The sequence below is a fragment of the Molossus molossus genome, unplaced genomic scaffold (genome assembly GCF_014108415.1).
Source record: "Molossus molossus isolate mMolMol1 unplaced genomic scaffold, mMolMol1.p scaffold_m16_p_10, whole genome shotgun sequence".
NCBI lineage: Eukaryota > Metazoa > Chordata > Mammalia > Chiroptera > Molossidae > Molossus > Molossus molossus.
Window position 1 is genome coordinate 41803330 of NW_023425345.1, and position 235698 is coordinate 42039027.

The 235698-nt window shown below is 35.7% G+C and overlaps 1 protein-coding gene across 2 annotated transcripts; it reads right to left on the reverse strand.

Moving 5' to 3' along the window:
• Nucleotides 1-20811: 20811 nt before the first annotated feature.
• On the reverse strand, nucleotides 20812-212527 carry CPNE8 (copine 8). Of its 2 annotated transcripts, XM_036251304.1 has the most exons (20): nucleotides 212148-212527; nucleotides 186579-186619; nucleotides 182804-182850; nucleotides 168682-168785; nucleotides 164357-164396; nucleotides 152243-152319; nucleotides 136083-136146; nucleotides 129747-129850; nucleotides 124271-124375; nucleotides 123072-123113; nucleotides 86853-86928; nucleotides 81803-81856; nucleotides 80714-80775; nucleotides 62123-62169; nucleotides 55363-55544; nucleotides 49926-50053; nucleotides 37695-37797; nucleotides 36054-36111; nucleotides 31941-32014; nucleotides 20812-22701 (listed from the first exon to the last, which is right to left on the reverse strand). In XM_036251304.1, exons 1-20 carry the CDS (start codon nucleotides 212282-212284, stop codon nucleotides 22513-22515), a joined length of 1734 nt encoding a protein of 577 aa, XP_036107197.1. In that variant the 5' UTR covers nucleotides 212285-212527; the 3' UTR covers nucleotides 20812-22512. The 2 variants fall into 2 exon arrangements, with proteins under 2 accessions (XP_036107197.1, XP_036107198.1); XM_036251305.1 differs by lacking the exons at nucleotides 80714-80775; nucleotides 81803-81856; nucleotides 136083-136146; ... (4 more) ...; nucleotides 186579-186619; nucleotides 212148-212527 and having other exon boundaries at nucleotides 20989-22701; nucleotides 129747-129834.
• Nucleotides 212528-235698: the final 23171 nt, after the last annotated feature.

Sequence of the window (235698 nt, forward strand, 5' to 3'; positions counted from 1 at the left end):
CTAAGAACCTGATATGAAGGTAACCACAGAGTAAGACGATTAATTCTTGGCAGGAACACAGGCATTTACCCTGAGTGTTCAGTACAGGCTGTGTGCCAAGCACATGGCCACTGCCAAGGTTCTGCAAGGGATAATAGCCTTATTCAAAGATTCTGCCCCCTTCGCCAAACCAGTAGCTGCTTTGTAGCACCCTCCTGGCTGACATTGAGAACTACAACATTTTAGACCTGGAAGAAACTTTGAAAATAATTTAGTCTAATTTTTTCTTTTGTATATTGGGAGTCCAAGACTTAGTGATAGTCGGCCTGGTCACTCAGCGAGGTGAGGAGAGAGAGGAAATTAAAGTTTCCTAACTCCTAGTCAAGTGCTGGTGACACTAGATACATGGTGATAGAAATGTAGTAATTATAAAAAATGTAGACAGATTACCGTTTTTCCTCTTTCTTCTCCTGGTCATTATTGACACTCTAAATGGTTGTGATGAATTTTAATGTTTGCATGATGACTCATAAAAACTGCAAAGCACCATGCCATCAGAAAGACTCACCGATCTCCATTCTTTCTGGCCAGGATTCCTTTGAGGCATAATGGTCAAGGGCAAGGACTCTGGAATCACAGAGTCTAACTTAGAATCCTAGCACCATAACTTACTAGCTGTGTAGGTTTGGGTGTGTTACTTAATCTCTTCATACCTCAGTGTTCTTATACATGAAATGGGAAAAATGATAATGTCTATTTCATAGGGTGGTTATGAGAATCCAGTAAAATAATACATGTAAAGTTTAGAAAAACACCTGGTATATGAGAAGTACTCGGTAACTACTAGCCCTTTCTACCACGAACACTGTTATTATTACTAGTTCCTAGATTTTTTTCCTCTTCTCCTATTGAGAGTATCTGATCCAAACTTCCATCTGGATTATTAAGATGTCTTTCCAGCTTTCTCTCCTGACCACAATCTTCCCTTATTTTTTCTCATCATTCCCAATGTTATTAGCATAAACTTTATATAATGTTAAATATGATAATGTTATTGCCCTTGTAAAACCATGCTATAGTTTCTTATCACCTGGTTAAAATCTAAACTCCCTGGCGTGGTGCACAAGGTCGTCTGTGTTTTGAGAGAGCTATTAGGTCATTGTAAACGGGATCCTTGCCATTCCATGCATGTTAAGACTATAAGGAAAGAAGTATGGTAACTTTTTTTTTTAATCCTCACCCGAGGACATTTTCCCATTTTTTGTTCAGATAGAGTGGGAGGGAGAGAGAGGAAGAGAGAGAGAGAAACATCAAAGTGAAAGGGACACATGGAGTGGCTGCCACCCTCATGACCAACCAGGGCCAGGGACAAACTGCAACCAAGGTACGTGTCCTTAGTGGGAACCAAACCCGGGTCTCTCTGGACCACAGGCCGACTCTCTAACCGCTGAGCCAAACCAGCCAGGGCGGAAAGAAGTGTGGCAACTTTTTGTACTTGTTTGTCTTGACTCAGCACAGCCTCTTTATTAATGTGGTCTAATGGCATTAAAGAATGGTGCTGTGTAAAAGTTTTAAAGATATTCACATTTAGGTTCATACGTTATTTAAATTTGCTTTTTTTTTTTTTTTAATTTAACTTAATTCATTGTATTGAGATTCAGATCCCAAGATACTACACAATAATGCTAAGATGATACCACATTTGTTTGGTTAAACTGTACATTTTAAAACCTTTTTCAAAAGAGTAGGAGGTTAATGGTAGCACTGAAATCCCTTAAATATTGGTATAGTCATCTCTAGTCCAGAACTGTCTTCTCAGATGCTTGATATGAATGGCCTGCTGGACATCTTCACAGAGAGATACCTCGGGTTTTTTTTGGGGGGGGGGGGGGTATGCTTCCCTAGCAGGAACCAAACCTGGGACTCTCTGGTCCTCAGGCCAATGCTCCAACTGCTGAGCCAAACTGGCCAGGGCGATACCTCAGGTATTTTAAACTTGACAATGAAATACTGTTCCACCTCCTTTATCCTCTGTCCCTATACCAAGCATCAGCATGTACCTACCCAGTTCCCCCTGTCAAAACCTGGGATGGGTTTGATGTTCTCCCTCCCTCACCTCAAGTCAATCATTCACAAATTCCTTCCTGATTGCTTTCAAAACTGTTCTATTCTTTCCCTTCTAACAATCATTACTCTTATCATGCCTCAGGTGCTCATCATTTCTGGTCTAGATGATTGCAATGACCTCGGAAATCCTCGCCTCTCAGCTCATCCCACTCGAGTCCATGCTCTCCACAGTTACCAGACACAAATATCTAAAATATAAATCTGAACCTTTTACTCCACCTTTTTCAGTCCCCCATAGAGCTTTATGACAAAATAAAATCTCTTCAATATAAGATGAGTTATTTCATAAATTTTCTCCAATCTACCTCATTTAACTTACTTCTGTTTCTTTTAATACATTTTTTTTATTTCATAATTTTTAAAATTAATTTGTTTTTGTTACAGATGTTTCTCCTCCCCTCCCCCCCCCCCATTGACACCCTCCTCCCCATCCACAGCTTTGTTGTCCATGTCCATTGGTCATGCAAACATGTATATAAGTTCTGTGGTTTATCTCCCCCTCCCCCCAACCTCCTCCTCTGAGGCTTGTCAGTCTGTACCCCACCTCTATGTCTCTGGGTCAATTTTGTTCATCAGTTTGTTTAATTCATTATATTCCACAAATAAGTGAGATCATATGATAGATTCTTATTCCTTCCATACCTAAGCAATTGTATTTCTCTGAATGCTGTGCTGTTTCATGCTCTACGCCATTTTACTCTTTATCTTTTTATCTGGAATGCCTGTATCCTTTTCTTCCCGCTACATTTCTCATTTGCTTAACTCCTTTCTACTCATTTTTAAAAAGCAGCATCATTGTCCCTCCATTTCTAGGAAGCCTTATTGACTCACCTGAATTAAAGGAATTCTGGGCTCCATTTATTCTCCTGTGAATACTCACTATGACACACACCACACTTTCCTAAAATCATCCTGTGGCTCCTTGAGGACATGGGCTACACATGCTCTGTCCCTGTTCTCCAGAGCATTCACCGTGCCTGGCATTTGGTCAGCGAGGAAACCCTCAGGTCAGCGCAGCAGCGACAGCGAGAGTTAGGGAGCACGTCCAAGAGAAAAGAGAGGCCTGAGCACCCTGCACTTTGAGGAGGGTCTGGGCTTCGTCACTTGAAGGAAGCTAGAAAGTTTCTTTATACTGACATTTATTCACTTACGTGGACACTCAAGCAATACATGTGGAATGAATGTAGGCATGAATGAGTGAATAAGAACTGAGTTCTGGGAAAGCGTCATACCTCTTGCCATGTATCAGCCCTTTCCCAGGTTACATATTTTCAGATTCTACAAGAAGGACATCCCAGAGGATAGGCGTAATTCTAACTGTTATAATATAGACTACGCACAGCATGTGGAATCAGAGGATACTAAATATCCACCTGGGGACCTCAGGGGGCTGCCGAATTTTCAATAATTCTCACAGTCAGTTGTGAGTGAAAGACAGATTCCATCTCCTATGGCAATGCTGAAGGACAGCAGCATTTGTTTAGCCACAAAATGCTGTTTTGTTGAGTCTTTTTGTTCTTTGTCAATACCCAACCTCTCCCGTACATAAAAATATCAAAACCTAGAAGTTTAAATGTTTGCTTATTCGGCTTGTTAAATGTGTCCTATTTTTTTTTTTTTTTATCCTCACCAGAGGACATTTTTCCATTTTTTGTTCAGATAGAGTGGGAAGGAGGGAGAGGAAGAGAGAGAGAGAAAAACATCTCCATGTGAAAGGGACACATCGAGTGGCTGCCACCCACACGACCAGCCAGGGCCGGGGACAAACTCCAACCGAGGTACATGCCCTTAGCGGGAACCAAACCCAGGTCTCTCCGGACTGCAGGCAGATGCTCTAACAGCTGAGCCAAACTGGCCAGGGCTAATGTGTCCTATTTTTATCCACAAAGAGGCTTAGTGAGATAAGGGCACTTTTGTAGCAATTACCTAAGGATTGCTTTGGCACAGGTGGGGGCCTCTGTGAAGGAGAAAAACATCTCACAACCGGATATCCCATCATAGACTTCATGAGCTATTGGGACTGGTTTGAAAAGGACTGTTTCGCTTTGTGTACACAAATCTCCCCACACTGGGGGAAACGTATGAGCTATAAACACTGGGATGGATTGCATTCACTTAAAGGAAAAATAGTCTCTGTAGAATTCTTGTGAAAATGCTAATACAGATATAATGTTCTGTTTAACACTGACCGAAAAAGAGTAAACCCCTTCAATGTTAAAAGTCTATAGCTCCTCAATAAAAGATGTGAAGGCATATTTGGTTAAATTTGATTCAATTACTTAAATTTGGTTAGTTAAATTTACTCTCCTCCCACCCTAATTATCCAGTTTATTTCTTAATTGTTTTTACAATATAATTATCGAAACAATAATCCAAATAATAATTATTGTTCTCTGTCGTTCCCTCTAAAAAGTAAATTCCATGAGAGCAGAAACATGTTTTTATTTTTTCTGTTCACTACTAGATCACATTTACATTGTGCACCTTCGTGAAAACTGTGGGTTCTCCTTAAATATTTGTTAAGCAAATAAATGGCATCCTTTGAAATAAAAGATATATATAAATTAGGAGGGCAAGAAAAAACACACCCAGTACAGTTAAACAGGTAATGCTCTATTAACCTATTTTGTTCTCCCACCAGGGTAGACAGGTAATAGAGCAAACAGAACATGCATAAAGCTGTTCACATTAATATCTGCACTGTTGTGATTTTAGGTTACCTGTGTTTTTAGATAGATTATACAGTCCCAAACAGGCAACCCTAAAAGAGTAAAATTTAGTTAAGATATTTTTAGGAGCATTAAGCAGCATTGTCTGAGAAAATATGTTTAATATGTAAATATGTTTAATTAGAAGCAAGAAATGTTTTATAAAAACAATTTCTTAGAAAAAAAGGAATTCCCTTTTGAATGTACTAGCACCCTTAATTCAGTATGTCTTTGCTGACTAAAACCATGCATGAGGCAGAGTCCCGAGTGGTACAGGGGAGAACATTAAAATTATCCTCTACCAGTCCCTTCAAAGGGGCTTTTGGTTGTCTTTGTTGGATCATCTTTATTTCTTTAAATTGAAAATGTCTATTAGAAAATTTAGCTCTGGCATGCTGAGCTGAACCAGAACTGTGCAGTCACCCCAGAATTTCATGCTTTGTTGACCTCTGTGATCAGGACATTACTTATATAGATCATCATAGTTAAACCCTTCTAAAGCACAGCCTGCATAATATATGTGGAAAATCTCATAGGAAATTGAATTTTATACTACAAATGTTTAAGGCAGAATTCTTTTGTTTGGGTGATGAATGTCCAATGTTAATAGAAGCTCTTGTTGATCACTGTCTTCATAATAAGTTAGGATTAAGTCCTCTGGATATGCAGATGAAAATATCAGTGCCATGTGACTCCAGAGGAGATCAATTTAATCGCTCCATTAAATTCAGGGCAATATATAAAGCATGCCTCATTATCACAAGTCATCCATCCTATATGGATTCTGAACCTTGAATAGGGTCATTTGTTTTTTAATTCCATAGTGACTTATTGAGTACCTAGCTAGTAAGTATCAGGCCCTGAGTGGGCTATGTAACTCAGTGGTGAAAGAGAAAAAAAAAGAAAGGAAGGGAGGGAGGGAGGGAGGGAGGGAGGGAGGGAGGGAGGGTGGAAGGAAAGAAATTGCAAAGTACTTAACAGTGTATGTGGGGCCAGGGAATTTGTCTAAGAGAAAATAATAACTAGAAAAGAGTAGCCAAGCAAAAGGAGAGGAAACAAAAACATGTCACATTTAAGGAATTGAAAGTTTGAATGGTGTGAGTGTGCATTTGAAAAGGAATTAGCGAAAGGGAGGGGTAAGACTTGAAGCTAGACATGTAAATTGGAACCCAAAGGCCATGATAACAGATTTAGACTTTTTTCTAAGAGCAGGAGAGAACCCTTGATAGATTTACTGAGAAGAACAGGTCACTGGATTGATAACGATCCCAGGCTATAGTGCACAGAGAGGCTGGCAGCAATTGACAGAGAAGGAAGGGAAGTAAGTTAGATGGCTTTTATCATCCTTCAAGTCAGAGATAATGGTAGAAAAATATACAGGGGTGGCATGGAAAATGAGAGAGTTGGTGGGTTTAAGAGGTATTAAAAATGTAGAATAGATAGGAGAGGCTGAGTGAGAAGACATGGGAGAAAAGTAAAAAATAAAGGTTTAGCTCTGGCCAGTTTGGTTCAGCAGTTGGAGCATCGGCCCACGGACCAGAAAGTCCTGAGTTCGGTTCCCGCTAAGGGCACGTACCTCGGTGTAGTTTGTCCCCGGCCCTGGTTGGGCTCCTGTGGGTGGCAACCAGTCCATGTGTCTCTCTCACACTAATGTTTCTCTCTTCCTCCCTCTCTCCTTCCTGCTCTATCTGATGATAAATGCAAAAATGTCCTCGGGTAAGGATAAAAAAAAAAGTAAAGGTTTAAAAGCGATATCTGGATTTCCCGATTGAATGTGTGTGTTAGTGTTTACAGGGCTACAGTTATTTCCTTGTTTTGACAAAAGCAACAATCCACATTGCTCTAACTCCAAAATCTCAACAGGGCCTTATCTATAGACCTTATCTATAAATAATCTGGACTTTCAAACAAATCAATCTGAGGTATGAGGAATATAAAAAAGTGGTGGCATCTAAGGCAATGAAAAATACAAGAAGAACAAGGCAAAATTTGGTGAAAGTGTTTCTAAGTATAGTTTCCTATTTAATGATGTATTTCAAACTAAAGATATTTCTGGGGAATACCTTAAGAATTTACATCAATCAGCCTGGCTGACATGGCTCTGGATTGAGCGTAGTCCCATGGGCTGAGAGATCCTGGTTGATTCTTGTCAGGGCACATGCCTGGGTTGCAGGTTTGATCTCCAGCAGGGGGCATGCAGGAGGCAGCTGATTGATATTTCTCTCTCATATAAATGTTTCTATCTCTCTCTCCCTTCCTCTCTCTCTAAAAAAATCAATACAAACATTTTAAAAAGAAAGAATTTGTATCAATCAGACATGAAACCACAGCTAAAATTGAATTGGCTTTGTATATTCTGATGCTTCAGAATACTCTGTCTTAGTATTTCAATACATAATAAAATGAAGCATTACTTTAACACAAGATTACTTAACAACTTCTAGTTCATTTAAAAATTCTAAAACTTAAATGTTAGGTTTAAAACAAAGTCAGAAGTTTTCTGTAGCGTGATAAGAAAAGGGAAGAGGTGAGAGGAAGGAGTTTTTTATTTTTATTTTTTAATTTAATTTTTTAATTACAGTTTATATTTAATATTAACTTGTATTAGTTTCAGGTGTACAGTATAGTGGTTTTGTGGCAAGATAGTAAGAAGCTAGAAAAATTCTTGGGCAAGTGGAATGGGAAAACTGAGAGAAGAAAATTAAGGCCAGACCATTTGGGCAGCTTGCAGCCAGCTTGTGAATCACAAGACCTTATCTCCCTCAACCAAGGACACTTAAGATCAAAGGAATTAGACCTCCTTCCCTGGCCTGGGAAAATGGAGAATAAAGACCCAAATAATGCCATTTGTGCCAGCTAAACCCAAAGACAGTTGAAGTCTAGGGGATAAATAACAAAAACCCCCAAAACACTTGGATGATATCACTTGACGGGGGTTGTTAGGCAAAAAAGATAGCTGCTAGGGCAGGAGGAGGGGAAGAGTGTGGGGAAGGGAGTTTATTTTACCCACTGATAAAGAAGTCAGCAATCTTGGGACTTGCCAAGATAAAATCATCAGATGTCCTCATAAATTCTGGGAAAAGCCACAACAATGTAAAAGGGGGGCCTTGAAATCTAGTCTATCCAGCAAGGGAAGCTTGAAACCTATACAGGGTGAAGGGGTGGGGGGGAGTATAAAACCCTTGAATCCCGACCAGGCTGGGCACTCAGGTTAGTTGAGTTGCCCACTTGTGCTTTATGCCAAGTGTATTCTTAATAAATTCACGTACTTTGCTTCAACACTGCCTTCTGTCACTCTTAGAATTCTTTCTCTTGAGTGTGACAAAAGCTGAGAAGGGGCGATCCCCTCAGATTTAAGCAGCTCTCTGGTAACAGTTAGACGATCATATACTTTACAAAGTATTCACCTGGCACCCCCCTTTTTTAAATTAGGGAGAGTATGGCTATAGCTATGAGGCATATGCAAAATTTAAATTTAGTTGATGCCATTAGAATTATTTTCTAAGGCTTTGGAATAACTGTCAGGATTTTCATCCCATAAAATGGATGATAAACTGTATTAATTTGATTAATTGTGCAAAGCACAACAAATATCCCTTATTCTTTTATTTGACAAACATCCATTGAATACTCAATATGAACAAACACTGTTAGAATCTGTGGTTTAAAGACAAAAAGCAGATGTGTTTTTAGAAGAGAACAGCCACTAACTCCACGATAACAGTATTATGTCGTGAATACTGTGATCAACAATGTGCAAAATAATCCCCACTGATGTGGCTCAGTTGGTTGAGCATGGACTCATGCTCAACCAACTGAGCCATGCCAGGAGGTTGCTTGTTTGATTCTTGTCAGGGCACATGCTTGGATTGCAGGCTTGATCCCCAGTGGGGAGTGTGCAGGAAGCAGCCGATCAATGTTTCTCTCTCTCTCTCTCCCTTCTTCTCTTTGAAATTGATAAAATATATATTTTTTAAAAAGTACAGAATAGCAGGAGGGGAAAGGCCATGTTTTAGCAACAAAACTTAATTAGATAAAGTGGGGAGTCAGAAGAATAAAATTTTCAAAGTGAGAAATCTACAGACTCAAAAGCATGATGTTCAAGGGTATTGTAGAAAGTTCCAAGTAATGAAATCAAAGGTTATGTGAGGACAATAGTGGAAAATGAGCCTGAAGTAGCAGGAAGGAGTCAGACATGTTATTAAGAGCCTGTATGCCAAGCAAAAGGGTCTGATTTAAGCCCGAAAGCTATGGGGAATTACTGAAGGATTTTAAGCAGAGAAGTGACATAATCCAATTTACAGTGTATTATGAAAGTTGGCAATCAGACGCGAACTGATAGCAGCCAGTTTGGTGGAGATGGAGAATTGTGCTTGCAAAGATCTACCAAACATAACATGTGCTGTTTACATTCGCTGAATTACAAAACTTAACTCTAATGAAGAATACACAAAGCATCAGTAGGAATTATTCTGACAGTGAAGCAGATCTGTGCTAAAGAAGGAGGAGGAGGAGGAGATGGAGGAAGAATAGGAGGAGGAGGAGAAGGAGGAGGAGAAAAGGAGGAGGAGAATCATCTAAGGAATGGAAAGGCAAAGTGTAAAAAATTGAAAAAAAAAAAAATATGAAACATAACCTAGAAAACTGCATCCTAAAATGTAATAAGAAACTGAAGTAAATGGTTTAAAGCTGTTTGGGCCAGAAAATGCTATTTGATTTTAATCCCCAGTAAATGCCCTGTGGTTTTATTGTTAATCTCAGACTCTGAGAAAAAAGTAACTAAAGGTGTATTAGGGTTTCAGTGGGTCATTCAGATGTAATTGCCAGTGTGAACACAATTATTTTCTACTATAGCTATCTTGCAACACAAACACCTAATGCAGTATGGTCTTAATTTCATGTAATATTTAGCTGAGAGATAATGAAAATTTTAAATAATCAATGGAGAAACTTATACATCAAAATCATGCTAACTGCCTTCCTTATAGGTCATATACTGATGCAGACAATGCTCTCTAATAATTCTATGCACTTACTCAAGCAAGTTATAAAATTTAAAATTTTATACTTTATGAAACTATTTTTAAACAAGTATAGCAAAAAAAAAAAATAGGCTGAAAGTGAAATAGAACAAATACGAAAATACATGAAAACAATGCAAATCCTCTATCTTTTATTATTATTTCATTGCTTTTTATTTAAAATATAGGGCTATATCTATGTCGTTTAGGAAACCAATGACAAGTAATAAAAAACTACGAAGAACTCTGGAATTCCATGGAGTAACTAATATACCAATATAGGAAAAACAGTCTTCAGGGATGTTCACTGTGGATCAATCAACAATCCAGCCAAATGTATTTTGATACACTTGCTACTGACTATCTTTTTGAACTTAATAAATGTTTTTCAATCTCCTTATGAATTCACTTTGTTCCTTAGTTCCTTCTGCCTCTGAACATAGGTCAGCACGTGGCTCCCTTTGCCAGGGGCCTGCCTGAAAACCCATGCCGAGGCTTCTTTGCAGACTTCTAATGAGTTCATGCCTCAGTGTCCCATTATAAGAGATAGATCAAAGGACGTTCATATGCACAACCAATCCACAGGTACCTTCAGCTGAGGAAGGCGGGGGGAGGAGGCGGAAAAGAGGGGATCAATGGGGAATAAATGGGCACATCTGTAATACTTGCAAACAATTTACAACAGAGTGGTGGGTTAAAGAGGGAGTCAAATTTTATTAATCGAAAGTCCATTCTTGAGAGCACTGTGGACGTGGTCAGGAGCACATGTAGCAAACTAGATGAAGCATGATTTGTGGAGCACGTCATGTTTTATATTCCTTAAAACAATGGAGACTTCAGATAAAAAATGAGGAAATTCTTTTACTCTCTCTTAAAATGTTGGGCCTATGGCTCATAGCAGACAATATTATTTTTTCTGGATTTTTACAAAACAGTTTTGTTCAAGTATAGTTTATATACCATAAAATTCACCATTTATAAATCATGTAAAAGTCACTGATTTTTAGGAAACTTAGAGTTTTGCAGCTATCACCACAATCCACTTTTAGAATATTGTCATGTTTTATTGTGTATTACTTGGCAAAATCAACATGTTTGAGGGCTTTATTAAATAGAATAAGGTAAGAGGTAATAGTATCAGATTAAACCTAGGCAAGGTCTACTACTGGGCTCAAACAATCTGAGGTTATCTGGTGAATGGGTTGAGTGAACCACTAAAGTACATCTCCTTGAGGAAATTCATTCTGAAGAAAGAAACAGCCATAAATAACCAGACTTATCAGTAACAATGCTGTGTCAGTCAGCAGAGGGACCCATGATCCTGACTCCGGTCTGGTGCACATTGCTAGAGATTTGTTGTTTCTTCCACTCCCATATTTGATTCACGCCCAGTGGCTTTTTGCCTGTATATATTTTGTAGGGCAAAAGTAGGTTTATGGTTGTTCCTCTGGAAAATAATACAATAATTAATAAATTATAATATAAAAGGATGCACTCTGTGTTTTGCATACCTGCAACTATAAACCTATTTTTGCCCCACCCTGTATTAGACACTCAATATATATTTGTTGACTGAAATTTTTTTCCAGTAAGATAATTTGACTTATGTAGAAGGACCCACCAAAGAGCAGGTTTTGAGACAACAGGGGATGTAGCACAGTTTAATAGAATACACCACAGTAAGGGAAAGGAGCATTTTATCCACTCTGCAGCAGCACACAGAGCAGCTCGGACAGTTCCATTAATTGGCTGCTGTAAGATACTACATTACCTGCAGAGAGATAGCAGTGCCTGTGAATAAAGGTGAACTTAGGAGACATGGCTTGGTGAAGGATCAAAGAGCAGTTACGATGAGTGTGTCATCAAATTATCCCAAACATATCAGTGTGTTTGATAAATCTCAGAGACCCGTGGGGAGTAAGTGACCTGCCCTCCTTCCCCACCTCATTATGTACCATCCCTGCCCTTGCTCCTTGGGCTGTCCATAGTGGCTCGTCTTTCTGATTTTCTTCCATGATAATATGTTTCCTCCTCAGAGCCTTTTTGCTAGCTGTTTTCTCTTCATGAAATGTTCTTTTCTCCTGTATCTTGGAGGTGAGCCTTTGTTTTCAGATTTCAGTCTAAAATAAGCACTCAAACACTTTTGATCATATCACTTAGTTTATTTTCTTCATTGTACTTAGTATACATTATATATATACACATATATATACTAAGTATATATATACTTAATATACATATATACACACACACAATGAAATAGTTTATTCTTATATTATTATTTATTAATTGTATTATTTTCCTACGACAGCTGTAAATCTATTTTTGCCTAACCCTGTTATGCTTATAAATACATATAAGATATATATTTATATATATGTATATTTTAAAATACATGTGCATATATAAATGCCTATTATATATGTATATAAAGCATTTCTTAGAAGAAGCATGACTTGAGGGAAATAATAACAAAACAACTTTACTTGGATTAAAGCTTTAAGGTTATCTTATAAAAATGTATCACTAAAAACTTTCTATGGCACCTGTAGGAGGCCACTCAGCTCCACTGTTAAATAGATCCAGTAAGAGAAGGTTTGTATCTCCCAGGTCAAGCCACTTTGTAGTTGAAGGATTCTAATTTTTTTAAAATTTCTCATATTGATACAAAATATGTTCCCTTGTAACTTTACAACTAATCCTGCTTTCTCCCTTTGAAATTACATAAAATACATCTCCATTCCGTATTTACACATTAGTTTTTTTCCCAGTATTTGTTGGAAACAAGGTTATTGCAAATTCAATCTTTAAATGGAAATGAGAACATTCTAATATTATGGAACAATAATTTCTTGAGAGTGTATTAAAATATCTAGAAAACAGTAACCAAAGCAATGACGTTGAGCAATAAATGTCAAGACAGAGAGCAACAAAAATGACTGAAGTCACTAAAATGGTTGGTTGGTCTTTGATGTTGCTGCCATGGAAATGGGGGTGGGTGGGTGGGGTTTAGGCGTAAGGCAAAGCAGGTGCAAGTTCAAGAAAGTGGGTTTGACTGGTGTCTGGTAGGCTGATGATTTCATTTTGTAGTTTATTTTAACCAGAGGGTAAAGAAACATCAACCACTGAGAAGAGTCCAAAGCTTTCAGAGCTTTATTTTAAACCTATATTAAATTTTGCACCAAAAATAGTATCTTTCTACTGGCTCGATGCTTTACATTGAGATTAGGGGAATGATTTCCATCATATGAGAGGAAAAAGAAACAGTCTGTGAAGCTATTTACAAAACCAATTCCATCCAAAAGGGATCAGAATAGTGTGAAAACTCTGTTGAGCTTCATGTTTTTCCTAAAAATGTTAGTAGAATAAGTGAAATTTAAAATGTTCCTTCAAGTTAAATTGTATGCACAAGGTTCTCGACTATTTCTGTAATATCAACTCACTGGACATTCAGTTTGGTTTAATGTGTATTCATTGAAAGCTGAGTGTGTGTATCGGGCCGTGTGCTGGCTATGAAAAGTCCACACAGAGATGCAGTGCCTGCCACCAGGAGGCTCACCAGCGTGAGGAAACAAAGCCTCAAGGAAATGATGTCTGAAGAAAGAGTTTCTCAGACAAGAAAAAGCTAAAGGAATTCATCACCGCCAAACCATAGTATATGAAGTGTTGACGGGTCTTCTTGAGGGAGACGAAGAAAAAAATATGAACAATAAAATGGCAATTAATACATATCTATCAACAATTGAATCTATAACAAAATGAGCAAGCAGAGCAGAAACAGACTCATAGATGCAGAGTACTTTTAGTTGCTTGCCAGATGGGCGGGGGTTGGGGGGATGGGTGAAAAAGATGAAGGAATTAAGAAGTACAAATTGGTTGTTAGACTGATGACCCTCAAAGGGAAGAGGGGAGGGAGGGTGGAAAGAGATAAACCAAAGAACTTCTATGCATATATGCACAACCAATGGACACAGACCATAGTGTGGGGAAGGCAGGAGGGGGGTGGCATTGGGGGGAGGGGATCAACAGGGGCAAAAATGGGGGACATCTGTAACACATTCAACAATAAAGATAAGTTCAGAAAGAGAGGCATTAACTAGGAAGAGAGTGGAGGCTGTAAATGAGCCTACAAATAAAAGATACCATGACTCCTTGAGACATAGCAAGTCACTCTTTGTGGTTGAAGCACTTGTATCGAAGCTGGGAGAGATGCAAGAATAGGGCTACACAGATAAACAGAGAGCAGATGTTGAAACGTTTGGTTATAAACCAAGGATTAAGAAAATGTAAATAAATTCTCATTCATATTCTCTGATGTCAGGCGATATTTCACCCCTGTAAGGCCTCAGTTTTTCCAGTGTTATATCTCACCATTGCAGTAGTATAAAACTCAATAAATATTTGAATGAATGAATAAATGAATAAACTTTGAACCTTGACCTTACTATTCCTCTAAAATCAGATAGATACCAATTAGTCAATTCCTTTTCTTAACACTTCAGTCTTATTTCCTCTCCTCATAAAAAAGCATATTATTTGTTTCTAGGGAACTTTCATTATAGAAGGGGATACAGACATGTTAATAATTCTAGGAGCTTCCATTTCTAACTAGGGTTGAGGAGCTTGTGACAGACCAATACTTACACACACACACACATACACACACACGCACACACACGCACACACACACACACACACACATCTAGAAAAGCCAAAGGGGAGCAGAAGTGCGGGAAGAAGGAGGCGGGGAGGAAGAGAAGAAGAAACTTGTTGGAAACCAAGTATACAACTTTGATAGGGATCCTCATACACTGCACAGTCAGATACCACATTGGAGGATTAGGGAAAGGGTCCAGGAAGAAATTATGTCAAAGCTGAGGACTAAAGGAAGTCCAAGTTCTTGGAGAGAAGGGATGCTCATTTAGTCAACCTCAGCATTCTGCATTGACTTTTTTTGGGGGGGGGAGGTGGGCATTTGCTGAGTCTTAGCTTTGGGTAGGTTTGGGCAGGGGAAGGTTAAGATAAAATGCTGAGATCAGCTGCTAAGAAAGTGAGAATCCAGCCAAAATTTTAAGCAATCTCATTGCACTATGAAACTGAACATAGAGTTCAGTGCCACCACAAAGGAAAGCACCTGGCACATGCCCTCAAGTCTTACTTGGAACTCTAGCAAAGCTGCACTCCAGGACAAGGGTGCAGCAGGGGAGGATAAGCCTAACAGAGTGTGCAGTATGGCAGTGCAAGTCCTGTTCAGTTCCGGTGATCCAGCAATGTGCACCATCCACCTACCTGTAAGAGAGTAGGGAGAATACTCTGTGGAGAAGCAAATCAATTTTCTAGAAATTCTATAATTTTTACAGACATGTCTCAGGTTAAATAAAAGTTACCAAGCAAACCAAGAAGCAGGACAAGATTATATATATTATATATATAATCAGCATTGCAGATATTGAAGTTATCAGACATAAATTTTAAAATAACTGTGGTTGCCCTGGCTGGTGTGGCTCAGTTGGCTGGCATGTGGTCCTGTACAGTGAAGGGTTGTGGGTTCGATTTCCAGTCAGGGCACATACCTAGGTTGTGGGTTTGATCCCAGGTCAGGGAGGGTACGGAAGGCAACCTATACTGATCAATGTTTCTCTTTCATATCAATTTCTGTCTTCTTCTCTCCCTCTCTCCCTCTCTCACTCTCCCTCTCTCCCTCTCTTCCTCTCTCACTAAAAATCAATAAAAATATACCTTGGGTGAGGATTAAAAAAAATAATAAATTAACTGTGGTTAATATATTAAAATAATAAACAAAATATATCTAAAAGAGAATGAAAAATAAAGACCTTTCTAGTAAGACAAGTTTGAAAGAATTTATCACCAGTAGTCTCTTAAAAGAAAAAAATAGAGTTCTTAAGGCAAAAGGAAAATCATCTCAAATGGAAATACTGAAATGTAGGCAGCAATGAAGGAAAGTGGAAAAGATATGTGGGTAAGTATAAATTACTATGAACTGTATAGAATAAATCATAGTATCTCATAGAGTTTAATATATATGTAGAATTAAAATAAATTGCAACAAAATCACAAAAGTTCAGTTAAGTTTACAATCCCGGTGTTATCTGGGAGATGATGAAAGTACTTATTTCTCTAGAATCTAATAAAACAGGATGCATATTATAATCTCTACTGACACTAAAAGAACAGTGTAAGAATATGTAAACCAGAGACTAATAGCTTGGTAATTTTATTATGAAATAACAATAAGTGCTTGACTAGTCAAAAACAAGTCACGTAAAGAGAAAATAGCAAACAATATGAATGGAGCCAATTTTTTTTATCCTCACCCGAGGACATTTTTCCATTTTTTGTTCAGACAGAGTGGGAGGAAGAGAGAAAGAGAGAGAGAGAGAGAGAAACATCGACGTGAAAGGGACACATCGAGTGGTTGCCACCCCAACCCAACCAGGGCCGGGGACAAACTGCAACCAAGGTACTTGCCCTTTGCAGCAACCAAACCCGGGTCTCTCTGGATCGCAGGCCAACACTCTGACTGCTGAGCCAAACTGGCCAGGGCTGAGAGGAGCCAATTTTTAAAAACAGTGAGATAATAGATATTAATTAAAATATATCAGTAATTACATCAACTCCAACTCTGGGAGATTACTGCCCTTATAAACTACTTGCACCTCAGTCTTGGTCTAGTAGAGAATACAAACTAAGAATTCTATCCTTCCGGGTAGAGAAAACCCCAGTCAGGAGTGGCTGTGCAGAGTCATGCTCAAGACTAACACTGCAGGCAGGGGATTCACTGGGAGACTGTTGGGGTCTTTGAGAGGCTGGATAAATCACCCCCTTCTGTTTTGAAGCAATCAAAAATAGGACAAAGGAGTAAAGTAGATGGGAGATAAAGTAGTACTTTTATCTCTGACAAAGGTCGTATTGGAGAATATGACTCACATGTTTAGGCAGATGGGCTTCCTGTTAATGAAACTCAGACTTAGATGAACCCCCCAGTTTTATGACTGTAAGACCTCCTCACTGCAAACATGGTCTGCCCCTAGGGAGGCAGAGCTGAATACCTGTATTTAGGCTACAGAAAAACACACATGGATTCTTAATAATTCAGGGAAGTCAGGGAAGCTTTGCTGAAAAGTAGCATTGGAGCTGAGGTTAGGTGGATAAGCAGAATTTGACAAGCTAGACAGAGGTTTCATGTGAGACAGTGCTTTGTAAATGATTAAATCCTAAACCAAAGCCATTACTGTGGTTTTGAAAATAATTATAGGAAATAGATGATCTAATGGAGGATAAATTTTGAATATTTATGCTTTCCTTCTTAGAAAGTTAAATAAAATTTAATCTTACAAACTGCTGGGTAGAATTCTGAGCTAAAACACAAATATATAATAACTACCATTTTCCACATTTCTTCTCCACAAATTCATATTCATCAAATCCTTCTCCCCTGTTGTTGAGCACAAGATGCAAGAATACATTAAAAATTATAAGTATTAGCAGAGTAGAATTTGCAAGTCAACCGATCCTATTGCGAATGCAGTTGCCAAGTTCTAACATTCTGTGTTCTTGTCCACATTCTGTGCAGGCTGAGATACTTCCCCCAGGATGGATAATCAGCACCAGGGAAGGCAGTAAATATTGTAAGCATTGTCATGTCCTCTGTCCTTGTTTACTGTCCCCACGTTTACTGGTACTCGCATGACTGAAGGCATATAATCACTTCCAACACACACACATGCACAGTCCACTTAGAAATCCACAAAGCACAGTTACAATTCAAAGGTAGGAATACAGTATACTCTTCCAGTACCAATATATATTCTTGTTGCTATCATTTTTAAAGTAGAATGTAGTTCAACATCCTTTTTCAAAGGAGTGTTTTATTTTGTTTAGTTTTGTTTTATTTAGTGTATTTGGTCAAAGAAAATTTCAGAGAAGAAATAATATAAGATCTTGGCATTTGGCATTTGTAAATACTTTCTTTTCAGACTATCCTGAGTGAGGACCTGTGGCTATCAGATGCCTCAAAGCTTCATTAATCTCTTCTCTCCTGCTGCCTGCCTGCCTTTTGACCATTTCACTGCTAATTAGCCGGAGAGCAGGTGGAGAGAGAGAGAGATGCTGCCAATCTCTATTCATTCTCTTCACAGTTCTGGTTTAGAGGAGAGATACCTAAATATGGGGAAAACATGGTATACTGCTGTTTTAAGATTTTTACTGATCTCTCTCAGTCTGCATACACTGAAATCCAGGCTTATCTTAAAACACTAAGTTACTAATATAACATTCTTAGTGATCAAGCTTTTGATTAATTCACTTTCAATAACTGAATTAATGATCTGCTAATACAGACAACAAACAAGTAATAAATGACAGGAGGGTAAGATCAGGGATACACATGGGCATGAGGGTACATGCAGAGAAACTCTAAGACATTCACAGGACAATGGAACTCTGGGTTCTCCCATTTTCCCCATATCCTCCTGGTTCTCGGGCCAAGAAAATGATAAGAATACGTGACTAATTTGGATAATGACTAAGCTAATGACCTGTCTCTTAATAAAAAGCTAAGATTTTTCACTTGCTGACCAATCTCTCAGAAGACCCTTTAATAGCTCAGTACATTAAGTTCATTAAATAACCTCCTCCCATCAGGCTCGTAAAGGGTCAATCAAGCATCAGAGTGTGCTCCAATTAAAATAAATTTTATTGAGAGAACCACAGAAAGATAATGCTATAAGGACCTTAGGAATTATCACCCAATATATGGATGATAAAAATTAGGTTTAGGTATTTAACTGATATTTTATCTAAATCGGATAGCCAAGGAAGCTCAGGCCTTTTGACTCCAATATATGGCATGTTAAATGAGTTATGTTCCTTCTGGTGAAGCTTCTGGAAACTTTATAACCAGCCTATATAAAATGCCAAGCACATATATAATCTTTTGAATTTATATTTCAAATCATTAATTTAAAACTACTATATCCTCAGAAAATAAATTAAAATGTTAAAGTGCCTATAATTCTTCATCTCTCCAGAGTGTCCTGTGATTATCTAACCCATCAATATGGTTGGTAGGCCCATATAATGTTTAGGGACTTGAAATTTTTTTCTCAGTGAATTCAAATGGGTCTTTAGTGATTGTTGCTTTGTTTTATCAGGGCTCCCCACTTTTAAAAATGTCTTCTGGTGCAGAATTATTATCTAAAGTGCATGTTGAATTTGCCCATCTCTAAATTATGGAATATGCCTTTTGCTATTGTTGAAAATGATGGACTAGTCTAACAATTTTTAAAAATTTAAGTACATTCAGATTTTAATGTTTTTAAAGTTTTAATAACAAATTTGATAACTAAGTAAAAGGTATTTTATTTAGTGTTCCTTGTCAGAATAATCTTTTGAAAATGTTGAGTTATCAAACCGATTGTTCTCTGTCAAAATAACCAAATCAAATGTTACAATTTCCATTAACTTATTTTGTAAGGCAAAAATCTCTGAAATAGCAGCTATTTTTAAGACCACCCTGAGTGGATTCCTTCCTTCCTCCTTCTTCCTAATTTGTAAGGTCAGTGATATCGACCTCTTTGACTAATAGCAAATCCTATCTCTATGAAATCAGCTTATCTAAATACATTAGGAATGCCTAACAGGCCTGTTTCATGAAAATTAGATTAGTGAATAACTTTGTGATGAGAAAATCGTGAGGTCATGGCCACTAATGCTTTGAAACTAAATGAGCAAATCTTTAGAATAGTTTGTTTTTGCTCTTTCCATGATATGACCTCAAGGGTCATTTCTCTCTTAGATTTTGGTCCAGAGCATCTCCAAGACCCAGGTAGGAAGGGCAATGGCAGATGATGGGGTTGGGGTGGTTTGATCAAGTATGAAATAAGCAACAACCCTTCCTTAGGAGATTTGAAGATGTTTCCCTTAAAACTGTGTCAGAATTCTGTGATATGAATCAGAACTATTATGTCTTTAGATGATATTCTTAGTGTAAACACTGTTTGGAGACTTCTGTTTATTATGTTAGTATATTTTGTTAAATTATATATAAATATTTTCATACAGTAAAATAGTTGTTGGGAGTCACATCAGTTAAAAAAATAATTTTGATATGGGTATTTACCCTACTCTCCATTGGAAAAAACCTTCTATTTGGTGGATCCTTACTCTGGTTGTGAAACTGAAATCTGAGTTATGAACATTGTCAGCATGCCCATCTATGAAAAGTGATAAACATGGCTCAGGCTTCTATTGTTGGTTCTCCCAATCCCTCTCCCATCTTCATAGGAAGCCCTTTCCAGCAGTGCTACACTCATGATATACCCAGTCTTCCACATCCAAGGGAAAGCACAGCTTAAGAAAAGATCTAATGAAGAAAAGCCTTTTAGAAAAAAAAATGCTTGGTGCACTTACATCAGTATGTTTATAAAATGTCTTTTCCAGGTTTTTCATCTCAGCACCTTCCTATATTGTGTGGAATGAAAGGATTTGCTTGTTGTAAAATAAGTTTCAGGTATTAGCATAGCAAATGAAGGTGTATTTGGTGGAAAGGTAGAGTGAGGGGCACAGCAATTGTGAATAATCTTTTCCGAAATTTTATACTGCACAGCCCTCAAAGGCAACTCACAACATTTAAGTAGTCGTAACAAATATTTTCAAAATGGTAACGAACTCTGCTCTAGTTATATAGTCTTGGATAAATCATTCAACCCCGTCAGTATTGGTTTTGTCTTTTAGGCAATGGCAAGACGAGACTAGGTATTTTCCAATCTTACACTTATAACTAACATCACACACGTCTCTGATAATTATTCACAGCCACACAAAGGACAGATTTGTAACTGAGATGGTTCCATTCTCAGCCATTTACTCCCGAAAGGTTTGGGCGCACTATTATTTAGATAAGAAAGGACACATCTTTCATTTTCAATGATTAATTCAAAGAAAAATCACTGATGTTTGACAAGAGAGAAAGAATATTGATCTCATTTATTTTTGTTACTTTGGACTGATGAAGATAATTAAAAAATCTGTAGGTTAGTAAACTATATTGGCATAAATATTTAAGCTCAGTAAATGAAATCATCAGACTCCATGTCATTATAAATAAAATTTACAGAGCAAATAGTTATCCTTTTAAAGATTTTAATACATACTTAAAAATGGACAATTTAGTATTACATAATTATATAATATTGATACTGTTAGATATGTGGATGTATATATCTTTCTTTTCAGCAAAATAGTTTCATGCTTATAAAAGTCACCCTAAGTCAACTTGGGACAAAGAGAACAACTACAGTAAAAATAAACCAAGTAGTAAATGTATAATTAAGGAAAAATATTATAAAGCAGTTACATTGTTGACACAAAAGAGAAAATAAATACACTTTTCTATTATTTGAAGGCAATTCACAATCATTTCCAGGAATTCTGTGAGAATTTAAGGCCATTTGTTCTAAAGAAATGCTTTAATTTGGACACAACATCACAAAACTGTAATTCTTGTAAAAACTGTACATGCAAAAACTCTTTACAATTAATTGTGGACAGGCAGATTAGTATGTAGGAGTAGGTTACTTCACAAATGTGTTATGCACTGTCACACGGTTGTGTATATTTAACTGGGAATTTCACAAAAAAACTTCCAGCTTGTGCACCCTGTGTGGCAATGTGGAAAGGTGACAGGAATCCGAGAGAGTAAGTATCCCTTTGAATTAAAATATCTAGACAAGGTATAATGGAATAAAAAGTTTAAAACTTCTGCTACATGATTCACAGTTAAATATTCTGGGTTTTAGTCTTTCTAAATAGCATTATAATATAAAGATGCAACTTTTTACACAAAGTATTTTCTGTGCATTTACAGTTCACAATGGTTTGACTTTTTAAAAATTTCTACTTAGCAGTACAAAACATAAACTGACTGCAGTCTAAATTTAGAACCTAAACTCCATGAAAAATGCATGTTCTTACAGGACACACATCTGCTAAGCTGAAACTTCCATACTTGGCCAACACAGAGGAACTGATTACTAAGCAGATGCAGCTTCATAAGACAATTCACTCACTGAAGAAATAGGAAAGTATCTTTCCTTTCCCTTGTTTGCAATTGTGTTTGTCCAGACAGTCATTCAAAGAGATATTGCTCTTGTAATTAAGTATAGCTATTGCAATTTAGAAGACAAAGGATTCAATATCCAAAACTCTTATTCTTAAGAACAGTTATAAAAGTATTGAAATTTAAAAAGTAGTAACATGTAAACATTGATACAGTGAGACTGCTTTCCTATACACACAGCAGTCGAGGACAATATTTGATTTAAAAACATAGTTTGTGCTTTTTCCCAACAACACATTGGAAATTAGCTGTTTCTGTCAAAAAAAAAAAAAAAAAAAAAAGTAAAGATTCAGATAAGACATCCATATTTTGCTTCAAGCATTCAAACAATTTTTTCTGTTGCTCATGCAACAACCATATTTACAGTTTTGGTTTAGGAAGAGAATAGTTTTGGATCCCAGAAAGCATATTATCCAGCACTGCTGAAACCAAATGGAGAAAAGGTTCTCATTCCCTGGTTCATGACAGAGCACCAGGACCAAGCTTGACTCAGCAATTCTAACTGACACGTAGTTCATGTTTACGTTTCGGAGCACAGTCAGATTTGAGTCTGTAATACGTGGGTAGGTGGCGTGTACGGGGGAGGCGCCGGCGATGGCTTGATTCCTCGGGCCCTCATGTAGGAGAGAAACTGCTCAGGAATCTCAGCTAGGACATCTTTAGCCAGTCTAGCCATGCTCAGTATGTGGTTTCCACTTCTGTCAATATAATCCCTGAAAGGCACGAACTATAAAGCAAAGGTGAAAGAAAGTTAGTTGGCAGACTTGAGCATGCTAGTCAGTAGACACAAAAATCAGCCCATGTAAATGTTTGGTTGTACGAGTATTGGAGAAGACCAGAGTGATGGTGAGGTAGACAATACTTACCATGCATGTTAAAGATATTTGATTCATTACAAACAACTATAACAGTGACCATACTTTCTAATATAAACTTGACCTAAAAAGGGATGTAACTGTGTTCTGTGTGCGCCCCCAATAACTCACGTCTCCTGGTCCTGATTATGTTCATCATATTACTACAAGTGTTTTGCAGGCTGGAGTTCTCTACTTAGCCTGACTCCCAATAGGACAGAGCACTGAACCTCTTCGGTTCACTTTCCTGTCAAATGGAGTTAATCCATGACTAATTCAGTTTCCAAAGCAGAACTATTATCTGATGCAGGGTAAAAAAAAATTGTGTATATTGTTAAAGACTCCTAAACCTATGTAAAAGCATTTTTAATTATAACTAGAACATCAACTCATAGGACATGAATATGAAATCACACAGTTCATATTAGTGGGAACTTGAAATACAGGACCGGGCAAAAGTAGATTTGTATAACAGTTGTTTGTATAAAAAATAATACAGTAACTAATAAATAATAATAAAGAATAAACTGTTTCCCATGCTCACAACTGTAAACTTCTTTTTCATCCCACCCAGTACCTATATTCAGCACATTGAATCTTCCCAGTGTTGACTTTTTAAATATCTGTTATTTGGAAAGGCAAAACAAACAAACAAAAAACCAGCAAGAGATTTTGGTATACTTCTTATGAAAACTATCATCATTCTGATTTTTACATCATATAAAAATGACTGCACTATCTCTATATAAGAAATTATCTGAGAGCCCCTATCAGCTCAACCCCAAATACTCTGGCATTAGATTGCCCGACTCTGTTCTCATCTGCAATGATTACTTAAATTAATAAACACCGTGCTATATGAGGGCATCTGTTCCGTTTCTCCTTAAAAGACATGATGATTTTTGAAGTAACTTGGAAATGACTGGAACTGTTAATGCTGTGATAGTTCAGGAACACTAATTTTAGGTCTTAGAAAAGGCAGAGTAAAGACATTTTAGAATGCTGAACAATCTCTAAGTATAATGTTTTAAATGAAACCATTTTCTCCCAAAGAAAGAAAAAGTGAACAGCTCCAATTTCATACTATAACATAATTGTTTTAAATTTATTTTAAAAATCTTACCGATGATGTGATTTCAGAAAACAACTGTTATTAGGAAGCAGGCTTTAAAATGTCAGGTTGTCACAGGTAAATCAAGTAAAAATTTTAAGAAATAAAATAGCAGGCATAATACCTTGTATACAGTTAAAGTAGTCTCTTTTAAAAAGAGTAGAAAAATCACTCCTTTAAAAAAAATAAGACACACTGTAGGCAGAAGCATACCTATATGACTATAATTTTACATCATCTGTCTTAGGAAGAAAACTCAACTATTCAGAAAAGTGTGCTAGAAAAGCTGCAGACCCTCTCTTACCCCCAGAAGTAGCTAAGTAAGGGCAAGGAAAGACTAACAGAGCAAATATAACCTTTAGCTGAGAAAGAATCGGGGGATGTGAACTTTTGTAATGTCATATTAACTAACTATGAACAAGACTTGACATTTTTAATTAAAAAATCAGAAGTGCAAAAAAAAGTTGAGGTTTATTTTCTCTGCAACTATAATTAGAAAAGTAGGAAAAGAGGAATCAACATAGTTAAGGATTAATGAGAAAAAGATGTCTAATTGTAGCTATAATTTATATCATCCTTATTTTAAAAGATATAGTGTTTTAAAAACTAACATTTAGTAATGCTGGTATTATTAGTATATATATACTAATTAGTGTGTGTGTGTGTGTGTGTATATATATATTTATATACATATATATATGAAATTATCTTTAGAACTGGTTTTTTTTTTTTAAAGGACTAATTTTTTTCCCCCAAAATATGTCGCTAATACCTAAACTTCAGGGAAATGAGGACACCTCTGGTGCTTCTGTAGAAAGAAGGAAATCTCACCTGCCTTGTCTTTCCTTAACAAGTTTGCTCTTTCACTTTTATTTGATTCTTCATGTTTCTTCTACACCAGGAGTCTTAAGTTTATTTACCTTTTACCACTATTCTCACAAACTCTGGAATTAGATTTCCTAGGTTCAGAGGCTGGTTCTGCTTCTTATTAGCTGCATGAACTTAGACACATTACTTTCCACTCTTTGCCTCAGTTTCGTCTACTATAAAATGAAGATAACAATACCTACTTCAGTAGGTTGTTATATTAAATAAGTTAACATGTAAAGTGATTATAACCATATTCCACTCATAATATGCACTATATATAATAGTTATTGTTATCATCATCATTATTATTCATCAATTTATATCTTCACTATAAATACAAAACTATCTTCTTAACAGTTTTCTGTTTACATTTTTTTTTTTTTTATCCTCACCAGAGGACATTTTTGCACTTATCTTCAGATAGAGCAGAAGGGAGAGAGGGAGGAAGAGAGAAAGAGAAACACTGAGGTAATAGAGATACATCGAGTGGCTGCCACAACCCCAACTGGGGCTGGGGACAAACTGCAACCAAGGTACGTGCCCTTAGCGGGAACCAAACCCAAGACTCTCTGGTCCGCAGGCCGACGCTCTAACCATTGAGCCAAATTGGCCAGGGCAATATATTTATATTCTTATGAAACAAATACCAGGGATATTCTTATCAATTTGCTCTCTTTCAGATTTAAGTACAATATCAGTGTTGTAATCTAAAATATTAATTCCTGGCCTTTTAATAATTTTAAAAAATCTGTTGTTAAAAAACCCTCAAGATGAAAGACCCAGCACACACTCCCTGCTCCCTCTCTAGAGCACACTTGCCTCCTCCCCACGCATTACCTTGGCCTTTCCCTCTCCTAAGCTCCAAGGGCCCTACTTCTGCTTCTGTAACTTGTTTCCTGAGCCTGCTCGGCCTCCTGGCTCACCTCTACTACCTCTGAGACTTTCTAAATAAACTTTTCTTATAATTGAAAAACAAAAACAAACCAACCATCCGTTGTTTCACCTTTCCAGCAAATGCTGTAAGAGGCGTTAAATCTTTTAATGAAGTTAAAATTTATTTTTAAGAATGTTATGATATTCTGGAATGTCAAAACTGAGAATCACAATCATTGTTCTCACAATAGGTACAGTTATACTTATCTAAAAATACTTTTGTAAATAATGAATAAGAAAAAATATATAGATCACATAGAACACGTTTGTTAGGTCGGGGTACAGACATGACCTTGAGCATTAAGGACCTTGCCCCAGATTGAAAATCACTGTCATAGCAAGTTACTGTTAGCAGCAGGAGAGTACCTCATCCCACATGTGTGTTGGGTGTAAAAAAAAAAAAAATGCTTAGAACTTTCTACTCATAAACCTAGATTACGTAAACCTTTTCAAAGGGACATTCATTAGTTCAGTCACGTCAGGAAGTACTCTCCTGAGAAATGAAAATGGCAATTCACTCTTCATTTCCTTTACCTGTTACTAATGTCAAATCTTACAGTTTTCATGAAAATCATATGCCCTCTTTTTTTTTTTAATCCTCACCCAAGTACATTTTTGCATTTATTTTCAAATAGAGCAGGAGGGAGAGAAAGGGAGGAAGAGAGAGAGAGAAACATCGATGTGAGAGAGACACACCGACTGGTTGCCACCCTGCCCTGTTTTTAAATGATTGCTCATATCCTTCTATGGTAATAGCTTTCCTCCCAACCTCTCACCACTCTGTTTATTATTTCTTTTAATCACTCATTTCTGATCACTGTACTTAGAGACCTCCTGCTCAGAATAATGCCCACACATTTGTGAATGAATGATCATCGACTATTACCATAAATTAACTTGGGCCCTTAAAATGCTTGGGTTAGAGGAATAAATCAATGTTCACTTTGCATTAATTTATCACGTTCATATGAATAACACCAATGAATTCTGCATTCTGTTCTATAGAAATATACTATATCCTTGACATTCTACATCTTTCCCTTAGCATCCACCCACTCTAAGGAAAATGTGCCTCATGGCTGCTCTAATAGCCGGCTTTGCCTATTTGTGAAAACAAGTTTAAATTAGTTTGGGCAAATGGGCTCTTAGTTGCTGTTCTGCTCAATTTTACTTGATTGTTCCGACTGTGCAGAGATCCATTAGTGATTTTCAAGTCTAAGTCTTCAAGGTTACAATTCTCCTTTTAATGGAAAGTATGATTTAAATATAATTTTTAAGGAAATGATAGGCTGGCCAACATCTGTATGCAACCAAGAGAAATCACATTGCTTTCTACACAAAGGCCAATCCATAGCACACGCAAGCAAACAAATAAATATATGTGATTGATCTGAGAATATAACTCATTTAAGTTTTAGAAAAACAACCACAGGATCTCATCCTGCTTACTGCTTATATGGTAGTCATGTAAGATTGAATTCCAAGGCAATGAATATAATCACAAATAAGGCTGACCACAGTGTCATATGTCAATGACACTATGAAATAGTGACATAAAATGCCTTCCCACTGGATTATGTCAACTTAGTAACTAATAATAATAACTGATACTGACATTAATGCATTTATTGAGCAACTGGTAAGTGGGAGGCCTTATTCTAAGAGATTTAGTATAATATTTTACATTATTTAATTTTTATAAGCATGTTATCCATATTTTGAACTTACAGAATAAGAAACAAAAATTTGAAAAGTTTAATTAACTTACCCAATATTAGTTATAAATATCTGTCTTTATTTGAACCCAAATTAATCTTATTTTATTACATTAACATGACAGTAGAATGAAAAAGAAACAGACACTATTGGTAATATTCATTAGAATTTTGCCTTTTAGGAGTGTAGGGTGTTTATCACACAAAGAACACAGGTGTTGGGATCAGAATTCTGTTGTTAATTTGGATCTACCAATTTGTGATCTAAATAACTTTGTTCAAGTTATTTAACAACCCATCTTGGCCCTCAGTTTCTTTATTTATAAATTATAAGGCAAACACTGAGCAGTAGTTTTAGGAAGTAGTTCACTATAAAGTGATATGTAAATAAAGTAGGGGAAAAAAAGGAAATTGGTTCAGGTGTGCAGAGATATGCCATTGCAGGAGGCAGTATACTGGGAAATTTCAAAATGTAGGACTTCAATCAGTCCAATGAGGAGGACGACTATTCCAGTAAAATGACAAGAAAAATAAAAGCAAGAACAATGGAAATGTGTGATGCAAAGGTAGTTAACAGTCCTATTTGTCTAGACAAAGTGTATGCGTGTGTTTAGCTGAAGAGAAAGGTGGGGGTCAGGGCATTCAGACTCTTAAATGCTATGTTGAGAATTTAGAATCAAAGTTATACAGATTATTTGTTAACATTTTTAGAATCAACCATTTCAAGATTAAATCATGACTCCGCTTCTTACTAGCTTTGTGACTACAAACAAGAGAAAATAAACTTCATTTCTTCTTTTTAAAAAAATGGTAATCAAAATACCTGTTGACCAAGTCAACGAAGGACTGAGTGAAGTAATGCGATAGCTCTTAGCCTAGCTAGCACATGAAAGACTTAGTAAATGATTAAATGGTGTTATTATATGAAGAAGTTGAATGCCACTTAAGATTTGACAGCATAATGAAAACCCCATCTACTACCCCTAATTATCTACTGAAACTCAGCTAGCTACTATTATTTGCAGCCTCAGGTTTTTGTCCATTTAAGAAATTTGGGGTTTTGCTTGCTGTGCATTAACTTGATTAGCCTCAACATGTAAAAAATTGAAAGTAGTGAAAAGGTAAGAGAGCCTAAATAGACCCTATTTTCTGATAATATTTTAGCCTGCAGTGTTTACAGCATTGATTACGATGGCCTAAATATTTTCTGATGATGGAAATATTGGTAATGCTATTCGTGGTGTGTCCTTGCAACTCCAATATCCTAAATATTACAAGGAAATTTCTATTCTTGAAAATAAGTCATTAAAAAAAAAATGTTTTAGTGGATGGTTGAGGCTGGAAAACTGTGACGGGAATGTTTTAAAAATCTTAATCAAGGTGAAAGAGAGGATGCTAATTCTTCTTCACTACAATAAAATATATAAATGATTACATTGCTTACTGTTTTTAAAAGGTCAATCACCATTTAGGAACTTCTCCATGAAATCAGAAAACGGTGCATCAAATCTCCTAACTAAATACAGGCATGTAAGTCAGGATGTCACCGTCATTCAGGAGGCTACTAATTCTCTGGAAACATTTTCATTTTGTGTTCAGAATTTGTAATATCTCATAGATCTTCCAGTTCAACCTTATGGGGTAGAATCCCTTGAGTGTTTAGCTATGTCCCCAGGTGCCTTCAAAACCTTTGGGGATTCCAGTATCATTTTATGGCAGTGGACTGGTCTTAAGGATTCTGAGTGTCAAGGAGAGGAAACATATAGTTATATATATGTTAGATATAATTATATATATATAGCTTAGACTGATAAATAACAAAGTATTTCATGGCTTTTACTTCTTCTGAGACTCACGAAATCATGGGAGGAGCAAAGCTGAGAGAATTTAGAATTTAGAGGTAATAAAACAAAAGCTCAAAGAGATTTATTGACTTGTTCAAGATCAGAGTGCTAACAATATAATTTCATAGATCTGGGTCCTACTGCCATATTCTGTCCAATATAGAATATCGCTGAGAAACTAAATACTTTCAAGGGAAGCGTTACTTTATATATATATATAAGAACTGCTGGTTGTCACCATCATAACATATTAGCTTATTTAAAGAAAACCTTAGTGACAGGAGTGATCTTAAGAAAGTAATACCACGCTTCCTGGAAGCATCAATTAGATAATAGTATGACATATGTGGTTGCCTCTGCTAACTTTGTAAAAATGTATCACAAGAGCAACATAACACATTCTAAAGGACTTCAAATTCATACTTCCCTTTAGTAATTTAATTTTTGGAAACTGTGAGCCAGACATTATGAAAAGCTTTCAGATAAGGTGTAATTACTTGAACTATAATTATGCTAATGAGGTTCAGGTGAATAATCATGTATCTGATTATGAAAACAAATCACCATAGGATTCTTAAATAGATGACCACATTACCATGTTCCCTTTCTTAGCTGCTTTTAATCTAATCATGTGTGTGTGTGTGTGTGTGTGTGTGTGTGCACGTGCTTGTGCGCACGTGCTCTTTACTAAGAACATTGGGTTAATTATCTTAAAAAAACTGTTAAAAAAACTGAGAAACAGATGTTTCTCATTTAAAATTTAATTTTACTGACTGATTAAGAATAATGCTTTTTAATCTTTGTCAACATTACTCTTTATATTGTCATATTTACAAATTACTTTGTTATATTTCCTCTCAAATAATTTTAATCATTTTTTGGTTATATTTTACTGAGTTCTATTTCAGGAATGTATTTCATACACATTATCTCATTTAATCTTTACAACAATGTCAGTACTCTGAAATTTAGAAAGCTCGTCCAGGTTATCACAGTTGGACAATCCAGGATTTCAACCCAATTCTGTTGGATTCCAAAGTAGATTCTCTTAATGACTGTATTATGAGTGAATATATGGTTCATTATTTTATTTATTTATTTTTTAATCCTCCCCCGAGGACAGTTTTCCATTTTTTGTTCAGACAGAGTGGGAGGGAGAGAGAGGGAAACTTCGACGTGAAAGGGACACATCGAGTGGCTGCCACCCGCACAACCAACCAGGGCCGGGGACAAACAGCAACCAAGGTACGTGCCTTTAGTGGGAACCCAACCCAGGTCTCTCTGGACCGCAGGCCGATGCTCTAACCACTGAGCAACTGGCCAGGGCTATAGTTCATTATTTGAGTGAAAATACTGAAGTCCATTGTTTGCTCCTCCAAAACTTTCTTTTTTTTATTAATTTATTTTTGTTACAGATGTCTCTCCTTTTCCCCCATTGACACCCTCCTCCCCATACCCCCTCACCCCGTCCCAGATTTGTTGTCCATGTCCATCGGTTATGCATACATGCATATAAGTTCTGTGGTTTATCTTTTACCCGCTCCCCCCCCCCCAATGTGCTTCAATAGTGCTTCCCTTCTTCCCTTTCCTACTGAGAAGGTGTACGTTACACAGCCTTCTTCCCTTCGGACACTGTAAAAGATATGGAGACTCTAAAGTATGCAGAACTAGCTGGCCTGTGTGGCTCAGTGGTTAGAAAGCCCCACGGACTGAGAGGTCCCGGAGCGGTTCCCAGTCAGGAGACATGCCTGGGTTGCGGGTTCGATCCCCAGTAGGGTGTGTGCAGGAGGCAGCTGATCAATGTTTCTCTCTCACATCCATGTTTCCATCTCTCTCTCCCTTCCTCTCTCTCTAAAAAAAATCAATAAAAACTTTTTTAAAAAAAAGTATGCAGAACTTTAATTGAATTCACTCATTTTCAATGATAAATTTTAATTATATTGGTTACTAATTTTTTTCTTTCTACAATATTAGGTTCTAGTTAAGCATTCTTTTTCAATTCTAACTGAATTTTGAATTTTATATATATGTATATATATACACACACACACATACATACATACACACATACATATATATTATGTTATATACTATATCAGGTTATTTATTTATAGTTATATATAGTTTACATATAATTTATATATTTATACTAATTTTAAGATTTATTTCCTTACTTTTCTACCCATAATCTACATAAGAAATATGAAAACATCTATATTTTGGTGTGTTTATACTAAATTAACCTACTATGAATATATATCAGCTGCCTTAAAATATATTTAGTCTTTATTGTGGACTAAAAAATGAATGATAAGCATCATTAAAAAGCTCATTATGTTTCTAGATTCTAATTTTACTAAAAAATCTCCAATTTTTTTTGGTAATAACAAACTAGGTAATAATAAAATAGTAATAAAAATAACATTAACAATTCTATTTCATGTATGGTGAAGTCCAGGGGGAAGTATTGGTGTTTATTCTAGGCCCTGTTACTTAAGAGGCATCTCGTAGAAAATCCACCAAGTAAATTAAACAGAACCTGAGACTCTTCATTTCCATTAAGTTGTTTATTTACAAATTAGAACTGACAAGGGCTGTTCACAATGACCAAAATGAATAATTTTCATTCAACTTCTTACCTGCACAATGTCCCTTTCAGCATATTTTCCTCTGGAGGAAACTCTTACATCATCTCCATCCAACTCAATCATTGCTTGAAAATAAAATAGAATTATTTATCCAGTGTATTTTAGCCATACACTAAAACAATATAGGCAATAAGGAAATTAAGATGTAGGAAGTAGCAGTACTTCCTATGTCAAGTCAGAAAGCTGTTGATCCTTCAGCTTCCCAGTCATTTGTCCCACAGCACTTGACTGAAGGGAAATTGTGAACTGTACCCAGCTCCTCCCTCAGGTGACCCTCTGAGAGGCGAGAAGAGCCAATGAGGTAGAGAGTCTTCAGGAGAATCTCCCATCCCAGGGCTCTCAAATCGGGGTATTAGGTTACAGAACTGTCCAAACAAGTGACACTAATCCATTCAATTTTAGGTTTTCTTTCTAATTTAAGAAATTTGATACTAATCATCATAGAATTACAATAACAGTGTGAACTTTATTCTTATCGAAAGTATAACAAAGCTATATATCCATACTGCTCAGTTTTCACTTTAAACATAGATTTAAAAACAGACATTTGCTCTGCCCTTATACTGATTGGATAAAGTATGATTTTTCTGAGGTATGGATTTTTTGTTGGTTAACAGAGAATTTCAACATCACCCAGATCAGTGGGTATTTGGGAAGGCTGCGATATAACGGTTCGTCTGGTGGTATGGTAATGTTATGCTGCAACTGAGAGCATTTTCCAGAGTTTACTAGGTTTTCAGTGAGAATTCTCTAAATAATTAATTACATGAGGAATGCTAAGTTGTGCTTAAAGAATAATTCTGTTACATTTTGTATACACATGATATTCACCAGACTCCGGAGAGCCACTTGCAATTATAATGTTTGCCTCTTAACCCTCCAAAAAATATTGCTCAGTCAGAATACAATCCTCACCTTTTTGTTATTTTCTCTTCAATGCATGAATAATGCACTTGGGTTTAAAACATTGTTTTAAATTTTACGGTACTTTTCTATACATGTTCATGAATAAGTGTTTGGGCTGAAGCATTGCTGATACACATAACTGATAGAGAGCCACAAACCAGTTCACGCAAATGCACAATGTATGTCATAATTTAGTAACATGTGTATATGACTGATAATAAAGTAATTAACTTATTCAAAATGCAGAAGACTTTGTTTTCCTCTCCTACTTATTACGAATGTTAATAAGAGAATTCATTATGCTCAAATATTTTCAAGAGTTAATTCCTCTTTTTGGTCTAGGTTTGTTTTCAAAATTGTCATATTACGTTGAGATATAAATGTACATTGATGATGACATACCAGTAAAACCTCTTTACTATCTAATTTTCTAATTAAAGAAAATGATATCATTCAGGCAATAACATATTAGAATGGAATCCTATAAAGACCTCCCACTTTCCAGCATGTCCTTTGGGTTAAAAGGCTGTCTGTCTGTAGTAAGACTACACTTTTGAGAGCACGAAGAACAGAAATGGCACGCAGATGGCGAGAGGGTAATGTTCCCCTTCAGGTTTTCAGATCATCTGGTCCTCAAGGAGCTCGATATTGTAAGCCCCAGTTCCCCACCAGTACCCGTCGGTGGAAAAGGGTATGCGAGACAGACCTGTGCTACTTTCTAGTTACAGGAGACAGGATGGAGTTGGAGCACCTCCTTGTTCTCTCCTCCTCCTAGTGATCAAAGCAGGCAGACAGATGCTGCTTTGACTTTTTGTCCTTTAGCGATAAAGAAATCCCACCTTGAGAAATCTTTCTTCTTAATGAAAGTTGCTTTATAAAGAGTGAAAAGTCACTGGGAGGATATTGGACAGAAAGCTATAAACTGTTCTTATTAAAATACAAAAATAAGAAATTTGAATACTCACTAATCTAATAGTGTATTCCTATTTTCTCAACTGTCAAAGAATGGACGGCAAAATATTACCTTTCTTGCCCATGCAAACAATGCCCTTCTGGTTAAAAATGTGTAGATGTTGAATTTAGGTGATAAAATCTGCAAGTTTTATTTCACCTTTTCCCTGTATCGGTGTACATGTGTGGCGTACACACTTACTCTAGGGTAGTCTTGGAAGCGCCCAGAGAAAGGCTCTTCTGATAAGACAGCAGCAATTTGAATGTAAGTTGGAGATTTTCTATTTTAAACACGAGTATTCTGTCCTTTTCTTCTTAGCCATGGATGTGTTTTGAGAGGAAAGAAAACAAACCCTTTAGAGAAGCATCTACCATCTCCTAGTAGAGTGGCCTACTTTTCTAGTACGAGGTCTGGAAAACTGTCCATCTATTTAAACTTCCACTGTGGTGAAAGCAGAGGGCATGCTTAACAGGTAGACTGCCCCTGCGTGGACGAGGCCTGGAGGTAAAGGTGAGGTCGTTTAGTCTTGGGGGAAAGAAGTGGTGAGAAGTCGGCCTCTGTGCACAGATTAACCCAAATTCTCTAATTCTGCATCGCTGGTAATACAGCTTACATTCTGGTCCCTGTCTGAGCATTTCCTGCCTATCTTGTTTTTCAGTTACTTTAGGAAGTCAGAGAGGGAAATGATGAATTATCACACCTCACAACCCTAATAAATAGTTCATGGGGAACTAAGGAAAAGAACAAAATAAATAGCTGTGTGTTCTGCACTAAATATGACTAGAAATATACAACAGGAAGGGTCAGCGGCTCTGTATTGAAACACCGCGTGTGGGGTGGGGGCTCTTGATTGAACAGGTGACGAGGGTTTACCATCTCTGAGTTCATACACCTAGTGGGACCTCCATGGGAGCCCTGGAGACCGGAGATGGACCCTGTCAGAGGTGTATCCTTGAGAGGAAAAGCAAATTAATAGCTGAAGAAGAAAGTATGAGTTGTTTTAACTTAGCAATGGGTAAAGTTTGTGAATCTCAGTCTATTACTAATTAATGCAGATGATCAAGTGCAGAAAGCATTAAGAAGAAAGATGTGTTTTAGCTTTCCTGAGTCCAGAGAAGTGTGTCATATTCATGCCTGAACTACAATGCAAACAGATGCAAATATCCAGAGAATACCCGCAGAAGCAACAGCCATCAGGCTAAATTACTTTTTGCTTTAGAAAATGGAAAATTATAATGATGAAAAAGATAACAAGCCAAGCATGGAATCAAAGGAAGGAATTTCAGGGTCACCAATATAACTTTGCCTGTAGTTCTTTAACTGAGACAGACAGATCTATATAACCCTTATGGAGGAGGATGGGTGGTTAACTGAGAATCAACTCAGTGATAATCATACTAAAACTAGCTACCTACATGCCTAAATTAACTTGTAACATACCAAAGTCTGTTCCAAATATTCGAAAGTTATTTTCATTTCCAAAATCCCAAGCTAAAGAAACTGTTATCATTAATATAAAACACCTGAACCAGGTGAATGTTATGAAGTGCTGGTGATGTCCAGTACAGAGTTACAGTGATTCACCAGATAACTAGTAACAGACTATCCTTAAGGAACTTGGCCCAGATTACGAGTTACACAAACACCTGCCACTTAATTAGCATCTGAACAAGGCCAAAGCCCAAACAAAACTACCCAGCAAGTCATTGTAGCATAATTACATAAAGTCTCTTTAAATTTTAGATGGTCAGTTCCATTTTCATTTTGCTCTTTCCTATGATAGAACGTATATATTTATAAAGCTAATGTCTATCGACTAGCCAGGGTCTGAGTATTATGCTGTGTTAACATTTCTATTCACAATCTGATGATGTGTTAATTTAGTGTTCATCCTTAAAGGTTTTTACTAACCCAGAGAGCATTTTGCCTTGGGAACAAAAACTCAATTTATCACTCTGGAAGTCTTGTAAAAATATTATTTTGAGGTATAAGCCATTTCTACTGAAATGAAAAAATACATGTTGCATTAATCTACACTAATGTTCTACTCAGAAGACAATCTTTTAATTTGCTCACCTTAACAGACTTCATCATGAGACATCGATGTTTATATCTAGTATACGTAGACACTGCGCAAAGCTACATGCACACCGCATTCATACATTTTAAAAAGAATGACTGAAATTTAAGAGCATAATGATTCAGATTAAACTCGTAAGAAATACTACTGAAATTTTATTACTCACCATCAAATTCTGCTGGCCCAACACCAACTATAATTATCGACATTGGAAGTTTTGAAGCCTTCGAAGAGAATACACAATTAGTTCACAATGAAGAAATTGTGTTCTTAAGAAAAGAATTAAGATTTAAGAAAAAAAATAATATCCTGTTTTAGTTTATATTTTTTAGAGATTTTCATCATAGTAGTTTTGAACATACTTAATAATTACACAGAATAATACACTTAATTCCACTCATATGCTGTCCCAGCTCTGCACGTGTGCTGACTCTGTGGGACACTCTTCAGGAATGACCAGCCTTGGGAAACATAAACACTGAAAAGTATTGAGCTTCAGCTTTCACTTGCTACTATCAGCCCAAATCTACCTACAATGGCTTTGGGGATCCTTGGTCTCTCTTTTATCATGTTCTCTCTCCTCTAAAAAATCTTTCAGTTGTGAAACAGTAGTACTCTATTCTACCTCATTTATACCCAGGTTTAGGAAAAGCAATTTGCATAGTAAATAAGGGAATACAAATGATAATTACAGAAAGATATTATTAGTATGATTTGTTTATGTATTAAATATCCATGAGATTGTGAGGGATACTGAATGTGTTATGGCATGTTTTCTCATTATATATATCACTTAAATGACACCATCACTTTAAAAAATTTAATGGCAAAAATGTGAGATCTAGCAACAGATAAATGCAATACTATAGCAACCACATCATCTAGGAAGGTCATTGAATTATAAATCATTGCGCCTCAGTGCATCATGTCCTGTTAGTTTAAATCTAAATTATAAGTCCATATTATAAAGTGCACACTAATGCTATAGGCCAGAACATTAAGAAAATAAAGATAAATTGAACCCACGTGTTTCTAGTTTAAAACTAAACAAATAAATGTGTGAGCCTTTACTCCTCATCCTTCTCGTTTAGTTTTTAAAAGTGAATGTCTATAAAGCATTTGATTTTCTACCCTATATAAAAAACATTTTAACATCAAATAGCTAATTATATTTTCTCTATGCTATTAATAATCATGAAGTATGATAAACATTCATGCAACCCATTTTTACTAAATGTCTACTAGGTGCCAAACATTGCTACACCTGGATATAGAAAGAGGTGTAAAAACTGAAACAATGTTACTGATTATAATATAGCAATTGTAGATTTTATAGGTTATAGCCTAATAAAGAAGACAATCAAATAATCATTAGTATAACATAATTAGGATTATAATGAGAAAAATGGTTTTGAATCAAGTCCAGTTCCTATCCAATTTTATAGAAATAGAAATTAGCAAAGCTCTCCCACAACTGAAATGTGACTATTAAGAAATATTTTTGAACAAATTCTAAAACAGTGGATAAGTACCTGTCCACTTATGCACATGGAGGTAGTGCTATTACCGCATATATTTTTATTTTTTATTTTTGGAAATAATTTTGTTACAGCCCAGTTATCCACAGCCTTAGTTTAGTCCTTATGGACCAATGGTACAAATGTGTCTGGGTAGGTTAGGAATGCAACTGGCTCCAAAGGCATGGGCATCATTTTGTTTCACTGTGAAGTCAGCTAGACTCTGGTCTCAACTTGAGCAGCACCATGCTGTCACTTAGCCAGCCCAGGACTGAGTAGCCCCTACTTACATTAACTATAGACTCCTTCGTTTGAGCCATATCTGAGATAACACCATCTGTCACAATCAGGAGCACAAAATACTGGGAGCCATCCTTTACAGATGAAGCATATCTGAAAGGTAACAAGAAGGTAAAGAATGTCGCAGAAAATAAAACAGTTCCTCTCTATTCAATGGTTGCTACATATAACTCAAAAGAGTCAACAAACCTTTTCATCTCAAGAAAGTATTTAAATATATGTTAGGAGCCTGTACCATGCAAACTTCTAGGCATACATTTTCCTGAAACAGCACACTCGAATAACAGCAACATCACTGCATGCTGGCACACACAAATGCCAGGCTGCCTTAGAAATGTATTCACTAATAAAAGGTGAGCTGGATGAGGGTATGTGTAGCACAGTGAACTGGATATAACTTTTGCATTAGACATTGTGGCTAAGCAACATATTATGTGTATGATTTTCAGTAAATTACTTAAGCTATTTGAATATTATTTTCTTAAATCTTAAAATTAAGATAACACACCTCTGTTGTTAATTATGAAACTGCATGCTTGGTATTCAATATATAATACAGTTCTATAAGTTAGCAATGATCATACATGCTTTTTGTTTTGGAACTAGACAGAGCTGATGGTTGCACAACATTGTGAATATGTACAGTGTCATTACACTGTACACTTTAAAATGGTTACTTTTTATCCCTGGCTGGTGAGTCTCAGTGGTGGGAGCACAGGCTTGCACACGGAATGGTCATGAGTTTGATTCCCAGTCAAGGGCACATACTTGGGTTGCAGGTTCGATCCCTGGCCCTGGTCCGGGTATATGCAGGAGGCAACCAATCAACGTGTTTCTCACACATCTATGTTTCTTTCTCTTTCTCTCTCTCCCCCTCCCTCCCTCTTTCCCTTCACTCTTTCTAAAAATCAATGGAAAAAATATAGCCTCAGGTGAGAGTTAACAACAAAAAATAAAATGATTATTTTACATTATATGAATTTCACCTGAATAAACAAAATGCAACAGAAGAAAAGCTTTTTGAAACATTCATAGTTAAAGTTCTTGACACGTGTTAAATTAATGAAAGCTGGGACAAAAGGACAAAAATTAGGCATGTAAGGCCATAAAAGAGAAGGAACTCTTACTTTTTGCTACAGCATGGATGGACCTGGAGAGTATTACGCTAAGTGAAATAAGCCAGTCAGAGAAATCCAAGTACCGTATGATTTCACTTGTATGTGGAATCTAATAACAAAATAAACTAACAAACAAAATACAAAGACACTCATAGACACAGAGAACAGACTGACAGTTGTCAAGGGGAGAGATGGGTTGGGGAACTGGGTGAAAAAGGTAAAGAGATTAAGCAAATATATAAAAAATTCATAAACACAGACAATAGAATGATGATTACCAGAGGGAAAGGTGGATGGTAAGAGGTAGAAAATAAATGGTGATGGAAAGAGACATGACTTGGGGTGATGAACACAATATAATATAAAGATGATGTAATACAGAATTGTACACTTGAAACCTATATAGTTGTATTAACTAATGTCACCCCAACAAAATCAATTTTAAAAATGAAGTCAGTTATTCCCCTGCCCCCCAAAAAGAAAAAAATAATTAAGCATGAAATAAGAACATAGTACTTAAGAAGTTTATCAAAAGTCTCACCACATAATACTCAGTAATTTATAGGAAAATTTTATGAATATGTTATATTTTATATCTTTTTTTCCATTGTGCTGTATATTTGGTGTATCTAAATTATATTTTCAACATGTAAACTTTTATGATCTTTAGTATATAACTAGTATGCAAATCATATCTAGTAATGAGCAAGCCTGATGGTAATCTTAGGAGATAGTAAACGAAAGACTTTGGTCTATTTCTATAAAAATCATTGATTGAATCATAGTAAAATTGGGTTAAAAAAAAAACTTCCATTGATTACCAATGAAATTCCTTCACAGCCTAAAGGATCCTAAGGAAGCAAGTTTGAACAGGTTGGGGACAGATCAATAGCATATTAACTACTATATAAACAAGAAAAATATTTACCACTTGCCATAGACTAGAGAAACTAATAATTGCTCATGCTATTGATAAAATAATTTTACAGATTAATGAAGAAACCACAGTCAGTGTCCTGTTTGTCCCCAGTAAAAATAGTGTTGAACTGGTTCCATAGCATATAGTCAAAAATACTACCACAATATTGAACAATTGATCTTGGACATTAAAAATTTGTATTAATTTGATAGTAACAACCAATGGAAAATAATCCAAAGCAGATATGAGCTTCTTCTATTTTACCCTTAACGTTTTTTCTTAAGAAAAAAGTTGGTAATCTTCGTTAGGAATTAATTTTTTAAGTTGTTAAATATGTACCCATTTTTTAAAAAAGCATTTCTTACTGACTATACTTCAGCAACACAGAGTTTTATATTTCATGCGATTCATGGAAGGCTATACATTGTAGTGAGAAAAGCTTCTACGAGTACGACATCAAGGCTTTTACACTTTTCTTTCCCCATGATGCTCTTAAAATGACAAGCTTGTACCAGGTTCAAAAACAATACAAAAAGTTGAGTATTGACTGTCTTACAAATACCACTTCAAATGGCTTAATGGTCTGATTTTGGGGTGTGGGGTGGTAATTACTTTTTATTTCTCTTTCTGGGTAACCATGGAGAAAGTCTCAGTTGTTAGTATGTCTTTTTTTTTTCTTCCCCCAGCTTGAGGTATATAATTGGTAAATAGCAAACTGCACATAATTAATGTATGTAATTTGATGAGTTTGAACATATGTATACACTTGTGTTATCACCAAAACAATCAAGGTAATAAATATATCTCTCAGCTCCAAAAGTTTCTGTGTCCCTTTGTGTGTGTATAGTAAGACCATTTGAAATAAAATCTAGCCTCTTAACAAAATTTTAAGTGCACAATGTCTTATTGTTAACTATTGGCACCATGTTGTATGGCAGAGCTGCAGAATGTACTCATCTCGTATATATGCAGCTTTGCACATATTGAACAACTACTGCACATAACCCTTGCCCCAAACCCTGGTAAACGCCATTTTATTGTCTACTTGTATACATTTGATTATTTTAGATGCCTTATCTAATAGGAATCATGCAGTATTTGTTCTCCTATGAGTTTTATTTCACATACCATAATGTCTTCCAGGTCTATCCATGTTGTCACCAGTGGTAGGATTTCTTTCTTTTTAAAGGCAGAATAATAATATCCCATTATAGGTATGTACCACAATTGATTTACCTATTTATTTGTTGATGGGTTGTTTCCATATTTTGGCTGTTATAAATAGTGATGGAGATATCTCTGAGATCCTGATTTCAATTATTTTGGATATATACTTAGAAGAAAGATTGCTGGTAGCACTGTTTTTAGTTTTTGAGGAATCTATTATTCTTCATAGCAGCTGTACCAATTTACATTCCCACCAACAGTGCACAAGGGTTCCAATTTCTCCACATTCTCACTAACATTTATCTTATAACCTTTAGATTATAACAATCCTAACACATGTGAGGTGATAGCGGCTCAATGATTTGCATTTCCCCAATGGTTAGAAATGTTGAGCATCTTTGCATATACCTTTTGGCCATTTCTGTGTCTTCTTTGGAAAAATATCTGTGCAAGTCTTTTGCCCATTTTTATAATTGGGTTACTTTCCTTTTTCTCTTTGTCTGCCTTTGGTATCAGGGTAATGTTGGCCTCATAAAATGAGTTTGGAAATGTTTCCTTTTTTATTTTTTTGGAAGAGTTTAAGAAGAATTGGTATTAACACTCATAAAGAGTAAAATTCACATAGGTAGCCATGTGGTCCTGGGCTTTTGTTTATTAGCAGGTTTTTGATTACTGATTCAATCTCCTTGTTGTTTATCTGTGTAGGTTTTCTATTTCTTCTTAATGCATTCTTGTAGGTTGTGTATTTCTAGGAATTTATCCATTTCCTCTAAATTGTCCAATTTGTTGGAATAAAATTGTTAATAATAGTCCCTTGTGATATTTTTTATTTCTGTTGACCTCAGTTTAATGTCTCCTCTTTCATTTCTGATTTTGAGTTTTTTTCTTCTTATTATTATAGCTAAAGGTTTGTCAATTTTGTTTATCTTTCCAAAAAGACAACTCTTAGTTTTGTCATTTTCCCATTGTTTTTCTATTCTTTATTTCTACTCTAACCGTTATATTTCTTTCCCTCTGCTAACTTGTGCTTAGTTTGTTCTTCCTTTTCTAGTTCCTTGAGGTGAATGTTAGGTTGCTTGAGATTTTTCTTTTTTAAAAATGTGGTGTTTATCACTTTACACTTCCCTCTTAGTACTGCCTTTACTGAATCCTATAAGTTTGGGTATGTTGTATTTTCATTTTTATTTGTCTCAAAATATTTTCTAATTTCTTTTTCCTTTTTCTTTCTTCTTTGACCCAATGGTCTTTTAAGGGTGTGCTAAGTTTTTGGTGAGTATTCCTGATCTCCTTTTGTTATTGATTTGTAGTTTGTTTTTCCATAGTGATCAAAAAACAATACTTTGGAATGATTTCAATCTTCTTAAATATGTTAAGATTTTTCTGACTTAGCATGTGATCTATCCCAGAGAATATTCCATGTGTGCTGGATGGATGGCATGTCCTAATATCTCCATTTTGGTCTAGAGTGTTGCTCAAGCTCGCTGTTTCCTCACCCATCTCTGTCTGGGTGATCTATCCATCATTGAAAGTGAGGTAGTGAAGTCTAATATTACTGTGTTGCTGTCTATTTCTCATTTCAGATATGTCCATTTTTGTTTATATTTAGGTGTTTTGATGTTAGGTGCATACATATTTGCAATTTTATATCTCTCTCTGAATTAACTCTTTTGAAATTGTTTATTCTTTTAAATAAAAGTTGTACTTGGCTAAGGTGTACAACATGATGATTTGATATACCTAGTAAAATGATTATTAAAGTCAAGCTAATTAACATGTCATCTCCTCACATGTATCCCATTATTTTGTATGTATGTGTGTGATCAGTGCACCTGAAATGTACTCTCTTAGCAAATTCCCAGGATTCAATACAAATTCTCAGGATTCAATACAGTATTAGCTATAGTAATCATGCAATACATAGGATCTCTAGACATATTTATTCTACATAAAGTGACGTTGTACCCTTTGACCAATATCTGCCTATTTTCCCTACCTCCCCACCTTTGCTAACCATTATTCTACTCTGCTTCTATGTATTCAACTTTTTAAAATTCCACATACAATTGAGATCATGCAGGTTTGGGGTTTTTTTGTGGGTTTTTTTTGGTATCTGGCTCATTTTACCTAGCATAACATCCTCCAGTTCCATATTATTGCAAATGGCAGGCATTCCTTTTTTAAGGTGGAAATATATATATATATATATATATATATATATATATATATATATATATAATATAAATTGGCCTTTTTATTCTAAAATAACCTTCTTTGTCTCCTGTGTGAATTTTAAACTTAAAGTCTATTTTGTCTGATATAAATATAGACTCTCCTGCCTGCTCTCTTTTGGTTATAATTTGCATGGAATATCTTTATCCATCCCTTCATTTTCAGCTTATGTAGGTTCTTACATTTGAGGTTAGTTTTTTTTTATAGGCAGTATATAGTTGGGTCTTATTTTTTTTAACCCTTCATTGATGCTGTCTTTTGATTGGTGAGTTAATCCATTTATACTTTGATTTCCTTCTAAATTCTTAGACAGTATACCAGTAAGAAGATGAGAATATGCTCGTACTATCAAGAAAGTGGGAGCTCATACTACCTGAAGCACATGTAGCTAACTAGAAATTTTTCTAAAGTTTGTTGTTTTACCTTAAGATTCATAGGGATTTTGCGTTTTACTTTATATGTCTTGTATTAATATTTCTTAACTTTGAGAAAAATTAATGCTCTAATTTCTGCTTAACCACACTGCTTTGAAAATAAATTATATTCTACATAAGAACTACTCAAAGCATTTTCATCTTTATTACCATCAGCACCATAAATTAGTTATTTTAAACTATTTACTGTTTTTATGACATTTGCTCTACACATTCTCATATTGTTACACTTAATCTAAATTTAAGTTAATTTAATTTCCAAAAAAATCATATTTTGTACTCAAAGTCATCTATGTTCATGAAAAAAATAATTTAAATGCTAAATAAATGTATAATGTAGAAAGCAGAGGCTGATCACATCCCAATCTTCAAAAAAGTAATACTGATCTACTGATTTGTGATTCAAATTATACTTTAAACTATTATAGAAGTTTGGTTCTTAAAGGAACTTACTGATTAATCCTTTTGTAAATTGCATTACTAAAACTCTTTTTACTGAAAGCCTGCTATCTTTTTTCAAATATAGGAAATCTATCATTTATATTTTAATATTATTATGACAAATCTGAGGGAGAGGTTAACTTCGCCAGAATTTTGGAATTCAAACACATCACTTTAGAGTCAAGTAATTTTCTGGGATTGTTTTTATAAACAGTTGGCTCAGATTTGTGGAATATTCTTTCAGCGCATACTAGTTCACAGGAATAGAGAGGGCAAAAAAAAAAAAAAAAAAAAACAGGATACGAAACTGACTCAGAAATGTTTTATTTAAGTAGTTTAATTTTGACATACATGATGAATTAGATCTTAATATTAAATGAAGGAATACATTTAAACAATTCAATAGAAAGCCACAGCATAATTTTTATGTTACTACGTTGTTGCCGAAACTATTTTTGACAGTGTAAATGAAGTGACCAACACTATCCACATGATAGCGTACTTTCTTTTGTGTGTCTTTTCCTCTGCAGCAGAAATAAAAAGGTCTAAGTGTGCAAAGCATCATAACACAGTGGTTGGGAATCAGATTATTCTGTTTGAAAATTTAGCTCTACCACAAAAGGCCACTCTACATATCCAATTTGTCATCAGAAAAATAGGAATAACAAACTATTGTCACCTTTTAGAGTTGTTTAGATTAAAAGAAATATAGCACTAAGCATATTGCCTGAGACAGATTTGGGGCTCAATAATGATTGTAATTTTGATTTTATTATTATTGACCTACCAATAAAAGAGATAAAACTTTACACATTCTTTAGATTAATTTTAAAATTGGTTATGAAAATTCCCAAATACACAGATGTTATCTCCTGAAAAATAAAAATGAGTTTTAGCTGATTATTGGGATCCTTTATTTTTCTCAATATCAGAAAAAATAAAAATAAAATAAATCTAACCAATGGTAAAAAATTGATAGATCCCTTTTAAAAACTGGAATGTAATAGCCTCAAGAAAATAACTGGTATAACTGGTTATACGTTCATTGGAAACAAATGAAAGTTAGGAAACAATGAATATTATTTGAGTTAAATGAAAAAAATAGTGATATTTTCATGATAGACTGAAAAGAGAATTGATATTTTCATTGGTGTATTCGTTAATTTTTGAAGTAAAAAACTGGTGAACTATTCCAATAAAATGTGTTCCTAATAATTTGAAATTACTGAAGTAGAATTCTGGATACAAATAAACCTTTGAAAAAAATGACCTGAATGTAAAAATGGTAATTGCTATATCCAAGAGGAGACTGAGATTGATCAAGGGATGAGTAAACCTCTATTTTCCTCAAACCACATATCTATAAACACAATTTCCTTAACATTTTCTTCCTACTATTAATGAATAAGTTTTAAATATAGTGTTATAAACATTAGGTATATTATTAAGTTCATATATGAAAGAACTTAAAAGTATTTCTCTGATTTTAAATTTGGTTTCAATTTACAATATAATGGTAATATATTTCTTTTGGTAGATGCTATGGTTAGTCTGATGTGTCAAGTTGGCTAGACTACGATATCCAGTTTTTTAGTCAAACCTTAATCAAGGTATTGCTGTGAAGTTATTTTATAGATGTAGCTAAGATTTACAATTAGATGACTTTAAGTAAATAAAATTCCCCTTGAAAGTGTGGTGGGCCTCACTACATCAGTTGAAGGCCATAACAAAAACTACTTTCAGACTAAAAGGAATTCTGACTCAAGACTGCAACAATATCTAATCCTGTCTGAGTTTCCAAACTGCCAGCTTTCCCCGAAAATTTCTGACTTGCCAGCACTTATCACTGCATAACCCAATTCTTTAAAATAAATCTCATTACCTATATATCCTATTAGTTCCATTTCTCCTGAAAAGCCTGACCAATATTGTAGGTGCCAATCACAATCACATTTCCTACAGCTCATTAAGACTGACTAAGCATTATCATTAATAGCTTCTTTAGTTTCCTATTATAAGCTTATTAAAATGTACTCAAAATATATGGTATACGAAACATTCAGTTAAATAAACAGATGTGGATTTCTGGTGTAGGCAAAGTGTTGTGAGACTAGATCACAATTCCTCTCTTCAGTTCTAAAAAGATCTCTATGTGACAATGGTGTAGAATCCAATCAGTGAGGGCTGTGATAGAGGTATACCTGGAATGACATCATAAACCAGACGTAGCAATTCTCTAACTGAAGTGCAGCGTGTAGGGGAGAACGTGGAAGGAAATGAGGTTGCATGGGTGGATGGCAATTAGATATAAAAGTTCTTGAATACCAAACTAATGCTTTTGAACCTAAATTTGTGACAGGCATCGATGGATATAGAGTAGGGTTTTTTTGTTTTTTAATATTATTTGAAATGCTGTTCTGGACAACTCTATAAAATGAGAAGTAGAAAGGCGGGAAATTAGAGGTAGGGGCCTCAGAATAGCACATAAAACCTTCAAGTTTCAAACCTGTTGCCCCGGTTCGTGACAATTTCACAATATTATCTCATGAATATTATCTCCAGAGTCAACAGTCTTATGAGATAGATTTTTAGTTCTAAAAATAAGCAAGGGCTTAAATTATTATTTAAAAAAAAATAAGTAAGCATTCATCGAAATGCTTATGGAAAACTATTAAAAATAAGCTTTACCAATAAAGAGAACATACTTTTTTTAAAAAGGAAAAAACTCAAGCAAATAAGAAAATAAGGCTATATATTTGCTTTTGACTGTACAAACATAATTTTCAATGACAAATATCTTCACATACACAGAATGTATTTGACATCTGTTGAATACTTACTTCCATGTGAAGGGCATGGTGAAGTACTGTTGAAATGTGTTAAGAGGGAAAGAATGCACAAGGAATTTTACATAAAGGTCATACACACTCTAACTATGGCACTTCTCTTGATTTAGAAACAGTCACTTGCCTTTTAGTTGCTAAACTTTTTTGAATGATAATTTTGGACCAGACAGAAATTATCTGTCTTGCCCTGGCCGGTTTGGCTCAGCGGTTAGAGCATCGGCCTGCGGTCCGGAGGGACCCGGGTTCAGTTCCCGCTAAGGGCACAAACCTCAGCTGCAGTTTGTCCCCAGCCCTGGTTGGTTGTGTGGGTGGCGACCACTTGATGTGTCCCTTTCACGTCGATGTTTCTCTCTCTCTCTTCCTCTCTCTCCCTCCCGCTCTATCTGAACAAAAAATGGAAAAATGTCCTCGGGTGAGGATGAAAAAAAAACAACAACAAAAAAAAGAAATTATCTGTCTTAAAAAAAAGATTAAAAGTAAAATTAAACACAACTATCAAAGATAAAAGAAAAGAGACATTTCTTATGCAGAGTCATTACACGAAATAGATACATGGAACTTCTAATTGTGTCAGAAGGGAAGCGATGATGCCCTAAAAACTCTTATCTTTGTGTTTCTTATTTTCTCCCATTAAAAGATAATAAATAATTATTAGATGATGGATTATTTTCTTTCTTTTTAAAAAATATTTTTTACTGATTTTTAGAGAGAGAGATTGACCAGCTGCCTCCTGCATGCCCCCCAACCAGGGACTGAGCCCTCAACCTGAGCATGTGCCCTGACTGGGAATCAAACCGGCAGCCCTTCAGTGCATGGGATGACCAACAAAGCCATACCTACCAGAGCAACCACAGATTATTTTCAAAGAGGTTGAAACTGTTAGCTGGTAACTACGCCAGTATTCGAGAATTTATAAAGTGCTGGACCAAACATAAAAAATGGTAATATGGCAGTGTGGAGCCTGTAGTTTTATTTACATTTATTTATTTAGTTAGTTAGTTAGTTATTTTTCTTTTTTTTTTTTTTTATCCTCACCCAAGGACATTTTTCCATTTTTTGTTCAGGTAGAGTGGGAGGGAGAGAAAGAGAGAGAGAGAGAGAAACATCAACGTGAAAGAGACACATCGAGTGGCTGCCACCCGCACAACTGACCAGGGCCGGGGACAAACTGCAACTGAGGTACGCGCCCTTAGCGGGAACCGAACCCGGGTCTCTCAGGACCGCAGGCCGACGCTCTAACCGCTGAGCCAAACCGGCCAGGGTGTTAGTTATTTTTCTTTATTTATTTTAGAGAGAGAAGAAGAGAGAGAGAGAGAGAAGCATAAATGAGAGAGAACATCGATTGGCTGCATCCTACGATGTCCAGTGGGGATTTGGCCCACAACCTGGGCATGTGCCCTGACTGGGAACTGAACTGGTGACCTTTTGGTACATGGTTTGACACTCAACCACTAAACCATACTGGCTGGGCAGCCTGCAGTTATAAATGGCATATAAAAATGCACTTAGAAATTTTACATCTAAATGTTTAATTTTTACAGTAGAGATATACTAGGACAAAGAAAAAAACAACAAAATTAATTGGTAAGCACTGATGAGAACATCTGTAATAACTAATGTGAGTTCACACAAAATACGTCCTATCATTTTTCTCTTATCTTTGTATATAAAACAGTGATCTGTATGGTAGTGTGTGACAAAAAGAGTGAGAGCCAACTATAATATATCTTGCATCAATATTATTTTGATTTTGCTTTACTTGACAGCCATAAAAAACACTAGAAAAATAGAGTACAGATAATACTGCTTATACAGCCTAGTACAAAAAGCTAAGATGTGTTTTTCAAATTACAAATAATGACCCATCAGTGGACTTTGAAATCAGTTTCATGGGTCAAGACCTGCATCGTAAGAAAGTAATAAAAGAAAATAAGACACCATGGAAATAAAAAGAAAATATGAGATAACAATATATATTATTTCATAATCACTTTTTTATGTTTTATGTTGAGATGTTAAATGTATAAAAGTACAGATTGTGGATAAAAATGTTCAAAAAACCTGAGTAAAAGGGTCACACTCCAAGAATGGTCATCCATGTACCATTGTCAAACAGGTGGAGTTTCACAGTAGAGGGCCACTGGCGTCAGACTTAGGTGCGGGGTTATTTTAACATATTTTCTCTGCCCCAGATTATGACAAGTAGAACACATTTATGGCATCCTATGGCATCCAATAGGACCATGGTAAAGTACCAGAACCTTGCAACAGGGAACTGAGGTTCCATATCACCTTTGTGCACTGACAAACTGATCTGAATACAGTCATTTTTTAAGCACTGGCTACATAATAAATATAATTGATAGCCTAAAAATTGGGCAAGGTTTCATAGAATTTGCAACTGGGTCAAGCCAAACTTATGAGTATTTAAAAAGTGATGTCTAATTTATTTATACACTAATGAAAAAATGATAAACAAATTATATAGATTTTTACTTTTTTTTTTTCCAGAACATGTACTTGGAATCAGAAGTGATTATATTCTTAACTCAATACTATGTATTATATACAGATAGAGTTCTGGGAATTTAGAACATTAACTATTATATCAATTTCAGAGAGGTGACAACAATGTGCCCTATATATCACTGAAAGGAACAGTCGTCTTCATGGAATTCAGCTTTTTATTACTTCTATGCTACTATGGAATGTGATATTAGATATGAATAATTTACACAGTTCAGAGCATGATTAATCTTGTTACTGTTCTCATAAATGCCTTTTCAAAGAAAATAAATTGTCTTTGGTTGAACAAATGCAGGTCCTAATATAACCCAGTGTATGTGTCTTCACTTGAGATTTTGATGTAAAGTTTTCAGCAAAGTATCATGATAGCTCAGTAGCTCTTTGGAGACTTCCCACTGTATGTCAAAATACACTCACTTTCTTGGAGGTAAATTAGAAGGAAAAACAATTTCATCTGTAAGGTCATGCTAACAGTAGTGTTATAATTTCACTGGGGTCTGTCTGGTACACTAGAATAAATATCTTGTGTACTTCCACTTACCTTGCTACGTGATTAATTACAGGAGCAAAGTTGGTTGGGCCATACAGCTGTACAGATTTCAGACTCCTATAATAAGCCTCCATGACGCCCTCGATGCCATCACAGTAGGGGTTTTGAGGGTTCCCATTCTGTAGAACGTCACAGGCAAAAAAAACAGTAAAAAAATTTAATGGTGTCTATAAAGATAAATTGAAAAAAGAATAATAAACATTGATACTCATAAAGAATTTTTGAATACTCATTTATATATTTATAATTGCAAAAATTAAGTGGTCAATAATAGATTACCATGTATTATGTAGATTGTGATAGGATAATATAATGTGCAGTATAATTAAAAATAAATACTTTTCAAAACAATGGCCGGAGAAGATTCTAAGTGATCTTGAGAAGCTGAATATCACATTCTATAATAAATAACGTCTTAATTTTACACAGGTTTGTATACATGTGGAGATGAATATATAAAAATCCTGAAAAGAAGTAAATAAAATATTGGGTAGCTAACTCTGAGTGGCTATATAATTGGAGACTTTTATTTCACTCTTTAAATCTATATTTTCCAAGTTTCATGAAGTTATGTATTAAAATCCAAAAAAAAAAAAAAAAATGCTATCTGTTCAGTTTTCCCTTCTAGAAAGAAAAATGTAAGGTATCTACCACTTGCACAACTTCAGGGCGAAAGGGTCAGAGGGAATGTAATTTGGTGTCAGAAATATCAAGACCAGGTAAAAGGAAAAGAATCAAAGAAACATATCCATGCTGTTCAAGGGAAATGGAGCTTTTGCCATCCGAGAGTTTTCTGAAAGCACCCAGAAAGGTCACTTTAAACCTGGAGACCTGGTCTAGTTTTTCCACCTTGAATGCTGTTATTCTTAGGTTGAATTCTCCTAATCCAGATTCCACAGATAACACAAATACAGCAGTGTATTAGTTATCTATTTCTATGTAGCAAATTATGCCCAATGTTATTGGCTTAAAACAATGAGCATTTATTATCTCACACATTTTTGGGGTGTCAGGAATGCAGAAGCAGCTTAGCCAGGTGGTTCTCACTAAGAATCTCTCACGAGTTCGCAATCAAGATGCAGACCTGGCATCTGAAAGGTTGACCTGAGCTGGAGGATCTGCTTCCAAGAAGGCTCACGCTAAGGCTGCCAGGGGCAGGCCAACCAGAACTCTCCATTGGGCTGCTTCACTGTTCCCACAACATGGCAGCTAACTTCCCAGAAGGAACAATCCAAGACAAAGAGCAAGGAGGACGTCCCAGTGCCTTTATAAGCTAGTCTCATACATTGTACACTACCACTTCTACTTTAATCTATTTCCTAGAAATGAGTCACTAAGTTAGTTCATATTCAAAGGACAGGGAATTGGGCTCCACCTCTGCAAAAGGGGAGATACAAATAAAATTTGTGGATATATGTTAAAACACTAAGAGCAGTAACAATATTTTTAAATAGCAATAATTTTAGCCTGTATGTTTTTATCTGATCACAAGGAACTGCTAATTTATAACTAAAATGTGTTGACTTCTGCATACAAGCTTTATATGAAAATATTTACATAAATTATACAGTTTTTTGTAACAACACTAAAAAGTAGATTAAATAGTGTCATTGTTTTCCTCTTTACAGATGAAGAAACTAAGCCACTGAGAACTTTAATACTGTGCCCAGAAGTCGTCACACAACACGAGTGACAGAGCCAACATTTGAACCCACGCAGCCTAGCTCCAGAACCCAGCCTCCTCACCACTGTGCCACCATGCTGTGAAGTCCTAAGCATACTGAAAGACTGGGGATCTTCAGGTGTTAGCAGCCACTTCAAATTGCGAGAGAAGAATTTATACCAGATATTCCTTTTAATTTTGCTTTATTTCTTCAAAAATTTTTTGGTTTTGTTTTGTTAATCCTCACCTGAGGATGTTTTATTCCACTGATTTTTAGAGAGTGCAAGGGAGGGGGCAGGGGTGAGGAGAGAGAGAGAAAAACATCAACATGAGAGCGACCCATCCATTGGTTGCCTCCCGCACCCACCACGACCAGGGCCCAGATCAAATCTGTAACCCAGGTACATGCCCTGGACTAGTAACTGAACCCGAGACCCTTCGGTGAGAAGACCAAGGTTCTAACAACCACTGAGCGACGCTGGCCAGGGTTTCTTCAAATTTTTAAACTAAGGCTCACGTAAATTTTTAAAAACATAAAACTAATAAAAGACTTCTATTTAAAATTGGTTACAGCAGTTGATTGAAATTAAAATGTAAAAGTTTAATATTTAGCACAAAGCAGTTAATGGTGATTTTTAAATCTGAGCTGACCTATTTAACCTTCCTTTAAGTAAAATTTTACAGTGTTCTTTTCCCTTGATAAGGTATGAAGCTAATTAAAATTAAAACTCATTATTCATTTTGGGCATTAAAATGTATTATATATCTTCCTTGAGGGAACAATTATAAACAAGGATCACTCTGATCTTTACAAACCAGGAAAAGTGGGGGTGAGAGTTTATATTACTAATAAAACCATATATTTCTTCTATCCCTCTGGAACTGAAATTACAAGGCCACTATTTCATTTCTCTTAGTGGAAAGATAATCCTTGGATGTTCTCGTCATCATTATGGACTATCTGCAGCACTGATTTCTGTATTAGCTCTAATTCCATAATAAATTGCTCTAAGATTTCCGCATATGCCTTGGATGATAAGAATACTTTATTATATACAATTATACATTCTTTTAAATATATGTTTTGTATTACATCAGGATTATTTTAAATAATTTATGACTATTAAAATGTCATTTTCCTCTTAATGACAACATTGTGATGAGTTATAAAAACAATTAAGTCCTTTTAAAATCTCATTTCTTAAAATAATTCTGTTGGGAATTAGTTCTTGCTAGTTAAAACAAATCAAGACAAATGCTACCTCACTGAAGACTTATTTAACCCTTGTCTGGTTTACTTTTCTAAGAAAACAAAAGTGCTTTGAAAAAAGTTAAAATGACATAACAGTTAAGTAATATTAAAATTGAAGCATTATTATCATCATCATCGTTTTCACCATCCATTTGGGAGACTATTTTTCATATGTTTAAAGGGGTATGACTTTATCCTATAAGTGAACTGAGTTGAAAGAACAGTTCAATATGCAAATAAGAAAAAAAGCCTTCCTTAGCAGTAGTTGTTTGCATAGGTGTGATTACAAAGAATAAATGTCCAGGTTAAAAAAAAAAGGCAGAAAAGGAAGGAAGAAAATTATACACAAGGGTGAGAAGACACTCGTGGAAGGAAAATTAATAAACCTCATTTAGTTTAACATAATTATTCCTTTTCTTAGGCTTAAAATAGCTCGTGACCTTTTTCCTGAGGCCCTTAATACTTAGGATCACATGAGTGATTTTCATGGTCTTATACGTTTCTCAGAAGTTTTAATTCTCCCAGAAACAAAATCCCAAAAGACACTCATTTTTACATGGCATTGGGACTGTGGCATGTGGGCTCTTTCACAGAAGAAAGACTTAGACCCCGCGGCAACCTTTTCTGAAATCGTGTGGGTGATGAAATAAAAAAGCAAGGATAGGTACAGCAATAAAAATATTAAAATACTGTTCTTAAAATATATATTTAGGAAAAATAAAACATCACTAAAAGCTTCAGAAATACACATACATATATAACATATATAGCGATGTTAATAAAGCACATTTCTGAGCAGAAGTATTACAGATATTTTATAGAATGTGGTTTAGGAGTGGTTAAGAGAATGGATTCTAAAATAAGACTGATTTGGGTCCAAGTCCTGTCTGGTAAAACCCTGGTTAAACCTCTGAGCTGAGTTATGTAAGTCTTGGGTGCACACTTCTTACCATATTCCATCTGAGTGGCACTTGCCAGAGTGGCGCAATGTGACAGCTATGATTTACCTACCACACAGAAGTTTTCCGAAGATTAAGTTAGAAAAGGGGTATAAAGTACTTAGATCGATACTCAGTAATTACTTAATAAAGGTAGTATTATTGCTTATTTTTGTCTACTTTGCTTGCAGAACTTAAAAATATTCCAATGATGACCATGCATTTATAATAAGAATAAAAATAACAAAGACCTACAAAAATATGAGTGACAGGAAAGTTTACCTACTACAACACATAGGGCAGGCTAGGGAGGTCCCTCTATTAGGAAAACTAAATTTGTCCAAAATCATAGCTCAGCATCCTATATTGATCCCCCCATTATTCATCAGAAAGTGCACGGGAGAGTAAGGCTGACAGCATTGTCCCTGGGGAGTCTATTTTGAAGGTAGACTGCAGCACATTGTTTATCTGCAGTCACACAAATGAAAGCAGATTTATGTAAATTAAACACCAACTAGAGAAATATTTTAATCCAATCATAGCTGCTCCAGTATATTTAACTCTTAATTAATTATAGCCATAAGTACTGCTTCCCATTTGAAAAAATTAATTCCAGTAATGACTAGTCCTTTAAATTTGAAAAGCCATTTTAGAAGAGGCTATTTAGAAGATGTATAAATCAGATGCATTTTGGGTTGATTGAAAATAGCCATGCACTCTCTCTGATCTGCCTCCCACTGAGAGGTAAAAGTTACTTTTCCTATCTGGAAACTGGGCTGGCCTTAGTGACTTGCTTCACCAAGAGAATGTGGCAGAAGGAACATTCTGAGACTTCCAAGGCTGTAGTATAAAGAGTCCTGCAGCTTCTGCCCCAGCCTTTTGGGATATTTGCTCTGGAGAAGCCAGCTGTCATGTAAGAAATCTGACCACCATGAGACCCCCATGCTGAGGAAGCGCATGGTGACCGCATGAAGAGGCAGCATGTAGAAAAGAGGGGAAGTTGTCCAGGCAACCCAGCTCTCTCAGCTATCCCAGCTCAGGCATCACATACGAGTGAAAAAACCAGCTTAGGGAGCAGGCTATCCCCAGGAGACAGGACATGGAGAAGAACTGAAGAATCCAACTGACAGCCAGAATCAGGAGTACGTCTCCATTAGAGCACAATGCCAGCCCTCTCTGGCCATTCAAGCCATCCCAGGGAGGCCTCAGACATTACAAAACAACAGCAACAACAAAAACATAAAAAGCATCCCCCATTGTATTCTCCTTGAGTTCCTGACCAAAAAGTCATTGCCATAACGGAATTCGGCTTATACCTCAAACTTCTAGGGAGTTTTGTTATGTATCAATAGAAACCATACAAATCTGATGACTTTAAGTAGATTTACTGCTAATCTATATAACTGTCTTTGTTTCCATTAATACCATACTCCTAGATCGATCATTTAGCAAAATTAAGCCGAGTCTAGTCACAAAAGCTGCAGCATGATTGACAAATGAAGTAGTGAGCCAATATTTACAAATCCAACATACTATTTTTTTCCCAGAATACACAATCTTGTGATGTATTCTTACCAAAGCAAACTCATGAGATATCCTTCCGTCTGGAGGCAGTTTTGCACCAAAACCTAGAGCGGGGAACATCTTATCACTGTCATAATCTTGAACGATTTCTCCCACTGCTTTCAGTGCCATGCCATAGGCGTTCAGCTGGTACGGGTTCATGTAGTGCAGAGAAGTGGGCTGGGCAGGGTTGCCTGGTGACAGAAACGTATTTCTACCGTGAGTGATCAGGCTAAAGATGCAATATTTTGGACAACACTGTTCTTGATATCTATTTCAAAATGAAATATTTTTAAGTTATGATCATTTTTTTGATGGAGGGAGATGGATATTAACACAGAAATATTTATGACATTCGTTCACGCATGTGGAAAATTTCCCAAAGATATGCCAAAGGATATGCAGATTTTTTTCAGAAATTATTCTTCATTGTCAATGCCACAGGCTATTCTTGAAAATTAGTTCCAGAGAAGAATAAAAGTACTTTTGTTCATTTGATTTTAATATTCATTTTACTTTTTAAAACACAGTGTCTTCAGATTGAATCCTTATGCCTATAATCAGAGGAACCAACTGAATTAATAGGCTTGAATAACTATGAGGTTTTCTTCAAGTTTTTCACAAAAATAAATAGAATATTTGAGAAGTATCCCAATTGATCACTTAGAAAAGGAGAGCAAAGTGATTTTCAAATTCAAGCGATTTAATATTTAGATCTGAAAAATTATTCAGTTTCTAACTAGACATTAAGGTAGGAGGCAGAAAGCCCAAAGTGGAGTCTTGCCATTTACTGGACATTATCTATAAAATGCCTGCAATAAATCCTCCCACAGTGTTTACTGAGAGGATAAAATGAGATTATATGTGTGTGGAAGTGATTAAAAACAATAAAGCACCATAGAAATGTAAGGTTCAGCTTCTACTGTTATTAATGTCTGGGTCATCCATACGGCTCTAAAATTTCAGTATCTTATACTATGTAGGACGTTGCATTTGAATAAAGATGAATTTGAGAGAAAATAATATATGTGCTGCCACTTTAACACACTGAGATTCACATTGAGATGCCCTAATTACCAGCACTAGGCAGCCTAAAAGTCCATTAAGTTTCGTAAGTGAAAATGGAAAAGTTAAATGGAACTTATAATAACACATAAAGCTCAAATCTACTTTAAAGCGTTGCCTGAAGAAGGAGAGCCTCAGGGCACTGCTCTTTTCTGATAAGAAAAAATAATAATAACAAGCACTTGAAATCCAGAGAGACACAAAATAAAGGAGAGATCTTGCCTCGGTTTATAATGCATATCATTATATCAATAATGTTTTTGGTCTAAAAATAATTTATTGTGTAAATGCATTTATATTTCCAAAGGGTCACAAGCATTCAAGGGCTGGTTCCACGTAAGAAAATTTCTAAAAGTGTCTTCTGACCACGATGGTCTTAATATTCCCCTCAGTTTGACTAAATTTTAGACAGGTTTCCCCTGACTATAGGCCCTCCTTTTTTTTTTAGAGCATATACTTTAGATAACTTGCAATTGTAAATTCTCTGCCCTTTGAGGTCTAAAGCTCCTATAATCCAGGAATGTCTTTCTCAAGGACCTGGGAGCCAACCCTTTGAAATGTCATCATAAGAAAGATACCACCTCTATCACCTGTAGTCTAACTTCAATATGTATAAATTAGCAAATATAGATGGTGAAATCACACAGACCACCCCCCCACCCCACCCCCCTCTAACGTCCCTTAGTACTTTTCTATAGTTCCCCACAGCACTTAAATTTCCTCCCCTTTTTTGTTTTGGAGGAGCTGAATCAATATCTCTGTTCTACTGCAATAGCTTTGATCCCTATTGCAATAGTTCTGAGTAGAGTCTTCTTTAGCCTGCTTAATGTGTCTGGTACCATTGTTCTTCGACATTTTCTTCTAAAGTAGGAATTTTGCCACTTAGTTAAAAACCCACTGGAGCCACAGATAAGCAATACCATTCCTTGACTAAGCAGTCATTTAACCACACTCTCAAATGTAAGAGCTGTTAACCAATGGTTGCAATATGGCAACTAATTCAATTTTACTAAGAAAACCATAACTTAAAATAAAAATATCATTAATACCCAGCATGTCTAAATATCTTAGTCTATTGTGCACAACAGGGCCTGATCCTACCCATTCAAAGATGTTGTCTAACTCTTTCCAGCATCTTCATCCCGACCAGTCTTTTCACTGGGCCACTAATGACCTCTTCCTTCCTATTATGACCTCTCAAGTTACCACTCTGTGCTGAAATTCACTTTCTCCTCCTCCAGTTTATGCCTCACATGCACCAGACAACCTTCCTTGTTTCTTCCAGCACTTACTGTCCTCTCCTACTCTCATGGCTTTTGTGTTCTGCACCACAAAACATGCTAATTTGCTAAACTGAGGGTCAATTCCTTGCATCTGGAACCATGTATGTATCACCTCTGTATCTGCAACAATGCCTACGAAGAATGAACTTACAGGTTGATAACATTGGAGCCCAATTAACAATAATTGCAATTATAATAGCATGGAATCTAACACGTATTGAACACCTTACTTCATATCTCACTTATTCCTTTCCAACAATCCTGTGGGTACTTTTATTATACCCACATTTTAGATTATAACATTTTCAGATTAAATAACTTGTGCCAAGTCACACAACAACACTTGATAAAACTACAATATGAATCTAGGCTGTCAGATTCCATAGTCCTTACTCTCAGCTGCAACTCTTATTTAAGGATCTTGTACTATGTTAAACCCTGAATATTATCAAATTTATATCTGACTTCATTTTAGAGGTACACTAGGCCTTTGCAAAATAATCCTACTTGGATGGACTCTTTTTAAAAAAGTCTTGAGATATAATTCATATAACATAATTCACCCATTTAAACTATACAATTCAATTATTTTAAGTATATACACATATATGTATAACCATCACTAAAATCAATTTTAGAACATTTTCATCACCTCAAGACTTGTTCCCTGAGCCCACGCAGCCCAGATGGCTCACTTCTTCTACCTCTGTGACTTTCTAAATAAATGTAGGCTTATATATGAAAAAGGAGGAGAAGGAGGAAAAGGAGAAGAAGAAACCCTGTGCTTATTAACTATTATTCCCTCTTCATTCCATCCAGCCCAGCCCTAAACAATAACTAATCTACTTTTAGTCTCTATTAATTTGTGAATTCTGAACATTTCATATAAGTAGAATTACATATGATATGGTATTTTGTGACTAGCTTCTTTCACTTCATATTGATTTCAAGGTTCCTCTATGTTGCAGCATGTTTCATTGCTTCATATTTCATTCTTGTTTATTGTTGAATAGTATTGATATCAATATATCACAGTTTTCTATCCATTTATGAGCTCAAAGACATTTGGGTTGTTTCTACATTTTGGCTATTATGTTACTAAAAACATTTGTGTACAAATTTTTGTACAGAGGTATGTTTTCATCTCTCTTGTGTATATATCTAAGAGTAACATTGCTGGGTCATGTGGTAAATACAATAACTTGAGAAACTGTCAAAGTGTTTTACAAAGAGGCTGCACCATTTTACATTATCACCAGCAGAGTATGAGGATTCCTATTTCTCTACATCTTCACCAACACTTGTTACCTGATTATTAGATTATAGTCATCCTAGTGGGTGTGAAATAGTATTTCATTATGGTTTTGATGTGCATTTCCTGATGTCCAGGTATTCCAAATAACTTTCATGTGCTTATTGGTTATTTTTACATCATTTTTAGAAAAATACCTATTCCACCTTTTAATTGAGTTGTTTGATTGAGTTATAAGTATTCTTTATACATTCTGGATACAAGTCTCCTATGAGATACCGGTTTTGCAAATATTTTCTTTCAAGCTGGAATTTGTCTTTTCACTTTGTTAATAGTGTCCAAAGCATAAAATATTTTAATTTTGATGGAGTTCATTTTATTTATTTTTTTCTTTTGTTGCTCATGCTATTGGTGTCATATCTAAGAATCAATTGCCAAATCCAAGGTAATAAAAATGCATCCCTATATTTTCTTCTAATAGTTTTATAATTTTAACCCTTACATGGAACTTTTTAAAAATCTATTTTGCATGAATTTCATATATATATGTGAGGTAAGGGTCCAACTTCATTCTTTTGTATATGGCTATCTGGTTGTCCTAAGAATAATTTATTGAAAAGTCTATACTTTCTTTACTGAATCATATTGGTACCCTTCTCAAAATTAATCTTAGACACATGGGTTTATTTCTGGTACCTCAATTCCATTTCATTGACCTATATTTGTATTTTTATGCCAGCACCAAATGTCTTGATCACTGTTACTTGGTAGTAAGTTTCAAAACCGGGAATTGTGAATCTTCCTACTTCCTTCTATTTCCCTCAAGTGTGCTTTCATTTGGGTTCAGTTACCCATTTTTACAAGTTTTGATAGAGACTGCAATGAATCTGGAGATCAGTTTGAGAAATATTACCTCCTTAACACTGTTGAAATTTTCAATCAATAAACATGGCATGTTTTTCCACTTATTTAGATCTTTAAAATTTCAACAATTTTTTCAGAATAGTTTTTAGAGTATAATTTTTACAGTCTATTAAATTTATCTCTAAGTGGATTCCTTTTGATACTATTAGAATTTTTTTCACAATTTCATTTTCAGATTATTCATTGAAAGTGTGTAGAAAAAAATAATTTAATATATTGATTATTTATTCTTCAATCTTGATAAATTTACTTATTAGTTTGAATAGATTTTTAGTGGATTAATTAGAATTTTCTATATACATGATCATGTAATCTGCAAATAAAGGTAGTTTAACTTCTTTCTTTCTAATCTGGGTATATTTTATATCCTTTTCTTAACTAATTGCTCTGGACACAACCTCTAGCACAATATTGACTAGAAGTGGCAAGAGTAAACATTCTTGTCCTATGTATTCCTCATCTTAGGGGGAAAGCATGCAGCTTTTCACCATTAAGTATGACGTTAGCTACGAGTTTTTCATATATTCCTTTCTTTTGTAAGTCGACTTGTATTCCTAGCTAAGTTTTTTTTTCATGAAAGTATATTGGAACTTTGTCAAATGCTGTTTCTGCATCAGTTGAGATGACCATGTGGTTTTTAATGTTTTTTTCTATTGATATAGTGTATTACATTATTTTATTTTATTTTTTTTATATTAAGACAACTTTTCATTCATGTGATAAATGTTACTTGGTGAGGGTGTATAATTTTATATATTGCTGAAATCAATTTGTTAGCATTTTATTGAGAATTTTTAAACCATATGCATAAAAAATATTGACATTTAGTTTTTTTTTTCTTATGATATCTTTGTCTGGCTTGGGTATCAAGGTAATAATGACCACACAGAAAGAGGGAGTTGGGAAGTATTTCCTCCTCTTCTAATTTTTTGGAAGAGGTTATGAAGAATTGTTATTAATTCTTCTTTAAATATTTGTTAGAATTCATCAGTAAAGCCATCTGGACCTAGATCCAGATAAACTTTGTGAGTAGTTTTTATTTTTATCATTACTACTAATTTAATCTCTTATCATAGATCTGTTCAGACTGTCTATTCTTTAAGTCAGTTTCAACAGTTTGTATCTTTCTATTAAATCCTTGCTCTTCTTGCTGTGCTAATGTTCATCAGTGAACAAAAGCTAGTATTTCAAACCAGTTGGGCTTTAGATTTTATTTCTATGTTCCACAATTTACTAAATAAAACACATGAGTAAAAATCATTAACTTGAAGTCATAATGTTAGACAATGAACTTAATGTGTAGTCCAAGGTGAGATGAATTAGAGTTCAGTCTCCTAATCTCTATTTCTAACTCAAGAATTAATTAGCCAAGACATATTTATTATTAAAAAGATATTCTGGACACCCCCCCATTTGCATAGAAGGACAATTGGTGTAATTCTACTACTACATGAAATGTGAGTCACCATGAAAGAAATGTGAGGGCCATAAGCACAAAAAATAATTAAAAAATAAAAACCTAGATAAATATAAACTGATGACAACCCTGGTAAAAGTTGAACAGTGAGATTCATGTTCTTATGGTACATCATAACTAATTTCAGATGACCTATTTGAAACAAAGTTACTTCAAAATAAAATTAAAAGTCCACTTCTTTTTTCTTAAAATATTTGATATATAAATAATGAATATCTGCTCATGGAGTATTAGATGATACACTTTCTGAATTAATTAAATATAAATGTGTTAACATAAATAATTATTAAAAACAAAAAACATGAGTAAAAAATGAAGCAAGTCAAATAAGGTATATGTACTTGAATTACACTTATATAAATTAATATACAGAAAAGTACTATAAAAATGAGGATTATAATCAGACAAACTTCAGAATTACAGTTACATATGGAGAAGCGAGGGCAGACGAAATGGGGCATGGGTACACAATGGGTCTAATTAGATCTAATTTTTTTAAAAATATGTGAAACAAAAATCACCATATATTGCCATCTAATAAATTTGAATGAGATTCTTACGTACTTTTACTACATTTCTTATAGCTGTTTGTATATCTGAATTAATTCATAATGTTAAAAAGAAAGAAAAAATTATCTGGATATCTGAATTTTATATGAAACACTTCAAAATAATGAATATAGAATTAAAATATCTAAACCACATGAAAATAGATACTCATTTTTCACTTAATTGCTGATCATTTTTATTGGGGAGAGTCATAATACTTACCATTTGATGCTGTAAAATCAATAGCCACTGTGAAATTGATTTGTGTTCTAGAATATAAGTAAATAAGAATCAATAATTAAATAATTTTACAAAATGTTTGATTTCCATTTGTGTTATATTTTTTAACATAACTAATTTTCTTAAATACTACTACTGGCAACTATGTTACAGTACACACTGGATGGCATCAGATAGACAGTTTTCAAAGGTAGGAAGCTGGCAAAACACCCTATAACCAAATATCTATGAAATAAAACCTAAGGTGTGGGCAATAAAAGTAGCTGCGATTTGGGAGCACAATAACTAAGCAAGGTGTTCAGAATAAAGAAGTCAAACTGCAAATAATTACTTGCCAGTCTCCAATGTCAGCATTCATTGTTGATTTGCTTTGCAAAATTATTCTATAGCCCATGTGAAATTATTATGCCTTTAAAAGGGTAACTTAGTTAAAATCATCTCCAGTACTTTAGTAATATCATTTCTTGAACTAACTCTTTCCAGCAATCCTAAAACACATGATTTTCTCCTGCTTTCTTAAAAAATAAAGTACTTCAGATACTGATCTACCTCTCAGTGATTACTGCATTCCTTTGTGTATCTATAAATATAAATATTTATAAAGATGAAATTGGTTGCATATACCTTCAGCACATGGTAGTTAACCCAAATGATTTTTCTGGGTTATATTTTTCCTTTTTTTTTTTCCTTATAGAAACCAAAGCGGTGGCATTCATATAAAAGCCACATGTTTTTGGATACACCTCTGACTCTTTCTATAAGTAATTCAGCCTCTTCCTCACCAAGTAAGGCATAAAAACACAAATATGTGACAATGATATGATTACAGGGATAACTTGCAATCATATCTAATTTAAAAAATAATTTTAACTTAAAAAGCAAAAACCATTTGAAAACATAGGTACTTCGACTATTTTTAGTAACAAATTACTTTTGACACATTTCACAATTGATTTACCACTTCAATGTTGAAACTGTTGTTTAAATGGTGGTAGTGGTGGTGGTGGTGATGCTGGTGTGAGAAGGAGGAGGAGGAGGAGGAGGAGGAGGAGGAGGAGGAGGAGGAGGAGGAGGAGGAGGAGAGCTATTATAGCATAGGGTCCCTTGCAGTTCTCTTAGCATTAACTACAGTAATATTTCTTTCTGTCTTAAAAAATTAAGCCTGAAGAGCCCTAAATACTATTCAGATATTAAAACAAACTCAATCAGTTTTTATCTAAGGAATAAATCTTTTATGCTTTACATTTAATAAAAAAACTAATATAGATTCTGTTTATAGCAACATGGTAATTTTTTCTTAGAGTAGAAATTAGGTTTATAGGCTAAGAATATAGGTTAATTTGGAACATACACTAACAAGTATGAACCAAAATGAGTTAAACATTTTTCAGAAAAAGAATATAGGGATACTTTTGGGAGAACATTTTGAGATAATAAATCCCTGTGAGGAACTTGAAAGAACTGACTATCAGCACATTGCGTTGTCATTCTGCTGATAGGGAGAGAACTGACTTGTACTACAGGGAGTGTGGTGTATTAGAAACGGTATAGCTTTGGAGTCCGAAAAAACTGGGTTTGAATTTCAATAACCCAGTTACTGACATTAGTCAAGTTTTAAAACTCTCAGAGGGAAGGTGCCTGGCATGCAATAATTAAGCAAGGACTCAGAAAAAAATCTATGCAAAACATTATATCTATATCTATATCTATCTATCTATCTATCTATCTATCATCTATCTATCATCTATCTATCATCTATCTATCTATATATAATGCACATTATATTTATATTACATGTAATGTGTTTTATATAGTTTATATAAATTAACCTCATAACATTTTTAAAAGAAGGTAATACTATTCTCCTTTTACAGACAAGGAAATCTAAGCTCATAATATTTAATAACTTTCCACATGAGTAATAAATGCCAGTATTAGAATTTAAATTCCTAATTTCAAAGACCACATTCATAAACTCTACACCATGCTATTTCTATAATTAATTATTTGCCCAGCTATAGTAAGAACACAATAAAATACAGTGATTATTATGTCTCAAACCTAAAAATGATACTGCACCGACATCCTTAATGATAAACATGCCAGGATATATTCTCCTGCTTGGGCAAATTTGTCCTTCTGTTAAGTAGGTTATCAAATATCTCCATCACAAAATAATCAGTATAAAGGCTTCTTTATGTTATTTTATTCAAATGACACCTCCTTAGGAATGAAAAAATAACTTTGAGTTTCAAGAACACATGTTTCAGCACATTATAATGGTCAATTTAGTTGAGTCTTTGGGTCAATCTCCCTTAGGTTGTAGGGACAGTCACCTTGTCTTGATTCAGTTCTCTTTTATAACAGTATCTGCACAGTGCTTTTCACATATTGGAATGCACACCTGGTAGTTGATTGATTTCAAGATTTGATTAGTTCTTTGCCTCATTCTGCATGTCAGAAAGAATCTGACTGTTTTGAATCATTATTCGGATCAGAAGAAAAATATGATGGCTCATTACACAAAACATTTCATGGTTGTGACAATCCCTTAGCCTATTACTACACCATTTGGATTTTTTCATTAGAAAAACTGCAATTCAACAATTCTTCATGAAACATCTTCCAGTTGTCAAGCACTGTGTTTAAGTGATAAAGAGAAAACAGGAGCAAACCAAGTGCTATCCTTGAACTCAGAGAGCTCACAATCCCCGCTTTCTACTGTTGAAAACAAGGACAGAAACAGCTCAAGAGTTTCTAATTGAATTCATGTCAGCAGCAGCATAACCTAAAGTTCAACTGTGTATTCAGAGCTTGCTCATTCCCATGATTTCTAAGAATTTGTATTCATATTATAATGTATACTTACTACACCAAGTGTATTTTGAACATAATTAATAAAAGTTTGTTTAAAAAAGGTGCTAGCAAAACCATAACTTCAGAGTATAAGGCAGATTTCTTAAAGACTTTGATAAATTATTCATGTCATAAAAGTAAACCAGACAAAGCATTTTCATCATTTATCTTGTTACCCTTTTTCATTCTTTAATATTGCTGGAAGCCTAATGTAAGAGAAGAAAATCAGTCATTTTCAAAGTAAGAAATCTGAATTTACAGGAGATGACTGACAGAATATTCATAAAACTATCACATGTACGTCCTTGAAATATTCTGCTTAGGAAGTGTTACATCAGCTGTCATTCTATGTTTTACTATATTCTATATTTATGTGACATCATTCTAGAGTATAAAAAAAAACATGCCTGCCAAACTTCATGAGTTAGCACTAACATCTCATGAGACTTCCCAATTCATATGTCCTAGTAGTGCTAAAATATATACTTGGAAAATGTGCTTATTTCACTCTTCCACCTTCCCAAAAGCTGTGAATGATAAATAAATCAGATGTCAAGATGGAAGGTTCAACTCGCAAAGCGAAGATCCATAGAAAACAAGTGTAGATGTGCAAATCCGCACATATGTATACACTCCCACACACATGCGCACACACAGAGTAATACCATCTTAAATTACTTTTCTACAACTGTCCTTATAAATTAATTCTTGAGAACTAACTGTGATGAGGGTGTACAGAAGGATTGCATTATTTTCTTCCTAATTTCAAATTCTGTTCAGCTGTACAAACTTAACATTATCAGTAGGAAACGTGAAGTTTCCCCCTTCCTTCTTGAAATTCATCTTGACAAAGGCAGATCCAGGTCCACAAGCCCACTGCTAACATTTCTGTCATTATTGCCATGCTGGCACCAAGACGATGCTTCTGCCTTGACTTACTGGATATGGAATCAGGCTCATACTTCAGTTCTAGAACCTGCCCTGAACCTGTTCACTTGCCTCTAGCACTAAACCTTGAATCCTACTCTGTCTTACCTTTTTTCCTCTTTCTTAAAGGTGGTTCAACTACCTATTTGACAACACAGACAGCAGCCTGCTTCCAAGTTTTGCTACATCTTCACAATTCCTGCTTTCTGTGCCCATAAACTTCAGAGGATGCATTACCCTTGACAGCTGAGATTTGCTAGAATGAGGGCAGGCTTTGAGATGCGAATTCAAATATAAGTACTTTTACCTACCTACAGTGTAATCTAGGGAAAGCTATTTAACCCCTTTGCCCCTCATTTGTAATAAATTAAGAATAAAAAGCCTTCCTTGGATTATTTATGATAAAAACTCACAGTAAAGTGGGACTAAAGGGAATACACTTCAACATAATAAAAGTCATACATGATAAACCTACAGGTAACATCACACTCAATAGGCAAAAACTAAAAGCATTTCCCTTAAGATCAGGAACAAGACAGTGATGTCCGCTATCACCACTCTTATTCAACATAGTACTGGAAGTCCTCCCCACAGCAATCAGACAAGAAGAAATAAAAGGCATCTAAATGGGAAAGAAAGAAATAAAACTGTCACTATTAGCAGAAGACAGAATAATGTATATAGAGAAAGCTAAAGATACCAAGAAACTACTAGAATTCATAAATGAATTCAGTAAAGTATCAGGATACAAAAGAAATATCCAAAAATAAGTTGCATTTTTATACACCAATAATGAACTATCATAAATGGAAACTAAGATAACAATCTCATTCACAATTGCATTAAAAAATATACCTTGGAATAAATTTAACCAATAATGTAAAAGACCTGAACTTGGAAAATTACAAGACACCAAAGAAAGAAATTGAAGACGATACAAATAAGTATAAGCATATACCATGTTCATGGATAAGAAGAATTAATATCATTAAAATGTCCATACTACCCAAAGCCATCTATAGATTCAATGCAACTCCTATTAAGATACCAATGGTGTATTTCAGAGTTAGAACAAATATTCCAAAAATTTATAGGGAAACACAAAAGACCCTGAATAGCCACAGCAATCTCAAGAAAGAATAACAAAGTTGAGGGAATCACACTACTTGTTATCAAACTATACTACAAGGCCACAGTAATCAAAATAGCATGGTACTGGCATAAAAACAGACATACAAATTAATGAAACAGAACGAGAACACAGAAATAAATCCACACATTTATGGTCAATTAATATGTGACAAAGGAGGCAAGAACATAAAATGGGATAAAGACAGTCTATTAAAAAATGGTGTTGAGAAAATTGGATAGATACATACAAAAAATGAAACTAGACCACTTTCTTACACCATACACAAAATGGATTAAAGATTTAAATGTTAGACTCAAAACCATAAAAATCCTAGAAGAAAACATAGCCAGTAAAATCTTGGACATTTCTTATAGCAATATTTTTTTCTGATAAATCTCCTTAGGCAGGGGAAACAGAATAAAAAATAAACAAAGGGGACTACATCAAACTGAAAGTTTTGTGCACAGCAAAGAAAACCATCAACAAAATGAAAAAACAACCCATTGAATGAGAGTACATATTAACCACTATATCTGACAAGGTGTTAATATCCAAAATTTAAAAAGAATTTACAAAAAAAAACACATAAAAAACAAACAATGAAATTAAAAAATGGACAAAGGACCTGAATAGACACTTCTCCAAAGAGGACATACAGATGACCAATAGACATGCAAAGATGTCCAATGTCACTAAGCATCAGAGAGATGCAAATTAAAACCACAATGAGATATCACTTCATACCTGTCAGAAGGGCTATCACCAATAAATAAACAAACAACAAGTGTTGGAGGATGTGTAGAAAAAGGAATCCTCATGCACTGTTGTTGGGAATGAAGACGGTGCAGCCACTATGGAAAACAGTATGGAGTTTCCTCAAAATTTAAAAATAGAATTGCCTTTTGACTCAGTGATTCTACTTCTGGGAATATATCCAAAAAAGCCCTGAAACACTAATCCAAAAGAATATATGAACCCCTATGTTCACTGCAACATTATTTGCAATAGCCAAGATTTGGAAGCAGCCCAAGTGCACCTCAGTGTATTAAAAAGCTGTGGCTTACACAATGGAATGCTGCTCAGCCACAGAAGGGAAGGAAATCTTGCCTTTTGCAGAGACCCGGATGGGGCCTGGACAGTATTGTGCTGGGTGGGGTGGTCCCGTCAGAGGAGGACAAGCGCCATGTGATTTTGCTTATATGTGGAGTTTAATGAACAGAATAAACTGACAAACAAAATAGAAACAGACTCACCAATGTCAGAGGAGAAGAGAAGGGAGCTATGTGAAAAAGGTGAAGACATTAAGCAAAATAACAAACAAACAAACAAAACCTCGTAGACAACATAGTATAGTCATTACCAGAGGAAAATGATGGTGGGGGGTGGCAGGAGAGGATAAAAGGGGGAATAAATGGTGATGGAAAGAGATTTGACTTGGGGTGGTGAACACACACTACACTATACAGATGATCCATTACAAATTGTATACCTTAAACCTATGTAGTTTTATTAATCAATGTTAATACCAATAAATTAAAAATAATAATTTTTAAAAAGTACATATTCCCTTAGAATCCCCTAAATCTCATGACATGCGGCTATGGGGCTGGACAATAACATGACAGGCAACCATTGGGCCAGAGAGGCAGCTACCTGACCAGGTTATATTGCAACAGGCAGCTACTATCATGAGAGGAAAACTATCGTGAGATGCCATCACTATCAGGCAGCTACGGGCTGGGCACTATCAAGCGCTTTCAAAAAAGGCAGCTACTATCAACAGAGGCAACCACCAGGCCAAGAGCTGTCATAAAAGCCAGCTACAGGGGCCAGCCCATGTTGTGACAGGCATCTATTCAGGCATTTCTGTGATAGGTAATAATAATAAGGGGAAAAATACAATATGATCTCAAATAGAGAAAAACAAACAAACAAAAAAACCCTTCCTTGTATTGTGAGGATAAGAAAATCATCTGTCCTTGAGCAGACACTCAGTAAGTAGTTGTTATGATTATTATCACCATTATGATGCTAGATTTGCAGGACTTGACTTTAGTGTGCTTTTTTGAAAACTGGAGTATTTTGTGTTTATTCAGTTTCTGGAACTGCCAGAGAGCTTCAGGTTATTTCTCAGAACCCAACCCTCCCATGTCAGATTTTCCTTCCTTCACACCAGCTCCTAAGGTCCTAACATGCCCCACCTCAAACTGCACCACAAACGATCTAACCTTGTAGAAGTTGTGATCTGAGTACTTCCTCAAACAAACTCCTCTGCATTAAGTTGCTATGCCCCCTGCCTCCTTTTCCTTTCTATCCCTCCACGCATTCTGGGCTGCTGAGGGATCCGCAAAAGTCAAAAGGAAGAAGAAAAAGAAACTGGAGACAAGTGATGTGATTCTTCAACTATTTATGGTCAACTATTTACCTTGGTCCTTACTAAATCTACTTTTCACAAGTTAACAAAGCTTTGTGCTTCCTCCAGACTGAAGATTGATTGCAGTTTTGTTTTGTTTTTTAACACAATAATAGTGTTCCAAAGTACAATTTCTCAAGGTCTGGCAGTTCATGAACTCATCAAGGAAGGTATGCAACTTGTCCAACTTTTTTTCAAACCACTAATCTAGAAAATATCTCATAAGTGACATAATCAAAATATCAACCCCAAACCAAAAATATAAGCACTACCCAATTGAATTCCTTTTAAAATAAGGTAGGTACTGAGGAGGCAATAATGCCTATTAGAAAAACTATGAACTTTTGGATCACAGATTAGAGTCTAAAACCCAGGATCACAACTAGGTAGGTTGTTGTGAACCCTTTGCAAACCTTTCAAGTGTCTGAGCCCCAATTATTTCATGATAAATAGGTAACAGCTACTTTATTTATTTATTTTTTCTTTATTGATTTTTTTAGAGAGAAATGTGAGAGGGAGAGATAGAAACATCAGTGAGAGAGAACATTGATTGGCCGCCTCCTGCATGCCCCCCACTGGGGATTTGGTCCACAACCTGGGCATGTGTCCTGACTGGCAATCGAACCTATGACCACTTGGTGCATGGGACAACGCTCAACCACTGAGTCACACCAGCCAGACGGTAACAGCTACTTTAAGAAGTCCTCTATAAGAAATGAAACACTGACATACCTACACGTGACAAATATTTTACAAGCTGGAGGAGAAATCTCTTCAGCAATCCATGGCATTTTCTCCTGGTTCATATTAATCCTTTCTTCTGGAGTCAGAAGAGACAGTTCTCTCTTTACATTAATGTATATTTCCTTTTCATTAACTCTTCCCACAGTGATCGTGAGAAACAATGGTGACTCCACCTTGAAGCTAATATAACATTCTGACTCCTGAATGAACCCGGAGCCCTGACTCCCCCTGGGCTGTGGGATGTACCTAAGAGCTCTGGGCTGACTCGGGATTCCCATTAGTTCTGCCTCCAGAGCAAGACGCCCCCCGCGTTGCCCATGTCCCAACAGGCTCCGGGGTCAGAGCCTCCCAGCACCTGGTCCCTTGGCCCACCCAGCACCTTTCCCAGTGCGGGCTCCCTGCTCAGGAGCGAGGAGAACACAGTCTGGGAGGGGAAGGCACTAAGATATCCAGGTCGTCTTTCCCTCCTAGGTAAGTTTCCTTAATGAGCTCTTGATATACTGACGGAATTGTTCACCTCTTTCTCTGGTTTTGGCCCTAGGAAATTTTCTTGGGTGTTGGTCAGTGATGGGACAATGAACCCCCAACCAGTATAGGCGGTAGGGAGTGTCTGTAGATAACTTAAAAATATTGTAATCTTCTAATATTCAAACTATATTCTAATATCACCATAACCAACAATGCTAAGCAATGCCAGTAATAAATTCTCCCACCCTCCCACAACCTGCCCTTAGTAAGCTACCCTTATCTTTGTTTCTTTTTCCCTAAGCCCCCAACCTTCCAATTGCCCACCAAAGATACTATTTCAGAGACAGTGTGGCTAAAAGTGCACACTCTGGCCCTGGCCGGTTTGGTTCAGCTGTTAGAGCGTCGGCCTGCGGTCCTGAGAGACCCGGGTTCGGTTCCCGCTAAGGGCGCGTACCTTGGTTGCAGTTTGTCCCGGCCCTGGTCGGTTGTGCGGGTGGCAGCCACTCGATGTGTTCCTTTCACATCGATGTTTCTCTCTCTCTCTCTGTTCCTCTCTCTCCCTCCCACTCTACCTGAACAAAAAATGGAAAAATGTCCTCGGGTGAGGATAAAAAAATAAAATAAAATAAAATAAAAGTGCACACTCTGATCATGAAATATAGGTAAGAAACAGCCTGATACAAAAATAGATTGTCGATATTTTGGCTAAACCAGCACTAGTTCTGATGATGACACACACATGAGTGTTCCTCGACTTTGAAATGGATAGCTGTGAAAAAATAAGTTAAAAAACTTCATAAGCTAGCAATCTTGAAAGAGATAACTAGCCATACCTGGACTTTTTAAGCATGCATTTTGCATGTTCAAAAATTAGAATCAAGAATTAACCAAACCAATGCTTATGAATTTTAATAGTTATGAAAGTTTGTTTTCTAAATCTTAGTTTACATGAGTTTAGTTTATATATGGTAATGTTTATGTGAATATACTTATAGAAGGCAGAATGGCTTTATTTTTATTAGATTTATCCCCATTCAGTGCTGCAGGGTTTAGCTTTCCACTGATTTGATGAAAGCAAAACACTTGGGGGCCACCACAAGAAACACTATAAAAAAATTCCTAGACGTGTATATTTAGTTTTCAAGGAAGAAATTGGATTGGAAAAAACAACAACAACCACTGTATAGTGCTATATGTTCTGGCAAGATGCTCCCTGAGGCAACATCTCCAATATAATGCCACCAATTTTACAAAACTAAGGCAGCATGTAACGGCATCACGGCACTGGCTTCAAGGGAAGAAAAATCCTTATGAAGCTTGTTGATAACGGGACTTACTGATATTCAACTCACATTTAAGATAAACAGTATCAAGAAGCCCACTCTAGCCTTTTTAAAAAATGTTTTTATTGAGTTTTTAGAGAGAGAAAGGGAGAGACAGAAACATTCATGTGAGAGAGAAACATAGATTGGCTGCCTCCTGCACGGCCCTTGCAGGGGATCGAGCTCACAACCCAGGCATGTGCCCTGACTGGGAATCTAACTGAGACCTCTCAGTCCATGGGTCAACCTTCAATCCATGAAGCCACACCGGCCGGGTGAGAAGTCCACTCTAACCTTTAAGATTAGTTTATAATTGGTGGTAGCTCTGTTCCCTCCCTAAGATTTTTTACGTTTTTTAAGTGGCATATAGACCTTTTATCGATAATTTCAGACAAATTTTAGATGCAGGATCATGAATTCACATTGGGATCTACTGGAATGGAAGGAATGTCCAGGCATTCCTGCAAAGAGAATTAAACTACAAGAAAATGACCTTTAGTGAGTTTGTAAATTTGAAAATTTTGTTTTTCTCTCCATGTCTCTGATAAATAGGATAATTACCACCAATGATATGATGATGATCAAATGAGGTAAGGCATATCAGAACGTTAAACGAATTCAAGTTATTCAGAAAAATGACAGTAGCATTTATGGAGGGTTAACTGTATGCCATTTAATCCACATAGCCTCTCCATGAGATAGACATGCTTATTTTTATTCCTATTTCATAGAAATGAAACAGGTTATGCTCTCAAGAGGCAGATCTACAATTTGAACTAGGCAGTTAATACCAGACTCGGTCTCTTAGCCTCTACTGTGCACTGCCTTAATTATCAGCACCGCATCTTTGCAATAGACTTGACCACTTGCCAAACATTTGCCTCTTATTTTGACTCTTGCCCAGAACTTGCCCCGTGAGCATCTCCCCCATTATCTTCTCTCATGCTTCCTAAGATGTGAGGAAAATAAGTCCTTGATGCTTCCGATCTTGATCTGCCTTTCTCCAAGTCACTACAAACCCAGATAGGGAGTTACCTTGAGATTATTTCTGGCGGAGGCAACACAGAAGCATTTTTTTCTTATCCCGGAAAGCCTGGTCCATCTGTTTTGTTTGGTAATGTGGTACAAAGCACGCAAAGACAAAGGTCACAAGATGATAAATTCTGAGAGAGACCCACAAGGGGGTTTGTCATACAGTCCACTGCATGCCACACTGTTTAAGAGCCCTGTTTCTTTATCACGTTTCATACAGTAAGAGATTTGGGGGAGAGTCAGAAATCTGGCTTAAAATGCTTTCTAATTAATTTATAGAAATGTATTCAGTGGCTACTTTGTGTTTATCTCTATAAAAATATTTAAAAACTGCCAGTCCTTTGGAGAAGACACATAAAATGACACCCAGGGAAACTAATACCCACTGGATATAAGTGGTAGGGACTTGTGTAGCTCATCAGGACCAGTTGGATGAGCGTTTGGATGTTTTTCAGAGGAGGAGAATAGCAGTCTGTAGACCTGCAAGTTTATAATACACTCAATTTTCTGATAAAAGCATAGACTAAGGTTTGTGTTAACATGAATTCAGGGAGCTTTGAGGGACTCGGTGCATTAGAATTTGTTGTCTTCCCCTCTCCTTCATCTGCCAGTCAAAAGATGTAGAAAACTTTATACACATTTGGTCACGGTCACGTGCGTGGTGGAGTAAAGGATTTCATGAAGACTTAAGACACATAGAGGACTGAAGGGCAGACAAAACCAAATTGAAATTGATGATCCTGCCTTCAGAAACTTAAGAGTGTCAGTTGTTGGGACTATGGAAATACATATTTTACAAATCTGTAGAGGTCAATAAGCTTATTTCACCAATAATAATTCTAATAATGATGACATTACCCTAAAGGAGTATCATAGATTTCAAAACATTCTGTAATTAAAAAAAAAATTTTTTTTTTCTTTATTGATTTTAGAGAGAAAGGAAGGGAAAGGGTGAGAGAGATAAAAACATCTATGAGAGGGAACATTAATTGGCCGCCTCCTGCATGCCCCCCACTGGGGATTGGGCCCACAACCTGGAAATGTGCCCTGACCTGGAATCAAACCAGCGACCTCTTGGTGCATGGGTTGATGCTCAACCACTGAGCCACACTGGCCGGGCAAAACATTCTGTGATTTTATATGAATCTGGCATTGTCCTTATTAATGGTAACTGGGATAGTCAATGGCATAAATTAATTAGTGAATAAACATCTTTAGTTGCCAATTATATCAACCTTTTAATATTTAAAAGTATTTCTTAAGAAGAAACAAAATAAAAACAACAACAACACTGGAATAAAGGTACAGAGTAGAGTACAATTAAAAATAATGACCCTAAGGTCAACAATCCAGAAGAGGCGATCAGGTTGTATTATTATATAGTAAGACCTCCTTCATGGATATTATTCTTCTATGTAGAAAATAAAACTCTTTACTACTTCAAGTCATAAAATGTGCTACAGGAAAAGGATGGTGCTGCTTAAACAAAAAAAAAATTCTAAAAATCAGATTTTTATTTCACAGAATATTTGCATAAAAATAGCATCTTGGCTGATTTAGAATGCATCTGCCTCATCTGCTTCGTCTTCTCACTGTGTACCTGAATCCATAAACCTGGAGACTGCAGCTAAACACAGTGTTTTAGGGACTCAGACAGTGAGTGAATAGTAACAAGCTAACAAATGATTTCACAATCAAGGTTCTATTTTCATGTAAATGTCTACTTCAGTAACGACTAAAATAATGGAAACCTAGAATATGAAACACTAAAAAGTAGGCCTGTAAAAACGGTCCTTTGGAAGGGAAGATATTAAAGGACTATGAAAACAGTTTTGTTTAGTATTTACGTGTGCTCATTCTTAACTCTACATAATTTCTACTTGGATTCATGAGAAAACAAATAGCATTTTTATAACTTTCTTTTCTATTACTTTTTTTGTGAGAGGAAACAAGAAGAGAGATGACATTTAAAGTGCAATTCAAGAATTTCTAAGAGTTTAATCACAATCTATTAGTCCTACATATGCCACACTAGTCGCCTGTTTTGCCTCTTTTATTCACATTCTCCCACACATTCAGTGTAAGGAAAATAGTCTAAAAATTAATGTAGAGAACAAAATCAATACAGGAAAACCCCAGCTAACTTTATTTTAAATATCCCAGAGCTAGCCTGAGTACCAATTTAATTATTGTTACTCATATTGTATATGATGATCTTTCACCTTTTTGAAGACTTTCAACTTTGTCAGTTAAGATTTAGCACAAATAAGCATAACTCAACAATAGTTTCTCTTAGACTAACAAGGCTATGGTGAGTATGTCCCTGAATTTATGCCATGAAAAATAGCAACAATGATACTAACCCAAGATAGCAGCAAAAAAATGCACAAATACCAGTAACAAATTCTGATTATCTTGGGATTTTAAGTTAAAAGTTAGTCATTTCTATAATTTGTTATAAAAACAAAACTAAATTCAACACAGTTTCAATAGCCCCTGAAATATCACATTTATTTGGAAATATGGTGGAGCATTTCTTCAAAAAAGCTAACCTGAATAACAAATCTTCAGATATGCTAATATAACCTCCAAAATACTATTTTGGGTTGCTTGCTTGATTGCAGCCCAAAGTGTTAGCTTATTTTATTGTTATTCTTCAATATAATCACAAGGCAAAAAGAAGCAAGACCAGATGGCTAAATTAAGAAGAGTCTGTTTAGATGTATGCTGAAGAGGAGTAGAGACCAGAGACCAAAATGTGAATCTTGGGGAAGTTTAGTTGAAGTGTTGACAGCACTAGATGTAGCTGCCAGCCAGATTTTTCTGTCTTCTGTCCTCAGTTGAAAATACTCAACTTTTTTGGTGGGACTGGAAGAGGAAGAAGTAGAAGAAAAGCAAAAAATATAAAAAATAGAGTTCTGAAATCTGTATTTCCAGAGACACCACTGGTTAAAAATTGACCTTGACAAAGGACATCACAATTAATAAACAGAGGTTTCACAAATAAAAAGTGTCCATTTCTAATATTTGAAAATGAAAAAGGAATGGCACTCTTCAGTAAAGTACTTTTATATATAAATGTTAGCAGTATAAATTATTACCTTTTCAGGAACACAGTTTAGAAATATCTAACAAACTATGAAATACACATACAATTTCATTCAACAAAACTATTCTAGCAAGTGACCTTGTAGACATGTTCAATGAAGTGCACAAAACACACGCACCAGGATTTTTTAATATCGAAGCCTTGTTTATAATGGAAAAATAAAATAGATGCAACTAAAATGTACAGCACAGGATATTTTTGAACTAAATTATGTACATCTGTACAATTAAAAACTGTTAAAATAAAGCAGACATATAAGTACTGACATAGAAATGTGTATACACAATATGTTTAATGAACAAAATACACAAAATATCGTGTACAGTGTGATCACACTGTTACAAAATATAATGTTTGAGAATAAATTTCTAACAATAATTACATCTAAAGAGTATAATTATAGGGCATCTAGCTTCATCGTAAGCTATTTTCATTTTACCTAATTTTTCTTTTTACCATTTCACAATTTATGTTTATATTGTGGAACAGAAATATTAATATTTATGTATAAAATTTGGGAGACATATATTTCTTTCCCAAAACCTGAAAATAAAACACTAATAAAAGGAAAGTATTGTGTGGTTTTTGAAAAAAAGTACTATAAGGAATAATAAATATTATTGAGGTGTTTAACAGTTTTCAGAATTCTTTTTAGTTGCAAGAGACTAGGAATTCTAACTGATGTTGTTCACAGGAGAGTCAATAGCCATTATTGAAACTATATATAATTAATTGTCAATTATTATCATTAATTTGAATCCAAAATGTATGCAGCTCATTATATTCTATTTTGCTATTATTCAGAAATTTTGTGTAATTATGTGTTTGCTTTTAATATAATTTTCCACCATTGCAGGCATTTATCCACTTAGAGCAGGGGTTTTCAATCGGTGTGCAGCGGCAGGCTACCAGGGTTTTTAAAGCATGCAACACCTAACTATTTAGTCAGGGGCACTGACCTCTTTCCCTTAGCTTGTCAGATAAAATAGTAACCACAGTCAACACAACCATAGCCCTCCAATGTGAATGAATCAAAACTATACCTATCTTTTTTTTTTGTCAGATTGGCAAAAAATCTATCTTTCGGTGTGCCACAGAATTTCAATAATTAGTTTATGTGTGCCATGTGATTGAAAAGGTTGAAAATTGCTGACTTAGAGGTTAAGATTTCTTAATAAGTAAGGTCAGACAGCCCAAAAAGCTTACAATGTCTATAACAGGTGAAAAAATTCCACAGAAAATCTATCACAAAATATAAAAATAATTTACTGAAATATTTGAAATAGATATCTGTGACTACATTTCCGCAGTGGTTTTCATACTGGGGTTCTCCATTTTAAAATGCTATGACTTGTTATTTTCATACCAACAGAGATTTTTAAGTTTGACAGGAACATGTAATTCTACTCTTCATTTCTTATCATTAAGAATCCATCAGGTATCATATGAAGTCAATATCCTGATCAATTCGTATAACTCACAGTTAAAGTTTAAATCTTCAAAAATATCTAATAATAAAATTTTTAGATGTTCTGCATTAGAAGGCATCACTTTTCCTTAGGCTATATAAACTAAACTGTATTTCTGACGGGCAGCAAATAGATAGTAAATATTAGTTATAAAAGATTAAAAGTTAACAGTACAAGTAAATGAATTTCACTTTAATTAATTTTGAAAAATAAAAAAGAAAATTATTGATGTGAACATTACTCTTGAGAGAAAGAGGGGAGAGAAAGTGGGTGAGCAAAAGGGGAAAGGGACCAGTGGCGAGATGGGGGGTTAGTTCCAGCAGGCGCAGAGCTCAGGGCCCAGCACAAGGTGAGTGGTCGGCAGATGCTAGCTATTATTATATGCAAATTAAGTTGATAGCCTTGAGTAAGCCTTCTGTAAGAATAGAAACAATAGCTTCAGAGTGAAGAAAAACATATATCCTTAGGGCCATGAAAGAGTAGGAAAATCTAGTAGAATTCAATAATTTTAAGGTAAACTGTAGAACTACAGAGACTCATGTGAACTATATAAAACGATTTGCCTGTCATTATATAGTGTGAGAAGTATGATGATAAAACCAGATCTCCTCACAGTATCATTAGTAATAATCAAAACTTAAATTTTGTGCCCAATTGTTACAAGACCTTAGGAATAAAAACACATAAACACACATAATACAAGAATTATTTAGCTTGTTAATTTGCATTTTATTACCTAAGGGGATAATATATTAATAACCATATATTACAAAATTACAAATAATAAAGAATAGGTAAATGTATAACTAACATTTAAAAGATATATACATTTATTATATACATCTTCATATAAAATATATTCTATGTAAATAATACTTTTGTCATTTTTAGATAATATAGTTATAATATAAAAGTTAATATAAGTTCAGTTAGATTAATTATGTAGTGAAATTCAAACTCTCTTTTCCCAGGTCCTATTTGTAAATAAAAAATGGGTTCTTATAAATTCATGGGAAGTTAACGTTGGAACAAAGTGTACCTCATAGGTTGGGGCTCCATTTACATACAGATTTCTTGCAGAAAAAGGTCACAAGCATTTCTTCCAGCACAGGCAGTGCTATAAATAGGAAGTGTGTAAGCCAAAAAAAAAAAAATCTTGGAAGTTGGAAACAGCAGGAAAATATGACAGTGTGATATAGTTGAGACTTTGCACAAGGTACAGTAGAAATCTACTTGCTCTTATTAGCCCTCAGGATCCTCAAAAGGAGAATGTCAACAATCAATAAAAATGATTTATTTATTGGTAACAGATTCTGAAAATATTGTTTACTGATATACATCAAAATGTTACTAGATTTGCACTGCTGACAAAACATATTGGGTATTTTTTACACTTATACACACACACACACACACACACACACACACACGTGCGCGGGGGCGCGCGCGCTCTCACACACATGCTTCACATGCCCAAAAGCAAAATTTTTAACTTTTTTAAAACTTCAAGTAATTATTTCAATACGAAAATAATGGCCAGATAGAACACACACTTTCTTTAAAGTTTATAAAGACTATGCTAAGAGATATCCATTGTCCTACCATCTTTCTTTACCAACTGTTAGCTACAGCTACTAAGAAGTTTATTTATACAGGAATTTATTTATGTTATGACAAATTCAACTTTCTATTATCCCACCTTATAAATACAAGAATATGCACAGACAATGGAATATTAAGGAGTGTTGGCAAATAGTTTATCCACTTGTTATGTTTTCCTTTAACGTTATTGCAACCACCACCAAAGCTTCTAAGACTGTGTAGCCAGACGGCAGGTTGCAAGATGTCTGTATATAGCTAAGTTTCTCCACTTAGGCAAGCGTTGTTTTTGTTTGTTTTGTTTTCTTAAATTTGAGCAAAATGGTACAAGCTCTCCCTTCTGGAGGAACTATCATTGCTTCTTCAACCCCCTCATTCTCCCATCCTGCCTTCTTTTTCTGCCTCTTAACAATCAGTTACTTAATGAGTATTGAAAAAAAGAAGAAAGAAAGAAAGAAAGAAAGAAAGAAAGAAAGAAAGAAAGAAAGAAAGAAAGAAAGAAAGAAAGAAAGAAGAAAGAGAGAGAGAGAGAGAGAGAAAGAGAGAGAGAAAGAGAGAGAGAGGAAGGAAGGAAGGAAGGAAGGAAGGAAGGAAGGAAGGAAGGAAGGAAGGAAGGAAGGAAGGAAGGAGAAAGGAAAGAAAGAAAGGAAGAAAGGAAGAAAAGAAAGAAAACTTGAATTATAATTAGGAAGAGATTTACATGAGTTTTGTCTCTGGCTGCTCTTATTTGTCATGAAATTACTAAACATTCAAATTTGTCCCTTTAGCCATTTTTATATATTGTAAACACAAGGTAACAGCAAATAAATTCGAAAATGTGGATATTTTTGATCATATGGTAATAGATGATTGTTTGCAAGCTCTGGGGATGATTGGTGAGGTAAACAATAGGAGCAACTAGGTTAAAAATAGGAATAAGTTGGGAAAACATCCTCAGTAACCAGGGTATCAGAGTCCATAATGCATTATCTAGACAAACTCTGTCTGGACTCTGGCAAATTTTAAGAATAGTTACAACAACCAATTTTTTTCTAATAGGTATTCCTGCCTAGAAGCTTATGGAGCAACTAAATGACTATTCACCATCCATATCTACATTATGATTTCATGAGAAGATACATTCTTTAATATTCTAGAATGTTACATTTACAACAAGCCCTGGGCTTTCCTTCAATTTTAAAAATAATAAAAAGTGAATCTAACACATCCCATGTGTTAGGCAAATGAAAACGTACTGTGAAAGCACACCTAACTTTACAACTATTATCAACACGATAAAGTTTTTTTCTCTTGATCAAAGAAAAGTTACAATTTTTTATGAAAGTAATAGTCTTGGTGTATAAGTTTATCTTATAGGTCTGAAATAAAAGTATAATTGGACTGCCATCAAAATGTAATAAAGGTGACTATGTCAGTTGCCTATTACCTAGTGGTAGCACTTGCCACACACATTTAAAGAAATGCTTAAGCAATAAAAAAAAAAAAATTGGAGAATGACTTACCCTCCTTTAATATAGTCAAGGAATGAAACTTCTGTTTCTACCAAGAAAGAGAGTAAGGTTACCTGAAAAAAAGAAAAAAGAAGAAGAAGAAGAAAGAAAGAAAGAAATATTAAAAGAAAGGGGAAAAAAAAAAACACAGGGCAGAATTACCTGCTATTACTAATTGCAACCTCAAATGGACTGTTTTTTGGTTTGTTTGTTTGTTTTTACTATTAGGGAGAAAATCATATTTCCTAGCATTTGAGAATCAAAGATATTATTCCTTATTACAATCTGCAGGACTGATTATTCTTATATTTAAAATTATCAGAAGGAAAAGGGCCAAAAACTTCAAGGACACTGTGTGACTTCTCATTTTAGATAAAAGAAAAGATGAAAGGCAGTTGAAAAATGGTTAAAACTGAAACATCAAAATCAATGAGCTAAGCTGTGTCAGAGGAAATGTGTGTTTTTTCATGGTCCTGTAATGAGGACTTCCAATACTTTAAGTGTCTTGGCTTTATAGTAATCTTTAAAAGGAAACTTAGAACACAGATTTTGCTTCTTCCAAGGAGAATTAATCTTAGGAAAATATTTTCAAATCGAAATAGGATGATTTTAATTTTTCGCATTGTTAAGATACTTTCATTTTCGCACCTTCTGTACTGATTTAGTCCAGCATTCCCGCACAACTGTAAATGTTACTGCACTATAAACACACACTTTCCCATGATATAAAATGAGTCATCACAATTAAGTGTAGCCTATAAAGAGTATAGTATTTCTTGCTGCCACTTAAACTTCTTCATGTCTGCTTGATTCTCTCTAGTGTTTCCACTGAATGAAGAATTCCTAAGGAAACCTCAGCTTCCCTCCCAGGCCGTATGGACCCTGGAGCAACGTGCAGGGAGCTGGGTCACTCCTTCCCATGAGGTGTTTGTTCTATATTCGAAACACACCCCCAGCAAGTTTATTTTTCTATTATATACCTTTATATCAAACGTCTGAGTGAAACAGCTCAGTCTTACTTCTATTCTGATCAAAAAATGTTATTTATATATTTTATTCATTTATTGGCATCCTTAATGAATAACATAATATTTAACTTACTGTTCCCGAATTAATATATTTTTTCTTTTTTACTTTCTTTTTGGGATTCACCACCTTAAAAAGATAAAACAATTACAATGTGTTAGGGTGGATATTAAAACCACTTTAAAATGTGTAGTTTGACCTGCTGCCCTTACGTCTTATGCATTTCTTTATTTACCAAGGCCTTTAGTATGACTCCTGAACAGTCATCATTTAGCCGAAGCTTCTCTGCAATAGTTACTAAAGATATCTGTCTTTAAAGTCTTTTTTTTAATTTTTCTATTGCCCTGGCTAGTGTGGCTCAGTGGTTAGAGTGTCGGCCCTCTCACGGAAGGGATACAGGTTCAATCCCTAGCCCCGTTCGGTCGGTCGGGGTGCATACGAGAGGCAACCAATCTCTCTCTCTCTCTCCCCCTCCCTCCATCCCTTCCACTCTCTCTAAAAATCAGTGGGAAAAAAATGTTCTCAGGTGAGGATTAACAAAAAAAGGAAAAAATGTTTTTTTTCTTTAATATTCTCAATTACATTATGCATTGATTACCCTTACTCATTTGCATCTCTTGATGTGAGAAAGACCTTTAACACCCAAGGTTCTAAAAAAAATAATGACTGCTCTGTCAAAAACAAATATAATTGTGAAAAAATAGTATAGTCAAAAGACAATTTTTCATTAAATTAAATACACAAATATAACAAATCTATGTGAATATAACCCAACTATGTGAATATGTAAGGGCTCTATTGACTCTATTGCTTTATATTGGTAATACTTTTTTTTTCTGTATTGATTTTAGAGAGAGAGGAAGGGACAGGGAGAAAAGATAGAAACATCGATGAGAATGAATATCGATTGGCCACCTCCTGCATGCCTCCCACTGAGACTAGGCCCACAACCTGGGCATGTGCCCTGACCAGGAATCAAACCAGCGACCTCTTGGTTCATGAGTCAGCGCTCAACCAGTGGGCCACACCGGTTGGGCTATACTGGTAACACTTTACACCAGGCACGCAGTCTGTACAATAAATAATTGGTAAAGGTGTGTTTGTGAACAGAAGACTAAATTTTGGACTGTTTATGCCATGAGAAATATTACTGCCTGCAATACTACGTTATTCACGATACTGGAGGATATCGGGGGTATAAAGATGAACAAGGCCCATCAATCCAGTAGGAAAACCAATCTAACAGGGTAAGCGCCTTGAGAAAGGACCTTTCAGCACAACTCAATACAAAATAGAAAGGAAGAATTTTGATAGAAAAGAAAGATGAAAGAATTTATAAGTAAGTGTTATTTGAACTAGAATTTATTCATTGAAAACAGGGCTCCAGTGAAAGGGAATAGGCAAACGCAAGATTCTATGGCCCCGGTTGGCTGAAGCAAAGTAAAAACATAACGATCATCAAAACAGAAAGGGAACCCATTATATGGGACAGCATAATTGCCAACAATACATCAGATAAGGGGTTAATTTCCAAAATATATAGAGTACTCATACAACTCAACAAAAAGAAAGACAAAGAACCCAATTACTAAATGGGCAGAGGACCTAAAGAGATACTTCTCCAAACAGAACATACAAATGGCCACGAGACATATGAAAAAATGCTCAATGTCACTAATCATCAGAGAGATGCAACTTAAAATGACTATAAGATATCACTTCACACCTGCCAGAATGGCCGCCATCAACAATTCATCAAACAACAAGTGCTGATAAGGTTGTGGAGGAAAGGGGACTCTAGTACACTGCTGGTGGGAATGCAGACTGATGCAGCCGCTATGAAAAACAGTATGGTGTTTCCTCAAAAAGTTAAAAAGTGAACTACCATTTGACCCAGTGATCCCATTTCTAGGAATATATCCTAAGAAGCCTGAAACACTAATGAGGAAGAATATATGCACCCCTATGTTCATAGCATCACTATTTAGAATCGCTAAGATCTGGAAACAGCCCAGTGTCCATCAATAGATGAGTGGATAAAAAAGTGGTGGTACATATACACAATGGAATACTATGCAGCTGTAAGAAAGAATGATCTCTTATCCTTTGAGACAACATGGAGGGACCTCGAAAGTATTCTCCTAAGTGAAAGAAGCCAAACAGAGAAAGACAAATATCATATGATCTCACTTATTTGTGGAATATCATGAACAAAACAAACTGATGAACAAAATAGACCCAGAGACATAGAAGTGGGGTACAGACTGACAAACCTCAGAAGAGGGGGTGGGAAGGGAGGGAAGAGATAAACCACAGAACTTATATGCATGTATGCATAACCATGGACATAGCAATGCTAGGGATGGGGTGGGGTGGGGATCAGGAGGAGGGTGTCAATGGGGGAAAAAGAGAAACATCTGTAACAAAAATAAATTAATTAAAACATTTTTTAATAAATAAATAAATGAAATGAGTCTGAAGGCTGGCTGGCACATGGACCAGCAGGAGACCCTGAAAAGGCCCTTTATTTGGGTCCAGCCCTCTCATAGCTACAGTCCACCAACAGTCCCATAGATGCAGGGTCCCAGGTGGAAACAGTCTTGTCTGCACCCCTAAAGGGTAGATCTTAAAGGGTTCAACACTCACTTCCATACTCATCCAGCTACTGTTTGTGAGCAATCTTGCTGACACAGAGAACCACCATAAAATACTTATGTCTGTTCCTCAGGAGAACCTGAAATATCCCTATATTGGGCTCCAGCCCCTCCAGTCTCTGTCAGGAAGCAGTCCAGTCCACCCAGAGACCCAGTGGGATATGTGCTCATCTGTGTCCGAGCCAGGTCTACAGACTAGTGTTGACTTCGGAACTTGAAAGAGCCATGGGTCTTAGTTCCAGGCCCTCTTAGGCATGGCTCCAGACCAGTTCTGCCCACTTGTGGGGAGCCCTCCCAGGGACGCAGCGGAATCCACACCTACCTATGCACCTAGTAACAGGTTAGCTGACTGAAGACTCAGTACCAGCCTACTGAGCAATGTACTAGAGCCAATCTCATCCACCTAGGGACCCAACAGAGTCCATGCCCAGCCAAGCCCCTGGTAATAAACACACCAATCAAGGAGCCCACTGCAGCCTCAAAATGAGCTCCAACCCAGTATGACTGCAATTCTGGAGGTACTGTCATCCCAGGAATCAGACAGAAGATTTATCTGCTAAAATAAGCCTAGGCTTTTAAAAGCTCAGACATCTTGCTGGACATTGAGAAGGTTAAATACATGTGCAGGTCTCTGTGCATGGCCAGGGAAGACCTGAGGAAGCCCAATCCTTCATTTCTGACTGACTGTGAGTCCGTTAAAATAGCAAGTGATCTCCATGGCAGAGTTTTACACTGTCGGAGGGGACAGGGAGACACCAACATATGGAAGCAGTTGATTTGTGGAAGGTTCTGTGGTGACTGGCAGTGGATGAGTCCAGAGTACAAGGAGCACTGGTTCCTGAGTCGTTCTTCCTCAGCTTTGAGGGTAGACAGAGGAAACAGACATCTATCTCTATAAGCACAACTGGTTGTATTACTTTCATTGCCTGCTTAGAGCCTTAATATTCCTTCCCTGAAAGACCCAGATGGAAAAATTGATCCATTATTCAATCTTTGTCCTTGCCTGTGAAGCATTCTCGGGTTGAGTTTTCCCCCACTCAAATATCTCATAGTCCACTAAGTATATACTATTCTATAGAGCAATTTTCAAAATACACTAAACATATTTCCTATATTTGTCTCGCCCATTAGACACTGAAATTTTTATTTCGCTCTATATCCCCAGGGCCTGACACAGAGTGAGAATACAGAAGCCATGTAATAAATATTGTATTTATAAGTTAATACATGAATGAATGTATGGAATACAACTGCTTTAGGCCAGTAAGAAGGTGGTAGAAGAAGGTGATTCCTCCTCTCTCAAAAGAGGTTAATTTTAGTATCAATCTGGTTGGGGACCAGTTACCATTATTGACTAAATACTGAAATATTCTCATTTGCTATCCATGTATATTAAATTTAAAAATACAGAGAATGTACAGGTAATATAGCGCAAGGATTAACAGTGCTAAAACATACCATATCTAGTAATTAACTAGCAAGGATGTGTTAAGGCAGAAATAACTAGTGTGTTTGCTTTAATAACCTGGATTTCTTCTGTGACTGAGTCATACCTTGCCATTCCCCTCAGTCTTCATCTAAACAACAGTGACTATGCACAGACACACTAAGCAGACCACAGTTCATTTCATAGCACCATGTGGACACAACTAAAATGCATACTTTACTCTTTTTATTATAAAGGACTTAGGAGGTTGGTAGGAAGGCAAAATATAAAAGGTGAAACTTAAGAAAAAATAAACTTGCATCCTATTGATTTTTTTTTTAATCCTCACCCAAAAACATTTTTGCATTTATCTTCAGATAGAGCGGGAGGGAGAAAGGAAGGGAGAAAGAGAAACATCGATGTGAGAGAGACACATCAACTGGTTGCCACCCACACGACCCCAACTGGGGCTGGGGACAAACTGCAACTAAGGTACATGCCTATAGTGGGAACCAAACCCAGGAGTCTCTGGTTCATGAGCCAACACTCTAATCACTGAGCAAAACCAGCCAGGGCTTGAATTTTTTAAAGATAAGAAAAAGTTACACTGCCAAGAATTTTAAATGTCCCAAAATAGATTTAAAAGACCATGTGACTTGAAATTATATCACTTAATCACAGAAACAAGCCTGCTCAATAAACTTAAAGATTCTTATAGCCTGCTGGTGTGGCTCAGTAGATGAGAGTCAACCCATGCACCAAGAAGTCGCCGGTTCGATTCCCTGTCGGGGCACATGTCCAGGCTGTGGGCCCGATCCCCACTGGGGGCATGCAGGAGGCAGCCATGCAATGTTCTCGCTCATCAGTGTTTCTATTTCTCTCTCCCTCTCCCTTCCTCTATCTCTAAAATCAATAAAAAAAAATAAGATTCTTACATATATTGGTACTAAGTTAATCTTTGACAATTATCCTTAGCAAAATCTATACTTTTAAAGCATAAATATATTTATTCCAAAGGAAAATTATAAAATAAAATTCCTCTTACCTCATATACGTTGAATTGTGATTGCCCTCTAGAAAGTTCCCTATAGCTTGTTGTAAATTCTCCAATGAAGTCATGACTAAAATTAAAAGGAGAAAAAAAAAACACATAGTATTAGTTTTCAGGTATAAGTCAATGATATTTTTAAGCGTCTTAGAAATATCTAATTTAATCATGAAAACAATGCTTGATATTGTTATAAACATAGCTTAGCCTTACTTTAAAAGAGACTGATAGTAATTTCATTGTTCTTTAACCCAAAATCCTGTGTGCTCAAAAATTCTATTTTGTTAGCAAATAATATTTAATTTATCCACAAATACTCCTATTTCAAGCAAGCATATTCGTTTTAACAACTCATATCTCAAAAACATTTCAATTTCTGTGATATCCAAATGATTCACTATTTATTAGGATTAAAGTTTAAGACACTCAAGAATTTATTATTTCCCATATCAATAATCACAAATATACAAAAATCACCAAACTTTCCTATGATTGGGATGTAACAGGACAGTATTTTTTTTTTTTTTTATCCTCACCCGAGGACATTTTTTGATATTTTGTTCAGATAGAGTGGAGGGAGAGAGAGAGAAAGAGAGAAAGAGAATCATCGATGTGAAAGGGACACATTGAGTGGCGGCCACCCGCACAACCCAACCAGGGCCGGGGACAAACTGTAACCGAGGTACGCGCCCTTAGCAGAAACCGAACCCAGGTCTCTCAGGACCGCAGGCTGACACTCTAACCGCTGAGCCAAACCGGCCAGGGCACAGGACACTATTTTTAAAAGGTTATCCCATGTTAACATGGGCAACAGTCACCAAACTTTATTTTCAATACACATAATTTAAAAGTATATTGCTAATACCACTATGGTTATTCTGAATTTCTTCGCCTCTTTAAAGCAATAGCCACAGTCATTCTAAGAAAGCAGGTCTTTTGCAGATGCCTTCTTAGTGTGGGTGGGGAGGGGCAGGCTAGAGGAAGCATGTGTTAGTTCTCACTATAACATGCCTATCAGCATGATTACTGAGACTGACCTGTGCAACTGTAAAACATGTCATGCGTTCAGCAGTTTAGAGGAAATTTGTATTCCATTACACTTTGCTAATTAATGGTTAACACTAGGCTGAACACACACTGCTGAGAAATAAGGGCGAAATGCTGGTATTCGGTGCCATGGTGAAATGCCTCAGACCGAGAAGGTAAAGATTGTAGGAGCTATAGTACTATAACAAACATATGGGATTTCACTGTTATTCTTATCAGTGAATTTAACATTAGTCCATTTGCAATGCAAATGAAAGCTGATCATTACCATAAAAACAGACATTCCCCAAACACCCACACTGGTTTAATGCTTAGCTTTGACTCACTGAAATCTATAAATCTCCCATAGACCTGATGACCAGTGACACAGAAAGTTGTGTCTAGCCAAGCAAAATATGATTTCTAAAGATGGAATGTGGAAGGAAAACTCTAGCTGCCATTTCATTTGATTAGAATTTTTGCAATAAGAGGTGGTTCTTTAAAAAAATATATATTTAAAATACAGCTCACTTACTTCTATCTAGCCTCCAGTCTCCCTATTGCAAAGGTTCCATACATACATCTCGGTATTGTGTACAGGGCGTTCCTCTTCGCACCAGATCCCCGGGACTTCCTCGAGACTTAATTTTCAGAAGTAGATCCATACACATGAAGGCCGTGATAAATATATTTAGATTTATGAGCCCAAACCCCTAGCACTCACTCTTTGAAGTTACTCAAGGAAAATTATAAAACAGTACTTTAGTGCCACACATTTCTCATAAATGATTATTTGATTTTCAGAAGTGCAAGCTAATACTTGTGATATCTTTCTCTGCAGATAATAAAAACTTCAGTTATGGAGATTCTGTTTAGAATCTATTCTCCCTTGCTATGCATGTTTCTGATATCTTAAGTAAAAATCACTGAGATAAAGATTCTATTTATAGCACTTCAAACACACTGTAATATTGATAAGTATGGACAAACCTTATATAACCAGAGCTCACCACACTAGTGGTAGGAATCTATTATACAGGCCTTAAAAATAATACCTGAATCATTTAAGTCCTTATGGTAGTTTCCTGATTTTACAAATCCTATACTTCATTTGGTTAATTGTTTAATTTCAACTCTTATTGTTAACATTAAATTCTTGCCACTTAACACTTATTAAAAACTTGATAGAGCTCTGACCAGTTTGCTCAATGGTTAGAGCACCATCCCACAAACCAAAGAGTTGCTACTTTGATTCCAATCAAGGGCACACACCTCGGATGCAGTTCCATCCTGGCCCTGGTTGGGGTCATGTGGGAGGCAGCCTATTGATGTGGCTCTCTTACATCGGTGTTTCTCTCTCTCTCTCTCCCTCCCATTCTATCTGAAGATAGGTGGAAAATATCCTTGGGTAAAGATTAAAAAAAAAAAAAAACTTGATAGAGACAAGCAATATGTACTATTCTCAAGTAAATTCAGTTAATCAAGTCCCAAATAATACATCCATCTGGATAAACCAGTCCAATAGAGCAGCAAATATAGACCCAATTGCACATGGTCAGGTTTACCAAACTGAACACTGAATTGCCCATGTTGAAGTCATTGTGAAATTTTCTAAGAAGCAGTTCTTTGATATTTGGTTCTATTTGTTCTTGTCAAATCTGTTCTTCTAAAGAACTGAGTAATGAACAATGGAGTACAAGTCTCTTTGGTCTCAGTGCTAGGAATCTGTGCTTTTTATTTGTGTTTTCTATTCTGAAAGGACCCTGTTCATCATGAAATGGAGATTTCCCCTCTGAGTAGAGGGCTTTAAGCCAAATGAGTGGCCCATTTCTAGGAGGATGTGTCTTCATGACGCACTGTCCCTACTGACTTTCAGATAGCTAACCTTTACTTCCCCTCGCTTCAATTTCCTCACATGGTCTTGTTCACCAGGTCTTACTATGTGCTTTATATAATAAGCTTATTATATCTTATTATAAGCTTCTTTGGATTCTTTCAAGAATAAGACAGGTCATAAATAAATTTTAAAATGAACAAAAACTTGCCCCCCCATTCTGAATCTTGTTCAAGATTGTTATTTTGAATAAAACAATGAATGTGCATATCATTCAGATATAATGCTACTCTTACGTTCTAGAGGAGAAAATGTATTGAGTTACAAATTGCTTTTCAGCCTCTGAGACAGTATTTCTGTGAAATTAGAAAAAAAACAAAAAACAAATAATTACTGTATCTATTCAGATCCATTTCCTAGAAAAAATGGATGATGAAGTGAGGATTTGATAAAAGATCATAAACATAAGGCAGTAAGTAGATAGAGCAATAAAATAGTCAATCTTAGAAATAAGGTGGGTGCCTTGTCTCCAGAATAAATCAGAAAATTTGGGTGGATAAGCGAAGAGATTCTCAGGTCAATTTTGCTCTAGATTTCTTAAAATATTGGGAATTTTTATAGTTTCCATTGTAACCTGTCCTATCTAAAAAACTGTATATGAAATTATATATAAATATTGAATATATATTCAATATATATATATTGATAAAAAAGTATTAAACATGGTTTTCACTGATTTATTCTTATAATTATATTTCCCCTATCATCAATTATTCCTAGATGTTATTAAAATTAAAGGGAAGAAAATTAAATTTGTTACAATATTTATCTGCTCATGATTTTCAATGGTATAACATTGAAACAATTTTCACTATGCAGAGAAATATGACAAAAAACATTTTCATAATAAATCACAATTTCCTTGTGATTTAATAATATGGTTTTGCTATTTCCTATTAACTCAATTGAAACTAAAATAATTTTTCTATGTTATAAGTCTCAAGTTCTCTGCCTACATTTACAAAATAAAGTTTACTCCATTATTTTTCTAATTTTCATCTCTAATTTTTTTCTTGGAATTTTTATTTTATATATATGACTTCAAATCTGAGGAAATAAATTTTAAAAGATGTTTAAAGCAAATTGATTAGCACTATGGCTAGTAGTTTTTCTCTAAAAAGCCCCATTGAAGTAAAATGATTAAATTGTTAAATAAGGATATTACATGTCTTCACATTTACATCTGAAACCTGTAGGATGGTCCCTACTTAACAAATGCATCCCAGAGGGGATCCAGGACGGCAGCAGAATAGGTGGACATTACACACACCTGCTGCAGGACCAAACCAAAATGACAACTAAATTATACAACAATCGCCCTGAATAACCAACTGAAGACTAGCTGAACAGAAGTATTCTAACCGAGGATTTACAGAAGCCACATCAAGACCAGAAGAAAGAATGGAAATGGAAAAAGGACTGGCCCTGAAGCCCCATACTGGTGCTGAGAATCCAGAGGAACATCTCATCTGCAAAGGTCTCCCCTGAGGAGCAAGGGGATTCAACCCCACACCGGGCTCCCCATCCAGGAGCACAGACCAGGGAAGAAGAGCATGCACCACACCTGACTGAAAATCAGGGATTCCACCTGCCAGGGAAAGAGGGGAGACTGTGAGAAACCCAATGCACCAAATCTACAGGGAAGGCAGCTCAGAGGGTTGTGTGGCTTTGAGGACACAGCCACCCAGGGCTCTGTGCTGAGTCCCTCACCCACGCTGTCCACAGACACCATCCTTCCTGGTCAAGCACTCCAATTATAAGGCTTCAGCCTCAGGGAACGTACTGGCCTCAGCCTCCTGACTTGAGGGTGGCCCTGCCCTGCCAAGCTAGTGCCCTGAGGAGAGGTCTTGGTTGCCGCCAGCCTGGGCCCAGGGTGCAGACTTCCTTGGAAGGCTCTTACGGATTCCGGGCAGACTTGAGTGTCAGAGACAAAGAGGGAAAGACAGAGGTGTGTGGCCCGAGCACAAGGACCATTTCCCTCCACAGGAGATTCGCAAGCCCCATCCTCCTGACTCCCACCTGCTGAGCTCTAGCCCTTTTATTTGAAAAAACTGTAAGTTCTAAATATAAAACATGCTTCCAGACTTCATTCGCATTTCATTTGACCTTGATGCATTTTTTTTCCATTCTCTCAGAGGTATTAAAACTCTAGGGTTAGGTACCTTTAAACAGCCATGATCTCAAATTGTAACAAAAGACACAATTTTAATAGAAAGCCTGTTATGAGTCCCTCTCTACTAAACAATTATAACGTCTTCAGAAACCTGCAGACGATGCCCAAATGGTTCTCTTTTTAAAAAAAAGATTCTGATATTTTCTATAGCCACAGGTCTGCAACACGTTCATTTTTTAACAACAACAACAATAAAAAAAGAAGAGAGGTTCCAAATAATGCAATTATACAAAGTCATTTCTTATTTTTGAAGGAGGAAATACATTTGATAAACAGGCAATCAGCTTGATGAGCCAACTTGTATGAAATACCTGCTTTGTGCCCTGGCCGGTTTGGCTCAGCGGTTAGAGCGTTGGCCTGCGGTCTGGAGAGACCCGGGTTCGGTTCCCGCTAAGGGCATGTACCTTGGTTGCAGTTTGTCCCCGGCCCTGGTTGGTCGTGCGGGTGGCAGCCACTCGATGTGTCCCTTCACGTCGATGTTTCTCACTCTCTCTCCCTTCCTCTCTCTCCCTCCCATTCTATCTGTACCAAAAATGGAAAAAATATCCTCGGGTGAGGATAAAAAAAAAAAAAAAAAAAAAAAGAAATACCTGCTTTGTTTAGGATTATCATAATAAAAAGAGTTACTGACTGACACCCAGATCCCAGTACTGTATGACTAGGAGAGAAGTGACATATGGGCTATCTATCTGTAATGTATAATTTATGTTACGCAAATATGTCATGCTGGTAGATACGGATCCACCTGTGAGTGGTGGGGTGGGAGGAGAAAACCTGCCACCTTGGGTATCAAGGTGACAATGAAAAAAGGGATTAAGGGTGGGACATGATGAGATGACCATGGACCTTCAAGCATAAAGTATTCCGAATGTAGCTGGTTATCCCTTTCCTAATTGGTACATCTTTATCAAGAGAATTAGAAATTGCTCCAAGCGGGTCTGGCTTTAAATAATAGTTCATAGAAACGACCTACTGACTTTCTATTGATCACTGAACAAATGAGCTCCTAATATTAGAGACGTCAACTCATCGTGAGGAAGGAAAAGAGAAAGAGAGCGGGAAAGGGGAGAAAGAGAAAGACAAGACAAAACAACATACATGAGAAAAAGAAAACCAGCCTTAGGCTGTGACAGCCATGCTCTCATCACTGAGTCAGAGAGAGATGGAAGGAGCTTCCCTGACACTCGGCTTCTGCCCCAGACTTGCCTAACATAGCAGGATCTAGTTGTGTGTCTTTCCTGACATGAGACTCATTATCTCCCCGAAATCCAAAGAACTCAGTGGAAGGATCCTTTGTGATCTTGTTGAACCCCACTGGGAGAATAACTCACCTAGAGAGTGAGTGCAGATACCAACTGTCACTCTTGCCTGTACTAATCAAAGGTGAGCATTTTGGCTCTGAATTTTCCTAAGGAAGTCACAGTCCCTTTTATTACTCATCTCTTTAAGTTTACATGACAATCATTAAGGCTACCTGTCCACTGTTTGTACCTACAAAAAACTGACACATTAAAAATGAATAATGGCAGATTGAAATATTTGGAGATTTTCTGAAAAAGCAGAAAAAAGTCAAAATGAACTCTGACTTGTCTTTGGTAGCCCTCTCTGTAGTGCTACTTAGTAGACAGAATTTATGCAGCCTTTTGCCTGCCCAAATAAAAGAGCAATTGGATTCAGAAAGACGATGCATGGGGTGGTGATCTCTTTTAGATTTTAAAAATAAATTAATGATAGATTGCATTTAAAAACTTGTGTTTTTTTTTTTAAAAAAAACACTCAATTTACATAAACTAATGTACACCCAACTTTTTAAGAAATAAGTTTACTACATATACTACATTGATATATCACAAACTACCAGCTGCCCTAGGCATGTCTGCATATGTAAATTACACCTGCACATGTCACTCTATATAGAAATTCTTCAAGTCATCTTGAGCCAGAAGTTGACTGCATAAATGGTCAGGAAACTGGAGAAAAACCAAATCTTTAGAGGTTGAAGAAGAGGTTTAAAAGGTCACTTCTTTATGACTGTCTTACTCAAAACTTATCGCCATGTCCATTTTTTTTTTTCAGTTCTCGTGTCTATTTTATTTATTTATTTATTTGTTTGTTTTTGTTACAGATGTTTCTCATTTTTCCCCCACTGACACCCTCCTCCTCTCCCCCCCACCCCATCCCCAGCTTTGTTGTCCATGTTCATTGGTCATGCATACATGCATGTAAGTTCTGTGGTTTATCTCTCCCCCCCCCCAACTCCCCCTCCTCTGAGGCTTGTCAGTCTGTACCCCACCTCTATGTCTCTGGGTTAATTTTGTTCACCTGTTTATTTAGTTCATTATATTCCACAAATAAATGAGATCATGTGATATTTGTCTTTCTCTGCTTGGCTTGTTTTGCTTAGCATAATACTCGCCAGGTCCTTCCATGCCATCTCAAAGGATAAGAGATCTTTCTTACAGCTGCATAGTGTTACATTGTGTACATGTACCACAGCTTTTTAATCCACTTATCTACTGATGGACACTTGGGTTGTTTCCAGATCTTAGCTATTGTAAATAGTGCTGCTATGAACGTAAGGGTACATATGTTCTTTCTGATTGGTGTTTCAGGTTTCTTAGGGTATATTCCTAAAAGTGGGATCACTGGGTCAAATGGCAGTTCAATTTTTAACTTTCTGAGATAACACCATGTCCATTTTAATTATAACACTGACAACCTGTCTTTTGCTTCTGATTCTTGCAAGTCAACTACTCAGCTCTCTAATAATAATACCATTTATTTAGTGTTTTGCCAGGATCTCAGCTAATAATGAACATGTAATATCTCATACTGCTCACAATAATCCTATGATGTTGGTTATGTTATTACACATGAGGAAACTGAGGCAGAGAGATGTTTTATAAGTTGCCCAATGTCATGCAGCAATAAACAGTGAGGCTGGAGTGTGTGGCTCCAGAATCTTCTTAAACAGCACACCATCCTTCACTATCTGCCCACGCCTGTACATTTAAATATGGATTCCTCAGTTTATCTCTCAAAAAACTCTTCAAGCTTCAACTTAATTGACCCTTTGAGATTTATCTCAAATTTCAAGACTTCTCCACACACATCCCAGACACTGGGTAAAATGGGACTGGCCACTTCACTAAACATCCTGAACTTTTCTCATTTCACAATTTTACTAATGATGTTTCGATATAAAATGCAGCCTCTTATTAGAGCAGAGAGAGAATTGAAACCATACACACACACACACACACACACACACACATATATGATTATAAAGTCTAACATTTATTTATCAATTACTATGTGCCAAAAACTGTGTGAATCCATTTATGTAACTATACCATGAGCACAATTATGTATAATAATACATGTAGGTATTGTTACCCTGATGTTACAGAGGAGGAAACAAATCTTAGGGAAGTTAAGTATATTCCCTAAAACAACTTAACTAATAAGTGGTAGAGTCACAACCCAAATTCCAGCTCTGTATGACTCCAAGAAGCAAGCTGTTAGCCATACATTCCTGGCTTCATTTATTCCAAATTCTAATTTGTGTTATAGTTGAGAGCAAGTTTTATATCTCTCTGCTAAACTGTACACTTGGAAAAAGGCTAGATATTGCACGTCAGAACACCCCCTCCCGTCAACAACACCACACACACACACACACACACACACACACACACAGTTTAAGTACAAGGATCACCCTTTCCCCAACCTCTTGAAGCACTACCTAGTTATCCATGGGGGATAGAGGGGAGAGACAAATCAATGAGTGGGTAAATAAATGAATAAATAATTTCAGAGAATGAGAAGGACTTTGAAGGAAATGATAATGATAACAAAAGAACTTCCTGAGGAGGTAACACGAGACTGCAATCTGAATGACCACACACAGTCTCAGTACAGAAGACAGAACTATGGGAAGAGCATTCCAGAAACAGACAACAGCAACAGCGGAGTCCCTAAGAACAAAACCATCTTGGCACGTTCAAGACACAGAAATAAGGCCCCTATAGAAGTAGAATAATGAACGAAGAGGAGGGTGTTACAAGGTAATTTGGGCAGCTAGAATGTATAGGAAGGGTGTTGAAGATTGAGGTAAGGAATTTAGATTTTATTCTAAACTCAGTGGAAAGCTATTGGGTAGTTGTAATTAGCAATGTAACTTAATCTGATGCATGGTCAGAATCTTTGCTAAGACCAAGGAAAGAGGCAGAATCTTTGTTAACATTATAATACTAATTTTTTTTGTTGTTGTTAAGAGAGACAAGCATATTTAGATTTAAAAAGGTTTTTTGCCACAGCGGAGACTAACAGACATCTCAAATTCAACATGTTCAAAATTAAGATTTCTCTCCAACAGCCTTCCTTCTTTCAGAAATGGTCATTATATGCTTCCAGTTTTCCGAACAAAGACCATGAAGGCATCCTTGATTTATCCAATTTGCCGACAAAACTTGAGGCCATTTCTCTCCTTCATCGTCCAAGGACTACCATGGCCAAAGTCCTACTCATCCCAGACCAGACTGTTGCAATTGCCTCTCAACTACCTTTCTGCCTTTAACTTTGTCTCTCTTCAGCCTATTTCTAATACTGCTGCCAGAGGGAGCCTGTTAAAATAAGTCAGATGATACTATTTCTTGTCCAAACCCTCAGTTGTACTTTGAATTCAGGGTCAAAGTCAAGGTCCTCACAATATCCATGGATAGTTCTCACTTACCTCTTCCCACATTCCTGCCAGTTCCCTGCTCATTTCCTTTACTTCAGCCGCACGGGCCTGTGTGCTGTTCCCCGAAAACTCATGCTGCCCTCCCCCCCTCAGGCCTTCACTTTTCCTGGCCCTACTCACAAAATACATGCTCTACATACTCGTCAAGCTTTCTATTTTGCTTCTTTTAGGATTTTACTGAAATTCACCTTCTCAATTGAGATAGAAATTTGATTGTTTGGATATACCAATATATACTTTTTAATGAATATTTAGTGGATGTACCTGAAATTCAAATCTGGTTTATTTTTATCCTAATGACTGCTACAAAATAGGTATCATTTATTCATTGAGTAAATGAACATAATTTGATGATTGTTAAATGTTATCTGGAATTATATTTTTGATAATGCTCTCCGAGGCATAACCCTACAAATCTCTTTGTATCGAAGAGTTCACATTAAATTACTCTTCTCTGTAAACATAATGATAGACAGTGGAGGATTCGACTAGCTGACAGGAAGCCCGATGAAGATCAACTCTGCCCAAATATCACCTGATCTCTGGGATACAGCATCCTCATCATTATGTCATTCCTCTTCAATGGTTCCCCATTGTCCTTGGGATGAAGGCCAGAATCTTTACCATGACCACGGAGTGTGGACCTGCAAGTCTCTCAACCCCATCTGACGCACTACCTCCTTTTTGCTCCCTGCCTTTCAGATATTCTAGACTTCTTTACAGTCTTTGAACATGTCATTCTTCCTCTCGCCTCAGGACGTTCACAGATGGTAGTCCTCTGGCCTGGAACACTCTTACTTCTTCTTCCACATACCTTCCAAACTCCTAACTTTATGTCCCACAGCAAAGATCACTTCCTTGAGGACGTTTTCCCTGACTTCACTCACCAACCAAACACTCCATTCCCTCCTTATGTACTTTTACAATATAGTCCTTTCCTTCAAAGAATCTATCATAGTTGTGACTTACATTTATTAGTTTGATTCTTTGATTATTATCTTATCTCACAAAACTGTACAAGTACAAAGATTATTTGTGTGTTTGCTCTCCAAATCCCCAGCATCTAGCACAGGACTATGCTCATTTAAAGATATTCGGTAATTATTTGTTAAACAAGCGGATGAGTAAATATTAAAATAAATTTTTAAAAAATCACAATTTGGGTTTTTGAGTTTCTCAACTAGATTTTAATGGAATATCATCATTATTTTCCCATATTCAGAGCTTTCTAATCTTATCATTATGGCTCACAATCTAATGATATTCCCCCCAACATACTAATAATACATAATTCACATGTGATTTTCACCTTTCATTGAGCTTTCACATTCATTTATACATTTTACCCAATTTACTAATAAATAATCTGAAGCTCAAAATGTCACATAGCCTACAAGACACAAAGTTAGAACTCTAACCACACTAAGGTTCTTGGAAAATCTGAAAAGAGAAGGTGAGGAAAAGCAAATTGTGTCCAATTTTGAGGCAGATGGGTAAACGTATCTAAAAATAGAGCTATTTCTCCAACCACAAACAGAAACACAGATTTAATTTATTAAAAGAGTTATTGTATTAAAAAAAAACAATAAGATTGGGTTACATATCTATCTTACCACAGAGTATGTCTGATATAGAAGTGTAAAAATTGGGGGGGGAGGGGGAGTCAATCATTCCAATTCTATAGCTTAGACAGCAACCCTCATCAATTCCTCCTTTATGTACCTATTTTGTGCTTATTCTTTATACTGTATAAGCACCAACTTAACATAGATTCTCCTGTTCTCTATTTGTCTACAAAATTAATTTAGCACTCTACTACCTAACTGGCTCTCAGTGTTTCCTAAGTATACTTTTAGTCTCAAGCCTAAAAGAGAAATAGGTAAGAACTATGTCTAAGCACATAGTTCATTGCCCTGTACTCAAGGGTCTAATGAATCATTTGAGCCAACCGTCTCTTTTTACAAAAGTCTTGCAAAAAAGAGATGAATGAGAAGCTGATCAGAGATTTTGAGAATGCCGAGTTAGAAAGACAAAAATTAAGAATCCCGAGTCCACCTAGGAAGGGGAGTCCTGGAAACTCCCTCTGCTTTGGTTTGGGTACCCCCATCTCAAAGACCTATCCACCATAAATAGATAAATCTTTATAATAGCAGAAGTCTTGCTTCAAATCACCTCAGTCCTTGAATTTAGGTTAAGGTTATCCAGGTTTCTAGTGGCCCTAGCTTCCTGCTAGGAGCAAAAAATACATCTTTTCTGGAGGAAGATCATCTTATACCTCATTTAACTTAATATTTACTAAAATACAATTTCTAGAATTCAATAAAAATTAAATCAAGCCAAAGAAAAAATAAGACAAATGGGTCACAGAGAGGAAAAAATTACTATGTAAACAAATTCACATGGACTCCAAACAAAGTCATGAGATACATAATACATTTAACATGTTCAAAGAGATAATAGGCAAAACTGAAATTTTTGACAGGGAACTGGAAACTATTAAAAAGAACTGAGTTCAAAAATAGATAACTGAAAAAATATAATAATCAACATGAAGAAACCAATGGTTTTTAATGGTATAGTAAACTCAAAGAGAGAGTTAATGAACTGGAACACAGGTCAGGAGAAAATATCCAGAATAAACATGTTAAACAAAAGAATATTTTTTAAATAAAAAAGAACCAACATAATTCAATCATACTCCAAATGTATGAATAAACCTCACTGAGGAGGGGGGAGAGAAAAGGTGCTGACCTACGTAACTTCGGAAATCAGAGAATTTAAGACTAAAGGCAAAAGAAACTGTACATAAGCACTGTTCTTTGGTTGACAAAGTTGTGTCCCGCAGGATACAGGTTAACAATTCTAAATTTGTTATTAATGCACACTGGAATAGAGCAATTAAGTAAATAAATGGCAGATAATTGGAACAGTTTCTCACTGCTGGAGAGAGAGTTTACAGAGAAGCAAGGGGAGGAAGCTAGATGTGTTAACAGATTAGAGACACTAGTATGAATTCATATTTAGTTTAACATAGAAAAAGATGGTTATACCATCTTTATGAGATATGTGTGTGTGTGTGTGTGTGTGTGTGTATGATAGACTCTTTATAGCTACATATATATATATATATACACGGTTGGTATACACACATATATGTTCCTGCTCTGACAGAGAAACTAGAAGCAATTTCACCCCAGTAGCAATGAGCATAACTAGCACCCAGATTTCTAATACCATTATCCAATACAAGAAATCAGGCCTCCTTGGAAAAATAGTTTATCCTAGGACTGGAGAAGAAAAATAAACCTGGAGGTGGTTCATATAGTGCCAGAAAATAATGAAGTACTTAAAAAAAAAAAAAAAAGCACAAAAACAACAAACCCACAAGATGGTGTTGCATCAAAGGAACACACAGAGACAACTGAAAGAGTTCCTAATGGCCAAAGCTGGAACAATTCCAGCAACAAAATAAAGTTATAATGCAAAGTTGCATTATAATTCAAAGTATAAAATAAATGTCCACAACATAAATAAATGATTGAATAACAAAATAAATGGAAAGAGACAAAATTCCAATGTGGAATTCCAAGTAGTTTATGTAGATCTTCTGCCCTTAAAGAGGAACATAACTCCCACTCCTTAGTGCAGGCTACGCACAGTGATTTCTTTCCAAAGAGTACAGTGTGGAAAGGGGATAAAAGAGTAACTGTATAGTGGAGAAACCTGGCAACTACTACCTCAGGCAAATGATCAAGGTTAATATCAAAAGTGGTAACTCATGCTGATAGTGTGATGTGACATGATTTAAAAGGCCCTTTACCTCTGAATGGTTTTCCTCTTAAAATTCCACAACCCCAGCTTAAACATGAAAAAACATCAGCCAAGTGGTGCCTAAGGACTAAGACAATTAAATGTAATATGGTATCATAGACAGTAAAAGGACACTGAGTAAAAATTAAGAAAATCTGAATGAATTATGAACCTTTGATAATAATAATGTATCAATATTGTCTGTAAAATTCATTAAAAAGTCTGGTGAGATTTAAAATACATGTAGAATTAAAATATCCGACAATAGCAACATATTAGTTGGAAATTTGGCAAATGCATTATCCAGGGGGTGGGAGAGTATATAATTGTCTATGGTTTGTATTATTTACCCAAGTATACTAATAATAAAAAATTGTAGCCCTGGCCAGTTTGGCTCAGTGGTTGAGCATCGACCTGCAGACCAGAGAGTCCCGGGTTTGGTTCCCGCTAGGGGCATGTACCACAAAAAAAAAAAAAAAAAAAAATTGTATTATGTTAAAATGATTATCATTTTCTATTTTAAAAATTCCACATGTTAAGTATCATATTTTTTAATAGATGAGACTAACATGACCTCTGGAAAATAGAATGGCAGTATACAGTCCCTAGATATAAGGAATTCCTGGTCTTGGAAGTCTAAGCAATAAATCTTGTTTTACTATCTCTTAATACTTACAATAACAAGCTTACAAAATATAAAATGCATTGCAAAAACAACCTTCCCTTTTAAAAAAATTCTTTAGGTTTCCAGCTCTGCTTCTGATTTTATAAATTTCAATTTATAAACAACTTTTAGAGAAAGTATGAAAAGTGTATTGCACTGGGTACCGTTCTTCCCAAGAACAAACCGGAAATCTTAAATCCTGAACTGCAATATGGTTGCCACATCATATCACAGACCTGGCAGCAGGTAAATGAAACAAGACATTGGAAAAAGAATTTCATTTTAACATTTCATAGAACACAGGGATTTGTGTGTTTTTTCCCTCTGGTGGGTAAGGATTGAATGTAATATTTCAATCATACCCAAAAGAACATGAGTTAATATTTCACAGCTACTTAATCCACTCGTTCAGAAATAGTAATGCAAATGTTTAAATATTTATGCTTTGTAGGCAAAACATCGCACCTTGAATTATTGTATTGTGCTGTCTTACGCCACTGACTTACGATTCATTTCAGATCAGGTAACCAGAAAATCACCGTATCCAACAGGGGAGCACTAGCAACGATGTCTTTTTACTCACAACTCTTTCATTTTTATTCACACACAAGCCTTATTTGCCTCCTGACTAAAATTAAAATATCCATCAAAGTCAGTGATTATGGAAGAGATTAATGCAGTGCCTTTAACTGATTGATCTGATTGCAATTTTCCCTGATGTGTAACTTTCCAAGGCTCCTGTGAGAACAGGGATTCTACTATAATATCCTGTTATTCCAAGATACAATGAGTGGCTTCAATATAAACTTTCCACCTCAACCATAATGCAAGTTGTATGTCAAATTTTCAACTAACCCTGTCTTTTAATATTTCTAAATAATGTTTTGAGAGCATGAATAAGGTCAAATAGGAATCACATTATTCAGAATGCTCTTTACTCATTTAGTGCTCTTCTTTCTCCTATCACCACCTCCAGGCTACTGAAGCAGAAAATCGGGTTCAGGCAATCGCTTAGACTTTCAGAGTGAATTTCAGAGTTAGGAAGGGGAGCTCAGGTGCCATGAATGACTTGACAGAGGAATATGTCCTGTTCTACATTATAGTAGCTTGGAAGTGTGCAGGACAGGATACAGGGAGAAGGATTCATTATCTCTTACTTCCAACACCTGTAACTCAGCCCAACGCTCGTCTCTTCAGAGATACATTTCTTCTTACATCTCCTCACTAGCCTAACCAATCTAGTAGCCCTGAGGGACATATTCAAACCATATATTGTCATCATCTACCCCTTGATATGAAACACTGACAAGAACACATTACCCCTCTGGTATCCTCCCCAGTAATGCATAATCTCAATCTAATCATAAGAAAAATCTGACAAACCCAAATTAAAATGCATTAGTCAAAATAACCGGCCAGTGCTCTTCCAAAGTGCCGAGGTCCTGAAAGACAAAGAAAGATCGAGACACTGTCACAGACTGAAGGATAGTATGAAGATGTGACTTAATGTTTTTCTACTACGACTTTTTGAAGTCCTCATCTCCTGGAGGGCTGTTTGGTATCACCTTCTGCAGATATTCTGGGCTCTTGTTGGCTAAAGCTGCCCATTCACCTCAAAAGGCAGCCCAGCTGCTGGAGAGAGGCAAAGGATGGGAAGGAGAGATCTGGTCCCAGTGTATCTCTGAGCACCTAGTGCCTGCTCTTAACTGCCAGATAGGTTAAGAGAGTTTAGACAGTGACAAAGACTGAAGACAATGAATACATATACATATACACATATGCACACATATACATGCATATACACACATATATGCACATACATATACATATACATGTGTGTTGTCATTTTCTAAACAGAACCTAAAAGTGTTAATGATGTTTATCACTCATGAAAGACTCTCTCCCACCATTTAGAGGTAATTAATTAAGAAGATCTTTTTCACAATCCCAAGAACACACATGGATTTGGTGTTGTTTTTAAGTAATATTACTATCATCAGACCACACAAAAGAGTCTGGTGTATCCAATATGGCAGCTGAGAATGTGGAAGCTACACTCCCCTCCTGTAGCACCTACTGCAGGTGATCAGAGAGTGCACTACTGAGCCCCACAAGACACCTACTACGTGAGGCCACCATACCAGGACTGGATGACAAAGTAGGTTTACCTAATACATAGAAACAAACACAGAGAGATAGTCAAAATGGGAAGACAAAGAAACATGCCCTAAGTGAAAGAAAAAAAGTAATTCCCAGAAAAAGAACTGAATGAAATGAAGGCAAGACATCTACCAGATACAGAGTTCAAAACAATGGCTATAAAATGCTCAAGGACCTTAGAAGAAAAATAGATAAAATCACCGAGAACTTAAACAAAGAGACAGTAAGCATTTTTTAAAAAGGACATAGAAACTATAAAAAAGAATCTGTTGGAAATTAAGAATACAATATCTAAAATGAAGAATACTCCAGAAGGAATCAATAGTAGGTTACATGAAGCAAGGAACTGAGAACTTACTTGAAGAAATAATGACTAAAACTCCCCTAAACTGGTGAAAGAAAAAGACTCATGATTCCAGGAAGTACAGAGAATCCCAAACAATATGAACCCAAAGAGGCTAACACCAATATACATCATAGTAAAAATGAAAAAGCTTAAAAACAAAGAGAGAATCTTAAAAGCAGCAAGAGAAAGATAGTTAGTTAACTACAAAGGAGCTCCTATAAAACTGTCAGCTTATTTCTCAAAAGAAACATTTCAGGCCAGAAGGGATTGGCATGAAATATTCAAAGTGATGAAAAACAAGGACCCACAATCAAAACTACTTTAACCAGCAAGCCTTTATTTAAATTTGAAGGAGAAACAAAGAGCTTCACAGAAAAGAAAACGCTAAAGGGATTCATTACCACCAAACCAGTATTAAATGAAATGTTACAGGGACTTCTTTAAGAAGAAAAACAAAACAAAACAAAATGAAACAGAGAACAAAAGCTATAAAGAATAAAGTGGCTATAAATATGTACCTCTTAATAATCACTTTTTCTGTAAATGTAAATGCTTCAATCAAAAGACATAGTGTAGCTGAATGGATAAGAAAACAAGATCCATATAAATTCATTCTACAAGAGACATACCTCAGAACAAAAGACACACACAGACTGAAGGTCAAGTGATGAAAAAAGATATTTTATGCAAATGGAAAGGGGGGAAAAAAGCTGGGCTAGCAATATTTATATCAGAGAAAACAGACTTTAAAACAAAGGCTACAATAAGAGACAAAGAAGAACAATACATAATGATAAAGGGACCAATCCAACAAGAGGATGGAACCCTTGTAAACATGTACCCACCCAACATAGGAGGCACCTAAATATATAAAGCAAATCTTGATGGACATAAAAGGAGACATCAACAACAATACAGTCAGAGTAAATAATTTTAACACCCCATTGACATCAATGAATATATCTTCCAGACAGAAAATCAACAAGAAAACAGTGGCCTTAAATGACACAAGAGTCCAGAAGGATTTAAATGACATTTTCAGAGTATTTCACCCCAAAGCAGCAGAGTATATCACAATCATGCTGTGATCTTCTTTTGCCAGTAACATTAACACATTTGCCTCACATCAGTTATATTCAGTTATAAAGAATGGCACAAGTGCCAATAATGTTAACATTGTTACTCTCTACCTCCTTAAAATAACTGAGAGTAAAGCAGACAAGGTTTATTTTCCCACAGAAATGCACCCACATAGTCACACCAAAGGTGCAGAGAAGAGAGGTAGAGTATTTTGTTTTCAGTTGCCATTTTGGAGGATTTTCATAAAGGTCACACTTTGAGCACAACGGATGATACTTAGTTTCTTGACTATCATTAAACTAGTTTTGCGCATAATGTGTATAAATTGCAAGGACTACTGAATCTTTCTCATCACTTTCTCTAACCATGTGGCCTTGAGTAAGCCTATTAGGTTCCAGGTCTTATATCTTTATATAAACATTGGAGGCAATGCCTACTTACTGTTTCAAAAATAAGCCGAGAGATTTCATGTGTTTTGGGTTTTTTTTTTATGAAAGATTTTTAACTCCTTGAAAAAGACACTATTAAAATACATTTCTCAAATAATTAAGAATACGGCTACAGACACCTAAATGTATAGTTTTAAAGAAGCTTTAAACAAAATAACTTGTAAATATGTAATGAGCTTATGAATCGCTACATGCTATCTTGTGATATTTTGGAGTTACACATACACCTGTGGCTTGCACAGCTGCGGGGCAAGAACGTTTAATTCCGTAGGCATTCCTCTCTTTTGGAGTACACCACAGTGCAACGGGTTTCAGGTGTGCATTGAAGGGTATCTCAAATAAGGCTCTGTAAACAAATGGTATGTGAAAGACAATTTCTGTGATTGTAATGTTGAGATGTCAGCACAAAAACTGGCATGTTCTTTTTTTAAGGGAACAATAGCCTCAGATATTATTGTCTCCTCCATGTGTATTTCAACAGTTTGGCTTCCCACATTCCTTTATCTTGTCAAATCTGTTCCTGTCCTAGCAAACATAGCAAGATTTTTTAAAATAGCAAGAGATTGAGCAGTCACAAAATGACAGGCACTTTTAATTGAAGTGTAGTTATGGTGACTTTAATGGGATGGATAGGTTGCAGACATTTTTACTGCTTAAACCTGTACTTGTCAGAGAGCAGCAGTGTTTTTCTGGAGGTGACTGAAACCAAGCCACTAATTCCATGATTACAAGTAAAATGTACCACGGGATTTGTGATTTCCCATGATTGCCACAAAAACACTTCAGAAATCCAGGTAACAATTAATAACACATTAGCTGACTTTGTTATTTTTTTAGTTTTTTGTTTTTTTGGTTTTTTTGCTTTTCTTCCAGTCAAAGCCTTTGACTTTGACACCTTTTCAGCATCTAATAATTTTTTTGAACAAGATGACAACAGCCTTCACTGATTCTTAAAGAAAGATGTTCTATTTTAAAATTCCAACAAAATCAAATCTTTTTGTCTTGTAACCTCCTCAAATACTGAAGGAAAATTCAGTTTCTTTTAAAAGCCCACAAACTCGGTCTTTACATATTCCCAGATTATGAGCTGGTCTATATCTAAATCTGTAGAATTATCATGATTCTTTTTTTTTTCTTTTTTTTTTTTATCCTCACCCGAGGATATTTTTTCATTTTTTGTTCAGAGTGGGGGGGGGGGGGGAGAGGAACAGAGAGAGAGAGAGAAACATCGACGTGAAAGGGACACATCAAGTGGCTGCCACCCGCACAACCGACCAGGGCCGGGGACAAACTGCAACCGAGGCACATGCCCTTAGCGGGAACCGAACCCAGGTCTCTCAGGACCGCAGGCCAACGCTCTAACCACTGAGCCAAACCGGCCAGGGCGATTATGAGCTGGTCTATATCTAAATCTGTAGAATTATCATGATTCTTAATTAATTGCTTAGTGAAAACACAGATTATAAACACATTCCAACAAAGCATTTTTTTCTACATAAAGTCCTGGTTTATGTTTTTACTGGTAGAAATTATTATATTTACGATTTTAAAGAAGTATTCAATGTAGCAGTAATCAACCAACTTTGTTGAAATGTTAAATAATTTCAAGAGGTTTACATTTTCTTTGCTCCCTCTTAGATTACAAAAATACTTTTCTTCCTTCAAGAAGAAAAGAAATATAATCACTCTCAAATATTAACAATTTAGCAAGAGAGATTGGCTAATTTTATCAGTTTTATCCACAACTTCTTGATCCATTTCTAATACAGATAGAATTTTTAAAGATTTATATATATAATATATAAACTTTTTGAGGGGGTATGTGCTCCTAGTGGGAACCGAACCTGGGACTCTCTGGTCCGCAGGCCGACGCTCCAACCACTGAGCAAAACCGGCCATGGCTAAACTTTTATATATAATCCTACTGTCCTTTTTGGTACAAATGTACATAAAATTTATATAATAATATGTAGTATTATATCTACATAATCATCCATTTAAATATGTATTTCACCTATTATTATTTAATATTTTGTTTAACTTTATTTTAATTTATTTGTTGCATCTACACAAAGACTATGCCATCATATCTAATGCATACTCTAAGGTAAAGACAATATTTTAATTTAGTTTACACAGGTATAGCAAATGGTATATACCATGATAAAGGAATTATACTATATGATGACTTCTCACAATTAAGCCAAAATTGTATTTCTACATAGTTACTCCACAATTTCTTTTTAAATACAGGGTATAGACATATTTTTAAAGTGTATTTATAATGTTAGATTATTTAAATTGCATGTGTATCTATTAGACATAATGCAAATTTTAACTACACATAAACTTTATTTTTAAATATAATTACATTTCATTCTTTTCCATTACCCCTAACAAGCTTAATGTACCAAAGTATTATTGGGAAAATTTCTTCATTCAAGTTAAAATTTGTTTCACCAAATAAAAAGCATATCCTATTTAAGGCCAAAATTTCTTAATATAAAATATCTTTTACCTAGCAATAATTTCACAAATGTAATTAAATTCACAGAAAGGTAAAATGGAGTTTTTTTTAACTAGGCAGGATCTTTGGATATTTTCTTAAGATTATATGTTAGAAAGTTAACTGAGATGATGTCTGAAGTCAAAATCTTCTCCAGTTTCATGGATTTTTAAATATTTATGTCATCCATGTCACATACTATTTTTCTCTGTAATTCCAAAGTGATGGAATTCTAGTTTTTAGCTTGCACATTACTCTCTAGAAAAGAAGGTCAGTGTGATTCAGTATCCTGTTTCTAAAATTTAAAATTTCAGCCAATTAGTGTTATTTTTCAAGCTAATTAAAATTAATAATAATTAGTATTATTATAATAAGCAAAACAACAAAAAAGAATCAAGTAATATTAGCATAAAATAATGATAACTAGCCCTGGCCAGTTTGGCTCAGCAGCTGGAGCATTGGTCTGAGGTCCAGAGAGACCCAGGTTCAGTTCCCGCTAAGGGCGCGCAACTTGGTTGCAGTTTATCCCCAGCCCTGGTTGGGTCATGTGGGTGGCAGCCACTTGATATGTCCCTTTCACGTCGATGTTTTTCTCTCTCTTTCTCCCTCCCACTCTATCTGAAGAAAAAAATGGAAAAATGTCCTCGGGTGAGGATAAAAAATAAAATAAAATAAAATAAAATAAAATAATGATAACTACAATGCTGGCCAAAGGATCAAAGTTTTTTTTGAAAAGGAAATACTAAATCTCTATTCTTGTACCCTTTTGTTCTTTCTCTGTCATCGGTCTACAAATAAATACAATTCAAAGTAATTACTTCCTTTCTATTCAAGAATGAAAAACATACTTTAGTCATAAGAAGATAAATTCAATTCAGAGTTTTAAAATACTTAATTTTAGTAAGCATCATATATTCTTTAATACATTGTTCATCTACATACTGGTATATCTCACAGCTAGTGCTCAGTATAGATTAGTATATTGGTATATTTTACCTTTTTCATTCAGAGTTGTCTGAGTTGTAGATAAATCCATCTACTCATCTATCTAGATTTGATATTATATTGATAGCTTTATTCTCTGCAGGCCTTCACTACTACTGTATGTTTGTAAAAGATAATAATATCACCTTAATTTGTCTTGCCTGTTCACAATGATTAAGCCTAGAATATGGGATCCTTATCACTTCTCAAACTACGAAAGTTCAAAGAAAAAAATCTGATGAGAGTAAAATTCTCTCTCTCTCTCTCTCTCTCTCTCTCTCTCTCTCTCTCTCTCATAAACACACACAGACTTATACAACACATAACTCCTAGCCTAAGGTAGCAATAATTGGCCAACTGCATACTACAGTCCACTGTTACCCAAGTTTAAGATCTTTTCAGTGGCGAACAATCCCCTCTTTGCCTCTGGTGTATCCTCTCCACTTCCCACCGTCATTCCAGTTTCCCACAGACATATAAGTGTTCTGGCTCGCTTGCTAGATTTGCCTGTGGAGGCGGCTACCAGTTTCTGTGCTCTCTCGGGCCACTGGTCTCCAGACTCCAATATCTTCCTGACAGACTGAGGGACTCCAAAAAGGGCCACAAGGATCAATGGCGAAGGATAAGTCACAAAGAGGAGGAGAGTAAAGTAAACCTGCTATTGAAATTCTTGTAAAACTACGGGGGCGGTGCATTTCGGAGAGCTTTCTTTGATCATTGTCAAGGTTTTAAATTTAATGTACTTACAAGTAAAAAAAAAAAAAAGTGTGTCTACTCAGTACAAAATTATACGAATTGTTGCTGTTTTAGTTTTCATTAATATGTATAGATAATCTGATAATTCTGAAAAGTAGTCATTCCAGCGCTCATCTAATTTGTCTAGAATATTTATCTCAACAAAACCAAGCAATTCACAAAATTTAATTTTACTTTGTGCTGTGTAGACAAGTAAGACATTGTTAGTAAAAAAGGTGCATGTTATACATTTTTAAAATGGTTATCCCATTTTGGTGAAATTTCACATTTAGAGCTAACAGTTTACTGTACTCCTTGACACTGATTTCATTTAGCAGCTCAGAACTTTCCGATTTAAAAGCATTTCAGCCACTGGGAGTTGTATGTTGATTTTTATATTAATATAATAAAGTAATAGCTACTTATCACCATTCAAGATTTTAAGGTTTACTTTGAATGCTTATCATACTTCTCAGAATGAAAATGTTTTTCTTATGCTGCTTATGAAAAAACAAACTTTTTAGGTATTCTGAGAGGCTTTAATAATTCTTTATTATTAATATGTATCTTCAAAGTATTACATTATGAAAATAGGATAGTCAACCTAATAAAAGTCTTTTTATTGTTGTTAGAAGAAATTAATATAGTTTTTAACCAACTGAAGCTCCAGGGGACTATAAAACATAATTTCAGAATTACTAAGTTGCTAATAGAAATCTAAAACATTAATAAAAGAATTAAAAGTGTTGAGTGAGTTAATATTCAGGCTGCATAGATGACATAATACCTATTTGTAGAAGCTCTTTCCTTTTTATAATAAGCATAGTTGGAAACTTGTCCTTAAAACACATTATAAAAATTGTGAGTTATCTAGTGGAGATGAGAGAAATATCTGTGCAACCCAATAAAAATGTCTGCTTATTGGTTTCACCTTCGGTTTCTACAGACAGGGTAAGTCATCAGGCTTCCTAGTAAAAGTGTTTTACCCTTCAAAACCACAGTATACATTTTCCTATTCACTTCTAAAAGAAGTTGAGTTGATTAACTTAAGCTGTTCTGAACAACCAACCAGAAATTTGTTTTGAATTTTTAGAAGAAAGGTACTATCTTAGAAAATGGCCATAAATTCAGCCCTAATGTCAATATATGTTAAACTCAATTTTAGAGTGTAAAATGTAAATTTATAATATATATAATACTCCATTTTTTTGTTCATTTAGACTATAATATATGCCAATATATTAGCATGTGATCTAAAGTACATATACTTTAAATATCTTATTCTATACTTTTAGGAAAAAATAACACAAAATAACTGTTTATATATTAATGACTTCAACTAGGCATTGTGAATGTAGGATTTAAATGTAATGATGTTTTTCTATAAATCTAAATAAACATTTCAATTGTGAATTCACTTTAAACATAAACCATAGGGTAAATGGCCAATCAGAAATTTCTTCTGTTGTTTGCATGTTTTTGTTCTATTTTTGTACAAAATCAAAAATTGAGGCCAAAATATATGTTAGGTTTATATCTTCATCCTAGAGTTACAATCACAGAATAATGCTAGTAAACCAAGTAACTTAAGTAGCACAATTTATGAATATTCATGTACTTTTTTATGTTCATAACACTTTATTTTAAGAGTGAATCAATCTGAAGATTTAGAAGACTGGTTTCTGGAAAAGGTTGCCAGTAATTCCGCAACACTTCTTAGCATAGTACACGCTATGGTAATAAACACAAGCCATCTGTATTATAACTACATCTGTAATTAACCTGAACATCCAAAACTCCAGATTATCTCAATATCCTTAGAAACATAATATAATTAATATTAATCATGGGAGAAATTGTGATACCAAGAAAATATCTAGTTCTTAAGGACCATATTTACTAGTCAGAAAACAGTTAATGAATACTTCCTCTAAATGAATTTTAATGCCAACTAGTTACATTTAATGTGTTCAAATGTGCATTCAGAATAGATGAGGAAAATGCAAAACACTGGATTATTCTCAGGTATTCTTTGATGGTGTTAAATTCATTGTAATGTCAAATATGTAACTTTTTTGTGGTCTTAGCTTAATATTAAAGTGTTGCTAATTTTTAGTAGCATAAATCTTAATGTGGACTGTATTATTTGGTTTAAGTTATAATGCAGAAATGACTCAAAATATTATGAATGTATACACACAAGAAAGTTGGTCATTCCATTTCTAATGAAGTGGATAATTGAGTATATTATTTAGATAATTCCAATACACAATTACTTCTATATTTCAAATAAAACTATTTTGAAGGCTTTGTTTTCCCTCTTCAACTTGCATATGTGGACATAGATAAAAATGATAAGTGCCAAAACTATATACACAAGCAGCCTGTAACTAAAATATCATGGTTGAATACCAGAAATTAAACATCAAAACTAGAGTAACGCTTGAAGGAGGAGAGCAGCTAATCAAAATTTAAGACATAAAATATTATTTAGGGAGCTCGTCTCTTACTCATACCAGAGAGGACTGTCAGTCATCAGGTCAAAAATTTAAAAAAATAAACAGCACCAGCATCCTAATGTACTTGAGTATTCACCCAAGCTAAATTTACACTGGTAGTGACAATATTCTATGCGATTCCTCCAGGTCAGCAACAATAAAATTTTCCTTTCTAAGCGTGATTTGACTATAATATGAATAAATTATTAAAATATACTTTATTCTTGGATTAATTCTCTCAGATTATGTCTACTATAGTCATTGACAAATGTTCAAGGTAATAACTTGTGCTGCAAAGGAAAGATTCTGGACTTCTGAAAATCATGTTCCATTTTTCTTACATCAAGAAGCAAAGGATGATGGGAGATAAAAGTAGTGCTCAGAAAGACATTTATGACAGAAGAATACCAGTGGTGTGGTTTGAAAGCCAATGACCATTTAACAGTCATATAAAATGGAGAAGTAATTTCCATATTCTGAGTCTTAACTTTCGTATCTAAAAAGGAAAAAGAGCAATAATAATCTTTATTATTGGGATGTTTTTTGAGAATTGAGAGGGAATGTGTAAAATTGATTGGAATATCAAATTTAATTTAGAACTCTTATAATGAGTGATCATGAAATCGGATTACCAAAATAATCCATAAGAGGAATTTATATAACAGAAAGACCTCACCACAATAGTCTCCCCCATACATATTCTCCTTCTCCCCTTCTCTAGCTCTCTTTTTGACTAGCCAATTTCAATGTTATATTAAAATTATTATAAAGGAAAGGTATTTGGCAAATTCATATTTGTAGTGAACTTCTCACTTACTAAAATTTAATAAACTGTTTTTTCTAAGACTTAGATGTTGCTAAGCTTAGTTTAGTGGGTGACTACTACATACCAGTAATCTTCCTATTATATAAAGAACAAGCAAAGCTCTATGTATACTCGAAATGTAATTTAGTTGGTTTTCATGGAAAATGTTTTATCACAATTTTTATTGCATTGGCTACCAACCTATAATACAAGTTTTCATTACTATCACAATAAACTCTGATACACTGCAAATGTCTGTCTCTTTCTGATTCCATTTCATTCTACAGATATTTTCCCATAGTTCTGATCATGATAAAATGTCCCTGGTTTATAATTCAGAGTCAAAATATCTTAAGAACTTAGAAGTCCTAATAGAATTCAATATATAATTTTCAGTCTGTCAAAGGTCTTCTACAATATGGTCTTGACCTACCTTTTTATATCTGCAATTCCCATTAATTCCTCTAATACATTATAACCTACTCAGAGAGAATCACATGCCCAAAATAGAAACATTGTTATTGGGTTCACAGTACTCCTTCTTTTAAAATCCCTACTCTCCTCAGGTAAATCACATATCTACTTTGTTTTTTACTGATTATTAGTAAACTTAATTTTTTTCATAATTTTTCACCATTTGTGTTTGTTCGGTAAATTGCTAAAGTCTTTGCAGCATTGTAATTACTGTCAGCACTTTCTTATTGTACTAGAGCTCTTTATACATAAAGAAACCTTATGTGTACTATGTATGTTGCGATTAATGTTCCAATAGTCTTTCACTTTTTAATTACATGATCTTTTATACCTACAAAGCTTTATCTATTTAAATCTCTAGACTTCACAAATGGCCAAAAAGTTATCAAAAGTTGTTCAACCTTATTTTTCATCAGGAATACACACAGTAGATATGTCCAATGAGATATCTCCAATAATGGCTAAACTTTAAAATTGAATCCACATGTTGACAAGGATAGAGAGCAAGTAGAACTCTCATACAGTCCTGATAAGGTATTGGCAAATTCCTCCTCCTATTCCTTCAAAAGTAGAGACGTGGTTGTCCTTGAACAAACAGCCTACCTTCCTAGCCGGTCTCCACTTGGGTTACTGTAAAATGTTGGTTTCCAAAAGCCATAGATTTTAGTACTAAATCATGTCTACAGACTAAATTAAAAACTAAGAATTTCAGATATTTTATTTTTTTAAACCCATGAGTTAATTCTAATCAAGCAATGGTGGCACTGGAGACATAAAATGATTTGTTTGGGGAAGGTGGACTTATAACCCACATCTTTTCTGCACCAATTTATAAAACCTCAGCTCCACCCTATTGCCCTTATTTCAGAGCTTGATAGAATATTTTGTTCTATTTTCAATAGTCCTTCCCTATATGTTCCCTTCTATTTCTATAACTATATAAATTCTATGGCTTTATAGATTTTCTTCCATTTCTATGATTCAAAGTTTCTTTAGTTTTGATTTCTATTCCCTTTCCCTAAGTTACATTATAAGATTTTTTCTTTATTGCTTTGTTGCTCTCTTTACTATTCTTCCAGTATCTTATTATCTTTTCATCATTATTACTTATTATTATCTTATTGTTCCTATTACATTGTTATACAAATTATAACATTATTGCAAAAACCCATTTTAACTTAGTAGTAAATAGTTATACCCTTTTTATAAATACTTATAGTTATTCTATCTTTTAACCTAGTGGAAACTGTAAATAATTAAAAATTAACTTTAAGAACATCAGCATCATTTCAGTGTTCATTTCTTACAGATGGAAGAGATGGCAGTGGACAGGATATGGTGGATGAAAGCAAGGGAGTGGTCAATAGGACTATCATTTTTCAAGTCTACAAGTTTGGAATTATGGTAATGCATAGCAATTAATATTCAAGAGGTAATAAGTCAGTAGAGTAAAAGCAAATGTAAACATTTAAAAACATCGAACTATTCTCACAAGTATGATTAGCCACTGTTCAGAATGTCTATGTGCCCTCCTACTGCCTCAGTTTCCAAGGTCGTTCTCCTGGACTCTCCCGGCCACCCCATAACCTAGCAACTACAAGGTTGGCTCTGGCAAAGAAAAGAGTTTTCAGTACCCTACCCTTGCTGTCCAGCTCTCATGTATATTGATGGTTGATAAAACTTTTTAATATCACCCCCGATATGCTCACAATGAAATAAAACCTACAAGAGGAAAGGCAGATTTAGTGAAGTTGATGATAAATTTTCAAAATTGGAAATAATTAGACTCAGCATCATCTTTATAAAAGAAAGTTAGGCCCTGGTCTGTTTGGCTCAGCAGTTACAGTGCTGGCCCTCAGACCAAAGAGTTGCAGGTTCGATTCCGGTCAAGGGCACGTACTTTGGTTGCAGTTCGTCCACAGCCCTAGTCGGGGTTGTGCGGGAGGCAACCAATCGATGTGTCTCTCTCACATTGATGTTTCTGTTTCTCTTTCTCTCTCTCTCTCTTTCTCCCTCCCTCCCTTCCTCCCTCCTTCTCACTCTATCTGAGATCATGGAAAAGTATCCTCAGGTGAAGATTTTAAAAACAAATAAATGAGTAATAAATAAATAAATAAAAAGTTAACTCTAAAGGTCCTTTTCATCCCTAAGGACTCTAATAGTATCTTACATCAAAATTAGAAATTAATTTATATTCCAATTTGACTGGCGGTATTCTAATGGAGGCAAATAAATTAAATAGTAAGGTGATCAAAAATAAAAATTTAACACTGTATGTGTATTTGTTGATTTGAATTCAATAGTTCTGCTGTTGAGCTGGTGAAAGTCATCAGTATTTGAACATGGAACAGAGTAGGAAATGTAATCTGTGTGACAGATATATGATCTTAATATAAAATCTAAGAAGTCTGCAAATGGTGAAAAAAATAGACAGAAAATGACAGCTGAATTAATTACTCGTTGCCTGAAATTTCACTAGAGAAATAAAAGCTTTAATATTATTCAAGATAATTTCATAATTTCAAGTAAAGGCTGGAAATGAGGAAATCTAACAGCACTGATGGAGGATTGAGTGTTCATTAGAAAGATGACGGTTGTTTCGAATACTCTCTTTAGAAGTAACACAGCAAGAAACTGCTCCATTAAAGGCACTGTAATCTGCTCTGTGAAAAATAATAAAGCAAAACATAGTTCTTAACCTCATCAGTTTATAATTTAATATAAAAATAAAACAGAAATAAATCATTTCAACCTAAGTCAAAATGTTTTAGATATGCTAATAAATGTTCCTAAATGATAAACAGAACACACAGGAGAAAGGAATTAAATGAATTTAGATGCACAAGGAAAGCTTTCAGATAACCGATAGAATTTACCTTGGGCCTGAACAGAAAACCAATGGGCAAAAAGGAACACGGAAGGGCTTTCAAAGTGTTGGGGCTGTCTAAGCAACTTCATGGTAATAGAAGAACATGGGCAAACCCTGAAACATCCCAAAAGCTTTCCTACAAATATCCTTTAGTAAAGGGCCAGTGTGAAATATTTATATTATTTTTATTCTTGAAAATGAGAAAAAGCTTTTTTTCCCTTGAAATCTAGATCTGAGGGAATCCAAAATCACTCCAGGAGAGTGGAAGGATATAACAAAACTTATTAAAGAAAATTAAGATATTGTTTTATAAAGATTGGAGTTTCTGATGAAGTCACATCAGCTGGCAAACACTATGTAGTACAGAATAAATGCTCAATAACAGTTTCTTCTATAATAAGGTAACAGAATTTCTATTGGACCATTTACACAAACATATAGAAGTAAAAAACTGATTACCACTTTAGGTATCATATATATATATATATATATATATATATATATATATATATAGATCATTCTTTCATAAGGACAGAATGATAGAGTGAAGAGGAAAAGGGGAACAAAACCCACAAGCTACAAGTGAGAAAAATCATTACCTAAAATTTTAATAGATGAAAGAAAAAAATAATGTTAGTAAATAATATGTACATTATGAAATTCCATTTATGAACATATTTAAAGCCTCAAAGTGATAGGTATTGGAACAAGAAAAGAGGCTGAACTTTGTCTACTGAATATGTTTTCAGGAGACTTCGAGTTAACTGAAAGCAAAGAGAGGGCTATTGTTAGAAAAGGATTAATAAGAAAGGGGAAAACATTTAAAATAAATGAAAAATGTATAAAAGGTTTACACATGCTCCTCCTAAAAGAGTTATAATGTCTTAGACAACTTACCAGTAATCATTCATTTCATACCATGATGATGTATAATCACAGAAACAAAACATCAACTGCATTTATCAAATATTATCTTCAAAGGTAACTAAAAAATGACAGCACCCGTACACATTTCACAGAGAAGTAAAGTTTGCACTTATAATAAGTATCACTATTTAAAAGACTAGATTTGAAAAAAACACAGAGTGATAACAATGAAACTTGTATTGTCCCTGTTCAGCAGACATCACAAGCATTTTACTGCCTGAGTCCTTACATCAAATCATCCTTCTCTGGGTGACAGCGATCCACTTGGTTGCCACTTACAATCAGTCCCACATTAGAGCCACATGGTTTAAATGCAGAGCTGTCCCGCTACTGCTCCCTGAATTTTAATATAAGCTACACAGTCAGCTGAAGCAACTTCAATCAACTAAAGCTTTTCAAGGATACCTCCACTGATTGTCTTGGCACCGAAACTAGTCAGTTCCTCAGTACTGCAGGTTTGCAATTGTTCAAATGAGATTTAAATATTCTTTTTTTTCACATCCCTTGATTACGGGGATGATTTAAGTAAAGTGGTTTAACTTGTAGAAAATTGAGTACATGTAAACAGATTATTCATACAAAGGTCAAGTAATGTCTCTGCACTCTCAAGCCATTGTTAATGTGTTGAAATAAAAAAAGGACAAATGACTATATTTCTTCTATTCTAGATAAACTCAAGGCGAGGTACCTAATTTCATGTCGACTGGTTACTTGCTCAACAGCATTACCACATTTTTGTGTGCCTCATAAATGGACAAGATGCTTGCTTCAGAAATGATTTCAAGTTGATGAATTGGGTCAAACACACCATCAGAATTGGAATTCAAGATCACACCACTTCTGAAAGCTCTTAATGTGTGAATTTCATCACCTCAACTATCTGAAGTACACTAGGTAATGAACAAAATGTGGGTGTAAGCAAGTAACACTATCAAGCATTTTCCACTTGAATTTTTGAACAAATATTCTCTCTGGATTGAAAGATTAGATTATTTATTGGTTTCTTATGGTTAAATTTATACACAAAATAATACAGATGTCTGAACAGTTTTCCCACATTTTATAAGGGAATAATTCTAAACTTCTGTTAAATGCAGGGAAAACATTCCATCTGATACAAAGTTACTTAGGATGCAGACTGTGTAGTTCATTAACGTCTACATGGTATTGTCCAATATGGTGGCCACCAACCACTTGGTGATGTAGGTTGGTTACCAGAAATGTAGCTAGTCTGAATTGAGATACGCTGTAAGTGTAAAATACACACCAAATTTCAAAACTTGGTATAAAATTTAAAATTTCTTAAGAATTTTTATATTAACCCCCATATTAAAATAATATTTTGAACATACAGAATTAAAAGATATCAGTAAATTCATTTCACTGGTTTATTTTTACTTTTTTTTTTTTTTTTTTATCCTCACCTGAGGACATTTTTCCACTTTTTGTTCAGGTAGAGTGGGAGGGAGAGAGAAGAACAGAGAGAGAGAGAAACATCGATGTGAAAGGGACACATCGAGTGGCTGCCACCCGCACGACCGACCAGGGCCGGGGACAAACTGCAACCGAGTACGTGCCCTTAGCGGGAACCGAACCCGGGTCTCTCTGGACCGCAGGCCGACGCTCTAACCGCTGAGCCAAACCGGCCAGGGCTCTTTTTTTTTTTTTAATCCTCACCCGAGGAGAGGACATTTTTGCATTTATCTTCAGATAGAGCGGAAGGGAGAGAGGGAGGAAGAGAGAGAGAGAAACAACGATGTGAGAGAGACACATCGAGTGGTTGCCACCCACACGACCCCATGCCCTTAGCAGGCACCAAACTCAGCACTCTCTGGTCTCTGGGCCGATGCTCTAACTGCTGAGCCAAACCGGCCAGGGCTATTTTTACTTTTCAATGTTGCCACGAGAAAAGTTAAAATTACATATGGGACTCATCTTATATTTCTTTTGGAAAATGCTGGTCTATACTATCAAAAAATAAAAAAAATCCACTGAGCAAATAATCTTTTCTTTTTTTTTTTTATCCTCATCCGAGGACATTTTTCTATTTTTTGTTCAGATAGAGTGGGAGAGAGTGAGAGAGAGAGAGAGAGAGAAACATCGACATGAAAGGGACACATAGAGTGGCTGCCACCCACACTACCAACCAGGCCCAGGGACAAACTGTAACCAAAGTACGTGCCCTTAGCGGGATCCAAACCCGGGTCTCTCTGGACCGCAGGCCGAAGCTCTAACCGCTGAGCCAAACAGGACAGGGCGCAAATAATCTTTTCCAAAAGAGTGATACATGCACAGGATTTTTTACAAACATTAAAAATGACAAGAAAACAAACATAAAGAACAGGAAACAATCTGTGCTGCTAATTACATTGTATTATGAACGATAATGAGTATCATATATTCACTCTGATGTAAGGAAAGAACTTGGGAAATTATGTCCCTTGGGAGTTATGTCAACTAAACAAAAAATGCATGGAAAAAATATAATAACCCTGTTACTTTACCACACATAACCACAAGCTGGAATATCATCTTGCATAACAATCTATACAGTGACTATTATTACTGCATTACAAAACTAATATCTGGATTTTATAGCTTTTATACATCATTTTTATTTGAGGCTAATATCCTTTTTGAATTTCATACATATTATTTAGGTGACAGGATTTTCAAGAAGTATTTAATCATGATTTTAACATTGCTTTTTATATGTCATCCACAAACCAGTAATTTTATTAACTTTGAAAAATGCTGCTTTTGTGCACATGGGTTATATAGAATTATAGCCTGAATTTTTTCATACAAAACGTAGAGCTAAAAAAGAGCATTTTACCCCAACATTAAGAAGTTATTAGACCACTTATAAAATACCTCCACCTAAATATTCTACTAATCATAATTCATTTCCAAGGAATTATTTAAAGTTTCCCTAACAACCTTTCCCTCCCAATTCCGTCCCCTTTCTTATCAGTCAGTCCTTAACTAACTTCTCAGGCTTCTTTTGAACATGCTGTTAAGGATGGAATGTTGAAGTGAAATTTAAAAATGAATCAACATCATTTCCATCAGTGTCAACCTTTCCCTCAAAGAGTTGATGATCCAATAACAATAGGAGCTCACAAAATCTCTTTTCTAAATATTTCACTTGTTCCTATATCCGTGTCTCAAAAAATTTTTATTGAAAATAATTTTCCCAGTCTAAAGATCCAAATCCTTCACTTCTTTTAACTACACTTTATAAATGACCTCTTTATCTCTATTTTTCCTCCCTATCTCTTTTCTCTTTCACTTGCTCTTAATTTCATTCTCATAATCTAAATCAACTGTTTCATACATTTTACTGGCCCATTCGGTATCTATTAAGATTCTCTCAAAATCTATATAATACTCACTTCTCTTCACCCAACTTCCTCTTACATAAAACTTGCTTCGTAGGCATGTTTCATACATTTTTCAGATAATATAAAATGTCAGATAACAGACTTATGTTAAAAGCTTTCTTAGCCCAGCCTATGTGGCTCAGTGGATTGAGCGTTGTCCCATGGACTGAGAGGTCCCAGTTTGATTCCTGGTCAGGGTACATGTCTGGGTTGGGGGTTCCCATCCCCAGTAGGAGGCATGCAGGAGGCAGCCGATATATGTCTCTCTCTCGCATCAATGTTTCTATCTCTCTCCCTTCCTTTCTCTAAAAAATCAATTTAAAAAAATGTTTTTAAATAAATAAAAGCTTTCTTAATCACCACATTATCAGTTACCAGAGACTCATAGAGTAAGACATCAATGTCCAGGTTGAAGGCTTTCATTTAAGTGCCAGAATTTATCATTATAATGCTATAGAAATAGATAGTGTATTAGTTATGAATGCACATACTGCCAGAGTTCAGGTCCAGAGCCATCATTTATTAGTTGTGTGACTTAGGCATATTACTTTTTTGCTTCGGTTTCTTTATTTGTAAAATGGTATTAATACAGGGTACGGCAAAAGTAGGTTTACAGTTGTGAGTATATAAAACAGCATTTATTCTTGTATTATAACTTAATAATTATTTTATTATTTTCCATACTAATAACTCTAAACCTATTTTACCCCACCCTGTATAGTTCTTATCTCTTATTGTGAAAACTAAAAGGGAAATAGCATAAACAATGCTTAGAGAAACCTGAACATTATAAACAGTCAATAAGTATTTCCTGTATAAAAGTGTTCAAAGCTCCAACATCAAAAGAAAGGATAACTGAATTCCATGGTAATTCTGATCTTCAAAGCTATTCAAACATTTTGTGGCTTAGAGGTAGACTGAAGACAACAGAAGAGTAAAAAACTCAACTTTTAAAGCAAGACAATTAAATATCTACCGTTTTTGCAAATGTGGATTGAACTGTCATGGATACATATACAATCTGAATTTACACCCCTAGTTTCTAAGTGGTTAAAGTATTTTTCTCAGTTTCCTAAAATTACTAGGATTAGACCACAACTTTTGCCCATTCTCACTTAACATTTATATGATCCATCATAAAAATTTATATCATATACTCTACATTTATATCACTTGGGTAAATGATATAAGGCATAAAGCCCTACTTTACTCAGATTGGGATTGTTTCTTTTTGTATTTATTCTGAGGAGCAAAACTCATTTTCTCAGTCAATAAAGTTTAGTGAAGCAATAAGGCATCAGTCCCTACGGGAAAACATTAGGTTTTCTTCAGAATGTATGTAGAATTTGTGTAAAAAAAACTGAAATAAACAAATAACTAAATGAATAATCTGACAGAAATGTAAAGACCAGTGATACAGCATTGATCATCTCTAAGAGTAAACATCAAAAAACATTAGGCCAGTTGAGCACAATCGTGTTTGGGTTATAACTTGAAGACTGAAATCACTGAGTCTTACGTAACTGTTTAGTCGTTGCTGAAGTTGGTGTACTATCTCTACCTCTCTCTGCCCACCCTCATCACTCCTTAGAAAGGAGACCATATTGACTGGGCCGAATTCCAGGACACCTAATGAACCACGTGTGTGAGTGTATGAGAAAATGCACATACACCTGCATGAGGCGCTCCCATTAGGCATTTTCCGACCCAAGCAGAAGGGATGAGGAGAGGTGTCCCCAAGGACAGGACAGCCTTTTTGACCAAACTTGTTTCTGTATTAACAGGAGTGGTCTGGTAGCTAGACCCTTCAAGCTTGGCTGCTGGCTTATACATAACACAGAGAGAAAGGCATTAGATCTTGAACTTGAACCTCATGCTTTAGCTCCACTTACCAGTGACCTCTGGGCTAAAGTTTAGGGCATGTAGCCAAGTAAAATTAAATGCCCTTTGTTTTCCCATTTGTCACTCTCCTTGGCCTCTGTATGTTCAGACCCTGGAACCACATGAAAGGCAGTTATCTAGGCCAAGGAGAGATTTGAGCATTTCTGGGTACCTTGGCTTTAACATCATTTAAAAAAAAACAAAAAACACCTCAATATCAATCCTATTTAAAACAGTAGAAACAGTGGAATAATACTTAATTAGAAAGAAAATAAAGTAGAACATTTCCTCTTTTTTAGTCTTTAACATCTGCTGTGATGTGCAGAGGGAGACAATAATTGCAGAACTCTGAACAACGATTTGTACTGGCAATCACCAAGTATACGTCTAGCGTTCTATTTTGTTGTTTGTTTGTGAGGGTTATGTTTGTTTCGGGGGGGAAGGGATGGAAACTCAGGTGTGTTCCCATGAACGCTAGGGATATAAAGATGATAGGAATCTTAGGAGAGACTGTGATACAGAAATTTGAGATTTACTACTCTACACCTATAAAACTAGACATCTGTAAATTGGATAAAATGAAAAATCATCAGATTCAAATTTACTATGTTACTGGAGATGAGGAAGGCCTCTAATTTAATCAAGTTAAATAAAATCTCTCTTTCTTGAAATTTCATATAAACACTTCAGTAATATTTGGGAAAACAAGGCAAAATTAAAATTAAAAAATATGGTCATTTCAGTATACTTGTTCCCTAAAACATCTTAAGTTTCAAGAGCAAGAATAACAGAAAAGACAACATCTTACCTCCCATCTCGATCCCAGTCATATACTTCGACTTTGATTGTTCTGTCCATGGGGAAAACATACAAAGTTACTTGGTAAGAACAAAGCTCCTTACTTGACAGAACTCCTTTCTCAACAGGGAGGCCTTCAGCTACTTTTCTACTCTTCAAAACATTGTTTTAGAGCAGGATTTCTCATCCCAGCGTGAATCAGAATCACATAGAGAGATTGTGAAAACATCGATTGTTGGATCCCAACCTCAGAGTTCCTGGGTCTGAAGGCCTATGTTGGGGCCTGAGAATCCAAATTTCTACAAGGTTAACCCGGTGATGCTGAACCACAGGAAAAGAATGAGCAGTTAAAGTAAGCTCTAATCCTGTTAAAGGAATAAAATGACAGTCAAGTGGCATGATAAATTTTAAAAATAATGCCATATTGGTAATCAATAGTTCCTTCTATGATATTAATTAATAGGATGAATTCCCATTTTTCTGATATACAAATAACAAGATAAAGAGACTGAGTTTTTACTTTTTATTTATTTGTTTAGGGGAGGTGAATAGGGGTTTTTACAGTATAAGCTTGCAATTAACTTTCATAAAAAAAAAAAAAAGAAAGAAAGAAAAAACTTTGCAATTAAGAAATTTTAAGGTATATTGTGGAAAGACCTTCAGGGCCATTGTACCCACCTATTTGTAAACACCAAATTCTCCCTCTTCTAGATCTATAGAACTTTTATGACTCAGCAGCCATGAGAACAGTGCTGCCCACTAGCATTTTCAAGAGTTTGTCAGGGTTGATAATATATCTATTTAGTCATAGTCTTACATTTCATATATTTACTTATTCCAGCCTAGAAAGACAATACCAAATACAAGCCTGAGGCAGTGAGAATTGTGGAATGACTTTTGAATAGCAATATGTTAAAACTTAAACTAATATTCACTTTCTTTTTAGAACGTTCCACATTTCTGTTCTTGGAAAAACAGTTTAACCAATTTTAATTCGCCAAATTATTCCTCTTCCCCAAATCACTGTGGATTTAAAAAAAAAAAAAAAGTTATTTTTAAAATCCTAAATAAATTATTCATTCTTTTGTGCATACACACTTTTTTTGGTATAAAAGCCACCTTCACTATTTTTTAAATCGATTTAGGATTATTGCACACAAAATCTATAGTGAACAATCAAAGCACTCAGGAAAGTTGTCCTTTTTTTACCTGTCGTAATCGCCATTACATAATGCTCGGACTGAGATCTTGAATGCTTGCCATACAGGATTTAGAGTGTTTTTGACAACTTCTGTTTTATGACAAATTGTAAAACTGTAAAAAATAAAATAAAATTTCAGTTATTTTCTTGATTCAGTTATGATTTGTTATTTCAGTAGTCATTCTCTTCTTTTGGCGCAGAAGTAATATTGCCAATCCCACTGTTGCTGCTATATCACTTAAGAAGAAGTCATTTGTGGTTTTACAACTTTAAATATTAGCTCACTATAATATAAAGCAATAGGATTTTTTATTAAGTTTACTACAAATGATCTACACAATCAATAAATTCTAAAACTACTTTGTAGGCAATCTCTAAAAATTGTGATGATATTAAATCAGTGAAACATATCCACAGGTCACTAAAAATATGATGGTCATCAAACGCTGATAAAAGCAGTTTTGTTGGAGTGTTGAAGACAAAAACCTGGCTGGAATGGGTTTGAGGAAGAGAAGAGAAATTGAGACAGAGTATATAAACAACATTTTTTAGGAGTCCAGCTTTAAAGAGAAAAAGAGAAATTGGGGTTAGCTTAAGGAGAAAAATTAGTCAAGTGAAAGGTTTGTTTGTATTTTGTTATGGCTTTTATATGTTTTTTTTTTTTTTTTTTTTTTTGAGAGAGAGAGAGGAATATAGAGATAGAAACATTGATGAGAAAGAGGTACATCAACCGACTGCCTCTTGCATACCCCTCACTGGGAATCAGCCTGCAACCGGGCATGTGCCCTGACCAGGAATCGAACCAAGACCTCTCAGTCCATGGGGCGGTGCTCAATCCACTGAGCCACACCAGCAGGGCTATGTTTTTTGTTACTTTTTAATTCGTCGTTGTTGTTTTTTTACAAGGAAGATAAAACAGTAGCAAAAGGAAAATATTGTATGCTAAAGGAAAATATTCACTGGAGAGGAACCAGTTTGTTATGTGTGAAAGAACAGGGACAACGCTGGAGCAACAGGACACACGTGGATCCGGGCCTCAGAGGAGGAGCTGCCCCTGGGAGCCCTGGGAGTCCTGCTCCAGGACACCACAGCACAGGGCAGGTACTCTGACGAGCTCGTGAGGAAGTTCTCCAGTTGCTTCCATTTTTTTATGATATAAGAAATATAATCATCCACAAAGAAGGAAAAGAGCAGAGTGCTGAGGTGTCTGAGAGAAAGGAAATGTTGCAGGGTTAAGGAAAAGGAGCAGGCTTCTTGCGGAGCCCAAGGGCCTGTTTAAAACAACATCGTGAACTTTTGGGAGACAACTCTGTATGTGGTTCCTTCATCTAAACTGCTGGCTCTGTGCATCTGAAGAATTCCCAGGGGGAAGGAAGATAGCAACTCAAGAATGCACAATGAGAAGCAGAATCCATGGAGCTTCAACTCCATTGTCTGATTCAAATTCCAGTATTGTTTCCACCAAATCATTCAATCTCCAGACATGAACAGAGTCCTGTAAATGTTCTTGCCTGATGTGAATTTATGCAGCAGTTCACGAGCTATAAAATGTTTAAAATATTCTTGGTTGGAACAATACATAAAGCCAGTCCTCACCAAGACCTGAGTCATGAAATATTCCAAATGCAGGGCTCTCTGTAACAGTCTTGAACATGAGAATATTACAGAATTACCATAATGAATATTCTGCACTTAACCCCCACAGGGGAATAATCTCTTTTGAAAAATCTTTGAATCCATTTTCTTTCTTTCAGGTATGAGGGTGTGTTTCTATCAAGATGTCAAATAGAAATATAACCTAAAGAGATCAAGTTTTCATTACAAGAACTATGGCCTGGTGCCATTTTCTTCCTGGTAACATCCTCACCCTCCTTAAGAAACTCATGTTACTAAATTGAAAGAACTCTGTGTGGTCAATGCTTTCAGAGTTGACTCAATTAAGCAATTTAGGGACCACTAAGAACAAAAGCTATTAGATATACACACCCCTATGTTTATTGCAGCATTATTCATAGTGGCCAAGACATGGAGACAATCAAAGTGTCCAGCCATACAGGATTAGATAAAGAAGATGAGGTACATACACACAATAGAATACTACTCAGCCATAAGAAAAGACAGAATCAGAATACTGCCATTTGTGACAACATAGATAGACCTTGAGAATATTATGCTAAGTGAAATAAGTGAGTCAGACAAAAACTAAGAGCCACATGACTTCACTCAAATGTTGGATATAAAACTGAAAGTCGTGGACACAAACGGCAGTGTGGCGGCTGCCGGAGGGAAGGGGGTGTGGAAAGTGGAATTGAAGGGCGCCTAAGAGGTGGTGACAGAAGATGATTAGACTTTGGGTGGTGGGCATACAGTGCAATATACAGACCTTGTAACATAGAAATCCATACCTGAACCTATATGATCCCGTTAACCAATGTCACTCCCATAAATTTAACAGAAAAGAAAAAATTAGAGGAGACTCAGAAGGGCGTAATCAAGATATCAAAAGCTAAGGGAAGAAAAACAAAGGGGATAAGGGAGAGGTTGTGAGGAAAAAAAAAAACAAGAACTCAAGAAAAAGCAAAAGTACACAAAAATGGTTAAGAAAAAGTCATGGGGATCAAATTATAGATATTGCTTTGTTATAGAAAGAGACATCTGCCTTCCTTCTTAATGCAATACATTCTTAAAGATCTACAAAGGAGCTTTTTCTTCTCTTGTATCATATTCTAATATGTACTAAGTCTTTGATGTGGTGATAGATGAGAGAGAGAGAGAGCACGCAACTAACTGAGCATCTCAAACCCACATGCTCGACAATCTACTGACTTACTGACTTCTTTTTGGCCTCTTTGCTTATGGTTAAATTAAAACTTCTGCTATAGTCCTAGTATCACCAGCCAAAATAATTAAATAGTTTGACACTTGAAGCTTCTTTTAAAACAGTGACTCATCTTCTTAGTGGGCTATTTTTGAGCCAGGTAGTCATCTATTTTCTATTCATCATTCTCGGTAGTAATGCATGAGATGGTATACAGAAGGCAAAATCTCACCAGAATCCCAGTGCTAGTGCCACCAATAAAGATCCTGACAGGAGTCTGCTGTAGCTCCTTCTAACATGCAGGAGTATTGTTTTATAAATATGATGTTTCTGGATGTATTACAAATAGCATCATAAGAAAAACGGTTATGAAATAACATGTATAAAAATACTTTAAATGAAGCCATTTACCAAAGAACAGCTATTCCAAAGGGAAATTATTACTTAATTATAAATACATGTCAAATTACTATATTAATGTGAAAGCAGAATATAAAAATTTATAATCATATATTATTAAGGTTTTTATTAATGCTTCTGGTAGAAATTTAGTTTTACTCTTTCCTATAAAATGAGCCTCAAATACACTAGGCAACAGGCAATTTTTTAAATAGCTCCATATTCAAATAATAAAGGCTATAAATAAGGTTAAAATCTTTACAGTCAAAAATAGAGATGTATACATAAAAAGTGAAAAGTTAATGCATTTTTACTAATTTAAAACAAAACATATATAATAATGTATCAATAAATGTCTTAGTATATATAATTGGATCTAGCTGGTGAACTAGTTTTATGTGTATAAATATATGTGGAAAATTTTCTGAAATGAGATTCACCAAATTTTAGTAATAGTTGTTTTTTAAATAATTTGTGATTTTTTGGATTAGTTGCACCTTAATTCCTTAATATTTAGATTTATGTAATGAGTAAGTTATCATTCACACAACCATAATAAATTTCTGCAATGTAACTCTCACCAGTAGCATTAAATGTGTAATAGATTGAAATGTATAACTGATCTTTGTGAATAAAGAAAACTAGAAGAATAAAAATATAAAATTCAGGACACAAGTAGTTCAGACAGGAGAATACATAAGAACATTGTGATTCAAGAAATGTTGAACTCGCCCTGGCCAGTTTGGCTCAGCGGTTAGAGCGTCGGCCTGCGGTCTGGAGAGACCCGGGTTCGGTTCCCGCTAAGGGCACGTACTTCGGTTGCGGTTTGTCCCCGGCCCTGGTTGGTCGTGCGGGTGGCAGCCACTTGATGTGTCCCTTCACGTCGATGTTTCTCTCTCTCTCTCCCTTCCTCTCTCTCCCTCCCACTCTATCTGTACAAAAAAATGGAAAAATATCCTCGGGTGAAGATAAAAAAAAAAAAAAAAGAAATGTTGAACTCATTCTTTAGTTTCTCTCTATCTTTGAAATGATTGGCAATATGATTATTTTCTTCATTGTCCAACATTTTTCACATGGTTAAAATCATCGTTCAGATACAAATGCTACTCTGATATCTTAACCACCAAAACAGAAGGAAAATATGTACAATCCAATAACATGATACCATAACAAAAATAGTCAACAATTGCCCAGTAGCTGCATCAAGACAAATCCCACAATAAGTAAAGCATCGTTTTTTACTATCCAGTGTATTCATTTTAAATAGCAAACTTTTTATGTAATATTTTATACACTTACTCTATTACATTAACATGTTATATAATTTTATTTACAGTACAGCAGCAGTTATTTTCCATTCCAGTCACCTTATTTTAAATCTCTAAATGATGTTTTATCTTCAGCTAATATTTTATAATAAATAGCTAAGAAAAACAATATAAAAAAACACTATACTATAAGGTAATAATAATGACAGCAACTGACGTTTATAGTATTCTTATGATGTAGGCAAGTAACCCATGTAATACTTTCAACAACTCTATGAAAAATCCATTATTATTAGTCCATTTTACAGATGAGGAAACTGAGTTTTTTTGTGACTTTAAAAATTTGCCTATGGTTCCATAGCTATTAAAGAGTAGTATTATGATTTTAAACCAGGGCAACAAAACCTTAGCCCATAATTTTGACCGCTAAACTTTCTCATGAATACTGACATCACAATATGAATCAAAGAAAACAATAAAAATACATTTAATTATACAGTCTTATGTATTAAATTATACTCTGTAACTCATGGATACATTTTCAAACCATGTAGAAACCAATCTAATTATGATTGGTAAAAATATTCTAGAATGTAATAAAAAATTTATTGAATGTTAGATATTATAAAGAAAAAAAAATCTGTAGTATAAAAAAACTTAACCCATAATTATTTTCTCTAAGAAAATAATTAAGTCCATAACAAAATGTATTAGATGTCCACAAAAATATATTTCCATACTACTAAGGCAACATTATAATTTTATAAAAAGTAAAGAAGAAATGTTTTCATGAAGCTGAAAATCATTCATTTTAAATATCAAACAGAATATGAAATGCTTAGAAGGTTATGCATTACTATTGAAATGTAAACATCACATCAATTTTTAAAACACAAAAATATTTTACTCTGTTTATCAGTTTAATGAGCTTCTCTGAATAAATAACACTTTGAATATCATCCTTACTATAGGGTTAAAATGTATAAAATTTAAATCTACCTGCCATCTTCATTACTTCGATAAAATACAAGAAAAGGATCTGATTTTCCAAAGAAGTCCTTCTTGTCCAATTTGTTAGCACAAAATTGCATCAGAACAGCATCCTGAAAACAAAAGTAATAAAATAGCTCAAAATATGGGTTATAAATAACTAGAAACTGCAGATCATAAGCAAGACTTGAGAAGAAAACAAATTTGCCATTTTAATGCAAATGTCCAAGTGTGTGAGAATCCCAGGCAACATAAAATTGCTTTTTAAAGGACAGTGAGACTGAAAATTTGAATCTGTGTTTTTCTAGTCACAAAACTGTAACTCTAAAAATCTCTAATATTTCCCCCATGAAAAGTGATATTCAGCTAGATGACTCTAGGTACCCAATATCATAATACAAATCTTCATTCATATCTTCAGTTATTTAAATACACATTTTAGAACATAAGCATTTTTTAGTTCCTGAGGAAATATTTACTGAGCCATCTACTAAGTATCTATCATGTATTAGATGTTAAGTTATATTAGATGATGCCTGGCTGGTATGACTTGGTGGCTGAGCGTCGACCCATGCAGCAAGAGGTCGACAGTTCGATTCCCAGTCAGGGCACATGCCCAGGTTGTGGGCCCAATCCCCAGTGGGGGACATGCAGGAGGCAGCCAATCGATGTTCTCTCTCATCAATGTTTCTATCTCTTTCTCCCCCTCTCCCTTCCTCTCTCTCTCAAATCAATAATAATAAAATATATTTTTTAAAAAGATGTATTAGCCCTGGCCGGTTTGGCTCAGTGGTTGAAGCGACGGCCTGCAGTCCAGAGAGACCCTGGTTCGGTTCCCGCTAAGGGCATGTACTTCGGTTGCAGTTTTTCCTTGGCCCTGGTTGGGTCATGCGGGAGACAGCCACTCGATATGTCCCTTTCACGTCGATGTTTCTCTCTCTCTTCCTCTCTCTCCCTCCAGCTCTGTCTGAATAAAAAAATGGAAAAATGTCCTCGGATGAGGATAAAAAAAAAATTTTTTTAAGATGTATTAGATGATTAGATGAGGAACAAGACAGATGGAGACTCTGACCACATAGCTTACCATCTAGAAGGAAAAAGGGGTTCTTTCTTAATTACACACAAGTCTTCCATATTGTCTCAATAACTATATTTAAAAATAATTTCTAATAACTGGACTTCAAAAAAACCAAAGCACCTTCATTTTCATTTGTAATTTAAATTAAACATTTGTATGTTCATCACTATGCCAAACCAATCATTTTTATCAACTCATATACTCAAACATTCATAATTTATGTGACTTAGCTTATAGTTAAACAACCTGGGATCAAGGATGTAAAATATTCAATTGGGTAGTGTAAGCTTTTTAATAAAGTAGAAAATACAAATACCACATGATCTCACTTATATACGGAATATAATGAACATAACAGTCTGAGGAATACAGTAGACCCAGAAACATGGAAATAGGGCACAGACTGACATCCCTCAGAAGAGGGGGTGGTGGAGGTGGGAAGAGATAAACCACAGAACTTATATGCATGTATGCATGACCAATGGACATGGACAACTAAGCCGGGGACAGGGCGGGGGTGGGGTGGGGAGGGGGGTGCCAATGGGATAAAAAAGGTAAAATATCTGTAACAAAAAGGAAAATATGTAGCAATTTTAACAATAAAATTACTTTAGTGGTTTGTTTGCCTTTTTAACTGAAAGGAGATGTTTTGGAAAGAACAAGAGGGTCAGAGTAATTCAGATTAAATCAAGAGGTCATAGTTTTAGATACTATTGATGCAACTGTTAACAATGACTGGAAAGGTACTCTCTTATTCACCACTTCTTTGAGAATACAGAAACGCTTACTAAGCATCCACCTAAAATTCTCATTATTCCCTCTCAGTAATTCCAGAACACTATACAAGAGACGATGCTCTGTTTTGCAATCATTCATTCATATTCTTACTTAGCAAATATTTTTCCAACAATACTCAGAGAAGTTCATAAGTCTAAATTTCTCATTTTCAAAAGCATTGGTAGAGTGTCATTTTACTTTGTTATTGAGAATATAGATGTGATACCTTCTGCCAGAGGAATACCCATATTAGAGCAGGCATTGTGCTTCTCTAAGCAGGCAGTTACAATAAACGTGTTAATCATCAGAGAGATGCAAATTAAAACAACAATGAGATATCCCCTCACACCTGTCAGAGTGGCCGCCATCAACAAATCATCAAACAACAAGTGTTGGCAAGGGTGTGGAGAAAAGGGGACTCTAGTACATTGCTGGTGGGAATGCAAACTGGTGCAGCCACCATGGAAAACAATATGGTGTAACCTCAAAAAATTAAAAATTGAATTGCCATTTGATCCAGTGATCCCGCTTCTAGGAATATACCCTAAGAAGCCTGAAACACCTATCAAGAAGAATATATGTACCCCCATGTTCATAGCAGCACTATTTACAATAGTTAAGATCTGGAAACAGCCCAGTGTCCATCAGTAGACGAATGGATAAAAAAGCTGTGGTACATATACACAATGGAGTACTATGCAGCTGTAAGAAAGAAAGATCTCTTATCCTTTGAGACGACATGGAGGGACCTGGAAAGTATTATCCTAAGTGAAATAAGCCAAGCAGAAAAAGACAAATACCACATGATCTCACTTATATACAGAATACAATGAACATAACAGTCTGAGGAATATGGTAGACTCAGAAACATGGAAGTAGGGCACAGACTGACATCCCTCAAAAGAGGGGGGTTGGGGGGGTGGGAAGAGATAAACCACAGAACTTATATGCATGTATGCATGACCAATGGACATGGACAACAAAGCCGGGGACGGGGCGAGGGTGGGGTGAGGAGGGGGGTGCCAATGGGGTAAAAAAGGAGAAACATCTGTAACAAATGAAAGAAAGAAAGAAAGAAAGAAAGAAAGAAAGAAAGAAAGAAAGAAAGAAAGAAAGAAAGAAAGAAAGAAAGAAAGAAAGAAAGAAAGAAAGAAGAAAGAAAATGATAAGGGGAATACCGGCAAGAACAATATAACATTAATAACTCAAGCTTCTCAACCATGATCACTTTTCAAATCTAAGGTTTAAAGATAAAAATTGTATACTCTATCCATTAAGGAAGCAGTGAATCACCTGGATGATCAAACTATAAAATCAAGGTCAATTGAGAAGAAAGGGCTGACTCTGTTTGTTTGTTTATTTGTTTTGAATGCCCTTTCATCTTCATATACCTTAAATGCCATTGGGTGAAAGTGGTTTTCTAAAAACATGGGACAAGAACACTGTTCTTGCCACAAGGGAAAAACAAAAAACAAAACAACAATCCATAGAAGACATTCTCCCAAAATACCTGAATCAAAACACAAACTCCCCCCAAAAATCCTGATATACTTAAAATGTATTAATAGATTAATAAAATGTGTATATTTCAAATTGATTGTGAATTAAATTTTAAAATTTTTCAAATATTATTAAAAAACAAATTTTATTATGATCATTAGTAAACATAATACCAGGGTATGATTTTTCAAATTATATTCCTTAAGGCTTGTAAAAATGAACAACCAATTCAAAATATTTCTTTCAATGTACCAAATTATATAAATTTAGGAAAAATGTATTTTGCTATTACTCAGGTTAATATCATAGCAGGGATTTCAACTGCAACAAGCATAAAAGATAACTAATTTCTAAGGGAAAAATCAAGCATTTACTTATTTTCAGAAATATACAGGCATCATTGCAAAGGTTCTTTGTTTTTTTTAATTTTATTTTTTTATTGATTTTAAAGAGAGAGGAAGTGAGAGGGAGAGAGAGATAGAAACAGTGATGAGAGAGAACATCGATTGTCTGCTCCTGCATGTTCCCCAGTGGGGATCAGGCCTACAACCTGGGCATGTGTCTTGACTAGGAATTGAACTGGCGACCTCTTGGTGTTTGGATTGATGCTCAACCACTGAGCCACACCAGCCAAACAAAGGTTTTTTTTTTTGTTGTTGTTGTTTTTTAAATCTCTTGTGCTTAATGCCACCTGAGAGAATTTTCAAACCTTTCTTCAATACTCCACACCAGTATAAAAACCTCCTATTGAAGAAATCCACTTGAATGTTTCACAGGCACTTCTAACAAGTTCAAATATAACTTGTTTGTCCTACACTTTTCCCAGCTCAATTAGTGGCTCATCATCCACCCAAGTAATCAAGGAGCTCTTTCTGACTTCTCCCTTTTCCTCACCCTTTATGCAATTCTTATCATGACATATTTACTTGCACAGTCATCTGATTAGTGTCTGTATTTCCCTCTAACTGTGTTCACTAAAGACAAGGCTCAAGGTTGCTTGTTATTGTTTTCTCACCATGGTATTCCAAGCATGCATTTCTGAGACCAGCACATTTGTACAATATTGTTGAATCATTCAATCAGAATGAAAAAATATTCTTTGTAGATAATTTCAAGCTACTTGTAAGCTATGATGATTTACACATCGCTCTAATGATGCCTTTTTTTTTTTTTTCTGCAGAGGAACCATCTGGGGGAGGTATCAACATTTCTAACCACTTTGCTGTACATCTGAAACTAATACAGAATAATATTAAATGTAAACTGTAATTGAAAAATTTTAATTAAATTAAAAGAAAAGAATATCAGCATTTTACAAACGCAGAAATGAAAGCTCCAAGACCATAACCTCACTCATCTATGAAAGAGAGAAGACTGAAATCCAGGAGTCCTGCCTCCTGAGCTTATCCTGAATTTGACGACTGACAATGTATTCTGAAGGGGGGAAAGAAGTCAATTCATACAGTGTGAGATGTGAAATAATATGATTCCATTCAAAATTCTAAATACTTTTAAAATACCCTAAAATGTAAATTAAAAGGCATTGTCTCCTCTGAAATGTTCATAGTTATATGAACATTACTTTGAATATATTTGTTCCTTCTATTATACAAGCAGTTATGAAATATTATTTCAAGGTTTATACATATCAATAATGATGTTGATTATCAATAAGGCTGTAGCTAAGAATCAGAACACAGAATATATATATATCAGTCAGAAGTTAGAGCAAGATTCTAAACAATATTTTTAAAGTATCAGATCCATAATTTCTAAATATGAAAAATGTGTTTGCTTATTGAAAGATAATTCCAGATGTTCTTAAAGCTTTAGTGGTAGAAAGTGGTAAAAATGCCTCTAGATCACTATATAACAGACTTCACTTCATTCATTTCATTTACATGGAAGTTTTAGAAGAAATATAAGATGTAACCTGACCATACACAAGTGTCTTATACTTTCCTTTTGTTATTTTGCTACCCCAACCCCCAGAATCCCAAAGGATATAATCAATTGGAATACTCAGTTTCCATCACTTGCTGGCAAGTAATATAATGCTTTTCTGACCATATTGCCAGAAAGCTATAGTGATTATTTTTTAAAAGAAAACTCTGGAGATTAAAGTTAAAAACTCAAATAATAAATAATAGTTCTCTGTAAGAAAACTATGGCCAATGTCAAAGCATTAAGTTTTTGTACTTTTAGGGAGCTCCTGTTCCTAAAACCATGAAGCAAACATTGTAAATAAGGAGCAGTGAGACATAATTTCTCTTCTCCAGAAATAACAATTCCCAGGGCCACACTGGGCCACACTAAACAATGCTGACTTCTGATTCAGAGGGCAATCATTACTTCTGGTGTGGAGTGTCATACTATCAGCTCATCTTGATGACAATGAAATCATTGAGCATGAGTCAATGGCTGTATCAGCAAATCACGACTAAAGATAGCAGTTTTCTAAAAATATTGACTATGCACTTCACATCATCATGTTCCTAGTTGGAAAGGTAGCTGATTCTTCCTTCAAATGTGGACTTACCAAGCTAACAAAAGGTGGGACTATATATACACTGAATTAATTCAATTAGAAATATGGAAAAACAGATATTTTATGCAAAAGGGAAAACTCAAATGACTAGAAAGATTCCTTCAAACCCACACATAAATCTTCAAAATTTTTGCGATGACAACTGACAATTTCTTATTTAGATGCCCCCTCCCAAATGATAATGACATTAGGTTTTATTTGGAAATTTTCTATTCAAAAAAAGGCTATTAAAATAACTATCTTTTTTTGGACTATGGAATGTAGTCTCTCTGCTTAAAGTACTAAGTATCTAAAGTGATATTTTATGAGTTATAGAATTATTTACACATAGTTTCAGTTATATTTTGCTAAAATTACTCAAGAATTAATCATGTAGAGTTTCAAAAATACATTTTAAAGAAGCATTGGAAAAACTATTTAAACCAAAATAATCTTTACTTACCCTGCAACAGTTTAATTCCTCTGCTGTAAGTATGATAGTACCACATTTCTTTCCTGGAATTCCTCTAAAACAAAAAGTATATTTATATGTATTAATATTTTATATTTATAATATTCTATATGTAATTTTTGCATTAACAAATGAAGACAGTTACTATCAGGTGGGCTCTTTCCTAACAAATTATAGCTCTAGTTCCAATGCTGAGTTTATTCTATACACCCACATGTCCTGAGGAAGCTAAACTCTGATCACATTCAACCTGTCAGTCCTCTGCCCGAGAATCTTCAATAGCTTCATATTGTCTATAATATAATAAATCTATAATATAAGAAATATTGATAATATAATATCTGTAATAGAATAAACATCAATAATAAAATATCTGTAATATAATAAAACTTTCTCCCATGGTTTCTAAGATTTTTATTATGTGATTAAAACCTATTACTAATCTTGGTTTTCATATTTCTTTCCCCTTTCACCAACATGGTTACTCATTTGCACTTACTTCTTTCTGCCATTCCCATGCCCTGACGTACCATAGAGTGTTTGTTAACCTTTCCCTATCCTGCCTCAAACTTTCCATATTCCCAGATGAAGTTCCATTTGTTCTAGGAAACCTTAATCCAGTCAACCTCACACAAAGCTCAGCCTTCTCTGTACCCCTATTGCATTTACGGATTAAGCATCTAATTATTCCTAAATTGTTACAATCACATAATTTTATCCTTTGTTTTCTCAAGTTGATTATAAGCTACAAAGAAGCAAAACTCATGACATAAAACTCTTGTAAACCAACAGAGCTAAATATCTATACATAGTAGGTGGTTATATATATATATATATATATATATATATATATATATATATATACACACACACACACACACACACACATATATATATAAATGTATAACACAAGCACAGTTAAGCAAAGTGAAACTCCTATTCAATTTTCTTTTTACGTGTCTCTGATATATTTATGCTCACATAGCTTCAAGCTGACAGTAAGAGTAAAGTCCACTGGGAAAATGCAAGGTGTGTGGATGGTTCCCTGCTTTACATAAGAGACAGATCCATGAGACTCTTCCAAAGAGTAATGTTTGCTTTAAAGGTATATTTCCTGCTTCTTTTGTCCTCTCACAAACCAGAGTTTAATTTAACTCTTCTGTTTGTTCTGGGAAATAAATATGTGAAATTAGAGCCCAATGAGTGTTTTTGCCCTCAAAAATATAATTAATCCCTGATAGTTTTATTTGTACCAGCATGTATGCAAAAACTACATAGCCCCTTATTCTCCACATATAAAGGGATTAGAGTCTTGGTATCTTGACTGGGAACAAGGTATAAGAATAAAATGTTAAAATATTCTCAGTTGTGAATATATCAATTTCTTTCTCCCTCCCTCCCTCCCTCCCTCCCTCCCTCTCTCTCTCTCTCTCTCTCTCTCTCTCTCTCTCTCTTTCTTTCTTTCTTTCTTTCTTTCTTTCTTTCTTTCTTTCTTTCTTTCTTTCTTTCTTTCTTTCTTTCTTTTCTAAAATTTCTTCTGGAGAGCACCACTCTGTCTTGAGCTAAAAATGCCAGCTTGTTTAGGAAACTGCCTATCACAAAATCCTATTTCCTCTCTCTCTTACTCACCACTAGGGAAACTGTAAATGTCAGGACCTTCTATTTTCTCCAGGTCTTTATATATAACTAAGAGATCAATTCATTTATCCTTGTACATTTTTTTCATACAATATTATATGCATTATTTCTAAGTTAACTTTTCTAATCCAGTTGTACCTTTTTTTCCTTCTTTCTATGTGTAAATCACAAGATTTATATTTTCAGCATTATGGCAAACTAAACACCTCAACTGAACATCTACCTGAAAATACTTTGAAATTCTGAACAAAGTTTGCAAAATGTCTTTATAAATGCTCTGATGACCAAGTAAGAACCAATCAGAAGTTGAAGATAGAAAGCCAGAAAGATAAGCAGAGGTGAACCCTGGAGCGCTTTATCTTGCGCTTTGGTTTTATGGCTGCTTAGGGCATAAAGACAAAAGACATAAAAAAAATATGGGGGAGACTCACAAGGTGATTAATTCAATAAAAGGCAAACTCACAGCATAAAACTTCAATCATAATTACTATATTGATTGATTGATTTTAGCATGGATTTGATATAAACACCCCCTTTAGAAGGGCTTACAAAATGAAGCCCTGTCTTAAAACTTGGTGATAAATAAAAGAGAAAAATATGACTCTTAATAATTCAGACCTTAACCAGGCTTGCTGCCCTAATTTCTACTCTTTGGTAGGTACAAAAGCTTCTAGCCAAAAATTTAGTAAATACAAGTGACCATAAGTGCCCAGTAAATGTAAAACCTCTCTGAAAGAGTTTGCCTTCAAACTATATCTCAAAATATTCTCACATTAAAAGTTAAAAACTATATATATATATATATATATATATATGCAGTTTACAAAACACTAAAGGAAAAATGTACCATGTGTTAGAGTCTCCAGAAATAACAGACTGCAGAATCAAACATAGACTTAGAATACTGCAAATATTATGCAAACCATACAGAATGTAAAGATGAATTACATAACTAAATTTTAAAGAGAAAAATGAAAATCTGAGTAACTATCAAATTCTTAAAAACAATCAAGAATATTTGGAGAAAAAACAAATATAGAACTTCTAGAAATAATATTAGAAATAGAAATAGAAAACTCAGTGGGTGAAGTTAACTACAGAATAGACAAGACAGAATTAGTGAACTAAAAGATGAATGTAAATAAATTATCCATAATGCAGCACAAAGAGTTGGATATTAAACAAAAATTCAGCTGTGGGTTAATAAAAGCTAATACAACACCAACACAACAATAGTAGGAAACTTCAATACTCCACTTTCAACGATGGTAGGACACTGGATAAAACATCAATAAGAAAATAGAAGACTTGAACAACACTATAACCTAATTGAACCCAACAGATATATACAGTTCATTCCATCCAACAACAAAAATATATATTCTTCTCAAGAGCATATGAAACATTCCCCAGGAGAGACCACATGTTAGGCCACAATGCAAGTCATAACAAATTTAAAAAGCTTGACATTATACCAAGTACATTTTCCAATAACAGTAAAATAAAATTAGCAATCAATAGTGATAGAAAAATTAGAAAATGCACAAATATGTAGAAATTGAACATACACTCTTAAACAAATAATGGATCAAAGAAAAAGTCACATGGGAATTTAGAAATTATCTAATGAATTAGATAATTAGAATTATCTAATGAAACAAATGACAATAAAGACACACACCAAAACAAATGGGATGCAGTGAAAGCAGTGCCAAGAGCAAAGTTCATAGTTGTAAATTCATATATTAAGAAAGACTACAAATCAGCAACCTAGCTTTATACACTCAAAGAACAAAAAACAAGAACAAACTAAACTCAAAGATAGAAGAAGGAAGGAAATAAACAGTAGAGATAAGGAGAATAGAGGATAGAGAAAAAGTACAAAAATCAACAAACCTAAGAGCTGTTTTTTTTAAAAGGTCAACAATATTTACAGACCCTTATGTAGAAAAAGAAAAAATAGGCAAACATTCAAATAAATATAATCATAAATGAAAAGGGGGATATTACAATCAATGCTGCAGATATAAAAAAAAGATTATTAGAAAATATTACACACAATTATAGGCCAACAAACTGGATAACCTAAAAGAAATAATTCATTTCTAGAAACACACAATCTACACAACTAAATCATGAAGAAATAAAAAATCTGAATAGGCCAATAACTAGTAAAGGAAATTAAATCAGTAATCAAACATTTCTTAACATAGTAAAGCCAAGGACCTAATAAAATTAACATCAATTTTCCTAGAATTTTTCCAATAATTTGAAGAGGAGGGGGAACATTTCCAAGTTTATTCTATGAGGCCAGCATTACCCTGATACCAAAGCCAGACAAAGTCACCATAAGAAAAAAACAAAACAAAACTATAGACCAATATCCCTGAAGAACAATAATGTAAAAATCCTAAACAAAATACTTGCAAACTAAGAACTACAACACATTAAAGGATTATATACCATGACCAAGTGGATTTATTTCTGAAATGCAAGGATGACTCAACATATTAAAATCAATTTAATACACCACATTAACGGAATGGAGGACAATAACCAACCATGTAATCAACTCAATTGGTAGAGAAAAAACATCTGACAAAATTAAACATTCTTTCGTGATAAAAACACTCAACAAAGACTAGAAGAAATCACGTCAGTATAATAGCCATATATGAAAAGGCCACAGCTAATCTCATACTCAGTGATGAAAGACTAAAAGTTTTCCCCCTAAGGTCATTAGCAAGGCAAGATGCCCACCTTCTCTACTTCTATTCAACACCATACTAGGAGTACTAACCAGAGTAATTAGGTAAGAAAAATAATTAAAAAGCATCCAAATTGGAAAAAAAGACATAAAATTATTTGTTTGCAGAAGACATAATCTTATATGTAGAAAGCTCTAAAGTTACCGTATTAGAAAACAAATTCAACAAAGTTGCAGGATACAAAATCAACATACTAAAATCAGTGTGTTTCTATATACTAATAATGAGTAATCCAAAAACGAAGTTAAGAAAATAATTTCACTTAAAATAGCATAAAAATATAATACTTAGGAATAAACCTAAATAAGAAAGTAGAAGACTTAAACTGAAAACTATTAAGTATTGAAGACATGCCCAGCTGGTGTGGCTCAGTGGTTAAGCATTGACCCATCACTAAGAGGTCACCGGTTTGATTCCTGGTCAGGGCACATGCCCAGGTTGTGGGCCCAACCTCAATGGGGGCATGCAGGAGGCGGCCAGTTGATGTTCTCTCTCATCGATATTTCTATCTCTCTCTCCTTCTACCCTCCTCTCTCTGTCTAATATCAATAAAGAAAAAAATTGTTTTAAGTATTGAAGACACAAGTATATGGAAAGACATCCTGTGTTCGTGGATTGCAAGCCTTCATACTGTTCAGATGTCCATACTACCCAAAGGAATCTACGGATTCAACATAATCCCTATTAAAACCCTAGTGGCATTGTTTGCAGAGATATATAGAAAAAAATGAAATTCTATGAAATTTCAAGGTTACCTCAAGTTGGCAAAACAATCTTGAAAAAGAACAAAGTTGGAAGACTCACACTTCCTGATTTTAAAACATATTGCAAAGGAGCTACGGTAATTAAAAATTTGTGGTGCTGGCACTAAGACAGACAAATAGGTCTATGAAATAAAATAGAGTGCCCAGGAATGAAACCCGACATGCATGGTTAAATTATCTTCAACAAAAATTCCAACACCATTCAATGAGGAAAATACAGTCTCTTCAACAAATGGTGTGAGGAAACTGTATATCCATATAAAAAGAATAAAATTAGACTTTTATTTTACACCACACATAAAAATCAACTCTAAATCAACTTAAATGGAAGACCTGAAACTATAAATTTCTAGTAGAAAATACAGCAAGAAAAATTAATGACATTGATCTTGACTGGTTTCTTGAATATGATATCAAAAGCACAGAAAAAAATAGCCCTGGCAGTTGGGCTCAGCGGTTACAGCATCAGCCTGCAGTTTAGAGAGACCCGGGTTCAGTTCCCACTAAGGGCGCGTACCTTGGTTGCAGTTTGTCCCTGGCCCTGGTTGGTCGTGCTGGTGGCAACCACTCGATGTGTCCCTTTCACATCGACGTTTCTCTCTCTCTCTTCCTCTCTCTCCCTCCCACTCTACCTGAAGAAAAAATAGACAAATGGGACAACATCAAATGTTAAAACTTTTGTGCCTCACAGAACACATAAAGGGAGTGAAAAGGCAACCTATTAAATGGGAGGATGTATTTACAAATCATATATCTTATAAAGGATTAATATCCAGAATATCTGATATAAGTTACTATACATAAAGAACCTTCAAAACTCAATGGAAAAAAAGATATCTTATAGCTTCATTAAAAAATGGGCAAAAGACTTGAATAGAAATTTCTTCAAAGATGATATACAAATGGCCTGGCCAACAAGTATATAAAAACATTCCTAATCATCAGAAAAATGCAAATCAAAAACCTCAATGAGCCCTGGCCGGTTTGGCTCAGCGGTTAGAGCGTCGGCCTGCGGTCCGGAGAGACCCGGGTTCGGTTCCCTGCTAAGGGCACGTACTTCGGTTGCAGTTTGTCCCCGGCCCTGGTTGGTCGTGCGGTGGCAGCCACTCGATGTGTCCCTTCACATCAATGTTTCTCTCTCTCTCTCTTTTCCTCTCTCTCCCTCCCGCTCTGTCTGTACAAAAAATGGAAAAATGTCCTCGGGTGAGGATAAAAAAAAAAAAAAAAAACCTCAATGAGACATCAACTCAAATCTATTATGATAGCTGCCATAAAAACAAAACAAAACAGAAAATAACAAGTGTTGCTGAGCATATGCAAAAATTGGAACCTTTGTGCACTATTGGTAAGATTTTAAAATGGTGCAGCCACTATGGAAAACAGTATGAAGGCTCCCCAAAATATTAAAAGTAGAACAGCTATATGATCCAGCAATCCTGTTTATGGTTATATATCCAAAGGAACTGAAAGCCAAGTGTCAAAGAGATATTTGTATACCCATGTTTATAGTAGCACTATTCTCAAAAGTCAACATGTAGAAGCAATCCAAATGTCCATCAGTGGATGAATGGATAAACAAATGTGATATCTATATCTATGTAGATATAGATGATAGATAGATAGATAGATAGATAGATAGATAGATAGATAGATAGATGATAGATAGATAGATAGATAGATAGACAGATAGATAGATAGATAGATAGATATTATATATATATATATAATGAAATTTTATTTGTTCTTAAAAGGAAGCAAATTCTGTCAAAGACTACAAATGAATGATCCTTGAGGACATTATGCTAAGTGAAATAAGCCAATCACATAAGGGCAAATGCTATTTAATTCCACTTTTATGAAGTACTTAAAGTAGTCAAATTTGTACAAACAGAAAGTAGAATGGTGGTTACCAGTGGCTGAAGCAGAAGGAAAAGAGAAGTTGTTTAATGGGTATAGAATTTCAGTTTTGCAAGATGAAACATTCTGGAGATCGGTTATACAGCAATATGAATACACTTACAACTACTGAACTATGCACTTACAATGCTAAAGAAGGTAAATAAAATTAAACAAACCAATTATTATGCAATTGATAATACAATGATCAATTAAGATTATTCTAAGAATAAAATATTGTATAATATTTCAAAAATCTAAAACTTAAAAGCAGGAAGCAAAAGTATATAATTTTTAGAAGAAAATGTAACTTTAGAAAAATTAAGAATTTCCTTAGAACTGTAAAAAATACAAATGAAAAAGAAAACAATGTAAAACTTGACATTAAATTTTAGAATTTCTGTTTACCAAACACACAATAAAGAAAATATCAAATTGATGAAACTTTTTGTGTTTTACTGTAGTTTATTCATTTTCCATTGCTGTGTGGCAATCCATTTTATCAATTACAGAGTCACCTAATATTAAGTTGGTATAATTTTTTTTGTAGTTTTTAGGTTTTCTATATAAGCAATGACAGAATAAAAATTATTTTTTATTTCCTTACTATATGCCTAGGAATAAACTTCTGAGTCCTGGGGTATTGCAGCATGAAAGGCAGACAGAGCATCAAATAACCAACAGCAACTTGTTAGTTTGGCTATTCCTTATGGTTATTTTCTCTGAAAGTAAAAGGTACGGTTGTAAAGTAAAAGTCTGGGAGTGAGGAGAGGAAAAGATGTGATAGACAGCTTGAAGCTTGCAGTGGTCTCCTACCCCTTATCCATGGTTTTGCTTTCTGTGGCTTCAGTTACCTTCTGTCAACCACAGTCAAAAATATTAAATAAAAAATACCAGGGGTAAACAATTCATGAATTTTAAATTGCGTGCAATTCTGAGCAGTGTGATAAAATCTTGCATGTCCAGCCCTGGCTGGTTTGGCTCAGTGGTTAGAGCATCGGCCTGCAGTCCAGAGAGACCTGGGTTCGGTTCCCGCTAAGGGCATGTACCTTGGTTGCAGTTTGTCCCCGGCCCTGGTTGGTTGTGTGGGTGGCAGCCACTCGATGTGTCCCTTTCACATTGATGTTTCTCTCTCTCTCTCTCTCTTTTCCTCTCTCTCCCTCCCACTCTATCTGAACAAAAAATGGAAAAATGTCCTCGGGTGAGGATAAAAAAAAAATCTTGCGTGTCCCACTTCGTCCCACTCAGAATGTGAATCATCCCTTTGTCCAGAGTGTCCACACTGTAAATGCTACCCACTCATTAGCTCCTAGTAGCCATCAGGGTTACCACATAAATAGCCCAATAATTGAAAACTCTAACACTCATTTTCAAGGAAAAAGGAACTCATACATTTAGTATATTAGTTTTCTTTTGAGATCTAATTACCTGAGGAAATTATGTCATTTCCAAAGGCAAAAATAAAAGCTCCATGCAAGTAGTTTTTCAAAACTAATTTTTCATTCAATTTAAATCTAATGCACTTATCTTTCTATACAATACGTTGTAAGCCTACAATAGTAACATGTCATTTATAAGATTCTACCAAATCAGTTATCACAAAAGAAAACACACTATATTCACTGTGAAAATATGTTATATGCCAGAAAACTGGAATTGCAACTTTTACTTAAAGTTTGAAGCGCCAGGCTCATCAAGAAATTCATCTGTTACCCTATAATTTTTTAAATTAGACTTAAATAAAATGTGATCCCATTTTATTGTTAGAGTGCTAACAATAAGGAAAGCAAGATGGTTCTTGACATGGTACAGAAGCATGAATACAATCAATGATTTGATACACAATTTTTCAGTTATCAAAAACAAAGTAAACTGCTCATAATCTCTGGAGATTGCGATTTCCTTTAAAAGTAATTTTTGACAAGAATGGTGTGATCCTAATTCTAAATTACTTTACCAGTGATAAACTAGATCTATCCATCTACAGAAACATTAGTTTGCTAATATTACTAAAAATATCCTTTGCATTTGTAATGTAGTAAAATACATGTGTAGTAATGAGACTATAATCTAAAAATTCTGTCCCGAGTCCTGGGAAACTGAAACACAAAGTTATAATGTGCAGGCAAGACATCTAGTGTACTTAACAAAAAAGAAAAACCATATAAATGTGACTATTCTGCTGAAAACTCAGTTGAAAAAACATTATTAAATTGTTACTGTTTGCAAAACATAACAACAGTTCTCTATAATGCAAAGGATATAATACTTTCTTTTTTAAGTTTATTCACAATTGTTATATGAAGAAAGGGATGGGAAAAGTATCAGCCTCCAGACTGAATTGTACAAGACTGTCCAGGTGGTTTGCTCCAGCATGCTGTGGAACCCACGTGCATCACAGTTCAGAGAAGAATTAATAAGAACAGAGCAGGAATATCTACTGTGTATTCATTTCATTTTTTTCCCCAAAGACCTGGCCAGGTGGATAGAGTCCTGGCCAGGTGGTTCAGTTGATTGGAGTATCGTCCCATATACCAAAAGGTTGTGGGTTTGATTCCCAGTCAGGGCAAATTCCTAGGTTACAGGTTTCATTGCTGATCAGGGAGCACATCGGAGGCAACTGATCAATGTTTCTCATGTAAGTCTCTCTCTCTCTCTCTCTCCTTCTCTCTCTCTGCCTTCTTCTCTCTAAAAAAAATCAATGAAAATGTACCCTTGGGCGAGGATTAATAAAATTTAAAAAAATAGGAAATTTAAAATAAACAAACAAAAAATAGTATGAAAGGCAGGGCGAAAGACCTTTACAACAGTGCTGGGAGATGCTAACAATTCAGTTAGCTAGAAATGACTTATTTATATAGTAAAAAATGAATACATTAACTGGAAATATATGTCGGAAAGTCCTTCCTGAACTCTGGAAGGGAAGAAAGCAGTGCTTTTAGAAATGAAGGCAAGTCATCGTGCGTTACCAAATGGAAGAAATGACCAGGAATGATAAGAACATTGGGCAGTTTACTTGTCAGCATACTGTGATTCAAAATAATGGTTTTCTAGAAGATCAGGGGGAAAAAATATGCTTATTTACTTCTTCCCAAAACTAGATATAGATTTATTTAATTTCTGTGCAATCATCTTCCTACTTAGACTGTGTTGTCTCTGAGAAAAGACTACTTTCATCTTAGTTGAACACAAAACAAGTGGCTACAATCCCCCTGGAGTAGAGACTGGGGATTAGAAAGCATACTTCCCCTCACTTCTAGGGTTATTGCTGTCTTCTCAGTAATCAAAGGGCAGAGAGCGCCTCAGCACACGTTCTGTGGGTCACATTTGTAATATGAGGCATTTAATCTAGAGATAAATAAACAACCATTGTGATGGGGTTGATAGTACATAGTTTTTGAGACCAATCAGACCTGGGTTTCATAATTTGTTCGATATATAATTTGAGCAAATTGTTTTAAATTTCTGAGCTCCAGTTTCCTCATTGGACGCATATGAATAACAGTTTTTGAAAAGGTTGTTGTAAGAAATAGCAAAGGTTGCACAGTGAAGTTATGCACTGTTTTATAGTAAATTTGTATGTTTCTCACCTTCAAAACTAATCATTCTCCTGTCCTTCCTCCTCCTCTTTCTGCTCACAGTGGCTCCTGATCTCTACAGGCACTGTGGCCATAGCATAGCTTTCAGAATAAGGCCACATCTGACTCAGATCTTTAAGCCAACCCTGTAAGACTCAGCCTCAAGTCCCCCTCAAGCCCTATTCTTGTATTTCAGTCTTCGGCCCTATTTCCAAGCTTCCTTTCTGGTTTGTTCCCCTCCCCACATTTCTTTCATTGAACTTCAGCACCCACAGGGCTTCATTCCTGAATCCTATGTCCGAGTTGAGATTCTGTGTCCATTAGACAACTACAAACTGGTCCTCTAATTCATCTGCCTCCGAGTCCCTGTCCCATACTACTCAGCACCTATCCGGACACCCACTGATGCCTCTTGGATCCCTCCCTTTATTCTCTACCCACTACTAACTGCCAAGATCACATGCTGCTATAGCTAGCCTAGAAAGAACATAGTCTTCTTCCTAAACCAAAACAGCTGCTACTCCAGTTACCCGTGGAGTTCCAGGTCCTCCCCAGAGTAAGAATCTTCTTTCTAATCAAACCAGTCCCTGCCTCTTTGCTCCATTCTTTCATACAGAGCCAGTCAGTCATGTCTGGATGAGAGTATAGGAATAAACAGGTCTGTTACTTGGTGAACATAATAAATGCTTGCCTCCCAAAGTAGAATATGGCAATCTTTCTTAAACTGGTGCTGATTCTAGCATTCTGGAAGACTTTCTAAATCCACCACTGAGATCCGAAAAGATAGAAGAAGTATGACTGACAGCATCACGCAGAAAATTAGATACGTTCTCACAGCATGAGAAGACACACTGCTGAGTGGGTATAATGCCAAATCATAATGAGACGATCTAAAGAGAGGAACTGATGAGTCATAGGAAGACACAGTGAATGCTGCAGACAAATTAAGTAGCACAAGACTCATTTTCAGAGGGTTTAGAGAAAAGACCAAAGTGTAGGGTGGAATTAAGATAGGAGAAAGTGTTTGCTCAAAACTTGAATCCAACACAACAGACTGTTGGAAATTGTAAAAATCTTGACCTGCTATTAAAAAGTAAATGAAAAACTGTTGCACATAAATTTCAAAATATTTCACCTACATTTCTACAAGACACTTAAAAATAAATTTTATTCTTATAAAAAGATGAAAAAAAATTTTAAGTGACAATAATTGAAGTACAGAAAATAAAAAGATGAGTTTAAATTCAAATTCTAATTATTTAATAGGGCATATGGCTATGTACAAGAAACCATTTTTCCTTTGCAATAAACATAACTTAGTTCTCAAAGACTTGATTAATAATAAATAAGTTAAAGCTCTAGTATCCTGCTTTAAATCTCCAAATTTTATAGTTACGTTTTAAAAAGACCACCTCTGAGGAGATATTAGAACAAAATTGCAATTAAGTAGCTAGAAGAAATTATTCTGAATACCTTAACAGAAAATAATTTAAACTGAGCCATTTAAAGAGAAGAAAACAAGGGAATATTATGAATAATTTAGAATATAAATGGGAAACTAATTGGGAAATAAATCTCTCATCTAAAACAAAGTAGTAAATAAGCACTAAATCACTTGGATAATGCTATTTAAGATAAATAACATTAGGGACACAGGAAGACTTTTAAAATTCAAGATGAGTCCATTTTGTTAATTGAGGGTGGATTTTCTGCCTCAGGAGGTGTTCTATGCTACAATTCGAAACCTATACTCACCCAGATAGGGAAAATCCCCTAACTCAACAAGATTGCCAAAAGTAAAGGCTGCAACAGGGGAGTGTACAAATGCTATTTCTATCTCCAGCCGTGAGGAACAGACCATGAAAAACAGCAGGATGTTTGATGACCACCCTACAATGTTATCTTTACATGGCTAAGCCCAGACCAGGGCAGGCTCACAAGGAAAGACAGGGGTGAGGGGAGGCAAACGACACTATGAGATAGAGATGTAAGGGCTACATGTTAAATACATACTATTTCCTTAATGTGAACTTCATCATTTCGGTCATGCTTTTATCTATTCCACTATTTTTATATACGATGTGATAAATCACAAAATCTTTAGAAGCTGTACTTGTCCTAAAGCTTCCTGTACAGAAGAAAACACTTCTCTGATCTTGTATCATTTCCAATGTTCTCACTGGCTCCATTCTTTCTTCCAAAGCTATTCTTTCCTCTACAGAAATATTCCATATCTTCTAACCTTCCGATCTCTCCCCAGCATCTGTTCATCAGATTAATTCAAAAAATCAAGCACATGGAAAAGGATGCCACTGAGCAAGGGTCAGCAGGGATGAGGGTGGAATCTGAAGCCATCCATGGAGTGGACCAGCTGCTCTGAAGAGCTACTCTGACATTATGGGAAGATAAAGTTTCTAAGCAAACAGCATTTCATTCTCTGCTTCAACCCAGCTATGTTTTTTCAAACAAAAAGTATGAATGGTTTTGATTGTTTTTCACTAATGTTGAAGTAAGGGGGTAAAATCCCATTTGAATAGAAGCTACACCTTCTCTTAAAGCACTTGAACTAAAAAAAAAAAAAGCACTTGAACTCCCAAGAAACCAGGATAGCATGCTCAGTCCACTGGATCTGGTTCTTCAATCCACAGGTTCCCCTTCCTCTAGACACATGTCTCTCTTGTAGCTAGAATTTTTAATGAAAGCCAGTATTTTCTCAAGCAAGATGATGACTACAAAAAACATTTTTTCCCCAATTCACTGGGTTAGAGTAATGCTCAAGTGAGAGCACATGAGTATATTCCTTGATGCTTTAATTAATAAATCCAAGGTATCCATCCACTAGGAAACTAATTGCATTCAATTTCACTGTCCTATTTCTCATTAATAATCTTCTATTTGAATTCCTCTCTTATATTCTCTTTATCTCAAGTAGCTAATTTAATTTCCTCAGGTAGTAGGCCACCATTCTGCAATTCTTATAGTTTTGTTTTCTGCTTCTTTCTTTTGTAGCCAATCTCTTTCCCATATGCAAGCCCTACATTTTGTTACCCATCTAGTACTAATATTTGCCTACCTATACTTACTTAGAAAAAAATGTTTAAATCTCCTATTGCTCAAAAAATAAGCCCACCTTTCAACCTTTTCATAATGTCTATTCAGCTGAGAAGATTGTCCAATAAGGTCAAAGGCTGAAAAACATATTAGTTGCATATAGTTTTAAAAATTAAATTAATTGGACCTTTTAAAATAAAATAGATATATTATCAACATTTTCTTAAATTATAAAATACCTCAGATGACATACAGTGTGTAGTTGCAATACCTCCTTTTTATCTGAACGTTTCTAAGGCTTCGCCTCATTTGTGTTACCCCATCCTCAGCAGGAGCTAAGAAGAATCTAAAGGGCATCTCATCCTTTCTGATTATGTGAAATGATCGTGACTCAAATGCCAGCAAATACTCCCAACATTTGCATATTCTGCCAAATCATACTCTAGGTATTTAGTAGCATGAATTTGTTTTTCTTCATCTTATCTAGAGGGAATTGTTGAATTTGCTGAACGAGGACCACATCTTGCAATATGCATGGGTGGGCATAAGTAGGTGTACAGTTCTTCATATGGAAAAAGACATGTATGTTATGATTATTACAATAGCTTTATTAACTCCATGTTTTGTGTACTCACAACTATAAACCTATTTTTGCCAACCCAGTATTCTGTTTATCACACCGTAACCAATATAATATCCACTTTTTAACGTTTCAAGACTTATATAATGATGATTTTCCAAAAAAAGTCTATGTAATTTTCAGGGTTTTCTGAAATAAGGTTATGATTTTCTTTTATGGAGAAAACACCAGATAAAAATTTCTAGTGAAATTTTCTACTTGAAAATATGAGCACAACTTTCATAAAAATCTCTACTCTGTTGATATGAAATAAAAATTCTATTTTTTAACTGCTTTTGTTTTCTCTCAAAGAATATTTAAAGACATCTTTAAGTTGGTATTGTGTATATTATTAATTTTTTTTTCATAAAAATAAAAAGGGAAGATTTCGTGATCTTCCAAGAATCTTCTTGGGTCTGAGCCACTAGACTAAAAAATGCAATAAGAATTGTATTCCTTTTTTTAAATAATTATATACACTTAATAAAATATTTTTATATAGTTGCTTTACAAATAACTTATAACTTACTTATTAAAGTGAACAAAATATATTTAAATTATAAGCTTCCAAATCCTATGATTACATGAAAACAAATTACACTTGAAAAGAATGCTTAAAAGGTAGTTTATAGCCAAAAGTTTTCAAACTAACATTTGACAATAATTTTCTAAGAAAATCAAGTTAAGTAAAAGAATTCAGAATTCATAGACCTCTTATTATCATAAGAAATTCTTGCATAGCACGGAACACACTAAGTATAAAGTTCAGTTCTGTGCAGGGAATGTAAAAATGATGCCTTGGCCATAGTGTTTGATGTCAAAGGTGACCAGATTTGGGAAGTCTTGACATTTATTTTGTAAGGTTAAGAATCTTAAAAGACTGGTGAAGATACAGATTTAAAAATTCCCCAAACCTTTTAGCATTCTTTCTACATCTTTTGATTTTTATAAACAGTTAAGTGCATCCAAATCATCGAGATTAGCAAGAGGAGAAGAAAGAGGACAGGGAAAAGAAAGGATTAAGAAAAATGTCTGGAATTTGTTTTCTGCCTTATTTGGAACTGAAGGAAATAGGACTACCCCCATGCAACTAATAAAAAAATGAAACATGATCCCAGTGATTGAAGGTGAAGGTGGAAGATGTAACCCACAGTGCCTACACCTTCTCTAACATTTACATACTTGCCGCCTTCTTTACAAACCAGTTTGTTTGTTTTTTTTTAATCCTCATCCGAGGACATTTTTCCATTTTTTTGTACAGACAGAGTGGGAGGGAGAAAGAAGAAGAGAGAGAGAGGGAAACATCGATGTGAAAGGGACACATCGAGTGGCTGCCACCCGCACGACCAACCAGGGCCGGGGACAAACTGCAACTGAGGTACATGCCCTTGGCGGGAACCGAACCCGGGCCTCTCCGGACCGCAGGTGGACGCTCTAACCGCTGAGCCAAACCGGCCAGGGCCAAACCAGTTTTATTTAAGTGTTATTAAAACTTTAGTCACCAAAAAATGCATTTATTGAACATATGGTATTAAAGGTGGTGCTACATCTTGTCCTGGCCCAAACGAGTAAAATCTCTTTCAAAATGTACTAAATCCAAGACTTAATCGTACAACCAAGAGGAAAACAACACGTTTCCTTGTTTAAATGTGTTCATTTCATTTATGACAGTTGAAATATAAATTACCCTTTACCTATCAAAATTACTTTTACAAGGTAAGATACAAATAAGATTTTAAAACCCACTTTTGGTGTACAACCACATAGTTATCAATTAAAAGCTGCAAATATAAAAATGCCCGTTAATATTTCATTGTCTGAATTAAAAAATACTTACACTATTGGCTTTTCCAGGCGACTTCCCTGTGAACCAACAATCTCCCCCAGTGTACAAAACACTTGTCCCAGAAAGTCCTAAAATAGATAAAAGGATTAAAGCTTATAAGTTCCAAGACTGTCTTTATGCTATATATTTTGTAAGTCATATTTGCATTGTCTTCACTACTAAATACTGATTTCCCTAACTTCTAAAATTAAATAAAATAAGCTCAATATACATTAGTGTTAGCAATGTCATTTTCCCCTAAGTTTGCACAGCATTTTGTCCTTTTAATCACAGAGCAGGCACGTTATCATGAGTGTTTAGACATTGCGTTTATTGTCTTTTTTTTTTTTAATTAAAATGGAAAAAAGTTCCAGGATTTGAATTGCCATCTGCTTGCCTTTGGATGGCTCTGAAACTACTAAGCTTTTGACCGAAGAGGCAAATTGTGAAAACACAGAGCAGTGGCTGCTAACAATAGCAGTGCCACACACAGAGACGTCACGTTGGCTACACCTGGGGTCGGGGCCACACTGCCAGGTGTCTAATCCAGGACCACCACTACCACCTGTGTCTGTTCACTTACCTGGTCTCCAGTTTCCTCATCTCTAGCATGGATTAGTCCCCCTCACAGAGTTGTTTTGAGGGTTCAATGAGTTATTGCATGAGTTGATAATTAGTATATATATTAACTGCTTAAAATTGGGTTAGGTATAAAACATTATAAAGTTCATTACAGTACAAGATGATTTTTATTTGCAAGACTCAGAATAACCTTGTAAAATATGAGGTCTGTTATTAATACTTCTTTTCACAGAAAAAGAAAGTAATCATCTAAGAGGTTGATTTTCCATGTTTTAAGCATAGCAGAGTCAAACTAACCCAGATATTCTGAGTTTTGAATGATATGCTACCTAAGAACTTAAATATCATGCCCTGGTCAGTTTAGCTCAGCGGTTAGAGCGTCAGCCTATGGTCCAGAGAGATCCGGATTCGGTTCCTGCTAAGGGCACGTACCTCGGTTGCAGTTTGTCCCCGGCTCTGGTTGGGTCGTGCGGGTGGCAACCACTTGATATGTCCCTTTCATTCTCTCTAAACAAAAAAATCTCTCTCTCCCTCCCACTCTATCTGAACAAAAAATGGAAAAATGTCCTCCGGTGAGGATTAAAAAAAGAGAGAGAAATAAAGCCTAGCTATATAGTATGAACTGCTTTATTGTTTATTAGCATGGTGTTTTTTTCCAGTTTATGAGTCATTATAATAAGGTCATAATAGTATTTCCAGTAATAAATCCAGGCACCTTTCCCCAATTTACACACATACACCAGATCTAGTCTAGAGTGGCTAGCAGTTGGGAAATGCTTCAGTGCATTCAATCATGTTAACTCTGGGGCATTCCCCAAACTGACCATGAGATCAATAAATATTTTTTTAGTTAATTTTTACTTAATAATCTAAATAATACACAGATAAAACTTAGTTTTGAAATTAGTTTAAATGTACATAAACCATATTGTTATTATATGTAGGATGCATTCTTCCACTCTTTAAAAGTATCCAAATATTAACTGAATCCAATATGCTGGTTAAAACTGAAAAACCTAGCGATGAGAAGCGGAGGAGACAGGAAAGAGGCATAGAGCACAGCAATGCAAAGCATTATAACAATAATATGAGTTTTGCATTGCAAAGGTAGTTAAAAGAATCAGCAAATCAGAGGGAGTGTTGGGATTATTCTAATAACAATATAGTCTAGTTATATTATTAGCATAACACAGCTCAAAATCCAAGAAAGCATTGTTATACCATCAAATTCTAATGGATTATTTACATTATTTATTTATGTTTCTCTTCTCTTTCCTGTTAATATTCAGGAGGATATTTACTTTAACTGTATAAATATAAATGAGCATAATATTCTAATTTCTTCAAAATTCAAAATTATTACTTTATTATTTTGTACCAATATTTACTGATCAATTCCATCCATCTACATTTTATATAATATTGTAGCTAGTTACTTTTCTATGTTCATAAAATTAAATTAAGGCTATGTGCTTTAATAATTCTACACATATTAAAAGGCAATATACTTTGCAGTAAATAAACTGGTTTTGTTTGTTGGTCTCTTTGCTGACTTGCTAGTGACCTGTTTTAATGATTCCTATATATTCTTTTTAAAAGATCTTTCCTATACATACACACATTTATTTATTTATGTAGGAAAGCAGTATAACATATTCCTTGACAGTGAGAATTATGAGGTTCTGTGCTGTACTACCTGTGTTTATATTCTGGCTGACCATTTACTAATGTCTCTAAGCCTCGGTATCCTGCTCTGTAAAATAGACATAATAAATAATACCTAGTTATTAAATTGTTGGGAGGACTAAATAAGATACTATACACTACACTTAGAATAGAGGCTTGGAACATGGTAGGTGTCTAATAATATATATTCTAATAAATATATTCCTCTCTACTCCTCCCTACTTCCCTGGGGTTAAAAGAATATTACTATATACTCAAAACTTATCACTTCCTACTAGATGCTGGTACTAGAGATACTATAATTATCTAAAGAAAATAATATGTTTCTTTTCCAAAACCACTTTACACTCATGGTGAATACGAATGCTCATTTTGAGTCTCATTATAAAATACAAATGTGTCTTATACACCAACTTATCTTACATGTTAATTAGCTTATATATAAACATATATATGTAAAAGAATGACATTTTTCAAGTGATGGTACAATAAATCAGCAGGCATTAATGATGAGTAAAATTTATGACTTCTACACTATTACAACACTAGTTATGTAATTTATCATTAACATCATCATTTACAATTTCATAAGTATTCAATAGCATGATATCTTTCTCCTAGGAGGTCTACAAAGATAATCTTTAAATGGCTTTCTTGTTTTACAAAGTAGTCAATGCACATCTGAAATATAATATCGTTAATTAATAAATAATTTAAATTAAAAGACATTAACTTGGCTATTGATAGCTAAAGTTTTAATACAGCACAGTAATTGGGTGCAGTCAACTGTCCAGAAGTTAATCATTCAATTTCTTGATAGGATAGAGTCATGATATGTCTACATTAATTGCTTCTACCTTGGGTTCATTACACTGATTCTAAACACATTCACACTGTGCCAGTAAGAACAAGAGAGAATAAGTGATAGCAAATGTCTTGCTTTTATAATTTTAACCAAATGAGGGGGAAAATGGTGAGGAAAGTTTACCTTAGCTGTGAAATTTTATTTTTCACTCATCTACTACTATTTCATTGTTGGAACTCCCTGTTAATATTGCTGGCTTCCTTTGTATTTAATTAATTCATATCAATCACATCAACTATAATGTGACTTCATTATATTATGCACTATATACTAATATAGCAATAATTTCTAATAATCAAACAAGATGTTTCTTTGTTCCAGTAATGACTCCTACTATCTTTTCTTTTCTTTTTTTATCCTCACCCAAGGACATTTTTGTATTTATCTTCAGATAGAGCAGGAGGGAGGGAGAGGAGAAGACAGAGAGAGAAACATCGATGTGAGAGAGACACATCAAGTGGTTGCCACCCACACAACCCCAGCCAGGGCTGGGGACAAACTGCCACCAAGGTACAAGCCCTTAGCGGGAACTGAACCCGGAACTCTCTGGTCCTAAGGCTGATGCTCTAACCGCCAAGCAAAACCAGCCAGGGCATGACTCCTACTATCTTAATGGTAGTAGCACATCCATATGTTGTTTGGGGAATAAGGAAACCTTAATATGAAACAATTGGATTCAATATTTTAGTAGAAACAATTTGTCACATTTTAATATTACTAAAATACACAGTTCTTTTCAAACAAGAATTTGTCTTTTTAATAAATGGATTGATCTACAAACCAAAAATGCTAATCCTACCTTCAAGAGATTAATAAAAGTTGTAAACTCAGACATCAGTAGTTAAATTATAAATACAATTCCAAAATTATTTTATAAAACTAAATTTATTTCTTTTTTTACCCCAGCATAATTGCTAATTTTCAAATATGTTTTTCTTGCTAAGAGTCCAAATAAAGGCAGCTAAATAAGGCAGTTGAATAAAAATTAAGCTTTCAACAGTGAGTACATGGTCATTGATCTAAATTAACCAATTTTAAAAAGTATCCACAACATATATATTTAACACTTGCAAAACATATAATATATAGATTTAACAATAAAGCTATCCAATTCAAAACTATAACAAATGTATAGAAAACATTTATTTTATGGAGGAGCATCATGTTTATAGAATACCACTACTCATCAGTAAAGAAATGAGAAATGTAACATGCTAACAGAAAATAAATAAATATTCTCACTACTAGTAAACACAGTGAGACAATCAACAGGCCAAACAGCTAGAAAACTTACTAAGTATTATTATTAAATATAAAATATATTATAGCATTATTAAATAATAATATTAAATATAACTATCAAACAATGTCATTATTAAATACGAAGTCCTGAGTAAGGGCAAGTTTTATACACCAACAGTCCTACCTAATATAACTTAATAAGTGCTGAAGCTACTGTCATCAAACATACTTCAGGCATTGTCCCTATCTTCATCTTAAAGTCAAAGAGAGATCTACAAGCCCCTATTGAACATGCTAATGAAAACATAATTCACTTATAGAGCATCAGTCATAAAATTCTTTAGCTTGGATATGCTTATAAGGCTAGCTCTCATCATCTAATAAGGACCAGAAAGCATGCTACTTAGAAAAAGACAGTTACTATTGAAAAGGCATCAGAGGATACCAGGCCATCAGACAAGGCCTCTCAGTGACAATTTAGTAGAAATATGAACAATGTGAGGGAGAGAACCATGTGAACGTTCAGATAAAAGCATTCCAGGTAGGAGTAAAAGCAAGAACAAATGCCCTGAGACAAGAATATGCTTGAGGTGTCCAAGGAAAAGCAAGAGAGCCAATGGGGCTAGTGGAGAATGAGCAAAAAATAAAAAGAGAGAGAGAGAAAGAATGGAAGGAGGAGGGAACTCAAGGCGCACGAAAGACTGGCAGTTACATCCTAATGTGAAGGGAAGCCATTGGACAGTTTGAACTGAAAAGTGACATGGCCTGACCAGCCTTTTAAGGTGATAATTCTGTCTAATCTTCCACCAAATTTCTAGGTGCTTAAGTTCCCCCAAGGCTCTATCCTCTTCTCTTCTCCATTTATATTTTTATCAGGTAACTTTTGTGAGTTCCAACTCTATAGGCTAATGGTTTCCAAATCTACATCTCTAATCTCCAGATATGGCTTAATCAGTATCTCCAGTTGGATTCTATTGGGGTCCCAAACAATATAAATCTGCCCTGACCACTGATTTCACTATCCTCACTTTCATCACCTCAATCTCTTCCTTCCCAATGGACTCCACTGCAAAAACTGTATCATCATTTCTCCAGTTGCTCTCACCATTACCCTAGAAGCCATTCTGTTTCTCTTATCTTCACATCTGCTGTCTAATTCATCAGCAAACATATCATCAAAATATATCCAAATTTGATCACTTCTTATCACTTCAAGGGCTAGAGTCAACAAATGTTCACCTTGCCGAGTTACAGCAGTCTTATAACTGGGCTCTGTTGGTTCCCAACCATGGGAATTTTCCTGGAAGAAATCTGAAACCACCCCCATAACACAAAAGACAAGAAGAAACCAAAAACAGGCAGTTCAGTAGGTGACAATTTTAATAAGGAAGGGAAATTACACACTAGGTTTGTCTTGCTTGGGCAGCCGAAAAACAAGTGGATTGCTACCTCCACCCTTCAAAATCTTTCAGGTTTATATAGAGGCCTTAATGGGGTTCACTCATGAATTCAGTCCAAATGGTCTAACAATGCATTACTCTTTCAAGGCTGTGTTCTTGAAATGGCTCCAGCTATGGGCAGAATAAACATTTAAGGACAAGGGAGGGGGTGAGGAGCCTCTGATTGGCTGGGTCCAGCTCGAGGGTCAAACAGCAATCATGTCCTTTCAGTGACCTCCTCCAACAGTCCCTTTAATTCCAGTCCTGCTTCCTTACCCCATTCTCCACGTCAGCTGCCAATCATTACTTAAATGTATAAATAAGATTACATCATCTTCCAGTGAAATCCATACAAAAAAAAAAAAAAAATCACACTCTATTTTTAACCATGGCCTACAAATCTCCACATCATCTGAATCCTGTGTACCTTCCCAAACTATTTATTTTGCTCTCTTCATCATTCACAATACTCTATATACAGTACTTATCTTTCAGTCACACCAATATTCCAAACTTCTTCCTGAGCCAAGGTCTTTGCACTGCTTTCCTTACGCCTAGATTTTCAATAGTTTCCTCTTCTTTAATAAGTACGTAGGGTAAAAACTGGTGCAGAATCATGCTGCCTGGTTGAGAAAACTAAGCTTCTAGTTAATGGGCGTCATCAGTCATTCTCTCAGTATCACTGTCTTATTAATGTAAGTACTACAAAAAGTAAATTATCTTAACAACTAATTTTTATTTATTTCTGTTGAATAAATCTGCCCACTCCACCTACCCAAATCCAAAAATGTAAGCAATTTCAGGATATGGGCCATGTTTGTCTTACCAATTGCTCTATTCCTCACGACTAGAAAACTGCCCAGAACATATTTATTGTTAGCCTGATTGTATGAATACACATCAGAATTTAGTTCAGGTATATAAGAGTTAAATTGTCTTTTATTCTAATAAAAGAATCATGCTTCACTTATAAATCTATTCCTATGAAAAAATGCATTTCATGGCCCAAACAATTAACTTTAAAATAAAATGTTCAAATACAACTGATCTCTATGTGGAAGTTTATATATATAATATTGAGAAAATATATTAAAGAAAATATCCACCTTCACTGAAGACTGGTGTTGAGTGGCCAAAATAATCCACTAAGTCATTAACACGTCTAAAAACAAAAATTTTAGTGGGTACCATCTGAGATCAACCAAATGGATAAATGCATTTTGGATTGCCTCATGGATATGAAAATTTAGTACACGAAGCACAGTTTCAATGTCATCAGATTCAGAACACCAAGCAGAATCATAGATACACCAATTATGGGTCTGTTATTAAACTTTTCACTAATAACTTGGCTAATGCAATTATGCAAATGAAAGTATGCCACACAGTTCTACTAATGGCATTAAGATGCGTGGGTTCAACAGCATCTTAGAGAACAAAGCTGGGATTCAAAATGTCAGATTTTGTTCACAGTATCTAATAGTTTTGGGGGATAATATTTTAGTAAAGTAATTTCCTCAGAGAGTCATAAAATGGATAAATCCTCTAAAGGAGTATGTCCCTGAATTTCATAAGTCAGTCTGGATCACAATGCTTTTCTACTAAAAACTTTTGCACCATCAATAGTATCAATCAAAATTATACTGATCCTTTATCAACTGTTCATTTGCAATGTCAGAAATCTAAGGTACAGTTCTGTATTTCCATTTTTCCTAATAGTACCCCGAATTTATGAATCTGACCCAAAATCGTTAAGTTCTGGTAACCAAACTCATTCTGAAAGTGGTTTCTTTCAAAAATATCAAAAATAAGAATGAAAAATAAAAATATTTTATTATTTGTAAGGAGTCTCTTTTGCTACCAAATTGTTTTTGTAAAAGATAAGTGCTTGCACTCCACATGCAAGCCCAGGCAGCTAGCAGTCTTTCCTAAAAGGTTCCACTTTTTATTTCACTTTGCAAAATTGGCAGGGAGGCAACCACACTTTTAAAGAATTGTATCCTCAGGGAATAGACTTAGCTTGCGCTATCGGTTCCTCTGATCTTCCACAACTGCCTCTGGAATTCATTTGAGTTGAATGAGTTATATGCTGTTTTACCTAAAAGTTGTACTTAGATGTGTTCAAATAAGGAAGAGTTTTTGTTGTTAATTTCCAATAGATATTCTTATAGCAACTCAAAAACACATTTCTTTCCTCTTTTGGCATGTTTCATCCACTTACAGACTCAGGCTCCTATCAACTTGTTTATATTGCTTACTAACATTCTCTTCCAAAATGCAGGCTTGGCAGTAAACAGTACGCATGCTGGGGGACCCACAAGTGGCCCTGTGATAAAAGCACTTCTCCATTTCCAGACCTTGTGGGTATGCCTTTGAGAGGAGAGGTGAGGGGTTAGTTTATTGGCAGGAGGGGGTCAATGGGGGGGGGGGGCTGGGGGAAGGAATCTCTAATACTTTCAAAATAAAGATAAAAAATATATTTAAGAAAAATAACAGAGAATAATATATAGAATACACTAAAATATAAGATACTATAAACCACAGGAACTAGAGGAGGCTACATAATATTTCAGGACAAAAGTGATGAGAATCTGAACTAAGGCAGTAACAGCAAGAAAGTATAGAAGACAAAGAGAAACAAGTCTTTGTTAGAATGAATGGACTCTGTTGACTCACTAGATGCTGTGTGTGAGACAGAAACAGGTTAAGGAAGACTGACAATGGAATACACAGGGAGGGAGATGCTAAGCAATTCCACTGGAGAGAGTTAGTGCTCAGTTTCCATTCAGGCAAAGAAATGGAGTAAGATTCATAAAGAAGTGATGACTGAACAAGAAATATGACTTCCAAAGGGCCGACTTTCTGTAATTGACTCAGGGCTGTGAGAGCTTCCCAAGATTTCCCCTGGGGTGGGACTATCACTGTTCTATAAAGGCACTCCAGCCTTGCCTGGCATGGCCCAGATGTAATATCTCAGAGTCCCTGACTTTGACAGAGGTGGATTTAATGTGCTTTAAGTCAAACGCAATTTGGTTCTCGGTTTCTTTTGAAAGATTCCCTAGAGCATTGTGTTATAGTGTTAAATGAGCCAATACTGCCTGTGTTGTTGATTATATATTTTTATTCTTAGTTGTTCAAGAACTAGATTGTGTGTGTGTGTGTGTGTGTGTGTGTGTGTGTGTTTTTTAGAGAGAGAGAAACATCAACGTGAAAGGGACACATCAAGTGGCTGCCTCTCGCATGACCCAACCAGGGCCGGGGACAAACTGCAACTGAGACACACGCCCTTAGCGGGAACCAAACCCAGGTCTCTCTGGACCGCAGGTTGATGCTCTAACCGCTGAGCCAAACTGACCAGGGCTAGATGTATCATTTTTAAAGGAATTATTTCAGAAATGTAAAAAGCTTCTGTCGTAATAAAGACCAGGGAAACTGTATGGAAGGGTCAATAAAGTTCATCCTCACTACTATGAATGAATGAACGAACGAACGAATGAATGAATGAATGAATGAATGAATGAATGAATGAATAGACAAACAAATAAGCAAACAAATAGATAAATAACAGGTTAACGGTACATCCAAATTTCAACCTAGTAGTTTTATTTTCTAACCAAAAAATGGTTAAGTAAGACTGACCCAAAAACACATTAGGAGGGAGATGTTAAATAACTTCACTTGAGAATGAGAATTCTACTGACCAATTCTGCCAAGTATACTGTGTTAACAATAATTCTCAAAATAAGTAATATAGGTAGAGGAGCAAAATTGGGATGAAAAAGGATATACATTGTGTGTGTGTGTGTGTTTTCATCTTCTGCAAAATATCTACCAGGCAATATCTAACCAGCAGTTGGTACTTGGCTTGGGGGAGGAGGGGGTCACAGAGGGATAGACACCTGGGAGTCATCAGCGTAAGGCATGGAAATGGTTGCAATCTACCAAGAAGAGCAAGATAAGATAAACATTGAAAATAAAGTCACAGGAAAACACTAACAGTAAAAGATAGGAGAATAAAGAAAAACTAAAACACAATAGATAATGGTAAACAGAGACCTAGGAGAAGAAGTAAGGGGGAAGTTCTCATGGAAGTAAAAGGAATATTTCAAACAACGGGGAGGTCAAGTACAGTAACGGATAAACAGAGGCCACTAGATTTTTATTTAACCTGTGTCAGAATAGTTTAGGCAGAGTCGAAATCAGAATGCAGTAAAGTGAGTCGGAGAATGAAAAAGAAGTTATAATGGAAACCCAGGCTGTGCTGTAAAGAAATATGCTGATGAGAAGATAGTAAAGGAGCTATCATGTGGGTAAAGCAGAGTCAAGGTAAGAGCTTTTACTATGAGGAAGACATAAAATTTTTCTTATGGAATAAAAAGAAAATATATATATATATATATATATATATATATGAAAAGATATGCACATTCATGACTTCTACAAGACATAACTCACCATCAACAAAACAAAGACAACCTACTGAATGGAAGAAGATACTCTCCAATGATATATCTGATAAGAAGTTAATATTCAAAATATATAAGGAACTCATATACCTACCTTAACACACACAAAAAAAAACAAAATCAAATTTTAAAATGGGAAGAGGACCTGAATAGACATTTCTCCCAGAAAGGCATACAGATGGCCAACAGATATATGAAAAGATACTGAAGGTCACTAATCATTAGAGAAATGCAAATAAAAACTACAATGAGATATCACCTCACACTTGTCAGAATGGCTTACCATCAATAAATCAACAAAAAACAAGTGTTGGTGAAGACATAGAGAAAAGAACTCTCATGCACTGTTGGTGGGATTGTAAATTGGTGCAGCCACTATGGAAAACAATATGGAGGTTCCTCAAAAAATTAAAATCAAAATCACCATATGACCCATCAATTCTACTTCTGGGTATTTATCCAAAGAAATTAATTTGAAAAGATATATGCACCTCTATGTTCACTGCACCATTATTTAAAATAGCTAAGATATGGAAGCAACCTAAGTGTCCATTGATAAATGAATGAATAAAGAAGAGGTGGTACACATATATAATGGCATATTACTCACCTAAAAAGAGAATGAAATCTTGCCATTTGCAACAACATGGATGGACCCAGATGAAATTATGATAAGTAAAATGAACCCAACAAAGACAAATATCTTGTTATATCACTTATATGTGGAATCTAAAATACAACATAAATAAACAAACAAAACAGAAACAAACTCCTAGATACAGAGAACAGATTGATGGTTGCCAGACAGGGGGTGGAGTGGGGGGATGGGTGGAAAAGATGAAAGGGATTAAGAAGTACAAATGGCCAGTCATAAAAATAGTCACAGGAATAAAAATCGTCACAGGGATGTAAAGTAAAGCACACATCTAGTTAGTCCCATTCAGAATTCTCTTTTCACCCCCATTCAGCCCTTCCTGCTAGGCCTGGCTTAATTCCAGTCCCACAGGTCAATAAACAGGCTGATCCGGAGCACCAATGCCTAGCCAAAGAACCCCACTCCCATCTGTCCCTTCCCACCTCTGCCTCTTTATCTGCCCCCCCCTCCTGATGCCCCCCACTGCTCCTGAACCTGTAAACTCCCCAGGCAGTGGTTATTGCCTGATGAGTAGCGTTCTTAACAATAGAGGACTGGGAAGATCAGAATCCAAAAAAGAAAAAAAGGAACTTAAGTGACTTGTGGACAGACTCCATGTCTGACTTGCTTGGACTGCAACCTAAGAAACTGGCATGGGGCCCAGCATGAGGAGTTACTTAGGAAATATTGTTGAACAAATGAACTGCAAGGACAGCAGGATAGCAAATCCCTCTGCCTACACCCAAGCACGTACTTCCTGTTCTCTCAGAAGGGCAGCCTCCCAAAGAGACACAGGCGCACTATTTCATCGTTCTTACCCTGATCCAACTTCAAACAGTACAGGGAACTGACATCATTTCTTTAAAAAATAAAAAATAAATAAGACTAATCCATTTCATATATTGAAGGTATCTTTCTTTAAAAAGCTTTTCCAAATGTTATTCTAGGGTCCTTTAAAATGCCATTCATTTTCTATGACAATTATTACATGAATGTTATGGGTATGGCCCTGGCCGGTTTGGCTCAGCAGTTGGAGCATCGGCCTGCGGACCAGAGAGTTCCGGGTTCGGTTCCCACTAGGGGCACATACAAAAAAAAAAAAAAGTTATGGATATGTAAGTATAATAAGTCAACATAAATATCAATGATGTATCATCATATTGTCATTTATAATATGCAATCATCACAAAAAAACATAAAATATGAACTTACATGTTTGGACAAGTTGGGGCTCTTTGAATCAACGTCGTACCTAAAAGATTAAAATATAAAACTCAAATTATTTCTGTTACATACAGAAAGAGAAAAACATCAGTATTTTCCAAAAAACACAAATAATACCAAAATGAATCAAAATTATACCAATGGGGAAAAAAGGTTTTATTTCTACAACCTAAGTAGAAGTCCTAATATTTCAGTCATCAACTCTGCTGCTTTATAAGACAAGTTTAAAATTTCTTCTTCCTTTGAAACAATCAGTATTCTAATACTATTCAAAATTCCCTAAAAGCTGTAATTCCTTTTCTCTGGATACCATTAAAAAAATAATAAATAAAACAGGGAGGCTGGTAACTGGTAACAGGTTGTCTTTTGTAAATATACATTTTAAATCTTTTTTAATATCTTAAATGTTTTTGTTAACTTGGAAATTTTGCTAAAGTAACGAGACATTTTTCTCCAATCACAGAACTTATGGAAAACATGTATTTTACAATAAGAAAAGTGTACTTTATAGCATGACTATATGTCCTGTTTTATTTAGACTAGTTGGTACTGGAAAAAAAAACAGACCCTGGAAAAACATCATTCACTATCACTCTGGCCCCTCTTTTTAAAGAATTTGTAGAAATGGTAACTATCACTAACAGTCAAAACAACCAGAATTTGCCTAATTCTTGAATAGGAAAATATTTGTTCTGGCTCCAGTCTTTCTTCCAAATCATATTTCTTGCACATTCCTTGTGCATAGCTTCTGACCAAAAATTAACTGCTCTCTTTTTTTTTAAGGTTAATTAGTCTTCCTTCTCACATAACAAGAATGTTTTCATACAGAAACAAAGCATCTCAATCAATAAAAGGCCAAGAATCAGACTTCGCTGAGTGTACTGATGCTGGACAGAGGTGCACTTAGTCCCTGGCAAGGAATGTTTACCACAGACTGGCTTTAAAATTATGTGATGCAAATACCTTGCCTCAGAAGAATAACACATCAGGGCGTGTTGAGCACTCTCCACATTGTAACCTAGAATCTTAAATCAGCAATGGCCAACATCTACTGAAGACCTACAGATGTTAGTACCCCAAATACTTCTAATTTAAGAAATGTTTCTTGTTCAAGACTTTATTTTTAAGGATAAGATTGACATTAACAACTGAAGCAATATCAAAGGTGAAACATAACTGTACTGCCTCTTCCCAAGAGTCAGTCCTGAAAACTGTTTTCTATAAAGGGTTTAGTGTGGACGGGGAGAAATTACATGGTATGTTCTATTAAAAGAAGCAAAAAGAAAAGAGTTTATGTTTTCATCACAGAGGTTTGTTTATCTTCAAATACAACTTTCTTCCATTGTCTTTAACAAAACTTTTAAATGCTATTATCTCAATAACAGGTAATTTACAGCATACCTCTAAAGGCTTTAGATAATATTTAATTATAATGCTTTAGAAATGACTGTGATTTTTCTATCAATGCAATTTTTCTTCTAACCTTTCTAAAAGTATCAAGACTAAATCTGGTCCTCACCCTCACAGGTCAGAACATAAACACTACATGGTAATGGTTACAATGTGCGTGCGTGCGTGCATGCGTGTGTGTGTGTGTGTGTGTGTGTGTGTGGTTTTATGAGTGCCATACTCTAAGGAAGAGAGAGTACATTGTAAAGCAGGAAGCTCAATAGTCTAGCCTGAGGAGGCTTCACCCCACTGCGCCTATATTTACTAAGGAGAATTTTGTAAACAACTTCATCTCGCTACTAAAATCGTATTAGAGTACCTGATTAGCAGTAACTGATCTGGATGGATCCTACGGGTTATGCTTGCTCATAAAGTGATGGACTATTCCCTACCTACTGGGAGGGCAGGAGGAGGTTCTTTCCATTGCCCAAAGCCAAGTGAAGGGGAGCTCCGGAATCTGGGCTGCTCGTGAGAAGGGATGGACAGACAGCATCTGGTACCCCAGTCAGCTGTAGAACCTGCCTGCAGGTCCACCCTTCAGCTGCCAGTGGAAGAGAATGCCAGGCCACAGCCTGGGAAATGCCTCCTGAGCGCTGAGGAATAGGGAGCACATCCTTGTAGTCCCTCCTCCACAATGAGGAAGATACGCAGGGTGCTTAGCACAGGTCCTTTGAGGCTGGTACCTTCCAAGGTCTACATTTTTCAGGAGGCAGGAAACCCACACCTCCGCCTCCCCACTCTCCCCACCTTTCTGCTTTTCCATCTCCCTTCTCTCCTGCAAGGAGCTGAAACCATAGCTCCAACTGAGAGAAGAGGAAGTGAATTAAGTTTCAGGTGAAAATTTTAAAGTGAAAAGTGCATAATGATTAACAAAGTGAGATGGTTCTAATAAAAAAGTGACTGAAAAGTCATGAAATTAGACTATTAAAGAAGGGTAACCAATAAGGAAAACTGGACTTGACAGTGTCGGGTCAATTACTGGAAGACATAAAACATTTTTTGGTATTGGAATAACAAGGAACTTTGACTTTTTCAATGCCTATATAACTTAGTTTGTAATAAATATTTATACTTTTAAATGAGAGTGAACAATACCGATGAATGAGAAAGAGAGGAAGGGAAATAAAGAGAATAAAGAATCATGGTATAGTGGCTGGATTTAGGATAAAGTTAAGTCTAAACTAGAGGGAAAAAATTAAGGGTTTACCATGCTGTTGAAGAAAAAAGGAAAGTTGATTTTTACAATTACTATGAAGGCCCTGAACAATGGGAGAATCAAACCACATTCCACCTGATGTATGTGTCTGTTTTTAAATAACAACTCTATATGCAATCTCCATGATAAACTTGGTCAGGAAATGATTCCATTCCATTACGTTTTTTTCTCATGAGCCTAGTTTTTATTGCTTTTCAAGGAGTTCAAGGAAATAAAACACAAATGGGATGTAAAATTCCTACTTGATAAACATAATGAATACTTAGAACTCCTACAAGTCTTGAAGAAAAGGGGCTGGTATAAAATTCTCCTTTTTAAACAAGTACTGCTGGTTATTTTACTGGACACATTTTAAAGGAAAATGAAAAATGCTACTAACAGTAGAGAACTTTTTTTCCACAGGGAGGCAAAATATGACTTTTTCAAATAAAATTTTAAAAATCTTTATAGCTCTGGCTGCTTTAGCTCAGTGGGTAGAGCGTCAGTGGGCAGTCCAAAGAGACCCGGGTTCGGTTCCCGCTAAGGGCACATACCTCGGTTGCAGTTTGTCCCCAGCTCCCGTTGGGGTTATGCAGGAGGCAGCCACTTGATATGTCCCTTTCACGTCGATGTTTCTCTCTGTCCCTCTCTTCCTCTCTCCCCCTCCCACTCTATCTGAACAAAAATAGAAAAATGTCCTTGGGTAAGGATAAAAATTAATTAATTAATTAATTAAAAATAAAAATCTTTTTTTTTTTTTTTCTCGTATGTGCCCCTAGCAAGAACCAAACTCGGGACACTCTGGTCCGCAGACCAATGCTCCAACCGCTAAGCCAAACCAGCCAGGGCAAAAAAATAAAAATCTTTATAAATTGTGACAGCATGGCATATATTATTATTTTCAGCTATCAAAAATAATATATTTATCTTTTTAAATATCTGTGATGTTCATAAACTCTCTTTAAATATTTCAATATATTAAGCACATATTATAATATACTTTTCCCTCTCAATAGATCTCCTTTTAATAATATCCATATACTTCAACAATCACCACAGTTTATCTCTGTGGAACAAAAACTCAATAATTAATAATATCCTATAAACAGACTGACTCCAGATTCTCTGTGGACAGAGAGTCGACTTTAACAATAATATTTTAATATGCCTGATTCAGTATCAAAATCACAAGAATATTAAAAATATAAAAAATATTAAGCATCCTGGGTCTTAGGAATATAAGGCCAAGAAGTGATCAAAAGGAACCATGGTTAGGCAGGGGTGCATGTACTACTATACAACGATGCAGTTGAGAGAAACATAAGATCTGTGAGACGTCCACCATGGAGTAGATGGGATCACTGTGGAGTACGTGCAGAAGTTGGAAGAAACCTACTGAGGTATAGGACAGTTTGAAAGACTGTTCATATATACTGCCCAGTACTTCTACATAGTCCAATTGTTCACTTACTATTTCAATAAACATATGACCAAAAACCTATAAAATGCAAAGCAGTGCTACAGACAATGCTCAGGTCACACTCGACATAAAATCAATCTGGTGTCCTGACAATATAATCGAGTATTCAGCGCAACCATAGGACCCAGCCTTTTATGAAAATTGCCTTTAAATATTAATTTTTTCAATGGAAGTTTTAGTAGAACTTACAAGTCAAAACGAAGATTCTCTCTTTCTTCGAAAAAGTAGTCCAGAATAAATTTTCTTACAAAATCTGGATTTAATGTATTATCAATTACTTCAGTCCTTCCAAACTGTTGAGGAAGAGAGAGAAGTTAAAATCAAGTCTTGCGTGGTTACTTATTACAGTAGAGTACTTAGTATTAACACAGTTCCTTGAAAATATAAGCAATAAATATCCAGGGATTTCATAAAATAAAGCCCTTCAGAGAAGTTTTTAGAAATCAAATCATTTCCTCTCATTTACTTAGGGAAATCAGAAAATGAGCACCGAGTTCATTCAAATTACTAGAAAAGCAGCTTCTGAAAATTCATATAACAAACTGTAATACATTTTTCCCTTTTCTCCTCACTTGAACACCAAATCCCTTTCTAATCAAAAGAAGTGCTTCTACCTTACATGTAAATTTATCACATATATTTTGCCTAACCGTGTATATAAGTAAGCCAAGCAACATATTCTTCTAATCAGAGGGATCAAAGTATTTATAATCAAGTCCTCTACACAACACAGTTATTAGCCATATTCTGGAGAGAACTTTTTGATACTTGATGACACACGTCAATCATTTGGCTTTTGTTTTGTTTTCATCTATACAGCCAACATAGAACCTATGATTCTTACAAGTTTTTAAGCTAGTGTATTGCACTTTTGCTTATTTAAAGGGCAGTGGGAACCAAGACACAAAACTCCATGTCTAGTCTTCCTTTCCTTCAATGTGAAGGAGGCCATCAGGCACTGCCTCTTAAGAGAGACTTGACATCTCTTTCTTTGCATTAGGCTTACATTCTTCCCTTCCTACTCTCACAGAATTCTAATGAGGGAATTTGAACCTTAGGCTCAGGACAGCATTACGCAGGCGGTCTCATCAGAGAACCAACTTTTACTAAAGTTCAAGGAAAAGCTTTCCTTTTAATAAGAATAAAAGAACTGTGGTAATCCATTAAAAAGTGAAGGTCATGAGCGTACATAAAGTTTGATAATAAAACTATGGTACAAAATACGGATGACAAAGGATTTATTTTGGCTATTGTTAATTATCGAAAAAAGAACTGGTTTGCAGAGGCTCATGCACTAGACAATGTTTTTATTTCATGGACAAATATCACACAGACAGACCATGACCAAGATAAATAATTCAACATTTCCAAAATACTGAGAATTTACTTTGAACGATAATGATTACAGCCATGATTTATTGAGTCCTTACTTGGTTCTAAGCACGTTTCACACATTACTTGAAGTCTTTATCATAACCCTGAATGTAGGTATTTTTTGTACCACTTTACAGATGGCAGAATCGAAGCAGAAGCTCCAAACCTAAGCCACTGTGGCTGTAAAATCTACATTCTTTCTAGGACTCTCCACTATTTCAGCATAGAAAATGGTAGGCCCTGAAAAGTTTCCACAATGAGCTTATCCATTGTCTCCCATGTTAAGGGAATGGGGACAAGAGCGTGTAACTAACAACCAAAGGCCAGCAGTGCAGAGGCCAAGGAGATGTAAATCTGAACCGAGAGCCTGAGCCCTCCCAGCCTTCCTACTGCCCGAGGGCAAAATAGTTTCCAGACCAAAGCATCAAATGGGCAAATGCACAATACTCTCTAAGAGAAACTCAGTCATTACTCTTATTCCCCAGTGCCCAAATCCTTCTTGTGGATTTTAATCCACACTCACACGCAATGGTAATAAGATAAAGTTCAGTTCCCCAGGGTAAACACCAATGAGTTACAGGCCAGCAATTCCTAAGGGCCATTTAGCCATTCAAACATCCACAAGCCTGTTTCTTAGGGAACACTGGCTTATCAGCAATATGGGTGGCTGAGTGCAATGCTACGACCTCAAGTGAAGATTAACATGTAGCCATTAAAATTTTAGCTAATCTTCTATAAATTATGAACAGCTATTACAATATGCCTTCCGACACAAAGCCCTGAAATTGTTTTTGATAATATCGCCAATAACCTCCATATTGCCAGTGGTCACTTTTTGGGCCTCCTCATACTAGACTGCTCAGCAGCACTGGACACAGCTTTCACTCCTTCTTTTCTGAAGCCTTCTTTTCTGGCTTTTTGACAGCACACTTGCCCGTTTTCCCCCTCTTCTTAGATTCTGAGGCATGTGCTCTCTCATCATCAAAGCACCGTTCTTTGCTCTCTTCATCTCTCTCTCTTAACTCTTCTATTAGGTTATTTTATCTATTCCTTTGGCTTTAAAACCCATCTACATGACTATAACTTCCAAATGTGTATCATCAGCCCAGACTCAACTGAGTTTGGACTTATGCACACAACTGTCTTCTTAATTTATACATTTGTCTTATAGGCCCCTCAGAACTGTCATCTAAACTAAACTGTGTATTTTATACCACAACCATCCTTCCAGTCCTGGTCCTTACCAAGTCAATAAATAATACCACTACCTCCTTGGTTTTAAGGCCATAAATGGGAGTACTCCTCCTCAATTCCTGTTCATCACAATCTCAGAAATTGTGCATTCCAACTTTAAAGCACATCTTAGACTCTTTACCTGTCTCCTTAGTTCCTGTCATTAGCTTACTTCAAGCGTTCATCTTTCTCATGATCACTTCAAGGGCCCCCTAACTTACATCTTTCCTTATTCTTGTTCTCTCTCCAACTCATCCTCCATATTACATCCAGAGTAATCTTTCAAAAAATGTAAACACAGTCATGTAATTTCACCACTTCTAAGAGTCTTGCATGGCTTCCCATTGTATTTGAAATAAAATCTCTGTTCTTTCATCTACAGGACATGGACCCATCTATCTCTTAAACTTTATCATGGGTCAATATCCCTTCTTTCTCATTGCCCTAGCCAGCTGGTCTCCCTTTAGATCCCTTTTCACACTAAATCCTATTTCTTCTTCCTAGGATTTTCTTAACCCCACTCTTGCATGGCTGACTTTTTTTATCCTTTAAGCCTCTGCTTAAATGTCAGCATTCTGACTCTATATAACACCCATTTTAAAGTTGGTCCCCACCTCTAAACTTATTCTCCTTACAGAGCCTGTTTTTCTTTTCTTCATAAAATACTTTGAAATTATAGTTTTATTGATTTGCTTGTTTTTTATTTCCCACACCAGACAGTTGAGCTCCATGAAAACACAGGACATACATGTGTTTTGCTATATACCTGTACAAAACTGAACAAATGGTTAACTAAAAGATATCTGCAAAATATTCTTCAAAGAAAAAATACCAATGTAGAGTATATCAATTTTGATGAAAATATAAGTTTATATATATACATGTACAGATAGAAGGTATACTAGAACGTAGAAATTATCTTCTAATTGTTTTTTAATTATGTATTTCTGGGTTTTCCTAATGTCTTACAGTGAGTATGTTTTACTTTTAAAATAAAAAATATAAAACTTTTAAGTACTGCTCCCGTTCCACAGATATATTATGACTAGTTCCGCTCAAGGGAAATATGTTGGTTCTTTCCCAGAGGCTGGAATTATATTAGCTATCCACCAAGTGATTAGTCTTTTTGACTTGAAATGAAATTTGTCTTAGCTAATGCCTTATATTACCAAATAAAACTTTCTAATTGCTAGGAAAATGTACAGTTGCATATAATCCTATGCAGATCAGAGGGGATTAAAATTTTGAAGAAAGACAATTGCTAATAACATTTATGATGGCATGCATCTAAAAACAGCTACATCTGAAAGAACTATAACTTGTATCCTAAAAAGTCTTTTTCTGAATATCAACAATACTGGACTGTCAGAAGTACCTACAAACCTGATTCATTCATCTCTGGCACAATGACCATATCCAAATATGTGGACAGTCAAGCACTTTTACATAATTATACAGTATTAAGTTTCATCATCTCATAATTAGAAAAAAATGTTATTTTGTTCAACAAGAGTGAAAGTTTCCAGTCATTTGGGAAAAAAGTATGTAAACTGTTCATTTTGATAGAACATAAAATATTGTTTATTATAAAACTTTAAGAAAAAAACAAAAAAAAAAAAAAACAATTCACAATCAAGCCTGAACGTTTCCCTTTGTTTTATGCTTGAGCTAAGCGGATAAATATATACTTTTCCAATTTAGGAACAAATCTTGCAGAAAATGATGGAATGGAGATACTCCTGATTTCTAAATCAACTAATTGTTAGACTATTTCAGAGAAGAAGTACTGGAAAGAACATTCGTCTATTTATGGCATCAAGCTGATGAATTCGTGTTTTGAGAAAAACGTTCAGAAATGTTTAACATATTGTGAAGGCCCAGAACAACCACCCAGTATCACATTCATTATACAAATGAAGTAAAAGTGATGAAGAAAAAGGTAATCTGGACCAGCACACATCTTTAATTCAGTTATTACATTAGAACTAAATCTTAGTAGTGGTGATATAGAGAACAGTCTCCAGAAATTAGACTAGAAGACTAGATAAACTGAATAGTGCAGACATGATATTAAAATAAATCTCATAAGAAGAACCTCAGTTTAGGAGTATACATATTTAACCTGCATATAAAATGCCAAGTGGAAGCGCATGTGTAAGTGTATGCACACAAACCCAAAACTGATGTTTTACACTCTTATATAATACCTCTTGGATGTTAAACACTGGGATCACCAGAGAATCCATGGGCCTTTTCTTCTAGGGGAAAGAGATCTAGTTTTGTCATGTGATTCATTATCCAAGACCTTTTCTTCTTAAATTAATCATCTTAAACTCAATCATAAGTAGTATAAAATCTGAAGGCTTTATCAAGATCTTACATTATTATAGATCAATGAGATGTAGCTATAGAAGTAGATATATATGTGTGCACACACACACAGAGGGAGAAGGAGAGAGAGTGAGAGAGAGAGAGAGAAGTGACTTCCTTTCAATATTCTTGGTTAAGACAGAATCTCTCACATAAAGGACTTTTTTTCGGATCTTCTATTTTTAGGAATGAACCCAAATTACAAACCATCAAAAAAAAAAGGACACCTTGATTATGTCACTGTAATTATCACATGTGAAATATAGAAAGGACTAAATTCCATCAAAATTTTTAAATTAGATTATCTTATATTAAAACATTATTTAAAATGTTTTAATATTAAATCATACTTTAAAAAAATAACAATAAAGGGAAAAAGAAAATGAACTCAATTTATCCATGAGGTTCTTACTAGGGGATTATCAAAGGTCAGTTAGTTTATCATTTATGTGAGACAAAATATTTTTTAAATAAATTAGGCAAATTATTATTTTAATTATTTAAATTAAATTATTTTAAATTAGATTGCTCAATTATTTTAAATTGGGCTTACTTTATTTAGATGGTTATCTAAATTCCAATGAAAATAAACTTGAAAAACATATTCACACCAACCCTGATATTTTGAATATTTAAAAGCAGTTCTTCACAAAAAGGCACAATAAATGTTACTGAGTGACATTCATTAAAAAGTAGGCAATAGTGTATTTAAAATACTCAAAACTAACTTTTAATAAGTTTATTAGAAATCCTCCAAATTAATAATCCCTAAATTCTTTTAAAGAATTATTAAATTCTGTCTGTCCGGTGTGGCTTAGTGGTTGAACATCAACCCATGCATCAAGAGGTCGCCGGTTCGATTCCCGGTCAGGGCACATGCCCAGGTTGTGGGACCAATCCCCAATGGGGGGCATACAGGAGGTGGCCAATTGTTCTCTCTCATCGATGTTTCTATCTCTCTCTCTCCCTCTCCTTTCCTCTCTCTCTAAAATCAATAAAGGAAAAATTTTTTTTAAAGAATTATTAAATTCTATTACTGCCTTTCTTAAAATTTTGAAACACTTTCTCCCCTTCCTGAAATTATTGTACAAGGTAGACCTGTAGGTTCAGTTTCAGCACTGAGATTCTTAAATTCTCAGTTCTTATTTTTATTAGTTTTATTCAGTATAATTCTTTTTGTTGAGATTTTTATAGGAAAATAGATACACTGCAAAGTAAGTCTGAGAATCATTCTAATTGAAAAGTGGTCACAACAAAATTTTAGTTCTGTCAATAGCAAATCAGGTTGTTTTAGACCAACTCTTTCCCTGAGAACGACTAGAAAAGTTGAACAAAATATTAAAATAATCTTTTTAGAGGCACCCGACAGCTAATAAAAAAAAAGTTATAAGTTGTAAAAACAACAGTCTGGAGAAAAGAGGAGCCCTTCAGGGTCCTGCATCTAATAAAGAGAAGCCGAGGTGAGTAGAGATTTCCACAGTTTCATCCAACTGGGGAAGACAATGGTGTTGTTATAAATTCAGACGTGGGATAAATGCATGTTCATTCTAAAATTTTTCCACTTGTCAATATGTTTAATTTTTTTAAAGAGGTAGTAAAAAAAATAAAGCAACCAAGGCTTTGGGTTGGGACCCCAAAATGCTGTATCAAGGAGTAAGAATGAATGAATCAGAAAAGCATTTCTCTGGAGGAATGAAGCTCAGCTTAGAGCCAGTCAAATCTTTAACTTCAATAAGGTGAAGTTTTCCTAGCTTAGCTGTCTCCCCAGAAGCAAAAGTAAACCTGCTCTGGAGAAATATAAAACCAACCAAAGCCTCAAATTATCTCTAATTATCCTATTCAATATTCAGCTACTATTATCAGGCATGAGGACTTCTGCCTCCAGCTCTAAAGGAGTCACTTGTAACAGACCAACACTCCTGCTGAGAACCACACAAAAATTATTGTTTGGTGTCATTGCAGGAGGTGAAGGCACCCAAGAGTTGATAGGCCCAATGCTGGAGAGAAGAGAAGTTAATGTTATGCAACTTTTGCTTAGAACAACTAGTAACAAAGAAAAGAGACAGTCCCAATAAAAATGGAGAAGAGACAATGCAATACACAGATCACGTATCATAGAAATATATACATGAGCCCTGGCCGGTTTGGCTCAGCGGTTAGAGCGTCCACCTGCGGTCCTGAGAGACCCGGGTTTGGTTCCCGCTAAGGGCGCGTACACCGGTTGCAGTTTGTCCCCGGCCCTGGTTGGTCGTGCTGGTGGCAGCCACTCAATGTGTCCCTCTCATGTTGATGTTTCTCTCTCTCTCCCTCCCACTCTATTTGAACAAAAAATGGGAAAATGTCCTTGGGTGAGGACATTTCATACATATATATATGAAATATATACATGAAACCTATATGATCCTATTATCCAATGTTATCCCAATAAATTTAATTTTTAAAAATGGAGAACAGAGAGAAACAAAGCCAGACAATCTCAGCATATTGATAGAGCTAAAAGACTTCCACTTAGCCTTATAAACTATGGACAGTTTACATTAAGCCACAGCTCCGAATTATGTGTGTTCATGAATATTTACAAAACTGTTTTATGTCTTTTTCTAAACAAAAAAATGTCAAGACTAATCTACCGTACTCTTTTGAAAACTAGTGTGGCTGGCATGGAAATCCAAATAAGTGTATAAAGTATTTCCTTAGGGATACACAACATATTTTTGCTACAACAGTAAGCCTTAAGACTGACCATACATTCCATAGAATGTATTGGTTTTACAAATTCTTTTAACCACATGCTGCACAAGTGTTCCTGTAAGAGAACATCAAATACCTTCTGTTACAATCCCCTCAATCAGTCACAGTGGAGAAGTCATGATACCTATAGTGAGAGGCCTTCAAATGTCTACTAAAGTAATGTAATCTGTAACATAAAGTAATATATAATCTGTAATGTAATGCAAAATAAATGCCCAGCAGTATATTGTAATTAAAATAGTGTTTAAAGAGAGAAGAAGAAAAAAAAGCCAAACAATAATATTCACTTGCTCTGCAACAGTGAAGACAGTGTCAGTAGCCAGCAGGACCCTCCATGGTTTAGCAGCAGTGTTGGCCGAAAGACTGTGGGGAGCTTCCTCTTTCCTGTATCAATAACTTTAGATGTTTCACTCTAAGATTTTTACAGAACTAAAAGGAGGAAATGAAATGAAGATCCCCTAAGCTCTAGGAGGTAAACAGCATGTTTTCAACAGATGCTATAATTCACACCCCAAAATATGTCGTTCAAGACAAGATAAAAAGCAGCACAACAAGCATTACTTTCTCAGAACTAATTAGCATATCACATAAATGTCCTCACATGAAAAATGTGACCTTTGGACCAAAATGATCTGAAGGGATTCTTCCAGCTCATAAATTCTGTAACCAGGAGAAGTGTGTGCCCATGTTTGAGGGTAACCTCAAATGTATCCTTTCAACAAATATTAACTGAGCACCTGCTAAGAATAAAGCCCTATCCTAAATGCTCTAGCAGAAGCTTGACCTTTAAGGAGCACTGAGTTAAGAAGTGAAGCTAAGACATATAATAAAATAAGTTCGCTAAAAAGAATCCTTGATATTTGTTGAATGATATAAAGTAGAAGGTGACAAGGACCAGAAGAAAGACACAGAAGATATGGAATTTCAAAGGCGCGAGGAGGAAATTCAAGTTGTGAAGGTTACAAAAGACTAGTAGGTAAAGTAACAATGAAGCTGAGCTATGAAGAATGTTCTCATCCTTTCTGAATATGTGTGTGTGTTTATATATTATACATATATTATTCAGCATGGAGATGATTAAATGTTAAAATAGCTCAATGTCAGTGGAATGGTACAGAAGCAGAGACCGTGTCAAACTATAATAATCAGCATGTGGCATTAGCTTTGCCTCCAAAGTACAATCGCTGTGGGTTGCAAACAACTTCAGCTTGCTCGCTTTCATCACATACTAACTTGGGAAATCTGGAAGCAACTCAATAATTTTAAATGTTTAAAAGTAATTCACAAAATAGATTACCAATGGATAACTAAAATTTAACTCAAAGGAGTTAATTGCAACATTTTCAAAACCTCTCAAAGTCAAGTATGCATCCTTAGGGATGTTACTTTCCTATTTCCACTTGCCACTAGGAGGTTTTCATATTTTCATAATTCATGGCACTTAAGTATCATTTCGAGCTCCAAAATTATTATGTACTAAAATATAATTTTAGTTTCAAAAGATCCATTACTTTGAGAGCTTTTGATAATTCACAATCATTAGATAGAATTTACTGAAGATATGCAGGTATTTCTAATATTGTTAGACATAATTTTAAAATTGCAGATTTCAGCTATAGAATAAATTTAAATAATTTTTCTATCACTTTATTTGGAGCATTGTTTCAACAATATGTTAGACTCCTATTGATATTTTATTCTTCCTTACTATCTAAAAATAATTCAACCCAGAACATAAAATGATGTGGCTAGTGCCCAGCCGGTGTGGCTCACTGGTTGAGTGTTGACCCATGCACCAAGATTCCCAGTCAGGACACATGCCCCGGTTGTGGGCCCAATACCCAGTGGAGGGCATGTAGGAAGCGGCCAATTGGTGTTCTCTCTCATCAATGTTTCTCTCTCTCTCTCCCTCTCCCTTCTTCTTTATCTAAAATTTAAAAAAAAATTTTTTTTAATGATGTGGCTAGTTACTACTTGCTTTTTCAGAATACATCTAAATTCAAATCCAAATCCAACCACTATATTATCGACACAGTGTTGACACCTAAATCAGTAACTTGATTGTAGAAACATACTGAAGTTCCTGGTAAAATTCTCCAACTACATTGCATGCTCCTTGAGGATGTCTATTTTAACATTTTACCCACCACTAAAGCTACATGATAGCCACCCAATAAATATAGGCTAAATTGACAAATGAATGGATATATTTAAAATTATTAATCAAGCATCTATAATGTCATTTTACTTGTTTGATTCCAAATATCCTGAGAATGATTATCAAGTGAATAATAAACTTTGGCATGTTTATTATTTTTAGCTGAAGGCAATCAAGACCCTGAGGGCTCATGAGAAACTTTATTTTTTTTAATTCTTCTTTAAAAATAGGTTTTTATTGATTTTTAGAGAGAGAAGAAGGGAAACATAGAAACATCAATGTGAGAAACACTGATTGGCTGCCTCCTGGCACGCCCCCCACCAGGGATTGAGCCCAAAACCCAAGCATGTGCCCCAACCTGGAATCGAACTGAGACCTCTCAGTCCATGGGTCGATGCTCAGTCCACTGAGCCACACTGCCTGGGCTCATGAGAAACATTTGCCTCTCCCTAAAGAATTTAAATAAGGGCCCCTGCCCATAATAAGAATTATCAGCAGAAATAACTTTTTATGGCCTATCTGTAGGGCAGGGCAAACTTCTAATAATTGAACATGTGTGCTTCATATTATCCTGCAATGACTTTCTCCTCCCCTCTGTAGCCCCAAGGTGTGTTACCTCATCCTCAGCTCAGTTATCATACATACCTCATTTTCCCTTTGTGTCTCTGAACCTGTCATGTATGTAGGGTCTCTAACTCTCTCATGCATGTGGGGTTCCCATAAGTACATATGTAATTTAATTTGGACATTTTCTTTTGTTAATGTGCCTCATGTCTATTTGATTCTTAGACCAACCGAAAGAACACAGAAGGACAGAGGGAAGTTTCTTTCTCCCCTACATTATTATACTGGTTTTTGCTATTATCTTGTAAAATAATGTTCAATACTTAAAAGATACTTAAATGAACTGATGAGTAAAAAACTTGTTTTGAACTCTACACCACCATAAAAATCAGACTTGCGAGGAAATTAGAGCCAATCAAGTGCAACTGTTTACCTGATGAATCAGCCGAACACCTGTTTAAAAGTAGGCCCACCATTAGAGTCCCAGGACACAGTCCTTAAAAAAACATTCTACTGTGAGATCCTCGAAATGTTACAAATGTCTTTTTCACAGTGGACTACATAATGCCTCTTTGTCCATCCTCTGGGCCAAATTCTTTGTTTTGCTTTGTTTGTTTCAACGTCAAGTAAGTACACCCCCATTTCTAAACAAAAATACTTTAAGCATTTGAGGACAATTATTATGACTACTCAGAGTCTTCGTATTTTTCAGGTTAAACATTCATTCACTGATATGGTATAGCTTCCATACCTTTCTTCAGGATGGTAGCCCTTCTTTAATACATACTTGGCATTTCAATGGTTGAAAAATTACACTCTAGATTTGCTCCCACCCAAGCAGAATACAATAGTGTTTGATTGAATCCCATGAAATCGCCAACACAACCACTTTTGACCTACAAAAATGACAATTTCATATAGCTCGACATAATAGCATTATCTTCCTTGATGTAAGCACTGCACATCCATCAATGAATCCTCAGATTGCATTAGCTTTTTAGCAGCTGTGTAACACCACAGCTTCATATTAGGTTTGAGGCCAAGTAAATCCCGTAGGTAATTTTCCCATCAACTGCTGGGCTTGTGCAATGATTTTTATGGAATTTTATCATGCAGGAATTTACTTACCTGCCACTTACTAGTTTTGTTATGCTTATAAAAGTTTTTTGATCTCTTAGACGTCCATTGTATTCTTAATCATATAGTGCTTACTGTGTGCCAAACAATCATTATCAGGGGTTCACATTTCATCTTCACAACAAACACATGATCTGGAATCATTATCATTATTTCCCATATTATGGGGGGGGGGGGTGCAGAGACAGAGAGGTTAGGTACACTCCCTTCATCACTATATCATACTGGCTCTCAAAATAAGGAAACTGTCTTTCTCAAATGGTTTTGGGTGAGTTAACAATATACACAGGGTATTTAATTTTTCCATCTCTTTTCTTTGTCCAGCATGGTCAACTAGCTGCTAAATGCAAGAGATTTTAGCTACAAAATGCGTGTCTCTTGCATCTGGCATTCCCTTTCTATTCTCCCAGATAATTCTCTAGTTCTTAACACTTTTAATTCTTTTGAAATTCTGTCTATTGAAACTGCCTCTTAACTCGTATCTCCCCACATTGTCCATCTGCTTCTACCCGCTCTCTGTGATTCTGGGTCCTATTTCTCATCACCTTCTCAATGTTTACTCTGTTTTTATACCTCTTTTGAGCATGATTGCCTCTTACTAATATTTTTTATTCCTTCAAAGAGAAAACATTAACAGGTAAAATATCATTTTTCTGTTTTTATTTTCATTTATATATATTTGTTTTTTCCATCATTTTTCCCCCATATACTGCCTTCCACCTCCACCCACCCACCTCCACCCTGCAGGCACCACACTGCAGTCCGTAGTTATGTCATTTTTCCTGAATAGTAGGCCCTCCCTCCCCTATTGCCTTCCTTCAGTGTCAAGCTTTAAAAAAAAGAAATATAAAGCTCCAAAGATAAATTTATACAATGTCTTTCCATTCATAAAACCAGAATGTAAAGGTTGGGATCAAGGATTTTGCAAAGCAAGGTGGTCTAATAGCAGAGGCTCTGGAGCCAGATGGCCTGGGTTGAAGTCTCTACTCTGTTTGGGTAAATCTCTACTTTGACTTGGGTAACTTTTGTCAAGTCACTTAAACTTTCTGTGCTTCAGTTTTCTCATGTGTAAAATAAGGATTATAATATCTATAATAATCTCTTACTCTTAGGATGGTTATGCAAATTATATAGCTAAAGGGCTGACAACATTAGTCATTATTATTACAAAAGACCTCATAAATTAAGTTAGAAATTTATCTCTCATTGCTTAGGCAACAGGAAAGCCTCATCATTGGGGATTTGCATAGGTCTGGATGCCTGTTCCTGTACTTATGGGTCTTATCTCAGTTCCTCAAGTAATGTTATTTTCTAAACACTCCTGGGAAATGCTCAGCGGACCTAGCCTGACCTAGGTCGGTCAGCAGTTCCGCTGCATTGTCCCAGGCCTTTCAGAAAGGGAACTGTAGAGTAAATAACAAATGAAAGCCTATCTTTCAGGGAAAAAAAAATCAAAGGAAAAACTAGAGGAACAAGAGAGAGGGACTAGACTCATAAGAAGACAAAACATAACATGGATCTGAATAAAGGAGGTGGGTTATCTGAGGATTTCTTTTTTCTTTTTTTTATGAAAAAGAATTCATAACACTGGATAACTGATTCAATGAGAAAGGTAGAGGAAGAAAACCAAGGATTGCTGAAAAATTGCAGCCTGATCTTTGGCTGGTGATGTTGTCAGCTACATTTGGAGCAAGGGAAAAGCAGGCATGGTGAGCTTATGTTTGACAGAAGTATATACAAATGAGCAGACGCCATTGGATGAGAGAAAATGGTGCTCAGTGTCCCACCTACCTGGTATTGTAGAGACAATTTTGGAATTGGTTTATTCTCTCAGTTTTGAAATTAATTACAGTGATCTACTCTTACCCTCTATCTCACGATTGAGCCCCAATGGTTAAATGGCTGGCTGCAAAGCGATCTGTGGCAACAAATAGCACAAATCTCACTAGGGAAATCGCACCAGAAATGGTAACCTCATTAAAACAATGCACTAAATTCCTGGGGTACCTAGTAACTACAAGCAGATGGAAAGGTTTTTGTTTTTGTTTATTTTATTGTTGAGAACATTACAGATGTCCCCCATCCCTTTGCCCCCCTCCACCCATCTCCCACCCCACACCAGGCCTTCACCTGTCTACTGTCTGTGTCTATGGGAACAAAATGGGAAAGGCCTTTTATTTTAACATGCTCCCCAACCCTTCCAGGATTCATGCTTTCCTTTGAACCTAGATATACACCAGAAAATGAATGAACTAAAATAGAAATTCTGCCTCCTTACGTTTGCATTAGGAAACTGAGTTTCTACTCTATTTTCAAATAATAAGTTACTAACTGGCAAAAAGCAAGTGATAGTTGATATCACGCACCACACTTAAAATCCTTTAAAGAGGTATTTTATGAAAATCAGCAGTTGACCTCTGAAAGGGAGACTAAGTCCACAGACTTCAATAATGTAAGAACTGCAACACATTACGTTTACTTTTGACTGAGGAAAATACAAGTTTCAAGACTATAATATTCCACAGGAAAGTCATAAATCAGCCAAATACTGAGGAGTACTAAAAATAAAATACAAATGTTACTTTCACAAAATAAAGAAGAAATTCAATCTCTGGGTTTAAAAGACTTAAAATAACCAGAAAGAGGAAAGTATCTTCATCACATTTTAACTTATACCATATCTTCCAGGGCACTGTTTTTTGTTTTTGTTTTTTCAATTCTTACCTCTCTCCATTCTTTATTTCCAATTCCTTGAATATATAAGACACAAACTACAAAAGATAAAAAAAAAATATGTGAATACCATTTATAAACACCAGATATGAATGTATATAATTATTTTTAAACTGTCCAAAAAGAGCATCAAAATTAATTCCTACTCTTAGAAGAAAATTTCTAGTAAATCATTAAATGACTAAATTTTTTGTAAAGAAACAAAAAACAAACTATATCAAATCTTTAGAATTTAATTATATAGAGTTTGACACATAAAAAAATAGAATGATAATTTACTCATTCTCTACATTATGCTACAGATATAGATACATTTTAAAACTATAGTTTAACAGTTTGAAATAATTTCAGTATATTACTAGACATAAGTCAGAAGTTTTTTTCTAAATACCTACTATGCTCAAAACCATTGTACGAAGAACACCCTAGAGAAAATCATACACCGTATTTAATTTTTGCAACCCCCACCCTCAATATACCTCATTTTATTGTACTTTGCAGATATTGAGGGTTTTTTTTAACAAATAAAAGGTTTGTGACAACCCTGTGTTAATCAAGTCTATTGGTACCATTTCTCCAACAGCATTTGCTTATTTCTGTGTCACATTTTGGTAATTCAATATTTCAATATTTTCATTATTATTATATTGGTTTTAGTGATCTGTGATCAGCGATCTTTGATGATAATATTATAATTGTTTAGAGAGGACAATATAAGATGGCAAACTTAAGTGACAAATGTTGGGTGCATAATGACTGCTCCACTGGGGGGTCATCCCCTCATCTCCTCCCTCTCCTTGGGCCTCCCTCTTCCCTGAGACACAACAATATTGAAGTTAAACAACTGATAACCATACAATGGCCCCTAAGTGTTCAAGTGAAAGAAAGAGTTGTGTGACTCTCACTTTAAATTAAGTGATCAATGATGAAGCTGAGTGAGGAAGGTCTGTCATGAGCCAAGACAGGCCGAAAACTAAGCCTCTTGTGTCAGGTAGCCAAGTAGTAAATGCAAAAGAAAACGTTCTTGAAGGAAATGATAAGTGCTACTCCAGTGCACATACAAATGAAAACAAAACAGCTTTATTGTTGATACAGAGAAAGTCTGAGTGGTCAGGACAGAAGATCAAGCCAGCCACAACATCACCCAGAGCCACTTCCTCGCTTCTTCAGTTCTCTGACGGCTGAGAGAGGTGAGGAAGCAGCAGAAGAAATGTTTGAAGCTAGCAGACGTTGGGTCATGAAGTTGAAGGAAAGAAGCCAAATCCATAATGTAACAGTGCAAGGTGAAGCCTCAAGTGCTTATGTGGAAGCTACAGCAAGTCATCCAGAAGAACCAGCTAAGATCATTAATGAAGGTAGTGACACTAAACAACAGGTTTACAATGTAGAAAACAGCCTTCTTCTGGAAGAAGATGCCATTAGAACTTTCACAGCTACAGAGGAGAAGGCAATGCCTGGCTTCAATGCTTCAAAGGACAAGCTGATTCTCATTAGGGGCTAAAGCAGCTGGTGATTTTAAGCTGAAGCCAATAGTCATTTACCATTCCCCAAATCCTAGGGCCCTTAAGAATGATGCTAAATCTCCTCTGCCTGTGCTCTATAAATGGAACAACAAAGCCTGGATGACAGTACATCTGTTTACAACATGGGTTACTGAATATTTTAAGCCCACTGTTGAGACCTACTGCTCAGAAAAAAAAGATTCCTTTCAAAATATCACTGTTCGTCGACGATACACCTGGTCACCCAAGAGCTTTGTTGGGGCTATACAACAATGAGATTAATATTGTTTCATGACTGCTAACACAATTGCCCTTCTGCAGTCCATGGATCAAGGTGTAATTTCAACTTTCAGATCTTATTATTTAAGAAAAACATTTCACAAGGCCATAGCTGCCATAGATAGTGACTCCTCTGTTGGATCTGGGCAAAGTAAATGTAAATCTTTCTGAAAAGGATTCACTATCTAGATGCCATTGAGAACAATAGTGATTCATGGGAAAAGGTCAAAATATCAACATTAGCAGGAGTTTAGAAGTTGACTCCAGTCCTCATGGATGACTTGGAGGAGTTTATGACTTCAGCAGAGTAACTTCAAATGTAGTGGAAATAGAAGATTAGAATTAGAAGTAGAGTCTGAAGATGTGACTAAATTGCTGTAATCTCATCATACAAATTTAACAAATAAAGAGTTGCTTTTTATAGATGAGCAAAGAACGTAGTTTCTTGAGATGGAATGGACCCCTAGTGAAGATTCAGTGAAACTGAGGAAAGAAAACAAAGGATTTAGAATATTACATAAACGTACTGATAAATCAACAGCAAGGTTTGAAAGGACTGACTCCAATTTCGAAAGAACTTCTACCATGAGCAAATGCTATCAAATAGCATTGCATGCTACAGATAAATTGTTCATAAAAAGAGTCCACAGCCACCACCCTGGTCAGTCAGCAGCCATCAACTACAAGGCAAAACCCTCCACCAGCAAAAAGATGACTACCCACGGAAAGCTCAGACAATGGCTAGCATTGGTTAGCAGTAATATTTTTTAATTAAGGTATGTATTTTTTTAAACAGAATACTATTGAACACTTAATAGACTACAGTATAGTGTAAACATAACTTTTATATGCACTGGGAAATCAAAAACTCCATGTGACCATTGCAATATTTGTTTCATTGTGGTGGTCTAAACTGAACCCACAGTATCTCCATTGTATATCTATATTTGTAAATAGGTAAGAAATCCTTTCAACCATAAAGGGAAGTTGCAAATGGGAGATGAATGGTTTGGGGTAAAGATTAAGGAATGAAAAAAAAACAGGCCCCACCCACTTGTCAAATGAGTCACAGGAAATTTTAATACCCACAAATTTTAATGCCATTTCTCAATGACTACCTCAAGAATTCTAACATCTGACAAAACCTTTCCTCTGTAATTAAACCACATTTTTTTCACACATCTGTAGAGCTGGAGAGCTGTTGGATATCACCTTCTAAATACCACAAGACTTGTAAACATGAACTGATTTATACATTAATTTAGCTGTTTAATAATTTAAACTATCTTTTTTATTTCACAAATTATCTCTAATTTTCAAAATCTCTATTTAGGAATTAAAAAATTCAGCTCATACAAGATGATGTTATATATTTCACTTAGTTATATCTGCTTTATATACTGCTTTCATTTACCAAAAAAAAAAAAAATGAAAAGAATTAATCTGTGACTAAATCACTTCAAATCATGGCCCAAATGATTGTTTTTCTAATATAATTTCTCCCATATGGCCATACCATAGGGTTGTGCTTTCAAAGGTGACCTGTCCTGCACTGGAGTCATCTGCACTTTCATCCTATCTTCAAAATGCTAAGCAACTTCCTCTTTAGGCATAGCACTGCCCAGAGAGATGAGCAGGCAGGGCTCAAGGCCATTCCCCTTCTTTCTTGCTAGGCTTTAAAACAAATATTTAAAAAAGAACTATGAATTTCATACAATTTTTTCAAAATCAGTAAGTAAAACAGACAGACTTTCAAAAGCAAATAAACAGCCCAGCCGATGTGGCTCCGTGGTTGAGTGTTGACCCATGCACCAAGAGATCGCCAGGGCACAGGCCCAGGTTGTGGGCCAGATCCCCAGTGCGGGGCATGCACGAGGCGGCCGGTCAATGTTCTCTCTCATGGGTGTTTCTATCTCTGTCTTCCTCTCCCTTCCTCTCTTTCTGTAATATCAATAATGAAAAAAGGCAAGTAAACAGGTACTTACTTGGATCAGATTTAGAAAATGTGTCTCTGTCAAGAAGATTTCTGTTGAATAAAACAGAAAATGTTACATTAATATAAGGCTAAAATATTTATATAACTATATACATATATGTATAAATGTGTGTATATACTATATACTATACACACACACACACACACACACACACACACACACGAACACACAACCAAATAAAATGTCACCACAGACCTGCCCGTATTTATTCAAAGAACATCACAGAGTTTGGGAATTCGGGGGTGGGGGGTGAGGTGGGGAGGGGTATTTATTTGTTCAGCCCTGCACTGCAGTCAGTCAATAACAAGACTTTCCACATTCTGAGATTAAGATCCTTTGAGAGAATTAACTGTTTTAGGTTTCTTTTTATCCCTTCATTAAGGTATATAAATGCTCAAAAATGTTTCCTGAATTGAGTTGTGAGTCATTACTAACGCAAAATTGTTTGGCATTCAGAGCACACGATCACGTTAGTCCATACAATTACAAGGCAACAGCGAAGCAGCATCTACTGACATTTGCCTGACATCAACCCTGATGAGTCTGATGTCGCTATTATGGTTTGGGGATTTAAGGTGAACGTACAGATCTTGCTTGAAAATTCTTCTAAGTAGAGGAAAAGATTAAAGAGGTTGGCAAGGCCATTATTAGCACCTATTTATGTATGTATTTATTTATTTATTTACAGATATTTCCGCCTCTACAACAGAAAAAAAATAGAAAATCAGAAAATGTGAAAGTCTGAATTCGATGATAGTCATGAAGTCCTCCTGTACCCTCACAATAACCCTGAGCAATATAAAAAGTTAAGTTCACTATGCTCTGTTTAATGAAACAGTCAATTATTAGAAAAAAAATATCTATCTAAAACTAATTTGTCTAAAAAGTGATCATTTGAAGCTACAACCTTGTCTGAAAAACTTGGCTGTCCACAATGATGATTTGAAGGTTCTAAAACTTAAATTTGTGCTCCATATTCATCCTCCACTAATTGATAATAATTTATAATAGCTAAATTATAGTTCTATACTTAATACTTATAGGAATCCCCCACGTTTAAGCTGTTTTATTCCTCCACAAGGACTATTACTTGTGTGCATTTATCTGTCTGCCCTTCGTATTTGAAAGGCCTTCTCTGTTCATATCAATCTGATATCCTTTCTTAGTTGTTTCTATTCCTAGAAGGAATGGGAGAAAATCAGCCATATTTATATTTGGAATTAAATCAGATTAAAAGACCTCTAGTCAGAAATCAAATTAAAATAATCTTTCTGTTTCCTCAGCAGACACCATGACTCCAGCAGTGGTTGGTAAACAGTAAATTAAAACATTTCCATTTGAGAAACTACTGTGATATATATTTACAAAAAGTAGTCATTCACCAGTGGAGAAATTTTCCAGCCCTTCCTGTGTTTCCAACTTTTGCTAATTAAGTGTCCTAAAAAAAAAATATGTCATTCAACTTTCTTTCAGTTCATAAATATCAAGGAGAGATGACAGTAGAAAAAAAATCTTTTACATGACGAAAAATAAAACTCCATAAACTCTCCATAATGTAGTCCCTGAAATTTACAATTTAAATTTCCCATTGCTGTCTGATGATAAATTGTATCTACACTTTGGTCATATGATTGCAATTGAATAGAACATCTCTGACTAGATTTAGTTGCCAAAAACTACTTACCCAAACATATATGATTTTAAAGTTTGATAAAGGCAAGTATTCTTAAATGATATATATATGACAAAATGTCAGTAGTTATCAAAAATATATCATCCAGTTTGGATTTATGAAAGGAATGCAAGATACTTACCTTCCCAAATCCTGTTAAAAACAAAGCGCATGCACACTAAGTAAAATGAGACCGGTGTTACTATCTCATTGCAAAGGCCGTTGTATGAGAAAGTAAGCTGAGGCTCAGAGATACAGAGTAAACGAATAAGAGCACACAACCCCGTACAGAATAATCCAGTGCGGCCAACTACTTCTGAATTTGAGTTCCCCATTCTTTACAAAATGCCACATAGTCTGGAGAAGTCCAGAAGAAACAACTTATTCTCCTGTGAATGATGGAAATGTTGAAGGCCTCAAAAATATAACTATCGGTTAAGCCACTAGAGTATAAACTAAAATAAATTCTCATTCACGGACTGATATGAAGAGAGATGGTGCCTACAGAATGAACAGAAAGAACTAGAGTGGGAGGCCAAATATAATTGCATTTGATAGAAAAATATTTTTGTTTTCCTGAAGCACTTAAAATATAGCGCACATGGCCACACGCATCAGCTCTCATTAAGAAGGCTACTCCTTCCCCCAACTGGGGTATCATTTGCTTGTGCTAAGATGCCTATAACTTTATGCCTATAATTTTATAACATCATGTCAAGCTTCAATAGGTGAAAATTCCTGAATGTGTCTTTCTAATCTAAATCTAGGTGCAGCCAACACAAAGAAAAGAACAAATCCCTGAAAAGCAATTATGGAAAAATACGGCGTGTGAGTTAGAAAATTTACCTGAAGAAATAACGTAATCAAAATTATGATCTGTGAATTGCTTGAGTTGTTCTAGTAACCCCTCATACTCAAATTCCAATTAAAATTTCTGGACGGTGGATTTAAAAGAGTACAATTAAAATAACATAACTATAAAGGTAAGGCCCCATCAATTAAACTCTAGCCTACATAAAGAAATACTGGGTTAATGGAAAAGGCGTATTTTGTATGAAGACTAAAATGGGAGTAGATATGAAGGAATTCAGTAACATCTTTCTAGGACCATCTAGTAGAAAGGCTTCCCTGACACCCCACCTTTACTATCAATCCTCAGAGATATTAGTCTCATAACAGAGACTGTGCGTCAAGCTATCTTCCCTTGATGACAATAGTCAGCTCATCCGATAACCCTGCCTGCTCTGATTTTATGCTCAAGTCACCTTTCGATTTTAAAATAGTTTCCCATATAGTTATTAGCACAGAACTGTGCTAAGTGGGCAACAGTGAATATTACAGTTTTCTTGACGATTTTAGTTTTTATTCTGAGTCGGCATTTCAAGATCCACAGTGAGCAGCCAGTTAAAATGACATCTCAGGTTTGTCTTCCTCTACTTGGAAGACAGCCATTCTCTTTAAACTTCAGTGCAATTCTGAAAGTATTTTTCAAGCAGATAATCTAGGCATAAGAGCTAACTAAGCACTTCCAAAGATGCACTGAATATTAAAGACATGGTCCCTTATTTCAAGAAACATGAATTTTACTAGGAAGACAAACTCCCAGAAATAACTAAACAGCAACATTGGATGGCATATAAAATAACAGTTTATTATGGGAAGAAGGAAAAATAACCTAAAAACAATAGGTACAATGATTAACACTTATTCCAACAATTTTTTAAAAATATACTAGAGTAAAACAATGTATAGGTATGTCGATATAATTAAAATAATCTAAACGGGTATCTAGCTCAAGTATCCTTTTCTCTTATATTTATATATAATGAGGCTTTATTAGTGGAAAATTAAAACTTCTAATTATTATGTAAAGTGAGCATAATAACATGGCCTATTAAGGTAAACGTGATTTGTAAGTGAATTAAACTCAAGTTACAGGCCTGATGCTCTTTCCCACTTAGTAAATGAAATCACCTAATAAACACTGTACTTTATAATGTGATTAATATTAAAGTTTAAAAAAATGCTTTAAATGGAAAGCAAATATTATTAACCTCACACAGATGAAATTTGGAAAATATATTTGGTATATATTATAAATCTTACACTTAATAGTTTCAGATTAAAGGCAATCCTATTACTTGTGACCTTTGAAGTGTTAATTGAACAAAACCTACAATACACTTGTTTTAGGGAATAATTTTCCAAACTGAAGATATGACGTGAGTTCCAGAAAGCACTGCTACTTGTGGCCAGCAGAGCTTAGCCATGTAAAGAGGCTACCACTGTACCTGGGTGGAATAGTTCTATTTAATTTTTAATAAGAAAAATGGCATAGCTTATAAATCAAGACCAGCAAAAATTGTTCTATTTATATTCCACAGGAACAAAACCACAGCCTATAAACAGAGTCAAAATAGGCGTTATCATTTTACAAACATTGCCCAGGATAAATTTTCCACATGTGGCCAGAGAACCATACCTCTGCAGATATAATCTTCCCTGAAAATTATTCTGTATCTATAAGCAAAATGATTCTGGGTTAAATCAAAATTTAGGAAATTATTAGGGGCCATTTATTTACATGTTATTCAGTGTAGTCTCAGGACTACTGACTGGCTGCAAGGTGTTTACCAAGTATCCCCTGGCAACCGTGGAACCTAGCCCTGGCTTGCACATGAGAAGGGTTCAACAAGCACTTCCTGAATGAACAGTTTTGGTATCCAAGCTAAAGCATCCGCTTTTTGCACGTTGTTAAATATGGTGATGTGTTTTATTATGAAAAGCAGCATAAAAGAGGAAGGTGGCATTTAGGGCCGTTGCCCTAATAAGTAATCCATTAACTGAAAATACCTGCGCGTGACTGCTTTCCTGGGAACGGAAACAAGCCCATGTCACTGGGCCACCATGCCCCGGATCTTACTATGGGCATTATATTGTTTACGGATTGGAATTTGGAAGTTCTTGGGCGGGGTCTATGTGTGTGTGTATATATTTTTAAATACACATACACACAAAATGATTTTCAGGGTATTTTAAAATAAAGACGATGAAATCAAAACTTTTTTTTAACCAAGTGAAAAGAAATTGATCAAATCTGGAAGTGATTTGAATGCAAAACTTAAGCCCCTCTGATTCATGTATTCACTCTTTATTTTTATTCATTAAATAAACATTATCTCTGGAAATTTAGCATGCAAATTTAAGGAAAAAATATTCTTCTCAAAACTACCATTTCTGTGGCAAAAGGAAGCAGATTGTGTACAAGCAAAAAGTAAAGCTTCAGAGATGAAAAAAAAAACAAAAAGGAACTGTTTTGAAACTGAAGCTTACTGAAAAGTCGATGTCAGCTAGAATCTGAGATACCAAGTAATTCTGAAGGATGGGGTCATTGGAAAGTACTTTACAAGATTATCTGGCTTTCAAGAAAATAAGAATAGACTTTCAGATTTGAAGTTGTGCAAATAAACTAAAAATTCAGCTCAACAGCTTCCTCTCATAGCCTGAGCATACAAATAGAACTTCGCCATACACAATGAGTATTACTCCATGAAAACTGAGCATAAAATAAACTTTAAAATATTCTCAGTTTTTGCTGAAATGGGTTCTTTAAAGTATTTTATTAATTAGTACTATTGAGCTAAAAAGGTCAGTGACAAAAATAAGTTTCAACCTTTGCATGGATAGAATTTGGTTTAGATTCCAAAAGAAATGTGAAGGGAAGATAATTAAAGACGAAAACTTTTGTGATTCTCCTGAGGCATTCACCTATGATTGACATTCTTGAAAATTACTTCAAAAGAAACCCAGGTATTGTTCAAAATCGGAGCTGTGAGGGCTCTGGCTTGCCTGGGCTAAGGTACATAGAAGAACCCACCCATCTGAACCATCGTTAGGTTAAAAGAAAGCTACCGAACCAGCCCCTGATTTTAGCCGAAAAAGAGAAACATAACATTTATGATAATAAAACTGGGCAGGATAAAAAGAGACTGAGCCCTGGCTGGATGGCTCAGTTGGTTGAAGCATTATCTCCTACACCAAAAAGGTTGCAGGTTCGATTCCCAGTCAGAGCATATACCTAGGTTGTAGGCTCAATTCTTAGGTGGTGTGTATATGGGAGGCAACCAACTGATGTTTCTCTCTCACATCAATGTATTACTCTCTCTCTTTGTCCCTTCCTCTCTCTCTAAAATCAATTTAAAAAATATATCTTCAGGTGAAGTTAAATAAAAGAGAGAGAGACTGAGAACAAAATAAGGGTCTTCTTAAAAACCTAAAATAGCCCGGTCAGTGTAGCTCAGAGGTTGAGCATTGACCCATGCACTGAAAGGTCGCTCGCTGGTTTGATGCCCGGTCAGGGCACATGCCCAGGTTGTGGGCCCAATTCCCAGTGTGGGGCATGCAGGAGGCAGCCGATGCAATGTTTCTCTCTCATTGATGTTTCTATCTCTCCCTCTCCCTTCCTTCCTCTCTAAAAATCAATAAAAACATTAAAAAGAAAACCTCACTGTCTTTTCCTCCATGTGGTAGGTCCTCCACTTCCTATCTCAGTGAAATGGTACCTGTGAAGGGCAGAATTATGCCCCACACCCCAAACATATCAGGTCTTAATCTCTGGAACCTATAAATATGACATTATTGGGGGAGGTGAAAAACAGGTCTTTACAGATGATGTGATTAAATAAGGGATCCTGAGATAAGAAATGAGATTATTCTGTATTATCTGACTGGGCCCTAAACACAGTCATCTATGTCCTTATTAGAAGAAGACAGGGAGATTTGACACAAACAGAGAAGACAACGTGAACAGAACAGAATGAGATTTCTAGACTCTACCCTTGAAGACCGAAGTGATTTGGCCACAGCCAGGGAATACTAGCAGCCACCAGAAGCTGCAAAAGGCAAGGAATAGATGGGTTCTCCCCTAGAGCTTCCAGAGGGAGAGCAGCCCTACCAACACCTTGGCTTCCGCCACGCGATACTGATTTCAGATTTCTGGCCCCTGGCTTTGAGAGAGAATAAAGTTCTGCTGTTGTTAACCAACAAATTCGTGATGATTTGGTACAACCACAGGAAACAAATACAGCAACAATGCCCAATCCATCTGTCTTCTGAGGGAGACCCCAGAGTCATCTCCCTTTTTTTTCTCCCTCTCCCCTAATGCATCCCCCACTTTGGCTTCTGATTCCAAGTCCCAGCTACTCCCCAGACCTTAGAGCTCTTAACTGGTCTCCCTGCCTCCTGTCTCCCAGTTCATTCACCAAGATGCCTCCAAGAGAAAAGTTCTCTACAGTAAGATCTGACCAAACGGCTCCCATTACCTTCAGAAACTCCAAGCTCCTTAATATAGCACAAAATACTTGTCACATTCTTACACCGGCTTTATCTCTAGCTGCACCTCTATTCCTATTCTATGTCATATAGACTCTGCTGTAGACATTTCAGATTTTTTGCAGTCCCATAAACTAATATCGCCTCATAGTTTTGTACTCAAGTTTTACCCACAGCATTCCCTTTCCCTGAAATTCCCTCACCAACCTTATTCCTGCTGGGACGTGTGAGTGTCTGTAACCCTCTCCCCACTGCTGTGCCCTGGGCAGGTAGAAGTGATTATCCCTCCTCTGTGCCCCACTACCCAATGGGAATCTATATCACAAATTCTGCACCTGCTGTTTATTTACTGAGCCAGGTGCCAGGTTCTGGGCTTAGCACTTTAGACAACTCATTTCATTTAACCCTCAACATAATCCTAGAAAGTAGCAATTTTATCAGAATCCATTTTCCAGATGAGATAATATAATTCAGAGAGGTTAAAAATAAATATTCTATTCACAAGAATAGTAAATAGTACAGTGCATTTTTGTAAATTTTTTATTGATTTTTAATTTTGATTTTTGATTTTAGTGTTTATTATATTGACTATATTATTGAGAAAAAAAATGAACTGAACTGCAAATAATGTCATCATTCAGCATCACTTCGGAAGCTCTGGGGAATAAAATATAAAATAAAAATGAGAGCACTATAAAGAGAAAATTTAAATTATTACTTGCAGAAGGTTTAATGTTGTACATAGCAAAAAATAAGAGAATTAACTAACAAAATCAGTAAGATAATTCAGTAAGGTGATTGGAGGCATGATGAATATATAAAAGTCCATGATTTTCTGGGTATCAACAGTTAATAACTGTCCTATTCAATTCATACATGTTGGCAGTTATCTGCGGTCTTCAATTGCTTACACATGTGAGGGCTACCAGCTCTCTTTCACTATAACCTCACTCCCAAATCCTATGAAACCATGAAAGCAAGTCTCAGACCAAACTGCCAACTGGGACTCAAAACAGTCATGCACGAATACTCTACAAAGCTGACCAAGTTCCACCTTTCTTTGCTTTCAGGAATAGCACCTTAAGGCAGATGTAACAATATTCTGGTGACATATAAGAGGAAAATTTATTATGAAAATATAGAGATGTTTTATGCAGCCTAGAGGCAAGAACATAATGACGTTATGGGAAGAAGAAAACAAGAACAGAACCACAAAGGCTGGAAATGAACAGAGATCAGCACCGTGAGCAATGAGCAGGGCTGTTGAAGACACAGGGCAGGCCTTGCAGCAACAGGGCACTACTGCCACTACCCAGTGGCACTCAGCACTGACATATTATTTTATCTTTATTTTTTAAAGTATTACAGATATCTTCCCTATTTCCACTCACTGACTCCCTCCACCCCACTTCCACCACCCCCTACCCCAGGCCTTCACTGAACTACTGTCTATGTCCATGGGTTATGCATATAAATTCTTTGGTTAATCTCTTCCTGCCCCCCTCCCCACTTTCCTCTGAGATTCATCAGTCTGTTCCATGCTTCCATGTCTCTGTACCTATTTTGATCACCAGTTTATTTTGTTCATTAGATTCCACACATAAGTGAGATCATGTGATACTTGTCTTTCTTCTACTAGCTTATTTCACATAGCATAATACTCTCCAGGTCCCTCCATGCTGTCTCAAAGGGTAAGAGGTCCTTCTTTTTTATAGCTGCATAGTATTCCATTGCGTAAATGTACTACAGCTTTTTTTTATCCATTCATCTACTGATGGGTGCTTGGGCTGTTTCCAGATCTTAGCTACTGTAAATAACGCTGCTATGAACATAGGGATACATATATTCTTTCTGACTGGTGTTTCAGGCTTCTTAGGATACATTCCAAGAAGGAGGATCATTGGCTCAAATGGCAGTTCCATTTTCAATTTTTTAGAAACTCCAAACACTGACATTTTAACAATAGCAGTGAAGGGTTTGTGGAAGCAGCGGAAAAGGAAGAGGGTTTTCCTGGGACGGCAGCTGGGCTCACGCACAGAGAGGTGCACTGGGGTCCCTGCCCTCCACAGGGGGCACCAGGCTTGCAGAGAGGAAGCCAGGTTCCAGTATTAATATCTGTAGTGGAATATCCAAGGAAAAAACTGTGTCCATCTTCTCTGGTCATCAAAAATGGATATAAATGATACATGCTTTTTATATATGCCTAAATAAATGCTGAGCGAGATATCCGGCTGGTATTATCTATCACTGGGTTGAATTTGGGGTCATTTGAATGTTCTCCTTTGTCCTTTTCAGAGTTGTTGGGCTTGTTTCTTTGTGTGTTTTTACAATGAGCAGGTAGCATTTTTGTAACAATAAGATTTTTTTAGAGAGCCTTCACTATCTTCACAATGTGAGCCCACTGTTTCTCAACTCTTTCTGTTGAATGCTAGTATAAAAATAAAAGTTCCTTGCTAAGTGACAGGAACTTTCTAAACACTTTATAATGATGTTACATCATATAATCCCACAGCAACTATATGAGAAGAAATGTCTATCTTCATTTATTAACCAAAGCACAGAGAGATTAACTTTTCAACCTGAACTCTCATAGTTGGTAACATATGGAGCTGCAGTCTAAATCCAGATGTTTCCACCTCTAAATGTGTGCTCTGCTCCTTAATACATTACACCATTACACTAATTGTGTTACAACACTTGAGATAGTGTATCATTATTTTCCTCAGTCCCTCCTCCTGCCAGACTCCAAAAGCAATAACCACTTTTGCTAACAGCATGGTGGGCAATGAGCTTGCACGTAGTTTAAACAGTAATTACTTCTCCCAGAGTCTCTGTACATGATTTGTACTTGACAATCACTGTCCAAAAACCACATCTGATGACTGTGACAGGTTTACCCCAAAGTAAAAAAAACACAAGGCTGACTACTGTGCCCAACATCAGCTCAAATGTTGGTGCCTTCCAAGTACCACTCCCAAAATATGTTGGACATATGACTATGAAAAAGTCATGAGTCTCCAGGCTTGATATTTCTAAAGAAAATCTTTATCTATATGCAGGGCTATCTTGAGTCAGCTCCCTTTAAGACTTCTCAATCAATACACAGGCTATGCCAATGAGAAAAATAATATGCTCATAAAGTTAAGGCTAGGTGGGCAGGGTTTTATTTTGTTTTGTTCTCCATATTTTAAGTAATATCTTCTGTAGTTTCTTTGGGTCACTAACCACTAAACAATTCAAATGTCCTTAAGAGCAATCTGAGCTTTGCAGAATCAACAACAGAATTTAAACAGAAGGAATTAATCTGGAAAGGAAATTTGTTTGTAAGCATAAATGACCAACCAGCTGAGATAGATTGAAAATCACTTTATAATATGCATCTGTTATCCTTGTTGCAAATGATTAGACCAAGAATTTGTCCCTGACTTAAAAATACTCATCTAGGTCCAAAAATAAATAATAATAATAATAATAATAATAATAGTAAAATAACACAGTGAAATAGACACAGGCCCATGTCACCTCCATCCTTCCTTTATGCAATTGAATTTTTTTTCAAGTCAATTGATACTACACTATTTTTTGTATTTATTATGCCTTCTGGTCATGTTCAACTTTCTGAGATGTTCAACTTTCATTTTTCTCAATTATACATTGAATAAATAATTGTTAACCACTTTCTATATGTAAAACATTAGATGAGATACAAAGCAGAAACAAAGGTGAACAAGGCACAGTTCCTGTCCTAAGAGAATTTGTAATTTAATAACTGCTTCATACTCTTACAAATGTTTATTCAATAAGCACTAAGATACTAAGTGACAGAGAAAGAATTTGGTGTTGAAGACTGTGATATAAACACATGGGTTCTGGTCCTAGATTATTTATATTCCATTAATGAGACAGATTTGTAAACAAATATGTGCAGCAAAATACGGAACGTGTATAATAAATCATTACAGATTACAGAGAAAGAGGGAAAGTCAATTCTATCTGAAGAATCAGGCAAAGCCTTCATAGTGAGAGTGATGCTTGAACTATCAGTAGAGTCTGTTGAGTAAGACAGCAAAGTGAAGCAAATTATTCCTACAAGAACCAAGGTGTGAGCATCATGATTTCCTCAGGAAATGCAGGTGGTCTGAAATGGCTTAGTGTGTTCAGGAGACAGCTTGGAGAGGACAGTAAGAAGGGAAAGGGTGGTGTGACATGGAGAGAAAGAGATAAAGGTTTGAAAAGCGAGGTCAGGGTTTGGAAGATCCTCACAAACTTATTACAAAGGCAATTAACAGGTTTTCTAACAAGAGTGCAATAGGATGATGGTATTTGCCCTTTCAAACAGGACTCTGGTAGACCAATGCATAGGATTCATGGCAGATAGAAGGTTACCCAGAGGGACATGTGAGGTCGAAAGGGTCAATAAACTTGAGCCATGGTCTCTGCTAGAGTCAGACAGGCCTGGACCCGGTCAGAAGCAGAGTGGACGGCCATGTAAAGAGATGACGTAAAAGTGAAAAAGAGAGAAGACCAGGGCTTGAGACTCAATCAGCAGAAAGTCTACTTGGGTATTGGGGGCATAGAGAAAATGGTGGGGAGGTTACTTATTCTCTGGTTGGGGAGCAAACTGGAATATCAGGAGTGCCCATATGCAGTTTGAAAAATCTCTGATGATAATAATCCTCATTTACAATAGCTGGTTTAGACCATGGTCCTAAAAGAAAGTGATATAAACCACATAATAATTTCATTTGTTAAACCACAGCTAGAAATGTTCAACAAACAGCACTAGCAGCAGCAAGTATTAAACTAATCCATCCATTCACTGTCCTCACTGGAACAAAGTGGCTTTATAATTTTGTTTAGTTTGTTTCCTAATTTTACAGTTAGAACCACTACTGAGGTCAGTGTCTCCGGAAAGATCTGATGTAATCTGAGGCAGGACATTTTAGGTTAAATAGCATCTGTTGAGCACTTAGATGCTTCAACTGTGTTTCAAGCACTTCAGAAATTATTTAGGCAATCCAACAATGTATTATAACCAGACAAATGTAAGAAATGATGTGAGTTATGGATAGTGACTTGACTTTAGTAAACATGCTCATTATTTGTTTCTGCACATGAAACAAGTTCTATGTTTTTTCTCCTTTTTCTACAGACAGTGTGGTTTCCTCTTCCATCTTCCCATTTTCAACACTTTTGTTGTTGTTGAATTTAGGTATTTCTAAAATTTTGTTTTAACATTTTGTGGCACAAAGTTAAAGTTGGTAAAACAAATACAGAGAGAAAGCATATTAGCAGATAAAACTCCGACTGCTTCTTCGAGTCCAGGCCACCAAATAGCTCTTCTTATGCTAGATTATTCCCCAGTGAAAGCATCATGTCCTGGTGCACTTTATAATTCAGCTCACCAAGTAATTTATTAGAAACATCTTTCCCAAGACAAAATCTTCATTCAGTTAAAGATATGTCCGTTTATTTCCTGTGTAGAAGTTAGGTAGGATATCACACATACCAATTCTATTACTTCTCTCTCTTTTTGCACACTATTTATCAGAGATTAAATAAACAAACAGTCTGTCAGTAATAAGAAAGTCCTAAGTGTCCACTTCTAAAACTATTTTTGCTCTGCTTGGAGAAAAAATTAATTTGAAATTATTGATTTGTTTCTCACGTCTACAAATAAACTTTATATAAACTAATTTAGTAAATCTTAGTTTATAAACTAAGATAGAAAAATTATGTTTTACTAAATTGCACTGGAAAGTGAGTAATTTTCATGCTCTGTGTATGTAAACGAGTGTTTTTAAGGGTATAGACATGTACAAACTCATGGGAGCCCAGATTCATTCTTCTGATCTTCCTATCAGGCAGCAAACAGACTGAAAACTTTCTATGTGCAAAGCACAGTTAGATTTTGTGAAAATAAATGATAAAACACACACTCAGAGTTGGTAGGGGAGATAGACATGCAAAAACCTAAATACTTATAAGCAGAAAAAATAAAAGTACAAGAAGTGTGGTATAGGAACTCAAAAACAAGGCACAATTAATACCAGTTCAAAGAAGCATCAACAATGGAAAGTGGGAGTCCGCACAGAGATTTGGAGATTGGCCAAGTACCCTGGCTAGAGTCCATTTCGAGAGGAGATGGAGGGAGCTGTGTGGACAGGATGAGGCGAGACCCTGAACATCGTCTCACTGAACACCATGGTAAGGGGAAACGTTGAAAGTTTCTGCAAAAGGAAAGTTACGCAACTCAATCTTTGTTTAGGAAGCTAACTATACAATACGTGAAGAACAGACCAAAGAAGTGAATCCTGGAGACACAGAGAAGATATTCTAATAGTCTGGGGGCAAGTAACCACTTCCTGAGTAAGAATGATGGAGTAGGAATGGAAAGGCAGCAACAGGCACTTTGAAGACAAGTTTCAGTGACTCATCAGTCATTGTAAGGTAAAGATGGTAACAGTCATAAAGAACAGCACACAGGCCCTGGCCGGTTTGGCTCAGCGGTTAGAGCGTTGGCCTGCAGTCTGGAGAGACCCGGGTTTGGTTCCCGCTAAGGGCACGTACTTCGGTTGCAGTTTGTCCCCGACCAGTTTCACGTCGATGTTTCTCTCTCTCTCTCTCCCTCCCACTCTATCTGTACAAAAATTGCAAAAAAATGTTCTCGGGTGAGGATAAAAAAAAAAAAAAAGAACAGCACACAGGCCACATAGTGGTTTGCTTCATTTCAAAAGTCACCTATGACACTTTTTCCCATAAAGCCAGATATCCCCTAAAAATTCCGCCAGGTTCTACTTTAGGCAGCTAGCACTTAGTAACAACTAGTTACTCAACACAAGATTGAGCCCATCTGCCATCTCCATTATAAACTCTAGGCCACAGAGATATAAACAGTGAAAAAAAGTTAACATATTACAAAAATAAATTGCAAGGAAGGCACAGGTATCCAGTAATGTCAAATATTTGTTTTCAGGGTGAAGAAAGGTCACAATAGATCCCAATGAAAGGAAAAACTAAAACAGCAACAGTAGAACATGTCTGCCATGCCTTGGAAAGAATGTTAAGTGAGATGAGATCTTTGAAGTAGGAAGTGGTTGACATGAGAAACAATCTACCTTAATATCCCTTAAAAATCTCACACACGCCCTGGCCGGTTTGGCTCAGCAGTTAGAGCATTGGCCTGAGGACCAGAAAGTCCCGGGTTCGGTTTCCGCTAAGGGCACGTACCTCGGTTGCAGTTTGTCCCCAGCCCTGGTTGGGATTGTGTGAGTGGCAACCAGTTGATGTGTCTCTCTCACATCAATGTTTCTCTCTCTTCCTCCCTCTCTCCTTCTCTAAAAAACAAAAAACAAAAAAAAACACAGAGACTAGAATTAGGGCCTAAGTTTTCAGGGTATTGACAATTGACAATCACAAATTTTCCTTAAATCAGAATATTTTTTCAATGTATTTCAAGCTTCTGCTTCTAGTAAGCTCCAAGTAACTTCCCAGGTCATCTAGACCAGAAATTCAGAGTTTCTTAGGAGCTAAATAAAGCCCAAGGAAGTGGAGGGATTATCAAAGGTCATAGAGCCAGTGTCAGAAACAGAATGAAACCTCAGGGTTTCTACTGTACATTGCTGACATATTCCATAAGGAACGAATAAGTCAAATAAATGTTATTAGAATGACAAAATGATTTAAGTGAGTCCAAAATATTGAAACCATTTTATTTAAATTAAGAGATAAATTTTAAGTTGAAAAATCAATCATATTTTAGCTACTATATTTCAAAATTCTCTCCAAAAATAGTTTTTAAATTCACTAATTTAAATTACCAATTAAAGCAAACATTCACTGCCCAGCCAGTGTGGCTCAGTGGACTGAGCATGGTCCCATGGACTGAGAGGTCCCGGTTCGATTTCCCATCAGAGCACATGCCCGGGTTGCAGCCTCAATCCCTAGTTGGAGGCGTGCAGGAGGCAGCCAATCAATCCATGTATCTCTCTCACACCGATGTTTCTCTCTCTCTCTAAAAAATCAATAAAATATTCTTAGGAGAGAAAAAAACACACAAACACTCACTAGCAACTTAATATATTTCTCCTTTTCCCAAAAAGGCTTTGGATAAAACAATGGCATAAAACTCCATTGCAATCAAATTTCTAATATTGCTGTTTCCACAATGAATTTGAAAATTGAGACATCAAGATAAGGCAAACAGTAAGCATTGTCTAAAATAGGTCATTTAAATGGGATTAGCAAATAAAGTTATTGTTCTATATAGTTCTCAGATACCACTTAGTCTCACACAGTTGCTTTAACTCCACTAAGTCTTTGCTTTATAGCTAGGAAACATGAAAACCTACTGAAGACATCAAAGAAGAATGATTGAACTTGCAATTACAGAGAAAACCACAAATAATGTGATACTCCCTTTACAGGAGTGCATTTAGATTAAAAAAGAAAAACGTTTGTAAGAATGCTCACAGAGTTATGCACATTGAGATGGTGCAATAATATAGATCTGTGGGTAGTGAGAAACAAATTTCTCAAAATAATTTTAAAACCATTATTATGCTAAGTAAGACTGAGAAATGTGTTTTGTAATCAACCAGTTATGGTTGATTATAATCGTACCTGGTTCATTACACTCTCTGACATTTGCGATCATTTTTAATAAAGTTAATATGTCATTTGTTACATATATACAGAGAGAGGGATAGAAAAAGCAACTAACTAGCGAAATAGAAAATATTGACTTTTACAAATTCATGTCACAATTTACATGGGGTACTATAGTGACATTTTCAATATCAAAGTAATTATTTTATTTACATGGAATTCTGAAGGACAAATTTGACATATGACTATATTTGACATATTTGAAAGAAAACCTTGGAATCTATTATTAAAAAGCTAACATGTTAATTAAATGATGACTTACTCTTTAGTCAAAAAAGCAGGGGATTGAAATGATAGGACTGAGGTCAATTCTCAACTCTAACAACAAAATATGAATGTCACAGTGTCGATTCAACTAATTTTCCTCTATTTTTCATTTGCCCAGTCCATTACCTTTCTCCAGCATTTACCTTTCATCTTATTCTGCCTGCTGATTTCTAGTTAAATAGTCCTCTCATTACTTAATCTCCCACAGCTTCATTAGCTAACTCAGCAGCAGCAAAAAGATAAGAATCAATACTTGGAAATCAATACTTGGAAATCAAATGGTTAACATTTATGCCACTCTCCTGAATTGTTCTATTCATAGCTGTCACCAAGAAGGGACAGAAAGAAAAAAAAACACACATAAGAATTTTGTATTTCCCTTAGTAATAGTATTAATATTGTCCATTATAACTGTGTCTCCCAGCTTTGTAATTTTTCTTCAGTCACCAACACATGGACACAGATAGGAATGAGCCCCACCCTTAAAGCCTAAACTAAAGAACTTATAGCAGAGTGACACAATAGGACCAGTTGTCAAAAGTATACATCTTACAACTAGACATACTGTTTATAAATTAGGAACTCAACCATGCCACCTCCTAGATGTGAGACTTAGGCCAAATTACTTAAACTCCCTCTGAATCCCAATCTTTTCACTTGTAAAATAAGACACAATGTCACCTGTGTTACTGAATTATTGGACAGATGTGTGAATTAGTATATAAGTGTTTTACACATTGTTGCATAGATTTAGACTTTGATGTTAATTTAAATAAACTTTACAGCAAATGCCCAAAGCTTTCATGTTTCTTGGCCTCATTAGTACAGCTTTTATATTTGAGAAGCTTTATTGTCTGATAAATATGAATATTTCCCAGGGATTATCAATGACATGGTGTTTCTTCAGAGTTTCAGAAAGATAGCTGATAGTTCCCTCAGGATGTTTGGAGCATGACAAAATATCTCACAATTTGAAAAAGAATGCCTGACAACTAATATCCCTGGCTGACAAGGCATTGCCATTGATGGTTGTCACAAGGTTGAAAACATTAAGGCACTGTGTGTCAGGCAGAGAACATTGACCATTCATTGTACCTAGACACCCTTTAAATACATCTTGTTTCATTATAGGCAATAAATTCTTGCTCTCCTTTGGCCTGTGTTATCATCTACTTCTATATCTGTCTTATCACTTGTCTAAGAGGGAAGACCAGTCTAAATGTCAACCCATAGCTTTTAATGATCACATGTAAGAATGTGCTAGAATGTGCTTTCATTCCAAAACTTTGTTGTTAAACACTACCTCCTATCTGTCAAATTCCATTAAGGCCGTGTGTGTGTGTGTGTGTGTGTGTGTGTGTGTGTGTGTGTGTTGGTGTGGAGTAGCCATAGAGTGGAATCTGTAGAAATTGCATATGCATTTCCAAACCTACACTCCCTGGCCAGTTTTATTCTACACCCCTTTTGCATTTAGGTAGTATTCGGCCTGGACGACATATGATCTCTAACATGCAGTTTAAAAATTGTCCCATGCAGTTCATGTTTCTGTGATTGTAAATGTGTCCAAAACACAGGTAACCTCTCTTCTATGTTGCTCTGTGCCACACAGAAAATAAACCCAAAAGAAAATGAGATAAGACTAACAGCTATTAAGTGCTTTTCTTGTGACAGCCATAGTGCTGGGCACTTTATAGACATTATTTATTCATTTCTCCAAAAATCTTACATATATGGTTTTTTTAATCATTTCCATATGATTGATTAAGAAACAAGATTCCAAAAGTTGATATAAGTTACCCAAAAGAACATTCCAAAAAGGGATAAAAATGGGATTTAAAGACATCTGTCTGACTCCTAATTCCATTTTCTTGCTGCTACACTCTGCTGCCCCAAATTCTTATTAATCTTTTCATGCAAGTTTCTCGTGGGAATAAAAGTATTTAGAAAGGTGCAGCCAGTAGTTTAGACTTGACTCTACTTAAAGAGAAATAACCAAAACAAGGTATTAAAACCGCCTTCAGGAGATAGCTTATTCATTACTTTAACTCTAGAAAACTATCCCGAGGGAAGGGGGTGGGGTAATCACAGGAGTTGTCAAGTATTGGTGAATAACAATGCTCATCCATAGCATTACTCTGAATATTAACTTTATGACATAAAATTTTGAAAATAAGAGATAAGTTAAATAAATATAGTATACCCATGTAATAGCCTATGACACAGTCATGGAAGGTTATATTTTCAAAAACTAATGATAGCAAACATCTATATGATATAACATTAACAGAAAAATAGAGAAGATAAATTGTATAGCATACCATATGATTTCATTATACAATATATGTGAACATATACACACATGAGAGAGAGGGACTAGAAATATGATGTTATAAATGAGAGAAGTGAACTAAATGCTCACAGTATGATGGAAGGAATAGTGTGTGGTTTTTTATTTTGTATTTACATTCATTTGTAATTATTGAGTACTTCCCTTATGTGACAAGTAGTGTTTTAAATCATGTAAATGTATAAACTTATTTAACCTTCAAAATAAATATAATAATTGGGGTTCCTATTATCTCCACTCTACAGATGAGGAATCGAGGAACAGAGATTAAGTCACTTTCTGAGGTTTCGCAGCCAGTAGTAGTAGAGCTGGTCTAGTTCCCCACCTATGCTCTTTAAGGCGGAACAAAACTGGTTGTAATAAGCAAGTGTTACTATTATAAAACAGGCTAACAATTGACTAAACCACTTTGAGAGGAACTGTTTTTCTTTCCTGCCTTGAAGAAACTCAAATAGGGAATATAGGCTTTTGCCTGTTATGCCATAAATAATGTACCTAAGACAGCATAGCCGTTAACACCCTATTTTGTGGCATCTTGCTTTGTGGATTGCTTGTAGACTCCATTCTCCACATCCCAGGGCTCTTCCGGAACACCTAGGGCCCCAGGGCTAACAAATGCAGGGTAGACCAAAATACTGATGGAACAACATGAGGAAGACTTTTCTCTCCTAAGATATACCTGGGCCACTCCCACCCTGAGATTTCAAAAGCATTGTCCAGAAATAACCTTAGAACAAATTTTCCTAAAACTTCAGAGCTAAAAAAAAAAAAAACCCAAAACAAAAAAATACCCAAATATGGCCCCCAAAAAGCACTGTGGGGTGACTACATTTTTGAACCACAAGACCTCAGGAACTGCAGAGCCATAAGAATGGGAATGTCAAGGAGATGCCACAATATGAGCCTCAATTTACCCATCATATGCCTCCTTAACAGGCTAACAGGCATTCTAATTTCCCTAGCTAACATAATTTATCAGCTAACATCATTTGAAAACCTACTTTCACACGAACTTCAAACTTTTTGTCTGACTAAAGAAGGGGAAAGTGTGTCCAAGAGATAAGCCAGTGTGGGTGGGGTAGAGCCCCCAACTGTGTTTGAACACTTTGATTCTCGTTCACTACAGATAATCAGAACAGCACAGGGATCCACTTCAAACTGGGCCGATTCACACTGGACTAATCAGATTCTCTCGTTTGGAATGTGAATTTGCTTTCCCAGGTGGTCAGCTAATCACTCAGTGTAACTGGAACTGTGACACACAGACTTGCAAGGTACACTGCATGCCACCAGTGGGTGGAGAAACAAACAAAAAAAAGAACCTTTGAAGTAAGAGAATAAAAATGTGGAGAGCACCACATGAAAAGGAGAAGAAAAGTAAAAAGCATAGAAAATTTCAATCTTCCTATTTCATTCATAGTATACGTGCAGGCTGTCACAACCTTTCATGGATTATAAAAATCATACCACCCCTCTTATGCCAGTAGAGAAGCAAGCCCAGACACAGTGCTGAACTTGACACTATCATTTCTAATAGTGATTGTCTAACAGCAGCAATTTTCTCCCTCTGTATAATGCTTTCTCTTTTACCAAAGGCCTATAACCAATGATGTGAAAGTAAGTATATGCTTAACAACAGACTCTACAAAAAGAAAGCTAAATGTGTGTGTGTTTATATCGTTTATTATAAATTTTCCTGATATAAAGTATGTGTAGCTGAGCACACAATTTTCAAGTGATAGTAATATATATATAACATTTATAATTATAAATTCCATAGAGCTAATTGATTCCCACAGTATGTCTTAAGTGCAGGCAATAACAAAACAATAATCAAGCCTGATTTGCAGTGTTTGCCAGTTTCCACGGTGTAAATATTCCTACTATGGCCCATTTCAAGCTACCAACGTGAGGTCACTGAACATGGACTGAGAAGAGATGAACAGTGGTGAAGACCTACATATTTTCACCACAGAGATGAAAAAGATTGAGCATAGGTGATTGTAAAGAGTACAGATAACAGTAGCATGCAGTACAATAATTAGAAGCGATAACCTTTGAGTATGACTTAACTTTCTTTTCAAATGTAATTTACTTAATTTTAGGTTTATATTTAATTTTTTAATAATCTCTTTCTTTAACAACTGACACAAATCTTGTCTCAGTCCCATTTAAACCAGCTCCAGCACACCACTGAAAAGTATCATCCTAACACTTTAGTAGGGTAGGTAATGCTAACCTAGATCAAGATCACAGTCACAGAGTCGTTTGCTCATCCAACTAGTTGATTAAAATTTTTAATGTGAATAACTAGTACATGGTGAACTTAGAGATTTTGATTCAATAAATCTGGCGAGGGAGACTAGGAGTTAGTTTGCATTGTAACAGACAAAGTGTCTTTCCCATGCCAGATGATTCATTCAGAGAATTACAGCTTTCAGCATTGATTGACTACATATGCTGTGCCAAACTCAGAATATACATATTGTGGATGAAAAAAAAAAAAGATTCTGTAAAAAAATGGACAAGTCCAGTGATAGAAAGTAACTTCACGGGGTACTCCAATCATGAATTCCTAAATGGGCAGGTCATGGTGGGTAGTCACACCTTAGGAATAAATATAAATGATCTACTAAAAGGTTTATCTTTCCTTAAACAAGCCCTGTCCATTGTTTCTGTGCATCTAGGTTAACACACCTTTCAAATGCCTTTTTCAGATCCCTAGGAAATATAACCACCCTCAAGAGAGCACATAATCCTAGCTGTCCTATAATCCAATCCCCACATTGCTCTCTCCCACCTTCAGGTAATCTTCCTTCTGTCCCCTCCTTAATTCCAAATGCATAAAAGAAACTGCAGACTGTCATTCTGAGAGACATTTTTCTCATTCTGCTGAGATCTTGCTTCCAAGCATATCCTCTGTTTGGCTCAAATAAATTTCTATAAAAATTATTTACAGGTTTGGATGTTCTTACCTCAACAACATGGGCACAAAAGAGACAAAACCTGTCCTTAAGAAAACAAAGACTAAGAACTATAATGCAACTACTGAAGAGGAATAAGTTTTCCACACCAAAATATGCTTCTTTGGAGATATTGATTATTTTAGGCTGGTTAATTTTAAGAAACAGCAGCCTTGGAAGAAGCTCTGAAAACCAAGTACACCAGCGAGAAGAAGCTTCAAGTGTGGAGGAGAATTTTTCATCCACCAACACTATGATACTGCTACATACCAGCTGCTTTGGGAAAACAGCAAAATCCAGCTTGGGAGAGGAGTTATAAAAGAAGATGATGGTTGATCTGAGTCTTGAAGGAGCACAAGAGAGTCAAGAAAAGAAGGGGAAGAAGGGAAGGGAGAAAGACATTCAGGGTGGAGAGAGTTGTGTGCATGGCCAAGTAGACAAAAAGAATGCTGTTCTCTAGGACAAGAGCACCTGCTCTGGGATTGTACCTCTTATTTGTGTTTTGTCGCCACATTCATCTGTGACAAGTTTTAGCATATAGTAAACACATGTTCAGTCACACAGTACATGTGGTAAGTGCTGGGAGATCAGGCAAAAGAGTTATGGGCAGGTCAAGAAGGACTTTTTAGAAAGCCTAGCACAAAGTAAGTGCTCAATAACTTCCCACTTGCTACTCCTCCTTAGACATTGGTGTTTAAAATTAATTTTATCAACATTCTAGGATTATTGCTAAGAAAGGATTTACATACGATAGCTAACCTACAAAGTCTACAGATATTCTCTTTCTGCTTTTATAATCGCTAACTTCGCAATCAGAGAAAATGACACAAATCATCAAAAGCATGTGTTAGAAACAGTGCAACTAACTAAGGCCCCAGGGAAAACAGGAGATTACTGTATATTATTTTTCGCATTGGTTTTACCTCATTCTAATTAATCTGTTTTCAGAATAAAATGGGAATATTATAGATGTTATTTTCTGTTTCTAAGGTTGTATCATTTCAGCCACAGACATTCTAATTAGGTAATCCAATTAACTTGAAAAACTATTAATTGAAATAACAAAGAAAATATTAATCCAAGAGCTAAATAATGGGTAGAAGGAATATAAAGAGTAGGAACTTATTTCTACATATATCCAGTAGGAAAAATATGCCTATCATTCTAACAAAACTGCCACGTACACAGTCCCTTCGATAATGCAAACCATGCCCATCAGTCTGTCTCCCCTCAAGCCCCATCTCCTCTTAGTAGAATATTGTAAATTACTCTGTTCCACAATGATCTGTTTCCTCCCCATGCATGAACCTCATCTTTGAATTTAGTCCTACATTCTCATCTTATGTCATATGCATCTCCCAACCAGATTTGACATTTTCAGAGAATATCTCTTGCATTTCTCATGGAGCATGGCATAATGCCAGACATATACAAGTCACTCAAACACTTGGTCAGTGAACACACTAAATGATTTCCAGGATTTATATTTAGCTTCAAGCTTTAACTGTTGAATTTCTTACCTTCCCCAAAATGTAGATGAAAACATCATAAGGCTTTTAAAAGTCTTAGATTGAGGACAGTGAAAAGAGGTTATCAAAAGCAATCCTATTGTTGAGTTGCTTAAGTGTCAGCCAAAACCAGAGAGCTCTGATTTAAAAGGAAAGGGATCCTAGCCGGTGTAGCTCAGTGAACTGAGCATCAGTCCCATGGACTGAAAGACCCTGGGGGGATTTTCCCTCAGGGCACATGCCTGGGTTGCAGGCTCCATCCCCAGTAGGGGGCGGGGGTGTGCAGGAGGCAACCAATCAATGAGGCAGCCAATCAATGTCTCTCTCACATCAATGTTTCTATCTCATTCTCTCTTCCTCTCTCTCTCTAAAAAATCAATAAAAACATATTTTTTTTTAAAAAGGCAAGGGAATGTTTTGCTCTGCTTGCCCATTGTAAGGCTGAGGGACCTACAATTGTGCCTTGTTGCTAGGTGAAATCCCCAAGAGCATCCCAGGATATATGGTCTTCACGTACATCAAAGAACAAAGAGAAAGAGGGAACAGGTATCTCTAGACTGCTTCTATCTTTATCTTCTTTAACCAATTTATTGATGTTCAAAAGAGGACTATTTATAGAATTCCATAACTGAATCATATAATAAATTTATTCAATAAATACTATTGCCAGGAACATAACAAGAATTTTAACACTCTTTGTATCACACATTGTGTAAGCACTTTTCAGTCATCATCTTGTTAAACTCTGACAACACTCTATATAAGATGAATACCATCATTGTCCTCATTTAGGGACAAGGAAGCTTAGCTAAATTAGGTAAGACCTTGCTCCAAGGTAACAACATAAGTAAGTCACAAAGCCAGAATCTGTAACCAGGTCTTTTATGTCAAAGCCCAAAGAACACCACTATCTATTATTACAAGATCCAATTCTTAACAATGTAAGTACTTGGGTCTCTCTTGGAACTTTTTTTTCTGTTTGAAAAATTAAAAATTAAAAACAAGACATCAAATCAGTTGTATGAAAAACAGCTGGGATAAGGGCATTTCCATAGCGAAACTGAACAAACTGCCTTAAAGCTAACAGACTTCAGAATTCCCAGCACGCTCACAGCAAACAAGCATCCAGTAAAAACCAATAATAACAACAATAACCCAGAGTGTTTAAATGTGGACTCATATGGGCAGAAAGACCAGCTAAGGTATAATTTCTCTAAAGATAGAATCACCCTAAAAAGCTTATGGGAAATTCACATTTATTTACCACATATTTATATCCATTCCAATCCATGTACAGGTCACATGGCATTCAGATTTTGTAGGATGTTCAGCAGAGGATAAGAACTCCAGAAAATGCTGTTAATGTAGGACTTTTGAGTATGCATTATCTGTATGTATCAATAACCTCTCTCTAGCATCCAAAACCAACTATAAAGAAAAGGCCTAGAAATTAATGTCTAAAAAGAATTTTCATAGAGCTTCACCTGTTCAACTGACAGAAAGCACTTAAAACAGTAGCCACACAGTAAGACAAGAGCTTAATGTTTAGCTATCATTATCAGCATTATTGTTTCCACAGTTTGAGGTCAACAGTAAGAGGAATCAAGCAATCTAGGGATGATATATAGTGTCAGGGATGGCTAATTATCGCCTCTACCGGGTTGTTGGTGCTTGAATTTCCCCCTCCCACCCGAGAAAAAAAGCATTCCTTTGGTTTTAGACTGTGTCTTGTGAAAATGAAAAATCAAGTCCACTGGGTTGACAGCATTTTAAGCTCCAGGGTTTATTAATATGAAAGATTCCTCATTTATTAGATTTTCTTAAGGCAAGTTTTACTAAGAAAAGAAAGGGGGAAATTTGAGGGCATTAAAAACAATCTTGGGGCGAAAGTGGACACGTGAGGAGAGAGTGTTCCAAGGACAGAGATCAAAGTATGCCAGCAAGGGAGTGAATTATAATTCGTAAATCCCCCCCACCCCCTTTGCTGTTATCAATTGAGTTTTAGTCCGCCCATTTCCTCAAAATGTGCATATAGCACTTGGGCTGCTTTGTTTAAAAGGAAACTGACCCAAAGAATGTAAGGCAAAGAAGTTTGAAATGTACAGTCCTTGGGCAAGGGTGTCGATTGTTACAAGCACCCAAATGTGTCTATTTGCTGGCAGAAAACCGTGACTTCTCAGATATTCGGTACGGTACAGATTTGTCAGCAAAGAGGGCTGCAGCCGAAATCTCTACCTACCAGGCAGAGGCACAAGCCGGGGGGGGGGGGGGGGGGGGGGGGGGGGGGGGGACGGGGACGGGCAAGCGAGAGGGCTCCAGGAAGTGGGTGGGGAGGAAGCTGCCGAGGTCGGAGCCAACCTTGGCAATAGCAGCTTTGCATACTCCTGGCAGGGGGAGTCCCGGGCCTCTGTGCGCAGCGGTCACAAGAGCTTTGGGCAATGTTGTCCCCTCCGATTCCCGTCATCACCCGACCGTACATGGGTTTGGGACGTAAAAGGGGGTTGTAAAGTGGGCGGTGGCAGGACATTTCACCGCTGAGTCACAGCCCAGCCAACTTTCACAGCATTTCCCAGACAGAACACCAAGTCTCAGTCCCGTAGCCCACCACTCGCTTCTAGTTCCCGCTATCCGTTCTGTGCCGCTCCACCTGGGAGGGACTCCAGACCCACAGCTGGGCTGTTTGCCATTCATCGCGCAACTTCTCATCCGCTCAGAGCCTTGGACTATCCCGAGAGCTCGCCCAGCGCTACCAACCCGGCCCCGGGAGGGCAGGAGGAGGGAGGAGAAAGGCTGCGTCCTCACCTGCAGGACACCGACACCTCCACCCGCGTAGCCGGGATGGCCGCACTCAGCTGGTTCAAGTCCCCGATGCCCGCAGCGCTGGTGTAGCGGCTGTCCATCTTGGGTGGAAGCGCCGTGGACTTCTCCGGCGCCCACATCCAGAGCTCGGGCGGACTGAGGACTCCGAGCCCAGCTCCAGACGGACGGGGACAGGGGTTGAGGGTGGAGGCAGAGGAAGGAGGCGGAGGCAGCTCGGGAAGAGGAGGGAGTGGGAGGGCGGATCTCCGCGCACAGCCCCGAGGGAACCACGAGTTAGTCCCGGCTGAGGTGCAGCTGCCGGGGCAGGGGCGCTCCGGGATGCCGGCTTCCCTGCCCGCTCCTTGCAGCAGCAGTCCCAGCTGGGGTCACTCCGTAATCCTTTTCTGGCTCTGAGAGGCTCCGCGAAGCCACCGGGCAGCCTCGAGGGGTAGGTGGCACCAGACCCAGACCGTCCAGGAGAGCAAGCCCTGGCCCGCTTTGCGTGTGGTTTAGGTTTTGTCTCCGCCTCTACACACCCACGCCCGCCTCCTGGGCCGTGACTCTCTCCTGTCAATCAGGTGTGGACCGGAATGTCACGCAGTTTCTCCTCCTGGGTTGGAAGCTGGAGGTGTGGGTGCCTAACTCCTATCATAAGGCCACCCCTCCTCACCCCGCGCGGGTCCTCACCTCTCCCTGGGAGCCCACGGAGGACCCTCCCGCTATGCCCTCGGGCAGATGAACTGGTCTCCGCTTCTGGACTGCCCACCCTCCACCACTTGAGGGTTGGGGATAATGGGACATGAGGACGATCTCCAACCTTCTGTAAGCATTGGTAAAGTGACAGATCAATATATGGGACAAGGCGGGAGCAGGTTGGACTCCAAGGGGGAGGGGCTGTTTGGGATTTAAAGGAGCCACCTGGTTGCCCTCTTCCCTCAGTTCTTCGGAATGTGGGGGTTTGATGGTGACAATTACTCTACAGCCGGGGCTCTTCTGCGCCCCCTCGTTTCCAAATGCATGTTAAGTTCTGCCCTGAAATCCTGAGGTCTCAACCCTACCCTCATCCAGAATCCCACCCGGCGACACCTGAATGGAACTGGACGAATAGAGAAGCAGAGGAGCCGGAGTGAGTGCCTCGTTCGGAAAACTGGGGTCCGGGGCGGCCAGACTGGTGCCAGGACCCAGAAGCAGCGAAAGCATAGGGAGGTACCCGCCGCTCACCTCCGTTTCGGCGACCTTCATTGCCTGCACCTTGCCTCCAGCCTCACCCGTGTGCCTGCGGGTCCCGGGGCGCTGGCCACCAGGAGCGACCGAGAACAGGACGCAGCGTAGGGCAAACTTGGAGAGTAGAAAGCGGGTGTTCATTTGGTGCGCCAAACACGGAGTTTCCAGCTGGTAGGACTAACTCTGGGAGGAGCACTTTTCACCAGTGAGGACCTGCCATGAGTTGTAACATTTTAACCCGCTTGGAGCAACTTGCCTAGTGAATCTATAGAATTGCTGTTGAAGATGCGTAGGCATAGTCTGATCGCTCCCGCCTGCCAAGTATCCTTTCCTGTTTCATTCATGGTTTCCTTTCCTGATCTTCCCACCGACCCCTTGCATGCCTTAAATCCAGAGGTTGTCTGTTTCTCTTTCTCTTTTCCTATCACAGATTAAACTGTAGTTTATTACTATTTGGAAACCCCCAAAACTTCATACATTTCTATTATTTTACCCAAAATTAATTTGGGGGGAGAGACCTACAGTATTTTCTTATGCTAACCAACTTTTATTTTATAAAAGCATACTGAAGAAATAAAAGTTGAGAACCTTAAAATAGTGCTCAACTCATAAGACCTTTACACTTAAATTTTTCCACTTTATTGAGCTGTAATTGATTTATAATAAACTGCCTATAATTCAGTTGTACCATTTGATAAATTTCAACGCATACATACTCCTGTGAAGAAAATAATAACCATTTCATCACCCCAAAAGTTTTCTCATGTCCCTTTTCTAATCAGTTTCCCCCTTTACCACAAAAAAAAAAAAAAATCTTCAAGGCAAGGACTGATATTCTTTATATAACTGTAGATAAGTTTGCATTTCTATAAATACATATATTGTATATGAAACATACAACATATACTATTTTGTTGTTGTTGCTTCTTCCTCGGAACAAAATTCTTTTGAGATTCATCCATGTTATTGAGTGCATTGGTTAATTTCTTTTTATTGCTATTATTCCATTGTATAGATGTGCCACCAACTGTTTATCCATTCATGCATTGGTTGACATTTGTTTCCAGATGTTGGGCTATTACAAATAAAACTATCATGAAAATTTATGTAGAAGTCTTTATGTGGACATATGCCTTTATTACTTTTGGGTAAATATCTAGTAGTGGAATAGCTGGATTATATGGAATGTGAATATTTAACTTTTTAAGAAATTACTAAATTGTTCCAAAATAGTTTTATTACTTTCCATTTCCACAGCATTATCTGAGTTCCAGTTGTTTCACGTACATGCCAACACTTACGTTACTTGTTTGAACTTTAGCCAATGGAGGAGGTTATGGGGGCATAAATGGTGATGGAAGGAGACTTGACTTGGGTTGGTGAACACACAATACGGTGTACAAATTGATGTGCAGTGGTGCACCTGAAACCCATATAATTTTGTTAACCAGTGTTACCCTGATAAATTCAATAAAAATGGAAATAAATAAATTTTAGCCAAACTAATAGGTGTGTAGGAGTGAGTTAATTACTAATGGTGGTGTCATGTGTCTCACTGTGCATTAATAACTAATGACAAGCATATTTTCATGTGCTTATATGCTATCTATAGATCTTCTTTCATGAAGTGCCTGTTCAAATCTTTTGCTCATTTTTACTGAATTGTTTTATTATTCTTGAATTTTGATAGTTCCTTATATATTCAGCACTCATAAGTTCATCATGTTGAAGTAAGCTTTAAGTGACAAAACTTTTATAGTATACTCAAACTCTTTGTTAATGTAGTCAGCACAATACATAAAGAATTACAATGTTTGAAAGTAACTTTTACCCGGCCAGTGTGGTTCAGTGACTGAGCGTCTGACCCATGCACCAAGAGGTCACCAGTTCGATTCCCAGTCAGGGCATATGCCCAGGTTGTGGGCCTGATTCCCAGTGAGGGACATGCAGGAGGCAACCAGTCAATGTTCTCTCTCATTGATGTTTCTGTCTCTGTCTCCCTCTCCTTTCCTCTCTCTCTAAAATCAATAAAGAGCCCTGGCCAGTTTGGCTCAGCAGTTGGAGCATTGGCCTGCAGACCAGAGTCTCAGGTTCAGTTCCTGCTAAGGGCACATACCAAAAAAAAAGAAAGAAAGAAAGAAAGAAGAAAGAAAGAAAGAAAGAAAGAAAGAAAGAAAGAAAGAAAGAAAGAAAGAAAGAAAGAAAGAAAGAAAGAAAGAAAGAAAGAAAGAAAGAAAGAAAGAAAGAAAGAAAGAAAGAAAGAAAGAAAGAAAGAAAGAAAGAAAGAAAATCAATAAAGAAAAACAAATTTTTTAAAATTAACCTTTAATAACAACAAATATTGTGAATTATGATGCCTATCTTTCAACTTTTATTTTGAAAGTTTATATCTATTAAAATATATTGAAATAACATAAATGACTTTAGAAAGTACTAAAAATTAAAGATGAATTTTATTTACTAAAATGTATAAGTGGTCATTTCATTGTGCACCAAGTCAGTGATTCAGTAAAAATCAGTTGAAGCCCTGGCCGGTTTGGCTCAGCCGTTAGAGCGTCGGCCTGTGGTCCTGAGAGACCCGGGTTCGGTTCCCGCTGAGGGCACGTACCTCGGTTGTAGTGTGTCCCCAGCCCTGGTTGGGTTGTGCGGGTGGCAACTACTCGATGTGTCCCTTTCATGTCGATGTTTCTCTCTCTCTCTCTCTCTCCCTCCCACTCTATCTGAACAAAATATCAAAAACAAACAAACAAAAAAAAAAACAAACCAGTTGAACATTCACTATGTGCTTAGGCACTGTGCTAGACCTAGGAGGTAAAGCTCCTGCTGGGAAGAAGATTGATGACTGGGTGGAAATTATACTGAATGAATCGAGATTTTATTTCTCAGATTTTATTATTCCACAAGATTAGAGAAGACCTCAGTTTGCAAACTAAATAGTCATTGTCTGTTATCTTTCAGATGCATTTATTTACAAAATAGGATGATCAAAAAAAAAAAATCAGCTAGTCTGAAAGAGCATATCGGTATAAGGACGAAGTTCATTTACTTCATCTGGCAAGTGCTGTATCAGCTCACACAGAAATCCATAACAAATTGCACTGAGCATTTCTTCAGGCTGTAGCTACATCAGTGGAAAATTCGCTTGGTTGGGCCTGACAACTCTTCCACCCCAAGATAAGTCAGAAATGCCAGCATCGCCATATGCTCACCTTCAAAATGTCCTCAGGAAACTGAGGAAAATAGATAGCTATGTCATTGCTTAACCTCGATGGATAGCTATATGATCAATTTAGCCTCCTAACTTGTTCCAGGTAGACACAGCTTATAAAATACACATATAATAGCAAAGACTACACTTTGTTTAATTATGGGAAAGTTGCAGCTGAGGGGAGACATTTTAATGAGCATCCAGAACATGTTCTCTGAGTACCTGCCTCTTCTCTGACCTGCTAACTATTTGGAGATGATTTACCCAAAGTGGGTCCAGTCTGTAGATAATTCAGTCATTTCAGGGAATAACATAGTTAGTATTACTAACATCTTTAGCTTGAAGTTACTTGGTGACTAAATAAGGTCATTATCTTACCAGTCTTTAAATACTACCTTTCCAGTGATTAAGGCAGTCAGAAAAATATCACTTTTAAAATATTGCAAAGAATAGCAAGATTAAGATATGTTGAGAATAAGTGTCTAGGAACGTTAAAGCCAATATTTTAATCAAGTAATACCTTTCTAAGGGCTTTGGATGGTACATTAGGTAAGCCTATTCTCAAGCAAAATCTTTTTTCTGGGTGTGATAAATAAATTTTGTACTCAAACTATTTAGAATACATAATGCTTTCACCTTTGGAACTTCATACTTAATATTTAAGCATACAGAAAAATATATTTCAAATTACGTTTTGAAAGTCTTTGGTTGGCTTGGGTAATATTTAGTTTTTCATTATTACAGAGTCATTTGGCTCAACCACTGGCTCTTCAATAAAGAGACACCATGAATTTGTGAGGATTGGGGAAGGGGTGGATCAGGAAGTTGATCAAACTGAGGTTAGTTCTCTTACTGACTGACTCTTACCTTTTTGTAATGATAGTATTTCAGTTACCTGTTGCTGTATAACAAGGCAGTTCAAAACTTAATCACTCAAAACAATGGTTTTACTCTTTTTCTTGATTCTTTGAGCATTAGGGTAGGGTTTGGACAGGCAGTTCTGTTCCATGTACTGTCAGTTGGGGTCATGCACATGGTTGCATTCAGCTAGAGGCTGGGTAGCCTGGAAAATCCAACACGTCTACCTTACTATGCCTGGCAGCTCAATGCTCTCTTCTATGTGGCTTTCCTGGTTTCTCTGCATTCAGTAGTTTAGCCAGAACTTCACATCATGGTGACTGGCTTTCCTAGAGCCGAAGTGGAAACTGCCAAGCCTCTGAAAAACTAGACCTGGAACTGGCTCAGTGTCACTTGCACTGGTTTCAATTTGTCAAAGCAAGTCATTAGGCCATTCAAAGGGGGGGGGGGCAGGAGAAGTGGCTGAGTTGGCTTATAAGGTGAGCAGCATACATATATTGGAAGAGGAAGAACTGATAGCAGACGTCTTTGGGGACTATCCACTCAAAATAGTCAATTCAATTAAGGCTAAAATAATTATATGTTCCTCGTTTTAAAAAAACACTGATCTAATTTTTCCACTACTTTTAATTTGTTCTGTTTGAAAAAATAAATCTATATCAGGAAACAGAAATCTTGTAGCATACATTGTGATGAGTGGGATCACAGTAGTAAGCAAGGATATGTCTTCAAGAATGGTTTTGCTAGCTATATGAAAACAAACAAGGAAGAAATATAGAAAATAGGAAGAATATGTTCCCTGTTTTCAAGTATTAGTTTGGTGTGAGATCCAGCACCAACTAATCAGGCCGATAAAATAAGGAAGAGCAATAGACTGACGCTCACGGAAAGACATTAATGAGAAAGAATAATCATCAGAACTTTCCTGGGAAAGTGGGACTTGATATTTTTCAATAGCAAAAGGAGAGGAAAGAGCAATATAGATAAGGAAACATGAGCAAATATAGAAGGAAAAATAAGTATTGCACATGTTTGTGTAGCAGTGAGAAGACCAAACTCATGAAAGAGAAAGGCTATAAATTTGGATAGAGTGAGGTTATCTCAAAAGACCTTGCAATTTGAGAGGGAATATGTAAAAGCATAGAAAGCTAACGTTCTCCAATCCTGCTCTGTCCAGTAGAGAGCCATAAGTCACAACTGGCTATTTAAATTTAAAATAATTAATATTAAATAAAACTAAAAATGAAGCTCCTCAGTTGCATTAGTTACATTTAAATGCTCAATAGCCACATAAAGCTAGGGGCCACCTTATTGGATAGTGCAGATTACAGAACATCTCCTTCACACTGCAGAGGTTTATCGGACAGTACTGACAATCTAGTCTCCTTCCTCATATTTCTGAAATCTAGTCAACTTTCACTTCCCCTTTGCCACTACCTTTAGTTCAGTTTACTACCATCTTTTACCTAGGGTAATGCAAAGCTCTCCTACCTGTCTCCCTATTTCCAGTCATGCCCTTCTCCAATCCACTCCCCATTCTTCAGTTAGAATGCACTTTATAAAACATGAATCTGGTCCTCTCAAATTCCTGCTGAAATCACTCATGTCGTCTCTTTGCCAGTAATACTCTCTGGTACTTCTTCCCTTAACTAACACTTATTCCTCAGGTTCCAAGTTAACTGTCCCTTTCTTGATGAAGCCTTTTCAAATATCTCTGACCCTCAATGTCCTTATCTTTAAAATGATACTATCATCTATGATTGGTGAAAATTAATGATAATGTGTGTAACTCATTTAGTACTTAGCATTTAAAATGAGAGTAGTGCCTGGCCAGTGTGGCTCAGTGGTTGAGTATCGACCCATGTACCAAGAGGTCATCAGTTTGATTCCTGGTCAGAGCACATGCCCAGGTTGTGGGCCTAATCCCCAGTGGGGCGTATGCGGGAGGTAGCCAATCGATGTTCTCTCTCATCAATATTTCTCTCTCTCTCTCCCTCTCCCTTCCTCTCTCTCTAAAATCAATAAAGAAAACAAAATGAGAGTAGTGTTAATTCTTAAGTTGATAATAATAATTTGGTAATGATGGTTTAAACTCTCCATTTTATCAAGTAGCTACCCAAAGTTGCATTCCAAAAAATGCTATCTATCTGTAAAGTAATAATTTAAAATTACTTATATAGCTCATATGACTAAAGGGGGTCCACATTCAGTCACATGGCCTTCCCTGAACCATTCTAACCCACCATGCTCTTTTCCTCTTTGAAAATTTTATTTTTTATTTTATATATATATATATCTTCTTAACTCCATCTTTACTGGTAAAACTCCTATTCATCCCTTGAGGCCTATCAAAATGTGACTTCTTCATGAAAGTGTAAAATAGATATTTTTGAATTTTTTTAAAATAACTAATCTAACAGGACAAATTACTTTATGCACAGAGAAGAGATAAAGATGAAATTCTAAGATTCGTGTATCTGTTAAGGAAATATGGCAGTTTACATTATTTCTAGAGGTAGGGATATTCATTTGACTATGATTATCCAATAATAATCAATTAACAAGAAGTTTCATAGAATAAACCTTATACTTCTTAAATCCAGGTGTCTTTAAAAGGGGACTGTTATAATAATTTTACAAGGACATAACTTCATGGTTACTAAACACAGAAAAGATCTTACTTTTGATAAATGTTTTCAGCCTCCAAACTTATCTAAAGTTTCTTCCAAATAGAAACTGCTAATTCAGAGGGTTTGGTTTTTCAAGGCTACCAGAAGAAATCCATTTGCAAGAATAAGTCAGAAAGGGCAGGCCTAAACATTTTTGAAATTTATCAAAAGAATATAGAAAATAAAACATTCATATAGTAGGATATGCAGTCTAAAATATTTTGCTCCCTTCCTAAATGCCCTAAATAGGCTAGATCATAGCACCTTTTACCTCTCTCTATATTTTTAGAATGAGTATTGTGTGACAACTTGCTTAATATCTGTTTCCCCTGCTAGACTTTGAGCTACAGGAGCATAAGGACCAAGTCTCTTTTTCACGGATTACCTCCTGTTCCCAGCATATTGACTGATATGATGCAGATGTTTTGTGGTCAATGACCGTTGAAATATGCTTTGATATATTGAGTTCAGGAGAAAGCTGACTACTCAAGTGGAATGTCCAACAGGCATTTAGGGCTATGATGAGGGGACAGGATTGTCCAGGCTGGAGTTAATAACTTAGGCTTAGTAGTTGAAGCCAAGGATTTAGGTGAACACTCCAGGGGAAAAGAAAGAATAAGAATAAAAATAAAATCTAATGAGTAACTGTGCTGGGGAAAGGAGGGCAAACAAGGGTCCCACCAAAGAAATGGGCAGGGAAGAAACACTTTAAAGAGTAGGGGAGAAAAACCCCAGAATAAAGACACTGAGGACAAGGAAGAAGATGCTTTTAAGGAGAAAGAGGCCAGTGGGCTCAACAGCAGAAGTTGCTAAAGTCACATTATTGCCTTGTTTTTGTTGTTGCCATTGGTTCCACATTCTTTCTTTTTTAAGAAATACATCTATTGGCCACCTCTACTGGGCCCACATCCTGGGCATGTGCCCCAAACAAGAATCAAACCAGTGACCTCTCGGTGCATGGGTCGACGCTTAACCCCTGAGCCACACCAGCCGGTTCTCACATTCTTTTTCTTGGATAGTTTCCACCATTACAAAATCCTTTATATTTTTTTCAGTTATCATTCCAGGTCATTTCAGATTCTTCTGCTGAAATGCCCTTGGGATCTCACCTCTAGCCTTGCTTCACTTTCTTGAGCATGAAGCTCACCCTACTCCTGAAGTTTTCAGTGCGGAAAACAGATCTCCAGTAAGCAATTACGTGCTGAAGACCTCACACAGGAGCAGCCCCTCTGGCCATGATGTGTGAGGAATTAATGCTGATTTTCAAATCTGATTTAGTTGACTTTTAGAGCAGAGCAGATAAGTGTTAACTAGTGTGTAGTCAGCCTATTATGGCTTCTTTCTTGTTGGACAATAGGAATGTGCAACCATGTAAAAGAATAAAAATTTTGTTGGAAAAGAGAGAGACACAGAGAAAAAATATATAAATCTTTTTAACAACTTGATGAAATTAACATTCTTCTGGGATAGCCCAGCCTTTCATTACATTTGAAATAGTTATTTTAATTTAAAAAAAAAAAAAAGCTAACATTTTGTAGGACCGTCCAAGAGATTTGGGTAGAACTTTGTAATTTACAAGTGTTTTTCATAACTATGATAATTGCTATTAAATTTACCATGATTTGTCACAGTACATGGTGTATCTTCTGGTCAAGTTCAGACCATGTAATTACTGTGTTTCCCAGGTGAGTCCCCTTAATATTGGATGGTTTATAGAAATAAATTGTTTTTGTTCGATTTTTAGGCATTGAGGAAAAATTTTCTCAGTCACTGAAAGTGGTAACTTTGCTTTAAAAGGAAGGACTTGGACTTGAGTTATTTATTCTTAGAGAATGGATTGAGGTTTAGTTTCTGTTTTAATAAAAGGATAATTTATGGCATTTATGAACATCTTTTTTATTTAAAAGTCATCTATGAAGATCTACACATGGAACAATGATTTTTAAGTTTATATCATAAAACCCACCTGTTTTTTGCCTGTTGATGCGAAAGGACCAAACCTGCATAAAGGATACTCTTGTTAAATAACATTGAGGCTGTAAAGGAGAGTCACTGTAGGAAATTCTTCTGTTGAAGACCCACACATATTTTATTGACTGGAGCCACGTTTTTGTATTACGTGATTTTGTTTTTCAAATATAGACAATAAATGAAAGCAAAACAGTTTATTCACATCAAAGTAGCTATTTACATGGCCTCACTGTACCTCTGGACTTTTCAAATGCTGGTCTAGTCAATCCATGTCATTGAAAATTAAATTGGTGAATTAGGAGGTTTGAATCTTAATGTCCCATATTTAATTCAACAATAGTTTTTAATGAAGTAGTTTGAGACTTCCTTTTAAAACACTGTTTTAGTTTTAAAAGTTGAAATATTTTTTACACACTCAGTGTTCATGTGTTACACATTGATCTTTTTTATTTTTTTAATCAAATAAAGTTCAAAATTTTAAATTATTGAAAACAAAGAAAAAATGACCAACAACCCAATAGAAAATCATGAGTGAAGGACAAAAATAGACAGTTCACAGAGAAAAGAAATGCAAATAGCTCTAAAATATATGAAATGATGCTCAACTCACATAATTTTAAAAAGGCAATTTAACAATAGATGAAAATACTAATTTTTCCTGTTAAATAAGTATTGCGAGACACCCTCATACATTGCTGGTAGAAGAGTAACATGATATAACCTTCATAGAGAAGCTGGTAAGATTTATCAAAGTTAAAAATAGTTCAATTGGATATCCATTTGAAAAAAGAATAACTTTAATACATACCTTATACCATATACAAAAATTTATCCCAAATGCATCATAGACCTCAATGTAAAACCTAAAATTGTAAAATTAGGAGAAAATTTTTATGACTTTGTGTTAGGCAGGTATTTCATAGAAATTATACCAAATGCATAAAAGAACACATTGATATATTGAACTTCATCAAAAGTAGAATGTTCTATTCTTTGAAAGATATTGTGAAGAAAATAAAAAGACAAAATACCACTAGAGGAAATATTTTGTGAAACACATATCTGATCAAGGACTTGTATTTAGAATATATAAAGAACACTCAAAACTCAATAAGAAAGCTAAAAGTTCACCAAAGAAGATGTACAAATAGCAAATAAATAAATGAAAAAATGCTCAATATCATTAATTATTAGAAAATTAAAACCACAATGGAATACAGCACACTTATGATGATGGCTAAAATTAAAGAAATTGACCACACAAAATGTTGCCAAGGATCTTGAGCACCTGGAACTCTCATATATTGGTGGTAGGAATGTAGAATGATACCGTCACTTCGAAAAACAGTTTGACAGCTTCTTAAAAGTTAACTATGCACTAACAATATGATCCAGCCATCTACTACTAGGTATTTTCCCAAATTAAAAAAACATGTGTCCATACAAAGATGTACATCTAAATGTTCATAGCAGTTTTATTTGTAATAGCCAGCAAATGGAAACAAAAGATGAATGAATAAACAAATTGTGGTATAACCATACCTTGGAATATTAGTTAAAAAAGAAATGAACAGATCCAGCTGGTCTTCATTTCATTCTTTTTTTTTTTTTTTAATCCTCACCCAAGGACATTTTTCCATTTTTTGTACAGACAGAGTGGGAGGGAGAGAGAGGAAGAGAGAGAGAAACATCGATGTGAAAGGGACACATCGAGTGGCTGCCACCCGCACGACCAACCAGGGCCGGGGACAAACTGCAACCAAGGTACATGCCCTTAGCGGGAACCGAACCCGGGTCTCTCCGGACCGCAGGCGGGCGCTCTAACCGCTGAGCCAAACCGGCCAGGGCTTCATTTCATTCTTACTGAAGAGTTCTTCTGTACTCATAAGACTTATTTTCAATGGTTGTTGAACAGGCAGTTCTCATGCAGTTATTTCTATAATTATCCTGTTTGAGTTATATAGTACAGTTTCTAGAACAATTGAATCTTTATTGTATTGCCATATCTGTTATAATAGAAGTTGTATTATATACAATTTTGATAGAGACACTACTATGATTCTGAAGTTTTGATTTCAAATTACTTAGAGAATAGAAATTATTTCTCTCAAGTAGTTTTTATTTTAATATTTCAGATTTGACGGTTTGTTTGTTTGGAGATTTGGTCTATTTAGAATTTTGTTCAATGGCAAAATGTTTTCTTTTGTGCCAGTACATAGCATAGCTGAGAAGTTACCTCTGGTATTTGTTTGTTAGCCTGTGGTGCACACAGTAAAAAATAATAATAAAGTTTTAAAAATGAACTATTCATACAGGCAACAATATGGATAAATGTCAAAGTAATTATGCTTTGTGAAAGAAACTAGACAAAAAGAATACATACTATATAATTTCATTTATATAAAGTTTTAGAAAGTATTAACTAACCCATAGTAAAATGCAGCCAATAATTAGTTGCCTAGGAACTGGGAAGTAGGATTGGGGTAGGAGAGATGAGACGAAAACATAACTAAGGGGCACAAAGAAAATTTGGGAGGTGAAGAATATGTTCATAATCTTGACTGTGGTGATGATCTCATGGTTGTATACATATATCAAAATGTATCAAACTGAACACTTTAATTATGTGTAGTTTAAATGGGAATTGCATGAATTACAAATGGGAGATTTTTTTGATGTGGAAAAACACTGACAGAGGAGGCAGTATAATACTTCAATTCAGAGTGTTTTCAAAATCTAAATTCTCATCATAAAGGTGCTTTGTTTACCTTTTTACATATGTATTATTGACTACAAAATGGCATTTTAGAGTATACATGATAACCATTGCAGACTCTTGAATGAGAAATTAGATTTAGGGAGGCTCAGTAACTTATCTAGCTTGTAAAATCTAGAGGAAGTGGCAGATGGCTCCAACCAAATAACTCCAAGTCAGGATTCTTCTCAGTATAGTACCTTATTTTCACTTCCCTCATAGTTAATCTGTTCCTTCTCTGAAGTTTCATGCCATTTATTATTGCTCATAGTCATTTAGCTCTACTGATACTGCATGTTATGTGTGTCATGTTATCTGTCCCATATTCTATGAATTTCTATTTTTATTTTTTTATGCTCTCTTATATGTCTTCTGCCTTTAGTGTTTTAGTTTTCTGACTTAATGATTTAAAGCTATGCATTTCCCTATAGCACTGCTTTAGCTGCATACTATAAGTTTCAGTATATAGTACTTTATTGTTGTTCAAACCCAAATATTTTATAAGTTTCATTTTGAATTCATCTATAAACAATTAATTATGTAGGAATCTATCATTTTTCAAAGAATATTTTTTTACCTTTTGATTATTGATTACTAATGTAGTTGCAATGTTGTCAGATAACATGAATTATGTGATAACAGTTTAGAATTTGTCAAGACTTTTTTCATGGCTTTGTATATGTTCATTTCAAGAAGTTGTCCATAAATCTTTGAACATCACCATAAGAGGCCTTGACAAGCCACCTATTCTGTTTCCCACCTCCGACCAGCATGGATAGATAGATGAGTCCTCTCCTAAGAATTATTTCTATATTTCAGTTGAAAATTCTCTTTTATCTGCCTTGGTAGACAGAAGATTCAGTAAATATGAAAAACAATAACATCAAAGCTACAGTTTATGTTTGTACAGAAAGTGGATTTCAATTCAAATATGTAACTAACGTTATTGCTTCATACATTAAATCAACAAGGCATTGAAAGTTTAATTTGAGGGTTATGCTACAATATAATACCTCCTTTTAGAACAATAAAACATTTTAAAAAGGTTACTCCCAAGAGATTTTGCTTTGTGAAAATACATCTCCACTCTTCATACTTTGACTTATGCTTGAAGCATAATGGGAATATTCATAGTTCAAACTGTCTGACCAGCAGGTGGCACATGTTTACCTGCTAGTAAACACAAATCATCAGTAACCAAATTATCTGCCAGTGTCTTCTCTTCCTGTTGTTGTGAACAGCTGTGACTGTAGTGACTAATCAGATTTAGACTTTAAAATTACCTTTGTTTTCCTACAGATTTTTTTCCTTTTCTTCTACTTAAAGTCTTACTTGAGGCAAATAGAAATAAGATTCTGTTTTTTTTAAACAATTAATGACACATTCCTCAATGTATGATGCTTCCCCAAAATCTATACATAAACTATTTCATATAATAAGATTAAGTTATTTAGATCAAGTTAATTGTAAATTCTAAAGAAATGGTTAAACTTATGATGTAATAAAGTAAATCTATAAATAAATTGGCAGAAAAGTTGAATTTCTTTCATAGATTATTTATAGTAGAACACAGATTTTTTAATATGCTAGCCAAAGACCCCAAGAAAGAATTAACAGATGAGTTTCAAGGTGTCAATGAATCCTATAAGTTTATGTACATAATATTGTTTGAGAATTGCTTTTCCTACAGAGAGTCATATAGTTTTTATTATTAAGTCCTCTGGGACAAGGAGAACATAAATTATATATACAGTGGTGGCCAAGAGTAGGTTTACAGTTGTAACACAAATAAATAATACAACAGTTAATAAATAATAACACAAGAATAAACTGTTTCATGTACTCACAACTGTAAACCTACTTTTGTCCATCACTGTGTATTAATAGACAAATTCTTTGAATTACTGTAAATTCTTATATCAACATAAATAAGGTGGACATTATTTGTTATTTTCTCTTATACATGGCTAGTGCCTCTAAAATCTTTATTAATCTCTCACCAAGGGATTTTAGTTTAGAACCCAGTCAGTTTCAAAAAGTATAAAGTATCTAACATTTTCTAACCTTGAGTATTAATACCTCTTGGAGCAAACATAGAGTAGTTTAACTTTATTTAAGTCATGTTCAATTTAGACATCTTGGACTTTTCAAGGACATAGCATTTAATTAAAGATCCTTTACACATTGTATTTAAATAGTCTTTGCTTTATCACACTGACCAAAAATCTTGATTAAAAATAAAAGTTTATAAACCATTTAGAATAGAAAAAGAAATTGAGAGCACCCACCCTCTACAAGAAATTCCGCAAAATAGCATGTAAGAAAATTTATATCAATATAGGAAAAAGCCAATCTCAGTTTAAGGAATTAACTTAGAGTAACCCTAAATGATTTTTTAATGTTGTAAGAGACAGGTTCTTGTAAGTTTAATCTAGATGTGGGAAGAAAATTCCAAGGCTCATATTCAAAGGAAGAATGTAATCAGAGAAGAATGAAGAAATCCTTATCGTTAAGAATTGAGGATACCTCTCCCTCTGACCCCACATACCTTTCTCTCTGAGGAAGACTTTACGTCCACAGGTCTCATCAGTCAAGTTATTTAATTGCAAACAACCAAAACTCCCATTGGTTGACTGAAGCAGAAAATTAATCAATTAATTTGCTACTGAATAGCTGTCAGAATCACTAGAAGCTCAAGAGAACCAGTCTCAAAGGCAATGAAGTTAGAAGCAATGCACATTAATTACACCTTAAGAAGAGTCTAATGAGTATACCATGACTTCTACCAACAAATATTAGACATTGCGTTGGTATTGTTGCTATAGCCTACTCAAAACTGCCCCTAGTACCACTTGATTATTGTCTCTGGAAAATTGACCTGCATATAACATCATAGCCTAAACTGTTATCTTTGCTACCATTGTCAACAGTTCTTCCACTTCTACCGCCATGTCTCCATCGTTGCCACCACCACCTACACCACTTGTGCCACTGCCAGCACTAGCAAAGAGAGACTGTTCCAGTTTCTTTTCCTTAGGGACACTAGGCCAAGAGAAGAAAGGACCCATTTTCTAGAAGCAAGGGAGGCTGGGAAAATGGCTTTCCAGAGTTTATCAGCATTTTCACTGAGAAAAGATCTATATCTCCTACCAAAATTCATAAAGTGAGAATAATCCAAATGTAGAACAAAATAATGGCCGTGAGCAGACAACAAATATCCAGTGAGTTTCTTCTTCTATTATAACTACTAAATATGTTTTGGGATGCATACACTTACATGTATGATTACATACCACGCATCATAACTATGCTTTGCACATCAAATACACATTCCTTTCTTCCATAAAAATTTATTAGTTACCACATTCCATTTGAAGATCTATAGAATATGCCCATTTTTTTTCCTATTCCAAACTATTTCTGCTTCAATAACCTTTAAAATATGGACTAACAAAATAATATGTAGAGAAGGAAAAAGAGAGAGAGAGAAAAGGTAGAGAGAAGGAGGTAGAGGAAGAAGAGAAAAAAAAAGAAAGAAAATAAAAATTAATTTGTAGTGTGTGTATATACACATAACTGCAAGAAAAAAAAATATGGGTATTCCCTTCTTTGTATCCACAAGTGGTTGTAAGGCCATAGTTGGTATTTATGACTTCCATACATCATTAATCATCTAATTTCCTCATTTCTTTTTCCTTAAGCCAACCTAGTCTGGCCTGAGTCTCTTGCCTAAGCTTTTGGCCTAAACCTTTATTTCTTAGAAACCACACCCTGGAACCCATTTTGAGTTCTAACTCTAGTTCTTTGTGTCCCCATGGTGTAGTAGCAAATTTGTTTCCTTTGGAGAGTTAGTCTAAATAATCCAAGCCACTTGAGTATTTTTGCTTCTCATATAGTGGCAATATATATGAGTAGCCTATATATATTAGCCTAAAACTGCCAGGCAGTAATCTCAGCTTCCAAATCAATGGAACTGTTATGGTTGCTCCAGGGAAAACTTTTCTCCATAGGTATACTCTACCTGTAAACAAGAAGAATGAAGAGTTGTAAACATAAGAAACAAATACTGTGACTATGAGAGAAAATGTACCATTCAATGAACTCGGAGCATATGAGCCATCCTATAGGAGAGCTCCATAACCTTATGAAAATTTGTCTCCCAGCTGGCCTTGTAACTGAGTCTTCTGCTCTTCTATATGACAAACTGCTGCTCATTGCACTACGAATATGTGTCTTCTGAATGCTGATTGACTGAATATCCTCAAAAAACCAGGTAAGAAACATCTGTCTAACTGGGAGTAACAGTTTATGATTCAACAGAGCCAGTACTGTGTTGACAAGTTGAAAGCATTCCTTCCTTGAGTGTTAGTACATCCAAACCTTAATTACTGTTATGGAATACCATGTAACAAGCTTCTGTCCAAGGAACTTAAATTATAGCAAAATAAATAGTGAAATAGAAACCAGGGACACAGGGATACGAATCAGATATAAATGGATTCTTAGTTTTAATAGTACTAACAAACATTCAACCTTTTGAATCTTGGACATCTGCTCTGGTGAGAAGACCCAAGAAATTAAATGCTAACCTAAGGAGAGAGGATGAGAAGAGACTATCATACAGTGATTGATTTGAGCCTAAATTTGCAGGATTACAAATCTACTGGCTAGAATAGAAACTTGAGACTGAGAATAAGCTCAGCTTAGAAAAATTAAAGTTGTTTTGGGAGACTGAATTTTGTAGAATGAGAATTTGACCCTTGTCTGTATAAGCAGTTTACTATATGATATCTTCTTAACAGACAAAAATTCCCTCAATCAGGCTCACTCATATATTTAGTCAGTAGCAACACCAAATTTAAATGAGCAACCATTAAAAATCTCCTATATTTAGGGTGATATTTAACATTCACTATACAGTATTAATTTCTGGAGATCAGTGACCATTTCTTAACCACTTCTCTATCTACTCTCAGCAGCTTTGAAAGTACTCTCAGCATAGAATAAATACTCAAAAGTGTTTAATGAATGAATGAGGTAGGGAAGTAACACATTAGCAGAATGATTCTGTTAATTGTGTAACATCAACAGTAATGAACGGTTCCACCCACCTCATTATCTTACACACATAACGAAAACTTACACTCAGTAAAAACTAAGTTGACTTGAATTAAGAATGTTTCAAAATTAAACTAAATAAAAGTCAACAGACCCCCTTTCTCCCCAGTTCCTAAGTCACTCATTGTTAATAAGTCTGGAATTTAGACTGGAAAATGTAACCCCTATAGGTCTCTTGGCAGAAAAGGTAGTTATCATAACTCCAGTATTCTGAAATGGTAGCCAAGTGACCCCAAAGATGTTGAATCCAGCCCTGGCCGGTTTGGCTCAGCGGTTAGAGCGTCGGCCTGCGGTCCTGAGAGACCCGGGTTCGGTTCCCGCTAAGGGCGCGTGCCTCGGTTGCAGTTTGTCCCCGGCCCTGGTTGGTCGTGCGGGTGGCAGCCACTCGATGTGTCCCTTTCACATCGATGTTTCTCTCTCTCTCTCTGTTCCTCTCTCTCCCTCCCACTCTACCTGAACAAAAAATGGAAAAATGTCCTCGGGTGAGGATAAAAAAAATAAAATAAAATAAAAAAAGATGTTGAATCCAGGGACTACGTACTTCATGTCTTCTTTATAAGATAAAATGCAATTTCTTACTTCCTACTTTGATTTTTGGTATTAAGTACCATTGCATAATCATGCCTAAAATTCGATGGAAATAGTGAGCTTTATTCCAATATTTGCTTTTATTGAAAGATGGTGACTTGAAAAGTTTTATTTACTGTACCCGTTTATATAGTTTCTACTAAGTAATTATAGGAAATAACACAAAACATTTTCTCTATTTTGAAAGGCCAGAAATGTTAACACAGAGGGTTTACATGGAGAATAGGTCTTTAGAAAATATATTTCCTACTATATTCTATGTTATGACATTTGCTCCAGAGGACCGCATGCAATTGACTTAAGGAACATAACAAATGAAGAGGAAATTGAGCTAAATTTAATTTTGAATCAAAAGAGATATTTTTACATGAACATTTGTTTCTATAGTAACACACTAAACAGGGGTTAGAGAAATATTGTGTAACTACCATAGTGGTAGCTCTAGATGACAAGGTATCATCACAAATAATAGACTCAAAATGTTGAGTTCTCACCTACCAAAAACATAAAGCTCTTTCCCCTTAGAGCCTGCAAGCAACCTACAATTCTCCAGAATAACTAGATACAGAACATTGAAGAATATGAGAAGTTGGTCTTTAAAGCATTGCATTGTTCTAGATTTCAATGGTATAATTGAACTCAAGTACCACAGGATGTAAGTATCAATCACTCCCCCACAACCTCCTTCTTTGTTTTCATTGGAAGTCATTAATTAACACATCTTGGAGATCTTTTATGACTCAGAATCTAAGGAGAGTCCTAAAAACTATTATTTGGTAAAAGGGCTAGGAAAATCCAACAATTGTCATGGCAAGAAGGATTAGTAATCCATCCACATATGGAAAAAAATCTATACAGGTAATAAATGTAAGTCTTGCCATTAGAACATGATAAATTTATGACAAAAATTAGCCTATAATATTAGCAGAAAAAATGTTAGAAAAATTGCCATTTTCAAAAAAGATTTCTAACACATTATAGGTAAATTCAAGTATGTTTTTACATAGAACCAAAAACTTTAATATTTGCTATAACAGGATCTTGAGATATTAAAACTGGAGATCCATATTTAGGAATCCTCTCTCTATGCCTATAGGCCCTCTATAAATATTAGCTTTCAGATTACCTCTTTCTGGCTGTGCCAGTTCTTCATTTGAATTGCTTATGTCCATCTGGCAAAGTCTTATCCTTTTATGTCCCATATCAAATGCAACTTTCTCCATATCTTCTCCAATGTCTAATATAGACCTAGACAAAAACACATCCTAGAAATATACTCTCAACTATTCTAATACTTCACTTTTCCATCTTACAGAATTTTTATCATACATTCTGTCTTCTATTTTAGCTTTTTTGGATAATATCTTAAAGCCTTCTTCCAAACCAGGGGTTCGCAAACTGTACAGCATGGATTTAGTATCACCTGGGTCACTTGTAAAAGATTCAAATTGTCATTCCCACAAATTCTGAGTCAGAAGAGCTGTGGTGGAGCCTTGGAATCTGCCCTTTCAATATGTCCCATATGTTCTAAGTTTTATTTTCCTTAGTGTCCAAAAAATGTCCCTCTTCACCTTCATATTACATATCTGTACAAATCATGTAACCTCATCTTTATATTTTAGCCATGCTGTATGAAACATAAGACCTACAAGTTCTTTATGGTGTGAACATATAACCACTACATTGATTTTAGTAGCTAGGGCTAATTATATGGCCCCAAACGTACTGCAAGGGAGGTGAGGATGTTTTGCATTTACTGAGAATCTCAGCCCAAATTAGAATGTCAATTGCTTGGATTTTAATAATACCCTACAGCAACTCCAACTCAAGGTGTTCAAAGGAAGATCTACTGGCATGATCATCATCACAGCTATCATTCCTTGAGCATTTACTATATTATTGTGGTAAGTACAATGCAAGACTAAATCCTTACACAACCCGTGAGGTGGGTATTATTACCAGTAATTTTTGAAAGATCCTGAAATTTAGGAAGGCATGATAGTATAACTTGCCCTAACACATGAAGCTTATAAATTGTGAAGCCAGCTATCAAATCAATCCTACATCATCAAAGCTCATTCTCTTAAAGGAGTGCTTTATATTTCTTGAAAACCACTAACTTAAAGTAATTTTTATAAGCCACAATTGTTACTCCTCACTGGTAGTAGAATACAGACCAGAATGTCTTAACATGGAAAAGAAAGCCTTTCCTGGCTTATTTTTGTTTTTTTTTAGACTCTCTGATGTATCGTATCATAATCACCCCTTTAGCAAGTTTATTTCAGCCATACTAAACAATGTGCATTTTCATACCAGCCCTGAGTTTTTTCTCACTTTCATCACGTTTTCTGCTACACTCCTTGTCTTTTCTAGCTAATTCTCATCTATTTGTCAGGTCTTACCTTAGACATCACACTTATTCTTAAATATAAAAATATGAAAAAAAGAGTTGTGAAAACGTAGGAAAAATCAACATTGTGAAAGAGAATCACTGAATTCAGTCAACAAAGCAACCAACATCTGAGAGGAAGGAAAAAGAATGATCAGAATACTACAAGAAAACACATTAAAATAAAAATAATGTCCTAAAAGAAACTAAAAAAGCTATTACATCCATAAAATATTAATGAATTTTTAGGAAAACGAGTTTGTGGAAATGTAAAAAGCAATTATTAAAATATGAAAAATTCAACAAATGACTTAATTGCTGTATAAATATGGCAAAAGATTACATTGTTAGCTGAAAGCTGAAGCAGAGGATTTTCCCAGAATGCAGTTGAAAACATAACTACATTTTCATTACACCATTTTAAAAACAATGATTTCCTCCTATCATCATATATATAGTTAATTAACACATAACCAATGTCTTTTAGTGTTTTCTTTAGTTTATTGGATCAGGAATCAAAACAGACATATATTTCAGTTGTGTTGTATTCTCTAGTTTTCCCACCACATTTTTTCTTATAATTTTTTTTTTTTTAAGAAGTGTTGTATTTTAAAGAATTAGGTTGTTTTTCCTGTAGTTTGTCACAGTCTTTGTTTTGCTGACTACATCTTTTCTTTATTGGTATGTTCTTCTGTGTCTAATATTTCTTAGAAATTGGTGCTTAGATTTAGTGGCTTACAGTATCCCCACGTATACGTGGGGGATACACTCCAAAACCCCCAATGGATGCCTGAACCTGCAGATAGTACTAAACCCTATGTGCAATATTTTTTTTTCCCTGCACACACATACCTACGATAAAGTTTAATTTATAAATTAGGCACAGTAAGAGATTAACAACAATAAAAATAAATAGAACAATTATAACAAGATACTATAATAAAAGTTATGTAAACATGCTCTCTCTCAAAATATCTGCTTGTACTGTGCTCACCCTTCTTCTTGTGATGATGTGATATGATACAATGCCTACATGATAAGATGAAGTGAGGTAAATGACGTAGACATTGTGACGTAGCGTTAGGATTCCATTGACATGACAATAGTCAGAAGGCGGTTCATTGAGCCATGACTATGTCATGTTTTCCACCCACAAATCTAATGTTTTTCTATCTTTACTAAGCATTTTTCATGCACTGTAGCCATAATTTTTGCAGATTCAGGTGTAACAGCAAAACTACCATGAATTTCTTTTTTCTTCTTCACAATTTCTCAAAAAGTAGATTTGTTCTTATCAGAGACCTTAGCAACCTAAGCATATGACATTTTTTCTGTCCTTATTAAGTAAAGAATTTTCACCTTTTCGCATATAGAAAGCACTTTACAGCTTCTTTTGTGCATATCTGAATTGCCAGCACACTACTCTTGTGTTTTGTGGCCATTATTAAGTAAAATAGGAGTTACTTAAACACAAGCACCATGATCCCAGGACAGCCATCTGATAACCTCAAACAACTACTAAGAGACTTACTGGCAGGTGGTGTCACAGCATGGAGATGCTGGACAAAGGGATGAGTCACATCCTAGTTTAGATGGGGTGGGACTCCAGAGATTTCATCCTGCTACTTAGAACAGCTTGCAACTTAAAACTTATGAATTGCTTATTTCTGGAATTTTCCATGTTATATTTTTAGACCAAGGTTGACCACAGGTAACTAAAACCACAGAAAGTAAAAATGCAGATAGGGGGAGACTACTGTAGTTTCAGTTTCCCTTTTAATCAGAGCAAGTATACTTGATGAATAGTGATGTAGATGTCTGTAAGAATGTACATAATGTATATTTGTTCTTATGTAATGTTAGCAAATATTGATTATAATAGTTGAGATGCACTTAATTAGATATTTCAGATTGGCAATGAGACTTTGGTTGTTAGCTGGAATGTTTCTATGAAAGAAAACATCTCCACAGCAAATATTTGGTTCCCCTAAAGTACTTTTTATATAGAAAGTCATGTTAATTCTTTGATTTTTTTCCTCTGTTTTACAAATAATTGGGTCCTTAGCAATCTCTCAAGCTAACAAATGACATTTTTAAGTTCTATTTTGAGTCTATGGATTAAAATAGATTCTTGTGTCAAGCCATTGCAGATACTACCTTTACTGGTTACCAATTTTTCTCATCTTTGGAATTTATTCCACTTAACTCTTGAGTCTTTTTTGATATGACCCTAGTCTTTGATAGCTTCATGCTTTGTGGTATAAAAAGATATTGTAGGTTCATCTTATACATTTTCTTGTCCCAGAATTAGAATAAACTTGGTAAGAACTATGCAATAGTCCTGGAAACAGAACTATCAAATTTGACCAAAAGGTATTAGAGAAGCCTCACTTACTTAGATATATTTTATTTTGCCAATAAATTAAAACCAAATATCTGAAATTATTCTGTAAATCCAATCCAATTATGGTAAAATATCAGCAGGGTTTGGAAATATTAAAGTTCAAAAGGACCAAATATTATTTATATTATATTATATATTTATATTATACAGTTGATATATACCAATACTATATGTTAAAATATATGAAGGTTTCTGTTAATTAAAGCAAAGAAAAATTACCACTATGTTTGTCAAAAGAATTAATAAATTTTAAAAAAAGCCTGTTTATGGGAAATATAGTTTATGACAAAACTGATGATTCAAGTCAATAGCAAAAAGATAGTTTATCTAATAAATGCTTTTAAATGAAGCATGTTTGAAAAAATAATTC

Coding starts and splice junctions, on each gene's coding strand:
- CPNE8 (XM_036251304.1), bottom strand. CDS start 212,284: ATGTGGGCGCCGGAGAAGTCCACGGCGCTTCCACCCAAGATGGACAGC. Junction 123,114..124,270: donor TGTAATGGCGATTACGACAG/GTAAAAAAAGGA, acceptor CCCCATGGACAG/AACAATCAAAGTCGAAGTAT. Junction 36,112..37,694: donor CGAAGGAGTCTATAGTTAAT/GTAAGTAGGGGC, acceptor TTCTCTTCGAAG/GCTTCAAAACTTCCAATGTC.